This window comes from Diceros bicornis, chromosome 13 (assembly GCF_020826845.1).
Source record: "Diceros bicornis minor isolate mBicDic1 chromosome 13, mDicBic1.mat.cur, whole genome shotgun sequence".
Taxonomy (NCBI): Eukaryota; Metazoa; Chordata; class Mammalia; order Perissodactyla; family Rhinocerotidae; genus Diceros; species Diceros bicornis.
In genome coordinates this window covers 17,104,895-17,393,252 of record NC_080752.1, presented here as the reverse complement: position 1 = coordinate 17,393,252, position 288,358 = coordinate 17,104,895, and the positions used below count along the sequence as shown (strand labels likewise).

Here is a 288,358-nt window from a genome sequence, read left to right as displayed (position 1 = left end):
CAAGAGACAAGAAGAAAGCCGACACTGCTCGAGTGCAGGAGATGAGAGGGAAGGTGGTACTTGGGGAGCTCAAGGAGGCAGTCATGGACAGATCCCTAGGGCTGTCTGGGCCAAGGCTAGGAGAGGCCTGTCCACTCGACCCTGCCTATGGTGTGGCAAAATCGAATGAGAATCCAGCAGGTGTCAGGATGGTTGAGTTCCAATTCCACGGTCCAAACACAGTAATCACAATCCAGGTACCAGGGACACCTGAGTCACACACACAGCAGCACCAGTTCCCAGGCGACGTGGTCATTTATCTCAGGACTGTACCCGTGGTCAGAGGGTACCAGGGAGATGATCCAGGATGGACAGGGCTGCAAGAGCTGGGCAGGCTGTCAGGACCCTTGCCAGACAAGCCGGGACTCCAAGAAGGCCTTGAGCTCTGACAGGAAGTGGAGGGACAAAAATGCAGAGCCAAGGATGAGTGATGATGGGCTGGGGTGGGGGTAAGAACAGCCACTTCTCAAGCATTTGGCTCCCCAGGCCTCACCACAGCACATCAAAAATTGAGACCGCGGCCACGTGACGTATGCTGGCCCCCCACCCCCCTTTGGCCTCCCTATCCTAGTGGGCAGGGTTCAGGAAACAGGCAGGGCCAACCCAGAGAGAGGAGAGCCACAGCGACTCCTTCTGGAAGGAGCTAGTGAGGTGGCTGCTGGCAGGACTGTGCAGAAAGTGAGTGTATTGGGTGACCGGCTGCTGCATGCATGGTACAGCCATCCGTGGTACAACCATGCATGGTACAGCCATCCGTGGTACAACCATGCATGGTACAGCCATCTGTGCAAGCATGCTACAGGGGAATTAACACCCCTGAGTAAATCCTCCAGACCATGGGGAATAGAGCAGGGAATCATCAGTGTGGATTGGCTGTAACAGTTTGTATTTTGGCCACCACTTCATGTGAAATGGCTGTGCTCCTAAGTTTGTCCCCAGGCAACGTGTGTTCTATAAAGTGCTTTTTTTAAAACAACTTTTATTGTGGCTTGTTTCCTTTTTTTTTTGTTTTGTTTTTGCTGAGCAAGATTGGCCCTAGGCTAACATCCTTGCCCATCTTCCTCTACTTTGTATGTGTGGGACGCTGCCACAGCATGGCTTGATGAGCCATGTGTAGGTCCACACCGGGGACCGGAACCTGCAAACCCTGGGCCTCCAAAGCAGAGCACATGAACTTAACCACTACACCACCGGGCCGGCCCTGGGGGCTTTTTTTCTTATCACAAGAGCAACACATGTTTCTTTCAGGAAAATCAGAAAATACAGATACCAAAAAGAAAATAAAAAACACTCATCCATCCACCCAGAGAGAACCATTGTTAATATCTTGATGTCTATTTTTCTAGACTTTTCTTTGTGCATATATAATTTATGAAGAAAATGGAATCCCCATATCCTCCAGGTCTCCCCAGACGGTGGGCTCCACTAAGGAATGATGAATTGTCATGCCACTGACTTGATGGCTTCCACCTGCCTGTCACCAGGCCCCCAGCCCCCATTCCAAGGTTCCTCTGCCAAGTATCCCTGGGGGGGTCCCATATATGCTCTGAAGCCTGTCCAAGCCCTTGCCCATGCCTCTGTCACCTCACCCCCAAATTACCCTGTTGCTGTCCTGTGGCTCCTCTCAGGCCACTGCCCCATGTGGCCCCACCCAGTGCCCATTGCCTTCCAGCTCATCTGCCTGGACCACCCTGGCTCCCTTGGGGCAGTTCTGCTTTGTCACTCCTGACTCCCAACACTGCCACTTCCCTGGGCCACATGGACATTCCTGCCTCCTCGAAGGAGAAATGCCTTCCCCATCCCTGCTCTTCCTATGGGTCTCCCAGGGTTTCAATACACTGTCCTTTGCATCCCTGGGGTGAAGGAATCCTCCAGTGGCTGGATCAGGCATAAGTAAGAGACCCGTCCTATATCTGGGGCCATTACTCTGCTCCTAATCTTCTGAGAATGACCCTAAGGTCCCTTCCCCCATGACAGGGCATCACCCAGGGACTTCACAGCCTCCTCTGTAACCTTCCTTTCCTCCCACTCCCAGCCCCATCCCTGGCTGTTGCCTGAAGAGGAGGAAGGGATGCATTCACCTGCCATCAGACTCCCTCAACACTGTGTCACACGTTGAAAGGGATGTAAGATACATACAATCTTATAACCTTCTCTTTTTATTTGTCAATATATTGTGGACATCTTTCTTTATCAATAAAGGTGTTTCTACATCCTGTTTAATCATAGTATTCCATTACATATGCTTAGCTTAATTTATGTAAACAAATCCCTCTTACAGATATCTAGGTTGTGGCCAACATTTTCTATTATGTACAAATAAAATCGAGCAATCTTAAGTGTAAAACGTCCCTCGGCAGAAATTCCTTATCAACCCCAGAGCTCCAGAGGAAATTCTCCTAGTCATCTAGTGTATTCAACTGGGATGAAGCATTTACTTAACGGACACGCACCACAGCGTGCCCTGCACTGTACTAGGTCTTGAAGAGGTCAGAAAGATTAAAGTCAACGCAGTCTGTGTCCTGAAAGAGCTCACAGTCTGTCGAGGGAAGAAAGACCCTGGTGTGAGGCAGAGCGTGTGCTCGTTGCGATAAGGTGGCCACAGGGAGGGGGCTTGGGAAGCGTCCTGACCGGGCTGTGGTTCCACCTTGGCTTCGAGGAGGAAGCGGTGTTTCACCAGGGCCTGGAGGATGGCTGGGGTTTATTTGGGAAGGAGAAGACAGACAAGTGAGCTAGGAGAGTGGTCAGAGTCAAGGTGTGGAGCAGGGAGGTACAGGGCTTGGGGGCAACAGGGAGGAGCCTGGTTGTGCAGAACAGAGAGCAGTGAAAGAGATGGAGTCGTGGAAACAAGTCCAGAAAAATACGTTGGGATCAGGTCATGAAGCAATGCAGGGCCATTGATGATATCAAGGTCAGGAGGGGCAGAGTGGAAAATAAAAGAGGAAAACTCAGTTTTGAGGGTATAGTCCTTAAATTATTGTTCCTGAAAATAGATTTTTTCCACTATCTCATTATCCTTATGCCAAATATTAGCATCACATGAGCATAGAAAATTACACTGAATTCATTTTTACGAGCCTGAAGCTGATCATATTGATTTTGATCTACAATGAGTACAAGAAAATAAAATTCTATACTTTCAACCTACCCAATATTCCAGTGATTGTCTTTCCTCATAGATAGAAAAGTCAAGAATATTCCATGTCGATGTACATTGACCTTCCTTTTACTCTCGAACCTCAGGGCCTTTGCACCTGCTATTCCCAATGCCTACAACTGTTTTTCCTCTTCCATTTCACCTACCTAACACCCACACATCTTTCAGATTTCATTTCAAACATCACTTTCTCTAACCCTCCAAATCTGGCTGAGGTCTCTCTATCCTGTGTTCTCGGGGTAGTCAGTTCTTCTTGTTTGCACTCATCATAATTAAAATCAAATAATCTAATGGTGCACTCACACAAGGCCTATATCCTCCACTTCACTGGAAGTTCCATGAGGGTAGGAATTGTCTCCAAAGTGTCCTTGCACATAGGAGATAATCATTAGGTATCTCTCAAGTGAATGAATATCAGTCACAAAACAATTATGGTCCCAAAATTTTTTGATAATCCCAAGACGAAAAAAATGTGTTTTCTCAGAACAGTCGTCAGGTAATATTTTATAACAATCATCTCTTTTATTCGTACTTGCTTTTTCACAGCTCATCTACTTTTAGGATTTAAAGGAAATTTGCATAAAAGACAATAGATTTGAGAAGACATTAAACTCAAGTGGGTCCATACTTGATTGACAAAGCGATTTAACTCCGCGATCTCATTATCATCTCAAACACCGTGTGAGGAATTTTTGTGGGGTGGGGATTATCATCCCCAATTAGACGAGGAAACTAAGCCCCAGAGAAGAGAATGAACTTGTCCAAATCGCAAAACCAGGGCGTGGAACAAAAGTGGGCTTTTCTGAGGAATGAAGACTAGACGTTTACTGCTCTCTGCTGCCTCCTGTTGGTGTGAAGAGGAGACAGCAGCCTCTCTGGGTTTGCTGAAGAAACCAGCCCTTCCTGCAGTGGGCCGGGGGGCACCAGCAACCCTGCCAGCTCCCCTTCCAGTTCCCCTGGCCTTCCGCCTCCCCACCCTCCCACCCAGTCAGATTCTCCAGATGCCTAATTGGTCCAGTTTACGGACTAATAACCAGAATCCAAGAACTGGAGTGACGGCCTTCAGAGACAGCTGGCTGGACGGTCTGCGTGGTCTCCCCATTTCAGCCCGTGCCTCGTCATCTGCCCCCTGAGATGCAGCTGCAGCCCTGGGAGATGGCCTCTGAGACCTACCAGCTCCGTGTCTTCACCCCAGGGCTTCAATCGTCCGGCCTCAGGTTCCTTCTCTTCAACAGAATGAGGATATTGGTGACTTTACTAGGACATTGTGAAATTGAAACAAGGTTCGGAGGTAGGCACTCAGAAAACATCCACTTCCCTTGCTTCCCTGTCTGGTTTTGCTGGCAGTTTCAGCAAAGACTGGACTATCGATTGCTCTCAGCCCTGTGCTTTGGCCAGGACTATGGGGCCGATTTCCCGGCAGTGAAGTCACTGTGCGCTGAGCCAGCAGGATGAGTAACGGCCTCTCTCTCCAGTTGAACCTCATCTTACGCAGGTGCCCGGGGCCGAGGCAGCCCAGGCAGCTCTCCCCAACCCCGATCAGGCCATCACACCCGGCCCGTGCTCTGAGCAAACACTGCCAGGGCAGCCGATCACAGCTATAAATCCAGGGTGTTTATCAAGTCTTTGTGCATCTCTAAACTCAAATAACGCCACGTCCCCCGGGACTGAAGAAAACAAGCTGCAAGTGTTGTGTGCTCATCAAAACCACATTCTTCAGGGGAGTGAGGAGCCGCGACGCAGATGTCACTCAGGACAGCAGCCACAGCAACTGGGGGATGGTTGCAGTGGGTGACAAGCCTCATCCAATAACGGGATGAAGAAGAGAGCAGGGCTTGAAACAAAGAAATCAGCCTGGACAGGGCTGGAGCCCAGAAGATTCCTTCTCCCTGTGCCACTTGCAAACGTGTCTCTTTGGGGTGGACATGCAGAGTGATTCACCTTAGAGTTTCATTGAGAGGGAACCAAGGCTTCATTTACTCCAGGTCCAGTAGGTTAGTAAAAGCATGCTATCTGTTCAAAGCTAGGGGACAAACTGTTCTTGTGGTGAAGACAGAGAAAAACAAGGAAGGCATCCAACTAATACGTGGGGCCGACATGGCAAAAATAGGAGCAGGCCAGGGTTCAGAGAGCTCCCGCAGACACCTGCTGGCCCAAGGCAGCAAGCCAACCCAGACTCAGAGGTGGCCTCCTCCCCACAGGCAGAGGGCGCTGAGTGGTGCTGGCCCGGCCCAGGCTTGGCTCAGGGCCTGGGGGCGTGAAATTCCAGGGGGCTCTTGCTGGAAGGGATGGGGATGTCAGAGAGGAAGGGCACTTTGAGAGGACAGCTGGTGACAAGATCAACCCTTCACTTTAAAAAAAGAGCAAACTGAGGCCAAGAGTGGAGAAGAGCGCTGGCCAGTTTTGCCATTCATTTCACTGGTACCACTCACACTGAAAGCACAACGCAGTCCTCTTGAATTTCAGGGCAGAGCCATTTATTCCGAGCTATTTACTCATAAGAATAGAATTTCAGAGTTGTAAGGGCCTTGTCTAATCCTGGGATGGAGAACGTGTGGCCTGTGTGACACAGTCTGCCTCCCACACACATAGCTGGTGTTAGTCCCTAGCTACAGCGTTTCTCTACCCAAAAGGCTTTCCCAAACCCCTCCTGCCGAGAATAGCTCCTCGATTTTCTTTCAAAACAAAGGATGCACCTCCCCATTGTGGGAGGTCTAGGTAGGGCTGTCAATCACAGTGCTCCACCCCACTAGCCCAGGACTGAGGTCATATGACCCAGGTCTAGCCAATCAAAAGATTCTCTCTCCTGGCCACCTGGTTGGCTTGGATATGAACAAATTACCCAAACCTAGCCAATCAGAAACCACCCCAGGACCCATCTACCCAAGTTAACCGGAAAGATTGTCTCTTTCCCTGGAGGTTGCTAAGAAGGAAGTGTGAGCATCTGGGACTGCCAGCAGCCGTGTTGCCCACCCGATAAAAAGAGCCAGTGTGGGAAATGCAGCCAACCAAAGTCAGACAGAGCCAGGATGGAGAGAGAGGAGCCCCCAGACATCAGGCTGCCCTTGGTTCCAGCTCTGCCTGAAGGCAGCTGCTCCCGCAGGCACGCCTGTTAATGAGCCAGCCCATTCTCTTTTAGTTTATAGCTGTTCAGTTTGGATTTCTGTCGCTTGCTGTCCTGACCAGTATCGCTAATGACACACAGAGCTCTTTATTGCTGAACCCAGACATGGCCTCATACATCTTCTTAGCATGAGGTTTGGTGTAGTTGATATGCTTATGTGAGGAAGCCGGTTGGCCTTCCCAGATTCTACTCTCACGCTCTCATTTGGCAGATGAGGAAACAGAGGTCCAGAGAAGGAAAAGACTTTGCTCGAGGTCATGCCCAGCTCATAATAGAACCGGCTTCATGCCCCAGTGGTCCTTCAGTATTGTTTCATCAACCGTTTTCCAGCTAAAACACCTGCTGCCAGAAGTTATGAGAGCTCATGGAATGCTCTGCATCTGGTCAGGATGTAGACCCTCCTACCGCGGTTCCCAGCCCCTTGGCTGTGCCCTCTAGAGCCGTCAAGCTGTCCAGGATTTCAGTGTGAGACTTCCTGTGCTCTCTCAGAATACAGTTCTAAGGGGACTCTGGAGAAAGCTTCCAGTGTTGGCATGAAAGGAATAAGAAGAGGTCCATTTTACTTCTGCTTACCTCTGTCGACAAGAACAATTCTGTGGAAGCTCCTTCTAATACACGATCATTCACCTGGTTCCCTCACACCTCACGGTCTCAGAGCTGAGTCTATGATTCAAGAAGCGCTGTGACCAGAAGAAAATTTTCCCCTCCTTTAATTCAGGCATTTTACTTCTTTTAATGCAACCTGAGATATCATTAGCATTGGGGCCAACTATATTATTGACTGCAAAGAATCAAAAAGCAAGGGGAAAATAAGCAGTTGAAAGAAATTTTAGCCTGAAAATGAGAATATTCAGGGAAAGCACACTATTTTCATGTTTTTAAAGGATTGTCATGGGTCGGGAAAAATAGATTTCTGAAAGAATTCAAAGGGAAGTATAGAAGTGAATGAGTGTAACCTACAAGGAGTTGGTTCCAGAAACTGAGGCTCAGAGAGGGTAAGTGACTCCCCTGCATCCACACAGCACTTTGTTTACCAAATAAGAATGTCAACTAAGACCTCTGGAAGAGTCCAAGAGCCTGAGACAAATCCTGGTTCAAATCCAGTTTCCACCGCTTCTTTCCTTGGGAAGAGAGCCCTTTAACTTATCTGAACCTCCTCCTCTATAAATAGGGGTTCAAACTGCTGAGGTTCTCAGATCGAATGACACGATGCGTCTACAGGGGGCTCAGCTCATCTCGGCACTCACCAGATCTGACTTCTCTCTCTCCCCTTTCACCCCCCTCATCGCCTCTTCTTTCCCTATAATTTGAACAGCACAGGGTCCACTTCACCCGGTGTCCAGAGTGGGATCTTCTTGCTGTAACCAAAGGGCAATTCCATCGGGCTCAACCATTTCCTGGTCCCCCCAGGGAACCAAGTCACACCACGTCAGAGGGGGGTGGGCACCCGGAAGGAATCTGGCAGAACTGAGGGACGTGAAAGATGATGTTCCTGCCGCACCCTGCACCGTGGTGGCCCCTCCTGAGCACCTCGTCCATCGCCTCCCCAGCAAAAGCCACTGTCCGCTCCCTCCTCTCACCAAAGCCGGTGCTCCGTTTTCCTCTGCCGTGCCAAACTGAGTCCCCAGAATCCGCTTTACCGGGTCCAGCTTCCAAACCTTTGCCTGTGCTGTTCCCTCTGCCTGGAATTTTTTATCCTTTTTCTCGTCTATTCTTCAAAATTTAGATGATTACACATCACCTTCTGCAGAACACTTTCCCTGGGGTCTTCAGGTTTCTTAGTCTTAGTTTTGTTTGTTTAAAATGAATTGAGGGGCCGGCCCTGTGGCGTAGTGGATAAGTGCCCGCGCTGCGCTGCTGGCGGCTCGGGTTTAGATCCCGGGTGCACACGGATGCACTGCTTGTCAGGCCATGCTGTGGAGGCGTCCCATATAAAGTGGAGGAAGATGGGCACAGATGTTAGCCCAGGGCCAGTCTTCCTCAGCAAAAAGAAGAAGATTGGCATGGATGTTAGCTCAGGGCTACTCTTCCTCACTAAAAAATAAAATAAAATAAAATGAATTGAATTGCCAGGCACAAAAGACTCAATAAAACCTACTTTTGTCATCATTGCCAGTATGACTGTCACTGGCTGGAGGGAGTCTGCCTTTGGGCACAGCTAGAGAAAAGTCTGGAGGACTGAAAGGCCACTGAAGGAATGAGTGCAGCATAGTTCTCTCACTTTTTAAAAGCAGTCAGGATGCTAACAGGGAAAGAAGACAGACCAGCCCTGAAGCCCTCCCACAGTGGCTTCCATTCCCTTGGGGAACGTGCCTATATGTGGGGAGGCCAAGGCTGACCAAGCCCATGACCCTGATGTATAAACCCTAATACCCTTGGACTTATGGATAATGGAAAGGGAACTGCTAAGGAGCTAGAAAGCCTGTCCCCTCCCTCTGGCCCACCTCTAGAATGATGCTTGATGAGCAGAGGGTCAGAGCCACTGAGAACAGCAGTGTATGATTCGAACACTCCCTGTCGTCTGTCTTCCCCTCAGAGACATAATCCCTCAAAGCCCAGACAGGCCGTGCCCTGAGCAGTGGCCTACCATCGTGGTCTGCTTGGGCTGCCATCACAAAATGCCATAGACTGGGGGGCTTAAAGAGCAGAAATTTATTTCTCACAGTTCTGGAAGCTGGAAAGTCCAAGATTAAGGTGCCCACTGATTCACTTCCCTGATGAGTGTTCTCTTACTGGTGTGCAGATGGCCACCTGCTTGTATCCTCACGTGGTGGAGAGAAATGGAACATGCTGTAGTGTCTCTTGTGAGGGCACTAATCCCACCAGGGGCCCCACCCTCATGACCTCATCTAGACCTAATCCTCTCCCAAAGGCCCCACCTCCAAATACCATCACATTGGGGGTTAGAGCTTCAACATATGGATTTAAGGGGGACACAGTTCAGTCCAGAGCACCTACTATTCATTCAGAAGCCATCTGGTTCTACCTCATTTGGAGACTAGCCCCAGGGGCGGCCCCGTGACAGGTCCAGCAGTGCTCACAGCAGGGAGGAGCAGAGCCTGGGCAGTCGCACCCCTGCATCTGACTTGGGCTCCAGCACTCACCCATTCTGTGACCCTCAGCGAGCTGAGTGTCCTTTCTGACCCCCAGTTCAGTTTCCTTTCCTGTAAAACGGCGGTAGTCATACCTGCCTCCTAGGGCCGTCTGGAATGTCAGCTGAGACACTGTAGGAAAGGCACTCAACACGGTTCCCGGCAGAGAACAGGCGCGCAGTAAACAGAGCCGCGGCCTCACGGACATTTGTTTCAAAGAGCCAGGAGCTTGAGCACGCACTGCCTTGGTGACTCGTTTTTATTCAGATTCTCCAACTTGCCGACCCTCTTGCAGCCCGTACTTTCTGTTTTCACTGTATTGATGGTCTTCTGGTCTCAGATTAGTCTGCTTCCAAAGGCGGCTTCTGCATATTTGTGCCCACAGTGTTTTTATTTGCAGTCAGACCCTCAGAAGACAACCTTCCCTCTCTTATTTTCAAAGTCTTTGTGGGCACCTCTTTAGCAAAACCTTTGAGCTGCCCTACAATTCTCAGGAGAGGAAGTTCCTCCATTTCTGCCAGAGAAACTATTTCCTAATGGTTTAGCTATAACTGGCATGAGGTTATGAGCTCGGTTTGGAGGTTGTAAGATGAGCCCTCAGAGGGCACTTCTTGATGGGCGTGCTGCCCTCCATGTGGCGAGGCTGCCCTCACGGGCTGAGTGGCTCGGTTGCACTGGGGCGTGCGGTCCTGTGGTGGTGCTGGCCGTGGCGGTGGTAATAACAGTGGTAATCGCAGCAGCAGCATGAGACTAACATGTTTTGAATTCAATTATATATTTTTCATAAAAGAGCTAATGGGCTCTTGACCTGGTCGAACACTGCAGGTTATCCCATCCAGTCCGTCGTATCTGCAGATGCAGATGTAGTGTCTCCAGCCCAGCTGGCCAAATTAGGGAAATCACTCTGGCGAGCAAGGAGATGATGGATGTGGATGTCCAACATGTAGCCTTCCAGTTCCCTGATGAAAAACAGAGCCAAAAAGGGCATTCACAGCGAGGAAGCCACAAAGCTAATTAGTGCCAATCCAGGGAGCCTCTAGCCTTGGCCTGGCATACAGCCGCAGAAATACGTTGACCGCATTGCGAAAGTTGCTTACCATATTTCTTAAATTTGTGTTGCATTACCAGTCTTTATCACCTGTAGTATATCATGAAATAGTATTTTTTTATAAATCTGCTAATTATCTTTAAATGGCTCAGTTGTAGGACCATAGCTATGCATCACGCATAATCTATTTAATTTTGTTATAACTGGTATAATATTGTCTCCTTCAAAATTTTAAATGACATTGTTTTGCACAAAAATATCTAAGATTTCAGATCAGCCAAAAATATTTCAATCGTTTTACTTTTTGCAGGCTGAGAAACAAAACAAATTAAAGAAATGTGGTTTGGGTGTTAAAGGTGCTAATCTGTTAAATATAACCATTTAAAATAGACAATATTTTTGTCACTGTTCTGGTATTTCTTCACTTTCAATATGCCACAAATCTCAGAACGTGATGGGGCCCACATCTCTCCTTTGCTTCTGAGGATCTTGGTTTAGTGTTTACATGCAAGGGCTTTCACATCCCGGCTCTTGTCACACACATGACTGTGTGACTTATCACTGTCTTAGTTCAGGCTGCTATTACAGTGGCTTAAACGACAAACCTTTATCTCTCACTGTTCTGGAGGCTACAAGGTCCAGGGTCAAGGTACCAGTATGGTCAGGTTCTGGTGAAGGCCCTCTTGCTGTCTTGCAGACAGCCTCCTTCTTGCTGTGTCCTCATGCGGTGGAGAGAGAGATGGAGAGTTCTAGTCTCTTCCTCTTCTTATAAGGGCACTAATCCCATCATGGGGCCCCACCATCATGACCTCATCTAAACCTAATCACTTCCCAAAGGCCCCACCTCCAATACATCACATTGGGGGTTAGGGCTTCAACATCTGAATTTGGAAGGGGACACAATTTGGTCCATAACAACCATCTGACTGACACCCCTCAGCCTCAGTTCCCTCATTTACAGAGCAGAGATCATAACAGTCCCTATCTCCGTGGGGTGGTTGAGAGGATAATGGTGCTATGGGGTCAGAGGAGGGGGGAATAAGTGCTCCATAAATGTGAGTTTGTTGGTGGTCAAAATGGTGGCAAAGATGGGGTGGGGGATTGAAATATTCCATAGAATTATTCTTCAATTCTAGAGGGCCATAAAGACATTAGCTATCAGTATTATCAGATACCCATCTCCCTTTGCTCTGTAGTCAGAGATAAACATTAAATAATAGCACTTGCAGTAGTAAATGAAAATAACAGAAAGAGAAAAATTCATAAAAATTCAAATGTCTAATCCCAATTAAGTGCTTTTCCCCCAAGTGTTGTGTTCCTAAAGCCCTTCCTCCTGTGCCCTTCCCACTGCCAACTTGGCTTCCCAGAATGGCACATGATCGGGAATAATAGTTACCAAATGGATGGAGACAGAGAGCCACGGGTGGGCAGTGGGAACAGTGGGAAGCGAGCCCGCCTGCTTTAGAAGGCTGTTCCCAAGAAATGGGAAGCCAGATGTTCTGGTACACAGGTGGGGGTTCCAGTCTAGCACTGTGGTTCTATTTTTTAGATCAAAGTGAGTTATTTCTCAACCTCATCCCATCAACACTGTGGTCAGAGAAAAATCCCTCCCAGAGACCTGTGAATTATTCACAGAAGTCATTCCTTCAGACTGTTGCAACCTCATGTCTTACTGGGAAGGGGGGTGGTTAATCGGGCACTGCTGGAAAGCCACCATCATAACCCAAAAACCCCTAATTCTTAATCATTAAAATGCTGTTGAGCCTTTCCTTGGTTTTGATCCAGCTGGTCATATGGATCTGGCATGTTTCTGGTCAGTTTGATGTCAAAAGCTCTTGCAGGAAATCTTGTTTTTTATTTCACCAACAGCATTCTTCCAAACCAGATATATGAGACATGACTGGTGAGGCTTTTTCCAGTCATGAGATTTCTCTGGAGCTCATCCATTCATTTAGCAAAGCTTGGTGAAAACCTGCCATGTCCCAGGCCTTGGGTTGGCCCTGAAACTCAAAGATAATTAAGCACAACCATTGACATTTCTTCTGATGCCGCGGAAGCCTTATCTTGTTTATGGCCTGTGTCTTATTCTGTCTTCTAATGATGAACACCTGGCCAACATCATCTATATGATAATTCATTATTCATTTCTTCCTTTATTGCACAAAAGTCTGTCTCTAGATGATCGTCAAGGACGGATCTACTGGGATTCCGTCCAATACCCAGATGTGTGAGTACGTTCAGAAGGGTCACCAGACCTTTGGAACCAGACTTGCTTTATCTTGCGTCAACTACAGAAACCTTTCTTAGACCCTGCTCAAGTTGACTATTGCTTTCCTGAGGCTTGTCCCTTCTCCGGTGCCTCTTCTCTTAGCTTCTTCCAGGCCACCCGCTGCCGCTGACCCAGCGTCACTACCCCCGCAGTGGAAAGTCATTTCCTGTTTCAAGTATTGGAGGAGAGTTTAATAAGGTGATACAGAACAGCTGTTCTCTCAAGCCACAGAAGGTGGACGCAAAGGAAGAGCACTGGCCTGGAATGAGGGGACGGGAGCCTCGGTCACCCGGTCTCCAACTTGCTGAGTGGCGACGGGAAGTTCCTTCCGTCTGGACCCATCGCTGTGATCTCCTTCTGAACCTCACTCCCCCTCCACCCCCTCCTACCCCTTTCTCAGAGTCTCTCTTCCAAGTCTTATAAAGGCTCGTAGAAGCATTCACACTGGAATCTTACTTTATGACCATGTGAGCCATTTTTAGAAACCAGTGGTGCGGGAGGGACTTGAGCAAACACCAGTGTGCTCAGGTATTTCACACCTTCTTGCTCCAACAGCACTTCCGTCTCCTCAACACTTATTCTGACTCGGGCACTTTGCTGGGGGGCTGGGAAGACAAGGATAAAATAAGGTTCTGACACAAACACAAAAGGGAGCTCTAAGAGTTGGGAGGCAAACCTGACTCATCCTGAAGGAACAAGGAAAACATCCTAAGAGACAGCATTGCCTCAGCTGGCTCTGGAAGGAAGAGCATGGGTTAGCCAGAGGAAAGTGGGGAGAAAGATGTCCTAAGCATAGGAAACCATGAGCAATTGCACTGAGGTGTGAAGTAGCGGAGCGTAACTAGGAACCTACCAGAAGTGTAAAGTTACCAGAAGAAAAACTGAGGCTGGACAGGCAGATGAGGATGAGAAAGGGAGAAAGTTTCTGAAGTCCTGCAAGCCAAAATCGAGATCACTCCTCAGTTTACCACCTTTCAGTGGCTTCCTCTGCATCCAAATTAAGATCCAAATTCCAATGAATAATGCATACACTGGACGGACTGTCTCCAAAAGGGCCAAGTGCCTGCATTTGTCTTTTTATCAGGTTTTTAGAGGCTCTTTAGAGAAGTGCAACATTTTCCAACTGTGGGAGGAAAGGCTTTATTTTCTCTATTTTAAAGCATAGGGAAACGATACACAAATACATCATTATTATTAATATTGTTATTGTTATTACTATTATTTCAGGCATATGAAAAGTATCAAAACAGTATAACAAACATTGACATATCCCTCATTTTATTAAAAATTAAGACATTACAGTTGCTGTCACCCTCCTTAATCCCATTCCCTTTCCTGCACCTCAAAGGAAACCGCTGTCCTGATGTTTGTGTTATTCCCTTTCATGTTTTTACACTTCTACCACATGTGTATTTGTAAAACAATAATGTTGTTTTTGCCTGTTTTAAAGCTTTCACAAGTTGCACTGATTATTTTACAGCTTGCTTCTTTCACTCAACGTAGTTTTTGAGATTTACCCATATTGATACATGTAACTCAGCATCACCCATTTTAATGCTGTAGAGTATTCCATTGTGTGAATGTAGAAATACAGCACAATTTATTTTATCTGTTCTCCTGATGATGGACATTTAGGTTATTTCCAATGATTTGCTATTATGAATAAGGCTGCCATGATTATTTTTGTACATGTCTCTCTATGTACATGAATAAGAGTTTCTCTGGGAAACGTACCTAAGAGTAGATTCTCTGGTCATAGGGTGTACACATCTTCAACTTCACTAGCTATTGCCAAATTTCTGTCCAAAGTGATTTTACCAATTTAAACTCCTACCACCAGTTGTATGAGAATTCTTGGGACTCCATATTCTTGCTAATGCTTGACTTGTAGATTTTTGTCAATTTTATCTGATGGGCATGAAATGGTATCTCATTGTAGTTTTAATTTGCATTTCTTTGATTACTAATGAAGTTGAGCATCTTTTCATTTTTACTGGATATTTGGGAATTGTGTGTGTAATGTCCTTTGCCCCTTTTTCTTTTGGGTCAGTTGTCTCTTTTTTAGTAATTTATAGGAACCCTAAATATCTCATGGATAAAACCCTTTTTCATTGCACACATTAAAAAGAGTATCAGGAAATTTTGTCAAAGACTGGAAATCAGCAAAAGAGATGACTGGGTCCTCTTTCAGTTGAATTCTAACCATTGTCTAGCGGCCCAGGGGTTATCAGATTTTGAACTCCTTTGATCGTTTTTGATTGACTTAGCTATTTTGCAACTTTGTGGGGGATAAAACTTAACTTGCAGAGACTAATAGCAATGCAAATGTCTCCTGCCCATGGTGATGCCAATAATTTCTGCTCAGAGCAGTCAAAGTGGATTTTGTCTGAAAGAGAATATCAATCTCTCTAAGTCAAATCCTCATTTAATCTCTCATTAGTTCCCTCATTAATTAATAAGTTAAAATAAAATCTTTCAGACGTGCTCACATTACGTTCGTATGAGAGTCGGAATTTTACCATGTTTAAAATTATATTTTAGCAAGGGAGATATTTTCAAAGAATAAAAAAAAATTGGGGAAAGCTGACATTCCAGACAGAGCCTGTGGTTGGCCAGACAGTACATCTGAATCAGGACACAGAGGGCCTGAGGCCGCGTGCAGTGAGGGGCCGACTCTGAGGCCCAGAAAGCTGAGTCTGAATGGAGGTGGCCAGAGAAGGGCCCTGAGGGCGACAGGAGGCTGCGCGGCTAGTTTGCAGGCCAAGGCCACCATTTCCCACCTGCGTGTTTGGACAATGTATTTAACCTCTCTGTTCCTCCTCATCTGCAAAACTGGGATAGTAACGTTGACCTCAAGGGCTATCATGAGAATTAAATGAAACAATGTATGTGAACCACTTAACGTGCAATATAAGAATATGATGATGATAATAGCGACAATAACAATAGCACTGACCTCTATTGAATGCTTCTTCACTGGACTGGGCACAAAGCTACAAGTGAGGAAACTGAGGCCGAGAGACGCCAAAGCCCACGCTCGTCACCAGGGAGCTAAGTGGTAGCTCTTGTCACTCTCCTAGTGGGGCAAACAGTTTACCAGGTCCCAGAGACAGGTTCCAGAGTAGACTCTGCCCCCAACCAACCACGAACCCTGTGCCATCCACACCCCTTCTCCGAGCCACAGCCATTCATTCGCTCATTCCTTTGATGAACCCATGACCTTTGCTGAGTCCTATGCTAAATTTTTGGTGCTAGAGAAATGAGGCAGTTTGGAGGCTCCAGTTTCTGAACTTTTAAGATGGAGATGAAATATCTACTTGTTAAATACCTTATTAGTTTCCTAGGGCTGCCATAACAAAGTACCACAAACTGGGTGGCTTCAAACAACAGAAATCCATTGTCTCACAGTTTCTAGAGGTTAGAAGTCCAAAATCAAGGTGTCTGCAGCACCATGCTCCCTCTGAAGGCTGTAGGGGAATCCTTCCTTGCCTCTTCCTAGCTTCTGGTGGTAGCCATCATTGCCTGCGTTCCTTGGCTTGTAGCTGCAGCCCTCCAATCCTGCCTCTGTCATCACATGGCATTCTCTTCACGTGGTCTTCTTACAAGCACACTGTCACATTAAGGGCCCACCCTACTCCAGTATGACTTCATCTTAACTAATTACATCTGCAACAACCCTATTTCCAAACAAGGTCACATTCTGAGGCACTTGGGGTTAGGACTTCACCATATCTTCTTGAGGGGCACAATTCAACCCCAGATGAGAACCCTGAGTAGGGCAGGCCTTCAGGGCCCAAGGCCAACCTGGCACCATCTTCCAAAGTAGCACTGGGGCTTTGGCCTTCAGCTCCAGAGAAAACAGAAGCCCAAGATCCAAAAGAGGGCAGTCACGCTTCCCAGTGCCAAGTTTTCTTTGATGCAGCCTTATGAATTAAGTCCAGCAAGCAATGGGCTGTCTTTGATAAAACAGAGGGGAAAGAGGCCATCCTGCCCTTTCATCCTGGAAGGTGAGGTAAGCACGGTGTCAAGAGTGCTGTACTACATCAGTGCTCCCTTTTCAGAGAATACAGCCCAATTCTAGAAGCCGTAATAGGCAATTATTTGTCTCAAAAAAAAGTTCTCTAGGGTACAGGAAGGGAAGAGAGCCAGCATTTTTATTTAGAGGCTCCTCTGTGCCAAGCCATATGTGGAATGGTTACAAACATCATCGCTTTCAGTCCTCATGATGGTTCTTTGATTATTAACCCCATTTGACAGATAAGGAAGAAGGTTAGGAGAAGTTAACTGAGTTTTTCCCACAGCTAAAAAGGTGGGGGGGTACTAGAATTTAAACCCAGGTGTGTCTGACAATCAAGTTTATAATCTTTCCACTATGTTACGTTGTCTTTATTATTTTATATCAGATAATGAATGTGAAAACTAAAAGCATTATGTCTGGCAGACAGACATAATGCTGCCAGACATAATGCTTGCTCCCTCTGAAGGATGAATGAATGAATGACACTGGATGAACACGCAGCACCCTCTGGTTTTCCTGTCCTCATGTGAACTCTCCCTCCTCTGAACTCCCAGGACTTTGTCCTTTCCTCTCAAGCGGAACCGATTCCCCTCCCCACCCCCTACCCTTACCCCATGGGCTGTCCCTCAGAGAAGGGAAGAGGTCTAACTGATCTTTGTAAGCCCCCAGGCTCCCGCACTGGCCGAATACACAGCAGATGCTCAATAGCAGTCTGTAGAGGGAAAGAATAAGTAAGAACTATAAAGCACACCGCTCAGCATTCGTTAAAGCAGTAGGTATAACCTGACAGCATCGCCAGGAAGGTTAGAGAAAAGCCTGAGCTGGGACTCACACCTGGGCTCCAGGCTCAGCATTGTCACTAATCTGCTGTGCAAACTTGGGCTCCTCTTGGCCCTCTCGCCCCTGCCCATCAGACAAGGGGCTTGGACTAACGATCTTGAGAGTCTTCTGATATATCATCTAAGTCTTGGTGTCTCCAAAGCTCAGAAGGGGTTACAGGCTACACGGCATCCAGATGCCAGCAAGGCCTGGGCTGTCCAGGGATGGACAATCTTTTCCCGGGTTCCAGTTTTCCTGAGCCAGGAAAATCAGCATTTGGGCTCCTTGCCAACCTCCTCTTGCTGGTTCCCAGAGAGAGCTTCCCAAAGACAGCTGGAATGAAGGACCAAGCTTTCTCGGCAGGAGGGTCTTTCAACCTCACTGAAAGCCCTCCTAGGGCCAACGAGAATGCCAGAACCTTGATCAAGGGCCGTTCCTTGAGACAAACAGAACATCTACTCCATGTCCCTTCCAAGAAGGAACTATAATGATGATAGTTAACGCTCACCGTGCACAAACAATTTGTCCTGCATTGTGGAAGCCCTTTATGGGCATCACTGCATTTGATTCTAATGCAAGGCAGATCTGCACTATGATTTTTATTCCCATTTCACAAATCAGGAAACCGAAGCTCCAGAGAGGTTGAGGGACATTCCCAGGGTCATCTAGCTATCTCCATACCGCAAGGTCTAGTCTTTGTTTTTATTTTTACTTTTTTTAAAAATAGGAAATATATTCACATGGTACCAAATTCAAAAGGTACAAAGATGTATACAGCATGAATAAGTGTTTCTCTTTCTCCTGGTCTCCCAGCATCTTGTTCTCTGGGAGGCGATCACTGTTCTTAGGTGTTTGCATATCCTACAAGACATCTTCTCCGCCAGCAGAGGCCACTGCGTTAGGCTTACCCATCTGGAGCACACTCTAGACAGTGTTCTACTCCTTTCTTTTTCCACTTACCAATATTGCTATGCAATCCTTCCATATCAGTACAGAAATATCTGCCTTGTTCTTTGTAATAGCTGGATAATAGCCCATCCTCTGAAAGTGTCATGATTTATTTTGAAGGATGTATATGGACCCCACACTCTTAAGCATTGGGCTGCCAGGGGAAGCACTGAGAAGCTGGAATGCACATCCGCGTGCCCAGGGTCACTGAGCCTTTCAGATCAATTGACACTTTACGACTTAAGGGTCATAAGACTTAAGACTTTCAGTCTGATGAAGACTAAATGAAACAATGCATGAGAAGCGCTCTGCGTGGCACGCAGTAAAGGCCCGGTTATTATGCTAATGTCGGCAGGTGTCTGACTGTATGCACCAAGATGGTTGGACTCCTAGAGAGTAGCAGAAGTCAAGGAAAGAATCAGCCCTCTTTGCCAAGATCTGTGCAGTGACAGAAAGAGCAGACAGACCTGCGTTCAAAACCCAGCCCTGCCACTCACTGTGTGCAGCAGAGATGGTTAGAGATGTAGTGATGGAACATGTCCCCTCTCTGAGTTTGGGATGGGCAAGCAGTCATCCAGCTGGTGACTACAGGTCCCTGGCTCCTGTGTTCTCACCAATAAATTGTGGATGGAAATGGCTTGCTCTCCACTTCCTCTCTTTCCACTTCCTCTCTTTCCACTTTCCTATGGACTGGAACACATACGTGGTGGTGGCAAAACAGCTTCAAGCAAGTGGATGAGGCAACACTCTAATGACAAAATGAGAAGAAACTCAGATACCTGAGTGACCTCATGGGGCAGAGCTGCGGGCCCACCCGCCCCACCTGCATGTGTCTGCAGCACACTGGTACGTGAGGAGGCAGTCCACTGGGATCTTGTTTTAGTGATGGCGGTGTGAGGTCTCTGTTAGAGCATCTTTACTTTTACCCTGACTGATACACTGTGAGACCTTGAACAAATCACTTGACCTCCCTAAGCCTCAGTTTCTACATCTCCAAATCCCTCATAAGGACCAAAGAGAAGGCAAACAGAACACCCAGCATGGGATTTAGCACAAAATAAAAGCTCAATAAATGGCTCTCTGGGCCTCAGTTTCCCCATCTGTAAAATAAGTATATCTATCATTCTTTTGTGACCTCAATGACACAGAGGACCACACAGTTTGTACAATCAGTACCTAGCTTCCCACAACCTGAGACATAGTGTCCTTTGCACAGATAACGAGTAGAGGTTTAACCTTCCTCTGTCCAGGTGAGTTTGGGCACGTCCCCTGTTTGGGATCCAGTGTGGGAGCTCATCCGGATCAGACAGGACCTCCCTGTCCACAGGCCAAGGAAGCTGAGGGCACGGAGGAGGAAGCCCGTCTGAGGCCCCTGACCACACAATGCCTGTCACTTAGGCACGAATGAATCAAAGGCAGGTGTGTCCCATCGTCTTTTCTGCACACATGGATTTTAAAAAGAAATGCGTGCCAGAGAGAGAGGTAGGGAGCAACAGAAGAGAAGTGAGTTCTCAGGGTCATCCTCCATTCTTTACTCTCAAACCAAAGGGTTTAAAGGCCACTTTCTAAAGCTCCTGTTAACTAGAGAGCCCTGTGTTCACTAGGTTCCTGATACGTGCCAAGTATACCACTCACTGCGTAGTGTACATTCTCCCTACCGACGCTCACGACAGCCCCGGGCAGGATGCACGCTCTCACCACTTTACAAACATGAAGACCAGAGAAGCGAAGTCCTCGCCCAAGGTCACACAACTCATGAGTGGCTGAGCAGGATTTGAACCCAGATCTGCCTGATTCCAAATCCACATTCTTTGATTCCACGATTCTAGTATTTATTGAATACCTATCCTGTTCTTAGCTGGGGCTAAGTTCCATGGAAGCTAGTGGAATAAATCAGACACAGACTTCCTGTTTGCTGACTAATATCAAGATCTTTTTTCTTGTGGAAATTAAAGGGATGGGAAGGGTGTCAGACCTAGAGTCAGAAAGCATGGGTCACTCTGCCCTAACTCCCTCTGCCCTTGTACATTTCTATACTGCTCTGGGATTCATTTTCCTCGTCTATAAAATAGGAACCGTACCTGTTTCCTAGAGTCACTAGGAAGATGAAACAAATGAGATAACAGGTGTAAGGATGATGTGCATGAAGCACTGAAAAAAGTTAACATTGCTTTAGGATATTCTGGAAGCCTTGCTTGGGTTGTATAAATGCTTCACGTATGTCCATGCAGACAGTGAGTGAAGCACATTTGCTCCCCTGGGGACAAAGGGGGGGTCAACTGGTGTCTCTTGATGATGTTCACAGCATGTGAAGTCCCCAAGTTCACATGCATGACCGCTGGACCATCTGACCTTCCTCCAAGCCAAGGACAAACAGCAGATGTCAACAGCTTCGTGGCCCTCCACAAGCATGCTGTGGCAAGAACATGCTTTGGGTGTGGATGGCATTTTAGGGTTTACAGAGTAGTTTCACAGCCACAAATTCTTTGGACCACCGTGGAACCCAGCAGGGTAGGCACGACAACTTGCATATGAGATAACTGGGGTGCTGAGGTTTCAGGAGGGGCCACGACTTGCACAAGGGCTTGCGTTATTAATGGGCAGGGTCCACACTATACAACCCGTATCTCAGGTCTGTATCTGGGTCCAAAGTTCTTTCCATTTCCCTGTTCTACACCACCTGCAACAGAGGGAACATGCCCGTTTGAGGCCCAGGTTACAAAGCATAGCCCCGAAACCTATTCATTCATTCAACAAACACTTACTGAGGATCTGCTCCTGCCCAGGCCTGTGCTGGGCCCTGCAGAGACCAATAGGCCAGACGCAAAGCCTGCTCTCCAGGGATTCGGTCTGCTGAACCACAGGACCATGTAGTGAGGGTCTATCATGCCAGGCACTTCACCCAAACAATTTCCAGTTCTTACAACAGCACTGCAAAGTCTGTGTTTTTCCCCAAATTTTATGATGGGCACTGGAGGCTCAAGGACACTGAGTGATTGGTTCAAAGTTACTCAGCTAATAAGTGGCAGAAGTGAGATTAGATTCCAAGTCTGTCAGATGCCAAACTTAGGCTCTTTCTCCAAGAATACACAGGACTCCTCAAAACGTCTTCCATATAGAATGTTCAGGATAGAATTACAAGTGCCATACCACCCATTTGGTTTAATTACGTGATATCAAGTGACCAATTCAACTAATTATTTCTCCTTTTGATTTCTAGGTTGGTAACTTTGTACAATCACGGAATGTCAGAAGAAAAAGATAATCTAGTAAACCTCCTCATTGTACAGACGAGGGAGCCGAGGACCGGAACACACATCTTGCCCAAAATCACACAGTAACTTAATATCAAGCATACATGTGTCTGAATTTAAAGCCCCAGTTATTTCCACTTCACCAGGTTCTAGATGCCTAGCCATTCTTTTTTAATCTAGATAATGTCACCTGTTTGAGACAGGGAGCAGTTGTAGTTCATCTTAGTATCTCCAGTGAGTGGCAACCAGAACAATGCCCTCGAGGAGAGTGATGTGGTTGAATGACAGATGAAACAACAATAATTATCCCCATTATACAGATGAAGAAACTGAGGTTCAAAGAGAGAAGAATATCTGTCCAAGGTTGCATGGCTTACTAGTGGCCAAACCAAGATTCAAACCTGGTCTTTCTGGCTCTGGAGGCCCTACTCAGCTGCCGGCAGGAGACCGGTGTAAGGCATGAGCCCCACAGCAACCTGGAAAACAGGCACAGCATTCAGTCTCAAATTGGGACCCTTACTTGCTTCCTCTTAGTGTTGGAAAGAGCCCTGGGGGTGGGGTCCTGCAGGACGACCAGGTACATGGACTCAGCTAGAAGCCGTGACAAGTGTGCAGCACGGAGAAAGACCCATCCCAGCAAGGCCCCCGCACAGAGCAGCCTCAGGCTCAGATGGCCAAACCAGTCACACGTGTTTGGAAGTCGGTGAAGAGCCTTGCTGGGGGCCAGGAGAAAGATCCGTTCTGGGGGTTCTGCCAGGCCTGGAGATGAGGCTGCCAGAGGGAGATCAGGATAGGGGAGGACAGATGTGTCCACGGCCTTGCCAGAGGCCACGCAGGCCCCAGTGAATCAATCCTCTAACCAGAGCCATAACTCTACTCCAAGCTGAGAGCGTTCCGGTTCCCAGATTAGACCATGGAAAAGTGATTCCATGTGGACTGTTCAGCTCGGTTGCTTATTCGACCCCTACCCCGCCCCCACCTCCAGCCCAGAATCACAGGGCGGCCATTTCGTGTCAACACGAGGATGTTGCTCTTTATTTTCTTCTCTCTTGAACACATAAAAATAACTCTGCCAGACCCAGATATCCGTGTGAGCTCTCAAGAAGCTGGGCTTAAACATGTTTGCACGTCAGGACCAAAGCAATCCCACGTGTGGCTGCTGAGACACGGTGTCCTCTCCGTGGCAAGTGGCTGCCTTCTTCAGTCTCAGGGATGCTGACGGACGAGAGAAGCAAACACATGTGCAACACCTTCCCCTGCTCTTTAAACAGATCTTCTGATTTAATTTGTCATTTTAATTTTGCAGATGAAAAACTTCAGGTTCCGAGAAATGAGAATAGTGCAAAGTCATTCATTCACTCAACAAATGTTTATCATTTCCGCCAATGTGCTCAGTACAGATTTTTGTAAAGAAAAACCTTGGTTTCTGCTATGTAAAAGGATTCACTGATGGATTCCCCCGTGTGTTCCATGCAAAGTTTCCCAAAGTGCATAGGGTAAAGACTAATGCTCTGAGGGCTTAATAGGCATTTGGGAAAAATGAATTCTATGTACAAATTAGCCTGGAAATCACTGATTAAACAAGAGTTACTTAGGAAGTCACTGATTAAAGAAACTAAACAATGCAGGATTTTCTTAAATACAGGATTTTTTGAAGCTTTTAATTGGCTAAAGTGTATTTGACTCTCCCAGTAGAATATAGAGCATGCAGTATTTTCCCAAAGTTATGAGCTAGAGTTCTAAGAAAAACTGTTTTGGAAGAGCCTCCCCAATATATTAGGTTGAACCAGATGAAATTGCCAACATTTGACTGTTTTTTATCTACAAAACAACCTTTCCATAGGGTTCAATGTAATATATAGAGGTTTTGTTCATGTCTTTCGTACCTCCTTTATCAGATTTCGTAACGTGACGTGGCTAATCGACCCTGAACTCCTTAATGGGTACTTGATATGTAGCCTTTATGTGCTCGCCCTTAGGGCTGGAAACAGTCCTGGGGTGAGGTGACACAGATGGCCACTCTCTACCAGAATTCGTGCTTGCCCTTTCGCAGTGAGGAGTTGCCATGGGAAGCAGCTGCCTAACCAGAAACTATGTTGCCCAGTGCCCCTCCATCCAGGTGGGTGTGGGGGCTCGTGTCCACAGCGGAATGTGAGTATAAGTCATAAATATCACCACCAGGCAAAGGCAGGAAAGAATCAGGTGTGTCTTCTCCACCCTCTCCTTTGCCCATCATCGGGCTACATGGCAGATCCTCCAGATGGAAGAGGACTCAGCCCAGATTCACCACCAGGTTGAAAGCCACTCACCAACTAAGCACGCCCATATTGAACTATTAGGTGAGGGAGAAAGAAACTGATTACCTTGAGCCACTGAAGTTTGGGGTTTTTGTTGTTGTCACAGGACAAAGTGTTATCCTAAATAATACAGTAAAGTTGGGAGCAGGCAGCAAGAGTGGCCGTCCAGGACCCTAAAAGTGGTAACAGTGTAGAGCAAAAGAGACCAAGCTCAACAAGGCCCACACAACAAAGGATCGCTAGTCAGGGTGGCCAGATCCGGCTCACGTGTTTGGAAGCTCCCTTAGTCCGTGCGGGCTGCTGTAACAAAATGCCATAGACCAAGTGGCTCATAAACAACAAGCATTTATTTCTCTCAGTTCCAGAGGCTGGGAAGTCCAGGATCAAGGCACCGGCAGATTTGATGTATGGTGAGAGCCCACTTCTTGGTTCATAGATGGCTTTTCACTGACTCCTCATACGGTGGAAGGGACAAGGGATCGCTCTGGGGTCTCTTTATAAGGACACTAATGCCATTCATGAAGGCCCTGCCTTCATGACCTAATCACCTCCCAAAGGCCCTACCTCCAAATACCATCACGTTGGGGATTAGGTTTCAACATATGCACTTGACAGGGGAGGAGCGGGGCACCTAAAACATTCAGTCCATAGCAGAAGCCAATGCAATTTGTGAGAAGTATAACATGAATGAAGAGCTTTGTTGATTATGAGGGGTATTAATCAAAACACTCATCATTTGGTTGAGATGTCCCTGGCACCCCTCCCAGGTCCAGTCAGTCCTCACCTGCATCCTCTGGGCCATGACTCTGTGGCCTCCTCACCACCTCTGCCCTACAGACACCGCCTCCTTCAGATTTCCCCAGGGCCAGCCTCACACCAACCCCTCCAAAGCCACACCCAGGAGAATCTCAAAGGGATTTTCTTAACACTGAAAATCTAACTTGATCTCTCCCTGTGTAAACCCTTAAGTGGCTCTGTGTGTTCAAGAAAACTCCTTGGGCCTGGCACTCAGGGCCCTCCCTCCGCGGCCTGGCTCACTTCCCCAGCCTCCCACTTCACCATGGCACTGCACGAAACCTGCCACATCTCCGTCAGGCCCTGCACACTTTTGCCTTTGTGGGCCCCCCCCACCATAATAATATCAATATTAAAAATTACTATTGATATAACTTTAAATATTTCAACTTTTATTTTCTGTTTTAGGCAAAATTTAATAGATTTCCACGTCCCCTAAAAATTTCATTTTCTCTGTTGTGAGAAAGAAATTAAAACATTTTCTCTGACCCTAAATGTATGGGTTTTTTCCTTGTGTTTTTGAAAGAAATTAAAACATTTTCTTGGCCCCCCTAAAAGTGTTGTGGGCCCCAGGCCCTATGCCCGCTGTGGCTAGTGGCTATGTCCCCACGTCCTTCTGCCTGGGATTCCTCCTCCCTTTCCAATTCTGCCCCCTCTGGGCCATCTTCCTTGCCTCAACCTTGAGGAAGAACAATCCCTACCTTTCATTTGTATCCTCTCCCACCACCATGGGGGTACGACACGAAGGTCCTCAGCTCTGGTGGGCATCAGAATCACCTGGGGGCTTGGAACATGCACATCCACAGCCCCACCCCTTGGAAAGAGCAGCAAACGCTTGATCTCCCCCCAGCTTCCTAGGGAAAATTAAAACACTGCAGCTTCTCACCCAGAGAATTGGACAAGCGAGCCACTGTTTTCTGAGCTGAGTGTTTTGAGTGCAGTAGGAAGAGGGTGAATCTTGGAGAGAGACTACTCTGGGTTTGAGCCTTGACTTCACCACCTCCTACCTGCATGGCCGGCATGTGGACCTCGTCATTTTGATCCTCCATTTCTTCACCAATAAAATGGAACAGGACCACAATGACTTGCATGAGGAATGTGCTCCGTGTTAATCACCTTTCTTCTTTTCATATGAATAGAGCCAAGGGCACTAGACGTGGAAGTGGGAAGGCTGACTCCTCTTCCAGGCTGACCACTAGCTCGGTACTTGGCACACAGTAGGTGCTCCATGCATGCATGCCCGCCAGATGGATGAACACTAGAGCCCTGACTCCCGGTCAGGCGTCGTTCTGCTCCCATTGCCACGCCTGGGTTCAATTCCAGGTGTGAGAAGGTGATTGTGCCCAGAGTGTGCTCCATTGTGCTGTCTCCACCATGTGGTGTGGGAGCCAAGCTCTAGAGGGACAGAACAGACTCTGCGCCCCACCCCATCAGATCTCCCCAAAAGAAACATCTTTGCCCATCAGAGAAGCAGATGGGGTAGCAATGGGCATGCTAGCCCAGGGGCGTCCCAGCAAGTTGGCCTCTAAATTAGGCCGGCAAGATCTTACAGTCCTTTCTGCTGATCTTTGAAAATAAGACAGAAGGGAAAACATTTACCTCCCCAAAGCAAACATCTGCTTTGCAGTTTCTCAGGAGGAGCCCAAGGAGAAAGTTCTCCCTCTGTGTGGGCTTCCAGGAGAGGCAAAAAATGTGTGGGCATTTTCCCATAAAGGAAGGGCTGAGTTCCCAGAGATGTCCCCCCAGCCACCCTCCCTTGAGGACAGTCTTAAGACCCTCTTTACATGCCTGCTCTTCTTTCTGTGGCCCTGGGACAAATCCTGTCTCTAAGGTGGCTCATCTCATCGCTGATCTCATTTGATGAAATGAATACAATCTCATTCATTTCAGCCTCAGGGTTCTGAGGGTGTGTCCCTGTGGCCCCTATATTTTACCTATACTCTTCAGCTAAAATAAACTACAGGACAAGGACAAGGCCGAGAAGTGGTACTCACACATACAAAAACGTCAGAGGAAAGGTGGCTGTTATATATACAGGCATACGTCGCTTAACGACGGGGAGACGTTCTGAGAAATGCGTCGTTACGCGACTTCATCGTTGTGCGAACATCATAAAGTGTACTTACACAAACCTAGATGGTATAGCCTACTACACACCTAGACTATATGGTACTAATCTTATGGGACCACTGTCGTGCATCCGTCGTTGACCAAAATGTCGTTATGTGGCATGTGACTATATAGTGGAAAGCATCCTGATACACCAGGCATTGTCCAATCATAGAATTATGACATCTCAAAGTTCAAAGTACCATGTTTAGCTCTTGAACTCCCACAATGTAACTCAACAACTTCTCAAGGTTGTTGTAAGAATTAAATAATGAAGTGTCTCAGATTACTCGCTGGAGACCACATTAAAAGATAATTATCCACTAACAATTTACCACATATGATAGAAACTGTTTGACTACCCAATAAACATTTCCTTCTCACTTTGTTCAGGGTGACATCTACACACACACACAAAGGTTCGTGTTTTCTCAGCTTTCCTTGCAACTAGGAGTGGCCATGTGACAGCTCAATTCAATGATCTACACAGAGAAATGTACCAGACGGCTTCTGGGCAGAGACCTCCTCGCCTTATAGAGAGATGCTGTTCTGGTGTCTCTGGCTAGCCCTTGGCTTTCTGCCTTTGAAAATAGCCATTTGAGGACTAAAGCTGAGGTAGCCCTACTTAAGTCATGAGGCAACAAGCCTGAAGACAAAAGCCAGTGTTCTGAGGAAAGACAACCAGAGGGTGGAAAGAGGTTGATTTTGTTTCTTTGAGTTTTGCGGGCGGAGGGGTTTTTTGAACTGAACTGAACTGGCCTGGAACTGCCTAATTCTTAAGCCATTGTGAGGCAGGTGTTCTATCACTTGTACTCAAAGTATCTTAATTGCGGGGCCAGCCTGGTGGTGTAGTGGTTACATTCACGAGCTCTGCTTCAGTGGCCCGGGGTTTGCAGGTTCGGATCTCAGGCGTGGACCTACACACCACTTGTCAAGCCACCCTGTGGCAGGCATCCCACATATAAAGTAGAGGAAGATGGGCATGGATGTTAGCCCAGGGCCAATTTTCCTCAGCAAAAAGAGGAGGATTGGCAATATACATTAGCTCAGGGCTAATCTTCCTCAGCAAAAAAAAAAAAAAAAAGTATCTTAATTGAGACTTCACACATTATCAACCCAGAGAATAATAATGTATTGGGACATGACAGGGCCACATGGGGAGTAGATGACTCAAGGGTTAAAAGTAGAAAATCAACTTTTACACAAACTGGAAAATATATAAGTGAATGTTTAATATTATCAACATATCCCCACATGAATGCCTCTGCTTGTAAAATAGGAATGATAATAATATCTACCTCGTGGGATTGTTCTAAATATTAGATGAGTTAATACATGCAGAGTTAAGTTAAAAGCGTCAGACACATAGCAAGTACTATGTAATTATAGCTATCATGTTAATCAGTAAAAAATATAACTGTCGTTAATAAAGAAGATGAGTCTGGGCAGTGCATTGGATTTAGAATCAGAAAACCTTGCTTCTGGACAGATACTTCTCTTTGATCCTATATCAATGTTTGTGGCTGTTTTAGGACAATGAAATCTCAGTAGAACATAGTCCCTATGTCAAAGGATGTTGAAAGTTTGATGAATCAGATAAATTTTGAGATATTGCATGTTGCCAATTCAGTAATGAAATAAATGTATCACTGGAAGTCTAAAAAGGCTTTAAAATACACTTGTAAATAAAATGGAACGTTTGGTTGCGCAACTAAGGAAGAGTCTGGAAGTTTTTAAATAATTTCATATGAAATTTGTTTTCTTTTCTTGAAACAAGAGCTGGGCAATAACAAGTCTGAGCAGGAAAGCAGAGTCGAAAAGATAGACAGGGAACTGGAGTGCTTGGGTCAAGTTTTGGTCCTACCACTACCTGCCGAGGTGTCCTAGGTAAGGCCTTTCCCATCTCTGGGCCTCAGTGTCATCATCTGTAAAGTGAGGGAGAGCCTGGAGCTAGAGCAGGACACAACAGTCCTTGTCCCAGCTCCACTCCTCAGCTGTGAGACCTGAAACAAGGGACTGACTTTCTCTGAGCCCCATCTCTAAAAAGGGGATGAAAAAGACAGCCACCTCACAGGAAAGCTGTGACGGTCAAATGTCAGAACATATCAAAAAACTCCTGGCACTGGGTAGACCCTTAATAAATATTGGTTGGAGCATAAAATATTGTCTATCCCAGTTCCAACATTCTATAGTTCTGTATAAAGTATGGCCTGGAAGATGCAAAGAACAGAAGAGAGGATGTGTCCGTTGTCCCACAAGACCACGCCCCAGATAGGATGGCTTTGGCCCCGCCAGGCCAGGGCTCCCGTGTGACATTCAAAAGGCTCTTGGCCAACCCTTAGCACAAAGGATATGATTCAGGAGGCACAGGGGTCCATAAGGGCCCCCTGGGTTCTGGTGTGAGGAATGTTGGGCAGTAAATATGCGGGGAGAGCAGGCTCTGAGACACAGACATCCACAGAACGTCTTCAGTGCCTGAGAAGCCGTTCCCAGAACTCCCAGTTGTGAGGTCAGGTAGGGACACAAGGATTGAACATGAAAACATTCACCAATGTGCTCACCACATGTAAAAGTAGCTCTCAGTCAAAGATCACCCCCCTCACCCCACCCACCCCCACATACATACACTGTTTGACACTAAAGATTATGACCCATAAAAAGTGGACGTGATGGCAAAGGCCTCTCCTCCGTGGTCACATATGCCACATCAAATAATGCAAGGACTATACAACGCAAATGGCCTACACAGTAACCCTGCAATTTAGGAAAGATACCAGATGTCACAAAGTCAACAAAAGTGATGCTCAAGTGATGCTTTGGTTGCATGAATGACAAGCAAAGTCAGTGATAAACGATAATCTGACAGAGCAGTGAGCCATCGAAGACAAGAAAATCGAAAAAGATAATGGCACGATCAGTGCTTTGAAGGAGAGCATTTCTAATACAAAAGAAGCTCAGGGAAAAATTAGCGAGACTTCAATTGCATTTACACAAATTACCCTGCTTTTGATCATGCTGCAAAAGTCAAAGGTCTACAAAGCATTTTGTGCTAGCACACAATGTTACCAGAAAAACTGTTCCAAAGAAACCAACATTTGATTCATCCTGGTTCCTTGTAAGCCACTCGCATGTAATTGTGATGCAATCTAAATTTTGTTAAATATAAGACAAAATCAACATGATGATAATTTTTTGGTCTTTTTTCAAAATAATTTCCAACAAAATCTTTGCCCTTTTTTACTATTCACTATGAAACCACAGTCCTTATTTTAAGTGACTAATTTCGAACACGAGGACCTCTCTTAGATGGTCAGACAAACAATAACCAACCCTGCACTGAATCCAGCCCTTGCTGGGCCCTGGGCTCTGAAGATCCAGGGAGGAGGACATCAGACAGAGGAAACAGCTTGTAAGAAGGCCTCAGGGCAGGAAAGGCTCTGATGCACTGGAAGATAGGAGGAAATGAGCAGGAGGAAGAATGGGACAATCTGAGTGAGAGGGGTCAGCAGGGACCAGCTCGGGCAGGGCCTGTAGTCCATGTTAGGGAGTTGGAATAAAAACTCTGAGTGCCCTGGGAAGTGACAAAAGAGTTTCAAGCAGATGTTCTGCCCTGAGCGTTTGGTGGACAGAGGTGCCACTCCAGGGGACAGGGCAGCAGGAGCAGCAGATTTAGCAGGAGGTGGTGAGTTCACTGCGGGGGGGACAGGCAGAGGTGCCTGGAGACTTGCATGTGGACATGCCCAGAAGGCAGTAGATAGGTCCGAAGGTGGTCAGAGAGGTATGGCCTGAGGGCCAGGGTTTGGGACTTATTTGTTTGGAGGACACAGCTGAAACCAAGCTTACAGATGTGATCCCCCAAAGAAAACATGTAGAAGAGAAGAGAAACCCACAAACGGAAACGCCTGAAAGAGACTGCAGCTTACCTGGATGACGCAGGTTGGGATATCATTACCAGATCCTGAGCAGCAACAAGAGGAAACTGTGGATGGAAAGGAGGAGTCCAAGAGGATATTTTATGGCAATGGAATGTTAGTCCTATGCCCTCTCCATGTCAGGAGGTTAACGTTATTAATGAGCTTGACTAATGACATGATGCCGATCCAGTAATGAAATAAAAGAACTAACTTGATCTTCAAGGAAAATCTTGAATTGGTCAAAATAACCTTTCTCCTTGTAAACAAAAGAAAGTTCTCTGATTGTGCAACTGAGTCCAAGGCCAGCCAATGTTAAATAATTTCAGATGGAACTACCTCACCCCACTTTAGCCCGAAATTAAAATATCAAATGTGAGGTGGCAGAGTTGAGTAAGAAGAAAAATAAAATAGGCTTCAGGAGGCCCAGGAACTAATTATTTCTCTGTCACTGACAAGTGTGGAAACCTGAGATAAATCGTTTTCATTGTACCTCAGTTTTGTCATCTGTGAAATTAGAAAACTGGGCTTGATGACGCCTTAAGTCTCCTCCAGTGTGAAGATCCTGCAGTTCTAGAAGAAGACAGGCTAGTAGGCTACTAACCCTCACTGAACCTCTGTAACGTCCAGACCCATCCGTACTTTGTCTTATTTCATACACGCAGCATCCCCATGAGGCAAGTATTGTTGTTTCCAGTTAAGAGACGGGGAAAATCGAGGGTCAAGAAAGGTCAGAGTTATAGTAGATAAACCTGGGCTTTAATAGGCTGTAATACTTACCATCCAGTTTTCAATTTATTGCCTCTCAGCTCCATGCTTACCCTCATTGCCCAGCTTTGGGATGCTGGAGCTGGACCCTGTGAAGGTTTCTCCTTTGCCAGCTGGTAGAATGTTAGCTTTGTCAGTAGACAGCACTGCAAGAGGAAGGGTCTTTTCTTCCTGGTTCCACATGCTTTCTTTCTTGCTCCTGCAGTGAATAGCAACCAGCACGTCACTATTGGGAATGCCCAATCCCAATGGTGCTCACACCTCAGCAAATTTCACTGGCACCCCAAAAGGCATCTCCCCAGGGGTCTTAGTCACACCCCAGAAGACAGATCCCTAGAGAGTTTTGTGACCCCCCCCCAGGGGCTGGTTTGCCACTTGTGGCACCTAAGGAAACCTCTCCACCATTCAGTGGGCTACAGCCACACCTCCTCCAATGAGGTCTGAATCTCAGCCTTAGGGACGGGGGTTTTCTTCCAAATTTGTTCCTTCCTTGCATACTAAAAGAAAACTCCCTTGTTTTTCTCTACTCACAACACTTCTGACACCAAATGTTGGGGAGGGTTTCCCACACCAACCAATTCTTCAACTCTTTGGACACCAAGTGGGTATCCTACAATTCAATTATGACACTAACTACCTAGAGTTAGCACAGAGCCACAGGTTAAGGGCTCAGTCCCACAAGACTACCTTGTGACTTCAGATGCCTCTGACCAACCAGCTATAAGTTGGTGATTCCCACAACCCACTCCTCAGGTTCGATAATGTGCTATAATGGCTCATGGAACTCAGGCAAACACTTACTTGCATTTACTGGTTTATTATAAAGGATATAATAAAGGATACAGATGAACAGCCAGATGAAGAGGTACATAGGGTGAGATCAGGAAAGGTTCCAAGTGCAGGAGCTTCTGTCCCTGTGGAACTGGGGTGCACCACACTCTTAGCACGTGAATGTGTTCACCAACCTGGAAGTTCTCCAAACCCCATAGTTAAGGGATTTTTTATGGAGGTTCATCACATAGGCACGATCGATTATTAACTCAATCTCCAACCCCTCTCCCCTCCCTGGAAGACCAGAGGTGGGGCTGAAAGTTCCAAGTTTCTAATTATGCTTGATCTTTCTGGTGACCAGCCCCATGCAGGAGCCCATCAAGGGTCACATCATTAGAACAAAAGAGGCTCCAATCACTCAGAAAATTCCAAGGCATTTAGGAACTTGATGTAAGGCACTCCTATCTCTTCATCACCCAGGAAATTACAGGGCTTTAGGAGCTCTGTGTCAGGATTTGGGGTCAGAGAACAATATGCAGTTATGCATTGCTTAACAACAGGGACAAATTCTGAGAAATGTGTCATTAGGTGATTTTGTCACTGTGTGAACATCATAGAGTGTACTTACACAAACCCAGATGATATAGCCTACTACACACTTAGGCTATCTGGCACTAATCTTATGGGACCATCGTCATACATACGGTCCAGCACAGTCTGAAACATCGTTATGCAGCGCATGACTGTATATATTTCTTATTACTTCACAAGTACCCTGCCTCAACCCTATGGGTAGAGCCTGCTCCTTAAATCTTCTATTCCTGCATTCTTTAGTGTTATCTTTATCCCTTAGTAGTTAAAATTCCTTGTAACCAGTTTACAATTCTTTATATTAAACTCTCTCTATTCAAATTACTGTATGGTTTCTATCTTCTGACAGGACCCTGACTGATATGCTTACAAAAAGTTACTTAACCTCTCTGAGCTTCAATTCCTTCTTCTGTAAAATGGAAATAACAATAATACCTCTCTTACCGAAACATCATTAAAAAAAATTAGAGCTGCTATAAGACACACAGCAGTAGAAGGGCATTAGTTACAATGCTTCATGGTTGAAGGTTTTTTTTTTTCATTAATTTATCCAAGGTCACACAACTAGTAAATGGTGGACCTGGGGTTGAATCTGGATCTAAATGATTCTAAAGATTACTTTTTTTCCACAGCTAAATGTTAAAACATCCATCTCTTAAGAAACATGAGCCCTTAGAAGGCAGTCAGTGTAGTGGGATTAAGAGCCTGGCTTGGGAGCCAAAAGGTCTGAATCTGGTGCCAACATTTATGAATTGTGTGTCTTGGGGTGAGTGGCTTAAGCTCTCTCTGTGCCTCAGCATCCTTGTCTGTACAAAGTGGGTGAGGGTAGCACCGACCTCCCCGGGCTGCTTAACGAGGCAAAGGCTCATTCTGCAGAGCGCTCAGCTCGGTGCCTTGTCCAGAGGGAGGAGTTCCACAGTTATTATTATTAGTCTTCTTTCCCTTGCACTCATCGTGGTTCCTGGAATATAACAAGCACTCAGTAGATGTTGTTGGCGTTGGTGCTGTTGTTGCTGTATGTGTTCAACAAGTTGGTTGAATGAATAAATAAATGCAGGAGGGAGAGCCAACTGATAGAGGAATTTGCTTTAAAAATGTTGGGGGCCAGAAAACATGCCAAAGAACTCTTGAAAATGCCCTCCCCTTGTGTACAGCCAGTGGGCTAACGGGCAGCAGCCCAGGCACCTGGAACTTCTCTCCCAGGAGGCGAGAGGCCACAAAGGCGGTGGTTGCCAGGCAGCCCAAATCAGGAACACACAAACAGAGCCACCTGACCTTCAGAGGAAGAGATCGGATTCTGCTTAAGGATGTGTGAAGCGCACCTCCAGCGAAGGAGGGCCGAAGCGGGGCAAGGGATCAGGAAGTTTTTAAGGAGCAGCTACTCACACCTGGAGCCAACCTGGACTGATAACAATAGTAACCACTGTTCCCCGAGCCCTTGCCGGTGTCACCAGGCCCTGCCTGGTAAAGAGTCTGCCAGGCCCTGCCTGGTAAAGGGTCTACCAGGCCCTTTACACCGCACTCATTTTCCACACTCCTGAGAGATGGGTATTAAATCCATAGCTTCCACTCCAAACAGCTTTGGGCTATGACTGCCACCAGATCTGTGACCTTGGACAAGCACTTTACTTCTCTGAGGCGTTTTATAAAACAGAGATAATAACAGTGCCCACCTCACAGAGGTGGAGCAGAGCAGCCCCCCTCCACAGAGCCTCCTGAATCCCAGCAAACGCTGGCGCAGGAAGTGGAAGCTCGACCAGGACAGAACGGCCTCCCAACAGCAGCTCGGAGTTCAGATTTCTTGAGGAAAAAGGTTTAGGCCTAAACACACTCAAGAATTATCTCTGGATAGAATTGGCTCTTGACCAAACTGTGAAAGAAAAAAAAGCAGCTAATTTTTATAGAGCACTTACTTTGTGCCTGGCTAAGCATGTCACATGGAGTGACTTATTTACTCATCATAATAAGCCCAGCCTACTTTATTAACGATATTCATATAATACCACATATGCGTGTAGTTCTTTTCAGTTAAAAGCAAACTTCCACATCCATAATTTTCTTTTATCCTCACAACAAGTTCAGAAAGTGAAAATTATTATTACCCCCAATTTACTGATGTGGAAATGAGCCCAGAGAGGTGAGGTGACTTTCTTCTGGTTGCAAGGAGAGTTCGTGATGGAACCAGAGGACACAGGTCTCCATTCTTGGGGACCAGTGCTTTTTCAACTACAGGACTCTTCTCCCTGTTCGTGAGCCCCCACCCTCTTCCCGCAGCCTCCTGCACCCGCCCACCCCTGCTGCCCCTCTCGCGGGCAGCACCCTTCCTTTGCCTCTGCTCCCTGCCATAAACCCTCCCCACCTCCTCCTCACAGACTGGTCTCAGTGACAGGATCTTGGTTTAAGGGTAGACTCTGCCACCACTTCCGCTCTCTGGTTCTCAGTAGCCTCGTCTATAAAACAAGGAGAGGGACGATACTAAGTCATTTCTGAGGGCCCCTCTAACAGTAACTGGTCTGAGTAGAAAACTGCCCATCAACTCATTTACACTAAGATGTGGCTCATTGATAAGGGGATGTGCTGTGTCATCTCATCAAAGAGAAGGTGCTTTAAACAGGGTATTGCTGAAGGAGATTTTATTTAGCCAAAGGGATGACTCTGTAATTAGAGAATGAAAGGTACCTAGGACTACCTAGCTATAGTGTTTTGAAGGATTTGGGGGAGGGGGATTCCTGAAACTTTTCAAGTCTGTCCTGCCTCTATATTCCCGTGTGACTTTGGGGCTCTTTCTTACACCCAGCAACCACATAAGCATCCTTCAAGCACTGCAGAAGTCATGTCTCATCTGTGCTTAAGATCCTCTAAAACTCCCTACAGGTTACTGCACAAAACCCCTCGCCTGCTCCGACCCCCTTTTCCAACTCCACTCACCACTATTCACCTTCTTGTTTTCTCTCAAGCCAAAGTGAACCCCCATTCTTGTTCAAACATGAGCTGGCTTCTCCCAACTCTTCATCTCTGCTACATACCGTCCTCCTCCACAGTCCAATTCCCTTCCCTACCCTCTACTGTCAAACTCCAACCCACCTATAAAGACCCACTCACATCCCACCACTTTCGTGAACTTTCTTCCAATCCACACACCTAACTGGATGTTCCACCCCCTCCTCTAACCCCTCGGCGCGCTAACCTTGACTTTTGATCACTCTCTGATCACATCTAGCATATCTGGTCATCTTCACTAGTGGGTAAGACCCTTGAGGGCAGGGTCTGGCTTGTCCTTGAGTTTATAACAGAAAATGTACCTTGTAGATCCTCAGCAAGTGCCAGGCAAATTGGATGAAATAAGTCTAAATGCCAGTGAGCATTTGGAAGAGGCAATATGAAGAGTCGTGCACCCCTGGAAGTGGTTTAGAGCGACATCTTTCAGCCTCTTTAGGCCCTTTAGAGGCCACGGAAATGCACCACCAGATCTCCTTCAGGAGGCCTAGTCAGAGGGAGCACAAGTGACCATCCCTGCTGCTGCCCCTCTGCATCCACCACCACACGTGCGCTGAGGCCACGCTTCCCTGGGCAGCTTCCAGCCAATGACTGGATGCAGCAGGTGCTAGTGCCCACCCACCCCTACCAGACTCAGCCAATGACTGGGTGCAGCAGGTGCTAGTGCCCGCCCACCCCTACCAGACTCAGCCAATGACTGGATGCATCAGGTGCTAGTACCTGCCCACCTCTACCAGACACAAGGCTCTTCTAATGGATCACTTGGCTCAAGAACCACTACGTCAGCCTGACCAAAACTTTCTTAGAAGTGAGCTGCAGTCTGAGACCTTCTTGCCCACCCCTCCTTCCTTCCCTTTCTGCTTTCCTAGGTAACAGACCTGCTTCATGTCTGCAGGCTCGCCCAGCCTACTATTGCTCTCTCCCCTTATCCTTCACTAGTGTTTTCCCAATAAATCTCTTGAACATCTAACCTTGTCTTGGCATCTGCTTCTCAGAGGATCTGAACTAACATTTCCTCTTAGCTGGAGATGTGTTCGCAGATGATCAGCAAATAAGACTCATGTTCCTCACTTCCCACTGCAAAGGAGCAATGTGGGAGGACCAGCATTTGTCTACTGGATCCTCAGCTACCCTGCTGTACTCTCTCAGACCTCTCTTGGCTCTCTTGACCTCCACCACACTGACCCGGGCCTGCTGGCCCCCCAGGCCACTTCCTCCCCCTTATCTGACTCTCTAGCCATCTCCCTCCCAGCTTCCAAACCAATTCCACTTCCTGGCAGTGAACTCATCTTCCTCCCTCAGCTCTTGCAACAGGCTGGGCCATGGCCCCTCAGACCTATCCCAGGGCCTCTCCCACAAGTGAACTGCTTGAGGGACAGCACCCCTCAACCCTGCATCCCCCAATTTGGGCAGGACCAGACACCCATAACGCAACCTCCATTGAGCTTCCTTCCCTCAGGGCAGAGCCAGGGTGGCCCCAATGAGGCATAGCTGAGGGACCTTCACAGAAATCCCTACCCATAACAATGACAGGGACCAGGGTGGGAGAGTCTGCAGGTCTGAACAAATGCCAAATCCAGGAGTGGCAGAGGTGTATCCCAGCTGCAGTGGGGAATCAGGACTCAGAACCAGAGGCAGGGATCCAGAAAGAGCAGGCTGGGATCAAACAGGAGACAATGTGTTCCTCAAAGATTGTTTCAGGCACAGCAAGGACTGCTCTAGGGTCTAGTGAGTGTCTCAGGAACAAGGCCAGCCTGACTTATAGGACAGCTGGATTGGAAAACCAGTCACTGTGCCCCTCCACCAAGTGTTTTGCTGCCCAACGTCCATCAGGTGAAGCCTGAGATGACCTTCCTGTGCCACATCCACCCCATTCGCTCTGCTGGGCCACCACTTCGATTCTGTTTGCCCTCTGTTCCTTGCCACAGCGTCTCTCTGACTCTCCCCAGACGCTGCGGAGGGCTGGACACTGACACCCCAGTGGGTAAGTGCTGCTCTGCTCCTCCCACTGATTTAACAGCCCCAGCCCCATTCCACCAGATGGTTGACAGTGGAGGCGGCACCACGTCTATGCGCTGAACCATTGTCTCCCTGGCCACCTCAATCCTTCCCACTCACATGGCCACTCAAGCCTTTCCAGCCATGGCTTTCTCCCTTTTGCTGGTCTAAGCCCCTGAGACTCTTGTAGGACTCCAGGTCAAGTCTACGTAGCCAAAGGTAAATTACTTTCCCTCTCTGGACCTCAGGCCCCTTCCTACACTGAGGAAGTAGGTCCTCTCTACATCATCCCTCAGGGCCTTCCTAACTTGAGAATCCCATAGCCACTTGGTTCCATAATCCCATAACCAGTTGGTTCCCAGTATCTCCTGTGCAAACACTGCATCCATTTTCCCTTCCTTGTTCTCACAACGGGAAAGGGGCCACGAGGTCAGGCCACATCACCCATCTCCTGGCATCCATTGCTCCCCAATCTCTCTGTAAAGGGACTTCCTGTCCAGATACAAAGAGGACTTCCCCTTTCCCCCACGCTCTGTTCTATATCCCAGCAGCTGGGACAGTGACGTCCCTACCTGGATCCACAGAGGGGAGATGAAAGAAATCCTACACAGTGACCCTACTCAGACGCAGCACGCACTGATGGCAACACGTCTACCACACAGCTGCTCATTCACTCTCACACAGACGCACACTGACTCCCTCACACACACACTCACTGCCCCACACATCTAGTCACTTCCTGTCTTCTGACACGTACCAACTCTTACACAAGCCCTCCCAGTCCTCTCACTCCCAATCCTCTCCCATTCTCTCTCTCTCTCACACACACACACACACACACACACACACACACACACCAGGGACCACTCCTGGCACAGGGAAGAAACGCTGACCCTGACTTCTCCTGTCCCGGCACTGCCCCAGTGAGCAGGCTGTCTGCTCACAGCCCGGCTGCACAAAGCCCTCGTGTGCCCCCACCCACACCCAACCAGCCCCCAAGAGCTCTCCCTCTCATGCTGAGGCCCAGAGTGAGCTACAGCCAAAATAATGAAGACAACAAGGTTTTCTAAGCACCGAATAATGTTCCCAGGTGACGGAGGAAATGAAGAATGACTGTCAGCTCTTGGGCTCCGGCAGAGCTGGCTGAGAGAGGCTCTGGGGGAGAAGGCGGGTACGGGGCAGGAGGCTGGGCAGGCAGAAGCAGCACCCTCTTCCTCAGGCACAGGGGGGAGGCTGGGAACAGTGATCACTGAATCATTTCTGTAGCCCATCACAAAACGTGTTTATCCCCCGTACTAAGGGAGCATTTACTTAGCCTCTTTCCTCATCCTAAAATAGTAACTAATATTGATGAGTACTTGTTCTGAGCCAGGGACTGTGACAAGCACTGGAATAAGTGAATGAACATTCACTTAAACCTCACGACAGCCTTACAAGGTACATATTATTATGATCACTGTTTTTGCAGATGAAACTCTGAGGATTAAGAGAATTTAAAGTAACTTTCCCAAGGTCACCCAACACTCTCAGCCCCCATTTCCACACTGGTGCCGTGAGGGTAAAGGCATCTGTCTTGCAGAGTTGTAAAGATTCCCAAGGGTTTATCTAAAGCACTCAGCATATGACCTGGCCCATAGTAGGTCTTCAGTAAGTGTCTCGTCTCTGCCTTCCCGCAAAATTATGGTAGGCTCTTCAAAGACCAAAATGAGCCCACAGGTAACAGCCAAGCCCAGGATACCAGATTTGGAAAAGGCCGCGGGTGAAGCTTTTTCAAATGTAGTTTTTAGAAAAAATGAAAAATAATGTTCTCCTTCCTACCACAGGTTTAGCCATATGGAACTCCTTTGGCTAGGCGGTGCAGACTGAACCCATGAGAAGTTCAAGCCGAGCTGAGATGGCTTGGTGGATGACAGAGCCAAAGCGGGCATTCGAATGAACAAGAACACCTCCCGTCGTCCCACACTTGACCGTTTACTAAAGCTTGCCCACTGTCATCTCGTTTGATGCTCACAACCACTCTCAGAGGCAAGCAACGTGGTCAAGGATGTCTAGGATGATTCATCTGCAATCGACAGATGAAAGAACAAAGCCAGAGAGGGAGTGTGCCACGCCCATGGTGACGGCTGAGGCTCGAAGAGACCCAGGCCAGCTGACAGTGGCCCCAGGACCGTTTCCAGAGGGATGGAGGGGAAGGGAGGAGTCCGGGACTTCCAGTTAATGATAGCGGTGCTGGGGCCGGCCCGGTGGCGCAAGCAGTTAAGTGCGCGCGATCCACTGCGGCGGCCCGGGGTTCACCGGTTCGGATCCCGGGCGCGCACCAACGCACCGCTTGTTAAGCCATACTGTGGCAGCCTCCCATATAAAGTAGAGGAAGATGAGCACAGATGTTAGCCCAGGGCCAGTCTTCCTCAACAAAAAAGAGGAGGATTGTCATCGGATGTTAGCTCAGGGCTGGTCTTCCTCATAAAATAAAAATAAATAGCGGTGCTAATGCTCATTTGCCAGCAGGGCTGGGACAAGGGGGAAATGAGAGACACCTGGAATGCAAAATTCAAAGAGGCAAGCAAGTGCAAGGTGGGGCCTCCCTAAATTTTACACCTTAGGCACCTCACCCTAGTCCCTGCCCTGTTTACCAGGCTCTGTTCTAAACACTTATACATACTAACTCATTTAATCCTCACAACACACCGTATCACCACCATTTGTAGACACGGAAAACAGAGGCGCTCCTTTACAGACACGGAGAAGAGGCGGGAAGTAGCTGCTCAGAGTCTCATAGGAAGAGTCCTCACTCGTGCACTTGACTATACTGCCCGCTCTTCCTCACCGCCTCTGACCATGGCCGTGGTCTCTAGGGCTCACTGACTTGGCCCTTCCAGGAAAGATCAATGAGCGAGGCTAGGAGAGAGAGGGACTGCCATTCAACGTGCCCCTAAAATACCTACAGTTGATCCTCATCATTTGCAGTAGTTATGTTCCACAAGTCACTGTGAACACTGAATTAGTGTTCCCCTGGAACACTTGTTTCCAGGGGAAACACAGGCTGATGTTCCTGTGAGCTTCAGGTCACAGAATTTTTATCAACCAATCAATATATAACCTTGTTTTATATATATTTCTGTTTAAAGATGTCTTGTTTAATATATATTGTTGATTATTAAATTGAACTCACTGCCAACAGCACCATAACTCACGCCTGAATGAAGCTGATCTAACACATGTATTTTCTCTATAGAGACATCACAGCCTTCTTGTGCTTAGGACACTAGACAGCACTTCAGCATTACAGGTGGGGGCCATTTTAAACAGCAAAATCATGAAAAAAAGCACAAAAATGTGGCACCAAATAGATCATAAAAAGGACACTTGTTTACAGCATGAGCTGAGACAAGAGGGCAGAAGATCTCCTTGTCTAACCTCAACTGAGAACGCGTGCGTTGGGCGACTCAAATTTTCCACCACTCAGCACATGTCCACAAATAACCTTGAAAGCACCACGAGTATTGATTTGGGGGTTACAATAAATTTTAGCAAGTAGGCAATTTGCAAATATGGAATCTAAGAACAATGAGGATGGACTGTGTATATATGTATACACACACACACGGACAATTATTACCCTCACTTTATAGAGAAGGACACGGAGGCTCTGAGAGGTCCAGTGACCTGCTCACAGCCATGCAGCACTTAAGTGGCAAGATATGAACCCAGGTTCATATTTCCCAGATTGCCCTCCTTCAAAGAGGAGCGTGTTTGGATCTTTCCCATCATTGCGGTCTCTCCTTTCATGAACCCCAAAGAACTCGGTGTGTTACACAGGGTTTGGGAAAATCAGGAGACCCAGGTTTGAGAGCCAGCTCCAGCCCTCTGCTTTCCCTCCTGCAAAGTGGAGGTGACAGCTCCTGTGCACAGGAGGGTTGTCAAGGTGAGCTAATGAACCTGCCAGTGCTCAAAATGCAAGTTATTATTGTCGTTTCCCCCTGAAAACAGGCCTTTCCCATGTAGGCTAATACTCCCATTCCAGAGCTATCCCACCTGGAGCTGAGAGCCCTTCACTGGGAGGTCTGGGGTCGCAAGAGGAACAATGAGCACGCCCCACTTGGGGAGAGGATGCGAGCTCTCCCCAGTGGACATTGATCCCTCATGGCCCCGAGCCTTCCTCCCAAGCCAAAACACGGCCCAAGATTTATTTTTAGAAACACAATTTTCTTTCCCTTTTTTTTCCAGCGTCTAACAGTGCAAAGATGGCTCCTAAAGGAGCCCCCTCGGCAAGCTGAGCGAGTGGCATTTTGGAAAGGTCCCACATCTTGAAGTTAGACAGTACTGCATCCAAGTGCCACTGCCGCCAATGAGTGCACGCCCCTACTCACCTGTCTGACCCTCACATATCACAACATGCAATGAATAGCAGTGCTTGCCTCGTAGGATTGATGTAAGAATCAAAAGAGTTCAAGTCCTCAGCACTTTGCTACTCCAAGCGTGTCCCCGAACCAGAAGCAGAAGCATCAGCTTTTAGAAATGCAGCAACTCAGTGGGGCCGGCCCGGTGGCACAAGTGGTTAAGTGCGCGCGCTCCACTGCGGTGGCCCGGGGTTCGCCGGTTCAGATCCTGGGCGCGCACCGAGGTACCGCTTGGCAAGCCATGCTGTGGCGGCGTCCCATATAAAGTAGAGGAAGATGGGCAGATGTTAGCTCAGGGCCAGTCTTCCTCAGCAAAAAGAGGAGGATTGGCAGATGTTAGCTCAGGGCCAATCTTCCTCACAAAAAAAAAAAGAAAGAAAGAAATGCAGCAACTCAGGCTCACCCCAAACCTACCGAACCAGGATCTGCCTTTTAACAAGATCCCCAGGTGTGCATTAGCTTGCCCGAATCACTGCCCTAGCACCCTCCCAGCACACAGTAGGTGCTCAATAAATAGTAGCTATTGTTGTTATCAGTATATGGGTCCCCTCCTCAACAGTTCACAAATCACTAATACAAGCACACAGATACCTAATACAAGGCTGGGGCATTTTGGAAACATAAGCAGAGCATTCTGGGAATAGAGAGGAGAGTGATTGCCACAGTTTGGGGGACTCAGACAAGCATTAGATCTGGACTTCCTTTGGTTTTTTGCATTTAATAATGCCCCTCCTTTCTTGAATAAACGCTTCCCTTTATTCTATGCTGATTGTATTCCAGGCTCTGTCCTGGGCCCTGGGGAGAGAAAGCTACATGGGGACGTGGTCCTTCACTCAAGTCTTTCACAGTCTAATAAGAGACACATAAACCAATAATCATGAAATGTGTCATGGTACTGAGAGAGAAGCCGACAGGCCACAGAGCGGGCATCAAGGAAGGATGGGTGGGGAGTCCAGAGGAAAGAAGAGATTAACACAGTCCTTCCCAAGGCAGAGAAAATGCTTTGAATATTTTGCTATTTCCTATCACGCCCTCTCTCTCTTTCTCTTTCAGTGTTTTCACATAGTTGGGTCATATTACATATAAATCTGTACATGGCCTTCTCAGTTAATATCATTACCTAAGAGTGATCCAGTGTGTGACTGGGATGGTAAACAAATAGGACTTAGATATGCCTTTATTTTTGTCTCCTGTAGCCCTTAAAATTTCTTCAACGGGGGAAATTCCTCCCATCCTCTGGCAGGAAAACTATGGCAATTCTCATGAGTCTTCTGCTCACAGTTATATGCCTTGTTTTTAATGCCCTGCAGTCTTTTTAAATCACAGATTTACTCTCAACTCAATCATTGAAAGTCCACGGAATAATCAGAGTTCCAAACTCAATTCAAAGGATCGGTTTCTGCCCCTCTGCACAGCGAGGGGCAGGCCGTGAGCAGGAAAGCTGCTGGAGCGGGTGGGGGAGGCCAAGGAAAGACACGGTCCTTCCTGCCCTTCTCCGCTTTGTGCCTCCACATGCCCTCCCCCTTCTCGCTAGCTGCCTCCTGGCCCCACCAGGGGGGAAGAGAGGAAAAGAAGACACGATATGAGAGGCAGGGACGTTCTGACACCGCCGTAAGATAGCTTTATCACACTCACAGCTCAGCAGTGTTTAAAGCTCATTCTTTAAACACAGTTTCACGGCGTCTCAGACACCCCACACCTGCAGTTCCCTAGACAATAAGAATGCATCCTCCTCCAGCTTGTCACCTGCTGCTTCTGAAGCCCCTAGGAATCCCGAATTTCACTCTTGCCTCTTTCTGTTGAGTCTGTTCCCCCTCTAGGCAGCCACCCAGCAGCTCCCTCTCACCCCAGCCCACACTTAGTCCATGGGGAATACTTTTACATCCTTTACTCCAGCAAACCGCAGGGATGTAGCGTAAAGTCAGTAGATACCAGAAACCCAAGTAAATTGTAAGACAGGACGCCCTACAGGTCTTCATATTCATAATTTTAATAACTATGTGTATCTCCCAGTATTTATTCTCCTTTTCTTCCATAGTTAGAGTACCCAAATTTTTAGCTGGGCATATTGTTGTAATTAAATTTTTACCATTGAGATATAAACAAAGCGTTGTCTGAGAAAGTCTAAGATGTCTCCTTACAGTGAGCGAGTACACACATCTTCACTCCTTCTTCCATTCTGTTCCTTGAAATACGGATGTGATGGCTGGTGCTCCAGCATTTATCTTGAATAATGAAGACAGGGGCCTCCCTTTCAGCGTGACAGAGCAGAAAGCTGGAAAGGGGCTGTGACTATTGAGCCATCAAACCAATTTTGGACTACCTTCCCCCAGACTTCATTTATTGAGAGAAATCAGTTTCAATCTGGCTTAAATCACTATTTTAGGTATTTATTAAATCACTATTTTAGGTATTTCTTAAATCACTATTTTAGGTCTTTCCTAACTGAACCTAGTCCTAACAGTCCTAACAGCTAAACCACAGTTTACTTGATCACGATTCTAATGTTGTTTTTTTAGGTTTGTTTCCAATTCTCACTATTAGGAATAACACTGTAATGAACTTTTGCCCATATTCCTGGTTATTTTCTAAGGTAGAAAATAAAGCTCTTGATATGGATGTAGATATAGGCACATCTTCCTTTCCTATGTTGTACTCATTTATCTCAGAAGCAGCAGCAAGTAGGTCACACCCTTACATAGTTCACCTGCAGGTGACCTTTAGAACACAGTCCCCTGCATTTGTCAGTGCCTGTTACCATAATGCTGCATAACAGACACCCCAAAACAACAGCTTTCGCCAGCAAGCGTTTATTCTCCAATTACAAATCTGCAGACCAACTCTTGTTCAGCTGATCCAGGCTTGACTGGGCTGCGAAGCTCTGCTTCAGCCAGCAGGACAGCTGAGTTTGGAGAGACTGTGCCTGGGTCAGGTCTGCTCCACGTGTGTTTATTCTGGAGCCCAGGCTGAAAGGGCACCAGCTACCCAGGAGCGCACCCCTCATCAGGGGAGATAAATAATCCAGGGCACGAGTGATACAATTTGGGGAAGTCGCAACAGGAAATGCCACCTTGCAAAGATAGGAGGCAAGTGGCCAAGTCTCCTCTAGACATTTTCAAAGAATAGTGTGTGTGAAAGAGCTGATTAAGCAAGATTCAGATTCAAGGAGCGACATTCATTGAGCACTTACTCTGGCTAAGCCTATGCAGGATGTTTTGAGAAAAATATCAATTCTCGCAACAAAAAATCTATCCATACACGTTAAGGTTATAGAGGCTCAGTGCTAAAATAGAGCAGAGACAAGAAGGAATGCTTTGGAATTCTCCACCCTCCCCAGTCAGTGCTGAGGATCTGACAGTCGTCACACGACAGGAAGGTTCAAGTGTCCAAATCTGGGCAGGCAAAGGTCAAGGTAGATGGCTCTCACATCAGACTTCCTGGATTCAAGTCCTGGGTCTACCATTCCTAACTGTGCAACTTTGGCAAGGTATTCAACCTATCTGTGGCTCAGTTTCCCTATCTGTAAAGTGGGGCAATGAGAGTATATATTTCATAGGGTTATTGTGAAGTTTTAGTGAAACACCACCTAAATTTCTTAAAACAGCACCAGGGACAGAGAAAGTGCTTGTTAAATGTTAGAGTCATACCAGAGCACAACATTTACCTCCTATCAACACTCAGGCTGACCCAGAGTGTGTGGCTCCTTTGTTTAGTCTGTAACTTTTTTCCTCCTAACTAGCTGATTTTTTGGTGTTTTTTCCAATGTTTACTAATTTCAAAGAGGAAAGTATGGGATAGTTGTTTTAGTTTACATTTAGGCAGATAATTAATGAGGTTAACCTTTTTGTCATATAGTTATCAGTCAGAATATTTTTAGAAGCCTCTCAATAATGGCTAATCTTTGTCCTCTGAGAGTGGATTTGATTTTTGGAAATAGCCAAAAGCCATTCAAAAGGATGACCTGATTACTTCCACGTCTAATCAGGTTTGAACCATCATATAACGTAGGAATTTAAACAGTCCCTTCAAAGAACGTTTACTCTCTAGGGGGAAATAAAGGCTTAGTCTCTTAGACATATCTGTCTTCTGGTGCCTTCCTGGCTTCTCTCCAAGATGACATCTGGGTGTAAGGGGGGCAAGGTGGGGCTTAAATGATATCATGGAAGGTGAAGAGTCATTCCTCTGGCTGCTCTGGCTCTTCCCACCCAGGTTGGGTGGGGGTCCCTGATCCACTTGCTGAGATTCACAGCTGAGGCTTGTGTCTGTACTAGAGTAACTTGTATCCAGGCTTTCCTCAGCTGGTCAGAGCCCAGGGGCCTGCCTGGCTGGCTCTACCTCCCACCAGCTCTCCCTGGCTCCTCTGTTGGCTCTAGACTCCCTCCCATTTGCTTTGCCTCCAGTTTGGCCTGGCCCAGGTGACCCACTGTGCAGCCCTTGCTCCAGAGCACCTTGACCCTGCCCAACCATGGCGACTCCCATTGGCAATGTTCCCCAGCCCAGTTCTTACCATGTTCTGGGTCCCTCTGTGCCTCGCTGGAAATAAGGACGGCTCAAGAAGCTAAAATTTGAGGCCTCCCTCTGCCTGGCCACACCACACTGCCACATGGATGTGGTCACACCCCAGGTGACAATCTATTCAACAGAGTCTCGAGTGGTGAGAAGGACAGGAGCCCCCTCTACCTTTGATGATAGCCCTACTTATCCAGTGTGCCTCCCTACTTTTTGGGCCAAAGCTGGGAGAACACACAATCTAAATTGATCTCGCACCACCTCATTCCTACTTTCTCTTTCTATCTCTTTTCACTGTCTCAGGGAACCCCAAAAGTCAGATATCTCCCCCATACATCATGCCCTCCATCTTTCACTCCAGCATCTTGGAGATGCCATGATGGAGCACAGGGGTATTTTTTGTACGCCCTGGGGGAACTCCATAAGCTGGGTCAATCGGGCTGCATTGAAGAAAAGCCAAAGGAGAGGATTAAAGGAATTTAGGAATCCTCTTTCAAGATAACACCTGGCTTGCAAGGTTATTTTCTTCCTGAATAATTCTATTTTACATGTCAGAGAAGGAATATTAACTTGTTCTTTCTTTTTGCATTCTTTCTGTTCTTTCTTTTTGCATTCTTTCTATTATAAATCATGATCTTTCCCCAGAATGATGGGTGCCTCAAGCCAAATAGAGCAAAGGTCAAGAAAGGAAGAAAGCAAACTAGAAAAGCACATTAAAAGTTCTCGAAACATTACCTCCATTAAGCCATTATGATTTGCTATAATTACAATTATCCTTTCCTTTCTTCCTCTAATTTGGCTTAGAGCTTTTCAACTCTCTATTATGCATAGGAATTAGTGTGAATGTATGGGCCTTGTTGGAATTCTGATTCAAACAAACCAACTGTAAAAAGATAGTTCTTAGAAAATAGAAGAAATCTGGTATTAGATGATATCAATAAATTATTCTTAATTTTGGGGGGTATGATAACGACATTAAGGTTAGGTTAAAAATCTCCCCTATTTTTTAATGTAGACTTAAATATTTATGGCGTGATGACACCATGACTATGATTTCCTTTAAAATATTGTAGCAAAACAAAAAGTGGGGAGGTTAGTTGATAGATGGACCAGATATGGCAAAATGTTGATGGTTGTTGAAGCTGAGTGATGGCTACAAAGAGATTTTTTCACACACAATGTATTTCTCTGTGTGATAGATATTTTCGAAATAAAAAGGTTTTCAGGTGAATTGGTGCGGTGAATTATAAGACACAAATCACGTTGCTGTATTTAAAAGTCAGTTCAAGGGTGATATTGACCACATGCAATTTTCACTTTACAGGCTCAGATCAACCCAGCCCTATGGCAACGCCATCACATCATCCCATTGTCAGCACTGGGTTTTATCAGCTTCCCAACGTTGACTAATTTCAAAAAAGAAAATAGCGTTGAGTTGTTTTAATTTACTTTTGGGAGGTTTTAATAAGGTTAAATTCTCTTTAGATATTCATTACTCAGCTCTGTCAAAATGGCTAATCTTTGTCCTCCAAGAGTAGATTTGATTTTTAGAAATCACCAAAAGCCATTCATGGCTACCTGGAGAATAAGCAGGTGACCAACAGGGAGAATAGTTAGACCTTATTTTTAACCCCCAGATCTTAGAAAGATCTAGGTCTGGTTTACTCCTAGGCCTTACAAACAGCCTCTGAAGGCCCTGTTCAACAAGAAGACGCAAGGATCTCCCATTAATGATGTCAGTTCACTAAAATAAGTGAACAACCTCTCAAATTTGGCGGTTGTAATACTCCTTCAGATGATACTAACAAAGTTGACGATCATCAGCTATAATGTAATGGGCACCAACTATGTGCCAGGCTCTATATAGACACAATGCCTCTCAAAATTTTCCAGAAAAGTGCCCCTTAATGCACAGAATGAATATGAGAACCCAGCCATTGGAAAAATACAGCCCAAGGCTGACTGCAGCAAATGCAAAAAATCACTGAATTCTCCTGTTTTACCTTTTAAGTGAATGTGATTTTTACATTCTGTTCCACATCATAGTGCTAGCTAACATCTATTGAGCCCTTAAAAGAGATGCTGTTTTAAGCTTTTTACACATATTAATTCCTCAATCCTTATGGTGTTCCTACGAAGCTGGCACTATTATTCCTCCATTCTGCAGGTGAGAAAACTGACGCACAAAGAGGGTAAGTAACTTACCTGAGGCTGCACAGCCAGCAAGCGTCAGAGCCAGAATTTGGACCAGACAGCCTGGCTCCAGAGACCGTGTGCTTAACCCCTACAATATATTTCCTCCATAGTGGGTTCATGCTCGCTTTAAATTAAAAAATCAATTGTATCTTCTAATTTGCTGTGCATCCATAGTTAGAACATCACAGCCACCCTGCACCTTCTTGAGGCCCCGACATGCGTGACTATGTAATCAGAGTTATGACCCAGTCAGAGAAGCACAAGCATCAACTAGTGTCTCCAGCCCTCACAAGGACAGAGCAAAGTAAGTATTGTTATCCTGTTTCAGAGCTTTACAAAAATCAGGGAGGACTCCTTCTCCGGGACAGGCCTTACTTCGATTCTTTACAAAAATTAACGAAACGAAAAATGAATGAGGGGTCAAGCAAAGGTTTATTTCACTATCCCTCTGGTCTTCACCAACGACAAACCAACAATGTTGCTGCTTCTCAGATCTGACTCAAATGTCATGCACACATACATGTACACACATACACACACATACACATACACGGACACACACACGTGCACACGCACGTGGAAGCACACACACACTAAAGTTAAGTCAGTTGGACCTCAGAGCAAGCCCCAGCCACATTCCCTGGAGACCAGCACAACTTCTGCAGGTGACAATTAATAAGTGGACACTGGATACATGAATGAGCCATGAGACCTAATGAGTCAGTTCTGCCCTAGATTTTCTCTTGAGTCTCTAATCACAGCTTTCAGCACTGAGAGCCCATTTTAGACCTTCTGAAGTCGAATCAGGAAATTCACAGAGAGCATTTTCCCAGTGAGCATTGAAGAGGCAGCATGAAGCAGCGAGTGCACCCCTCTGAGTCAGTCAGACCTGACTGGACTCCCAGCTCCTCCAGCCTTCAATTCCGTCGCTGAGGGCAACTGTATAGTTTCCATCCCCAAGCATCCCTCTCCTCATCTATACAACCGTCAAAGGAACAGACACCACACAAGGGCGTTACAGGACTAAACGAGATAACACATGTGAAGGTCCCAGCATTGCGCTTGGTAAACCATAAGACCTCAATAAATATTAGCTAAATAGAATTAATTTGGAGTGCATAATAGTATGTATATTGTACACACACATACATTCATACACACTTGTATATATATTTTTATATACTGTTTGAACGTTTAAAATATGTATGTATTCCTTTCTCAATTAGAAATATTTTTTTTGAGGAAGATTGGCCCTGAGCTAACATCTGTTGCCAATCTTACTCTTTTTTTTTTTTTTTCTTTTTTCTCCCCAAAGCCCCCAGTACATAGTTGTATAGCACAGTTGTAGGTCCTTACAGTTTTTCTGTGTGGGATGCCGCCTCAGCTTGGCTTGATGAGCAGTGAGCAGGTCCACACCCAGGATCCGAACCGGCAAACCCTGGGCTGCCAAAGCGGAGCATGCAAACTTAACCACTGCAGCACCAGGCCAGCCCCCTCAATTAGAAATATTTTTAATGTTTATTGTTGTTATTTGTTTACTAGGAGGCTTTTGGAAGACCAGATTTTGTTCTCTGTGGCCTGGTTTCTTGAGCCTCTTTTGCCTCTGTCTTCTCACAAGCAGATCCATTGAAGGGCCAACTGTAGGATGAGTAGACCCACCTTGAAGGTATAACCACTGGCACATAAGGTAATAGACACGTAATAAAAGCTGACACTTATGCTACGCCTACTTAGCACAGCTCTAAGTGCCCAGCCAGGCTGAGTACTTTGCCTCGGGTTACAGAGTTGGGAAGTGATAAAGCTGTGATTTGAACCCTGGTAGTCTGGCTCCTGTCCCTGCACTTGACCGCTAGGCCATAGTGCTTCCAGCCATGCTCTGATGCTTCTCACCAAGTGTTAGCCTCAACTCCACAGTCTGACAGCCCCAGTAACCCAGCCTAGTCTCGGCTTTTAGACCGACACCTTTCCCGAGTCTGAGCCCATCAGCCGGAGCCAGGGCTCTTGCTCACCCTCCCAGGGGCCTGGAGGCAGTCCCCATGGCCCTGCTCCCTCCTGCTCCCCCCCAGCCTGGCCTGCTGCAAGTCCAGCCAGAGCTCCCCCTGGCAGCTCAGCCCACTGCCAGCTGCTGGTCTGCCCCAAGCCCACTGCAGCTGATTGGGTTGCCTCCCTCACACCAATAATTTCTGGAATCAAGACTGATACTATTATATCCCCCAGACCCTCAGCAGGCTGTAGGGACAGAGGGGTCACATTAACAATGCAGACGTTACTGGCTCAGAGCTCTCAACTGCCAGTGAAGGAATTTGCCCTTCCTGAACGTCTCCCCTGGGTTTTCCGAAACGTCTCACAACACTGGGCTCTGTGCTACCCTCAGTGACATCTGTGGCCTGCAAGCTTCTAGGGCAGGGCTCCTCCCTGCTGCCATTCCTGCCATGGAGAATGGGTTTCCTCTGCAGGGCTCCCGAGTTGCATGCCTTCACTCCGCACTGCAGCCTCGAGGCGTTCCGCTGGGGAGGGGCCTCCTCCCCCAAGCCTCCATCTCCCTTTACCTGCTGCGCCCCACAGCAGCCCTGCTTGGGACCCAAATCTCACAAGGGCTTTGTAAAAACCACATCTTTAGCCTCGGCCTTGGACCCCTCTATTCAGAAGACCAGGACCTAAACCTTGGATTGGACTAGAAAATAGAAATATCAGTACAGTTTGATCATCTTCTCCCTCCCACACCATTTTTTCGCCCTCCCATCATCTCCAACTCCAGAGATCTGTGCACATGACTTCCTCCTCAACAGCTCCCCTTTCCCACAAGCACACCCTGGGGGACAGTGGCCAGAGGCTCTTCTGGCCCCAGTGCTCTAAGGCTCCCTGGGCGCGATGAGATCCATCCATGACAATAGGTGTCTGATAAATAGCAGTCATTGTTAAGTGCTGGACACTGGGCTGGATAATTTACAGACAACCTGTCATTTAACCCCCATCTGCAAATTAGGTAACACTCTCCAACTACATACAAAATAACAGGCACAGAGATTGGGTGATGGGGGGGCAGGGAGGTGGCGTCAGGGGCAAGAAACTCAGGCCAGGGCGGGAGCGTGGGTTTCCAGCTATGTGAAGTTTCAGTCCTGATTGTCGTGGGGAATTGTCCTTTTACTCTAGGAAGTGTGGAGGGGGAGGGGGCACACTTCTTGAACTGGTTTCTTAAGAAATTCAAAAATAGCCCCTCTCCCTAGGGACTGAGGAAGCCTTTGGATTTCAAGACTCCAAGGGGTCCCAGAGGAGGCATGGGTCCGTTTACGGGATGCTGAGTGAGTTTTGATGTGCAAGGTTTATTTCAGTCAAGGAGAGGAAAAGGGAGAGAGAAGTGTGGAGTGTCATATAAAACCCAATAGGGTTGGATTTCTTTGCGGGGAAGAATATTTTGGACCCTTGCCACCCCCTACAGTACCAGGCAGGCATCCCCTATGGAAGCTTTTGCCCATGAGAGAACGTGAAAGCAGAAACCGCTGCTCTCCAACTCAGGCCTGCAGGCTGGAGCGAGCACCCTGGGGTCAGCAAAGTCAGGCTTACAGGAAGGCTCAGTTTGAATTAGCCCACTCATCAAACATCGATCACACATGTGCTGGGCATGTTGCTGGCATCGTTAATCGTATGGCCATAATCGTATAATTATACAGGGCATGGTTATCACTATTTTAAAAATGAGAAAACTAAGCTTTAGAAAAGTGAAGTACCGAGGTCCCATAGCTTGGAAATGTCAACGCTGGGGTCCAAACCAGTTTTCCATGGCTCTAAACCCAGTATCTCCCCATCATCCAGGGCCCTGCCCTCAGAGAGCTCACATTCTAGTGAGGACTCAGACCTATAAATGGACAAGTGTCCTACCACGTGATAAGGGAGCCAGGAAAGCAAAGCAGTTCAGAGAATAGACTTTGAACTTGGACAAACCTAGAGGCACCACCCAGCCCTGTGGCCTACCAGCTGAGTGGTTTGTTATTTAAGCTCTCCACATCTGAGTTTTCTCATCTGTAACATGGAGATATCAAGTCCTCCTTCATAGGGGAGGGTGATGATTAAACAAAATCTGAAAGTCACTTAGCCCTGTGCCTGGCATATAGGAGCAGCTCAGTAAACGGGAGATGCTGTGTCTCCATTGAAATAGGGCATGTGTAGAGGGATCATATAAGAGAGACACGCTGACCCCAAAGCCAGACCTGGCAGTCGTCAATCTTGTGCAGCTGGAGACCTAGCGGGATGGAGGCCCCTAGTCTGGGGGTTGGTGGAGGTGTACAAAGACCTGAGACAAAAGATAACCATTGCTCTGTCTATCGCCCACCTTCTGGCTGGGAAGAGGAGACTCCAGGAGCCTAAGCCTCACCAGGGCCTGAGTGGGAGGAATGGAGTGAGTCTTCCCATCCAGGAGACTCTCACGCCCAGGGACATGGGGTTGTGTCCTCCTTCACTCCTTTCCTAGCCATGTGGCCTTAGGAAGGAACTTAGCCTGAGACTCAGTTTCCTCATCTTTAAATTGTGAAGGGTAACACCTATCTCATGATTACAGAAAGAACACACAAACCACCCAGGGCAGGGCCTGGCACACAGAAGGGCTGCAGAGATGGCAGGTGTATTGAGTGCGCCCTTCACACCCTTGTGGCAAGCTCTGACCTCCAGCCCCAAAGCCCTCCCAGCCCCAGACGAGGGAGGAAGCCCTCCAGCAGCCTCCAGCCCTCTGTGTGCACAGGCACACACAAACACACACGCAGAAGGAAGGACCCAGTCTGAAACAATCTCCGCAGATTTCTAAGTTCTGCAAGCCACTGGGAAAACCACGGCTCTAAAAGGAATGTTTGCCTAAGACCAGACCAGCTCAGCTCTACCTTCTGCATTGCTACATAGAATCTTCACATTGTCCCCTCTTCCCCCATCCAATCCCCACCCCAGCCCCTAAAAGAAAACTCTTCCTCGTGGCCCTGGACACTGTCCAGACTGGATAACCATGAGAAACGTTTCCACATTGGCCAGTTAAAGCACTTCCTACGCAAGGTTCCGTCTAACCTGTGGGAGAGGCTGGGTTCCACAGCTCTCATGTGCTGGTGAGAGCCTGGGGGGGAAGGAGTCAGGAAGAGGGCTCAAGGTGTCAGACAAAAGGGGGTGACAGGGGGCAACTTAATCAGCAGACGGAGTAAAAGCCTTCCCACGCTTACCCAGCATCAAGAGATTGGTGACTTCCTCTCCCTTCCTGTGGTCATATGGCCCATGAGAGTGGGTCTCGCAAGTTTCCATCCCTCTTCTTGCCTTTGAGCCGGGTATTACGTTCCCCGTCTTACAGATAGAGGCGCTAAGTTCAGAGAAGGGAAACCACTTGCCTCTGACCATATAAACAGTGAGAAACACAGTCAGACTCAAATCACCTGATTCCTAATCCAGGGCTCTTGTACCAAGATTTTTCCCTTATAATGTTACAACAAAATAATAATGATAATAATAATAATATCACAGGGATGGCACAAATTAAGAACTCAATAAAAATTAGCTAAGGGCTGTTAACTATCGTATTTACTCCTAGCAACAACCCAAGGAGGAAAGAATTATTATCTCCATTTGTGGATGAGGAAACTGAGGCTCAGAGTGTCAGGGATCAGCAAATCGGCCCATGACTTGTTTTTATAAATAAAGTTTTATTGGAACACAGCCACACTCATTCGTCTATGTGTTATCTATGGCTGTTTTCATGCTACAACAGCAGAGGTGAGTGGTTGCAACAGGGAACATACGACCCAAAATATCTCAAATATTTACTATCTGGCTCTTTAAAGAAAAAAATGTGCCAACCTCTGGTCTAAGTGATTTGGAAAAGTCCTCAGAGTTGTAAGAGGCAGAACCAGGACTCCAGAGCCTTCAGTTTTAATTACATCACCTCCCCACACCCCATCATTTGGTAACTCTCTATTCATTACCATTATGGGCTGAATTGTGTCCCCCCAAAATTCATATGCTGAAGTCTAACCCCTGTACCTCAGAATGTGACCGCAGAGGAGGAACTTCAAGATGGCGGCATAGGCAGGCTCTGAACTCACCTCCTCCAGCAGACACAGCCAATTTACAACTACTCGTGAAAACATTACCTCTGAGAGAGAACTGAAAACTGGATAAGAGGAACCCCTGCAACAAAGGACAATCCTAATTAAGGTGGAAGAGGCAGAAACTCCTTTCTGGAGAGGAGAAACGCCACCTTCACCAGCCGCCAGCTTCACAGCCACCTGGGAGCAGCCCAAAGGTCCGCAGCCCTCCATGGAGGAGCGGGGCCTTGAGCCGGGGAGCGCTCCCGCTGTGGGCGTTTTGTGGACCCAGCACAATCGAGACAAGTGGCATAATATCTGACTTTGCCTGCTACTAAAACATTGGGGAGTACCCCCAGAAAAGCTGGTTCACAAAGAAATTAAAACCGGCTCTTAAAGGGCCCACACGCAAACTCACCCGCTTCAGATAGCAACCTAAAATCACCAGAAAGAAAGGTGCACAGTGCTTTGGTGAAAAGAGACTCACCTGATAGGATCTGAGTGCATCGCAGTGAGAGGTGAAACCTCTCCAGGGACTGGGACATTGGCGGCGGCCATTGTTGTGGCCTGGTGTGGGCTTGCTGACACTGACTCCTTGGAGTTCTCCCTGAGGCCTGCTAGCCCAGGGTCTGCCCCACCCACTCGAGCACTGATGTAATCCAGCTCAGCCAGGGCAGGCAGCCCACCCTAGAGACTGGCCCCACCCAACAACAAGCCCTCGGGCAACTTGTGGGCCTGCATAGATTCTTGACTGGATTCTCTGCAGCCTGGCAACTGAGCCCACTTCGGTGGGGCAGGCAGTGCACAAGGAGCGGGTGGAGAGTGTGGGGCAGTGGTGGGGTGTGCGGGGCTCCCGCCGTGGGGAGACTGAGTCCACTTCAGGAGGTCAGGGCGCGCACAGAGGGCAGGACTGTGTTGACTGTGTGTGTGGACCTGTGTGCAGCGGGGCTTGTCAGCTGCAGAGGACTTGTGCTTCTCAAAGACCCACATAGGGGGTTTGCCCCACCTTCCAAAGCCTGAAACAATTGGGTGCTCCCACGCCTGAGGCCAGTCCCACCCAGCTGCAGTCCTCAGAGAGCTGACAAGAGACCTAAAGGCTGGACGCTTATAGCATTTGTAAGCCCCTCGGCCTAACAACCTGCCACCCTGGGGGCCTACTCACTTAAAAGAAATACTGAAACACAAATATGGTATTAGAACTTGCAGCCAACTGTGCTGGGGCTCCCCACACCTGATAAAGAGACTGAAGGGCCCACAACAACTACAAGCAGCTGAGCATTACAATAGCTGGCCAGGAGCATAATTCAGCCTCCCTGGGTGCCTACAGGGAGAGCAAACAGGCCACAACAGAAGGACACACGAGTCCACATAGGGGTCACCCATGGAACATTGAGAACTGAGGGAAGCACACTGCAGGCCTCCTAAGTCATCACTTTCACCTATCCAAGAGCAGGAGACGTAGCTGACCTACCTAATACATAGACACAAATACAAGAAAAGAGGCAAAATGAGGAGGCAAAGGAATACATTCCAAATAAGGGAACAGGACAAAACCCCAGAAAAGGAACTAAGTGAAACAGAAATGAGCAACCTACCCAACAGAGAGTTCAAACAAAGAATGTTAAGGATGCTCACTGATCTGAGGAGAAGAATAGATGAACTCAGTGAGAATGTCAACAAAGAAATGGAGGATATAAAAAAGAACCAATCAGAAATGAAGAATACAATACTGGAAATGAAAAATTCACCAGAGGGACTCAAAAGCAGGGTAGAGGATACAGAAGAATGGATCTGTGAGCTGGACAAAAGACTAGAAGAAATTACCCAAGCTGAACAGGTAAAAGAAAAAAGAATTAAAAAGAGTGAGGACAGTCTAAGGGACCTCTGGGACAACATCAAATGCACTAACATCCATGTTATAGGTGTCGTGGAAGGAGATGAGCGAGACAAAGAGGCAGAGAATCTATTTCAAGAAATAATAGGTGAAAACTTCCCTAAACTAAGGAAGGAAACAGACATCCAGGTACAGGAAGCACAGAGAACACCAAACAAGATAAACCCAAAGAGGCCCACACCAAGACACATCATAACCAAAATGTCCAGAATTAAAGATAAAGAGAGAATCCTAAAAGCTGCAAGAGAAAGACAAGTTACATACAGAGGAAACCACATAAGGCTATCAGCTGACTTCTCAGCAGAAACCTTACAGGCTAGAAGAGAGTGGCATGATAGATTTAAAGTGCTAAAAGGAAAAAACTTACAGCCAAGAATACTCTACCCAGCAAGATTATCATTCAGAATGGAAGGAGAGATCAAAAGTTTCCCAGACAAGCAAAAATTAAAGGAGTTTGCCACCAAAAAACCAGTGCTACAAGAAATGTTAAAGGGACTGATTTAAGGGGAAAAAGGGAAGACCACAAATAGGAAATATTATCTATTTCCATGATAAGAGGGTAATGGATACAAATGCACAAAAAAGAGGTTAGATATGATATCAACAACATAAAATGAGGGAGGAGAGGAGTTAAAGAGTAAAGCTTTCAGACAGAGGTCAAACTCAAGAGACCATCAGTTCTGTATAGAAGGAGAAAGGAACAGAGAAGGACTACTAAAACGCTAAGAAAAAATAAAAAGTTAAAAAATGGCAGTAAGTACATACTTATCAATAGCTACTTTAAAAGTCAGTGGACTAAATGCTCCAATTAAAAGGCATAGGGTGGCTGATTGAATTAAAAAACAAGACCCATATATATGCTGCATACAGGAGACACACTTCAGACCTAAAGACACTCACAAACTGAAAGTGAAGGGATGGAAAAAGATACGCCATGACAATGGCAATGAAAAGAAAGCTGGGGTAGCAGTACTCATATCAGACAAAATAGACTTTAAAACAAAAACTGTAAAAAGAGACAAAGAAGGGCATTACATAATGATCAAGGGAAAAATCCAACAAGAGGATATAACACTTGTACATATCTACGCACTCAATGTAGGAGCACCTAAACATATAAAGCAATTATTAACAGACATAAAAAGAGAAATAGACAATAACACAATAATAGTAGGGGACTTTAACACTCCGCTTACACCAACAGATAGATCACCCAAACAGAAGATCAATAAGGGAACATTGGCCTTAAATGACATACTAGAACAGATGGACCTAGTAGATATATACAGAACATTCCATCCAAAAACCGAAGAATACACGTTCTTTTCAAATGCACATGCAACATTCTTCAGGATTGATCACATATTAGGCCACAAAACAAGTCTACATAAATTTAAGAACATTGAAATAATACTAAGCATCTTCTCTGACCACAACAGTATGAAACTAGAAATCAACTATAGGAAGAAAATCAGAAAAGCCACAAAATCGTGGAGATTAAACAAAATGCTACTGAACAATGATTGGGTCAACAAAGAAATCAAAGGAGAAATCAAAAAATACCTGGAGACAAATGAAAATGAAAATATGACATGCCAGAATTTATGGGATACAGCAAAAGCGGTTCTAAGAGGGAAGTTTATAGCAATACAGGCCTATCTCAACAAACAAGAAAAATCTCAAATAAACAATCTAACAATGCACCTAAAGGAACTGGGAAAAGAAGAACAAACAAAGCCCAAAATCAGTAGAAGAAGAGAAATAATAAAAATCAGAGCAGAAATAAATGAAATAGAGACTAAAAAAAATAGAAAAAATTAATAAAACCAAGAGCTGGTTCTTTGAAAAGATAAACAAAATTGACAAACCTTTAGCTAGACTCACCAAGAAAAAAAGAGAGAAGGCTCAAATAAGTAAAATCAGAAATGAAAGAGGAGACATTACAACAGACACCTCAGAAATACCAAAGATTATAAGAGAATACTATGAAAAGCTATATGCCAACCAATTCGACAATCTGGAAGAAATGGATAAATTCTTAGAATCAGACAACCTTCCAAAACTGGATCAAGAAGAAATAGAGTATTTGAATAGACCAATCACCAGCAAGAAGATCAAAACAGTAATCAAAAACCTCCCCAAAAATAAAAGTCCAGGACCAGACGGCTTCCCTGGTGAATTCTACCAAACATTCAAAGAAGACTTAATACCTATCCTTCTCAAACTCTTCCAAAAAATCGAGGAGGGGGGGAAGCTCCCTAACTCATTCTACGAAGCTGACATTCTCCTGATACCAAAACCAGACAAGGACAATACAAAAAAAGAAAATTATAGGCCAATATCACTGATGAACATCGATGCAAAAATCCTCAACAAAATACTAGCAAATCACATACAACAATACATTAAAAAGATTATACACCATGATCAAGTGGGATTTATTCCAGGTATGCAGGGATGGCTCAACATTTGCAAATCAATCAACGTGATACACCACATTAATAAAATGAAGAATAAAAATCACATGATCATCTCAATAGATGCAGAGAAAGCATTTGACAAGATACAGCATCCATTTATGATAAAAACTCTGAATAAAATGGGTATAGAAGGAAAGTACCTCAACATAATAAAGGCCATATATGACAAACCCACAGCTAATATCATCCTCAATGGTGAAAAACTGAAAGCTATCCCTCTGAGAACAGGAACCAGACAAGGGTGCCCACTCTCACCACTCCTATTTAACATAGTACTGGAAGTCCTAGCCAGAGCAATCAGGCAAGAAAAAGACATAAAAGGGATCCAAATTGGAAAGGAAGTAGTGAAACTTGCCCTATTTGCAGATGACTTGATTTTATATATAGAAAACCCTAAAGAATCCACCAAAAAACTTTTAGAAGTAATAAATGAATACGGTAAAGTTGCAGGATACAAAATCAACATACAAAAATCAGTTGCATTTCTATACACTAACAACGAAGTAGCAGAAACAGAAATTAAGAATACAATCCCATTTACAATTGCAACAAAAAGAATAAAATACCTAGGAATGAACTTAACCAAAGAGGTGAAAGATCTGTACACCGAAAACTATAAAACATTGCTGAAAGAAATTGAAGAAGACACAAAGAAATGGAAAGATATTGCCTGCTCTTGGATTGGAAGAATTAACATAGTTAAGATGTCCATACTTCCTAAAGCAATCTATAGATTCAATGCAATCCCTATCAAAGTTCCAACAACATTTTTCACAGAAATAGAACAAAGAATCCTAAAATTTATATAGAACAACAAAAGACCCCGAATAGCTAAAGGAATCCTGAGAAAAAAGAACAAAGCTGGAGGTATCACACTCCCTGATTTCAAAATATACTACAAAGCTATAGTAACCAAAACAGCATGGTACTGGCACAAAAACAGACACACAGATCAATGGAATAGAATCGAAAGCCCAGAAACAAACCCACACATCTATGGACAGCTAATCTTCGACAAAGGTGCCAAGAACATACAATGGAGAAAAGAAAGTCTCTTCAACAAACGGTGTTGGGAAAACTGGACAGCCACAGGCAAAAAAATTAAAGTAGACCCTTACCTTACACCATACACAAAAATTAACTCCAAATGGATTAAAGACTTGAATGTAAGACCTGAAACTATGAAACTTCTAGAAGAAAACATAGGCAGTACGCTCTTCGACATCGCTCTTAGCAACATATTTTCAAGAACCATGTCTGACCGGGCAAGAGAAACAATAGAAAAAATAAACAAATGGGACTACATCAAACTAAAAAGCTTCTGCACAGCAAAGGAAACCATCAACAAGACGAAAAGACAACCTAACAATTGGAAGAAGATATTTGCAAACCATACATCTGATAAGGGCTTAATCTCCAAAATATATAAAGAACTCATGCATTTCAACAACAAAAAAACTAACAACCCAATTAAAAAATGAGCAAAAGACCTGAACAGACATTTCTCCAAAGAAGATATACAGATGGCCAACGGGCACATGAAAAGATGTTCAACATCATTAACTATCAGGGAAATGCAAATCAAAACTACAATAAGATATCACCTCACGCCCGTCAGAATGGCTATAATTAACAAGACAGGAAACAAGTGTTGGAGAGGATGTGGAGAGAAGGGAACTTTCATACACTGCTGGTGGGAGTGCAAACTGGTGCAGCCACTATGGAAAACAGTATGGAGATTCCTCAAAAAATCAAGGATAGAACTACCATATGATCCAGCTATCCCACTGCTGGGTATTTATCCAAAGAACTTGAAAACACCAATTTGTAAAGGTACGTGCACCCCTGTGTTCATTGCAGCGTTATTCACAATAGTCAAGACTTGGAAGCAACCTAAGTGCCCATCAAGGGACGAATGGATAAAGAAGATGTGGTATATATACACCATGGAATACTACTCAGCCATAAGAAACGATGAAATCCAGCCATTTGTGACAACATGGATGGACATTGAGGGTATTATGCAAAGTGAAATAAGTCAGAGGGAGAAGGTCAAATACTGTATGATCTCCCTCATTAAGTAGTAGATAATAACAACAACAAATAAACACATAGAGACAGACATTGGATTGGTGGTTATCAGAGGGGAAGGGGGGAGGGAGGAGGTGAAAGGGATAATTCGGCACATGTGTGTGGTGATGGGCTGTAATTAGTATTTGGGTGGTGAACATGATGTCATCTATGCAGAAATAGAAGTATAATGATGTACACCTGAAATTTATACAATGTTATAAACCAATGTTACTGCAATAAACAAAAAATTTTTAAAAATGACACACACGCGTGCGCACACACAAAAGAAAAAGAAACCTATTCCCATGACCCAGTAAAAATAAAGAGACTGAGCATAAGGTTTGGAAAAAAAAAAAAAAAGAATGTGACTGCATTTGGAGCTAGGGTCTTTACAGAGATAATTAAGTTTAAATGAAGTCATTAGGGTGGGCCCTAAACTAATATGACTGGTGTCTTTCTAAGAAGAGGAAATTTGGACTTGGACACATGCAGATGGAAGACCGTGTGAAGACAGGGAAAAGATGGCCATCTACAAGCCAAGGAGAGAGGCCTCAGAAGGAGCCAACATCTTGGTCTTGGACTTCAGCCTCCAGAATTGTGAGAAAATACATTTCTCTTCTTTAAGCCACACCGTCTGTGGGACTTGGTTACAGCCGACCCAGCAAACTAATACCATTACCTACTCACGCCAGACATTGTTCTAGACACCAGGGAAAGAAAACAAGGCCTGGTATATTGGCACTCAATAAACATTAGTTATTAACACAATTTTCTAAGACCTTGCTTGTTTTGAGACATTCAATCCTCACAGAATGTCTATTAGCTGAGGACTCTTTTACCCCCATTTTACTGATAAGGCATGTGAAGCCCAGAGAGGTTATGTACTTACCCAAGATCACACAGCTAAGAAGAGAGGAATAAGACACAGCCAGCTTCCATAGGGTTAGGTGTACTAGACAGTAAATGAATGTCCAGCAGGGAAGTGTTAAAGGCCACTGGTGACAGCCACTGTCCCCTTGACTGGTTCGATGAAGCCTCGCTGTGCAGCAGACAAACCAGGGGATGGAACCCATGAGAGGTGCCCTGTGCTCGAGCCCCTGCCATCGATACTCAGCCACACCCTCCCCACACTGGTTCTGCTGACATGAGGCCGACCTGACTGGGAGTTACCGGCTCCCCTGGGAAGGCTCTGGGTGCGGCTAAGCACCGTTATCTCCCCATTGCCCATTTGTGACACTGCCTCCTGGCTTCTAAGAAAAAAATAATGGAATTTAAAAACCTGCTTCCTGACTCTGTCTTCTTCTGCAGCCCCGCCAGGCTCTCGGGCTGCTAGAAGGTCCAGTGACGTCATCTGTGACAATCACCCTGCTCAGTGCTCGGGGACTCCAAGTGGCACAACTTCCTACTCCCTTGTTCCTCGCTTTCCAAAGGGCACTTCTCAGCAAGCCCGAGGGAAGGAGCCTGGAGAAAACCCTGACACGCCCGAAGGACAGGGGTGAGGGCCGTGCAGCATTCAGTCCTTCAACACTACCTCCTGAGCGCCTCCTCCGCGGGGACAGAGCAGTGGACAAGGCAACGTGGCTCCTGCCCTCGAGGGCTCACAGTTTAACGGGAGAGACAAAGAAAGTGAACCAGCAATTGCAGCCCTGACGAGAGTGACCAAACGGGAAGCTTGAGTTTATAGAAGAGGGCTCATGCTGATGTGTGGGTGAGGGGGAGCAAGGAGGAAGGACTCTAAGGAAATGTCCCTTAAATGGGAAGGAGGAGTAGGAATGAGCCAAAGGAGCGGGGAAGCTGAGATGTACGCTGTGCTCCTCTCCCTACCCACAAACAGCAGTGTGACCCGGACACTTCCTCCCCAGTCTGGGCCTCTGCTTTCCCACCCATACATACAGGGGTAGCTTGGGACCTAGTAAGCTTCCTTACAGTTCTAAAAGCCCAGGGCATCTCTGGCATCCAATTCAGGCAAGAGAAAAATTGCACGCACCTCTCTTTCATGTCCTAGAAAAGTACACATTACTCTATCCAAAACTTAAACTGGGGATGTGTCTGTCCTTGGCGACACTCTGAGCTCCCTAACGTCAGGGATGGAGTCTGTCTGACACGTGAGCCTCCCATGCCCAGGACAGAGCCTAGCACACTCTGGGGACCAAAAGTCCTTCTGGTTTATGTCTTGTAGAGACTTTGAGGTCACCATGTAAAGTCAGAGGCATTCAAAAGGACCTTATGGGAATCCTAAGGAAATGAAATGATTTTTATTAAGACGCCCCATTCCCACGTTGTCACGTGTAGTTGTGAGCACAGTCTATGGGACATGGATTATCACCCCCCCATTCACAGATGAGGAGGAGGAGTTACCATTTATGGAGGCGCAATTACGCACTCAGTGCTACGCTAAGTCATGTATAGTTATCATCTCATTCTATATTTACTGTTCACCCCAGCTGCCAAGTCGAGATTATTAACCCCATGTGGGAGATAAAGAAACTGAGGCTTAGAGAAGGAAAATGACTGGCCCAAGCTGCTAAGTAATAAGTAATCCCAATCCCCAAGCCGGGGTTCATCCCAAAGCCCATGCCCTTTATTCATTCACTTAAAGAGTAGTGCTAGCACATAACGGGTGCTGCTGTGCCATCCCACCCCACGGCATCCCGAACCCTGAAAGATGCAGAAGCAGAAAAGCGAGAGTGAAAGAAGGGCGAAAGGGCAGATCCATCCCTCCCCCACTCCAGGTCCCTCAGGCCAAAGCCTGGCCTGAACATGGAGAAAATGAATTCCAAATTGGAAATGAGATTGAAGTTTGAAAGGACTAACTGGCCAGAAAATGCTCAGATCTGCCATAAAGGGACATTCTGCCCAAGACGTCTGTCGGCAATGATTAGAAGAAAATAAAACTGTTACATGCTTGTATCTCACCAAGACCTACCATAGGATGTACTAACTATAAAAGCATGGGGCCCCTTATAACAGGAGAGGCACGGGGTTCTAGACAGAGACAGAGCAGAGTCAGAACCCAGCCATGGGGGGTCAGAGACCTCCCCAAGGAGTCACACAGGATGAGCAGCCAGGGAGAGCCTTCCGGGCAGAGACCTGTGGAAACAGAGACACATCAACATGGCTGCAGCAACAAGAGAAGTGGATGTGAAAAGGCTGGAGAAGTGGGGTAAGGAAGAACCAGATCACAAAGGCCCTCAGAGGTCAAGGTGGGGATTCCAGACTTTATTCCAAGGGTAAAAGAGAGCCTTTGCTGGGTGTTATGCAGGAGAATAACAATCTGATTTGATTGATAAAACATAGCCTCGTTGTAGCATGGAGTAGAGATTGGACAAGTGGGGATGCCCATTCTAGAAGCTTATGAAGAAATCCAAGAGATGACGGTGGCTCGGACCAGTGACAATGGAGATGGGAGAGGGGAGGTGTGGAAAGGATTTCAAAGAGCTCAGCAGTCAGCTATGGTGAAAGGTTTGATCATCTATAATTCCTCCAGAGGAACCTCAGAACATCAGGACAACTCTGTGCCACTCTTGCTCCAAAGACGTGCTCAACTAGGGGGACTCTGGGTAGGCAGCCAGGTCTTGCCCCTGACCAGTGACGCTGGAGGCTGTGGAACACCGAGCTGGAAGGGAAGTGGCCCAATGGCCAGCAAAAAGCGGCCTCTGGCATAGGTGAGACCAAGTGAGACATGTATGAAAATGTAAAGACTGCTTAACCAAATCCCTCATTTTCTAGCTGAGGATATTAGGACTAACGTGTAGTGGCTAGAGCACAGTCTCTACTATCCAACAGACCCGGGTTTCACACTGACTTTGCCACTGGCTAGCTGGGGAAGCCACTTGACCACTGTGAGCCTAGATTTTTCCATCTGTAAAGTGGGTATAATAAGGCCTCTTTCTCACAAGTCTTGCAGGGGACTTGCAAAAGTTAAGTAAATTACTGGTAAATCACCAAGCACGGTCCACGTAGTTAGGCATTGGAGATGAAGAGAAGTGGACAGACCTGGAAGATACTCAAAAGTTAGAAAGAAGAGGAATTGGTGATTGACTGGACATGGGGAGTAAGAGAAAGGGCAGAAGGCATGATGATGCTCAGATTTCAGATGCCAGATCCCTCCACAGGTAGCCCAGCCTGCCGGCCCCACGTGTAGGAAGTTGAGTAATACTCCACCCCTCCCTCCCTCACCACCAAGAAACTCCCTAGAAGACTGGGCGCCCATAAAAATGAAATAAGAAAAATGCACATTCATCAAGCATTTGCTCCCTGCCAGCTGAGGACTTAACATGCATGATGTCATTGAAACCTCATCACGACCTGTGAGGAAGCAAGTAGTATTATTCCACTTTACAAGTGAGGAAACTGAGGCTCAGAGAGGCGAAGCAGCTCACCCCAGGCCTCTTAGTGAAGAAGTCACAGATCCCGTCTCAAACCCAGGCCTGGCTCGGCCCACCTGAGCAGCCGAGGTTGCAGGCGCCCCTGGTAGGGTGGGGGGGCCCTCACACACCGTGCTGGCGGGCGGTCTGAGCCAGTTCCGTCAGCTGACTGATTTAGTGGGGAGGCCCGTCAGAATCAGCCGGGTGCCTGAGTGAATGTGTGAGCCCACTGCCAGGTGTCCCAGCTGCCTGTCAACAGCACCTGGATTACGTGTGGCAGGAAGAGGAACAGGCCCCGGCCTTTCGACACCGAGTCCTGGCACCAACCTGCTCTGGCTCTCAGGACCTCCTGCTCTCAGAAGTTTGTGGTCCCCAACGGCCTTGCTCCTCAAAGGGTGGTCCGGACAGCAGCCCCGGCACCACCTGGGAGCTCATTAGAAATGCAGGACCTCAGGCCCCACTGGACCTTCCGAATCAAACTCGGCATTTAAACAAGATCTGCCGGCAATTGACATCCACGTTGACACAGTAGAAAGAGCCTTAGCCTGCAAATCCAGAGAACTAGGAGAGGGTCCTGACCAGCCACAGAGAGGCTCTGAGACCTGGGGCAAGACCCTTCTCCTCTCTGGGCCTCAGTTTCCTCATCTGTAAAATGAGGTGCTTAGACCAAATACATCTCTGGATGTCAGCCAATAGAGGGAACAGAGGTCAGACTCAAAGCTCCACAAATATTTTAACTAAGTCATTAACTCCACAGATTTTCACTGAGTACCAACCACACAGCAGGCATTCTAGGCCCTGTTGATAACAGTGGTAAACAAGTCCTTGATCTAGTGCGTTTATACTAATTAATTCTCTAGTTAATGTAATGGGGCTGAAACCCCACCTCTACTCCCTAAAAGCTGTATGACTTTGGAAACATGGTTGAACCTCAGCAATATCGGGGTTTCTCCCCTGTAAAACAGCAACAATAATAATAAGAGTAGCTAACGTTCATTGAACACTGAGTGTTGTCAGGCACCGTTGTAAATACAAGGATTCCCTGGGAGGCAGTAGAGCATGAGTTCCAGTCCTGGCTACAGCCTCCCCAAAACAAGGCTGTGTGCCTTTAGGGCAGTTACTTGACCCCTCTCTGCCTGAGCCCCTGTGGTGAATGCCCAGATGTCCCCGCTTCAAAGAGCTAAGAACCTAGTGCCCCAGTGGCTGGGAGTGCTGGCTGGAGAAGCCCACAGCCGCCGGCCGTCTTTGGGGATGGCCTCGGCTGAAATAAATGGCCTCGCCCAAGTACAGGCTCCACCCTGGGTCCAACGAACACGCCGGTACGAAGCCCCGGCTCTCACCCCAACGCGGACCAACCGAAGCACCATCCACGCTCCGCAGCCCCGTGGGGTCAGCCGAGGTCTTGGGGAGAGCGGTCACAGCTCGGCTTCTCCCGCGGGCCCCCGCCTCCTCCCCTCCGGCCGCAGGTGCTGGGCCCGGGGCCCCCTCACACAGCTGCGCGCCCCGCTCCCTCTCAGAGCCGGCTTCCCGGGCAGCCCAGCCTGCTGGCGGCCCCGGGGAGGGCTCTCGTGCACGCTAAATGAGCTAACACGGTGCGACGTGCGCTCAGCCAGGTTGCTGATATTATTATCAGCTATTATTGTTTCAGGTACCACCACTGCGGAGGGAACTGTCCCGGGCCCCAGTCTAAAGGGAGCGGCAGGTGCTGCGACCCTGACGCAGGTCAGGGAGTCGTGTGACCCAGGGAGGGAGAGAAGGGCGGCCCAGGCGCAGAGACAGGCTGAAGAAGAAGAGGCTGAACCGTGGGGTGTGGGGCAGGAGGCCAGCCCACGCAGGCCATGGTATGGGGCTTGGCCTTTCTCCTAAAGTCGTGGGAGGCGGCCGAAGGATCTTCAGCAGGAATGACACGCTCACCCCTCAAAGCTGCCCAGCCCAGGGTGGGACCTTGCCAATGTCAGCGCCAACCCTTGACAGCTCCCTGCCTCTTGACAGCTCCCAGGCGTCTGTCTCTCCTCTCAGAGCAGCACAGAACGCCCCCCTGGCGGCCGCTTTACTTAGGGAAGGCCTCAGTCTGAACACAGACCTCTGGCTCCCCAAACCTCTTCTTCCGGACAGTAACCTCGACTTCCCCCAGTGGTGCCTCTACCAGACCTGTTTTTGGGTTCCCTTCCCTGGATGTCCAGCTTGTCTTCGTCTGCCTGAAGTGGGGCAGACTGGACTGGCCGCCCTGCTTCTGGTGAGGACAGCCCAGCGCAAGGCAGAGCGACCACCCTGCACACAGCCCCTCCACCCCTGGCGGTGCACCTCTACACTCCCTTTCTGTGAACCCGGAATGAATGAATGGTGAGTGGTTCATGTGACAGGACTGGAGTGTGCACAGGATGGCAAGGAGTCCATGGAGAACACAGCTCAAGATGTGATTAACTGTGAGGGAGTCTCCCTCTGGGGGCTTCCAGAACGGCCTTGTGATGGAGAGAAGATGGCCTGCACCAAGCAAACAGTCCTGGATTGCAGCTGAATCATCTCCAGGTTCTCATCAGCTCATTCACGATGGAAAGAGCCATTCCACATGCATATCCATCCTACATCCACAATAAGTGTTTGTGAAGCAAAGTGGTCAGATTGGCTCAGAATGATATTTGGAACAGGAATGGCAGGGGGTGGAGAAAAGAGGGAATTGGAAGTCTTTTTCCTTCGGGCCTGACTCAGTAATTAAGATTCAAGTGGGCTACCTTTTAGAATGCTATAAATGTGTATATCCTTTGTCCCGGCAATTCCACTCCTCAAATTTTTCCTACAGTTAAACCAGACTTATGATGAGGTTATTCATTACAACAGTGTTTGTAACAATAAAAGGTTAGAAAGAATCCAAAGGACAATCAATGAGGAACAGTAAATAAACAAATACAACCCACAATGAAATATCATCTTACTATAAAAGAAAAAGACTAAGTTTACCATGTGCTGTTATGGGAAAATCTCAAGTCGTACTGCTGAGAGAAAAACTAAAGTGCAGAACAGTGGTAAACTGTGCTCTTTATATAAGAAAAAAAGAAAAGGTGGGAGATAGTGCTCTGTGGTTGTGTACTCTCTGCTTATGTGCATAAAACATCTCTAGGCAGAAAAACAAGAAACGAGCAATAGTGGTGGCTAGCTGGAAGTGCTGATGGGCAGGACAAAATAGCAGACGGGAGAAGGGGGTGGATAGGAAATTCTCACCTTACGTCGTTCTATACTTTTTATTATTATTATTTCTTTAAAAATTTATTTCTGGTGAATAAACAATAGTAATTATTTATGTGACCAGATCAATAGAGTGAAGACATTATGACACGGGGCAGAGCTTAACTTCCCTGTTTGCTCCTGGATGTTGCATTTTGGTGAGAAGGCAGCTGAGTGAAACCCAGCCTCCTGCTTTGTGAAACCTCGTTCTACAGTTTTTGATGTTTAAACTTATTAGCTGGGAGAAAAATAAAGGAGGAAGAGGAGAGAAGCATAAGCCACATCCAATGTTTTTATCCCATCCAGTCTCCAAATGGGGACTAATGCTAACCCCTTCTTCCATGTGTATAGCTCTGCCCGCATTCCAAGTAAATTCACTTCTTTTACAAGATCACCAATGTACAGATGTACAGAAAGACTAGGTCTCTTTTTACAGATAAAGAAACTAAAGCTTAGCAAGCATGTCTTGCCCAAGAACACAGGCAGTAAACCAGTTAAAATGTTTTCAGCTAAAAGTAACAAATTGATTTAAAATAGCATAAAAAATAAAGGGTATATTAACCCACAAAGCAGAAGTCCAGAAATAAGGGGAAGTTCTGTTTGGTTAATTCAGGGGCAGGAAGATGCCGTCAAAGCTGAGATGTGGCCACCCTTGTGCTTTACATCCTCAGCACATTGCTGATGTCTCTCCTTGTGGTCACAAGATGGCTGCAGCAGGGGTCTCTTGAGGACACATTACCCAAAAAAGAGGATTTTTTTTTCCTGTGAATCTCTCTTATAAGCAATGAAATCCTCTCCCAGAAGCCCCGCAGTGAGTTTCCTCTCAGGTCCTATCGCCCAGCTGATTGGTCCCTACGTACATACAAAACCATCACTGACAGAGTTTGAAGGCTTCAACCCACCATGATTCATCCTCCTGGGCCTGAGAATAGTCCCATCCCCCCTAAGCACCTGATACCCCAAATTGGAGTGTCATTGGCAAGAGCGGAGTAACTTGTTATATGCGCACCCAACGATGTCTGTCCAGGTAGTAAATGATGTCATCTCAGTACAAGGCTGGACGTTACCTGGTTAACCAAGATCATTAACAAAACTCATCATTCGGTAAACCTTTGCTGAGTACCTACTATGTGCAAGGCAATATATATATATAAGTTACCAGGGATTCCGAAATGAAAGGCATGGTGGTTTAAGGTCCTTCCCACTGTAGTAAGGAATATAGACAAGTAAAGAAAGAAGTCCATCCCAGCAGGGCCACAACCATGAGGAAAGGAGGCTCAGGGGACTGTGGGAGAGGCAAGAGGCAACTGGCCAGTCCAGAAGGTTCAGGGCAGATTTTCAAGAGAAGGGACACTTAAGCTGTGAACTAAAGGAACGGGAGTTAACCAGGTAGCGGTCAGGAGGGGTAGGCCAGGCACCGTGAACAGCCTGTGCAGAAGCCTGGAGCTGGGAAAGAGCAGAATACGTGTGAGAAGCTACATGGCTGGGCACGGGTGGAGCGGAAAGTGCTTATGGGGACAGGGTTGGGAAGGGGACAAGAAGCAGATTCTGATAAGCCTTGTAAATCAAACCTTTATCCAAGAAGGTAGGAAAGTTAGACAATCTCAAGTAGATAACTGACATCATCAGGTTTATATTTTAGAAAAGAGGAAATGGGAACAAGAAAGAAGAGGAAGAAGCAATGAATGGAGGAGGCTGGATTAATTACAGTGACTGAATGCCAGAACCCGTCCCAGGCACGGGGAGACCAGCGTGAGTTGGGCAGAAACGGCGCTATCCTCACGGTCCTGTTGGGAAAATGACATTGACAACGTGCTCAAAACCTGCAATCACTGGTAACTGCGGGAGTCAGGGGAGTCTCCAAGGAGGAAATGAGCTTTCGGCTGAGACCCAAAGGATGAGTATGAGTTAGCTAATGAGAAAAGGGATGGAGAGCTGTTCCAGGCATGGGAACAGCATGGGCCAAGTCCCTGAAGTGCAAAACTCTTGGTACAATCAAGGAGTTGAGGCCCCCAGAGTAGCTGGAGCTGAGACCAAGGACCACAATGGCAACAAGCAGAGATGGAAGGCAGCTCGGAGCCAAAAGCCCTGGCTGTGCTAAGGGGCTTACATTTTATCTAGAGAAAGGAATAGAAGAAACACAAAGAGGAAGCAGGAAAAGAGAGAAGTGGAAGGCAAATTTCCCGAGTTCAAACCGTTTGAGCTCATATTGGCAGTTGAAAACCCCAGGATGGGATTTCAGAGCATTAAATGGCCTCGGGCCATCCTACCCAGCCAAGGATGGTGTCACAGCCTCGCACCGCCCGCAGCCAGCTCATGGCCCTCCTCCTCATGGCAGGCTTCAGGCCTCAAGGGGCAGACCTTCAGAGGTGAGTGATTTGCCCCAAGGACCAGCAGCAAAGGGCTTGCCTCTCCCCCAGCTGCTTCCAGGAGACGCACTGCAGGTGGAGAGCATCAAAAAGAGATCAGCACGGGCTCTGAGACACCTGCGGGGGGAGCCCCCCCGGGCCCCCTTCCTGGGAACTCCTCCAGCTGATGCTGGGGAAGAAACCTGAGCTCTCTTTGGCAGGAGCTGGAGGGGCCCTGGAAACACATTTCCCCTTTGGGGGCTTTTGCAAAATCTTGGTGGACTTGGGACTTGCAGAATTTAGAATTTTCTAGCCAAAATGTGTCTTCAGCATCTTTGAATCTCACCCCCAACTTTAGAGATGAGAAAACCAAAGCCAAAGAGGGAGAGTGACTTATCCAAGGTCACAGAGCAGGTCACAGCAGAGCGAGTACTAATAATGAGTCTGAAGACTCTGTTCAGGCTTTTGCCAATAATAATAAAAGCAACTAACACGTACAGAGCACTTACTATGGAGTAAACTCTGTTCTAAGTGCTTTGACTGTTTTTACACATTTAATCTGTGCCACTACCCCATCAGACTGGTAATAGTATGATTCCCATTTTACAGATGAAGAAACTGAGGCACAGAGAGTTTAAGTAACTCTCCCAAGGTTGCCCAGCTGGCAGTTAGACTCAGGCAGCTGCACTTTTAAAGAGCACTCAGAACTGCAGATGGATAACCCAACCCCTCAGCTCCCCCGAAAACCAGAATCTATTCACTAATGTGGACTCCACTTTTTAAAATTTAGTTTGTTTTGGACCTGAATGGGCTCATGTATCTTCTTCCACCCACTGCCGGCTCTCAGTCTGGAACAGCAAGTGATCTGCACTGACAACACAGCAGGCAGCACACTAGCACTTTCCTCTCTGTGCTAAATAAATGCTCCCATCTCCAACGACCTCAGGCAGAAACAACAAGGTCACATGCCATTAGGTCAGCGGAGCCCCATGCCCCTTCCACCACTACCACCTTTCTGTCCTCGGCTCTCCGTCCTTGCTGGCCGACTTGTATGGATTACATCACTGGGCGTCCTTGCCCTCTGGCTAATGGAGATAATGGGAAATATGACCAGGAGATTAGAGGAAGGGAGAAAAGAGAGGGTGGGGTATTTATTCCCCGGCTCCCTCTCTTTGCGGTCACCACAGGCTGGCTGAATCCCTCCCCTGCAGGCCCCGCTGCTGTAGGGGGCCCTTCCATGCAGCCCCCCGCTCCTCGGGCTCAGTTACCACCCCGGCCCCTCACCGCTTCAGGGCTAGCGATGGTAGAGAAGCCTGTCTGTTACTTGCTCCAGGCTTCTGCACTACCCTTGTGATTTCCCTACACTCTGCCATTCTGCCATGAAGAGTTCCTTTATCAACTTCTCCATGGATCCTAATTGGAGTGTGCCCTCCGTTTCCTGACTGATGCACAGGCTGTCCTGACCTTCTGGATCATGCACTCTGCCATAATCCAGGTGAGCTGGGACAGACACAGTGCTGCTGGGCGCTCATGGGTGGTGTCCCTCCTAAAAAGCTAACCAGGATCTTCATGCCAGCCAGCTGACTTTGGGATCACCATTAGGGCTGATTCTAAAGTCTGAAGCCTAGTCTCCGGAGCCGTTAGCCTTGGTCACAGACAGTTTCTGCAAACATGGCCTGAGTGACCTCTCAGGCACCAGAGCTGGGTGCTGCACACATGTTCTCTAGTCCTGACAGCAACCCTGCAAGGTTTGTGGCCTTCCCCCCATTTTACAGGTGAGAAACTAGGGCCCACAGAGATGGAGATCAGAACTCTGGTTGGCGAGGCTCCTTCCCCTCCGGCCTGCTCCTCGCTAGCACACCTGCGCTGGTGGCTGACCACCCCCCTTCCTCCTGGCACTGCCTTCCTCCCCGTCTTTCTCACTGTTGCCTTTCATCTCCTCGTGTCTCTCACTAACCCACAGCTCGTGCCCTTCCTTCTTTTTGCTTTCATGTCCTTTAAGAACTCATTGATAACATCAATAAATGACCAACACTTGCAGTAGCCCTTTGCAGTTCAAAACTAGCTTCACATCGATTGCTTGGTTTATCCTGAGATTAATGGAAGCCTATAACGGCGTCGTCCTAACCCAAGACCTACCCTTCCCTATTGTAATTGTTGCACTGTCTTCCTTGTGAAGCGGAGTCTCCAGAAGTGTAGGCGCTGCTTCTCTCTTGCTCTCCACTCTAGCCCCGATGCTAAAACGCAGTGCCTGTTGTATGGTAGATTCAACCATAAACATGTGCTGAACAAGCCAGTCTGGCCTGCAGCTGGTTGACTGCGGAGCTTGAGAGAGTAGGAGGAGTCCCAGGCAGTGGAGGATGCTCTCCTGGAGAATGGCGCCACTGCCCACCTGGTCACTTCAGGAGAAGCGGACTTCGAGATGGGAAAGGAATCACAGTGGGTAAAGGACTCAACCGAGGATCACTGTGGCTCCTCCAAACTGGTGACAGGAAGAGCGATGCTTTCATGAGGGCTGGGAGAAGTCCTATGGGTGATTTGTACTGAATCTGATCATTCGGCAGCCTAGAACACCAAATCAGATAGGTCTACAGTATTTTGTTATCAGAAAATGATCGGTGACCATTTAGGCAAGTTAGGGGAATATTTGGGCTTAGATCAACCTGAAAAAAAAATTTCATAGAAGTTTCAACAAGGAAGCAAAAAATGAGCCCCATTGAAGCAAACGTTTCAGACGCAGGTCAGACTCGGTAAACAAAACCATACGAATGTTCAGACATATTGGTCAATTAGTTTAAAGGAGCATTCACCACACCTTCCAAATGCTTTTTTCTTTTGGGAGGACTTTAATTAAAAGGTCAGAGGAGCTCTGGCACAGAGGATGACAAATGTGACGAGATCACCTTAGAGAAGCCATTGGCACAGAAACAGAGAAATCTGGGCTGGCTAGGATGCTCAGCATTTATTAAAATTCCCAAAGTGTGAACTCACACCTGAGTCAGACTGTCAGTGGGCTTCCTGGGGCGGGGAGTGGGGCTCATAATGAATTCTGCAGCCAGAGGCCTTGCCACCAACTCCAATTCTAAGACTGGGGCTGAGGCGCAGAAGGTAGAAAACCAAAGCTTAGATATGGAGCCTTAGGAGAGCAAGGTCCTAATGCAGAATACAATTTGCCTTGGTGGGCCCATCCTAGCTTAGGTGGGCTCAGAAAGGGGGCTTGTTTGGCCCTCAGCCAACAGCTAGTCTAAGGGGAATGAAGTGGAGGCTGAAGAAACCATCCAGGCATTGCACGGTTGTGTCCTAAGCAAGAAGGAAGACTTGTTATGGGGAGCTGGGGGCACCTGAAAGACCTTCATAGGCCCTCCTTTGTCTGTCCGTCCCATAAATGTGGGTGCTCACCAGGATTCAGTATTGGCTCCCTTCTCCTCTTAGTTACTCCTCTTCAGCTCCAATCTCGCTCATGAGACCCGGACTCATGTTGCAATCTGCCTACTGGGCTGCTCTTTTTGGGTGTCTCAGAGGCCCTTCAAACTCAAGATCCTCAAACCAGACCCATTTTCCTACCTACCCTACAACACTGCTCATCCCCTGAGTCCCCTCTATGAGTGAGGACAGAACCATCTACTCAGATACCTAAGCCAAAAACTTGTGTATTAGCGTCAACTTCTCTCTTCCCATTAGTCACCAATTCCAGTTCTGTCTCTTGAATGGATCTCAAACCCATCATCCCTCACCACTCCCTACCGAGAATACCTCAGATGCATGTGGGTGCTTCTGTGCAGATCCTGTGGTAGGTCCAGCCAACTTACCGTAACTCTGAGAATTTGGATGGGTCTGTTTGCTTCACCTCCTGTTGAATTGCAAATGCCCTTCCCCAGCCTTGAATCCTAAAACCAGCTCTTACAGGACTCAAGATCTTAGCTCTTTGCCCTCAGGCTCCTTGTTTCTCCTTCAGCTGGGACTCCTGACTTGGTCTTGCCCAGGAACCCCAACCTCCTTCCACTTACTCGGTCCCGGATTCCTCAGATACCTGCTTGCCTCTTACTCATCATCCTCACTATCTCCCACCTCCCACTCTGAGTTGCTCTGCAGAGCCTCTCCTGAATAAGCCTCCAAGCCTTCTCTATATCCTCTGTATGTCCCTATCACCACATTCATCTCACTGTATTGAATTTCCCTGGTCACTTGTATAATTGGCTCCTAGAGAAGGGCTGCTTAAAATGAGGTCGGTTTCTGTTACATCTAGAAAGGGAGGCAGCAAGTCACTTTGGAGAAAATCACTTGAGTGCCTAAATCAATGGTTTAACACATTAACATCTATTTCTCCCTTCGGCCATAACCGAGTGCAGATTGGTGGAGGCGGGGGAGGGCTTGCTCTGTGCATTATTCAGGAACTCAGACTCGTTCCATGTAGGTCCTCAGAGTCCTCTCCTCTCCAGGTGGGCAAGAAAAGAGAAAGATCACACATAGGCCAGTTCTAGAAGCAGTGCAGTCACTTCCACTCACATTCTCCTGGCCAGACCCCAGTTACATGGTCACACCTAGCCTCAAGGGAGTCTGGAAACGTAGTTGAGCTCCATGTCCAACTAGAAGAAAAGAATATTAGTGAGCACTAGCATTTTCTGCCATGCCTGGCAATGTTTACCAGGCAAGATTTTGTCCATTTGATTAGTTACCAAGTCTTACGTTGGGAAGGAGAATCATCCACCCTTGAAGAAACCTGGTCAGTAGCAGCAAGAAAAATAAAAGGAGAGGCCCCTTCAGATTCCCTTTGCTGCAGCTGCTTCACCAGTTCCCCTCTCCAACCACCCCGGCAGCCACCAGACCATCCCATGGCAAGCCATCTCCAATGGAAGGTGGGCACCTCCTGCCTTAGAGGGTAGGGTTTGACTCCCGGTTTCTTGTGATGACCTAGGAACAGCAGGACCAGGCCTCTCCCTACAGAGTAGAGAGGATCCAGGGAGTCTAACAGGGTTAGCAGAGGAGAAGGAATGGGCTTCTTTTATTAAGAGCAGGAGGGAGTTGGAGAGAACACCACTGGGGAGATTGTATCTGCAGCCTAAACTGTCAAGTCAGACCGTTTAGTTTTATTAGTTGGTCTTTTCTGCTAAACTCTGAGCTACTCAGAGGCAGAATCTCTGTCTTCTTTATCCTGTAGCCCCAGGGCTGGGAGCAGAATCTGGCATGGAGTGGCCATGAATCCATCTCCCCCCTGGACCACACCACCCCAGAACCTGCTCTGGGAAAACTGGCTCAGTTAGCTAGGACTACCAGGCTTCAAGGACAGGCCAACGGAACGTCCACTCAATACGTGGCTCCATCTTCCAGATGAGTCACTGGAAGACACAACTCTAAAGGTGTCACTAAATTCAGTTCCTTTGGTTATTGCCTGCTAGCATGTATAGAAACCAGAGTTATTAGCCAGAATACAAGTTGGAACATGATGAGGGATTACACATTTCTGGATGAAGGGGAGAGATATTTAGTAAGCCCCAGATTGGTTATGTTTCATTGATTAAGTCATTTAATGTCATAAGGACTATATTAAGTAGATATTTAGATGCCCATTTTGCAAGTTAGAAAACAGAGGCTCAACAAACATAAGTAATTTTCATGGCTTTTCTCATTTCTCGGCTTTGGCCAGGGGTTGCTATGATAATCATCACACCCACTTTACAAAGGTATCCACTTGTACAGAATTGAACAGGCTCTAAGTTAAACCTTCTTGCCAACCAGGAGCTTGTTATGGCAGGAACAATCGGATGAGGGCCCAGCTGCTGCCACTTCTGGACCCTGGAAACCATCACTGGTGCCGCCATGGCCCCCACTGGACACGAGGCACAAAGCAGGCATTGCTGGCACCAGAATAAACTCTAACTTGCCCCTGAGTCACTCTCTCCAGATTCAGAGCATTTAAATTTCATTATCTGGAAATTTTACTAGGTGGAAAATTCCCGACTGGGCAGGAACTGGAGGAGAAAGAGGCTAACAGGGGAGATGATTCAAATCCTCCAATTAGTGCCAAGAGAGACATAGCCATCCTTACCCAAGCCGCAGATCAATAGCAGACATTTACACTCAATACCCTCTTTAATGCATGTGACAAACAACCTTTTCAAGTAGTCAACTGTACAAATACACAAAATCTGTAATGGGGGTGGGGAGTGAATAAAGGGGCTCTTCTTAAAGATGTGAGCAGAGTTTAAGGAAATCAACAAGGGCTAGTGCAGTGCCCTGGGGTTAGCAGCAGCTAGGCTGCCTAGAACTTAGCCAACTCGTGGTCTCCTGGCTGGGAGATACCCTGCCGGGTCACTATCCTCCTACCGCAATCTCCTGCCGGTGCCAACCATTGGCTGAGCCCAGCCAGAAGACAGAGGGCAACAGAACCCATAGAAGCAGTCTATTAGGGTCAACTTCCCAGGGCACAGAGCAGGGTAGAGAAGAGACTAGAGATGGAAGGACAACTGACAGATAACCAGCATACAGCCCCCTGCTAAACAGCACACCGTGGGGGGTTCCTCAAGATTGCTCCCTGTCATGCCTGACTTGGTAGTCTTTAAAATTCAATTTCACCCGATTACACATGTGTAGGGGGAACAAGGAGGTAGTACACTGAGATTTGTACAAGAGACATCCTCTCTGGCTCAGTGCTCTGACCGATAAATTTCAGGTAATCACTTTTATTTCCCAGGGTTGCTGTTTTGAAAATTCAATGAGCTCATGTGTGCATATGATCCTTGTAAAGTATAAAGCAATACACAGCTATGCTCCACTGTATCTAGTGGGGGGTTGCTGTTTTGAAAATTCAATGAGCTCATGTGTGCATATGATCCTTGTAAAGTATAAAGCAATACACAGCTATGCTCCACTGTATCTGGTGGGGGTAGAAGGGCCATCAGTATGAAGCCACATCTCCAGCAAAGGACCCATCTGGGCACATTTCGACCATGCCACTCAAGTTCCCTCACAGCACGTCATAGTACGTCCCTCCTCAACTAAAGGTCCAGGCAAGCTCCAGAACCCCCTCACAGCCACCTCCACTCCGATGTGTGAAGCCAGCAAGGAGTCCGGGCCAGGCCCCTGGAGCATCGGTGATGACCGCCTGTGCAGGCACTTGGGAAATCGGCCCCTTGTCAGCATGACTAATGAGCTGGAGATGCGTGAACATCATCCAAGGTTTTGTTTCAGGAACATCTTCTCTCCAGAGAGGCCGCATGGGAGCATTTAAATCTACAGCTTTATTTAGGGGCATATGAAGTAAGTTGGGGATGCCAAAGAGTAAGTTCCTCAGGGAATAGCCTTACAGAGGCCACTGGCCAGAGAGGGATGCAGGCATCAAGCCAGCCAAAGGCTGTCCCTCCGCATTCTCACAGGACTCTTGCCAAGCTCTTCGCAAGAATAGCTGCAGAATTTATGAGGCCAAAAGAGGCTCTAAAATGATTTTAATTTCATTTTTAAAAGAAATTGGAAGGCCCTGCCACCACCAACACAGGACTTTGTACTGAGTCCCGGTTCTTAGCGCTGAAATGCCCCAACCTGGGTGCACGTGCCATCGGCCATGACAGTGTGCCTCTGGTGGTGACGTCTTCCACATCACGGGAGCAATAATTCATGATGTTACAGTTAACCCTCCAAGTGTTGGCTCTACAACTGATGACCATGGGCATCAGAGACCAGGAGCTTTCCTGGCCTACCCAGTAAATGGACAGTATATCATGAAAGGACTTGCATCCAGCTTCCTGTTTACAATGCGAGGTTTCGGTTTCATAATCCTGGACCGATCCAATGCAACCAACATTCCAAAACTCAATGGATTTCTTTTTCTATTCATTGGATTCATCAGTGTCCTATTGAGTTTTTCATGGCTAGAATATTCATAAGAATGAAGCTGCTGGGCTATCCAATGGGTTTGAGTCCTTTTTGGGAAGAAATCAGTGGATACTGGATTTGCTCCTGCTAATGAAGTTTTAAAGGCTGTTCCAATCCTCTGATATCAAATGTGGAAAAGGATGAAAAGCAGCAGATAAAGAAGCATCTAGTGAAAACATAGGAGCATATTAAAGCTTGGACTGGAATGCCTTCTTGGCATCAAAGAGACAAGCTTATCACATATTTTTTCCTGCCGATCTATACTGACTTACCAACGATGTTAAGTGGCATTTTCTTCTTAGTTTTTCATTTCTTAAAGGAAATATACTCCATTTCTACAGTTATAATACTGAATGAAGTGATTATTTTTTACAACCCCATTAACATTTTTTGGAGCTGACATTCATGACTTTCAGAAATTAATGTAAAATCAGGAAGCGAGATCCCATAAGGTGAGAACTCTGGACTTCTGATCTGCTTTACCTAGACGCTCTGCCTTCAAGCAGAGTGTGTGGCAGTGCGTTATTTCGGATATGTTTCCTGATCAATAGGATGTATGAAAGGAGCAGAAATAAGTAACTTTTCTAATTAAAAAAAAAGAAACTGGGAGGATGTGGCTGGACAGCGATACCCTTTCGGAGGGGGTGACACAGCACGAGAGCCCACGGACATGGCACTGACGCAATTACCATGCGTGTGCCCACTTGACTTACAGGTAAAATTTCCATTTTACTTAGAAAGGAGGAGCAGACTTCTGCTCTTCTTTGCCACCTAGTGACTCCCTGCTGCCCACAAGATTATGCGCAAAGCTTCTTAATCTGACCTCTCAGAGCCTCCCCAGCCAGCAGTAGCCTACTTTTACAAGTTTATCTTCCAACACTACACCTCAAGGCCTCACAATTCTGACATCATGTGATGGCGAGATGCACAGTGTTTAGAGCTGACACAGCAGATTTCTAATCTGGTCTCTAGCCCTTCCCAAACAGTGTGACTGTGGGCAAGGTGTCCAGCCTCCCTGACTCAGGTTCCACATCCTAAAAATAATAGTGTTTGCCACAAATTAAATGTGGTTCTGCACATAAAGCCCTGAACACATTGCCTGACTCAAAGGAAAAACTCACTCAATAGCAGCTGATACCAAACCAACCTCCTGGCCCTGAAAATCCTGCCTGCCCAGCCCTCCACCGACGCAAGCCTGCCCCAAGTTCAACATCTCCAGCTGTTCTAACCCCACATGTGTCTCCCCTGGCCTTGACCTCCACTCCTCCCTCAGGACTCCAGGTAACCACACTCACCCCGCAACGGCCACCACCATGAGACAGAAATACTTTTGGGTTCAGCACCCGGAGACCCCAGTTCAAATCCCAGCCTCTCCAGTGATTTGCCACCTGACCTTCCCCGCACTGCTCAGCCCCTCTGGGCTTCCATTCCTCTTCTCTAAAATAGGGTGAATACTCCTTTCTGCTTGTGGAAAGTCAACAGGATGATATATGCGAAAGGACTTTGTAAACTCTGAAATGCCATGGAGTGTTAAAAAAAAAAAAAAACTATTAACTTTTAGGGCAATAGTAATACTAAACCATAAAAACTTATTTTTTTATGATCTGGTTCTGCATTTATGGTCTATAACGTTTCCGCTGGAAAATCCAGCGTACTGATTCAATTACCCAGGCCACTCCAATTCGCTGTCACTGATAAGCAGAATTTCCATGGACTCCCTATTCTTCCCCCAGGCTCCTCTCTGAAAAGTGAAGACATAATTTATGTTTAATTTATGTTGTTGTTCAGACAATGGAAGTTCTACTTCTTATTTGCAAGGGGCTTTACAGTTTACAAACCGTTTGTACATCTCAGGACCTGAGGACACCACAGTTGCCCTAAAGAGCCAGCCAGAGTCCCTGTATCAGCCTAGGTCCCTGCTCTCCCTCCAAACCCAGAGGGCCCGGAGCTCGTAATTACTTGAAAACCTGAGAGCAACCCAGCCTGAACCACAGGAGGCCAAACGCCCGTGGAAAATGGGCTTCTTTTGAATGCCCTGTCACATGTAAAAAACCAAGCCAGAGTTCTGTAATCTGAGAGGTAAAAGGATTGCTTCTTTTGTTTTATTTCTTGCAAAGTGCAAATCTAGCCATTCTTCTTTCTTCTCCGGCTTACAGCCTTGAAACACACCGAGAGTCCAGCTTACCAACTCTAGTCACCCATCAAGAGCTCTATGTGTTCTGGGCCACGGTGTTTCTTTCACTTTAATCTTCTTGGCTGACATTTCTTAGGAAACATCTAGTTCATAACGCTTGAACTGTCCAGTTTCTTTGAGTGGGGAAGAAATCCAGGAGAAGCAGATTTGTCTGTCAGCACAAAAAGATTATGAACTTGTTTAATGCTACACAGCATCATGGCTGGGATTAGAATCTATGGTCTTTAATGTTCTAGGCTGTTTAAATTTCCATTTAAACAGTAGAAATCCTGCTGAGGTAAGGAAGAGGACGTTTAAATAGTTAAGTCTGATCAGCAGTGCTGGGGGCTGAACTGTAAGTGAGAAAAATCGTTAGTCCCAGTTCTGCCCCTAGCTCCTTGTGTAACCTTGAGTAAGACACTTCCTCTCTCTGGGGTTCTTTTCTTTGTTGGTTAAATGAGAGAGTTGGATTAGACGAGGTATATGCCACACACGCTGGCCCACCAAAGCCCATGCAGACATTACTAATCAATCACAGTGCCCTTTCCCATTTAGTAGGACACAATACAGGGCTTCTGGTGATTGCTACCAGCAGGCCAGAGCTGGCGCGTGAAGTGAATAAAACCCATCTGCCATCCCTGAGCTGGATAATTTCCGAGGATTTTTACCAGTTTTGAAATTGGGTGACCTACAAGGGAGAAAAGCACCAAAGAGAAATGGAGAAAACTGGGGCCTGCTCACCGCCCCACTGTGGGCTTTCGGTGCCACTGAGACAGTGACACGGAATCCAGGTCCCTGTTTCCTCATCTCTAAAGTGAGAGTAACAATTTTATTATTCTTGGGGCCGGCCCAGTGGCTTATCAGTTAAGTGCGCACGCTCCACTACTGGCGGCCCAGGTTCGATACCGATCCCGGGCGCGCACCGAAGCACCGCTTCTCCAGCCATGCTGAGGCCGCGTCCCACATACAGCAACTAGAAGGATGTGCAACTATGACATGCAACTATCTACTGGGGCTTTGGGGGAAAAAAAGGAGGAGGATTGGCAATAGATGTTAGCGCAGAGCCGGTCTTCCTCAGCAAAAAGAGGAGGATTAGCATGGATGTTAGCTCAGGGCTGATCTTCCTCACAAAAAAAAAAAAAAAAAACAATTTTATTATTCTTATTTTCAGGATCTTCGTGAAGATGAAAATTGAAATGAAAAACCTGGGCCGGCCCGTGGCTTAGCGGTTAAGTGCGCACGCTCCGCTGCTGGCAGCCCAGGTTCGGATCCCAGGCACGCACCGACATACCGCTTCTCCGGCCATGCTGAGGCCGCGTCCCACATACAGCAACTAGAAGGATGTGCAACTATGACATACAACTATCTACTGGGGCTTTGGGGGAAAAAATAAATAAATAAATAAATAAAAACCTGTGTAAGAGCTTTCTAAACGGAAAGTCCTCTAATAATCATAGCACACAGGCACTTACTACGCACCATGCTGGTTTACCTTAGATTGACTTCTCATTTCATTCAATTCTCACAGCACCCTATCAAGTTGGATTTCTGGCACTTGCAACCAATGAAAATCAGATTAATACAGACTGTGAACTCCTCCAGAACAGGACTGCTTAATTCAGATCTTTGTCCCAGTGCTTAGTCTGGAGCCGGGGACATTCAATAAGTATTTATTGATTTTATATGATTCTCTGGAGGAAATTGTGTGGCTCCTGAAAGAGTAATTGAAGATGTATTTTGGAAGGTGAAGTGTAGCTGTTGGACTGACCTAACAGTGGTTTCGAATCCTAAGGACAGTCGAGGGTGTGATGCGTGGACTTTCACCTCGTGGTCCCAAGATGGCTGCTACAGCTCTAGACATCACATTCTCACAGTCTTTCCAAAGTAAGAAATCAAGGGGGCAGCCGAGAGAGAGCTCTTGTTGAGTACTTATCTCCTTTCATCAGGGAGAGAGAATCTTTCCCCAGCTGACTTTTCCTTCTGACTCATTGGGCCACATGATCATCCCTGAGTATAAAGGAGGCTGAGAATCTGAGTACCTGGGAAGAAGGCAAGGGAGGAGGGGGTTAGGAAGGGCCATGAGGTAGCCAAGCAATAATGTCTGCCATACGAGTATTTCAGGTATTCTTCATGCATTGGTTTCACATTGCTGCTGTAACAAATTGCTACAAACTTAGAGGTTAAAACAACATAAATTTATTATCTTGCAGACCTGAAGGTCAGAAGTCTGAAATGGGTTTCAGCAGGCTAAAATCAAGGTGTCAGCAGGGCTGAGTTCCTTTTGGAACTCTAGAGGGAAACCCGTTTCCAGCATCTGCAGGCTGTCTTCATCCCGTGACTTGTGCTCCTTCCTCCCTCTTCAAAGCCAGCAGCGTAGCATCTTTGAATCTCTCTCTGACTCTGCCTCCTGCTTCCATCCTCACATCTCCTTCTCTGATCTAACCTTCTGCTCCCTCCTCCAGTTTTTGAGGACGCTTGTGATTACACTGGGTCCACTAGGATAATCCAGGATAATCTCCTTATCTCAAGATCATTAACTTAATCACATCTGCCAAGGCCCCTTTGCAATGTAAGGCAACCTGGTCACAGGTTCTGGGGATTAGGGTGTGGACACCTTCAGGGACCCATTGTTCAGCCTGCCACACCTCACGTGATTCCCTGCAAACCTCTTCTTCCTGCACACAGACTAACTGCTCCTGGAGGAAGGCTGAACACAAAATGAAATGGCAGACTCTCCAGAAACTTCGTACACCTGCCTGCTTAAACGTCATGGTTAACATTCGAAAGAGCCACAGAAAGGCTAGTTCAGGTCACGTCCATCTCGGCAAGCTCTCCACCAAGTTCTTGAGAGGAAATACACAAAATAAATCCGAAAGCAGAAAGAAATGCCATTCCTGGGCTGATAGAAATTCTCCTTTCTAGACTATCCAACAGCACCCCCCAGTGCCAAGAAGCGGGAAGAGGGAAGAAGGGCTAGCAGTTTGCCCAAGAATGAGAGTACTTAGCCCCATGGCTCTCAGCTGTGCTGGGCCTCCAGACTGCGAGGCGCACACGCCCAGGCCCCAACCTCAGAGACACAGGGATGTGAGGCTGGGCCCGGGCAGGAGACGCTTGTTAATGTCCCGAGTGATGGTATGTTCTGCCAGAACCACTGAGTTCAGGAGAGCCATAAATACGGTCTGAAAGCCTGCTAGGCCCTGGGGATTCAAAAGTAAATACGATAAAGCTCCTCCTGTCAAAGAGCTTCCAGTCGGGATAGACTATCAGCTGGAAGAGACCTTGGCCACAACTAACAACTGTGTTACACAGGGCAAAGTACTTAACCTCTCTGTGCCAGATGCCTCATCGGTAAAATGAGGATAATAACAGTCCTTGCCTTAGAGGGTTGTTAAGCGAGTTAAATGATATAATTCACCTAAAGCATTTAGTATGCTGTCTGGTACAAAATAAGCACACAGCAAGTATTGGGGGTTCCTAGCAAGTTCCAGGGATAGAACATGCATGGCCCACACGCCACCACTTCCCTGTCACTCAGGGCAGACACCTTGGATTGATCTGAACACTCTTTCCTACTGAATCTGGACAAAGCTTCTGAATTCCTCTCAATCTAGTCCTCCCGGAGGGGTGGGCAGAAATCCACTTTGCCTGCAAACTCCCTCTGCATTTTTCATTTAAGGAAACTGAGGCCCAGGAAGCCAGGCTCATTGGATGAAGCCTATGCAGAGCTGGGAGGAGGGTCCTAATCTCCCAGGCCGGGTGCTCTGTGTCCGCGCCTTCTCAGCACTCACCAGCCTGCTCGGCTCGGCCTCAGCCACCACCTGTGCTCACAGGCTCCTTCCGGTCAGGGTTCCTGGCTATTCTTGTCCTTTTCACCTGCTGCCTCCTGGGTGCTCTGTGGAGGCAGCATGAGCCCAGAGTCCCTGTGTGGGCCAGAGGCCCAAGGTGACATTGTGAAAGCTCACACTCAGCAATTAAAACCACTCCCACTAACGGAGCCCTGCCCCTGCCTTTTGCTCATTGCTTGGTTGTAGCTGATGTATCTCACCCAGACAGCTCCACGTCCACTGCCAGGCAGGAGTTTTTATCCCCGATGTGTAGAGGAAGACACTGAGACTTAAAGAAAGTTAGTGTCTCACCTAAGGTAAGACTATTAAGAGGCAAGAGAGGATTCAAACCCGAGTCTGACACCAACAAGCTTAACCATCACAGCATACCTTTCATCTTTGCATATCCATGTCTTCATGAAGCAGATCCACTAAACTTTGCCGTGCTCCTCAAGTTCCTGGGCTTCCCTCTGTCCTAAGGGTCTCCTGAGATCCTTCAGCCACTCCTCCCTGGCACACACATGTGCATACATACACCCTTCTCTAGCTGTATCCTACTCATCCTTCAGTTTTATGTTTATAAGTCTCTCCTCCTCCAGGCAGCCTGCTAGACTCTCAAGTGTCCCTGCTATCTGCACCAGTACTAATCTGTATTTCCCATGTCTCAGCACTCATCAAACTATACAGAATATGTTCTCTGATTACAGTAAAATTAATCAAGAAGTCCCTATAATATATGAAAACTAAGAAACACTAACAAATACTGCATGATCTCACTTATATGTGGAATCTAAAACAGTCAAACTCATAGTAACAGTGGGATGGTGGTTACCATGGGCTGGGGGAGGGGAGAAGGAGGAAATGCTGATCATAGGGTACAAACTTTCAGTTATAAGATGGCTAAGTTCTGGAGACCTAGTGTACAGCATGCTGACTATAGTTAATAATACTGAATTCTATACTTGAAACTTGCCAAGAGAGTAGATGTTAAATGTTCTCACCACACACAAAAAAAATGGTAACTACATGAGGTGATGGATATGTTAATTAGCTTGATTGTGGTAATCATTTCACAATGTATACGTGTACTAAAACATCATGTTGTACACCTTAAATAGATACAATTTTTTTTGTCAGTTCTACCTCAATAAAGCTGGAGGAGAGGAAAAAACACTAAATCATACTAGTAGTAACAGCTACCGTTTATTGAGGTTCGTGCCAGGCACTCACTGTACTAAACACTCTCTATACACACATGTACACTTATAGAATCTCATTTAATGATTACTCCGAGCCTCTTAGGTGATCATTGTCACTTTCCTCATTTTGTGGGAGGTAGGGGTGGGGGCTGGGCTGGGGGGTGGCTGAACGAGCCTCAGAAAGGTTAAGTGATCTGACCAAAGCCACACGGATATATACGGGTAAAAGCAGCATTTGGACCCAGGTCCATCTCCGGAGGCCCAGCTGTGGACCACCATGCTATACTGCCCTGAGGCAGTGTGACTTACACTCACACCTTTGCACAAGAGCCAGCAGCCCTGTGAGAACTAGTTCAACCCTGGACAGTGGCTTCTCTTCCCTCCTCTTCTTACTGTGACTTCAACTACTGAACTTACCAGATTGTGCGTGGTTAATTGAACTCAGTCATTAGACTTCGCCAATAAACAGCAAAGTATTCCCACAATTGATCCAAAAGAGATCACATGTTGGAAATGGTGGAAGAAAAGGAGCTTGGGGGCTTGTTCCTGATTCCAAAACTCAAGAAGGAACGGTTGAGGCAAATAAAGGAAGACCCAGTCCATCAGACTGTATATGGAAATGTATACATTCACCTCCCATCAGAATCTGAGCTTTATGAGAAAAGAGATGGTTTTGTTCCTTGCTGTCTCTCCAGAACCTGGATCAGTGCCTGGCACAGAGTAGATGCTCAGGAAAAACCACTATTGAATGCGGAAATGGACTCGTATTAACCCAGATAGAGCCAGAACGTGGGTGGTAGTAGACATCATGGGTAACACAACATCACCATTAAAAGTTCTCCAAATATGGCACAAAAATTTGTTTAATGTAAATTTAAATGGTCAAAATTACATCCACTTATTAGGAATACATTTATCCTTTTTTCTTATATCTTCCCTAACAAAAATAATAAAAATTATATAATATAAAATACACTGATAATTAATGCACAGTACTCTTCCTCTTACATCATCCCTAACAATAATATGATATAAGATATGCTAATAATTGATGCACAATATACCACATACAGTGATGAAAAACAGTGAACACATTGCTACCATCTTTGTGAAAGGGCCAGTGAGAGTCCGTTGAATGAAAGGGGACAGAGGAGTGGGTGTGTGGTAGGAAGCAGAAGCCAGGAGGGCGCTCAAAGGAAGGGACTGAGAGAAGGCTCGAGAAACGGGACAAGAAGAGACTGAAGCCAGAGGAGGAATGTCCAGGAGGTGGCAGGTTAGAGGAGGTCTAAGTTGTTTCCACGTCTTGGCTATTGTGAATAGTGCTGCAATTAACATAGGGGTGCAGATATCTTTTTGGATTTGTGTTTTCACATTCTTCAAAGAAATAAATTTTTGGTAGTGAGCACACTGTGGTCTATACAGAAGTCAAATTATAATATTGTACACCTGAAACTTATACAATGTTATAGACCACTGTTATCTTCATTTTTAAAAAAAGGAAAAAAAGAAGAGGTTTGGGAAGGGCATCTGGGAGGAGGGCAGTGGGGCATTCTCAGCAGCTCAGCTGGATGCACAAACTTTGCTCTCTTGTCCACAGGCCCCAGCCACTCTGCTCTGCTGGTTCTGCCTCCCAGGGGCTAATTTGTGGTCTTCTTGATTTTTTCTGAAATGCTCTGCCTTATTTTTAATCATGGTTATTCTGCAAAGCAATTAATCCACTCCATCTCCTCATCATGAAGAGCTAATTCTAACCAGATTAACGAACTCGTAAAATAAGAACGCACAGGAACTAGGAGGAGGCTGTTCCAGACAAAGAGATGGCTATCTTCCGAGGATGATTAAGTGCAGCCTGTCCTACACGTGACTAAACTCCCTCTTGAAGCCCCATTCAGTTCTGACAGTAAGTGACAAGGAACATGCTACTGGGGCCATAAAGTGACACTTCAGCCACGGTCACAGCTGTGCCCATGTCCACAAGAGGGCAGTGGTGCCTGCGGTCAGAACCAAAGTTCTCACGCTGGGATCAGCAGGAGGGACAGCAATGTAAGATCCAGAGGAGAGAGCTGAGGATACACACACACACTCCATATACACATACAAACACGCATACACACACACACGTACACAGGCATACACACACACACACAAGTGACAGTTGGGGCACGGAGGCCCAGACACAAATTGCAGAGCCAGACCTCCTTCCCCACATCAGTGGTTCCTGTGTGGAGTTCCTGGTCATGTAAGGAGGGTTCCCACCCAGACCCAGTGATCAGAATCTCCCAGTGGGGCTCTGGCATCAGTGGTTTCTAAAGCACCCTAGGGTGAAGAAGTCCTGCTTGCTGCCCCTCAACACAAGGGATGCAAAAGAAAAAAAATGTGAGTCTTCTGTACTTTAACAAGTGTCATGACACTAAATGGAAAAAAGGCAAGAAAATATGCAATATTATGAGAAAATATATATGAAACAGCACATAAGTCAAGGTACCAGCAGAAAACAGATGTCTCACTCAAACTGGGTAACTCGGAGAGCGTGAATAAAGGAATTACAAAAGTGTAATCAGAGTGTGGTGAAACCACAAGCCACAGTGGATCTGTATCTACGGGAACGTTTATGCCCAGACCAAAGCCGGAGGGGGAGTGGTTAACAAACCCTAGAGGCAAAGCAGGTCGGCGAGAAGGGCTGCCTGCCAGGGAGCTGCAGCCCTCAGGAAAGGGAGGCAGCCAAGGGAACAAAGACCCCAAACTCACTCTCCTCCACCCTCTGAGCTCCCGCCAATGCTTCTCTTTTGGCCAACTGAAAGGCAAAGAAGCCATTGAGAGAGTCCCTAGAAGTTAGTGTCTGGGGTCGAGGAGCGGTGTGGCAGGGGGTGGAGAGTGGATCTGGAGGTACGAGCAGTCACACACCATTCCAGCATTTGTCCATCCATCAGAAGCTGAACAAGCAGGACTATACGGACGCTGTTAGATGTAAAACTTGACTCTAAACCTCTGTGGATGAGGACTAGACATTCTTCGTTACTTTGAATACAATCTAGGCAAAGTCACTTCCGGGAAAACAATAATAGGGTTTTAGTTGGAAAAAAGAGAAATTCCTAAACACTCTAACTTTTTTTTTTTTTAGATATGGCAATTAGCAACTTTTCTTAGAATTGGACAACAAGAAAAAGTTTTCATTAAATTACAATGCAGTAGGGTTGGTAGCTCCCTGGTTGGAACTAAAGGATCTCCTTTCTAAGGCTTAGAAAAAAGAAATAACTTTCTTATATTTATTATACAATATCTACCTTTTCAAAGAAGTGTCATAGATTATATCATTTCTAAGGTAATACCCTTATTTACATTCTTGCAGATGAGAAAGCTCAAAAACAGAGAAGTCAAACCGTTCTCAAAAGGTCAGCAACAGAGCAGGGGACAAGGAACAAGGCCAGGACCTCTGATGCCCACCCCAGAATGCCTAGGCCCCCTGCAACTCGGTGTTTATCTGACCCGGAGTTGGGGTCAGGGGGTTACAGTTAAGAACTCAGCAAAACTGAGTCCCAGCTCTAACACAATCTCACTGGGTAACCTTGGGCCAGCCACTTCCCTTCTTTGGGCCTCAGTTTCCCCAATGATAACAGGAGAGAGCTGGACTAGACTTGTAGTTTTCAAACATCCTTAGCAGGGGAACTTTTTCAGACAAAATCTTACATAACAACCAGCGATATGGCAAATTCAGTTCTTGTTGAAACAGGCCTCCTCTTACGATGTGACGGAAACCCCTGGGGACATTCAAGTGGTCTTTTCAAATTCCTTCCAGGTCTGTGTTCTGTGAAATATTGGTTCCATGAGACAGTGTATAAGCATTTGAGGGAACCCCTTTCCCCCAAATCCAAGGCCACACACTCAATCAGCAAAGGTCACCAGATTTCTTAACTGCTGGAAGTTTCAGCGCCTTTAATACACTAACACGTTTCGTCACTCTCCAAGCTGGAGATTTAATACATAGTTGGGGAAACAGTGATCTAGACAAGTGTTTCCCAATCTTTTTTACCACAATCCACAGTCAGAAATACAACTTATATCATGACCCAACACACACCCGTGTGCACGCACACGCACAGAAACACAAGTTTCACAAAACACTATTTATCTTTATTGGACTCATACTGTCTAGTCTATTTTATTTCCTTTTGCAAATGTTTAAATTATGCATAAGAGTGCACATGAATCTGTCTGTGAGTGTCGCTGGGTCATGATGCAAAATTTATTCCTCACTATAGGCTACAGTCAAAAACGTTTGAAAACTGCTCTCTTCGCAACTCTCAGCTCTACAGCTCCAGCCGCGCAGGCTGCAGGCTGCTTCTAGGTCTCAGGGACACAAATTGACTGATTCTTTTTAGGGCTTAAAACATGGGGGCCTCTGTGCCTCTCCTCACAGCTGAGCTGGGCCAGAGAATGTGGACAGGATGGAGCGAAGAAAGCTGGCACTGCCCTTGTCTGGGAGGTCCAGGTCAGGAACAAAGACAGAGTTTGTCTCAAGGGCTGCCAATCCCACCTCATTCACAGGCACTAACTAAATTCATTCAGCCTCCGCCGCCCGCAGGCGTCCGCTCTCGCCCCTGGGCCTGCCAGCCACTGCTACAAGGGGTTAGTGTCAGATCTGGGCAGCTCTCCCTGCCTGATGTGACGGGCATTCAGGTCGCCTGTGAGAATCGGAAATGGAGTCGCTCTTGTCAGTTGAAAAACAACATCCTTCCCCCATAACCCCATGTGCTCCCTGCTTCCACCCCCACCCTCAAGGGGACCCAGGAAAGAAACATATTTTAGATGGGCGTCCCTCGTGGGAAAGGGCGCTGGCTGGCTGGCCGCTGTGTGTACGTCCCTGAGGTCATCACTCTCCGCTCTCTTTCCCTTCCCAGTCTCCTTACTTCTTACTCTGAAAGGGCTGCGTTTCCAGAGTCGGTCACCCTAAGCACCTGGGTCAGGAGAAGAGGAAGGAAAGGGAAGATATCCTACCTTGTGCCAGGCAGTGCCCTGGGTACCTTAACATCATAATCTCGTGGTGTTCCCCTTTTTCTACAAATGAGGACAATGAGGCTTAGAGAGGTCATCACTCAAGTCTGTCTGGTTCCTAGGTCCAAGACCTACTGAGCTGTAGGAAGAGGGAGGTAGCAGATCAAACCCAATGAGTCCAGGGCAGCCTCAGGCTTAGGCACAGTGGCCAGCAGCTCACAGAATGAAGACCCAGGGAATCTATGTGTAGGCAGCTGATTACAGGCACAATGTGAGGCATGAGCCACGCTAGTGATGGGGACAATGGTGTAAGAGCACCCATTTTGCCACCACACAGACTCAGTTTTCATTTTTTTAATTAATACACTTTTTTTTTTAGAGCAGTTTTAGGTTCACAGCAAAATTGAGCAGAAAGTACAAAGTTCCCACATAACCCTGCCCCCCAACACACCCACACCCAACACACCCGCAGCCTACTCCACCCGTTTATCAACATCCTGCACCAGAGTGGTACATTTGTTACAATGATGAACCTAAATTGACACATTGTTATCACCCAAAGTCCATAGTTTATATTAGGGTTCACTTTTTGTGTTGTACAGTCTATGGGTTTTGACAAATGTATAATGTCATGTATCCATCATTGTAGTATAATACAGAATAGTTTTGCTGCCCTAAAAATCCTCTGTGCTCTACCAACTCAATCCTCCCATCCTTTCCCTGAACCTCTGGCAGCCAAGCCTTTTCACTGTCTCCATAATTCTATTAATGAAATTGAATTCATTTACTCTCCAAAAGCAAATATCCAGGCACAGATGTTTTCATTGGACAATTCTACCAAATGTTTAAAGAAGAATTAACACAGTTCTACACAATCTCTTCCAGGAAATAGAAGAGGAGGAAATACCTCTCAGCTCGTTTTATGAAGCTAATATTACCCTGATACAAAAACGAACAAAGACATTACAAAAAAAAGAAAACCACAGACCAATATTCCTTATGAATACAGATGCAAAAATCCTTAACAAAATATTAGCAAATAGAATTCAGTAACATATAAAGAAGAATTATATACCATAACCAAGTGAGATTTATTCCAGGTATACAAGGCTAGTTCAATATTCAAAAATCTACCATGTTAAACAGCAAAAGAAGAAAAATCTCATGATCATGTCAATCAATGAAAAACATATTTTGACAAAATTCAACACTCATTTATGATAAAAACTCTCAGAAAACTAGGAATAAGGGAAACTTGTCAATTTGATAAAGAGCATCTACAAAAAAACCTACAGCTAACATGATACCTCATGGTGAAAGAATGAATGCTTTCTCCCCAAGACCAGAATCAAGGCAAGGATGTCCACTCTTATTCAGCATCATGCTGGAAGCTCTAGCCAGTGCAATAAGGAAAGAAAAGGAAATAAAAGGCATATAGATAGAAAAGGAAGAAGTAAAACTGTGCCTATTCACAGATGACATAATTGTCTATGTAGAAAATCCTAAGGAATCTACAAAAAAAATTTTTTTTAACTCCTAGAACTAATAAATGAGTTCAGAAAGGTCATAAGATATAAGATAAACATACAAAAATCAATTGTATTTGTACAAACTAACGAATTAAAAATAAAATGCCATTTATAATTACTCAAAAAATGAATAGGTGTAAATCTAATAAAAGGTGTATAAAATTTGTATGCTGAAAATTACAAAACGATGATAAAAGAAATCAAAGAAGATAAATGAGAGACAGGCAGTGTTCATGGATTCAAAGACTCAACATAGCAAAGATGTCAGTTCTTCACAAATCGATCTGTAGGTTTAATGTGATTCTTATCTAAATTCCTGCAAGACTTTTTGTAGATATAGAGAAACTTATTCTAAAACTTATATGGAAAGGCAAAGTAACTAGAATAGCTAAGACAATTTTGAAAAAGAAGAAGAACATGGGAGGAATCAGACTACCTGCACTCGAGACTTACTCTATAGCCACAGTAACCAAGACTGTGTGGTATTGGCAGAGGGATAGACACAGGGATCAATGGAACAGAATAGAGAACCCAGAAACAGACCCCCACAAGTACACCCAAATGCAAAAGCCATCCAATGGAAGAAAAATTGCCTTTTCAACAAATGGTGCTGGAGTAAGTGAACATCCAAAGGAGAGGAAAAAAATGAACCTGGACCCAAGTCTCACACCTTATACAAAAAATTGACTCAAAATGGATTTCAGACTTGAATGTAAAATGTAAAGCTATAAAATGAGAAAAAAATAGGAGAAAATCTTCCAGATCCATAAAAGGAAAATGGATAACATGTATTTTATCCATATTAAAAACTCTTGCTCTGTGAAAGACCCTGTGAAGAGGATGAAAAGACCAACTACAGACTGGGAGAAAATGTTTGCAAACCACATGTCTGACAAAGGGCTAGAATATATACACATCACCCAAAATTCAACAGTTAAAATAAAAAACAAACAATCCAATTAGAAATTGGCAAAAAGATTTGTAGAGACATTTCACTGAAGAGGATATACAGATGGTAAATAAGCATATGAAAAGATGTTTAACATTGTTAACCATTAGAGAAATGCAAATGAAAACTACAGAGAGATAACGCTACAAATCTATCCAAATGGCTAAAATGAAAAAGAGTGACAATACCAAATGTTAGTAAGGATTCGGAGAGACTGGCTCACTCACACATTGTTGGTCAGAGTGTGAAAAAGCACATCCACTCTGGAAAACAGTTTGGCAGTTTCTTTAAAAATTAAACATACAACTACCATACAAACCAGCAATAGCATTCCTGTGCATTTATTCCAGAAAAATGAAAACGTATGTTCATGTCCAAACTTGTACACAAATGTTTATAGCAGCTTTATTTGTAATAGTGAAAAACTAGAAACAACCCAGATGTCCTTCCAAATTTTTTACAAAAACCAACAAAGCCACTGTAATGACCCTTCTTGTGACATGCCCTCTTGGACACACATGAGAGCTGGGAAGACACTGCTGGGTGCCTACCCATCATCCATTCTCACCTTCTAAGGTTATTTTAACGAATGAGACAGACACGATCCCTGCAATTATAGAGCTCACAGTTTGGGGGAGAGATGGACAAGTCGACAAGTGTATACAGTTCATTGCTTCAGCAGCTACACATTGTTGTTCTAAAGCCCTGTTAGTTCACAGCTACTCACATTCGGTAGATGACTTCACCTCTTTGCACAGAGGAGCCTAAGATTGTTATATATTTTTATGTAAAACTCATCATGGAACTTTCCAAAGGACTAGGCGATAGCCCCAGGAACTCTAATTAAATCTGTCTGACTTAATTAGAAATCCAAACACTGCTGAGGCTCTCTGATCAATGGAGCAAGGAACAGTTTGCCTGATTTAATTATTTTGTAAAAAGGCTACCTCTTCACTCTCTTCTTGGGCCCAAGTATTAGTGAGTCCATAGAGCAAGTAAAGTTATTAAGGGCCCACACACTGGAGTCAGATAATTGCTGCCTCCCCACTTCTTCACAGTAAGTAAACTTTACTGAACCTCCTTAAGCCTCAGTTTCCTCTCTTGTAAAAAGAGACTTCATACAGTACCCGCCCAGTAAGGCAATTGTACATATTAAATGAAATGACGCATATGAGTGCACTCAGCACAATGCCTAGCACACAGCAATTTCTCTATTCCATTATGTGATAATAGTGAAACATTTGGATTATTTCCTTAGGATGATGCTTAGGAGTAGAAGTACGAATCAAAGAGTTTAAACATTTTTAAATCTCATGAAACATACTGTAAAATTATTTTCTAAGATTAGCTAGATCAACATTCCCACCAGCTGTGTGGAGAGCACCCACCACTCCTTATCCGCGCCAGCTGTTGCTCTGATCCTAAAGTCTGTAATTTGATAGACAAAATTTGTATACTCCTTTCCTTTGTGTTTCTTTGATTATCAGCAAGGTTGAATGATATTTTTTTTAATTTTTTTTTTTTTGGTGAGGAACACCAGCCCTGAGCTAACATCCGATGTCAATCCTCCTCTTCTTGCTGAGGAAGATTGGCCCTGGGCTAACATCCATGCCCATCTTCCTCTACTTTATATGGGACACCGCCACAGCATGGCTCAACAAGTGGTGCGTCATTGTGCACCCGGGATCCGAACCTGCAAACCCCGGGCTGCCAAAGCAGAGCGCCCACACTTAACTGCTGCACCACCAGGCCGGCCCCTTGAATGATTTTCTTAAATGTCTGTTAGCTATTTATATTTCCTCCTTAGTAGATTGTTGATTAATACCATCTACCTCTATAATTATCAGGGTCTTTTTATTGATTTGTAGGCATTCTTTATATATTAAGGATATTGGTTCTTTGTTGGCAGTGTGAAATTTAATAAATATGTGTGGAAGGGGTGAGAGCAGCTCTACTGCTTTGTCACTGGAATGGTGAGTGATGTTTATGAGTTGATATATGTGACCCTCAAGTCTTTTAATTCTGCATGGACGGCAGGGCTACCATTCCTTTTTTTTTTTTTTTTTCCTTGTTAACTATCTATATGTCATTTTCCATCTTCCACAGACCTGAAGATACAACTTCTGTTTATTTTTCTAGGGTAGCTATAGCGGATCCCATTGGTACCCCTTTTCCTACCCAGGGGATGTGAGTATTGCTGACAAAATTCTGCTGCCCTCTTCAGGACAGAATTGCCCTGGACCAAAGAAGAGCACCCTCACCAGAGAGGCTACACCAGTCCCTGTTCCACCCTCCCAAACCCCCCACCCCCCGTCCACAGCCTCAGCCAATAATTGATTGACACTTGGGTACAAAAGGCCCTCCCTTACTCTGAGATGAGACCAACCCTGTGGCACAATTTGTGCTCTAGCACTTCTCCCCGGGAACAGACTGAAGCCAGACTCCAGAGGAGCCCACGCTCTTGCTTGTCTTTTCTCCCCTGCCCTGTGCCACTGCTCTCTCTCCCTTCTCCTGAGTACATCTCTTAACAAGAATCGTGTCTCAGGCTCTGCTTCTAGGAAACCCAACCTAAGGCGGTGGCCTTTCCAGGAGCAATCATTTCTCTCTGTGCCTTTGTCCCCCAACCATTGTGAGTCACACTTCTTCATGGCCGCCCTGAGCGTATAACTACTTGCTTTTCCTTGCTGGTCGAGTAAACCATGTGGTGAATTGTTTTCAGTAGCTTGTCCAAGGTCACCCAGTATGTTGGTTAATATTTGCTGAGATCCCTGAGGCAAAGTAACCTGAATGCAAACTTTCAGCCAATGGCAGCTAGACCTATGGCTTGGCACTGGCCCTGGTGAACTGAAATCTCACATCCCATGCCCAGCCCCAGGGTTGCCTCCTTCCGAGCAGAAAATGATTCACACGGGCGCAGCAGCTGCAGGATAAAAGGTACAGAAAGTGCCTCACCCAGACGCCCAAGAGGCTGGGACGTGCTTAGGGTTTGCACAACCGTACAGTTAGAGCTGCAGAATACCATAGTGATTATGTAATCATACAGATGGGGAAACTGAGGCCCGGGAAGCTAAAATTACTTATTCAAGGCCTGGCAGCACAGCGTTACTGCCACTGCAGGCCATTCTGGCACAGGGGAAATAGGGCCTGACCGTAACTTCTTTGCCTTTGGCTCCCTCTTTATCTCCTAATCTGGCAGCCCCCTTTCTGCTCCTTCCTTATTACCCAAACCCAGCCCATGGTGGTTTGCCTGAAGAAGACTCTCCTCCGCCTCCTCACCAACCCTGCACTCCTGCCTCGCCTGCCTCAGTCAGTCTTCTGGTTCCTGCGCCTGGCTCCCCAAGTGCTGCCGGAGAAATGGCACGGGCAGACTGTTCACGGCCTCGCCCTCAGCTGACCCAGACTGTGACTGCTTTGCTGAGCGGTGGTTGGCTCTCCCTCCCTTGCCATCATTGCCCCCACAACAAGCACACTCTGAACAGCTTCTTTGAAAAAACCCAGGTGACTGTGTACGCACCCCTGAGCTTTCTCTCCCACTGTAAGAGAATTTACATCTGCACCCAGATACCCCATCTTCCCTCAGCAATTTTCCTTGTTACCCATCAGCTCCTTTTCTCCAGGGCCCCAGCCCCATGGAGTATACCCCCTTCTCTCCAGTATTCAACCCTGCTGTCTTGCTTCCACCTTAAATAAGCCTACAGACTTGCTCAAGTTCCTTCCATCCTAAAAGCAAACTGACGATCTAAATGCACCCTTGCTTAAAACCCTTCACCGAGAGTCAGTGGCCCGGAGGCCTGGTCCGGCCAGAGCGGTCCTGACCTAGTCCCTGTCTCCTCCTTGCCCCTTCAGCGCCCACACCCCACCTCAGACTTGCTCTTCACCCACATTGACTTGCTTGTCGTTCCCTGTGCACACTAGGCTATTTCTTGACTTACTGTCTTTGCCCATTCAGATCCCTCCTTCTGGAGCATGTTCCCCTTCCTGCCTTCTCTCTTCCGTCAAGACTTGGTCCAGCTGCTGTTTCCTCCAGAAAACCTTGTTTGACAGCCTAAGCCCCTCCACTGCCAAGCAAAGTGGAGTTCCTCCCTGCCCGAGCATCCTGCTGTGTAGACCACCATCAGTCTACTTACTGCATTATATGAGAACTTTTTATTCCTGTGGCTGTCTCTTCCACTATGCTGGAAGGTCCAGGCAGGCCAGCACTGTGTGGCCAACCCCTGTTTGAATAGGGTTCCGGCACCTGGCACGTGGGAAGTTCTCAGTCCCCGGTTATTCCCCTCACCCTTCCTGTTCGTGTGGTTTCCAGGACCCCTCTGCCCTGCTTCTGTCACCCCTGACGTTGTGACAATGCTGTGGCAATACCAGTAAAACCATTACCAACCCAGCTGCAAAGCGCTGCCACCATCACAGAGACTGCCCTCAGCCCCTGGAAAGTGATTTCTAAAGAACTCGAGCCCTTTGCATTTTCTAACAGCGTGAAGGGGATTCACGCAGTATGAATATGTCTTTAAAATTTTCCCTTTTTCTCTTTTCCACTGCCCTGAAATGTCACGGCTGCTTCTGTACTGGTGTCTTCAACACTCCCCCGCATTTTTGCTCTCACTTCCTTGTCCTTCTGACATTACAGTGGCCTAAAAGCACAAGACTAGCCTCTGCAAGGGGCAGAGAAAGAGAGGAAGGTGGTATTCTTTTCCTGGGGACGGGGGCAAGGGACAAACTGAGCACACTCATTCTGTTTTATGAGTGTATCCTAATTTACCTGCCTATTTGCCTCCTACTTAGGGTGTTTCTGAGGTTTTGCTATTATAAAATATGTTTCAAAAGAACATCTTTGGCCAGAGATGTTTGCCCACTTACTAGCTTTTTGAGTTTTGACCTTGAACAATTTCCTTATCCTCTCTGTGCCTCAGTTTCCTCAGCTGTAAAATGGGGATAATAATTCCCACCTCATAGGGTTACTGTGAGGATCAAATGAGACCAAAATCGCAAAGCGCTTAGAGCAGGTTTTGTTCTCCGGTGGTTGTGATTGTTGGTCTATTATTATCAAGCCCTTCTCGCCCATCCTGACATTTCGTCTGACCACTAGGCTGTTATGTTGACTTGAATATCCCACAGCATCTCAGACGTGATATTCAAGACTCGTATTATCACCAAATGCCACCTCCCTCTCACGTTATCACCCACTAACTGCCTCCTTCTAGGTCCTTCCTCTCAATAAATGCCACTGCCAAACTCCTGTTCTCCCGAGTAATAAGACTAGGATGACCGACCATCCCAAGTTCCTGGATACTGAGGGAGTTCCCATGACGTAGGACTTTCAGTTTTAAAACTAAAGTTCCGGGCAAACAGGGACGAGTTGGTTACCCTAATTCTTGACCCTCTCCCCCACTTCCCACATCCATTGGTCACTAGCTTCTGTAAGCACAACCCCCTGAGTCCATCCCTCTGTTCCACTGCCACCAACGTGCCTCATTCTAGAGCTTCTTGTCTTCTGCCTGCGGTTTCCTCGCATCCACTTTTGCCTCCCTCCCGTCATTTCCCCTGGGACCACTAGAGTGACCTTCCTAAGAGACATAAGTCTCCTACTAAGATTCTTCAGGGGCTCCATGGCTCCCCATGCCCTGTTAGTCCCAACAACTCTTTGCCACCACTGGGGTTCTGATATATCAAAACTCCACTGATAGACCACCATGTACAAGCATTTTAATATTTTTTATAATTATATATTATTTATAAGCACCCATTTTGCATAAAATGTTAGTCACAAATGTTGTATTAGCCTAATACTCGTAACTACAATGTGAATTTAGAAAACATTTTGATCAGAACTCCTCTTAAGATGGGTAAACTGTCTTTGTAGGCAAACTCCAATGATAAGTGCTTGGGTTGGGGTTGGTTTGTCTCCCTCATGTGAGACAGGGGAGGAGTTTACGTGCAGGCCAGAGGAAGGCGAGGGAAAGAGACTAGAGAAATGGAGGAAAAAAACGGGGAGGAGGCAGAAGGCTACGTGTCTGGGACGTGACCTCGACCAGAATATCTTCCCCCATCCGTCTTCAGTAGCATTACTAAGTTCATGAAAGAATTGGTGTGTGTGGATTGTTTGTGGAATTTGGTGGAAGGGCTGGGCTTTGCCTCTGCATTGGCTTGGGGCAGCACAAAGCAGTGAGTGGAGGAAGAGGTCAGAGCCAGAGAGAAACCATGTGGAGGCCTTGTGATGTCATAGGCCGTGGAATTTGGGTTCAGGTCAAAGTTACCCAGACTTCCCAGGGATGGGGAGCCCCAGCTGGTACCTAGGTTGCAACCCCCTTCTGAAACACATTTTCACCTCTGCAGGTCCTGGTTTGCGTTCAGGTGTTGCAATCCAACCACAGCACGGAGTGCAGAGGAGGACAACGAACTATTGGAAGGGTCTATTGGAAGGACACGGTCAGGCCTCAACAACAGGACTCTCTCCGATTCTGGCAAACGACTGTGATGGCTGCAGCTTCCCACCTCTGTGCTCTGCTCAGGCCTCCCATTCACCTCACCCTTGTTAAAATGTGTCTGTCTTGTGTATTCATCTTTAGATTTCATCACCAAGGATCTCTGTCACTTCTCCTCCCCTCTCTCCCTTCTCTCACCCATATTTTGAAAGACTTTATTGACCAAACTGCATTTACTCACACTTCATACATTTTCCCATATTTTGGCAAGCAAAAGCTTACACAATTGTCAATCAAGACTTCTGATTTGCTTGAGATAAAATCAGTGCTGAACTGATATAATTCTAGATCAAAGCAAAGAAGCTTTGTAGTTTAATAATAGCTCATGTTTACAGAAAACTTACCGTGTGCCAGGCAGTAACCCACTGAGGTGGGCATTATTATTAACCCCAGATTACAGACAAGAAAACGGAAGGGATTAGCTTGCCCAGCATCACTAGCAAATATGTAATGAAGCTGAGATTTAAACTCAGGTGATCTGAAAATAGAACCCAAGTTCTTATATCCTTAGCCAAGACGATAAAACATGCACTTAAGATATAGTTTCCATCATGTTTTGTGAAATATAGCAAAAATATGGGGCCCCTCTATCACTATCTTAGTACACTTCTAAAAGTCCTCAAATTCCAGGTGAGGAAACACTAATAAATAAATCCCTCTCGAGATAGTAATTACTTTCTGTTTCATGTTTTCAAGAAGCTAGTTTTACCACTTAAATCTAGATAGTTTAAAAAATTCTATCCTTTTTTTAAACTTGGCTCAATATGCTTTCTTTCTTTCTTTTTAATTGGATACAATATTTAGACTCTCTGCCCAAAAATACAACGAAGCGGGGCTGGCCCGGTGGCGCAGCGGTTAATCGTGCGCACTCTGCTGTGGTGGCCAGGGGTTCACAGGTTCGGATCCCGGGTGCACACCGATGCACCGCTTGTCAAGCCACGCTGCGGCGGCGTCCCACATAAAGTAGAGGAAGATGGGCACGTATGTTAGCCCAGGGCCAGTCTTCCTCAGCAAAAAGAGGGGGATTGGCATCGGATGTGAACTCAGGGCTAATCTTCCTCACACACACACACAAAAATACAACGAAGAGGCTTCATACACTAATCATTTGCGTAACTCTAAATACCTTTGATCCTTACTGTACAGATGCCAATTTTCTCTAACTTTGAGAAGTGTGTGTATACTCTTTCTGGTACTATTTTGAATTCTGTCCTTTTCGGGAAATATAGTTTCAGATGTTCTCGATTGACATGATGCGTGGATTCATCTTTTGAAGTCCGCTATCATGTGGGAGCCTGCTTCCCCACCTTGTAATTTGGGGTTATAAGTCTATGTGACCAATATGAACTATAAATATTTTTTGTTTTAACAATTGACCTTCCTTTCTTTTTAAGTTATTTACTTAGGATATTTTCCCAAAAGTAGGACTGCCAGGCCCGAGTAGAAAGGCATAATGAGGAAAGTATGGATCTTGGAGTAGGGCCTGTGTGGAAATCCTTTCCCCACCACTTATTCTCACGTAGCTTTAGACATGTTCCTTACTCTCATCCTAAGCCTCATGAATCGAATGATAATAACACCATCCCCACAGGGTAGTCACAAGGATTAACAATAAAATAAGACATCACAGAATAGACTCAACCCAGGTGGAGGCAGCTGCTGTACATAGTACTGCTAATTCAAGGCTCTTTTTGCAAGTTACCATCTTACTTTCCAGCTTCCATGATAAATAGCTTAATTATTAATTAAGACAATAATTTAGAATGTTCGTAGTTTAATGTGTTTTCCCTTTTAAGGTATTTTCTTTTTAATCAGGCCCTCCAGAGACAGCATGCCTCTGTTCATGGTGGAATTTACCAGCTAATAAAATATGAGAGGGAAGGCTAACAATATATTTGGGGCTTCCCTTCACAGCAGTGCCCTACTAATACCTACTGTTTATCTGTCACTTTCTCCACACCAGGCACAAGAAGCTTTATTATGTTTTCTGATGTAATCTCCACAGCCCTGTGAGTTATGAATCACATCAGCCATTTTAAAGATGAGCAAACTGAGTCACAGTGAGGTTATATAAATTGCACTGGGCTACACAGATAGAAGAGGCTGAGTTCAGTTTCCAAACCAGATCTGTGTGACTCCAGAGCCCACATTCCCTCTTTCATGCCAGCTGCTTTCCAGGGAACTGGAATAAGCATCTAAAAAGAGATCACTGACAGGCAGACACCCCGGGAATATCCCAGGTCGTACTCAGATCTCTCAAGAAGCTGCTGTTTTGATTGTCATCCTTGCTGGACCCCTGCATTGGAAACCATGATATAATTTGCTACTCTCACCCCCAAGGCAAAAATGTTGGCCAGGGCTCCCTTGTCCTTGCTATAAGCCCACCTCTGCTACTTATTGACGTTGGGCAAGTTTCTTAACCTCCTAAGCCTCAACTTTCTAATCTATAAAGTGGGAATAATAATAGAATCTAACTCAAAGAGCTAAAATTAAGAAAACTAAATGAGCTAATTACATACGGATTTCTAGTACAGTACCCAGGACCTAGTAGATGTTTAATAAATTTTACCTATGATCATAAAAATAACATACTATTATTAAATGAGAAGCTAACCTATTTCCAATGTAAGTGTCCTTGCCCTGATCTCTTCCCTCCCTTGCATGGTCCGCTAGCCTATCCTCCATGGTACAAAAGCTGTTTCAAGACTATTTCTGCCTGAGGATAGAAATTTGGGAAGAAAACAAAATTAAACCAATCAGGCTACAAAAATTCCTCTTTCCCAAATGGCTGTGAGCCAGGCCTGCTGGCAGTCAGAATGTAGAAACCAAGGGGAGGTGAAGGGACAATTCCCTTCACAAGACACCTCTGCCAGGATCAGTCTCTGGCGTGGGGTCAGAGCTCGCCTCCTCCATGACACGGCGAGCTGGACTGGACAAGCACCTTTGTTGCCCCAAAGGCCTCTGTCAGGCCCAAACCCCCAAGGTCACCCAGCCTGGCTTTCCCACCAGGAGAATGAGGGCAGAGCCAGGCCACCAGCTGGGTCCCCTCTCACAGGGCTGGCCCACCTGGCCAGGATGCAAAACACGCATTCCCAAGCAGAGCAGAGGAGTGCTTCCCCCAGGTGCCCAGAGGCACCGCAACAAGGGAAGTCATCAGAGTCGTCAGACCAGATCCAAGGTCAAGGTGGGGAAAGAGAGCCCAGGTAGAGGGAAAGCAAGTGAAAAGGTCCTGAAGAGTAAGGGGGTAGAAGGTACCCCCTGTCAGCTGGACAGCAGCGAGCTAGGGGCAGAGTGGTACCCGATGAGGCCAGTGGAGCGGGGCACTCATCACTCAGGACCTTCTGGCTGTGTCGAGGATTTTCATTTTGTCATAAAGTAAATGGAACCTTGTAAGCAGAGGACAGACATCACCAGATTTGCATTTTTAAACGATTCACTCAACAAATATTTGTATGTACCTACAACAGATTAAGCAGGATACTAAGAAGAGTAGTAGGAAAATAATAATAACACCTACTGAGCACTTAGGATAACAGGGCAAGAAGACTAGTTACCAAACGATGACAGCATCACGTGGAAAGATGATGTCTCATTAGAAAAGCTTTGTAAATGGAGCATATGGGATTCAAAGGCAGAAGAGGGTGTTTCTAACTGAGGGATCTGGAAAGCTTCATGAAAAAGGTGGAATTTGAATGTGGAGACATTTATACACACAGGTATAATGTAGCCTAATGTTGTAGTGTAGACATTGCAGAGTGTAGACACTAGCCTCTGATGACCTGGGCCCCAAGCCTCTCTCTACCATTTACATAAGAGCTGTGAGACTTTGAGAAAATTGCTTAATCTCTCTGTTCATTAGGATTATTTTTATTTGAGACAGACCTTAAAGGAGAAATAGGGTTTGGACGTACAGAGGTGGGGGAATGGGGAGTAAAAATGGGGGCAGGATGGAAAAAACATCCATAAAGACACAGAGGACTTGAACGCAGAAGAGCACTTGAACCCTCCTCATTTGGCTGGAGACAAAGTGTGTTGGAAGACCAGCGGAGTAAAGGAGGGTATTAAGCTTTGAGGTTTCACCAGGTGCCAGAACTCTGCAACGTTAATGCGTTTAATCTCCACAACATCCCACAAGGAAGGTGGGATTTCCTTCATTTCACACACAAGGCACCTGGTGCTCTGAGACATCGGGCAGCTTGACCAAGCTTGTAGGCGGGAAAGAGGAGCTGAAGCCAAATCATCTTATTCCGAAGCTCACGCCAGCTCACTATGACCACACTTCTGCTTCCCCGACACCCGCCACCAGGGGGGCAGCACCTGCTCCTGAGCGAACACTCTGTGGTCCCCAGGGACAGAGGGCTGCTCTCATGGAGGACACTCAGAGCCTGACGCACACCTGGGCAGGTAGGTCTGAAAAAGGTATTCCAAAAAAGCTTTGAGCGAAAAGATCACGTCAGACCAAGTACGATGCCTTCCAAAGGGGGCTCTTTGAGGAGTTCTGCGTTCATTTGGGTGTGTAAGATCTCTGGTAGTTTTTAAAGCATCAGTCACCTTACTTTATATTCACACCTCTATGTTACCTTGGAGTAGTAACAAATTAAGCCGGAATCAGCTATTCACATCGAATGATTTTATAAAGCTTGCTTCACTCCCACAGCTCGGCTGCTTTAAATGTAGCTACTTGCCTACGGAAGCAGATATGGTGGAAACTGCCTTTAAAAAGATGCATAAATCAGCTCCAAGATCCTGGGCCCTTTCCTTCCAGAATTCCTTTTTCATCGATTCTCCTAGTTCTCAGTCAAATAAGAAGGAAGTATGGGCAAGAAAAAAAATGTTACTTCTGTCCAAAAAGAACCACTAATGACTGAAGTGTGCCTTTCACATTGGAGAGTAAACTCTGCCAGGAAAAAAAAAACAAACAGATCAACCAGCATGTCTTTGAGAATGGAAATTGACAGTTGAGAGAGAATCGACATTTGGCAAGTTTAAAAATAGATACTCCAATAGAAAGAGCATCTGCCCGCTAAAAATATGAATCAACATAGGGCCCGCTGCACTCTGAGAGCACTCACCAGGTTATTAGGCTATTCAATAATGCCCTATTTTTAGGGCTGTGAAGCCAGGAGGAACAGGCTGGCTTCAGTGGCTCAAAGAAACGCATAACTCGAGGACACGCAGAGTAAGTCCCCAAGGTACCTAGAAACAAGGACTTGTCATACGGAACAAAGTTTTCTGTGGCAAAGCGATGATGCTGTAGCTTCTATAAGTGGTTGAGATTAATGGAAAGTGGGGGAGGTGATGACTACATCCATTCTCATTTTGCTGGTAGATGTACGGATTGTTAGCACTGGAGGGACCCTAGAGACTGCCTAGTACTGGACATTCCATGTTGATTTGCTGCCCAGGATCTGAACCCTCTGATTCCCACAAGGGGAACTCTCCATTTTAGGAGGGTTGATGGTCAACAGAGCCTGCCTCCCTCTCTCGGAAGCTCTGTTTTCCCAGTTCGCCCGGCAGCTAGGGCTCCATAAGATGGCATTAGGGATGTCAGATGCATCTGCTCAGGTTTTTGAGTCAGAAATCAATGACACAAAGAAGGAGGGAGAGTGGGGAATTCTTTGCAAGGGTAGCAGCAAAGTCAGCAACATCCCGATCCCAAGGGCAGCATGGCCAATGGTGCCAACAGGGGTGTCCAGTGACCACTCACTGGACCACACACAAGCTGTGACGCTCAGTGCTCAATGACACAGTGACTGCGGTGGCCTTGCAGGAGTCTGGCCTCTCACTGAGATTCTGGCCTTGGCTTTGCCTGTGCCATCCTCCTTGTTCTTGCCTATTCTCTAGGTCTGTTTCTTCAGGCTTCCTGGTAATCCTGTGAGCTGGCCAATATCCTTTCAATAAGTTCATTTTCTGTATAAATTGCCCAGAGGCAATATTGGTTCTTTGCAACAAGAACGCTGACTGCTATAATAATCCGACCCTGTTATTTTACAGATGAAATTAAGAATGAGAGGGAAAAACACACAGCTAGTTAGCATCAAATCCAGGTCTAGAAAGCAGGTCTCCTGACACAGTTCAGTGTGCTTGCCCCCACGTGGCGCCACCTTACAGAGGCATAGAGGGTGCCTGTGGACAGGTGCTCTGTCCCTGACGTGCCCTTTCCATTCTCTCCAGCCCAGGGTTCAGTCACCACTGTCGCGGCTCAGCCACCAAATTGCCAGTATCTTTCTCAAGTCATTCCAAATGTCGTTACCTACCTTCCCTTGGTCACTTTCCCCCCGGGCCCTTCCAGGTTACAAAATCTCTTTAGGCTTCCTTTCTTCCAAAAAAATATTTTTTGGGTACCTACTATGTGCCTGTCACCATACAAACCCTAGGGATCCTAGAATGAGGAAAACAGAAATGGACTCAGATATCACGAGTATTACAGTACAGAGGGGAAGACAGACATTAAGCAAATCATCATGCAAGCATGTAATTACAAACCGACAACAGCTAAACGAGAAAAGTACAGGCTGGCAGCATGTACTGTATGCACAGTCATACATGTCATGCATGTTCAGTATGACAGCACGTAGTAAAGGGGCCTTATCTAGTCTAGAGTTCAAGAAAGACTCCCTCCTGAGGAGGTGATACTTGAGCTGAGATCCAAAAGTCAATGAAGTGCATGCGGTGAAAAGAGGGGAGGGAGGATTCTAGGGAGAAGGATGAGCACTGCGCAGGTCCTGAAGCAAAAGCACAGAAGGAAGAACCACTGAAGGAATGCCAATGTGTCTGGCAAGGGGAAGAAGGAAAGAGCTGGGCTGAAGCGTGGGAGGACAGAGCTGGGTCATTCAGGGCTGGTAAGCCTTGTTAAGGATTTTGCTCAGGGCAGCAGCAGCCACTGAGTGATTGTCAGCAGAGGAGTGACACGGTCATGCTGCATTTTGAAAAGACAGCTGTGGCTGCCCTTTGGAGCATGAATTAGAGAAGAGGCAAGAGTGAGCATGTGCAAACTAATTAGCAGGCCATTGCCATAGTTCAAGAGAGAAGTGATGGTAGACTAGAGTCAGGAGAACTTGTTGGAGAAGGAGAGAGATGATCACACTGGAGAAATACTCCAGTAAAATCAACAGGACTTGGTGTTTGGGGAGACTGAAGAGAAGATGTGAAGAATGATGCTACATTTCTGGATAGATAATGGAGTTATTCACCAGAATAGGCACTGTAGAAGGGCCAGATTTGAGAAGGAGCGCCATGAGTTTGGTTTTAAATAAATTGAGTTTGAGATACATTTTTAGATATTCCAGTGGAAATTTCGAAATATATGGGTCTGAGTCTGTGGAGAGAGGATTGGGCTAAAGATATATATTTGAGTGTTATTATTGTATAGATGACCATTGAAGCCCTGAGAGCAGATGAGTTCACTGGGGAGAGAGTATAGACGGACAAGAGAAAGAGGCTTAGGAAAAGGCCTTTAGGAATATACAACATTTAAAGATCGTGCAGAGGAGGGTAATCCAGCACACAACACTAAGAAGGAGAAGCCAAAGAAGGAGAAGGAAAACTGGGAGGATGTTTCACAAACGCCAAGTCAGCAAGCGGAGCTGGGATCCACAGCATCAAATGTGGCTGAGAGGTCGAGTAAGCTGAGGATGGAAATGCTGCCAACTGGCTCAAGCAACGTGGAGGCCATCGTTATTCTCAGTGAGGACCATTTCCACTGCATGATGGGAGTGGAAGCCAGCATGAAGTGAGCTGGGAGATGAGAAGTGACTAGGAGGTGAGAAAACAATGACAGGAGGAAGAAGACACTTCGAGAAGTTTTCCTGTGCAGGGAAAGGGGAGACGTGGGGTGGAGGGTAGAAGTGGCTCCAGGGAGAAGTCTTTAGGATGTACCAGGCTTAAGCATCCTTAACTGCTGAAGAGAAATGTACACAGGAAGAAAGAGGTTGAATATTTTCTATAAAATTGATCTGAAAATTGTTTACGGGCAAAGTTAACATCACCTCCCTCCCAGGAAATATTGACATATTTATATGGATGTTTGATGACTTAACCCAAGTTTAATGCTACGGGACTTTTTGATGTCATTACGCTGCCCCAGGCAAAGTTACCTGCTCTATTTTCTGTCACCAGCACTTGATTTGTATCTGTTGCATTGCTCCCACTGTTGCAGTGTGGCTTATCGTCTGTCTCTCCCACCCATTGTGTATTCCTAATTTTGTACATTGTGGTATGTCCCATATTTTACTCATCCTTATACCCCTGGTCCAAAGATAGAGCTTAACAGGGCTGTAGTAGTGCTCAAGTCCGGGTGTCTAGAATTGAGTGACATAGTGGCCCTGCCTGACACTTTGCACTCAATAAATATTTACTGAATAAATGAATGAGTAAATGACAAAAAAAAACAAGATAGAAATAGGGCCTCTGAATGAGAATACTGAAGTTCAGAAAGTACTTTTTACCTTCCATCAAATCTCACCCACCTGTTTCAACTCTAACTTCATCTGTATAGCCAGCCTGGTGGCAAGATAATCCGTCTCTAAGCAATCTGACTTCTGATCAGCACACAGTGGCAGTAATATGGGCCTGTCAGGCTCTGCCAGGAGCAACCCCGGAGGAGGATGCCACAAGGCTTGTCCTCGGAGTGGAAGATCTGGTGAGCTCAGTCAGCTCTTCTTTGGCTGAGACAATTTTTCAGAGAACCCAGGCCTCTTAAAGTAAACTTTGCCTGAATTCCTTGCAAAATGCAGCAACATTTTGGCAGGAATGGGCCAGAAATTATCCCAAACATGGGGCAATTGTTTCAGATCTGGGCTGCCTGCTGCCTTGGAGACCAGTCTAGAGTGTGCAATCGCTTCCTTCTTTCATTCCTTGCATAGTCCGAGTCTGGGCTATTTCATTGCTTTTTATGAGAAAAAACCAACCACGAAGTTTCTCATCCACTTTCACCTTCTCTCCTGAATGGTCGTATCCAGAAGGAATCTGCTGCGTCAAATTCTTCTTTCCCCTGGAACACCAAGAGCATTGATATTAACCGGCAAACTTCCCTCTTTTTGCCGCCCCCAGGTTCACTCGCCTCCCTCCTGCGCCTGCACTGTGTCCCCAGGAGCTAACGCTATGGGCCATACCCCTAGGGCTCCCTTGCCCTCTGGGTTCCACCTGGTTTTGGCTAATGGGAGACACTGGAGGGAGACTGAGAGCTAGAGGAGTGTGAGGTCAATATATTTTCCCCATCCCTCTGTTGCACACAGTGGTTCTGGTATCAGTGCACCCCTCCATGACCTCAGCCCCACAGGGGAGCCCGTCCTTCACGACTCCAGCTCCCACAAGGCCTAGGGAGGGACAGAGACTTCCTGCTGTGGCTAGTCCCAGGGTGTCTCAACAGTCCTTGTGCTTTCCTTAACATGCCCTTACCTCTGTAAATTGTCCCTTTGTCCAATTCACTTCGGAATTCCATCTGAGTGTGTGTCTGCTTCCTGCCAGGACCCTGACGGACACATCTGCCTCCTTCCCCTTTCAGTAGGGGAACTAGGGATGAACAATTGAAAATTTAAATGACAATATGATTCAGAGACTCCTATATTTTCCGTCTGCCTAACTTGTGAACATGGATTCCCAAAACCTGTCTCAAAAACACTTTCTTGTGGGTTAGGATGCCACTCGTGTTTTTTACCAACGTGGGTGAACTTCTGACTAAAAGACATTTTCGAAGGTCAGGCCATTTAGACTTTTTTCCTGCAACACTGAGCAATGCTGATTAACGCGGAGAGGTCTGCTGATTTTCAATGAATTGGTTTCTACAAATAGGCATTAGGTAGAATTCTGAAGTAAGTACAGATCTGTTTTGCCTTCCCTCTCCCTCCTTTCCTGCTGCTCTGGGGCTCTGGGCTCTTCTTCCACAGGAAAGCAAGGAGAAAAACTAGCACACTAAGCTCTTAGTGACCTGTGACAGCTCTTCAAAATCCCAAAATTATGCCAAAACAGCATATCTGGTTTATCATACAGCAACCTCTCGCTCCTCTGTTCTCTCAGGGTCACACATACACACACCTGGAGAAATAGTGGTGAAATGGTCAAGAGAAAGCTGGATGTGTGTGTTGAGCAATAGTGGGGCGAGTGGGCATTTGGTGGTGGTGGCGGTGGTTCAGAGTAGAGACATCACTCCATCTTTCTCAAAGGTCTTCTTTTTCAAGGTTGCTGGAGTTAGGGAGGCTGTTTACCACTCATGTTTTTGTATATCCCATATTCCACCTAACCCATATTCCTTTCCTCTGATTCTGCTGACAATTACCCTTTTTTTGTCTCTTATTCATAGCTACAGCCAGACTGCTTCAGACAATGTATCTATTTGGCTCCAGAAAACTTTTATTTTCCATTAAAGGAAATGCTATTGTGGTGGTTTGTAACCCATGAATTATCTTTTTTTTTTTTAATTCCACTTCTGACTAATATGGCACCTTATTGCAGCTGACAAGCAGGCATGTTAGGTGTGCTCTTATTATTTCTGAGACAAGAGAGTTGTGGTAAAGACAAACTCTGTTAAGGCTGATGGATTGCTTAATACTGTACCTGTGTTGAGTACTGAGTGGGCTTAGTCACAGAAAACAACCCCTCACACCTCCCCCAAATAATGAACATGGCACCTAAGCAAAGGAGCAGATAGAGGGGGATGAGAAGATGTATGGCCACGCCCAGCTTCCCCGTGAATGGCTTCCCAAGGCCTTGGCCTGGCCTTTGAGATTTTCTACAGGCTGCCTCCCACCTGGGTCTCTAACCTTCCTCACCATATTCTCCATCTGAACACTGTGCCCTTAAATCAGCAGGCCTCCTTCTGTGTCTTATTGCCAAACCCAATAGAAGAGATGACTCAGGAATTCATCATAGCCTTTATTTCTTCCCTCTTTCATTCATAAAATATGTAGCATGCACCTATGTTCCAGATGTTGGAGTAGGGGCTAATCCAGCCCAGAGTTAGCTGGGACCCGATGGGCAAGGCTGCCTAATTCCGCAACCAGTTAGCATTGCCTACGCTATGCTTCCAGATTAGCCCCCATCGGGAATAAAGCTGATGTTTTCACTCCTGTCTCTACTCTTTTATTATATTTCTTGAAATTGTTCAGAACCTAAAGGAGGAGAAGAGGTGCTGCTCATTGCGTGTGTGGAGAGGGGATGTCCCTCGGAGCTGAGCACCAGGCACTGCAGAAACCACTGGAGATAAGTAAGTGGTTGCTTATGGTGCCCACATGAGTAAGACAGCAGGGTCCAGTTCCAGGAGAATTTACATTCTAATGGAGGAGGACAGCTGATGAACGAAGATCCAAGGTAAATTCAGATAATGGCAGGGGCCAGAAGAAAAGGAACTGTGTGAGAGGGGAAGGAACTGCTTTAGACTGGGGGAGAGGATGGGGACAGGGGCAGGGGTAAAGGGAAGCTTCTCTGAGGAGGTGACATTGAGGAGAGGCTGAGTGATGATAAGACATGCAGATGAGATATGTGAGGAGCTTTTCAGGAAGGAAACAGCAAATGAAACATCTCGGAGGTGTGAAAGACACCAAGAGCACAGTGCGTGCAAGGGAAGATGTGCGTGGCTTCAGCTTAATAAGAGGAAGAGTGAGATGAGTTCAGAGAGAGAGGCTGGGAGCAAATGACATAAAGCAAGGAATTGGATTTTCTTCTAATTGCGATGGGAAGCCTTCTAATGGTTTTAAGTAAGAGATCTCATGTGATCTGACTTATTTTTTATTTTGAAATAATTACAGATTCACAGGACGTTGCACAAAAACGCACAGATGCGTCTCATGAACACTTCTCTCCTCCTCACCCCACGTTAGCATCTCATGTAACTATAGTACAATCACAGCACCATGACATTGACAGGGCTACAATCCACAGAGCTTATCCAGATTCCACCAGTTACACATGTACGTGTGTGTATGTGTGTGTCTATAGCTCTAGGCAATTTTATAACGTGTAGTTTTGCGTAACCACCACCACAATGAAGATGCAGAACTGTTCCCTCGTGTTACCCTTTGTAGCCTTTCCTACGCCCTCCCCCCAAGCCCTCACCCCTGGCAACCACTAATCTGTTTTCCATTTCTATAATTACAGCATTTCAAGAATATCATATAAATGGAATCATACAGTATTTAACCTTTTAAAATTGGCTTTTTTACTCAGCATAATTCCCTTGAGGTCTGTCTAACTTGTTGCTTGCGTCAACAGTCCATTCCTTTTTATTATGGAGTAGTATTCCATGGTAAGGGTGTACCACAGTTCGTTTATCACCCATTGAAGGACACCTGCATTGTTTCCAGTTTTTAGCATTATGAATAATATGAACATTCATGTGCAGGCTTTTACATGAACATTAGTTTTCATTTCTCTGGAATAAATGCCCAGGAGTGCATTGCACTATATCGTAGTTTTAAGAGAAACTGCTGTTTTCTAGGGTTGCTATGCCATTTTACATTCCCACCAGCAATGTATGATCAGTGATCCAGTTTTTCTGTATCCTCACCAACATGTGGTGTTATCATTATTTTTTGTTTTAGCCATTCTGAGAGGTATATAGCAATTTCTTATTGGTGGTTTTAATTTGCATTTACCTAATGGCTAATGATGTTGAACATCTTTTTATGTGCTTATTTATCATCTGTATTTCAGTGAAATGTCTCTATGTGTCTTTTGCCCATTTTCTAATTGGATTGTCCATTTTTACTGTTGAATTTTGAGTGACCTTTGTATATTCTAGATAGACGCCTTTTGCTGGATATGTGATATACAAATATTTTCTCCCAATTTGTAGCTTATCTTTTCACCTTCTTAACAAAGTCTTCACAGAGCCAAAGTATTTAATTTTGATGAAGTCCAATTTATCATTTTTCCTTTTTTGAATTGTGCTTTTGGTGTCAACTCTAAGAAGTCTTCACTTTGTCCTAGGTCCTGAAGATTTTCTATGCTTTATCTAAGAGTTTTGTGGTTTTTGTCTACATTTAAATCTTGGACCTCTTTTGAGTTAATTCTAAGAGGATTAGGTTAAGGTTCTTTTTTTATTTTTATTTTTTTATTTTATTATTATTATTATTATTTTGCCTGTGGGGGTCCAATTGCCCTAGCACTGTTCGTTGAAAAGACTATCCTTCCTCCATTGAATTGCTTTTGCAACTTTGTCAAAAATCAGTTGGGCAAATGTGTGTGGATCTATTTCTAGATTCTCCACTCTGTGCCACTGATTTGTGTGTCTGTCTGTCTGCCAGCACCACACTGTCTTGATTCCTGTAGCTTTATAGTAAACTTAGCATCAAGTCGAGTGATTCCTCCCACTTTACTCTTTCTTTTCAGACTTGTTTTGGCTCTTCTAGGTCCTTTGCCTTGACATGTAAACCTTAAAATAAGCTTCTCTGATCTATACAAACTCTTGCTGGGATTTTTACAGGAATTTCATTAAACCATAGATCAATTTGAGGAGCACTGACATCTTTACTATGTTAGTAGAGTTTCAATAAATAAACACTAAATGAACAATAAATGAAATGGTATATCTCTCATTTGTTTGGATCTTCTTCCTTGGATTCTTTCATCTGCATTTGATAATTTTGGGTGTATAACCTGCACATGTTTTGTTAGATTTATATCTAAGTATTTCGTTTTCTGTGGCGCTGTTGTAAATGGTATTGTGTTTTTTTTTCCCCCCAAAGCCCCAGTAGATAGTTGTATACCATAGATGCACATCCCTCTAGTTGCTGTACATGGGACACGACCTCAGCATGGCCGGAGAAGCGATATGTCGGTGCGCACCCAGGATCCAAACCCGGGGCCGCCAGCAGTGGAGCGCACGCACTTAACCACCAAGCCACGGGGCCAGCCTGGTATTGTGTTTTTAATTTCAGTTTCCACACAGTCCTCGTTAGTATACAGAATTTTTGCGTGTGTGTGTGAGGAAGATCAGCCCTGAGCTAACATCCATGCCAATCCTCCTCTTTTTGCTGAGGAAGACTGGCCCTGAGCTAACATCTGTGCCCATCGTCCTCCACTTTATGTGGGACACCGCCACAGCATGGCCTGACAAGCGGTGTGTAGGTGCGCGCCCAGGTCCAAACTCGGGCCGCCAGTAGCGGAGCACGCGCTCTTAACTGCTAAGCCACAGGTCCGGCCCAAGTATATAGAATTTTTTATTTGTTCATCTTGTAATCTGCTACCTTGCTGAACTTATTCGTTGTAGGATTTGTATTGCTTTGTTTTGTTTTGGGGTTTTTTTTTTGTAGATTCCTGGGAGCTATGTACATAGACAATCATGTTGTCTGCAAATCAAGACAGTTTTATTTCTTCCCTTCCAATCTATATGTCTTTTATTTCTTTTTCTTGCCTTATTGTGCTGGCCATAATTTCCAGTACTATGTTGAATAAGAATGGTGAGAGTAAGCATTCTTGCCATTTTCCTAGTCTTAGGGGAAGAGAATTTAGCTTTTCACCATTAAGTATAATGTTATCTGTAGATTTTTTTGTAGGTGCTTCTTATCAAGTTGAAAAGTTTCCCTCTATTTCTATTTTTCTGAGAGTTTGCATGAATAGGTATTGAATTTTGTCAAATGCTTTTTCTGCATCAATTGATATGATCATGTGAATTTTCTTCTTTAGCCTGTTAATATGTTTGATTATATTGATTGATTTTCTAATATTAAACCAGCCTTGCATCCCTGGAGTAAACCCTACTTGATTGTAGTATATAATTTTTTTGCACATTGCTGAATTCAATATGCTAATATTTTGTTGAATATTTTTACATCTAAGTTCATGAGAGATCTCGGTTGATTTACATTTTTAAAAGATCTCTCTGGTCCCTTTGAGGAGAACGGATAGAAGAGCTAGAATGGCAGCTGGGACACTAGTTAGATATGGTTCTTTTCTCTCAACCTGGAGCTCCTTCCTCAGCCTTAATCTGCATTTGCTTCTCAAATTGCCTTTGCCTCCTTTGGGTCCAGGTAACACCACAGGTCGATTGAATAGAACCCTGGTGACCCTAACTCACCAGCTCCACTGAGTTTGCTCCAACTCCAGCAAAAAGGAATAAACTTTCCACTAGCCATACAAGTCCTTGTATTGAATGTGCCACATACCTTATTTATGCCCTACCCTTCCTTCAAGATCCTACTCATGCCCTAGAACCTCCTTAAAGCTTTCCCAACCATTCCAGTTATTGGCAGGTGTTCCTTCCTCTCACCTCCTAAGCTCTTATTGTCCATGCTATTCATTTCATTTCACTCATTCACTTATGCATTCAACAAACATTAATTGAGTGCCTACTATTTTCTAGGCACTGTGTAGATACTGGGACACAGCTGTGAACAAAAGAGATGCAGTTGCCTTCACTAATGGAACTTACAGTCCAGTGAAGGACCTAGCACTAAACAGAGCTTCAGACAAGTATATACGTGTATATATTATATTTGTGTGTATATAAATATGTGTGTATACACTATATATAAACATATTTTATATAGACGGGGGGTTACAAATCAAGATAAGTGCTGTGAAGAGAAAGTATGGAACATTCAAAATAGACTACTTTCTTTTAGTTTTTCTGTGCATATTCCAGTTTAATCATAAATTCCTTGAGAATAAAGACCATATATGATGTTGCTTGGTTAAACTCAGAATCTAACCCATAGTCGGTACACAGTGGGTGTTCATTAATGATGATAGTGGCATTGAAGGAGAACAATATTGTTTGAGGATGATTCTTAAGTACCAGGAGCTAAATAAATTACACTTCTCTTTGCATTCCTGCAAAAAGTAAGCAACCTATCGAATGCATTCTTATTGTGTTGGCTTAAAACACAGGGAACCACCTCTTTGTGTGCTTTATCTCTGGCAGGCTCTGAAAATTGTTTTGAAATACCTACCTGCTTACCTCAAATGTATGTGCATATCCATTGTCTCTCCAAATTATTGTTTTCTAGGACTGTGCGCAACGGTGTGCTGGTAAGTGTTTAACAACCGACTCTCTCAAAAAAAAAACCCAAAACCAAATTTGTAGAATTTGCTGATTTCTGTGGTGTAAATACTCCCACCATGGCCAATTTAAAGCTGCCAACACGCTGTCACTAAACACAGAGATGAGAAGAAACGCACAGTAGCACATATTTTAAATACCACACAGATACAGGAGACATAAATAACCTCAGCAGCATAGTTAGTGGTAAAATGTGGTAAAATAATAGGAAAAGATGAGGGGTTTTTTTGAGTATCCATTACCTTTTTCAACATAGTTTATTTAACTATAAGTTCATATAATTCAACTTTAATAATGACTGTGTTTATCAGCTGGCCTATAACTTTCCTAAAAGTTTAACAATTGGCTCTCATAAGATGGTAAGAGCCAGCTCCAGCACCCCACTGACTTTGTGGTTTAATAGACCCATTTATGACCCCAGATGGGATCCAACTGTGCTAAATTGAGTCTTTAGTTAGACAAAGGGGAGAAAGCAAAATTGAATCTTGCTAACTGACCCTCACCTATCTCCCCCAGCTCTGCAGAATCAGCGAGGGTCACACTGAAAGCTTCAGTGTGACAATGCTTCAAGTTAGCTGACCAAAGATCCATTTCCGACAACCCCTTCCTTGTCTTTGTTAGTGCCATCACTCGATTCTGACTCCCAGAGACCCTCTGTGTACAGCAGAGCTGCCATCCGCTCATCTTCCTGTGCTGTATCAGACAGTGCCCCATTGCTATTCATAGGGTTTTCATGGCCAATTTTTTTGGCAGTGGGTGGCCAGGTCCTTCTTCCTAGTCTGTCTTAGTCTGGAAATTCCACTGAACCCTCTCCACCATGGGTGACTCTGGTGGTATTTGAAATACATGGTGGCATAACATTCAGCATCACAGCAAGATGTGGCCAGCACAGTGTAACAACTGACAGATGGGTGGTGTGGTTCCCCAACCAGGGAACGAACCCAGGCCATGGCAGTAAGAGTACCGTGTCTTAACCACTAGACTACCAAGGCTGGCTCTCCTTTGTCTGCCTTCACTGAAAAAGCTAAGAACTCACTATCTCAAGTTCTGGAGAGCCTGAGTGGCCAATGAGACATGAAAGAGCTGGGGGGTAGACAGTGGTCTGGAAAAACTTTTTGCTTTCCTGATAAAAGAACTAGATGGGTCTCTTACCCTTCCTTCCTGTCTCAGATATGAACATGATATGTGGAGCTGCAGCAGCCATTTTGGAACCACGAAGCAATATGCATGAGGAAAAGACCAAGAGAATTGAAGAGCTGCTGGCCATGGGTTTACTGGGCTCCCGGACTAAAACCAAACCAGCAGATTCCAACAGACTTAGTGTCAAGTGAGAGAAAAAGCTCTTATATTTAAGCTCTGATGTTGAATTTTCTGTTATTTACAGCCAAAATTATTCCTAGCCCATCCACATAGGAATTTCATCTGTTCTGTCTTCTATTACCCTAAGAGCTGGAAACGGAATAAGAGGAAAGGCAACTGATATGCCAAGGATGGTACTGGGTGCTCTTCACACTTCATCCTCTTTAAGTTTCACAACAACACTGTGAGAGATGACATTTATAAAAATGTATAATTTATCATGGCTAGTCACACTTTCTGTTTTAAAGGAAGATTTGACAGAGCTGCAGCTATGTGGACCTTGAAAAATTAATTTCAGTGTAAATTTGCAAAGGTTTGAACACTTATCCTTCTTGAGTAAATTAAAAGTATGTCACACAGACATTTCCTTTGGATAAATTAGACATGAACTGCCTACTGACAGACGTGGCAGAGCATCCATACCTACCTTCTGCCAAGTGACAGAGGACATGTGGTTTGATTAACAAACACAGGGGAACACTTTTCTTTTTATCAAAGTTGGTTTGGGTTTCAAGAAGATTAAGAAAAGGTTTATCTTCCTTGTGGCTGGGTGGTGGCATCTGCCACAGAGGAGGAGGAAGTGGTGCTTTCTGTGGTGTGGGCTGGTCCTCTCTTAGGCAGGCCTGAGGCCTCTGTTTCCCAGAGATCTGGAACTCTCCCAGCGAGAGCCAGGAGGGAAATGGCAAACAGCACTGCGCCTCCACGGGTCAGTCAACCAGGCAACCAGGAGTGAGAAGACCCTGGGCCTTCGTTACCTATGGAAGGTGGAGGCTTCCCTGGCATGAGTCAGGAGGACGGAGAAGTTGTAGAACATGCCGAGGGAGAAGAGCAAGGGCAGGGTGACAGAAGCCACATCAGAAATTATAGAAACAGTGAAAGGTGTATGTTATCTCGAGTAGCAGAATTCTTGCTGTTCAGTCATTCTTCAGTCATTCGGAGGAGGCGGCGTTTATTGAGCGTCTACTATGTGCCAGGTCCTGGGGATGTAGCAGTGACTCATTAAGCAGACGTAGGTCCTGCTGTCATGGGATTTACAGTCCAGTAGAGACAACGGACAGTTAAAATAAGTTATAATAAAGGGGAGTCAGTGTTACAATATGTGAATGCTATTATTTATATTCATCTTCTTCCCTATTTATGGTGTTATTATGTGGTGACATGGAATGAAGAAAGAGCACTGGACAAGAGCATCCAGTGAGTCCTATTTAGTTCAGTTACAGAAATTTTTCAATTGTGTGTCTTTGGGTAAATCTCTTTACCCTTTCCATGTTTCTTTTCATTTTAAAATGAGGTCAAACTACATGGTTATGATTGTTATTTATACCAAAAATAGTAGCGGTAACTTCTAAGAATAGCTCCTACCTCGCTTGTGATTGCCCCTTTTTTTTTTTAATTTTTATTTATTTATTTTTCCCCCAAAGCCCCAGTAGATAGTTGTATGTCATAGCTGCACATCCTTCTAGTTGCTGTATGTGGGACGCAGCCTCAGCATGGCTGGAGAAGCAGTGCGTCTGTGCGCGCCCGGGCCGCCAGTAGCGGAGCGCGCGCACTTAACCGCTAAACCTCCGGGCCGGCCCCATGATTGCCCCATTTTAACAAGTACCATATATTTGTTTATCAGTGTGTCCCAAAGTTTGTTCCAGGGAACAGACTATTTCCTGAGCCTTTCCTCTCTCTACATGGCTCTAACTGGGGCTCCCTGGGCCGTCCTTGCTGATGTTGAAAGACCCACATCTGAGGTTAATCAGTTTGTTGCTGGCAACACCAACATTCTATAGCAAGCCTAGATCTTTTGAACTGGTTCTTCTAGATAAGCACATTTTCAAAGTAGTAATTCTTAACTCAAAGTCTTAAGTACCTTGGAGAACCAAGCACGAGCTTACAGGAATCCATCAATATCTTTAAAATTCATGCAAAAAAATGCATGCAAAATTTTATGAGTGTGTGTGTGTGTTTTCGGGAAAAAAGAGTTCACAGGGTTCACTAGATCTTCAAAGGTGAGTCCAAACAATTAGGAGCCCTGGCCTGAAGATTGTGATCTTCACATGATCATGATATGATCTCTCAGTCCTCTGAATGCCCACAGTGCTTTTATCTTTCATCACTCTTTCTACAGGGTGTGCATCTTTCCTACAAGATGATTCCTTCCTTAACAGTGGACATTGTATCTTATTGAAACAACAAGTTACAGAGGAAAAGAGAGAGAGAGAGACTTTGGAGTCAGATCTGGGTTCAAACTCCAGTTCGGCCACTTACTGGCCATGTGACCTGAGACAGGTTACTTAACTTTAGGACTGACTAGTGTTTTGTCTGAGTACCTTTCTGGTCCTCTTCTGAAAACATATCTTCCTTGTCCATCAGAGAGGGCATGAGACTCAGCTTAAACCAGCCATAGTACCCATTTTCCTAGCCATGCCGAGGGACAGCAGAATGCCAGATGACCCCGGCTGGTCAATAGAATCTCTCTTCAGGATCTTGCTCTGTGGTGCTGGGGGGCGGGGGTGGGGGGGGAACTTTCCTCTCTGGCCTCAGAGTGATTGGGGCGTGAACCTAAGCTGTGCACACCCATATCTCCATTCTTGTGAGGACAACCCTCTGTGAAAGGAATGAATTTGTTGTTCTTAGTGCCATTGAGTCGATTCCAACTCCTAGCGCCCCCGTGTACAGCAGAGTGGAACCCTGCCGGTCTTTTTGCGCCATCCTCTCACCTTCAGGAGCTACATCAAACGATGCTCCACTGCTATTCACAGGGTTTTCATGGCCAATTTTTTGGCAGCCGGTGGCCAGGTCCTTCTTCCTAATCTGTCTAGTCTGGAAGATCCACTGAAACCTGTCCACCACAGGTGACCCTGCTGGTATTTGAAATACCAGTGGAAGAGCTTTCAACATCACACAGCCACCACAGTATGGCAATCAACAGATGGGTGGTGTGGTTCCCTGACCAGGAAATGAACCCCGGCCATGGTGGTGAGAGCACCGTATCTTAACCACTAGACCACCAGAGCTGGCTAAAAGGAGTGAAGAGACTTGGCAAACAGAGGGAAGCAGAGGTGGGAGAAAGAGAACCTTGCCTGTTTCAATGTTCCAAGCTTCTCAGTTACATGAACACACGAACATCCCTTTTCATTAAGCAAGTTTGAATTTACTCTGTTACACGCAACCTGAGTCTTGAGCATATCTGTAAGCAGGAATAATAATACCAGCTCCTAAGGTGTGAAGATAAAAAACCTGCAGTGAAGACTAGCCGTAAGCTTTCACCGTGCTGTGACTGCCCCCTTCCAACAGGTACGTTTTATCTGTTCTTCAATGTGTTCCCCAGAACGCTAATTACGCAGGCTGTTACTAGGTTTTCTTTGAGTTGAAAAATGATGAAATACAGTCATGCATCACTTAACAACAGGGATACGTTCTGAGAAAAGCAATTTTGTCATTGTGCAAACATAAGAGTGCACTTACACAAACCTAGAAGGTACAGCCTACTACACACTAGGCTACATGGTACTAATCTTATGGGACCGCGGTCATATGTGCGGTCTGTTGTTGACCAAAACATTGTCATGCAGTTCATGACTATAATTTGAGATATGCTTGGTTAAACAAAATTCTTTGGCTGTTTAGATAGCGACTCCAGTCAGCAGAGCGCAGGGAAGGAGCTCCACCCTGCAAGGGCAATGGGCAGCTCCAATCTTCTAATTTGCCTCATGAATTTCCAACTGGGCAAAGCAGCATGACCACAGAGCATCTCTGAGCACATTTTGGGAGCTGCTTTCTATGCTGCGAATTCCGTAGCTGTGCTGTGGGAAGCACTGCTTCAGCGAAAGCTCGACTGTCATCATCCTGGTCCTTTTCTACGTGAGCAAAAGTCCCGCAGGTTTTCACCCCAGTTCCGACAATTACTAGCTGTGGGACTTGGAAAAGTCACTTTAATTCCCTGAGTCTCAGCTTCTTCATCTGTAAGGTGATGATGTCAGACTCCATGACCCTTAGGAACCCGTCCAACTGTACAATTCTCTGCCTGTGGGACTATGAAAGGTTCTGGAAAGATCAAACATAGAGTGTATGGACACTCTGGGCCTATGACGGCCAGGAAAGGCCCAGGCTGTTGAGTGGGGAAAGTGAGGGAAATGGTGTACCGCAATGAAGGGTCACAGCAGGCCCTAGAACCTGTCCTACTTTTTGGAGATTTTATTCCAGCATTTTAGCACAAGCAATCTCTGGATTATCTCAACTTTCTTAAACTGAAGTTTCTAATGCCACTAGATTCTATGAGTTTGTACATTTTAGATGGAACAGAACTAAAGCCTCATAAAACAAAAGGTTAATGTGGCTGAATGCTCGCCCTGTGGATCCCAGAGGCCAAGGAACCCAACAGAAAGAGGTGGAAAGCAAAGATCGTACAATGCAGACTCTGACTCTTGAAGAACTTTGGTTCTTCACTTTCTTATTCAGTTCAAATTTAACCAAGATAGCTGTGAACCGAACCCTCTTCTCTCCTGCTATCCTCAGGAAACCAACAGGAAACCTTAGGGATGCTTAGTAAGCATAAATGCAATGACGAAGGAGAAAATTCTTTGAAAACTGCAAAGCACTTCACAAATATATTATTTTTATTATTGTTCATAACATTTAAAGTGTAATTTTGGCTTTACCACAGACATGACTTCAGGCAAGTTATTCATCAGCTCCTCCCTTCATATAAAAGGAATGTAGTAATGGAGGGGAAAGATCAACTGGAAAATGATGGTGGACGCCTTTGAAAATGGTGAGTCACTGCAATTAATTAGTTAGTTAATAATTAATTAATTAATAGGAACCATACAATTGTGAAGCTATAAAGAGCCCTACATCCGAGCAGAACCCACAGCGTCCTGCTACTTTTCACTAGTGCCATGTTTATTTAGTCCATTAGCTCCGCTAGCCTATAATTAGCACAATACCCTGGAAAATTAATCCAACCTGGTGAGTCAACATCGAGGAAATGAAACAGACTTCTAAATCATGTTGGAATTAAGCTGAAGCATGTGAGCCAAGTTCTCATGATTTCACAGGGAACTAAAAGCCTCAAATCTTGATTTTTCAACTCAAGATAGGGGAGTCCATCTTTCTATTTTTGACAACTGAGTTTCAACATTGCTATCAAGGGAAACAGATTCCTTATTAGAATTTTCAATCAGAGAATTGCAAGCTGTGGCTTTGGAAAAGCTAAGCCTGCTAATATAACTAAGATAAACTGCCCAAATCTCTATCTCTCGGCAGAAATTCTGAGGTCAGACTGAGCAGGAGGGTTCTCCGGGTCTGGGCTGGCAGAGGAAGCCTTTTATTGGAAACTGTGAGATTGCTGAAATCCAAGCCCATGGAAAGAGGTATCCAACATGCAGGAAGGGGAATCACATGTTACTATAGTCAAGAGGCCACAAGCAGATTGAAAGCAATATGGAAAGCTTGAGTATGGAACCAGCTACCCAAGAGCAGGGCAATGAAAATGAGGAGCAGTGGGGTAAAAATGGGAGTCTGTGTTTAGGACACTTCTCCCAGAATGAGAGTTTCGCTTTATTCAGATGGCATATAATGTCACGTGTAGGAGAGTACGTTGAGTTAAAGGCCAGGAACTAGGTCATCAGACAAATAAAGCAGTCCTTTCTCTTTTTGTAAAATGTTTTCACTTTCCAAATTAAATAACCCTAGTGTCTTTTCCTTATAAATGCTTATCAGCTTTAACTCTTTTATTTCCAATTCGTTGCATGTAATATGATTGGAGAAGTACGCAAGCAAACTTTCCTAGCTAAATGTCAACTCACGTAAGGCCAAAGTCATCATCTTTCCTTCCGGTCAAACCCTAACTTCAGATCATCCAGCCTTAAAATCTAGGAGTCTTTCCTTTTCCTTGATCATTAAATCCAATTGCCAAATTCTAAAGGGTCTACCTTCATTATGCATACTTCTTTTCATTCTCAACCCACAGCTGCTCATTTGATCTCTTATGTTCAATACACTAATGCCAGTTTAATCTTCTTAAAGCATATCTTCAATCATGTCATTCCCTGACTCAAAACATTTAATGGCTGCCCACTGCCCAACGAATTAAGGAAAACTCCTCAGTTTGGCAGTCAAAACCGCGGCCTTACCTCTCATGTCTCCTTTCCATTCGACAATCCAATAGCATGCGTTTCTTTACGCTGTGGGTGGCTTGCATGGCTCATCCACTACAAATGAAAGGCCTTCCAAAGTGAGGGCAGTGGCACCAATCTGCATGCCCAGGGGACAGATCTGCCCAGTAGTCATGAGGGCTCAGGAAAACCCACTGCTGCTGTTGGAAAAATAACCAAAAGCTAATGCTGGGCTGCCCTCAGGTCAGTTGTATCATCTTCTTGAGTGAAAGAAGATACTGCATTAACTTTTAAATGACTTCCCATTTGGCAATATACTCTCTTTACTAAGGGAAGGGAGGAACTTTGGACTTAAAAAATATCTTTTCCGTTTCCTTTTTCTAGCTTTCTCAATTTTTCCTACTGACTTTTTTGCAATAAATAATCAAAATCTAGATTCCTCTAAAAATAATCGCTCTCTTTCTGCAATATTATCACTGTGTTTTGAAATAAAATATTAGCAAACTGAACTCAGTAACATATATAAAGTATTATATATCATGATCAAGTGAGATTTATCCCAGAATGCAGGATTTAATATATAATAATCAATTTGATTATTAGATAATCTAATAATTAGATAATCTAAAATATTGGTTTAATATCTAATAATCAATTAAAGCAATACATGATATCAATAGGATAAAAAACAAAAACCACATGATCATCTCAACAGATGAAGAAAAACCATCTGACAAAATCTAACACCCTTTCATGATAAAAACACTCAACAAACTAGGAATAGAAGGAAACTATCTCAACATAATAAAAGCTATATACGAAAAACCCACAGTGAACATCATACTTAATGGTGAAAGACTGGATATTTTCCTCCTAAGATCAGGAACAAGACAAGGATGGCTGCTATCACCACTTCTATTCAACATCATACTGGAGGTTCTATCCACGGCAATTCAATAAGAAAAATAAACAAAAGGCATCCAGATTGAAATGAAAGAAGTAAAACTATCTCTATTCACAGATAACATGATCGTATATATGGAAAATCCTAAGAAATCCACTAAAAAACTACTAGAATTAATAAACAATTTCAGCAAGGTTGTAGGTTACAAGATCAATATATAAAATTTAATTGTATTTCTATACATTGCAATCAAACAACCCAAATACGAAATCAAGAAAACAACCGCATTTACAGTGGCATCAAAAAGAGTAAAATATTTAGGAATAAATTTAGCAAAAGAAGTATATGACTTGTACTCTGAAAAGTACAAAACGCTGCTGAAAGAAATTAAAGAAGATCTAAATAAATGGAAAGACATCCCATGTTCATGGATGGAAAGACTTAATATTGTTAAGGTGGTAATACTCTCTAAATTTGTTTACAGATTCAATGTAATTCCTATCAGAGTCCCAGCTGACTTCCTTGTAGAAAATGGCAAGTTGATTCTAAAATTCATATATAATTGCAAGGGACCCAGAATGGCCAAAACAATCTTGAAAAAGAAAAACTAAGTTGAAAGACTCAACTTGATTTTAAAACTTACTACAAAGGAAGAGTAATCAAGACACTATGGTATAGGCATAAAGACAGACATATAGTTCAACGAAATAGAATTGAGATTCCAGAAATAAACTCATGTGTCTATGTTTAATTGATGTTTGACAAGGGTGCAAGACCATTCGATGGGGAAAGAATAGTCTTTTCAACTAATAGTATTGGGACAACTGAACAGCCAAAGGCAAAACAATGAAATCGGACCTTTGCCTCACATCATACACAAAAATTATAACTCAAAATGGATCAAAGACCTAAATGTAAGAGCCAAATCTATAAAATTCTTTGCAGAAAACAAGGGTGAAAAACTTCACCACATTGGATTTGGCACTGATTTCTTGGATACGACACAAAAGGCACAAGAATAAAGGAAAACAAAAAGATAAATTGGGCTTCATCAAAATTAAAACTTTTGTGCTTCAAAGGATACTACCAAAAAAGTGAAAAGACAACCCATAGAATGAGAGAAGATATTTGCAAATCATACGTCTGGTCAAGGACTTGGATCTAGAATATAAAAGAACTCCTAAAACTTAATAATTACAAGACAAATAACCCAATTCAAAAAGGGGCAAAGAACTTGAACAGGCATTTCTCCAAAGAAGACATACAAATGACCAATAAGCACATGAACAGATGCTCAACATCATTAGTCATCAGTGAAATGCAAATCAAAACTACAAGATACCACTTCACACCCACTAGGATGGCTATAATAAAAAAGTCAGCTTATAATAAGTATTAGAGGAAGATGTGGAGAAATCCTAACTCTCAAACACTACTGGTGGGAACGTAAAATGGTTAGGCCACTTGGGAAACAATTTGGCAGTTCCTCAAAGAGTTAACATTTGCCCCAGCAATTTCACTCTTAGGCACGTACCTAAGAGAAATGAAAACATATGTCCACATAAAAACTTTTTCATAAATGGTTATAGTAGCATTATTCATAACACCCAAATGGTAGAAACAACTCAAATGTCCATCATGAATGGATAAAGAAAATGTGGCATATCCATACAATGAAATATTATTCAGCCATAAAAAGGAATGAAATACTGATACATGCTACACAAAGTGGATAAAGCTTGAAAACAGTATACTAAGTAAAAGAAGCCAGACAAAAGAGACCACATACTATAAAATTCCCTTTACACGATGTTTCCAGAATAGGCGATCCTACAGAGACAGAAAGTAGATTAGTGGTTGCTCAGCACTGGGGGGAATGAGGAGATAGAAGAGGAATAGCTAAAGGTTATGAGGTTTCTTTCTTAGGGGATGAAAATATTCTGAAATTGACTATGGTGATAGTTGCATATATCTGTGAATATACTAAAAACTATTGAATTGTACACTTTAAATGGGTGAACTGTATGGGATGTGAATTATATCTCAATAAAGCTGTTGCCAAAAAAAAAAATCAATGCCCAAGTAGAGTATTCAAGGTATGGCCATTGATGCCAATTTTCTGATGGCTGTTTTTATTATTTTTTTAACATATATAATGGGCATGAATTTGCATACATCAAAATCTGGTACACTAAATATCATTTTATTTTTTCTGAAATAAGTTAAAGCTCACCTCAATCCCCATTTGCCAAAGTATTAAGATGTTGAATTTCAGTCATATATAGGGTTCCTTCTCCTGCTGCAGGGGGGATTTATACAAGTTGCAGGGGTCTTCTGTAGTCTAGAGTATCAGGAAGGGCCCTCTGGTCCCTGGCCTACACTAGTTAATAGTAGAAGGCTCACTGTCAAGACCTGCACAGGCTAAGCTCCCTCGAGGGATGGTGATTCTGCTGCTTCCCTGACCTGCTAGAGATTGGGGAATTTTTTTTTTTTTTTTAAGATTTTATTTATTTTCCCCCCAAAGCCCCAGTAGATAGTTGTATGTCATAGCTGCACATCCTTCTAGTTGCTGTATGTGGGACGCGGCCCAGCATGGCCGGAGAAGCGGTGCGTTGGTGCGCGCCCGGGATCCGAACCCAGGCCGCCAGCGGCGGAGTGCGTGCACTTAACTGCTAAACCATGGGGCCGGCCCGAGATTGGGGAATTTTGTAGAAGCTGAAAGTCCTGGGGCCCAGGTAGTCATTTCTCTTTGAGCTCTTTCTGCTTCCTGGGGCACTGTGAGGCAGCGGCCAAGGCTCTCCCTCTTCATGGAATCTCCCAAGTACTGACCTCTTCCTAGTCTTGGAAAATCTCCCTCTCTCTCAAGGCCTGCTCTTTCACCCCTGCCTGGAAGCGCTTTTCTCCACCTTCTTCTCTTCTGTGGGACTTCTGCTTCCAGTAATGATAGATCTTCTTGTTTAAGACCATCCTTCCAACTGAGAACAACCAGACAAGTTGGGCAGAATAGAAAAAATATCTGCTTGAAGGCCTTGGAAAGTTTCCAAGTGAGGATTTGAAAGCTTCAAATTCTCTTCAAAGAGAACTTGAAGGGCCAAATCCCAAAGAAAGGAAGTATTACAGAGAGTGAGCTCATCACTCAGCATTGCTTTTTCTTTTCATGTGTTTGCTGATTCTTTTTTTTTTTTAATTTTTTTGTTTATTGCAGTAACATTGGTTTATAACATTGTAAAAATTTCAGGTGTACATCATTATACTTCTATTTCTGCATAGATTACATCATGTTCACCACCAAAATAGTAATTACAGCCCATCACCACACACATGTACCGAATTATCCCTTTCACCCTCCTCCCTCCCCCCTTCCCCTCTGGTAACCACCAATCCAATCTCTGTCCCTATGTGTTTGTTTATTGTTGTTATTATCTACTACTTAATGAAGGAAATCATACGGTATTTGACCTTCTCCCTCTGACTTATTTCACTTTGCATCATACCCTCAATGTCCATCCATGTTGTCACAAATGGCTGGATTTCATCATTTCTTATGGCTGAGTAGTTGTTTGCTGATTCTTAATCAGCAACCAAGAGGCCGAGAAGCTGACCAGAGCTTTGGGCAGTCTTACAGGGCTGAGAGGACAAAAATTGGAGATCAAGGGCCACTAAAGAGGAAGAGCCCTGGTAGGCACCTTGGGCTTTCATTTGGTACGGTAATCTGTGACATTGGTGGCCCCCCAATAGGCCACCCCTTCCAGTATGTATGCCTTTGCGTGGTCCTCTTGACATTGGCTGTGGCTTGGCCATGTGATTTGTTTTTCTCAATAGTATATCAACAAAAGTGACATAAAGAGACATTTGATAAGCACTTGCTCACTGAGGTTTACTTTTGGAATTCTCCCTTTTAGAACCCAACCTCCATGCTTAAGGAAGTCCAGGTTATCCCAGTGGAGAGACAGGCCATACGGAGAAGCCCTGGGGGATGGGACGGTAAGTGAAGAGAGAGGCCGTGTGGAAGACCACCAAAATGCCTCACCCAAGCTCTCAGGTGAATGCAGCTTTATGAGTGATCCCAGCCAACACCAAATGGAGCAGAAGAACTGTCCAGTCAACCTAGAGAATTATGAGAAATAATAAATCATTGTCATTTTAAGCCACAAGTATTGGGATGCTTTGAGATACAGCAATAAATAACTAAAACAGTTGGGAACCCTAAAGAATGCTAGGAGTAGGGATGAACCAAAAATGGACCAACTCTCACAAAGGTTGAGGTCTGGTTACAAAAAAACTTGATTCTTTATTAGATTACTTTGCTTATCATCTCTATTCCCAATTGCCTTGCAGAAGCTAAAATAAATCCTCTCCTAAGGAAGATAATATCATCTAGAACCTCAGGTCATCTATATAGTTTTTAAACAATATACAAAATACAATGTCCAGAAATTTTTTAAAAATCATGCTTACAAAAATATAAGAATTGACTGGTAATTAAGAGAAAAATCAGACAATGGAAACAGACTCATAGGAGATCCAGATATGGAAGTTATCAGACACAGATTATAAAATAACTGATTAATATGGTCAAGAAATTAAGTGAAAAGATAAAGAGTTTCAGCACAGATGTGGAAGCCATGAATTAGAGTGAAATTATAGAGCTTAAATATACAATAACTGAAATTAAGAACTCAAGAGATAGATTTAACAGCAGATACGATGTAGCAGAGAGACTCCATGAACTAGAAGAGAGGACAGAAAAAAATATCCAGACTGAAGCACAGGGACAAAGAATAAAAAATACAGAAACAAGCATAGGAGTCAGATGTGATTCAGTGAAAAAAACCTCCCATTCATGTAATTGAAGTCCCAAAAGGAGAGGAGAGACAGAATGAAATGAAATAGAAGTAATACATAAAGAAATAATGGGGACTGGCCCAGTGGCATAGTGGTTGAGTTCCCAGGCTCTGCTTCAGTGGCCCAGGGTTCGCAGGTTCAGATCCTGGGTAAGGACCTATGCACCACTTATCAAGCCATGCTGTGGCAGGCGTCCCACATATAAAGTAGAGGAAGATGGGCACAAATGTTATCCCTAGGTCAATCTTCCTCAGCAAAAAGAGGAGGATTGGCAAAGATGTTAGCTCAGGGCTAACATTCTTCACAAAACAACAAAAAAGAAATAATGGCCAAGAATTTTCCAAGCTAATGAAAATTGTCGAGCCACACATTCAAGAATCTCTACAAACCTCATTGAAGATAAACACAAAGAAGACCACCCCTGGTATGTCATAGTAAAACTCCTGGAAACCAAGAACAAAAAGACAAAGATTGTAGGTTGGATAAGAAAACAAAACTCAACTCTTCATTTCAAAGTGGCTAGCTAGGAAGGCTAACTGGACTTGTCTCCTTACTGGATTCTCCACCTTTATTCTTCCTCCCTTCTAGACTATTCTCCACACCTCAGTTAGGTTGATCTTTCTAAAATTTAAATAACATCACCTCTCTCTTCTACACAAATGTCTCAGTGGCTTCCCATCCTCTCAGAATAAAGTTCAAACCTCGTATCACAGTTTAAGTGGCCCTCTCAGATCTGGTGTCCACCTCTCTAGATTCCTTTCTCACTACTCCTCTCTAGACGTCTACACTCCAGCCATACTCCACTGGTTTTGAATTCCTCTAAGTTGCTTTCCTCTCACCCACTCCAGGGGCCCTGCAAACGCTGTTCCTATTCTTTGGAACTCTCTCCCCTCATCTCATACGCCTTTTCCTGGCTTTCCTACTTTCTGTCAGATTATAGTTAAACATCATTTTCCTCTTGGAAACTTTCCAGAATTCCAAACTTTCCAATTTCTCTCACAGAGGGCAAGAAATTTGTCCCTTACATCCTGAAATTCCCCTATTAAAGCACCTATCACACTTTATGATTACTGCTTGTCAATTTCCCTTTAAAGACAGTAAGTTCTAAAAGGGCAGAAACTGTGCGTGTCTTGCTCACAGTTGTCTCCCTAGTCAGCCTGGCTCAAAATAGACACTCATTAAATATTTCTTAAACTACTTATTAATATTAGGAAACCCTCATATCTTGTCTTCAAGACAGTCCATCACACCTCTCTTCTAGACCTATTTTTTTGTTCTAGAAGCTTCCAGAGAAGGATAAATGTGAATTGAACATTATTTAAATTTTTTTTGGTCCTTTTAACATTTTCAAGATTTTACTGCAATAAAAATACAAAGCAAAAAAATAAATAAAAATGTAAGTGAAGTATGAATATTCATACCATAGGTCCCTCTCCTGCTATCCCAATTCAACAGTTTGAAGTGCTCACTTGCTTTCTTACGTGCAAAAAAGTGTGATTATACTACTTGCATCCTCAACTGACACTCTGGCTTTTCAGTCACTCCAGGATCCGGTTCAAAAATGGCCTTCCTTGTTTTTTGTAGCCTTTTGTGGCTCCTTTCCAGTTTTTATCACAGACTTTGTTTTTCTCTGCTTCCTTCTCTGCTTCCTCTTCTCAGCTCAGCACCGCTTCCTCTGTCATGTTCTATAAACCTGCCACTGTTGATGAGTCTTTTTATGTGACATCTGAATGGGTCAATTCTGTCTCATTATCTCTTGGGTTCTATTTCGAATTTTAGCGGCAAACAATTTTTTCTTTACCTGTTACTTTCTCTCCCCTTGTAACTCATTTCTTAATTTGGTCACTGAATTAACTCTTCTAACACACATGGCAAAATTGAATGCCATCATCAAATTTTGTCTGCTTAGTTTTCTGTTGCATCACCATGCCAAGAACAGTACCTGGCACCTGATAAGTACTCAGTATAAATTTGTTGAATATGTTAAATACCTTGGCATGTACTCTGTGACAGCCTGCTTGCGTTGATTCAGAGATTACTTTTGTTCTTCATATGCCACAGATAAATATTTAAAACATCATTGAGTACCTAGAAGTTGATAACACAATTTTATTTCAATATATACATTGTAACCTGATCCAATTATAGCAGATTCTTCTTTGCTGTTGTTCAGAAATTTAAGAAGAAGGATTTGTTTTATTTTCATTCACAAATTAAGAGACTTGACTTCCTTTAAATATCAGGCCTAGTCTTTGGTCTATAATCTAGCCTTTAATCGGGACAACAGTCACTTCATTTAAATGTAAACAACAGTGATAAATTCACTGTGTAAATCAACTTCTTGCTGGTGTTTACAAATACAGGTAGCAAGTACCAGGCAAGAAGGGTTCATGGTCGAGGGACAAAAACTGCTAACAGAGAGGGCAGGGAAAATTTCTAAGTACTGTCACTAATTTAAGATTTGGGATAGTGGAGATTTTAGTGAGTGCTGGGTTGGCAACAGGAGGGGTTTGATGGGATGAGAAGGAAAGTTAGCTGATGGAAGTCAGGGTTCTGGAAGAAACCAGGGTAAGGGCATTAGGAGGCGAACTAAGTTAGCAAGTACGTAGTGAGATAAGGAAAAGGCATTAGGATCTTGGGAGAGGGTGGGGAAAGAACCTAGGAGAAGCATAATGAAAGGAAACTGAAGGGGGGATATAGCAAGGGCCAGGGCTGAGGTGGTGGGGTCAAGGGGACTAAAGATACGGCCCCTGAGCACTCATGCTCAAGGTGGAAAGAGAAAGCAAAGACAGCAGGCCTTAAAGGGGAAGAGGAATGCTCGGCGACAGAAACGAACAGGGGTGGGGTCCCCTCCTCAAACGGCAGAAGCAAAGAGGGAGTCCTGAGCCAAAGGCTGGAGTAGAATGTGGGTGGGTGGGTGAGCCTCAGGCGGGGGGGCAGGGTCCGGGGTGTTCCAATGAGTCCGCGGCTGAAGAAAGGTGATGCAGTGTGGGTTTTTTGGAGGTTTTCATACAGAGCACTAGGATTTAGAGATCAGGTTGTAAAACTATGTTTCAGACTCTGACGATTTCAGCGTAAGAGTTGGGTAGAGTTCAGTCAGGTCTTGTGGGGGCAGGTGGTCCGTCAACGTGGGAAGGAAAATTCAGTGAGGGCTGGGACTTAATTTCAACCGGTTTAGGGTGATTTCAGTGAGACACAGAGGGACTTAGGTCGAGTGTACATGGGGGTGAATTTCAGCTCAGGTGGGTCGGTATGCCTGGTGTGGGTACGAATTGAGGTCGACGACGCGGTGTATTTCGGGCAGCGTGGCGGGTGAATTTCCTTTAGGGCCGCAGCGCGTTTCAGGCCGGCTGGGGGTGGACACAGCCGCCGCCGGTGAATTCCATTTGGGATGCGCGCCTTTGGGCAGCGCCGGGGCGAGCGAGTCCCGGAGGGGAGGCCGGCGGGGACCCCGAGGAGGTTCGGGGTGCGAGGCGGGGGGCGCCGCCACCAGAGCTGGGTGGGATGAACGGCTCGGGACTCCGGGGGCGTTCCGATCTGCACTGCGCCCCCGCCCTCCCGCTCCCGGGGGGACTTGTTGCTGGAGTAATGGGCGGGCGGCGGCGGCGGACCCTCCCTCGCTCCGCCCGGGCCTCACGGCGACCCTCTCACCTAGAGACGCTCCGCCGCGCGGCGCCTCCCGTCGTCCTTTATTAAAACAGAAATCACACACCCCCCCCCGCCCGCGCCCGAGCACGGCGAGCCTGGGGGCGGCCCGCGCGGCTTCCGGGAGCGGAGGCGCGGCCCCGCGGCCGGGGGAGGAGGCGGCGGCGGCGGAGGCGGAGGCCAACATGGCGGCGCGCAGGGCTGGGCCGGGCGGCCGCCGCGCCTGAGCGCCCACCGCCCTCGCTCGGCTCGCGGCGCCCACGCCCGCGCTCAACCTGGCCCGGCGGCTGCGGGGCGCGCAGACCAGGAGCGCAGGGGCCCGCCGGGCGTGGACCCGCCAGGCCCGGGACCCGCAGCCTCGCCGCCCGCCGGCCGGCGCGGCCCGGAGGCTGGAGCCATGGAGTCGGAGGAGGAGCAGCACATGACCACGCTGCTGTGCATGGGCTTCTCGGACCCCGCCACCATCCGCAAGGCCCTGCGCCTGGCCAAGAACGACATCAACGAGGCCGTGGCGCTGCTCACCAACGAGCGGCCCGGCCTCGACTACGGCGGCTACGAGCCCATGGACAGCGGCGGCGGCCCCGGGCCTGGCGGGGGCTCGCGGAGCGACGGCGGCGGTGACGGCGGCGGCGGCCCCTCCCGCGGCGGGGGCACTGGAGGCGGCGGCGGCTTCGACCCCCCGCCCGCCTACCACGAGGTGGTGGACGCCGAGGTGAGGAGGGGCCGGTGGCTGAGTCCCGTGGGGAGGGGCACACCCCAGTGGGCTGGAGTGCGGAGGGAGTACTGGGCGGGGGTTTTGATGGGGCGGCGGAGGCACAGAGAGAGAAGGAGCGCCAGGCTCGTCGGGGACGAAGGTCACCGGACAGGGGTCAAGTGCGGAGAGAGACCCATAGCGGAGGGGCTGAATGGAAGTTAGGGATGCAGGGCTGCGCGACAGGGTGAGGAGAGGTCTCCTAGGCTTCGGGCTAAGCACGCCGGCAGAGCGGGCCCTGGTCTGCGGTGGGCGCAGAGCCTCCAAGGCTGGCACCCGAGATGGGGAAAACAGACACATTAGCCGAGAGTGTGTGATGGGGCGGACGCGTGGATCAGGGGGTCAGAAGTGGAGTCCTGGTAGACTAGGCTAGGGTCGGAGATCTCGTGGCACCAGCTTTCAGTGAAGCAGTGGGGCGGGCACCAGGTTCAGAGTCAGAGAAAAAGTGGGATGGGCCAGTCAGAGTAGTGGCCCTCGCTAGGGTCAGAGGAGGACTGCTGGGGTTAGGAGTGGGGTTTGGGTTTTAGCCAAGGGCTAGAAAGAGGAGATTGGGCAGGGTCTGAAATGAAGAGGGACTGGGCAGGGGCCAGGAATGACAGGAATTGATGTAAGGTGGGGGAGGGGGCTTGGCTGCAATAAGGGCTGGGTTGGGGACCGGCATTAGTAAGGTCAGTATTACAGCGGTGGGGATTGGACTGAGAGACCTGAGAGGTGAGAGACCAGGCCAGAAATCGGAGCTGAGGAGGGACTGGGCAGTGATGGGGACTGAAATTGGAGGATGAAACTGGACCAAGTGTGGGTAACGGGGGTACTGGTCATCCATAAGGTCAGAAATGAGGAAAAACTGGACTGGGGAAAGGGATTGTAGTCCCTACAATATACTGAAGGTGCTATGCAGAGGGACAGGGGACAAGGTGGGAGTTAAGTGGGTTGGAGAAGTCTGTGAGGGAGAAAGGGCCGTGTAGGCCCATGGTTTTGATCAGATATCTCAAGTCTGTGGGAGAAAATTAGGCCTGTTTAGTTTGGGGTGTGAGCAAAGAACACCGGGAAGAAAACAGACTTTAACTTCAGATTTTAAAAAAGAATTAACCAGAGGCACCAGTGCTTGTGAATAATTACTTTGCAGAAAAATGGCAGCTCATGGCAGGAACTTTGGTCAGATTCATTGGATTAGTGCATTTCAAGGGTCCAGTAGAACAGGTAGGCCTGATCACAGAAGAGCACGGATCTCAGATTAGTGGGTTTGTGTTTTTAAACAGAGATATGAATTTGGATAAGTCTTACTAAAGCTAAGCCTTCTGAAAAAATTTTTCCTAAATGTTACACTGTTCTTGTTATATGCTTTTCTAGCAGTTTGGGCTGAAATACCTTGGGAAAGAAGGCTGCACTTCCAAAAAAAAACAGGTTTCTTCACAAGATTTCTTTGGTTTCTGGACTTCTGCACACTTGATCGATTGCCTTCTATTCCCCAGTAACTCAGCTGTATCTTTGACTAGTGTCTGGAAGTAAAGATTTTTATTATCCCTAGTTTGGGGAAAAATTCCCATATAATTAACTGTACTTAAGTCACTTTAAGAAATGAGCTCTTTGCAAGTCCCCATCACTCCTTTTCTTGTTCCTTCCAGTTTTGACCTAGTTTTGAAATCAAGAAGAAAGCCATTGCTTTTTCTGAAGGCGTTTGTATAACTCTACAAAGCTCAGTGTATCTTCATTTTGTGAGAAATTTCATTCTTTTTTTCTTTTGTCACACCTTTTAATTTCCTATGATTGGAAAATCAAATTAGTGCTTGGTGGTAGGTTAACATTAGCTGTGCTGCCTATGCATTTAAGTACAAAGAATTGAGACTGGCTTCTTTTCCCATGAATGACAGGCTGAGGAGTTTGCTTTCAGGTAAAATCAGAGAATCTATATCTTTTTGAAGAATTGTGTCAAGTTTTCATTTCCTCTTGACCTGTGGATTTGGCCTGAGGAGGCTGCGCCATTTACTTTGGTGGGTTCATGAGGGCCTGGTGACTGAGGCTGCTTTACCCAGAAACATCGGGCAGAAATGCAGGAGCCTGGTGAGACCATTTAACCCAGTTTTCATCTCTGTAGTTTCACAGATCTTGCACGCCACCTTTGCAACTCGTTGGTCATCCTTGCTGTAGACAGTGGGAAACTGAGGCTTTTGATCTTGGGAAGTAGGGAAAGGTGCTAATTGTTGTTGAGCATCTACAGTGTGTCAGGCTCTGTATTAGGTGCTTTATACATTGTATTTAATCCTCAGTGAGATAATATCACCATTTTAGAGATACGATTAGTTACTGGCAGTCTGAGTTTAAACCCGGGTCTCTCTGATTGCAAAGACAGTGTGCTTTTCACTCTGCTCAACTCCTGGTTTTAGGATTAAATTCATTTTAGGATAAGAAGGAAAAATAAAGAGGGAAAGAAACAAATTTTGAGGTTATTGTACAAGTCTAGGAGTGATGTGGCAAGCACTGAATCAAGGCATTAGGAATAGAATAATGGGTAGATGAGAGAGGAATCATAGATTTTTAAAGCAGAAGACTTTAGAAATTAATAATTAGCTCAGCTTTCTTGTTTTACACATGCAGGCTTGCAGGCCCCAAAAGGCTGGTGGCATGTTCCCACAGAACCAGTTAATGGAAGAGACGGGACTAGAACTCAGGCCTAGTCACTGCAAGTCCAGTGCACTTTCTCCCTCCCAGCTGCCTTCCTTTCACATGACAAAGGAACAGGATGCAGTGATGGGTTGAAGGGGATGAAGAAAAAGGAAGTGCAACAAACTGGGTGAAGTTTGTCAGCTCTTGTATAATCTACCCATTTTATTTCTAAAAAATGAGGGCCTTATTTTAAATTATATAAAGTTTTATTTGATGCATAGGAAATTTCAGTTTTAGTGTCCTCTTAAAAACGTTTGGGAATACACAGATTAAAATATGATTGTTAAAAAAGAAAAATGATTACGTTTATTTTATATTTGTAGTTTGGGGACAGGGCTCATCCTCTCCTCCAGTAAACATTTGATGCCTTCCATGTCTGGGGGCTGGGAGCAGAAAGGTGAACAGAACATGGAGCTTACATTCTAGTGGATCTTAGTGCACACCTCTCGTTTTACAAGCAGTGACTTCCCAAGGTCATGTAGCTAGTTAGGTAAATCAGTTTAGTAATTTGAGCCCATGCTATAATTAGGACTTGGTTTAAAAATTAAAATTTGGAAAGTAAAAGCAGTTAACTTCTGGTTCAGTAGAAGCAAGGAGAATGCAGATAGAAAAGACCCAGGTATCTAGCAAAACACATAAAACTGCATAGAAAGCCACCTATTTAATATCCTCCAATTAAGTAAAGGTATTGTTTTGCAGAAAGTTGTGTTTGGTTGTTACTGGTATTGTCAGACGTGGATGTATATGTAATTCTTGGTCTCTGGGTCTAGAAGGGACTTTGAGAAGCTGTCCAGTTTTGATTTTGAATAGCAGTACTTTAAAACCTTTCCATGGCAGATGAGAGTCTGCTCTGTTATTAAAGAGACTGAGATCTCACAGCTGTTCTAAATAACTCACCCAGATGTGTAACACCCCCACTGTCAGGAACCTTCCCCGTTTCGTATATGGCTAATGTTAAACCCCACTGGCCACTACTAAGGGCATGCTCCCTGGTTCTGCCCTTCACAGAGCCGGGAGAGTTGGTCCCTTAAGAATTGTGATCCGGTCCAGGGGTCAGTAGAAATCAGAACCAGGTACTGTTGTAGGCGTCTTATAAAATTTAACAATTGTGAAATATACCTTATTCATTATTGTCTCCTTATTTTGTCTTTAGAAAATACTAAAATGGAATTTTTTTTGCAAGATACCAATTAACAGCTAGAAATACGTTTCTTGGCTGTCTAGTTGTATGGTAGTTAATATTCCTAGAAGTGACATTTAATAATATAGCCTAATGAATATTGTGAACTCCTTGTTTTGTTCCTGTTTTAATGTGGACATTCCTTCTGGAGATATTTTGTTAGAAGTATTTGCAAGATTTAATTGCTTTTTTTTTTTTTTGAGTGCCCCGAAGTTGGTCCTGCTATAATATATCTGTCACATTAATTTGTTGTTCCTTAACTTACCTCATTCCTGCCTCTTTTTTTCCCCCATTTGGTAGTAAGTGGTAGTTATAAATGAATTAAAATTATAATACCATCAATATTTATATTAAGGTTTGTATTAAAATTAATCTTCTTTTTTCCCTAAAATACAACTATCCTAGTACATTTGAGCATGGAGTAAACATGAAATAAGTAAGTTTTAGTTAATTATTAGTGATTTGAGTACATGACCTACAATTTGTGACTTACTATGACTTGGTAAATTAAAAAAGAAGAATCCATTTAAAGGATTTAGAGTAAAAAATAAAATAATTTCAAAAATCAGTTGAAAGTAGATGAAATAAAAATAGAGAATCTGCAAGATTAATTAGCATAGCCCAATTTTTGAAATAAAAATTTCTCTATAATTTAGTATATGTATCTCCTTTGGGAATTAGGCTTATGAGTTCATCTAACAATTGGATTCTCACCTTGTGATTACCTGGCCATATGCTGTTAGAATGAATGTAATCTGGCACGAAGGAAGTACGTTTTGTATGTCGGTGAGTGTGGTTCTAGTGAAATCGTAGTAGGTAGTGACTCCTTCATACAGCATAATAATGCTGTTAGCTTAAAATTTGAAACCAATTACAGTATTAGAAAAGTAAATGTTTTAATGTTTAACAATTTGAGGAACGGGTTTCACCTTGAATACAACCTAAATAGCAGACGTCAATGTACTACGTGTTTTTGTGCTTACTGCCCAAATATCATATATTGATTTTATTTGAATCTGAGTGTGAAGATAAAAATTTTTCTCTTTTAATAAGGACTATTGTATTTAGAAAGATTTAATTAAATAATACTTTTCATATCTTGATTTCATTTTTCCAGGAAATTTTTCATATTTGGAATACCAGAGAGAGATACGAAGTAAACACATAAATATATGAGATTGAACCCCCAGACATTTATTGGACTAAAGCACGTGCATTTCCCTCATTTGTGTTTTAACTTGTTTTTTTAAAAATATAGTTCAAATAAGTTTAAATATTAGGTTTCCTAGCAAATTAGAAGGGTTTTGTAGTAGTTCAAACATGGGATGATGAGCTGTTCAAGGCAAGTACATTTGACGACAGTGACAAGTGACAGGGAGCAGCTCATGGCAAAGAAGGGAAGCTTGATGGCGGACTTCAACCAGAGCAGGCTGGCCAGTTTGCATGGGGCCGCGTGCAGCAGCTTTCCGTGCTTCATGGCCCTGAGACCATGACTGTTTAATGATGCCACACTCAAGAAGAGGTTCCAGGATGCTCTAAGAAAGGTCGGGAATGTGTAATACATTTTAGCAAAGATTTAGTTAAATAAAAAAAAAAATGAAAGAAGGAGAAAGTTGGGCAAATAAAGAAGTAAGCTTCTGGCACCCGGAAAATTCAGATTCGAGGGACCTTTCAGTTTGAGGATTCCCAGGCCCTACTAAGAAAGTTGTACTTCATTTTCAAAAGTAAATGTTTTTCTCACCTTCCTTCTAGGGAGTTTTAGTTTCTTTTTTAAGTTAGTATTTCTTATTCTCATTATTATCAAAAGAATTTTTATTGTTCAGTATTGAAACATTTCAATCATTACTTATAAAATTTTTTTAAGCTCATATTAGTAGTAGGTGACATTATTTTTATTGTTGATCATCTGTGTGGTGAGTTTTTGGCAAAGTATCTTATAACCGTTTTGTTTTTATGATGTTGATGAGTTCATTTCACTATGCAACAGTGAGAAACCTGGCTTCCACCCTTGGTGGCTTACATTTTTTATTTCTCTGGGTGTGTGTGTGTGTCATGTGTAAGGGAAGTAGAATCTGCTTGTTTTAGAGGTTAACCTTAAGCTAGTTAATGGAACATATAACTGTAGATTTGGTTTATTTTTATTTGTTCTGGAGAAAAGAGCTAACACAACTAAGTCGAAATTAAATTCTGATAATCTTTCCAGAAATTGAAATGTTTCAGCCATGATGCAAAGAAACTTTTTCTAGGGCTGAGGTGAAGATTTGATTTTCCCCTTAGAGATAAAAACATCTTGGGTGCCCACCAAAGTCTTCTCATTTCTAAGGATAAGCTTTGTTGTCCCAGCACACACTCTGCTTTCCTGTAGTATCTTAGCCAGTTATTGCCTTGTGAAATTTTATTGACACCATTTGATATGCTTTCACTTAAGTTTAAGGTGTTTATGTTGGAAATATTTTCTTAAAAAAACTTAGTAAACAACATGATACGTTCTTTATCAGTAGTTTTCCAAAATGGTTTCTGAAATTAAAATTTTTTTCAGAAAGACTTGTTGGTCAGATATTATATTGCCAAGACTTCAATTTCTGCTTTGTGTTACTGTTAGAATCTAGCTTTTCATAAACAGGTCATTTTTTTAAGCTTTTTTCCCCCTCTTTTCATTTCCCACTCCTTCATTATCAGTTTTGGTTGAAAATTGAATGGCTTTCTGAAACCTACAGTTGGAAATCTACAGTGAAGCATTTTGGTAGCAATTTAAAATATATTTCAGATCCTAGAAAATATGAAGGTATTCCATACTGAAAATGGCAACACCATCTATGCATTGTTTAATTTGGTCTAGACTTATTACTCTCTTTTCTTAGTGACTAGCTTCTTTGGAATCTAACCCTAAATCTCTCTCCTGCCCTTCTGTCTATCCCCACTATTACTGCTCTGGTTTTGTTCATGTTCCTTTCTTACTGTTTCTCTGTGCCACTCATTGGCACCAGAATGATGCATTTCTAAAATGCAAATTTTAGGGCCGGCCCCGTGGCTTAGCAGTTAAGTGCTCGGGGTCCGCTACTGGCGGCCTGGGTTCGGATCCCGGGCACGCACCGACACACCGCTTCTCCGGCCATGCTGAGGCCGCGTCCCACATACAGCAACTAGAAGGATGTGCAGCTATGACATACAGCTATCTACTGGGGCTTTGGGGGAAAAAAAGGAGGAGGATTGGCAATAGATGTTAGCTCAGAGCCGGTCTTCCTCAGCAAAAAGAGGAGGATTAGCACGGATGTTAGCTCAGGGCTGATCTTCCTCACACACACACACACACACACACACAAAATAAAGAAAAAATAAAATAAAATAAAATGCAAATTTCAGTCACGGGATAACATTGCTCAAAAATGTTTGGTGGTTTCTCATTTCCTATGGGTAAAAATCTAAACTTTTCTTTCAAGGTCTCCAAACTGACCTATCCGGTCTCGTCTCCTGCCTTCCAGTTCCACATTCTCCCTTGCAGTTTAGGAACCATCTGTTGCCCTACTCTCACCCCTAAACCCCAATATCCATCTGCCTGGCTGACACCGATTCATTCTTCAAGGTTAGCTCAATGCCTTTTCTCTTTAAGGGACACTTGTTTCACACCGCCACCTTCTCCCACTGCATTTTGTGCCTTAACCAGGTAAAGCAGTGATCGTATTCTCGTTACAAAAAAGATGTGTTTACTCATATGCGTCTGAATTTCTGTTAGGCTTGAGGAGCAGCACTGTTCCTTTTTGTCTCTGTGTCTCTAGTGCCCCTGGCTCGCAATATTCGATTGGATAGAGAGAGGACTAAATGAATGGGTGGAAAGAAAATCTTAAATGAAATAAAAAGTCAAATGATATTTGACAGAGTATTGACCCAGGGGTTTGGGAGACAGTGCATTTTTGTTCATGGTTCTGTTATTTGCTGACTCTATCTTTGGGCAAGTCAGTTTGCCTCTCTCAGCCTCAGTTTTCTCATCTATAAAATGGAGATCTTGGACTAGATCTGTGGCTAATTTTTTTCATTCTTTGACCTCTTTGAGAAATTAAAAGCTATGAGGTCTCTCAGAAAACAGCACATGTAAATATACACACTTAACTTTTTAAATAAGCTGATGCTAAAATAATACTGTTATTTTGGGGTGATGAGACTACAGGTGATTCTGTCTTTCTGAATTAAAAACATTTTTAATAAGCTTTAAAAAAGTATATAAACTTTGTTAAAATGAAGACAAACCAAACTGTGGTATCCATTAAAATGAAAATAGCTAAAAAAAAAAAGACTAAAGTGTTTCATGATTCTTGGGAAAATTTTGCCTAGACTCCAAAATTATTTTACAACTTTGCTACTAAGGAAAATTAGATATAAAAAAGATTTGTTTTATCTAACTGAAATACAGAAAAGAGTATACTGCCTCCTAGCATATCATAGAATCATTTTTTAAAATTTAGAATTCATATTTTATTATGTACTTAATAGATCGTTTCTAATTTTAGTTATAAGAAAGCTGTGGCTCAGAAGAGGCGGTTTAGCAGGACCTTGCGAACCTGAGTCCCAGCTGGAGCTGGAAGGGCGCTTCTGCTGAGTTGCTTTTCCTGCCTGCCTTCTCCACGTGCTCCCCAGCCGCTGCCTAGTGTCTTGTGGCATTTTGTGTTGTTAGTTGTTTTTAGGATATTGTTGTATGTGACTCCGCTGTGCCTTGTTTGGCCTTTGGATTACCTGCCAGCTTTTAAACTCTCTAAGGTCTTTGACTGTATTTTGAAAACAGCTGTCTTTAGAGCATAGTTTTGTTTTGCTTTGCCAAAGGGATAGAATAGAGGTGCACACCTGGCCAACACAGCTTTCCCTTGTCACTTGTGTTTCCTGTGACCTGTAGCCGTCTTACGATTGTTGGGCTGTGGGTAGGCTCCAGACACAGTCTCATCTGTTGTTCACAAGAAGCATTCCACTCACTTAACTCTGTCATTTATATACTGTCGTGTACTCTCTCCTGTCTATTTGCTCATTTTTAAGAGGGCGGGACTGCTATTTCTGGTATTTTTATTAAATGCAAAATAATTCAAGAGTTCAGCAAAAAACTCTAGATTTGTATTAAATAATGATACAAATCAAATTCCAATGATAAAAACAAGGTATTAAAACGTCAGAGCAGCAAAACAGTTAATAGGCCATTTAACAGAATAGACACTCCTGCAGTAGGTTTTTATGGAGCACTGATTATCTGCTAGGCTCTGAGCTGGGTGGTGGGAATCAGCGGTGAACCAACCACACACAGCCCCTCTCTATTACAGTTTCAAGGCTGGTGGCTTTTCCTGTGCTCCAAGTCTAATAAATTATAATGTTCTAATTCAGAAACTAGAAGCCTTGAAAAGTTGTGAGTTAAATATGAAAGAGCTTAGATCTATCAAAACCATGTGAATAATGCCTCAAGAATTTTTTGTGATGTAATTTATCTATAGTGGTATCCATTGCCAGGAAACAAAATGATCATTTTTTCAAGTGATATTTCTTTCAAGTGATATTTCTTTAGTGCCGTGGAATGTACAGAATTTGTATTTATTTACTTGTTGGATGTTTAACATTAGTAGGTTGTTATTCCTCTCAACTAGTATCTCTTCTAAGAACGGTGCTAATTATTTCAATTAAGTGTCACTACTTTTTATCCTGAATCATGAATGTATATTTTTCCCAGAAACGAGAAATTGCTCTAGGAACTGGTCTTACTTTAGGCTAAAAATCTCTTATGATTATTGATAATACAAAAAAAGCTATTTTAAAGCTAGAGAAATGTTGCTGATTTTAGAAAGACTTACGGTGGTAGAAATAGCAGTAACTTGAAATGAAAACCTGTCTAGGATTAGTAACATTAGGAATCCTTAGTTTATTATTAGTATTTTGTTTTTTTGTGGTCAGATTTATATTGGAGTGGCCTGTCTTTGCTAAAATAGTACTTTAAGCATGTTAGTAATTTTCGTTTGGTGAGATTTACTTCTCGTGATGTCTGCTTCATTTGAAATGTTTTGGTGAGTTAAAGTAGCAACAGACCATCCTATATTTCACTAGTTTATATATCATATTTATTTTTGAGAAAATGTCAGTTATCTGTTGAGCAAATTATGTTGAAATTATGCCAGGCAAAAATATATATAGAATATATAAAATTTGTACCATAAAAACAGTTGGTTCATGATACGTATACAGATACACTGACATCCGTAGAGAGTAACAAGCGAGTCCTGTCTGCTTTTCATTACTTTGAGGTTTTTACGGTTGGAGTATAAAACATATCTGTGGTAAAAGAATTCCAAGCATTTGTGAAGGAAGATCAAAGATCACAATCAATGCAGAGTTTACCTTGGATTCACCCAGTTCATAATGATTATAATGTGAGAGAGCAATATCAAGAATACTTAACAACATACCTTTTACAAAACAGAAAAATTATCTGTAGAAGTGATATTTCCTGCCTTCCCCTCTCCCTATTCCAGTAAACAAAACTAAAAGGTGTAAATTTAAGGATTAAAATTGAAGATTTGTTTCAGAGCTAGAAGGGACTGTGCGGATCTTGTCGTGTTAAATCTTGTCAGTTTCGGGAAGAGGACCTTGACTCGTGAATCATTAGCAAAGTCAGGAAGGGAACCTGGCCTTCTGCCTCTAAAGATGTGTTCTGTATCCTTTACCATGCTGTCTTTCCGACCCAAAGAAGTCTTCTGCTGTAGGTCGGCTTTAATATATCCTTCCTCATGAACTTGCTGTGTTCCAATCACCCCTACTTTCTTTGTTAGCTGTTAGTTTGGGTTAGGGGGGCAAAGTTGACATTTGATTCATGTTTTTCCCTCTCAAAGGTATTTATCTTGTGTATCTTTTTTAACCTCAGCAGTTACTCAGAAGTTTATAAATGGTGGTGGGGGTTGAGGAGGGGAAGGTTGAGCAAGTGCTGTCACTGGTGAAGGTGCTGTATCCATCCGTCTACTTAGCAACCGCGTACACCTGACAAGGATTAGCAACCCTCTGCCTGAGTCTCCACAGTTGCACGTGGGTACTTAGTACTTAAAAAGAAGCTGAATAGTCAGTGTACAAATCTCTTGAAACAGTATACCACCTAATTTGCCTGTTTCGGGTGTGTAACTTGTAATTTCTTAAAATTACTTTTTTGTTCTCTATGTATCAAATACAGTGATTATCGTAAATATCAACTGGGAAGTATTATACACTGGTAGGTTTAAAATTAAACATTTTGAATGATACCTTGGAAAGGTGTTAATATGTTAAAAACATAACACTTGCCTTGGGTTATCTATTTTAATGAATACAAAAATAAAACATAGTATATATTGATTAACTCTTAGAGGATACCTTAAAAAAATCAGCCTTAAAATATGCCAGTTCCTTTTATGACTCTTTGCCTATGCCTATGCTTTTTCTCCTAGCTGTCATGTCCTCCTTACTGCTCTTTCCCCTTCTGCCGTATTGGATCGTGAGAGTTAGTCCATAGCACTTTATCTGTGACATCAGCTCAGTCCTTGCGCTTGATCCTTTCTCTGCATTAACACAGGCTTGTGGTTGGCAGAGATAGGGAATGCACATCCTCCTTATTTCAGTCGAGCAAGTCCCGCGAGACTGCAGGAACTAATGTACCACAGGTACTGTGAATCAGGTTTGCCGATGGTTTTCCCATAGATACCTTCCGTTACATTTCCTCCCATCCATTCTTCCCCTCCTCCTAGTTCGAAGTCCCTTCTTGAGTTTGAATGGAAACTCTTCCATACCTCGGTCATAGCGTTTACCCCATTGTATTGTAATTATTTATTTGTCATCCAGACTGAGTTGTGTGCTTTTTGAGGACAAAATCTGATCTTCTGTATTTCTCGTAAAGTCCAGGGTAACACTTGACATAGGATGTGCTAAATTAAATGAAAGAATCTGATCTGGAAAACATTTAGTTTGTGTCACCATTTTGGAACACATTTTCCTCCATTCACATGTGTCAAGTAGTCGCTTAAAGCCAATCTTGCCTGAAATAACCTACACCTTAGCTTGAAGGTAACATAAATATTTTGATAGTCTTATAGCAGATTTCTGTCACGGTGTTTACCTTGTTTTACAATTTGTGAGAAGGAAGTTTTTTTGAGTTGTTGCCAGTCTTTATAATGGGCACCATTTTGGACATAACATATTAAATTTGAACTTAGTATTCAATACCACTCCCTTTGCTTTATAAAGTTTTCTGTAGCTCACATAGAAAAATATTGCCTACGGGAAAGAACATAATGGATGCTAAAAGAAACCTTTTTTTAGCCTTCGGTAGGACCGCTTGCCGGTCTGTTTTTATATAGCCTTGTTACATGGCTCAGTTGAGCTCTTCTTCAGTAAGGAGAAGATTATCTGCAGAGACTGTCATTTGTGGAGAAGAAAGAGAAAACATGCTACAGTATAATTAAAACAGGAAACTGACTTTTAGTGTTGTTTTTTATTTCAGACTGTCCTATTGGTTTATTTCTTTTATCACTATAATAACGATTAATGGTGTTACTATTAATCCAAGTGAGTTTATTTTGAAGTAAAGCTATTTAGATGCTATTTGTTTTCCCCCTCCATTCTCACCCCAGTATAACAAAAAAAGGGTGTGTGGAGGCGAAGCAGGAGGAGGAAAGAAACAGTAGTGTCGGAACCATTTGTTCAACACTGAACAAATATTTATGAATGCTTTTGACTCTGGTCTGGCTTCTGATTGCTAACACGCAGTCCCTGCCTTTAAGGAGTTCATAGCCCATTGCATGGTTCTGAAGGATCGGCAGGGATGGCCAGCAGTGGATGAGAGTCATTTGTGTTGATTTTTTAGGATAGCTTGTGCCCAACGGGGCCTCCAACTATTCCAGGAGATTCTGGCAGAGTGGGGAGTATTGGGTAAAAGTACTTAATAAAGTGTTAGAAAAGGTGTGTGTACTCTGGTCAACTACAAATCGAGTGTGGATGTAATTTGATTTGTATACTAGACGTTATTTTTCCCAAGTTTTTGTCTTGAACGTTTCCAACCTACGGAAAAGTGGAAAGAATAGTACAATGAACACTTGCATACCCTTCACCTTGATTCAGCATTTGCAAACATTCTGTCATATTTGCTTTGTCTCTCCTCTGTCTCTCAAGACATACACACACACACTTTTTTCCTGAACTTTTTGAAAATAAGTGGCAAACATCATGACATTTGACTCCTAAATACTTCAATATGAATCTCCTAAGGATGAAGACATTCTCCAACAGAGAATACCATTATCTCACCAAAGGAATTTAACAGTGATACATTAATATTCTCTATTATTTAGTCCATATTTAGATTTCCCCACTTATAGCAAGAATATCCTTTATAGACATTTTAAAAAATAATTCAGGATTGAATCAAAAATTATGCATTGCATTATCATGTAGATTCTAGAATAGTAGAATCTTTAATGTAGATTCTAGAATAGTCATTCCATCTTTTTAGTCTTTTGATACAATAAGAGAAGTGGGTTGTTTTCAAAAATGTATTTTTAAAAGATTTTATAATTGAATCATTTTAAATACAGAAGGAAGCTTTTATCATCTATTAAGATAATAAGGAAAACTGAACAAAAAAATTAACTTCTTTCATGACATAATTTGTTCCCCTTTAGTAAGAGTCTGCACTTTCAGTAATCTTTATTCTGATCTTTTATAGAATTTTAACATTTTTTAGAGCCATTTGGATCTATAGGTAAACGTTTTCATTTTATAGATAAAACTGAAGCATGGAGATATCAAGTCTTATCTGACAGTGGTTCTCAACCAGGGGTGGTTTTGCCCCCAGGAGACATTTTGTAGTGTCTGGAGACCTTTTTGGTTATCACATCTGTAGAGGTACTGCTGGCACCTAGAGGATAGAGGCCGGGGATGCTGCTAAACATCCTACAGTGCACAGAATAGCCCCCCCCCAACAAAGAATCAGCTAACCTGCAATGTCAGTAGTGCCGAGGTTAAGAAGCCCTGGTCTAAAATCACACAGCTAATGGTGGGACTTAAACCCGTGTTTCTTGACTCTCGGTTCTGTATTCTTTCCACACACAGAAAACACAATGCCTTTCTTTCTTTCCCTTTCTTCTCCCCGCCTTCATCCTCTGTTTCTTCACTTGAAACCTTTTTGTTAAGCCTAATGAGTTATTTTACGGCTTTACAGATTAAGATGAATTAGAACATATTGCTAGAAAGAACATGGAATATCCTTCTAAAAGAGAAATATAAAAGGGCTTTCAGTGGAGTTCTTATAAATAAAAATTTGTGTAGAATAACCTCTTAGGAACAGTTCAGACAACCACAGTAGCACTTTCCTTTTAGTTATATGATGTTTGAGTTTACAGAGCATTTTCACATATACTATCTCATTTATTAGTCACAAAAACCCTTTGTAGTTTAAGCGAACAAAGGGCAGTCTCCTTTTCACAAGTGAGGAAATGAAGGTTCACAGAAAATAATATACCCCATCTGACTGTGGTCAGGTAGGTATTAGTTAAAATTACATGGAGAGAGATTTCTGTTGAACTTCTATCTGTGCACAAAAGCAACAGTCTCAAAATGTTAAAGATTCTGGTCACTAGACATATTTAGGCAGGGGCTCTGGGATATTTCTGAGGATGTAGAAGGGATTTGAGTATCAGATAAAAATTTAGACACTGGAGTCGAATGGAGAATTAGATACATCTCTTCTCATTGAGTAGCACAATCTGATTGGGGCGCCAAACCTGTAAATAGATAAAGTTTAAAACAACTCAGTACCTGGTGTTCTGGAGATAGAAGAAAGTGCTTTAAATGTGCCACACTCTCTCTTTGGTGGCAGACCCTGACACACACAATTCTCTGCGCCTAGAATCTCTTCCCTTTCTTTTTTATTTCATAAGTATTTATTAGGTGCTTAACACTCATTCATTCACTAACTATTTATTGAGCACCTACTCTGTATCAGGGACTGTTAGAGGCAATGCAACAAACAAAACAAAAAGTCTGCCCTGGTGGAGCTTATATTCTAGGTTAGGGGAGACAGACAACGAACAAGATAAATAAGTAAAACGTAGAATGTCAGATAAGTGCTATAGAAAAAAATAAAGCAGAGAATGGGGGAGAGAGCATGCTGGACTAGGGAGTGCATATGACAGGGCTGCATTTTAAAATAGGCAGTTCAGGAAAGGCTTCACTGAGAAGATCATATGTGAGCAAAGACCTGAAGGAGGAGGTGAGGGAGCAAACTGCATGGTTATCTGAGGGAAAAGTGTGCTCCAAGTCAGGGGTCGGCAAACTGCTTCTATAAAGGGCCAGATGGTCAATATTTCAGGCTTTGCGGGCCGGATAGTCTCTGTCGCAGCTACTCAACTCTGCTATTGTAGCAGCCATGGACTGCTTACACGAGGAAGCGGGTCTGTGTTCCAGTAGAACTTTATTTACAAAAAGAGGCAGTGGGCTGTACTTTGCCAACTCCTGCGCTAAGTGAAAGGAACACCTAGTGCAAAGGCCCTGAGCGGGAGCATAGCTGGCATGTTTGAGGAGCAGCAGGAAGGCCAGTGTGGCTGGAACTCAGTGAGGGGAAGAGCGCGAGATGAGGTCAGAGGGGAAAGAGAGGGCAGCTCCTCACTAGGGCCTTGCAGGCAGCTGTAACAATGGCTTTTGTCAGAATGAGAAAGGCAAGAATTGAGATTTCTGAACAGGGAGGTGACAGGATCTGTTGGGAAAGATCCGAAGTTTGTTTTTGGATGTGTTCATTTAAAATGCCTATTAAATATCCTAGTGAACGTATCCGAGAGGGAGTTGGATGGATGCCTGGAGTCTAGGGAGGAGATCTATGCTGGAGCTAAAACATGAGAGCCTTCAGCTTAGAGGTGGTGTTTAAAACATTTAGACTGTGCATTCTCAAAAGGGCCAAGAACACTCCAAAGGGGGCAAAAATGGTTCTTGCGGGGGTAGAAAAAATCTTAAAAATTACCATGGTTTGCTGCAAAGCTCAACCCTACCCTACTGAAAAGGGTTCCTAGGCCAGATTCAAACGTGTGTGCGTACACGCTTCCCCACACCGAGAGGCAGTTCTCAGAGGCCATCAGGGTGTTTGAGAATTCACCTCAATTCTGAAACTCTTACCTGGAGGTAGAATCAGATTCCACAGGTAAAGGGCTCAGTCCCGCAAGAGGCCCTCCATTTCAGACAGCAGCTGCAAGCGCAGCTTGTTACTGGTGCTTCTGGCCGACTGGCCACAAATCAGAGGTTCCCACCACCTCCTCCTCGGGTTCAGTTAATTTTCTAGAATGGCTCACAGACCTCCAGAAGACCCATTTACTCCCTAGATAACTGATTTAGTACAAAGGATATTAAAGGATGTGAATCAGCAGCCAGATGAAGATATACGTAGGGTGAGGTCCTGAACAAAGGAGCTTCTGTCCTCATGGAGCCTGGGGCCCAGCATGGTGGCACATGGAAGTGTTCTGGTTTCCCAACGGGAAGCTTTCTGAAAAAAGAGTTGACTAAGCTGTCCTTTTGGGTTTTTATGGAGGCTTCATTATATAGTCATGATTGACTGAGTCATTGGCAATTGATTCAACCTCCAGCCCCCCCCCCCCCCCCCCCCCCCCGAAATCGAAGGGATGGGAATGAAAGTTCCAATTCTCTGATCACTTGGCTGGTTCTCCTGGCAAGCATGGGGTGCAAAAGTCATCTTCATTAACATAACAAAAGATGTGTTTGTCACTCTCAACACTTAGGAAATTCCAAGGGTTTTGGGAGTTGTGAGCCAGGAATTGTGAATGAAGACCAAATATATATGAGAAATATATTTTTGTGTTTTTTTTGTTTTTTTGTGAGGAAGATCAGCCCTGAGCTAACATCCATCCTAATCCTCCTCTTTTTTCTGAGGAAGACCTGCTCTGCGCTAACATCTATTGCCAATCCTCCTCCTTTTTTTTTTCCCCAAAGCCCCAGTAGATAGTTGGTATGTCATAGTTGCACATCTTTCTAGTTGCTGTATGTGGAGTGCGGCCTCAGCATGGCGGGAGAAGCGGTGCATCGGTGCACGCCCGGAATCTGAACCCGGGCTGCCAGTAGCAGAGTGTGAGCACTTAACTGCTAAGCCACGGGGCCAGCCCTGAGAAATATATTTTGGTCATCTGAATGACCATATATATTTTTCTTATAAATCACAATGTTGTACCAACACAATCTTATTCTGTAGTATTTAATTAATGGAGATGGGATGATTGAGGAAAAAAAAATGTTTAAAAGGCTCCTTGAAGGAGTGATGGTAAAACAAGGTTGAGAAACACTGCATTAGATTCAACTCCGTGAGATCACCAAGGGAGTGCCTCTACAGTCACGTGCCGTGTAATGACGTTTCGGTCGGCAATGGACAGCAAATAGGATGGTGGTCCCATAAGACTGTAATAGAGCTGAAAAATTCCTGTCTCCTAGTGATGTCATAGCTGTCATGACATTGTAGTATGACACATTATTCACGTGTTTGTGGTGATGCTGGTGTAAACAAACCTACTGTGCTGCCAGTCATATAAAAATATAGCACATACAATTATATACAGTACATAATACTTGATAGTGATAATAAATGACTGTTACTGGTTCATGTATTTACTATACTATACCTTTTATTGTTATTTTAAAGCGTACTCTTTCTAATTATTAAAAAAAGTGTACTGTAAAACAGTATGCCATGTTATACTGGTGGCAGTCTCATATATCTTGTGTTTACCGTATCTCTTGATTACATCATTTTCTTTTGTGCTTGATTTAATCTCATGTTGTTTTGGTCATCATGGCCCCTAAGCCTGCAAAATCTACTGCTAATGTTGTCAGTAAGAGGCCACGTCGAGTGATTGACCTGGAAACAAAACTAAAAGTGATTAAGGACCATGACGGTAGAAAATCTGTAATGGTTATTGCTCACCAGTCAGGCGTGTCCCATTCCACCATAGCCGTGTTCTTGAAGAACAAGAACAAAGTGACAGAAGTTGTTAAAGAATCTACTTCATTGAAGGCAACGAGACTGACAAAAATTTGAGAAGGGCCTATATGAGACGTGGGGAAACTTCTAATGACCTGGATTGAAGACCAGACACAGAAGCATAGCCCTGTCAGCACCATGACAGTCACAGCCAAAGCAAAAAGTTTGTTTGCAATGTTGAAAGAAAAGGCTGGACTTGACTATGATGTTAAATTTACTGCTACCTCTGGGTGGTTTAAACGATTCAAGAATCGTTATTCACTGCATAATATGAAAGTGAGTGGTTGAGTCTGTGAGTGCTGATGTGAAGGCAACTGAAGAATTTTTGGAAACTCTAGATAACCTGATTGTGGAGGAAAATTACTTGGCGAGCAAATATTCAGTATGGATGAAACTTCGCTATTCTGGAAATGGATGCCTGAAAGAAACTTCATCCATAAAGAGGCCAAGTCAATGCCAGGTTTCAAGGCTTTTACGGGTCAGGATAACAGTCTTGCTCCAGGGCAGTGTTGCAGGCTACGAATTGAAACCTTTTGTGATCTGGCACAGTGAGAAACCCAGGGCCTTCAATTATATCAGTAAGTACGCACTGCCAGTGTACTACAGGAGCAATAAGAAGTCGTGGATGACCCAGCTCCTCTCCCAAGATGCCCTCCTGAATTGCTGTGCCAGCAAAATGGAGAAGTACTGTTGGGAGAATAACATACCTTTCAAGATTTTACTTATTATTGATAATACTCCTAGACATCCTCCTTTTATTGGTGATCTTCATCCCAATATCAAAGCGGTGTTTCTCCCTCCAGACACCACCTCTTTGATCCAACCAGTGGATCAAGCATTTATGGCAGCTTTTAAGGCCTACTACCTGAGGAGGACCTTTGCCCAGGCTATTGCTGCAACTGAGGAAGTCATTGAGAAGACACTGATACAATTCTGGAAGGATTACAGCATCTATGACTGTATCAAGAACCTGATTGTGCTTGGGGTGGTGTCACCAAGGAGCATATGAATGGCATCTGGAAGAAGACACTCATGAATTAGTCCATGACTTCAAAGGATTTGCCAAGGATGAGGAGGTTGTAAAAATCAACAAGATTTTGGTTGAGATGGCAAACAACTTTAACCTGGGTGTGGGTGAGGGTGACATTGAGGAGCTCCTAGAGGTAGTTCCTGAGGAATTGACTAATGGGGAGTTGTTGGAATAGGACACGTAGAGGAAGAAGAGGGTAGAGAAAAGGAAACTGCAGGAGAAGAAAAAGAAGAATCTTCAAGAAAATTCACAGTGAAGTGTTTAGCAAAAGCTTGTGCAGACCTCACCAAGCTCCTTAAGAAGTTTGGAAACATGGACCCCAACACTGAAACGTTTTCATTAATAGAAAAGAATGTTCATGGTGCATTATCTGCTTACAGGCAAATCTATCGTGAAAAAAAGAAACAAACCAAACAAACCACTATGGACATTTTTCTGAAAAGAGTAACGCCTCCTCAAGAAGAGCCTCAGGCAGGTCCTTCAGGAGGTATTCCAGAAGAGGGCGTTGTTATCATAGGAGATGACAGCTCCATGTGTGTTATTGCCCCTGAAGACCTTCCAGTGGGACAACATGTGGAGGTGGAAGATGGATATTGATGATCCTGACCCTGTGTAGGCCTAGGCCAATGTGTGTGTTTGTGTCTTAGTTTTTAACAGAAAAGTTTATAATGTAAAAAAAAAAAATTTTAAGTTTTTAAATAGAAAAAAGCTTGTGGAATAAGGATATAAAGAAGGAAAATATTTTTGTACAGCTGCACAATGTGTTTTAAGCTAAGTGTTATTACAAAAGAGTCAAAAAGTTTAAAAAAATTAAAAAGTTTATAAAGTAAAAAAGTAACAGCTAAGGTTGATTTAGTATTGAAGAAAAAAGTGTTTTTTCCTAAGTTTAGTGTAACCTAAGTGTACAGTGCTTATAAAGTCTACAGTAGTGTACAGTAATGTCCTAGGCCTTCGCATTCACTCACTGCTGACTCACAGACTCACCCAGAGAAACTTCCAGTCCTGCAGGCTCCATTCATGGTAAGTGCCCTATAGAGGTGAACCATTTTTATCTTTTGTACGTATTTTTACTGTACCTTTTCTATGTTTAGATATACAGATAGTTATCATTGTGTTACAGTTGCCTACAGTATTCAGTACAGTAAGATGCTGTACGAGTTTGTAGCCTAGGAGCAGTGGGGTAGGCTATAGCATCAAGGTTTGTGTAAGTACACTCGGACGTTCGCACAACGATGAAATCGCCTAACAACACATTTCTCGGAACATGTCTCCATCATCAAGCAATGTGTGACTGTATGTAACGTAAAGAAGAGGTCTGAGGACTGGGCTCCAGGTGTTGAGAGACTAGAATGACAAGGAGGAACCAGCAACCGAGATTGAGGAGTGGTTAGTGAAGAGTGAAGGGAGAGGAGCCAGCTGGCGCTCTGTGCTGGAAGCCAAGCGAAGGAGGTGTTCCAAGGAGGGAGTGATCTGCTGTGTTAAATATTGCTGAGGGGTTAAGTAAGATGAGGACTGAGAATTAACCGTGATGAGGTTGTGGTGAGGAAGTTAGATGCCTACTTTGGTCTCAGCTTAAATGTTATTTCATTTATAGGCTACCTTTGACCATGATTAGGCTGAGTTCCCTTCTTTTTCTTTTTATTTAAATTATGGTAAAAAACACATAAAATTTACCATCTTAACCATTTTTGAGTGTACAGTTCAGTAGGGTTGAGTGTATTCACATTGTTGTGTAACAGATCTCCAGAACTTTTTCATCTTGCCAAACTGAAACTCTATACCCATCAAAGCACTCCCCTTTTTCCCCTTCTCCCAGCCCCTGGCGACCACCATTCTACCTTCTGTTTCTATGAATTTGACTACTTTAGATACCTCATGTAAGTGGAAGCATACAGTATTTGTTGTTTTGTGACTGGCTTATTTCACCTAGCATAATGTCCTCAAGGCTCATCCATGTTGTGGCATATGACAGGATTTCCTTCCTTTTTAAGGCTGAATAAAATTCCATGGGTTCCCCTTCTCATATACTTTCATAGCACTCTGTTATTATAACATGCTCCTTACAAGAAAGTGTAGTCTCTTATTTAATTGTCTTCTCTGATAGTGTATCTCCAAGCTTCAAGGACAGAATGTGTTTGTCTTATTTGTTGATGTGTTCACAGCTGCTGGAAAATACTGGATGATAATTTTGTATAAGAATAGAAGAAATTGCTTAGAGGAATCTTCAGAATTTTGTTGAAGAGATGAAACTTGAACTGGTTTTGAAGAATGTCTTAGTCTGTTTGGGCTGCTATAAGAAAATACCATAGACTGGGTGGCTTATAAACAACAGCAATTCATTTCTCACAGTTCTGGAGGCTGGGAAGTCCAGGATCAAGGTGCAGGCAGATTCAGTGTCTGGTGAGGACCCACTTGCTGGTTCATAGACAGCCGTCTTCTCACTGTGACCTCACACGGTGGAAGGGGCAGGGGAGTTCTCTGATCTCTTTTATAAGAGTGGAGCGCTCCTGACTTAATCACCTCCCAAAGGCCCGTCTCCAAATACCATCACATTGGAGATGAGGTTTCGACATACGAACTTTGGGTAGACACATTCAGTCTATAGCAAAGAACAAGTAGTAATTTATTAGGTTGAGAAAGGGTGTTCTAAGCAGAGGAACCGGCATAGAGCTGTGCATGATTTCATGACAAGGCCTTGCGTACTCAGGGGACTGAGAAGTTCAGTGTGGTTAGAGCAGAATGGGTTGGGGAAGTGGCAGATGAGGTTGCGTTTGTAGGTTGTGGTCAGATGGTAAAGAGCCATGCCTGCCAGTGCAGGAAACTTGGTGGGATCAGATTCCTTTCTTTGGTTTGTTTTAGTTTTTATTTTTTAAAGGAAGATCACTTTGGTGGTATTTTGGAGGGGGCGCAGGGGTAGGGATGGAATGGTGGCAGGGACAAGATAGAGTGTTGCAGCAGTCTTAAGCAGCATACAGCAAGGACCTCAACTAAGGCAGTGGTTGGCTAGGAGAGACTATTCCAGAGAAATTTCTGAAGTAGAACCATTGTGGTATGGTGACCAACTGGTTGGAAAGATGACACAAAGTTTCAGTGATTAGGAATTTTAGAGAAGAAACAAATTCGAAGCAGAAGGACACTGAGTTCTTTGTGGGTATGGTTAATCTGATGTGCCTTGTGGGCGCCGAGGTTGAAGAGTGATAGGGAGATAGAAGCACTCATCTGAAGCTTGAAGGGCGTCTGGGCTACTGTTTATGACATGCCTGTTTACTGGACTGGGCCCTCTACATGGATTCTCTCTCCTCTGCGTATCAATCCTGCAGGCCAGGCACTAGTCTCTATTTTTTGTTGGGAAAACTGAGGCACATAGAGAGTTGTGAAGAAGCTTGTTCAAAGGTCACACAGGTAGCAAGTGGTGGTGACAGATTTAGATCAACATTTAGATCTGTCATGTAGGACTATATAGTAAAGGAAATTTCAACAAAATTAAGAATAAAAAGTGCTTATGCTAGATAACCCCTTATCTAGAACTTAAGGAATATCAATGGATTAAGAAATACTAGTGCTTTGGAAGAAATAGAAATTTTAATTGGTAATTAATCCTCGCTTACCCTCTCAAATCTTGGTCTAGGGTACACTATATAAGTTTGTTGGGTTGGTTTTTTTACAACCCTTTTACCCCCATTCTGGAGTGGTGCTTTCTGGGGCTATGCCATTCTACCAATTTTAGGAGGAATTGGAATACCTCCAAGTATTCTTAATCTAGAACCTGAGATTTGGGGAAATCTTGACTTGAATTCTCATCCCATTCCTTACACGTGAATGACTGCTGGTGTTGGGTAAGAGACCATAAGAAATATGACTTTGAGTAACTGGTCTTATTTGAGTTTTAGTTTTCCATCTAAAATATGAAGATGATAATTCTTGCCTCATGGGATCTGGCACAATTCCTGACACCTAGTAGCTAAGTACCCAGCAGATACATCAGTTCTCCTTTGTCCACTCACTCATCTTGCTCTCATCTGAGTGTATCTCGATCCCCCTTTACCATCTCTCTCCTTCTTCCTGCTGTCTGTGAAAACTGAAGGTTCAAACTTTAGCTACCTACTTTTTTGTTCCTGTAATTGATGATTTGTAAGTCCCAAACCTTAAATCTAATGAAAAGATAAATCCTATTTGTAAGATATCACCTTTGAATTATAAGACAACTTCTCATGAAAACCTTGTTTCTATATATTCTAAATACATGAGTAACCACCAAGGGTAATGAAAGAAAGGGACCACAAGAAATGTCAGCTTTTGTAGAAAAGTTAGGAAATTCTCTACTGCTTATAACATGAAATGAAAATGAATTCCAAGAATACAATTTGCAACAGACTTGAGACACGATGTAGTAGTAACTTGGGGACTGCCTGCACTTTCCCATCATCTCTCTTTTTCCAGGAAGCAATATTTTAGGAATCATTGTCTCTAGTCTGAAATATCAGAAGGAATTTCAGATCTGTATATAACCGTTTCTGAATTGCTTTAAAAATATTTAATAAATAAAAATGACAGTCTCAAGATTTCATGAAAGTTATAAATTAGTGACTTGGAATCACTAATTTATAATGTTCGTGTTTTTGTGTTTTTCCTTAAGCATTTGACATGTATAGTGCTAATCGTTGTTTATTTTAGATAATAGACAAATCCATTTGATGCACTGCTTGGCAGGCCATGCTGTGGCAGCGTCCCATATAAAGTGGAGGAAGATGGGCATGGATGTTAGCCCAGGGCCAGTCTTCCTCAGCTAAAAAAGAGGAGGATTGGCAGATGTTGGCCCAGGGCTGATATCCTCACAAAAAAAATAAAAATAAAAAAATCATGAAGAAATCAATTTGGCATCTTCATTTTTCTATACATTAACCAGAAACTTGGAACCTTTTTTGAATACATTGTTGGTGAATAAAATAGTTCAGTAATTGGATTTAGTATTAAAATAAACCTTAAGCAACATTGGCCATCTCCTGTCCATTAAGTTGAATAATATTTTTTATCTGTGTTTGTTGAGTCAGTGGGCAGAGAGGAGCCATGCTTATCTCTAAACTAACAGGCGGTGCCTACTTGAGGAGGTTTTGTGTCTTTAAACAAAGAAGACTTAAATTTTATTAATATATCCTTGTTGAGCTCAAGAGCAAAGGGTTTGTTGTCTTTTTTAAAACTTGAAGGTAGTTTTCTAAATAAATATTAAACTCTATTATTAACTTAGAAGCTTATGCGATGATACGTTAAAGCTCATTTGCAAGGGTTAAGTAAATTATATTGTTTTGTATACTCATCCCCCAGTTAACATATTGCCTGTATTTATGTTGGTTCGTCTGCATTTTTCAAACAGGTAAGTTTCTGGATATGGGTAGTGACATACATGAACATGTCTAATTGTAAATATAAAAGGTATCATGCAGAAAAATATTTTTGTCAAAATAATCTACGTATTAAATCTAAAGATCTTCGTTAAACTCTGGGGGGGTAAATTTACCTATACAGTGTCAGCATTTATCAATTCCGTGAAAAACTTCATTTACAATTAAAAGTACTAAGTTGCCCTTTTAAGTAAGTAAATAGTAAGACTCATTCTGAACGGTTTGCCCGTAGATAAAGTTATAATCACAAAGTTTTGAATTCTTAGCGTGTTTATGACACTATCAAGTATTATGGCAGTTACAGAGGCCTTGTTTACATTTTTGTTTGTGTTTATGGGCATAAGTAACATTAGTTATTTAGGAAATAACCTAAATCATTATCCAACAACGTTAATTATTTTGATTTGAATCCTAAAATGGCCAATTCAGAAATCATAATTTAACACATGAGCTCGTCTATTATTTTTCTTGGATAACTGAATACAAAAGATACAGTGTTATTAGAAATATTTCAGGTTAAAAGTGCCATTCGAGAATCATTTGTGAGTTCATTTCTCTTCTGCTTTAGTGACAGAAGTGTACATTTCTAACAAATGCTGACTTGACATAAATATTGTAAAACTTCTTAAAAATTAAACATTTTTAAATTTTAAATGAAATTGATGGAATATCATAATAAAAAAGTAAAGACACTGCCTCAAGTGGTCAAAAAGGCGGAAAACGTTGAGGTTTTTTACTTAATATACTTGAAAAATAAAGTAATATTGGTTTTGAAGTAATAAGCTCTGTCACCCTCTGCCTGGTGAACCATTTCCCTTAAGCTTCTTCAGCTGTGTACTCTCGTTCCCACTGCACACACATGCACAGCGACAGCCAGTGCTGGCTTGGATCACCCCTTCCATACGTTCAGGTGTTCTGCTCTTTAAAAAGGTGAAAAATTTATACGATCTGAAGAGAAACCAGAGTATTGTCCTGCTCTTTAAAGACAGGAATTATACCTTTATCTCTGTCCCCAGTGCTGAGCAGCTTGTATGGAACATAGCGAGCTTTTGATAAATGTATTTCTAATCAATTTAGAATCATTGGTCATTAATGGTTACTTGGATATCCTTGAGATTTGGTGTCTAATGAAAATAGGATATTACACTCAAGGGTTCTTGTTAAAAGCCCAATACCTGGTGTCTGTTGGGAGCTATTTTGCATAGGCCAGTTCTGAGGTGCTTTGCATGTGTTCTCTTGCTCAATATGTAATTTGCCAGGGACAGGCTCTACTCAAAATGATGACTCAAAATATTAAACCAACCTAAGTATGGGTTCATGTCACTTTTTCCTCCTCTCATGATTCCCTGTCTTCTTGTGTTGGCAGCACCCTCCTCAAAATGTAAGGTTGTTCTGTATCATGCAGTAACCCTAGTGTACGCCATGTCTCTTCCCTCCTTTTTTAATACCAAGAGTGTTAACCTTTTAGGAGGCAGCATGAGATTTTTCACCTGTTAGACCTTAAATATATTATTTTTTAAATTGCTGTTTTAAAACTATCTAATGGGCATATGTATCACTTTTATTATAGATCATGGGGTACAACTCTGTGTTTTGAAATTCTTGGATAGGATATTTATATACTTATATTGAGTGACTATAATCACTGAACTCATTTTTGTTAATCAACTTTTTAGAATAAGAGCTTTATTGAGATATAATTCACATGCCATAAAGTTCACTCTTTTAAAGTATGCATTCACAGAGTTGTGCAACCATCACCACTCTTTAATTTTAGAATATTTTCATCATCCCCAAAAGAAACATTGTATCCATTAACAGTCACTCTCCTTTTCTCCCTCTTCTGATCATCTGGCAACCACTAATCTACTTCCTATTTTTGTGGATTTGCCTATTCTAGACATTTCATGTAAATGGAATCATGTAATATGTGGCCTTTTATGTCTGGCTTCTTTCACTTAGCATAATGTTTTTGAAGTTCATTTGTGTTGTACCATGTATCAGTACTTTGTTCATTTTTAGGGCTAAAGAAATTTCATTGTATGATTTTACCAGATTTTATTTATTCATTCATCAGTTTTGATGGACATTTGGGTTTTCACTGCTTTTTGACTAATTATCAACAGTGCTGCTATGAACATTCATGTACAAGTTTTTGTGTGGACATATGTTTCATTTCTCTTGGGTGTATCTCATAGGTATATCTACGAATAGTATTGCTGTGTCCTGTGGTAACTATGATTAACTTTGAGAAACTGCCAAACTATCTTGCAAAAAAGCTGCACCATTTTATAATCCAACCAGCGGTGTGTGAAGGTTCCAGTTTCTCCACATCCTCACCAATACTTGCTATTGTCTGTCTTTTTTCATTTTAGCCATTCTAGTGTGTGTGAATTGGTATCTTGTGGTTTTGATTTGCATTTCCCTGATGACCGGTGATGCTGAGCATCTTTTCATGTGCTAATTATTGGCCACTTGTATATCTTCTTGGGAGAAATGTCCATTCAAATCCTTTGCCTATTTTTTTATTGGGTTATTTGTATTTTTGTTCTTGAGCTGTAAGAGTTCTCTTATATTTTAGATAAAAGTCCATTATCAGATACAAAATTTGCAAATATTTTCTCCCATTCTGTGATTGTCTTTTCACTTCTTATTGATGTCCTTTGATGCGCACAAGTTTTTAATTTTGGGCCGGCCCCGTGGCTTAGCAGTTAAGTGCATGCGTTCCCCTACTGGCAGCCCGGGGTTTGGATCCCGGGCACACACCGACGCACTGCTTCTCCGGCCACGCTGAGGCCGCATCCCACATACAGCAACTAGAAGGATGTGCAACTATGACATACAACTATCTACTGGGGCTGTGGGGAAAAAAAAAAGGAAGAGGATTGGCAATAGATGTTAGCTCAGAGCCGGTCTTCCTCAGCAAAAAAAGGAGGATTAGCATGGATGTTAGCTCAGGGCTGATCTTCCTCACAAAAAAAAAAAAAGTTTTTAATTTTGAACTTCAAAATTCAAAATTTATCTGCTTTTTCTTTTGTTGTGTTTTTGGTATCCTATTTAAGACATAATTGCCTAATCCAAGACCATGTAGATATACTCCTGTGTTATATTTTGAGTTAATTTTTTATATGGTGTGAGTTAAGGGTCCAGTTTCATTCTTTTGTTTGTGTATAGTCAGTTGTCTCAGCAAAAGCAGTTGTCTCTGCTTTTGTCAGAAATTAACTAAATTGTATTGTTACCTATGTTGAAAATCAATTGACCACAAATATAAGGACTTATTTATGGAATCGCAATTCAATTCTGTTGCTCTGTATGTTTTTCTTTATGCCAGTACTACTTTGTTTTGATTTCTATAGCTTTGTAGTAAGTTTTGAAAGTGGGAAGTATGAATTCTCAAACTTTGTTCTTTCAAGATTATTTTGGCTGTTCAGGGTTCCTTGCGTTTCTGTAAGTTTTAGAGCCAGCTGGAATTTTGACACTGATTGCACTGCATCTGTAGACCAGTTTGGAGAGTATTGCCCTCCTAACAATATTAAGTTCCAACTCATGAACGTGAGAAATCTTTCCATTTATTTAGGTCTTCTTTAATTTCTTTCCATAATGTTTTGTTGTTTTCGGTGTACAAATCTTGTACTTCTTAAGTATTTTATTCTTTTTGGTGGTGTTGTAAATGGAATTTTCTTAATTTTATTTTAGGATTGTTCATTGTTAGTGTATAGAAATACAATTGAATTTTATATGTTGATATCGTATTCTGCACCCTTGCTGAAATCATTTATTAATTCTAGTAGGTTTTTTTTGGTGGATTCCTTAGAATTTTCTATATACAAGATTATATCATCAGTGAACAGAAATAGTTTTACTTCATCCTTTTCAATCTGAATGAATGCCCTTTATTTCATATTTTGCCTAATTGCCCTGTTGAGACACTGCAGTACCATGTTGAGTGGAAGCTGTGAGAACACACATCCTTGTCTTGTTCCTGGTTTTAGAGGAAAACATTCAGTCTTTTCACAGTTAAGTATGGTGTTAATTGTAGGTTTTTTTGTAGATGCCTTTCATCAGGTTGAGGAAATTCCCTTTTATTTGTTTGTTGATTTTTTTTTTTTTTATCATGAAAGGGTGTTGGATTTTGTGAATGTTTTTTCTGCATCTATTGAGATGATTGTGTGTTTTTTGTCCTTTATTCTGTTACCGTAGTATATTATATTTATTGATTTTTGTATGCTACACCAGCTTTGCATGCCTGGGATAAATCATACCTGGTCAGGTTGTAGGATCCTTTTTATATATTGCTGGATTCGGTTTGCTAGTTTATTGTTAAGGATTTTTGTGTCTATATTCATAGGGATATTGGTTTGTAGTTTTTTTTTTTTTGTCTTATGTTGTCTTTGTCCACTTTTTAAAGTTGTAGTAAAGTATACTTAACATAAAATTTACCATTTTAACCATTTTTAAGGATACAGTTTTGTGGCATTAAGTATATTTATGTTGTTCTTCAACCATCACCACCGTCCATCTCCAGAACTTTTTCATCGTCCCACATTCAAACTATGTACTCATTAAATAATAACTCCTCATTCTCCCTTGACCCCAGGCCTTGGCAACCACCATTCTACTTTCTGTCTCTATGAATATGACTACTCTAGGTACCTCATATAAGTGGAATCATACAATATTTGTCCTTTTGTGACTGACTTATTTCACTTAGCATAATGTGTTCAAGGTTCGTGTCTATTGTAGCATGTATCAGAATTTCCTTCCTTTTTTTTTTTGTGGTGAGGAAGATTGGCCCTGAGCTAACACTTATTGCCAACCTTCCTCTTTTTGCTTGAGAAAGATTGTCCCTGAGCTAACATCTGTACCAGTCTTCCTCTATTTTGTATGTGGGACGCCACCACAGCATGGCTTGATGAGCGGTATGTAGGTCCGCGCCCAGGATCAAACCTGTGAACTCTGGGCTGCTGAAGCAGTGCACCTGACCTTAACCACTATGCCACTGGGCTGTCCCAAAAATTTCCTTCCTTTTAAAGGCTGAATAATATTCTATTGTGTATACATACCACATTTTGGTTATCCGTTCAGTCATCAGTAGACCCTTGGGTTGCTTCTACCTTTTGGCTATTAGAAATAATACTACTGTAAAATGGGTGTACAAATATCTGTTCAAGTCCCTGCTTTCAGTTCTTTTGGATATATCCAGAAGTAGAACTGCTGGATCATGTGGTAATTCTGTGTTTAATTTTTTGAGGAACTACCATTGTGTTTTTCACTGTGGCTGCACCATTTGACATTCCCACCAGCAATGCACAAAGGGTTCAGTTTCTCTACATGTTCGCCAGCACTTGTTACTTTCTGTGTTTTTGGTAGTAGCCATCCTAATGGATGTTAAGTGTCTTTGTGTGGTTTTAATATCAGGGTAACACTGGCCTCATAAAATAAGTTGGTAGTGTTCCCTTCCCTCCTTTTTTTTTGGGAAGAGTGTGAAGGGTTGATGTTAATTCTTCTTTAAATGTTTGGTAGAATTCACCAGTAATGGTATTTAGTCCTGGTCTTTTCTTTGTGGGAATCTTTTGATTAGAAAGCATTCTCTTGGTATAGGTCTATTCAGATTTTCTGTTTCTTCTTGAGTCAGTTTTGGTGGGTGATGTCTTTGTAGGAATTTGTCCATTTCATCTAGATTATCTAATTTGTTGGCATAAAATTGTCGATAATATTCTTTATAATCATTTTTATTTCTGTAAGTTCGATATTGACATCCCCTTTTTCATTCCAGATGTTAGTAATTTGAGCCTTCTCTCTTTTTTTTTTGGTCAGTCTAGCTGAAGATTTGTCCATTTTGTTGATCTTTTCAAAGAACCAACTTTTGTTTTTGTTTATTGTTTCTGTTGTTTTTCTCTTTCATTTATTTTCACTGTAATCTTCATTATTTCCTTCTAGTCTGCTTGCTTTAGGTTTAGTTTGCTCTTCTTTGTCTAGTTTCCTAAGGTGCATAGTTATGTTATTGATTTGAGATTTTTCTTTTTTTAAAAAAAATTTCCCTCTAATCACTGCATCTCATAAGGTACGTTGCATTTTAATTTTCATTCACCTCAAAGTATTTTCTAATTTCCCTTGTGATTCTTTTTTGATCCATTGGTTATTCAGGAGTATGTTTAATTTTCACATATTTTTGGATTTCACAAATTTCATTCTGCTGTTGATTTCTAATTTTATTCCATTGTGATCGGAGAATGTACTTTGTATGATTTTAATCCTTTCGCATTTATTGAGGCTTTATGACCTAATATATGTTCTATCCTGGAGAATGTTCCATGTTGTCTTGACATGAGTACAGCCATGTTTGGCCGCTCCATTGACCTATAGCCACCAGCACAAACAGAAATACCAAGCTGCTTTCTGTGTGGTGGGAACTGGCCCTTTCCCCACAGAGAGAGTTGCAAGTTGTAACATTTCAAGGCTCTTGGAGCGTGGTAGCATGGGATGGACTGGCCATCTGTGCCGGGCTAGGACGATAACCAAAGAAAACAATGCACGTACACAACTACTGGGCTGGGACGTTAGCCAGGGGGCTCAGTGCACGTACGCCACTGATAACCATTTGTGCATGGAAACACTAAATGCTTGCTCTGCAAACTCTGTAATTGCTTACTCTGAAAATTATTGATGGTATAAAAACTACTGGAAACTGAGACCTGATGAGAGTTCCACCTGTGGAAGGGACACCTTGCCCAGGACGTGTGATCCTTGCCCAGCCGCGTCGATTGACAGGGCTCTCCCGGCAGTGGGGCGTGGATGTTGTGAATAACTGATTTGATGTGAAGTAATTGATTTGATATGAAGTAATTGATTTGATGTGTTCTCTTTTCGGTCAACCTGGTGTTTCTCTTTCTGGTTGATTTGTGTCATTTCTCTTCAGCCGATGTGGGTGTTTTCCCTTTCCAGTCGGGCTGATGTTTTTTTCCCTCTTAATATTTGACCTATTTGGATCTGTTTGCAGATTGTCACCTTTACTATCCTCTATATAATAAAATATACCTTCAGTCCATTTGTTTGGAGTGGAAAGTGTCTTTTACGTCTCCGATCGAATCCCCGAACCTCTCATAACACATGTATATTTAAGAAGAATGTATATTCTGCAGTTCATGGGTAGAGTGTTCTATAAATGTCTTTTAGGTATTGTTTAACTTGTCTATTTCCTTGTTGACCTTTTGCCAAGTTCTGTTATTGAAAGGGAGTTATTAAAGCCGCCCACTGTTCTTGTTTAATTATGTCTTTCTCTTCAATTCTGTCAGTTTTTGCTTCTTGTACTTTGGGTGTCTCTTGTTAAATACATTTATGTTTATAATTGTTATGTCTTGCTGATGGATTAATAACCCTTTATCAATAAAAAAAATTCTTCTTGGGGCCGGCCCGGTGGCGCAAGCGGTTAAGTGCGCGCACTCTGCTGCGGCGGCCCGGGGTTCGCCGGTTCCGATCCCGGGTGCACACTGACACACTGCTTGGCAAGCCATGCTGTGGCGGCATCCCATATAAAGTGGAGGACGGTGGGCACGGATGTTAGCCCAGGGCCAGTCTTCCTCAGCAAAAAAAGAGGAGGATTGCCAGATGTTGGCACAGGGCTGATCTCACACACACAAAAAAAGAAATTCTTCTTTGTCTCTATTAACAAGTTTTCACGTAACATCGGTTTTTTTCTCATGTTAGTGTGGCCACTCCAGCTCTCTTTTCGTTACCATTTTCATTGTGTATCTTTTTCCATCCTTTTATTTTATCTTCCTGCTGTATTCACATTTTTTATCATTATAAAATTATCCCTCTTTGTCTCTAGTAATACATTTCTTGTCATAACATCTGTTCTGTCTGATACTAATATAGCTACTCCAGCTCCTTTATGTGTGCATGATGTATCTTTTTCCATCCTTTTATGTTAACCTTTTTGTGTCTTTGAATCTAAAGTTTATCTGTTCTAGACAGCATATAGTTCGATCATTTTTTTAAATCATTCTTCAAATCTCTGCCTTCTGAGTGGAGTGTTTATTAGTCCATTTATATTTAATATATTACTGATAATTATTATTTAATATAATTAGTTAATAAGACAAGATCTACATCTACCGTTTTACTGTTGTTTTCTATATATGTCTTATGCCTTTTTGTTCCCCTAATCCTCTGTTACTCTTGTCTTTTGTATTAAGTAGATATTTTTGAGTGTACCACTTTAATTCTCTTGTTTTTTCTTTCACTGTATAAATTATTTTCTTAGTGTAATCTGTGGATTACAATTAACATCTTGATTTATAGTAATGTATTTTGGATTAATATCAACTTAATTTCAATAGTGAACAAAACATTGCTTCAACATAATTTTGTTCCCTTCCCCCTCCTTTGTACTATTATTATCATACAAATTACATCTATATGCATTATAAGCCCATTAACACAGTTTCATAATTATTAATTTGTGTATCTGTCTTTTAAATCAGATAGGAGAAGAAATACTGCATTAATACACTCTTTATATGAGAGAGAATGGCGAGGAGCCTGGAGGCTGCGAGAGTGAGGTTAATTCCGCATTTGTGATTCTTTAAGAAAATAAAATCTGTATGGAAAAAGCTTATATTGGAAAAATATTTATTAAAATGTCAATGTGATTAATTTTTAAGTGGTGGAATTAATGGTGGGTTTTATTTTTTGCTATTCATTTTCTACAAAACATGTATTACTTATTTGGAAATTTAAGATTAAAACATAAAAGTATTTAGAAACCAAATTATTTGTTACCAAGTGAAATGGGCTTCTTAAGTAGAGCATACTAAGTATAGTTTAACCTTTTTTTACCACTATAGGTGATTCCATACCTCTCTAATTCATTAGACTCTTCATGTGTAAAATACTGAATTCTCTTAGTTTCTGTCTGGCTCTAAAATTCTATGCTTTTATATATTTATCCAACTCAATTGTTTTTATTTTAATTTTGAAATAATTCCAGATTTACAGAAAAATTTTGCTATTTTTGCAACTTTTCTGTGAATCTGGAATTATTTATAACCTTTATATAAATCTGGAATTTTTATATAACCTTTATTCACGTTCTTCAAATGTTAACATTTTATCAAATTCTCTTTATTGTTCTCTCTTTCTGTATGTATGTGTATTCAATATACATACATAATAACGTGCATGTGTATATAAAACTGTGTGTGTGTTTTGTTGTTTAGATATCATTTATACGGGATTGAGAATTGCTTTCTTCTCTGTGGTTTTATCATTTCTACTTTATATTTACGATCTTTTCCTTCACTGAGGGTAAAAGTGATTTTTTTAATGGAATGATATTATTTTGTAATGATTAAATTATAGGGTGAATTGTGAAAATATTTAGGTTTTCAGAGAAACTAGAGTAGGTATTGGGCAGTTTGTGGGGAGGGGTTCAGTTTGCTTTATTACAAATTAGCATAGTGAGAACTGATGGGAAGTCTGGCAGTTACCCCATTGATTGTTGAAACTTTGTGTGAATTATTTTTCCATTTCACAATATGTATTAAATACCTACTTTGTGTTAGGCACCAGGTTCTGGAGATATAGAGGTGGTCAAAACCAGACAGAGTCTCTGTCCTGATGTAGCCTGGTCTATTGGGGGCAACATACAATAAATCACAAATAAATGTAAAACGGTATCTGTGAGTAGTGCTGGGAAGGAGAAGTTCAGGATAGTAAGAGTAAAAAATAATGAAAGGAATTGGACATAGTTTAGAAGTTCTGGAAAGGCTTCTGTAAAAGAGTTAAGGATGTGTAGGAGTTAAGTAGGTTAAAGAGGGCAGAAAGGTGAGTTGAGGAACAGTAACGTCTCTGTTGAGATGGACAAAAGTAGATGGATTTGAAAGAAATTTAGGAGGTCTAATCTGGTCTTGGGGTGCAGGTGGTTTTTTTAAGAACGAGTGCCTGCTTTCTGACTGTGCTGCTGAGTGAGTGTGGTGCCATTCACTGGGTGGGAGAACACTAAGAAGAGAGAAGGGAGCCTCACACTGAGGTTTGAGAAGTTCCAATGTTTGATGGCTAGGAAGGGGAGGATGACCAGAAGGGGAGACAGGAGAGGAACAACCAGACCGACGGGAGGAGAACAGGGAAGTGTGCTGTTCTGGGAAGTAAGGGAAGCGAATCTAGCATACCAGGAAGAGGGAGTAGGCAAAAGGTCAAATATACCTGAAAAGTAAAATGAGGACTGAAACGTTCGTTGGGTTTAATGATAACGTTCAGTGGGGACCCTAACAATAGCCACTTTGGGAGACCAGGGACTCTGGAATCTGTGTTGGTTTGGTTTCAGGAGTGAGTCAGTGATGAGGAGGTGGAGACAACAAATACAGACAGTTCTCTGGAGAAATTTATCCCCTCCCTGAAAAAAGAGGGGCGAGGAGATAGGATGGCAGTGGGTGAAAGTAGGACTGGTATTTTGTAATGAGAGAGTGAGAGTTTGTTTTCGAAGAATGAGATGAGCTCACCTTCTGAGGGAGTAGGGATGCTGCAATGATAAAAGTTGAGGATACTTGAGATAGTCTTGGTGAAAGATGTGATTATGAGAAAGAAGTGTGTAATCCACGCTGTTATTACTAGCTCCCATTGATTAAGCATCTGCTCTATGCTACATTAAAAATTTTTTAAGTAGCCACTAATTTGTTTTTTACCATAATCATTTTTTGTCAGAAGAATGATGAAAATGGAAACTGCTCAGGGGAAGGAATTGAATTCCCTACAACAAATTTATATGAACTGGAAAGCCGGGTTTTGACTGATCATTGGTCAATCCCTTACAAGCGAGAAGAATCACTAGGCAAATGCCTGTTGGCATCTACCTACCTAGCGAGACTTGGTAAGTATTCAGACCTCGGGACACATGAGGGGTTTTTGACAGGAGGCCGGACTTCACTCTTGGCTCCTGTCCTTGCCAGTCTGTGTGATTTTAGGTTATTTCCTCTCCTACTCCTCTGTGGAATAAAAGCTTTGAATGAGGTCAACTCTTCTAGCTCCAATAGACTGCAAGATTCTGTAAAACATGATTGAAAAGCTTTATATAAATTGAAATTAACTTTTTCCACTGAAGCTTGGAGTACTTTAAATTAAGGCTCAATTTAGTGGGTTTTTTTTTTTAAAGAAGAAAGTAATATTTATTTAACAAACATTTTATGCTTATTAAGTGCTTAGCACTGTCTTAGTGCTTTACAAATGTTAAACTAATAGAGTAATAAAATATCAATAGGTTGGAAGAATGGGTGTCAATAGGAAGCTTTGGTATTATAAATAGAAAATAATTTATTTTCATATTGAATTCAGTTATAAAATAAGATGAATTTGGCCACTCTCTAGTGACATTTTTTTCTCATTAAAATTGTGCTAAGTTTACTACCATGATTCAATATGAGGCACATCAAGAGGAAATATTTTGACTACGATTAGATTTGATGGTAATAGACTTTTATGGTGCATTTATTACTGGCTTCTCAGCAGCAGCATTTATTGAGTGCCTGTTAGGATGTAGGTACTGTGCTAGGCAGTGGGTCTGAAAAGAAGAAAATGTAGTCAGCAGTATTCCTAATGATAAGCAAAATCCGTTACTGAGTTTTTTTAAAAAAATGTATTCCAAAGGATAATTTTACAGAGGATTCATTCATTCACTTAGCAAGTATTTATCACTTACTCTGTGCTAGGTGCAATTCTGTGTATTGTATTACACAGAATTCATCAGTTTATTTTAGGGAAGAAGAGTATTTATTAAGAATATTTGTGTTTTTATAGAGTTGTTTAGAAAAACAATAATGGCTATTAAGTAGTTACTGTTGATGTTTTATTAGCTATTTAATCAGATCATTTGAAGTTACTCTGGCATGGAAACATAAGTTCAACCATTTCAGTTCTAATTAGTATTTATTTATTATACTATTAACAAATGTATATTAATAATTAATAAATGTTAATAAATGAATTATGCAATAAGTAAATTAATACTGTGATTGTTTCTTAGACTGTTCCTTCGTCAGAATGTATATATTCTGCTTTTAATAATCCCTTAAGAGTCAACGTTTCTATAATAAATAGTTCTAGATATATGAATTTGAAATATATATGTGATTTGTACAGACTACCTAAAATCTAAATAATGCATATTGTTTAATTTATTTTACTAAGGTCTTTCCGAGTCTGATGAAAATTGTAAAAGATTTATGGATAGGTGTATGCCTGAAGCATTTAAAAAGGTAAGAAAGAAGATGTGCTGGTCTGATTTTTGTGGTGGGGGGAAGGTAAACAGTCTTTTTGTTTGTTTTAGTTTTTTATGTGGAGGCCAGTTTATGAATCTTGTTCAACTGAGGAATCCTCTAAGATGAAAAAAGTAGCTCTGAATTTGGGGCTCATAAATCATTTACTTCTTTTATATTTAATTGTTTGCACATGTCTTTGGTTGAATATCACTTTTACTTTCTATTTAATTGCTCAAGAATAGATTAAGACTTAATTATACTAGGGAGTTACACATCTTACTAAAACTAAGGATTGTGGTGCTTAATTAATATTTATTTATCGAAATATATGCCATTTTGTACTTACTCTACTGAGACAGAAGCAGACGTTTTAAACTACAGAAAGTTTGACTGGTTTGAGTATTCTTACTGGCAACGGCATGCGGATGGCAGCATCTCTATCAGAGCCAGGGTGACATACTTGCTCCCGTTCTGGTCACATCTCTTGTAAAGCAGTTTTTCTTAGCAGTGAGAGTGGGAGATCACAGGAATATGTTTCTGAAAGTCTAACTCAGCATGATTTCCTTTTCAGGACATGAGTCCTGAACCCCTGCAAGAGCAGGGACCGTGTTGTAGACACTGTTGTTTTCCCCAGCGTATGGCCATGCCTAGCTCAGAGAAAAAACTCAGGAAAGCTTTGTTGAGTGAGTAGATGAGTCTCCTGCTGTCTTGTACTTCTGGTTTTTGACATTCGTTTTTGTCCCATATGCAAGTAAGTCACTAGAACTACAGATGGGTGAAGTTTGTACTTATCTTAAAATCCAGTAAAATAAACTGTTCATTTGCAAACTGTTATTCCCATCGGCATCTTGATAGACAGAATACCCCTTGATTTAAGGCTTAAAAAATAAAATTAATTTTAGGAAAATAGCTTCATCTTTGAAAAAGAGGAGAAATCTTTTTAAATTGTCATTTGGGCAGGGACTGTATGGAATCAAAATTTATCTTCATTTTGGATAAATTCATCTACCAGTCTGTAGTTTAAAATTATTTTAAACTCTTAAGAGTTATAGTAGCTTTTTTAAAAGCAGAATTTTTATAATGTAACATACTGTGACACATATCATAATGTATACATAAATTTATAGAGAAAGAAAGTGCAAGTTGATATTCAGTCATGGAAAAAGATTTATTAGTATAAGAAAAGGACCTTGAGGTTGACCATCTCCAGATCCCAGGAGCCCTGTGTCAAGTCTGTCCACCAGCATGTTGCATACGTGGAGTGTAGTACTCTATACAGAGATGCTCTAGGGAACTGTTTTATGCTATGCCCTCAGCTGTTTGTAATAGTATAATAAACGATCAAGTCGTTGTTGGGTTTTTTCCTGTAAAATTATGCGCACAAAGGTCCCCTGCATTATGTTGTTCAGTGTCATTTAACAAATGTATATGATAAATTCTCTTCGAGTTTAGAGCTATTAAAAAGGTTCTCCTCCCCATCAATAAGACATACTTTTTTTATTAAATAGAAGAGCTATGAATTCTGTGTGCCTTTGGACGTGGCTGCAGAAAGCTCAGTAGGCTAATAGGATTGGTGGCATTTCCCTGGGCTGTGTTTTCTGGTGGATGACTCTCCCTCTCCCCTCTCCCCTAGGATGTTCTTACAAGCTGCCTCAGATTTTTTTAGAGATAAGGGTATACATAATAAGCAATCATATAAATAAGATACACAGAAGGATCTTGGTTGTTGTTTCTGCTTTCTTCACCTTCCACCTTCAGGCTAGCCTGGACTCTATCCTAGTGTATTCAGGCAGGGAGGACAGTCGAGGTCTGGTGGTAGTGCACAGTTACGTTGAAACCTTGTGCACACCTTCCCCACAAGGTGCTGCGTGTCTTTCCCTACCTCTCTGGAAGGTGGATAGAACCCATTTTCAAAGTAAAATCTGAACACAGGAGGTGGCAACAGAGGGAGTGGTGCTTAATTCACATACATTTTGTTTTATAGTCACATGAAGCTTTTTAAAATGTTAATCTATTTCATTTTGCTTTATTATTTAGTTTTTAAGTGTAGGAAGAATATATTGGCAAGCAAAAAAATTCTTGCAAAAAATAGTAACTCATTGGTTTGTGTAAAATCAGTCTTATGATTATTGCTCATTTGAGCACATAGTCCAGCTAATTGGTATTTAGGAAATATGGATCTGAGGTTTTCCTCTGTAGCTGATGAAGTTTGGGCTCTTTTGGGCTGCTCTTGTTCAGGGCTTCTCAGTGTGGCCAAGGTGAAATTTTTATTGCACAATATTTTCCCTCTGAAGGGATATCTTACAAAAACATGAAACCACAATACCAATTTGCCATTATTTTATTAAGTGAAATCTTTTGATTTCTCATTCTCTATTCTGGCAGTTTTCCCTGAATTAGACTTCCCCAAGGACTAGAAGACTGAGGATTGGGGAAATCCAGTGACAATGATTTTAGATTCACCTGTGTGCCTTTTCCCTCCTTTTTAATGAATCTAATATGCTATCTGAGTATAAGATGCACCATTGTTTTGTGTTTCATATTTAAGAAACATAGCTGAAAGTAAACAATGTTACAGTGCCTCATCACTTAGAGCTATTTTAGATTTGCTTAAACATTTTTAAAAATTGAATATTTTCTACATACCAGAAAGGAAAGTATAGGCAAATTAAATTGGTAAGGTAGTTCTAAAATTTTTTTCAGACTCAGAGTTCTGCCGCCATCTGGTCAGCAGGTGGGAAGATGCAATCCTGTTTCTCGGATATAAAAAGCGTGAAAAGAATGTGTGTGTTCTCATCTGTGAAATACAGCATTCATTTCTTAGATTCCAGGAATATTAATAGTGACAGCCAAGATATAATACCTTACTATTTATAAAATACTTTCACATTTGTTTTATCTTTGGTACTTGTAACATCTGTGTGAAGTGGGCTTTAGCGATGAGAGAACTGAGCCTCTGAGCACTCAGGTAGATTTGTCCACGGCCACACAGCTCCAAAACAGTAGTACCAGGAACTGATCTCAGGTCTTGCTCATTCTACACCACCTGACCTCCTCTAGTTGTAATGAAAGGTAGAGGAACAAACAAAAATTTTCTTTTAAACAAACTGCATTAGTGTAAGGGAATTAAAGTTCAAAAACAAAACTCAGTGTTGACTGTGAAATAAACGAATGAGTTGATGGACTACAGCCATGGGTCTTTTAAAGCAAGTCATCTGCATAAAAATAAGTATTATGGTAACAATCTCTTGATTATTCAAGATTGAACTGGTAAACCATAGAGTTTTTTTTTCTTTTGAAGGTGGACTCTAAACTGCCCTTTATGTTTTTGTAGCTCCTGACATCAAGTGCTGTTCACAAGTGGGGTACTGAAATCCATGAAGGAATCTACAACATGTTGATGCTGTTAATAGAGCTGGTTGCAGAGAGAATAAAACAAGATCCAATTCCCATTGGTCTCCTGGGTGTGCTTACAATGGTATAGCATCTCTAAAATGAAGTCCTTTTTGTTTTGATTTTGTTTAAAATACCTGCTATTCTCTGACTTATCATTAATAATGGGTGATAATGATATCATCATAAAAGATACTAACTTAGCTCTCAGGGTCCTTTTTATTTTAAAAGCGAGCAAGCATTCTGTTTTCAGTTTTAAAGAAATACCTTTCTAATTCTAATAGCTTTTTCAGTTCTAAGAAAGATTAAATAGCTTTCCCTTATGTCTCCCTGATTATTCACATCATAAATACTTTCATACAGGGTATTCATGTAGTTTGGTTTCTGGCCTTTTTTCCCAACTAGTAACAGTAGCCGCATGAAGAAGGGGTGCTCATGTTTCCCCCCCTAGCTTCTGTCCTCACTGCCTGTCTGCCTAGCTCTATATGTGGCAGCCCTGGGAGCACTGGTGTCACCTTGCCTCGAATCAGACCTCTCGTCCTGTGGCCTCCTCTTCCCTCACAGCAGACGTGGAACAGGACGGGAGAGCACCACTTTTAGCGTTGGCTCCCTTGCACTGGCTAAGGAATATGCTTTGTTGGGATACTGAGGGTTCCATTAATGAAGGAGTCTGAGGCTGTATTTTTAATCTTCTTTTCTAATTCTGTGTTGCTATAGAAATAGATCATAGTAATGTTTCTCTGTTCTCTTTGAATACAGGCTTTCAATCCTGATAATGAATACCATTTTAAAAACAGAATGAAAGTGTCTCAGAGGAATTGGGCAGAAGTGTTTGGAGAGGGAAATATGTTTGCTGTTTCACCTGTGTCTGCTTTCCAAAAGGTAAACATAGTTTTGTTTCGTCTTTTTATAGAAAAATGTATTGAAAAATATTTTCTGTGCTATAAAAATGACAATTTACATGGAAGGATTAAAGCAGTCTATGAAAAATGACAGATATTCCATATGGGTCGTAAAATTGCTTAACATTTTTTTCAGATATTACATATTTTTCCATTACTGTTATCTAACAACGTGAAGAATTTTATGCATTTGAAATGGTGTTTAGTGAAATGAGAAATGACTGCCAGACATCAGCGCCCTATTTATTGAATGATCAGAACCTCGGTTTAATGGGTGTCCCAGTTTCTTAGAGATGTTTGAGAGACGAGAGCATTTGAAATCATTTGAAATGACTAATTATACCTATAAAAAAACAGTCTAGTAGTTGGTCTCATGTATAATTTTCTCTTAAACTCCATAAGCATTAAAGCTTTTGTTTTTTCAAGCACAGAACTAATATCTTTATTTTTATGTTGAAAGGCCTGCAATGTGCTAATAACATTATACTCAGAAGTGTTTAAACAATCCTTTGATCAAACACTTCGTTTTTGAGACACAGTTGAAAGAAGTCAATTTATTAGATTGAAAACTTGTCCATTGCTTAGTAGAAGCAGAAGTTTAGTTCAGTGATCATTTATTGAACGTTTGTAATGTGTCTGGCATTTTTCTAGGTTTTGGAGATATAAATATAAATAAATAGTCCTCGTCCTTAATATAAAGAGTAGTAAGGTGTGGTTCCTAACTTTATAGCATAGTGGAGGAAATACGAAACCAAAAAATTATAGTAAACAGCAGGCACAATTGTAATAATGTGTATTGTGCCTAGAATACAAAGGAGGGCCTAGTTAATGCTGTCTGGGAGGATCAGGCAATACTCCAGAGAGGAGGTAAGAGCTGAGTAGAAAGGGCAGTGAGTATATACTGTGTAATTTAATCCCCACAACAGCTCTATGAGTGGTACTATTTTTACCCTCATTTCATAGGTGAGAAACAGAAACACACACAAGTTACATACTTGCCCAAGTCCACATACCTAGTTATAGGAAGAACCCATGTAATCCAGTTTCAGAGCCTCTATTCTTTAACTGTATACAGTCCTGCCTCCCAAAATCAGTTTTGTTGTGAGACCTCAGTGACAAATGTATTTAAAAACACTGAATGTGGTGGTTCAGTAAAGGAAGTCCTCAGCACATGTTTATTCTCTTCTCTCAGTTTGCATAGGCAACAGCTGAGACCAGAAAGGGGCCGTCTTTTAATTTCCTCTTATTACCGTTAAGGAACTCTCTCTCCTACAGAGGCTCTAGATACCCTCTCCTCTTGCCTTCTCAAGCATTTCACTCCTTAGGTTTTTCTGTTCTTTCTTTGGTATCCTCAGTCTTCCACTGTCTGTTGGATAATTACCATTATATACAACATACTCTAGTATTTCCCATCTTTAAAAATTCTGCCTTTGATACCACATCCCTCTCTGGCTCAGCCTGGTTCTCTGCCCACCTTCGCAAACAAACCAGATGAAATACTCCACATATTCACCTCCCAGTTATTCTTTTAGTAGTTACTCTAAAATTTTAACTTGTTAACTAAAAACCTAAATTTCGTCAGTATTTATCCTCCTCTCAGCAGTATGTAAAGACCTTAGGATGTCTGGTGTGCTCACTCCCCACCTGACTCAGCTGTTGTCCCTTTGTCCTTGTTGTGTTCGTCCTGTCCTGTCTGGTTTTACCCCTGAAACAGATACCATCATCATTATTTTATACAGTGTTTTGACTCAGCCATACTCATATACTGTCTCTGTGTGCCATTCCCTCTGTATCTCAGACCTTCCGTTGAGATCATCTTTCTTCCAGAAGTGCATCCTGTAAAGTGTGCTTTAGTAAGGGTCCATTGGTGATTAAGTCTTTGTTTTTGATGGCCCAAACTTAACTTTATTTCCCGTTCCTTGAAGAATATTTTCACTGGGTTTTAAATTCTAGATTGACATATATTTTCTGTCAGAATATCCAAGATACCATTTCTCTGTCCTCTCTCTTTGATCATTGCTGTTGAGAAGTTGGTTGTTGGTCTGACAGAATTTTGTAAGAATTCTGTTTTTTCTCTATGGCTGTTTTTTGAGATCTCTTCCTTCTTTTTGTTGTTTGGCAGTTTGACTCTCATGTGATTAATTGAGGTATTCTTTTTATTTACTTTGCCTCAGATGCATTGGGTTTCCAAATCTAATATCTCGTATCAGTTCTGGAAAATTCTCAACTATTATCTTTTTAAATATTGCCTCTTTCTTATTAGTCTCTCTTCTTCTGGAACTTTGGTTGGATACATGTTAGATCTTCTCATTTTGTCCTCCATGTCAGCTAACCTCTTTCATATTTTCCATCTTTTTTCTGCTTGTGCTGCATTTGTGATAATTTTTTTCAGATCTGTAGTCTAGTTCACTAATTTTTTTTCTATTTGTCCAAATATGCTGTTTAACCTGTTCATTGCTATATTTTTCATTTATATAAATTGTTTGGTTCTTTTCTGACTCTGCTTAGTCATTTTTTATTTTCTCATGTTCTTGACTCATATTTTCAATCTCCTTGTTTAATGCTTAATTTATATTCTGCGTCTGCTAATATCTGCAGGTCTCATTCTGCCAGCTTTAACTCAATTGTTTTGTGTCTGTATAGAAACATATTTATATTTGTATTTATATTTGTATTTATTATTGTATTTATATTTATATTTGTTTTTCTGTGAACTCATTTTTCTTGGCATTTAATCTAGGAGGACTTTTTGAGGCCTGAATTGAAAGTTCTTTCCTCCAAAAAGGATTTATTTTTACTGCTTCCAGGTGCCTGAGAGCACTACGGTCTGAGACCACTTTAGAATAAATTCCCACCTTAAGGTTTTTCAGACCATAAAGTCAGTGTGAGTTTGAGCAGCAAAGCCATGTCGGGGCAGTTTTGTGGTTATAAATTCTTGAAGAATTTTTTTCTCCCCTCTGTCCAGTACCAAGGTCAAGGGAGACAGGCTTACCGGTTGTTTTCCCTTTCTGCAGGTAAATTTATTTCAGTTCATTTATTTGTGTTTGTTGGGGGAAGATCAACACTGAGCTAATAACATCCATGCTAATCCTCCTCTTTTTGCTGAGGAAGACTGGCTCTGAGCTAACATCTATTGCCAATCCTCCTCCTTTTTTTCCCCCAAAGCCCCAGTAGATAGTTGTATGTCATAGTTGCACATCCTTCTAGTTGCTGTATGTGGGACGCGGCCTCAGCATGGCCGGAGAAGTGGTGCGTCGGTGCGCTCCCGGGATCTGAACCGCGGGCTGCCAGTAGCAGAGGGCACGTGCTTAACCGGTAAGCCATGGGGCCAGCCCTTCAGTTCATCTTACACTGAGGACATAGCCTTTGGGTTCTAGCGTTATGTGATAGTCTCCTCGAGTCTCCCAGCCCCTGCCTTGGCTCTGTGTCCTGTTTCTGAGGCATAGTAAAGCTATGAAAATGGAAGCTAAAGGTCACCAGAGTTCCACAGATGCCTGCAAAGTGAAAGCTGGCCTCAGAGTTTGCTTACCTCACAGGATTTCAGGTTTCTCTTTGTTTTAAACTTCTGAGCACTTTGTGCCAACTCAGTTATATGTTTTAAAAGATTTTTTTCTAATGTTTTTATCCAGCAGTGTTAGTTATTTTCCGTTGGAGAGACGTTTAGGGTGACTAGACTGGAGTCCTCGTTAACTCTTCCAGGCATTCCCTTCTCTTTTTTTCCACCACTCCACTGACAGCACTCTCAGTGAGGCACCAACACCCTCCATGTTTCCAGATCCAGAGGAAATGTCTCTTGACCCGTCCACAGCATTGGTCACAGTCAGTTTCTCCCTCCTTAAAACCGTTTCTTCCTACAGTCTCTTGCTTTTCTGCCCTTCCCCCGCCCCCGTCCAGGTTTCCCTTCTTGACTCCTTCACCTCTACCCAGCTTTGATCCAGGCCCTCCTCTCTTTGTTCACTGTACTTTCTCTAAGGAACATCTTCCATTCTCATGGATTTAAATGATGTCTTTATGCTGGTGGCCCTCCAGTTTATATCTCTGTGACCCGAAGCTCCTCTCTGAGCACACCAGACTTGAAGAGCCAACTACCTCCTCTTGGCTGCCACACAGACATCTCAACTTAGTGTGCTTGAAATGGAACCTCACTTTGTCTCCTCAGCCTTTGTTCTTCTCTCTTTGAGTAAATAGTATCATCATCTACCTAGATGCTCAAGCCAAAAGCATAGTAGCACAGTCACAATTTATCCCTTTTTCTTATTCCTCATATCCAAACCATGAACACGTTCTTTGATTTAATCTCAAATATATCTTCAGTTGACGTCTGTCTATTCTGCTACCATCCTACTCCAACACTGTCATGTCTTATCTGGTTACTGCACTAGTCTTCTAACTGGTGTCTCCACTTTTCACTCTCTCATTCATCCGTTCCATTCTCCACATGACTGCAAAAGTGATTGTCTTAAAACGTAAAATGTATCTCTCTCTTGCTTAGAACACTTCTGTTGCTTTCCTTCTAATCACCGTCTCTGAGCTTCTGCATGGTCTGGTCTTTACCTCTCTCTGCATCTTCATCTTTACCACTCTCCCCTGCTGACCGCATCCCAGCTGGGAGAGTTTTCTCTCAGTTCTTCAAATGAGGCAGGCTCTTTTCTGCCTTCCTCAAACAGGACCTTTGCCATTTCAGCCTCTCTGCCTAGACTATTCTTTGAATGGCTAAATCTGTCTCCTCTGTAGGTTCCAGCTTAAAGGCCACCTCTTCAGAGAGGTTTTCCACGACCACCACTTTGAGCAGAGTAGGCTCCTTCTAGTTCTCATTGGAGGACTTTTTGTTTTTCCTTTTGTGGGACTTAACGCCATCTGAATGATTTGAGGTAGGTGTTGGTTTACTTGTTGTTGTAGACCCTGCTAGGATATGAGCTCCGTGAAAGCAGGTGCCACGTCTCTTCTCAGTCACTGTTCTGTATCCAGCCGCTAGAACAGTGAGTGCTTAGGAGAGGAAGAAAAGGAGGAGAAAAGAGCGAGCTGTTCAAGGGTGCTCATTAATGGCACAGCTGGGACTGAAACTTTAATCTCTTTATTCCTGATTTGCTACTCTTCAGGTTAATAATTCTTAATTTCTAAAATATAACTTCCTTAGGGACTTTAACTCAAGTTATCCTGTCCCTTGGAGAGCTTAAACAGCTGATCTCAGCTACCCAAAAATGCATGAATGCTCCATATTGTAGCAATTCCATCAAAATACAGGCTTATAGATTCTTAAAATTGTATAAGTAATGTCAGAGATTCAAATGAAGAAACATTTGGGAAAATCATTTTGAAATATTTTTCAAGTTTTAATATTTTTTTCTCCAAATTTTTATTTAGAATAAATGAAATACAAGGGTTAATGAGGATGTTTTTGTAATGCCATCTCAATTTCTATTTTCTTTTCTCCTAGGAGCCTCACGGATGGGTTGTGGATTTGGTAAATAAGGTATACAACTTTTATTAATATAGTCATGTTTGCCATTTTCTAATGAGATTTCCTAGAGTTTAGTATTTTAGGTAAATGACAGCTACAGAGAATAATAAGAATTTTTTCCTAAGGAGATAGGTTTTATAGTTCCTTCCTCTTTTTTATGCGTGCTGTTTGTACAGATAGTCATTAGCTTTAGGACTTAGCACATCTCCTGCAGTGTATCACAGGAGTGTTAGAATTGTCATTGTGATGACCCTCTCAAGACCAGTATTACAGAGCACAGTGATAGAGTAGAATGTTAGCCGTAGTTCTCTGCTTAAATTATTAATGTATAGCATTTTAAAATTTATTCGTGCCTTTTTTCTTCTCAGTTTGGAGAATTAGGTGGATTTGCAGCAATCCAAGCTAAGCTTCATTCAGAAGATATAGAACTTGGGGTAAGTTAAACCACTGTCTGTGCCCGATGTGGAAGTTGACTTTATTTGGGTTAGTATGTAACCCAAGAGACACAGTCTGGACACATTAAATTAAATGTTCAAGTATAAGTTAATCTTAACAGGAGCAACTTCCATGGTTCTGATAACCAAAGAAACATTTACTTCTAATCATAACCAAATTTCATTGTCGAGTGTTTGGGTTTTTTTACCTCATTACTTTCCCATTGCCTGTGGTATTTTTCTCTTAATTTGTGATGGTTACATGAAATTATCTTGCTATTTAAGGACAGTTGCTATGTGTGGCAAGTATGTGTGTACATAATAATTTTATGACTCAGTTAAATCAGAATTTATTTCATAGTACCAGCCACAAATAAAATATTTTATTTTAGGGTTGTTTAGTAAGCCTTTTGGTGTTAGAGATTCATAGGTAGCAGAGGTCTATAACAAGAGCTTAGAATCCTCCCTTGGGTGTAATGCCATTATCTTTTCATGCCAACTTCATTTCCTCAAAAAAATTTAACCTTGTGGAAAGGGAAATAACTTAAACTTTAATTTTTCACAGACTGCTGACCTGTGTGTAACTGAGAGCACTTTATTCTGTTCTCTAGTTAATTAATCATTCAATTAAAAACTACTTATTATGTACTTGCCATGTATAGGGCATTGTGCTCGCTACTGTGATTTGATGAGAGCAGAAGGTGATGTGGTAAAATAATATACCTAAGTGATGCACATTGTGCTTAGAGTAGCAGTTATTTCTGTGGGACCATGACTGATCAACTAACTCACTCCCTTGGTCCATCTTTGAATGTGGGAAATAATAGCAGCCAAGGGAGACACTGATGGTATGGTTGGTAATAAACTGACCTTTTCTTGCCTCTGTTAAACAGTGATAAACCCACTGTTTATCCTTAAAGATCAGATGTCTGCCGGATCATAAATACTTTTACTGACACTGATCAGGGAGCCTCTTCTACTTTCCCTGCAAGTTAACTAGGTTGTTAGGCTGTCATTTTGATCCCTGTTGAATGGAACGAGTATGTTAGAAATGACTGTATTGACTGGGAAGGTAATAGGTAGTAATTTAAAAGACAAAACAAAAACCTATTCAGATACAGGGTTTTATCTAGCTTACTTGTTTCTCAAGAACTGGCTGTATAGGTCATTGGCCAATATCAGAAAGTAACTTCATTTTTAAAAATATTAAAAACTTACTAATTTTCTGCAGAGTTAATTTATTTAAAAAAAAAAATCCAGAACAGCCCAAAGTTTCAACCCTACTTGGATGAGAGTTGGCTAAGGGTGGATATAGAGGAATCTGGGCTTACCCTCAGTATTATCAAATGTCTTGAGGGTGAAGATTCCTCCAAGATTTTCTCCTTTGGTCAGACCATTTTTCAGAACAACTGTGTTGTTTGTTGTAGTTGATGTAGAATCATATTGTGTGGGTTGTGTTGAGGAGATGGTAAAATTTAGGCATAGGAGAAAGAAATTCCAAAGATTGAGACTCTAATTTAGCAAACAGGTATGATTAAAATTTCACAATAAATTCCTGATTTCTGATCAGTTAAGAAGGTCACTGGGTCCCAGAATAAATTTAGGCCATATTATAAGGCTGAATACAAGTAAATATACTCATTTTACATTTGCATTTGAATTTGAAAAATACTGGGAAAGAACAACACTTACAACCCACCAGTTAAAAATACCTGTACAAAGTAAGAAATGAAAGTTCCCTGTCCTCCAGCCCACCCCCACACCTACACATATACCTACCTCCTAGTTAATGGTTGCCCATTTAATGCAAAGTCTTTCTGATGTTTTCCTAAATTTATATAAAATATATCTGTGTGTGTTCTTTCTGTCTTTAAAACTAAATTGTAATCAAGCCGTATCTAGTAGCATATTTTCATTTACATTTATATCATGGACATCTTTCCAGGTTAGTACTATCAGTGTTTTTAATGCCTCTAACATATTCCTGCAAGTGTTGTACCATGATGTAGTCACTTATGGGCGTTGAATTGTTTCTAAGTTTTTGCTATTACAGAGAATATTCCATGTATATTTGTCTTTATGTGCATATGCTATCATTTCTGAAGGACAGATTCCTAGAAAATGGGATTTCTGGGTTAAAAACTATATACATTTTTAAATTATAATTGAGAATACTAAATCTCTTTCCAAAACACATGTACCAATCTGTGCTCCCACAAACTCATTTCCTGTTACTCTCATTAGTACTGAATATTTTCAATCTTTAATTTTCCAATATGATAGACAAAAAATAGTATTTTATTAGTTAATTTGTAGTACTCTGATTTCCTGTGAATTTGAGCATTTCATCATATGATTATTGGCTGTTTGCATTTCTTCTGAAAATTGACTAGTTATTTAGGTCTCTTTGGGATTGTTTGTCGTATTAATTTTTAGCAATTCTTTTTATATTAAGCATTTTTTTTTTTTTTTTGTGAGGAAGATCAGCCCTGAGCTAATATCCATGCTAATCCTCCTCTTTTTGCTGAGGAAGACCGGCTCTGAGCTAACATCTATTGCCAATCCTCCTCCTTTTTTTGCCCCAAAGCCCCAGTAGATAGTTGTATGTCACAGTTGCACATCCTTCTAGTTGCTGTACATGGGAAGCGGCCTCAGCATGGCCGGAGAAGCAGTGCGTTGGCGCGCCCGGGATCTCAACCCGGGCCGCCAGTAGTGGAGCACATGCACTTAACCGCTAAGCCATGGGGCCGGCTCTTATATTAAGCATATTGATGCCACGTCTGTTTTGTGTGTTTGTAAATTTTTTCTCCCAGTCTTTTGCTTTTCTTTTCATTTTTATTGATGGTGTCTTTTGCTATACAAAAGCTTCAATTTTTTTTTTTTTTTTTTTGTGAGAAAGATTAGCCCTGAGCTAACATCCAATGCGAATCCTCCTCTTTTTGCTGAGAAAGATTGGCCCTGGGCTAACATCCGTGCCCATCTTCCTCTACTTTATATTGGACGTTGCCACAGCATAGCTTCACAAGCGGTGCGTCAGTCTGTGCCCAGGATCCGAACCTGTGAACCCCGGGCCACCAAAGCGGAGTGCGCAAACTTAACTGCTATGCCACCAGGCCAGCCCCAGAAGCTTCAAAATTTTATGTAGCCAATTCTTTTCTTAATGGCTTAAAAGTTTTCTAACTGGCTTGGGGAATATTTCCCCATCTCAAGGTTATAAAAATGCTCATTTCGTTTTATACTTTTACAGTTTTATTTTTTAAACTAAGTTCTTGAATTCATTTAAAATTTATTTTTATATATTGTGTAAGATAGAGATCCAATTTTATTTTCTTCCAAATAGGTAACTAATTGTTGTAAGAACCCCTAAAGAATAATGCGTTTTTTCCTCTCTATTTTGATTTGTTGGCTTTATTATATGTCAAAGCCTCATGTGTACATGGATTTGTTCCTCGACTTCTGTTGCAGTCATTCATTCTTTCACCATTTCCATACTATTGTATGTTTGGAATTGTATTACATTTATAGGTCAATGTGTGGAGAATTGACATTTTTACAATACTGGTCCTTTCCATTCAAGAACGTGATGTCTCCTCATTTATTTGGGCCTTCTATGTATTTTAATCAAGTTTTGTAATTTTCTTCATGGAAGTCTTAAATGTTTTTTGTTTAAGGCACGTTTCAGTCCATCTCCAACTCTTCTCTCCTTTTTCAAATAAAGATTTTTAGTATTCTACAATATGAGCTTTAGAATCGTTTAATCTAGTCCCCCAAAGATGTTTTATTGGCATATTATGATTTAAATTACAATAAATTTCTATAGTAATTTTAAACAGATTGACATCTTTATTTCAGTTCTTCCCATCCAGGAGTATAGTTGGTCTAGTCTTCATTCATGACTTGATCAGATCACTATTTAAAATTTTCTCTGGTGTGGGCCGGCCCTGTGGCTTAGCGGTTAAGTGCGTGCGCTCCGCTACTGGCGGCCCAGTTTCGGATCCCAGGCGCGCACCAACGCACTGCTTCTCCGGCCATGCTGAGGCTGCGTCCCACATACAGCAACTAGAAGGATATGCAACTATGACAAACAACTATCTACTGGGGCTTTGGGGGAAAAAAGGAGGAGTATTGGCAATAGACGTTAGCTCAGAGCTGGTCTTCCTCAGCAAAAAGAGGAGGATTAGCATGGATGTTAGCTCAGGGCTGATCTTCCTCACAAAAAAAATAAAAAATAAAAAAAATAAAAAAATAAAATTTTCTCTGGTATATTGAAAGGGATTTATTTAATGTTGAGAGGAAAAAATCCTCTCATGTGGTTTTCTGACCTTCACTGTGTCTTTTCAGGCAGTCTCAGCATTGGTGCAGCCCTTAGGGGTATGTGCGGAATACCTCAATGCCTCAGTGGTACAGGTAAGACCAAGCCAGTTTACTTTTACTTCAGAAGGTGATCTAAGACATACAGCTTGTTCAGAATTGTGCCTAATCCAGGGTAACTTCTTTTTTTTTCACATTAGCTATCCTTTTAGTAAAAATATTATCAGAAAGATAAAAAATGATTAATAATTTAAGGTATAGGAGACCTCTGACATTTAACAAGGTTCTTTACCTTTTCAATTTATCATTTTATCAAGTATAATTTACATATGATAGAATATATTTTTCTTTATTTCTGTATCTGTGAGATAGGTGGCATATATTCTTACCCCCTTCACAGGATTGTTTAAGGATTCAGTGCCATTATGTATTACATTAGAGCAATCCACTAGGCTAACTTACCAGCTAAATCACTCACTACTAAATGACAGCCTAACGGCACATCTTGTCTGATTTCCTGCCTCTGCAGATGGTGAGTCAACAAGTCACAGAGTAGTCAAAGGTGTGAGTGTTTGGTTTTCTAATGCTTAAGGCCTATTTACTTTCTTGTTTCCTTTCCATTTCGATTAACAGGTTTTACTGAATAAAATATCATCTTGAAATAACGTCCATTTATTATTTTCTTTACAAATAAGTCTGTAAAACCTATAACTTTCACAGATTTTTTTAAATCACTATAAATGGTTGTGTCTTTTGGGAGCAGTGTTTTTGTATGCACTGTTCTTTCTACTATCTAATATACTTAGGCCATTTTAACAAGGCAGATGTGATTTTTTTAGTAGGTTCTGGAAATTTCTGCTATTTCTGTGTGTTAATTACTTTATTTAGATGTCAAAGTAATACTGCAAGATTTTTAAATGAAATAGGATGGCTATTTATGCATTTCTTTATTCTGTATATTAAGCTCTTTAGGAACATCTAGTGTTCTTTCAGCTTATTAAGCGTATAAATATAATCATTAGTTTTGTAGCTGAAACACTAAGACTTAAAGAGGCAAAATGATTTGACTTTTTAATAATTTAATAAATATTAATAGTTTAATAATTGGCTTTTTAATAATCATGATTGAATTTTTAAATGCGTGCTCTATGCCCATGCATTGCTCCATGGAAAGAGATTTAGCATAAATATTTCAGCTGCTAATTAATATTTAGTTCTGTAGAAATTCCAGGTTTTATGTATAAGCACAGTGTACTTGAAAAGAGTAAGAAGTATATGAATTTCCAACCAAGGCATGTTTAGCTTCATCTTTATTTTAATTATATCAAACTATCCAACTGAATTTATTCAGCAATAAACTCATACCGTGAATTTATTCGTCCCGTATTTATACCATGTTACTTGACATGTATTAGCAGTTGTCTCCACACTTGCTGCTTGTGGACTTGGAAGACTTAGGTGTAATCTCTGTGCCTTGGCTTCCTCATCTGTAAAGTGGTGGGAATAATCATGCCTATTGCAGAGTCACAGTGAGAGTTCAGCAGGGCTGGCACATGCTGACAGGAACAATGTGACCTGCCTCTTACCCTAACAGCCCTCCGTCCTCATGGTACGGTTGGCATAAATGTAAATGAAGAAATTGTATTTCAGTAATCACCTCGTGTCATTTTAATTCATTGCTGATGTCTTCTTGGCTTTGACAGCCAAATATTGTCTGTCTTCTCTCGTCACCAGATAAGTTTTACAAATTACTTTATTTAGGTGGAGGTGATCATTTAGCTCTAGTTAACATTTCACTACTTCTCACATACTCTTTGGAGTTAGTTATCTGATTGTGCTAGCATTCAGGAGTGGTGTATTGTGTGAGTCTCACCTATAGGCCTTGTTCAGGTCAGCGAGCAACAGTAGTGCATCTGACAGCGTTTTTTTCATGATCTGTGCTTGTGTTCGTTTTTTTAAATTAAATAGAAAATGTTTACTTTATTACAAAAATAATACATACTCATACTTAATGGTCTAAAAGTTGGTCTACATGTCTTTGTTGCTCTTCAAAATGACCCTGGTAAGATGGTAATGACAGGGATTGGCCCCGTACGATAGTAAAGACGCTGAGGCACAGAGTCGGGCAAGGGTTTCCTTGGATGGCATTGGCTTGTTAGAGGCGGCTCTGATACTGGAGTTCAGATCTTTGCGTTGAGTCCTCTGTTTTGTGTGAAGTGTGAATGGAGAAGTAGCTCCTCTCTAGTTTTGGTGCAGATTCAGGAGCCCTTTTTAACTGGAGCACGTTTCTGCAGCCCATGCTAGACCCAGTCATCCTCACCACCCTCCAGGATGTGCGGAGCGTGGAGGAGAAGGACCTCAAAGACAAGGTCAGTGCTGTCTGCAGCCGGGGCCCCCACTGCCTCTTGGTCCGTGGAGGCAGAGCCAGGACTTGGCGCAGGGGCCGCACACCGTTGCTCTTTGGCCTCTGGTCACATACAACTCAAGTCAAATTATTTTACATTTCCTAACCGAAAAATGCTTTTTCTGAAGCACCAGTGGTTGGTGTTACCTCAGTGAATAGGCTGAATATGGGGTTCTCAGTAGGTGATACCTTCAGAATTTTACTGACATGTTGATTTTGGTGATATTAAATGTGACGTGATTTATTTTGTCTGCCTTGAATTTATCACAGGACCCTTCCCTTTCCTTTGGTCACCCATGTGCTAATTTTTGTTTAGAAGCAAAATGTAGTTAATTGACAATGTGGAGTTGCAGATACCATGAGACCATTGTTATTGAAAATGTCCTGTATTCCTGCGTGTATTGTAAGAACTGCGATCAAATGTTTTCATGATTCCGTTTTTGTTTGTGTGTGTGTGTTTTTAATAAAAGAGATTGGTTAGCATCCCTGAGCTCTTGTCTGCCATTAAGTTACTCTGCATGCGCTTCCAACCGGACCTGGTGACCGTCGTGGACGACCTTCGGCTGGACATCCTGCTGCGCATGCTGAAGTCACCACATTTTAGCGCTAAAATGAATTCCCTCAAAGAAGTAAGTTCTGCATTTGTTTCTAGAAGACTTAAAGCATAGACACTTTAAGTTCTGCCAAAACTTGTGGTTATTAATATTTAAATGTTGGGAAATAAAAAATAATTTCTTATAATCATACAAAAAAGAGATAATGATTATATATAGAATGGTGTATGTTTTTAATTGTCTGTTAATAAAGTGATCTTTTTATATGTATTACATTCAGAATTCATTCTCTGAAATATTTGAAATATTTAGTGTTTTTGTGAAATTTCCCAGAACATAATTCCTTGAATATGCAGTTTGAGATTTACTTTTTACCCTCAGGCTACAACTCCTTTTATTATATTTCAGGTGTGCGTTTACTTAAACCAGATCATCTAATTAGGGTTGGGACAAAAACAAAATGACTGCAACTGTGATGGTCTAAGCAAAATAATGGAAATAATTTTCTATGGCTTCCTAAACTTTATATGAGATCCACATTAAATAGCATAGTTGGTTTTGGGGAGTGAAAAGTGGAGCCAATACAGTTCAATCATAATTCCAGTTATTTTTCCTTCAGTTTTGTATTAATGAGGATTCTTGGCTGCAAGTGAAATAAACTCATCTTGAACCATCTTAGGCCAAAAGAGGAATTTAATAGAAGAAGGCTGGGCTATTTCACATGAATGAAGGATTGACTAGCCAAACCATGTGTGGGCAGGAACCATGTGGGCAACAGGAACAACTAGGATTTGAGACCTGACCGCTGCCAGGACTCTGTCCACATCTTGTCTCTGCTTTTCTGAGCACGTTGGCTTTGTTCTCCCTCTGCCTGCAGAATGACGTGTTTGATGTGGTAGACGGCATGGCCATGGATAGCTCCGGTCACCCAGGAGGGACTGACACTTTCTCTCTGGTCCCAAGTGTAGAGTTCGGAGCATGTGCCCTGATTGAAGTTCGGGTCAGATGCTCATCCCTGAGGCGGTCAGCAGTGGCCCAGGGAGTGTGAGCTATAAGAATGGCTCCTTGGTTCTTTTTAAAGAGACACCACAAATAAGTAGTCTATTAACTTCTGATAACTGCCCTTTGATACATTTTGGCTGATTATAAGACTATCCTGTAACACTGTAAAAGTCACAGAATAAATTAATAAATATTTATGAAGATTTTTATTATGCATATTTGCATTGGATTCAGTCACAATAATCCTGTCTTTTTAGGTAACCAAACTAATAGAAGATAGCACTTTATCCAAATCTGTGAAGAATGCTATAGATACAGACAGATTGTTAGATTGGCTTGTTGAAAACTCAGTTCTGTCAATTGCATTGGAAGGTAGGTTGCTTTCAAAAAAAATATAAATACTACCTAACTTAATTATAAATAATATATTTTTGGATAAAAAAGGTCTGAAATTGTTGCTTTGACTGTATTAGCCTTTAAAATAATCTTATAGCAAGTTGATACTGCTTTAAATTAATAGAATCATATTTAGAAAGTCAGTGTTTGCTGTATGTGTCTTCCTCTCTGGTATTTCTTCTCTTAGGCAACATAGACCAAGCACAATACTGTGATCGTATAAAGGGAATTATTGAACTCTTGGGCAGTAAATTGTCTTTGGATGAGCTCACTAAAATTTGGAAGATACAGGTAAGTTGATCAGAATTATTTTTGCCTTTTTCTGACGTTTTTGTCAGAAGGAGAGGGAGAAGCGTGGTGAAGGAGCAGGGAAATGGAACTTCTAATCTTGTTTTCAGCGGAGCAGCTCTACTCAGATCTGTTTTACAGTTTAGGGTTCCTGTTAAGATTGTGTATGTAAAAAGGAATCCACTACTCAAAACGTATAAAACTACTGATCTAGTCTAGTCTTCTCATTTCTCAGATTAAAAATGAAAAGCCTTACTGAAGGCTACCTAGCATGTAGTGGCAGAGCTAGGACTAGGTGTGTCTTTTATCAGTCCAGCGTTCTTTTTACTATATTGCTTATCAGTTTTTCAATAATTTTTTCCCATTTAATTCTATTAAAAGAGGATGATAGTAGTACTCACTGAATTTACAGATCTCATCTTCCCAGGACTCACAGCAGCTGTGACAGAATCAACCACACCCTTCATTTTCTTTTTCCTTCAGTTTGATAGTAGTCTATTCTTCTGACTTCCCTCCCGCTTTTGTGAGATTCCTTCTTTTTTTTTCTTTAATTTTATTTATTTATTTATTTTCCCCCCAAAGCCCCAGTAGATAGTTGTATGTCATAGCTGCACATCCTTCTAGTTGCTGCACGTGGGACATGGCCTCAGCATGGCCGGAGAAGTGGTGTGTCGGCGCACGCCCGGAATCCGAACCCAGGCCGCCAGCAGCGGAGCGCGTGCACCTAACCACTAAGCCACGGGGCCGGCCCTGTGGGATTCCTTCTTAAGTCTCTTCTACTAACTTATTCTCTTCTACTTTGAAAATATTAGTTTTTTTCAAGCCTTAGTCTTTAGTCCTTTTCTCACTATATAATCCTTCATTAGTTAGTTTCATCCACTCCTCTGGCTTCGACTACGTTTGGAAGCTGCTGGCCCTCAGAATTCTCTAGTTCAGACCTCTCCTTGGAGCTCCAGTGCAGTATGTCTAAATGTGTAACAGTCACACCCTGTCATGTGCTATCTTGTGGGCGTCTCAAATTCAGTATGTCCAGACTTAGTCATTTTCCAGCCTATTTCAGTAATGGTATTATCCTTCATCTAGTTGCTAAGCCAGAAAGAAGCCTAGAGCTCACCTTGACGACACCAGCTTAGTTACTGTATCAGTCAGAAACTATGCTAGAGATTTCAGAGGGACTTGAATACAGGGATTGTTTGCAGAGGTGTTGCTAGGGTGGAAAAGCAAAAAAGAGAAGTGCAAATGCTGGGGGAGCAAAAGGGCAGAAGGGGTGGTAAGTCCCAGGAGAGGAAGCTGCTTCTGGGGTGCTTTCACGGGAAGTGCTAGAACTGTCGAAGAGGTGGCACTGCCACCAGGGCTTCTGGAATCCCTTGTGGCCACAAATGCCAGCACCTACATCCACTCTCTGGGCGTAAACTGGAAACACGTCTTGCTTCCTCCTGCCTTCTTGTCTCCCAGCAATGCTCTCATTGGCAGAACATAACGGGAGCATAGCTGGCAGAGGAAATGTAATTTTCAGGCTCCCAGCCTAGCATTACAGAGCAGACTATAGAAAGTTGGGTACAGGACTGAAAGAAAACAGTCCTGGGTCCTATAAATTTTACTCCCCATGACTTGACCTTATTTGAATATTCATATATAATTTTGTTTTGTGAATTTGAAGTTTTGAATCTGCATAAGGTTAAAGATTAGAGACCGTGATGTATATATTGTGTAATCCCTACCACTTTCAGTGAATGGCTGTATATAGTAGATACTGAGCAAATTCTTGTAGAATTGAATCCAGAAAGCTCCCCCTCCCTTTCAAATCTCAACGTAGTGAAGCATGAGGCATGACAGAGCCAAGCTTGAAGTTATAAAGTGAGTTTCAACCATGAGGTCGACCATAGGGTCTACGTCTCTGAAGCAGAGACTTACTGCCCGTGGGATACATAAATATTAATTGAAGTCATAAAATATCTGAGCAAAATAAAAAATAAGGCAGATAATATTCTCAACTGAGGCCCTCGAAATCATTTATAAAATGCCAAAAGTGACTATGTTTGTCTTATAATCAGTTTGAATTTCTTTTTAGCCAGTTGAAAATATTTTGTTCTCCTCTTGAAATGAATATGTCAGATTAACTTGATTCTCATCTTTTTTTACATTGTATTTTTAAAGATTTAATGCTGCTAGGAATTTAAACAAGGCCAGCTGATAACCATTGATAATGGTTGCTTCCTGTAGTCTTACCAGGATTATCATGCAAGCGAACGCTGATGAGACGAGAATCAGTTTGTGTTGAGAATCAATTTATCTGTGTTGTTCTTTTTCTTTTTTTTTTTGTGAGGAAGACCAGCCCTGAGCTAACAGCCATGCCAATCCTCCTCTTTTTGCTGAGGAACACAGGCCCTGGGCTAACATCCGTGCCCATCTTCCTCCACTTTATGTGGGACACCGCCACAGCATGGCTTGACAACCAGTGCATTGGTGCTCGCCCAGCATCCGAACCCGGGCCGCCAGTAGCGGAGCACGTGCACGCACGCACTTAACTGCTACGCCACGGAGCCGGCCCCAGTTTATCTGTGTTACTGTTTTGCTTTTGCTTCTGTAAATTGCCAGGGAGAAGACTTAGGTTTTTCCAAGTTCCAAGACTGAACTTTTTTCCAATGTCTCCTTTTCTAGTCAGGACAATCATCTACTGTCATCGAGAACATCCATACTATTATTGCTGCAGCGGCTGTCAAATTCAATTCAGATCAGCTGAATCATTTGTTTGTTCTCATTCAGAAGGTATGTGTTCAAACATGCTTACTTTTAAGTTTTTCTAAAATAAGCTCATTTTGAGATCTCCCCCCTCTAAATTAGCCATGTTTAAATTTACTCTTCTTACTTCCTTGAACTTTTTTAGCTCAAGTTTAAAGTTTCTGCATTTGATAAAATGGATGGTGAAGCAAGTTCCGTGTCTTGTCTTTTCCATTCTGCAGAGCTGGGAGACGGAGAGCGACAGAGTCAGACAGAAGCTGCTGAGCCTGATTGGCCGCATAGGCCGGGAAGCTCGCTTTGAGGCCACTTCCGGGAAGGCAGGAGAATCACGTCAATTTTTCTAGCTACAGGTACTTAAAGCAGTTTACTTGCGGATCGGCTGGCTCATCGTGTGCTATTGTTGCAGGTGTTGGATGTGCTCTGGGAACTGGCTCATCTTCCAACCCTGCCCAGTAGTCTTATTCAGCAAGCCTTGGAGGAGCACCTGACGATCCTTAGTGACGCGTATGCAGTGAAAGAAGCAATCAAGAGGAGCTACATCATTAAGTGCATAGAAGATATTAAAAGGGTAGGTTTTATCTTCCGTCTAGTTTTGTTGTCAGAGCAATAGCATTGTCTGAGTAATTAGTGCCAAATAATTTTCCTCCCCTTTATGTAAATTAAACTAAATATCCTCTCTGGAAATTCTTACCTTAGAGTCCACGATTGGGAGATTTAGACACTGCTTTTACCAAATCACTCACATTTTTCTTAAAATTAATTTTCAGCCTGGAGAATGGTCAGGTTTGGAAAAAAACAAGAAGGATGGATTCAAGGTAAGAATTTGCAGATGGAACCAACTAAAAGGTGTACTAATTTAATAATTCGTTTTAATAAATTGCTTCATAATTTTAAGGTAACAGTATGTCTTACTGTTTCTAGAGTAATGTTCAGATACAAACTGCTATTTAAGTATTTGTTTATAATCTATGCTTTATTGTTTAAAGCTTGGAGAGTTACTGACTCTCAAAGGGAAAAAAATCCAGGGTCACATTGAAAGAGTAGTTTTATTATTTCCATAAAATTGTAAGACCTACTTACTTTTTCTTTTTTAAGTTAAATCCATATATGCACAACTTGAATAAGTACAGTGGATTCCAAATAAATATCTTGCTAATTTTTCTCCCATAAGGGAGAAATGGAGGAACATTCATAGAGTAAGAAGAGACAAGGGAAGAAAGAGGTTCTTTGAGTGCTGGCATATAGTCATTTTCCAAGTTCTTGATTCAGATGTGTTCTTTAAAGAATTCCTTAGCTATTGAGTGACTGCCTGCTGCTGGGGCACGGTTTTAGAAGGTAGGCTTGGGTAGTGAGTGTAGGAGGGACCGGCGCTGTGGAAGCCCTGCGCTTCGGGGCTCTGGTTCCAGCTTGCTGTGGACTGTCCTGTGAATGAGTGTAAGCAGTGGGGATTGTAGCGTCCTGGTGCTCCAGGCCTTGAATGACAGGTCTGCCTCTCTGCCTGCGAGAGAGCTGATCAAAGTGGCGCTCACCATGAGGTCGTGCTTCCATTGTTGCAGCCCTGAGCAGAGTGGAGTCCTCCTCCCACGTCAGCCCTCGGGCTGCCCAGCCCAACGTAAAGCCAGCCGGCAGAGGGTTTTTATTTTACTGTTAACATAAAAAAGAAAGGTTTTTCTAAATAGTTGGCGGCTTAGTAATTTCATTGGTAAAACATATTTCTTGGCTTTCATTAATAAGTATTTCTTTAAAGGATCTTGAATACTGCTAATTTTCATTGGTATATTCAGAGACTCTTAGCTCTTGTTAAGAGGTGATTCAGTAGGCTTTTATTTTCTTGTTATATTTGGTCATAAAGTTTAGTTGGGGACATTTAAGAACTCTGTGTTTTATATTTCTGACGTTGAAATTTGATCAAGTGAATTTTGTACATATAATCTAGCTTTAGAGATTTTAAGAGTCATTCACCAAGTGGAGCTGGTAATGCTCAGGTTATGAGAAATTATCTTTAACTCAACAGCACTGCTCTCTTTCTGCTCAGATACAATTGAATTTTTCCAGTTTTCTCTCTCAGCTCAGCAATTCAGATAATGTACCAGCCTCTGTCTTTATGATTGAAACTCATCCCGAGTTATTTAAGAAGTCTAGATCCTTCAGTAGTAATCATAAGAGGAAAAGGGTATCTATAGACAAATAGTCTTTTCTTCTCAGTGGTAGATACATTTCTTTACAGATGTGAAGGTCAAAGCTGAAGGGACTTTTCCCTCCCTCCAGGGAAATGGCTTTTGAAACCAGAAGGTCCTCCCTGCCCTCTGTCCCTCCCTTGTCACAGCCCAGCAGTACGGAGCTCTTCTAGCCGGTAGCATCGCTGCATCCTTATCGCTTCTCTTTGCAGTCACTTCATTCATGTCTGTTGTTTTATAACAAAACTCAGAAAGTAACAGGGAGATTTTTGGAGTCACTTTGTGAGTCTTAAAAGGAATAGTCTTCCTTTTTTATTTCCCACTGCTCCCAGTAAAGAAATTCTGATGTACCATTATTGCATTCCAAATAGTAATATCTTGCGTGTATACAGCACTTTTCAGTTTCCTAAGTGCTCACAGAGACTCTCCTAAAGTACACATGGCTGAAGGGGGGCAGTGGGAAGATCAAAGCCCCCTGGACATGACTCCAGGCAGGGGGGTGAATTATATACTTACTGCCACTAAAGGTGTTTTTCTATGCTATGCCTTTCCTGCCAGGCAGCAAGGTGGGCTGACTGGGGATTATGTCTCCCTGCCAGGCTGCACAGAAACTAAGCAAAGGGTAAGACAAGATCACCCCTCTTGCCCCCTCCCGACCTCAGCTGCCTCTGTTCCCCCAACTGATTCCCTCTCCCTCTGCTTTTGACACTCCTAAAATTCCCAAGTTCCACTGTTGTGTTCAGAAATTCTGACCTTGATTTCTTAACTTTATTTCTGTAGATTCTGCCAGGACACCCGTGGCTCCCTTGGTCCTCTTTCCTTTGCTTCCTTTATGCCTTCCACTGTCCACCCTCAACCCTTTCCCTCTTATTTCACTTTTGTCCTTCAATTAAAAAGTTTAAATGAACTCATCCAAAAAAAATTACTAAACCAAAAAAATCATTTTTACTCAATTAGTAGTGTTTGCATATTTCTTAAGATGTTGTTTTAAGACCTGCTAGCACAGTGCCTGGCAGCCCTTCAATGAATGTGGGTTCCCTTCCTCTTCCTCCCCTTCGCCCCAGGAGGGTGAACTACACTGAAATTGTTACCCCTAGTTGAGTGGCCTCTACTTGCCAAAACATGTAACTGAAGGTAAAAGTCGCAAGATGCCCTGGTGCAGTCTCACATGGCATGTTAGCACAGGAGGACAAACTTTTTTAAAAGTGTCCTCCCCTGCAAAACTTGTTCCTTTGATTCTAGGTAAGTGGCTAGGTCTGGAGAAACCAGACAGATGAGGAGATGGGGGTGTTCAACTTTGAGAAGGGAGAACTCAAGAAAGAATAGAAAGCTGTCTTCAGATACTTAAGAGGATTATTGTAGAGAAGTTTGATTCAGCTTACTTCTTATGTCTCCTAAGAAGTTATGGGAAGGCATGTTTCAACATGATAGGTCAATGAACTTTCTGTGAGAACAGTCTGAAGTAGAATGCACTGCCTCCTGAGTTCCTCATTGCTGGAAGTACTGGGAGACTAGTCATTTAACAAAAATGAACAAGGCAAAGTTAGGCATAGGTTTGCAGGCTAACTGGTTGACCTCTAAGGCTTCATCTGATGTTGAGAGTCTAATTTGGACATACCATTAACTCCTACTTATGAAACCTCAGCTCCATTATCAGACGTTATCAAATATGTTCCTTTTAATTGTTCAGCATAGCCTTTTTTCCCCTTTTAAGTGGAGAAGAATAATTTAAATTTTTTTGTAACTTAGCAGCATAATGTCATAGATATGATGGAATAAATAACATCTTTCCTGTTTGCTAACCTTTAGAAAGGCTATATCAGAAATACTTTTTTTTTTTTTGCTTGGGGAAGATTAGCCCTGAGCTGACGTCTTTGCCAGTCTTCCTCTATGTTGTATATGGGTCGCCACCTCAGCACGGCTGACGAGTGGTGTAGGTTCATGCCCGGGATCCAAACCCACAAACCTGGGCCACCGAAGCGGAATGTGCTGAACTTAACCACTATGCCACGGGGCTGGCCCTTAGAAATACTTTGTAAATTCAAGTTTTATACAATTTTTCTTTTAATTTTTTTGGATAGTGAGCTACCTTCAAAGGATGATTTTCGATGTTAAAAATATTCTAACCATAATTGACTTAATTGGTCATAATGATACTTGTTAATATATATCATTATTTGCTGAAGGGTTCATATTTATATCCTAATGTTTGTAATCCTTTTGGAAGCTATCAGTTTGGACTTAAGCCTTAGAGTTTTATTGTTTGTCATTTTGCAACTTTTATATCTTACCGGAAATATCCTAGCTAGTCTTGCAAGTAGTTGGCCTTTAATATATACCTTATTTCTCTGATTCTAAGATGCCAGTGATTGCAACCTGCCATCACAGATTTAATAAGCTTGCAAAGAAGAACAAAAGAAACTTACTTTTGCCTTCCATTTGTTTAGATTCACAATCAGAATTTGAGTCCAAGCCCCCTTTTGACCAGTGTGTACAGCTTCACTGTGTCACATTGCTTTTCATTATCGATAGTGGTGCTTTTGACCTCTTTGAAACTTTAAGCGACTGTATAATTCTGAAGCATGTTGAAGAATATGGAGTTTTGTATCCTTGTCCATTTTCATAAAACTCAAGCTGCTTTCTTCCTTAATTGAGTTGTGTATACTACAAGTTAAACAGCTTCTCTGGAATTCAGGTACAACTTTGAACAGAGAGACATTGCGTGCTGAGTGACACGGCCCTGCACAGGGTATGAGTCTGTCACACCAAATTCTCCTGGCTTTGAAAAATGCTTTAGTTTGAGACCACTGACAGTTTTCTTTTCTTTTGATTGAATTGACAGACATGACAGGTTAGTCAGTGCTACATCATAGTGTAATCTTTTTGATAGCATTTAAGTAACAAATCGGTGATCTAAATTTAAGTTAAAAAGCCATCCTTGTTTGCTGCTGCTTCTACCAAGTAACAGCTAAAATGACAGGTAGATGAACAGATACCTTTTGTAATCAGCTAAGTGTGCACATCTCAGGTAACGCCAGCTATGTGAAAACTTACTTCTATGCCTAGTGGCTGGTAAGTTTCTGCTAACGTAATTGTAAGGAGTGTCAATTTCAGAAATGTGAAAATTTGTAAAACCTGTATCTTAGAATCCCGGAAATATGGTATTTGCTGACTGATTGGTTAATCCCTAAGAAAGCCAGTGTTGTTCTGGCAATAGCTGTCTCGCATTTACACATTTAGTAGTATGTTTTTCTGCAAAAGACATCAAAAGTGTTTTTCCGCCCCATTGAGGTCTGCATCTTACAGAAAGACTTGAAGAAGCAAGAACGCTTTAAAAAAAAAAATCAGTATTCAGCCTTTAAAATAAATGCTAAAGGCTTAAACTTTTACTTGGTTTTCTAGAGATTTAATTGATAAATTGATTAATAGTGTTTAATCTGACAGTCTTACAAATTTTATAATGAAATCTCATAGTTTAAAAGATGCTATTTATTAAAAAGCAATTCTTTTTATAAAGACTATTGCATGAATATCAGACTTTTCAGATATGTACTGTAAAGATCTGGATTGTCATGTATCAGTTTCAGAAATAATATATTTGAAAGTGTCTTGAAAAATATAAAGTATAAGTATAAAGTGGCTATAATAATTAATAACAATAGATTTATCTCTTTTAAAATTGTTTTAACTAGGAAATACAAGCAGATCATGAGTATTGTCTTTAATATTTAGACCACTATCAGTGTCTTGATCATATCACTGGTATCTTAATCATATAATTATAGAACACCATATTTTTATACCATTTTACTTCTCAGCTAATTCAGTATTATCCAAGTTAAGCTTTTGCCATCAGTTTATTTTATTATGTCAACGTGTCCTAGCAGCCTGTGCTACTTGATCTATCCTCTGAAGTTGCTAATTCCTTGTCGTCTGTTTTTTGCTGACGTACCCTGTACATTCACTGTCCCTTCACATCCACTCCTGTTTGCAGTCCTGGGCCTTAGGAAATTGCATGCAGAATAAGAAGTTGAAGACTGAGTTATGAATGCATGGAGATAAGCTATAAATGAGCAATGTGAAAAGAAAAATAATACAGTGTATAACAATAAAACCTAATTGACTTGGAAATTTTTTATAGCTAATAAATTTAATCTGCCATTTATTTCTAAATTTAATTAATGTAACTTCTTTTTAACTCTAGTCATCTCAGCTTAATAATCCCCAGTTTGTATGGGTGGTACCAGCTTTGCGGCAGCTGCATGAGATCACTCGCTCATTCATAAAACAAACCTATCAAAAGCAAGACAAGGTAAGAGTATAGATGTATTTGATTATTATACATTTACTTGCATAACCTTTTATAATAACGAAACGAAGAAAATTGCTGAGTTTTGTAGTCACTGTTTTACATTTTTATGGTGATTGATACAATTCATTCATATTATTTAATAATCATTTAAACATCATTCTACTTTTATTTCTATGGGCCTTTTCTTTTAATGTATCTCTCACTCATTTTCTTTTTATTTCCTTAATTTATTGAGGTAATTAAGCCAATTTTTAAAAGAAATTTGTTTGAAAAGATTCAGAGACTAATTTTATATTGCAGAAAGATTAGATTGCTTAAGGAGCTAGAGTGTCCTCAGTATAATAGACTTGGAAAGAAAGATCTGGAAAAGTACACAAGAAGTGAAATAGTTCTTTTGAAAGACTTCTTAGGAAAAGTCTCTTTTAGGAGCAAAAATTTAGCAGAGAAGTTTATTAATTTTCCAGCGAGTGTACATACCATGTTGATTTTATGTACTTTTCTGTAGGAAACGTAAGTGAAGAAATGCTGGTTTGCTCTGCCTCACCTAGGACACGTGCTGAAATAAAAGCGCGTATTAAACTGACAACTGCAAATTCTCACATCGTTTTTCCTTTTGTTGTTTTTGCCAAGAGCATTATTCAAGACTTGAAGAAAAATTTTGAAATAGTGAAATTGGTAACGGGAAGTTTGATAGCTTGTCATCGACTTGCAGCAGCCGTGGCTGGACCCGGAGGCCTAACTGGGTCGACACTGGTGGATGGCCGGTACACTTACCGGGAGGTACCACACCGTGCTTTCACTTCATGAGGGACAGTCATTTGGCCTTTTTGCACTTGAACTATAAAAATAATGTTTGTTGGGTGTAACTCTAAAGAGGTAGCATGAGGTGTGTTTGTAGTGATAAAACAGTTTTATATCTTGACATAATCTTTCTAAAATAAAAGTTTAGAAAATTGATATTTGTGGGTAAATCTTTCAGTAAATCACCTAAGAACTGCATATAGTTAATGAAAATAAACATCTTTTCTTTGTCTTTGATCTGAAATAATAATTGTCAGTTCTGTGGGTAATTGCTTTTGTTTTTCAAATCAGTTGATTTGTAATATTGGTGTTTTTTTGTTTTTTTTTTTTGTGAGGAGGACTGGCCCTGAGCTAACATCTGATGCCAATCCTCCCCCCTTTTGTTTTTCTTGAGGAAGAGTGGCCCTGAGCTAACTTCCATGCCCATCTTCCTCTACTTTATATGGGATGCCTCCACAGCATGGCTTAACAAGCGGTACGTCGGTGCGCACCTGGGATCCGAACCTGCGAACCCTGGGCCACTGCAGTGGAGTGCACGCACTTAACCGCTTGCACCACCAGGCCGGCCAGTGTTACATTGTTTTAAAAAATTAGAAGAAAATCTTAACTCACCAGTTGTGAGTTTGTGGTGTTTTACTTTGAAGTTACTGAAATTTATATTTTATTGGCATCTAAGGTCAACTGAATTTGTAATAGCCTTGAAGTAGCTTCTACTACATTGTACTGTCAACTTGTAAACAGATTTCTCACATTTACTTTACCTAAAATTATATGAAAAAGCATTAGGTAAAACTATTTTTTTCATTTTAAAGTTTTTGGGTTTTTTTTTAAATTTTGCTTTTAGGTATGAATGCCTAGAGTTAACTAACTAGCATTACTTTTTTTTTTTTGCAGTATTTAGAGGCCCATCTAAAATTTCTGGCATTTTTCTTGCAAGAAGCTACTCTATATCTGGGTTGGAATCGTGCCAAGGAAATCTGGGAGTGTCTTGTGACCGGCCAGGATGTTTGTGAATTAGATAGAGAGGTAAGAAGATGGATTTGTGGATAAAGTAAGGCAAGGGTGGGACTTAAATATTTCACGTTTTTGTGTGTCTCACATCTTCAATTCTAAGCACTCTTCACTTTACTAAGCACACATTTATACTAATAGTCCAGGAACTCTAAGTGCTGCAAAATATTTTTTATAATATATATCTATGATATAAATAAATGTGTGAGTTCTTTGGTAATTTTGATACCATTCTGGGCAAATCCAAATTCAGCCATGTGAGTACAGCTAAAGAATCCTCAGTATATCTTTTAGTTTTCTTCCCTCCCATGAAACTAACTTTAAGTTACCAGCAGAAAACTTGGAGTTCCTGTAATGTTGTTGTACCCCAGAAACACTAAAGAAGAGTAAATGCCTAGACAGATTTTTAAAACTATAATTAAACAGCTGAAAATAGGTTAAACCTGGAGCAGAACACCTCTGCTTTGACGTTTCCTTACAGTGAGTCGATGTTTCCTCCCCTCATTTTACAGAAGCATGACTACCTGGAAGGATTGTGGAAAGGACTAAGCATGTGACAGTGCCTGGCACATCTAAGGCTTGTTAATAAATGTTAGTGGAAAAACCCAAGTGTGAAAGTCAGTGAAAAGTATGAGTATGTATTTTCATTGTCTAGGGGAAAGATTGCTGGTAACTCACTGCTTTATTTCATTCCACAGTTCCAAGCGTTTCAGTTTTGAGTAGTAGTGTGGCCATAGAAATTTTTGAAGAATTAAAAAAATTTATCTTTCCTTTCCCAATTTGGAATATGTATTTCCTGAAATGGGTTCTAGTTACAGGGTAATGTTTGTGTTGATCCACAGATGTGTTTTGAATGGTTTACAAAAGGACAACATGATCTCGAGAGTGATGTTCAGCAGCAGCTTTTCAAGGAGAAAATTCTTAAATTGGAGTCATATGAAATCACTATGAATGGTAGGAAAAAAATTTTAAATCATTTTTTTTTTCGGTTCTTTAAAAGTAAGAAATTTTATTCTTTCCTTTCGCTCTAAACCCACTTTCAGAAGTAACTAAACAATTTGGAATATATGTTTATATACACAGATAAATTCTTTTTTATATAAATGGTATCTTATAATTAATTTTTTTCTTTTTGGTGAGGAAGATTATCCCTGAGCTAATATCTGTTGCCAATCTTCTCTCTTTTTGCTTGAAGAAGACTGTTGCTGAGCTAACATCTGTGCCAATCTTCCTCTATTTTGTATGTGGGTCCCGCCACAGCATGGCTTGACGAGCAGTGTGTAGGTCCACGCCTGGGATCCAAACCCACGAACCCCGGGCTGCCAAAGCAGAGCACACAAACTTAGCCACTATGCCACTGGGCCAGCCCCCTCTTATAATTAATTTTTAAATTATATGGCCTGATAGCTCAAGTGGCCAAACTATCTTTTCATGAAATTACTTAGTACAGAAAGGCTTTCTTAAGGTAAAAATTTGTCCAAGTATAGAAATCCTCCTTTCAGATGTTTCTTTTAATTGAAAAAATTTTTTTGAGATATAATGCACATACCATAAAATTCACTTTTTTTTTTTTTTTGCTGAGGAAGATTGGCCCTGAGCTAACATCTTTTGCCAACCTTCCTCTATTTTGTATGTGAGCTGCCGCCACAGCGTGACTGTGAACCAGTGGTGTAGGTCTGCGCCTGGGAACCGAACCCAGGCTGCCGAAGTAGAGCCAAACTTAGCTGCTAGGCCGTGGGGGCTGGCCTAAAATTCACTTTTTTAAAGTGTACAATCACTGGCTTTTAGCATATTCACAAAGTGCAACTTTCACCACATTTTAATCCCAGAGTGTTTTTATCATCCCAAAAAGAAAGTCTGTACCTTAGCAGTCACTCTCCCTTTCCCCATTTCCCCAGCCTCTAATCTATTTTCTGTCTTTATGGATTAGTCTATCAGTGGAATCATACAACATGTGGCCTTTTGTATGTGGCTTCTTTCATTATGCTAAGGCTTAATGTTTTCAACGTGCTACATGCCACGTTGTAGCATGTATCAGTACTTAATTCTGTTTTATGGCTGAATAATATTCCATTGTATAGATATATCACGTTTTGTTTATCTGTTCATCAGTTGATAGACATTTGAGTTATTGCCACTTTTTGGCTATCAATAATGCTGCCATAAACATTCTTGTACAAGTTTTTGTGTAGACACAGGTTTTCATTTCCCTTGGGTATATACCTACGAGTGGAATTGCTATGTCATATAATTAACATTTGAGGAACTGCTAACTGTTTCGCAAAGTGGCAACACCATTTTATAATTCCACCAGCAGTATGTGAGGTTTCCAATTTCTTGACATTCTCACCAATACTTGTTATTGTCTGTCTTGTTATTTCAGTCGTCCTAGAGTATGCGAAGTGGTACCTCATTGTGGTTTTGACTTGCATTTTCCTAATGACTAATGATATTGAGCATTTATTCATGTGTTTATTGGCCATTTGTGTATATTCTTTGCAGAAATGTCTATTCAGATCTTTTGCCCATTTTTTAAATTGAGGTGTAATTGACATTTAACATTATATTAGTTTCAGATGTACAACATAATTCAATATTTGTATATATTGCAAAATGATCACCACAGTAAGTCTAGTTAATATCCATCATCATATGTAGTTACAACTTTTTGTTGTTGTTATGAGAACTTTTAAGGTTTACTCTCAGCAACTTTAAATATCCAATACAGTAATTATTAACTATAGTCACCATGCTGTATGTTACATTCTCATGACTTATTTATTTTATAACTGGAAGTTTGTACCTTTTGACCCCCTTCATCCATTCCACCCACCCACCCCCCACCTCTGGCAGCCACCAGTGTGGTCTGTATCAATGAGTTCAGTTTTAGGGGGTTTTCTTATTTTTGTTTTTTAGATTCCACATATAAGTGAGATTTTAGAGCATTTGTCTGTCTGACTTATTTCACTTAAGGTAGTGCCCTCAAGGCCCATTCATGTTGTCGCAAGTGGCAAGATTTCCTTCTTTTTATGGCTGAATAGTATTTCATTGTGTATCTATACCACATTTTCTTTATCCATTCCTTCATCAGTGGACGCTTAGGTCGCTTCTGTGTCTTGGGTGTTGTAAATAATTCTGCAAAGAATTTGGAAGTACATATATCTTTTCAAGTTAGTGTTTTTGTTTCCTTTGGATAAATACCCAGAAGTGGAATTGATGGATCATATGGTAGTTACGTTTTTAATTTTTATAGAACCTCCATACCGTTTTGTTTACCCATTTTTTAGTTGGGTTATTTGTCTTTTTATTGTTGAGTTGTAAGAGTTCTTTATATATTCTGCCTACTGGCTCTTTGTCAGATGTATGATTTGCAAATATTTTGTCCCATTCTATGGGTTGTCTTTTCACTTTCTTGATAGTCATTTGAAGCACAAATTTTTTAATTTTGACCAAGTCAAATTTATCCATTTTTTCTTTTGTTGCTTATACTTTGGGTACCATATCTAAGAAACCATTGCCCTATCTAAGGTCTTGAAGATTTATACCTAGGTTTTGTCATAAGAGTTTTGTAGTTTTAGCTCTTGATAGACTTTGAGTCTTGTCATTGGTTATCTGTGTTACTTAGAGTGCATGAATTTATCGGACATTATATAATTTCAGGTTTTAACTTATTTAAGACTTTTTTTGAAAATGTGAATCTCTGTGATCATCGATTGAAAAGACAAGGAGCTCAGTTGGTAAGTACGTTATTCTCAAATCTAGATAATTTGGATAATCTAGTAAAACTTACGTTCAGCAAAAAACGTGTGTTATAATTGAGAGAAAACATTAAGTTTTTTAAAAGAATGGACATCTCCTTGGCTGCCGTCTTGTGCATTGATGACAGAGCTTCTCTTAGAGTGTGAAGGAGGCTCCTCCAGCACAGTCACACATCGCCAGCTGCCTGGGAGAACACAGTTGGCTTCTCAAATCACTTTTTGCTTCTTGCTGATCTGGGGCAGCGAGCAGCCTTCTGTGGCTAGGCGAATGCAGAGTAGAAATAGTTCTATCTAAGCTTCCAATGCCTCAGATCCAGCAATTCATATGTTCCTAAAAAATTAAAAAAATCTTCAATCCTGGGATCGTAGTGGCAGGGATTTAGGGAGAAAAATTTAGGAGAAGACAATGAAGCAGGAAAATGAAGATCTGTAGAATGCAGCTTATGTTTATATTTACATGCGCTTGCTTTCTTAAAAACGAAAGGCAAAAAATAACTCCTTTTCCAAGACTGTTGCATTCAAGACCTGGCTTCCTGGGTGGTGAGAACTTTTACAAGAACTTGTAAGCTGTGGACCCTGGTGTTTCTAACAGAGCTTTGGGAAGACCAATTTGAGTCCGAGGGGTTAGTAACTACTTCTGGCTCGACTCCGTTTCCTTGTGAAGAAAAGCTCCTGAAGATGGCACCCATCTCACTCCTGTACTGTCTCTGCTTCTGTAGTTTGTGTGGCTGCATGTCCGGCTTGGGTGTAGGGATGTCTGGAGAAAAATCTTCCTATCTATCCTGGTTCCCGTGGAAGTTACCCAGTGTTTCTGTGGTTGGTTGTTTTTTGTTTTAAAGTTCCATGTCAGTACAATAGTGTTCTCATATGTAGCTTGGTTTTTGCAGCCTTAATTCATATTGAACTGAAGAAGCGTAGACTTACAGTGTACCAGAAAATAACTGTCTGTAATTTTGTGACCCTGATATGCTATATAATTTAATTTTTTTTCTTTTGAACAGTATGTAGAAAAGCTGGAATTGATAGGAATGGATTTCATTTGGAAAATAGCCATGGAATCACCTGATGAGGAAATCGCTAATGAAGCTATTCAGTTAATCATAAACTATAGTTACGTTAATCTTAACCCTAGGTTAAAGAAGGTGAGTATCTAAGGAAAGAAGGTACTCATACACAAAAAGCAGAAAATGATATATATTTTTTGATAAGTTGTGAACCTTGGCATGGCCGAGATTGGCTTCTATATTTTGATATTTTTAATGATCACAACTAAATACCAGATTAATTTTCATATCTGTATACCTCTTTTAGGATTCTGTATCGTTGCATAAGAAATTCATTGCTGATTGCTACACAAGATTAGAAGTGAGTAGCAAATTTTATTTAACTTGTTTTTTAAATAAATGCTTTGGCTTTTTCTTTTTATAATTTTATATTGTGAGATCACGTATAATACTGATGTTTGTGGCTGGATCCTAGGGAAGAATTTGTGAACAGTACCGTATTGTCACATAGGGAGAGACGTTTGCCTTGATGCCCCCCATACAGAAGTGTACTGTATAGGAAATCGTCCTTTCTGCTTCCATCACCTCTCTTCCCCACCCCACCCACCCCATTTTAGGGTATGGGAACTGTCTCAGAAAACAGGTCTATACCACATTTCTAGTAGATTGTTTTTCTCCTTTCTCTTTTTCTGTCCAGGAATTTTATATAAGCACTTGCTTCTTTTCCCATCCCTCCCCATGTTTTACCCAGTTTATATCGTAAATGCTATTAAAGGCCACAGCTGGACACTCACTAGTAGGTGGTGTTGGTTGTCTTTGTCCATTAGAAGCTGGCTATGTGATATTATCTCACATATATTTCCAGCACCTTATTTCCAACATGATGGTTAAAGCACTAAACATTCATTTTCATTCTTAGTTTGTGCTGGTTTAGGTTTTATATCTAATAAAGAGTATTCCAAAAGCATAAAATGCTGCTGCCCACAAATGTCACTGAGTTAAACCTTTTGGTGCTGGATGTGTGCTAGAATCTGTACAAGATTTCTCAAGTTGTGACTTCCATCCAAATGTGTCACCGTAAAAGACATTTAAAGTGTTCAAGTGCCCCTAAATGAGGTGCCATGTGAATATGAATATATGCAGAATAGTAGTTCTCAACTAGGAGGTATTTTGCCTCCTGGGGGTCATTTGGCAGTGTCTGGAGACCTTGTTGGTTGTCACAACCAGAGGGGTAATACTGGCACCTGATGGTAGGTAGGCAGAGAGGAGAGGTCAGGGATGCTGTTAAACATCCTGCAGTGCCCAGAACAGCCCTCTACAACAAAACACTTTCCAGCCAAAATGTCAGTAGAGCCGAGGTTGAGAAACCCTGATATAAAATGATGATTTCGTATTTCATAGGCAGCCAGTTCGGCGCTTGGGGGCCCCACTCTGACACATGCTGTGACCAGAGCAACGAAGATGCTTACAGCCACTGCCATGCCCACCGTAGCAACGTCAGTTCAGTCTCCATATAGGTAAGGGATTGTGGAAGTTACAAAAAACACACCACTCATACATATGTATCAGTTTAACAAATAATCATCTTTTTTCCCCCTGTGGAGAGCTCTCAATTCTTGATTTCACCATTTTATATCATAACTTTTGCAAATAGTCATATCCTGAGAAATTACATGTTCCCCGTCATACATCCCCAAATCTGCACCTGTTTTGAAGATCTGTAGGTCATTGTCGCAACCACCCAAGTGTTGCTCTGCCCCTACCCTTCTACCTAATGGACAAGTTTTGTTATTGTTTTTATTTGAAGCATTTTACTTTCACTCTGTGTAACATGAGTAACCTATTCTTTACAGTGGAGTAAAGATATATTCATTGCGTGAAGAGTCATTTTTTTCAAGTTTGAAATATTTACATAGACATCTTTTAACTTTTCTTCTTGAATAGTCAAATCCAGGGCATTAACAGCATAAGCAAAATGATGTGGAAGATGGTTAATTAAAATTGTGCATTATAATGTAATCACATATTTTTTCAAAATAATTTTTAATGAGAACTGTGTCCCCAAATATCGGTGTCAAATCTTTGAACTGACATTTCTTAATCACATGGCTGTGTTTAGTGTTTTCAGATATCATCAGTGAAATGTGAGTTCACTATTTGCTGGAAAATAGATGAGTGTTTAGAACATTAGCTTGAAGTAACTAAAACACTTTTGTGGGGTTTTATGAGCCTTTCATTCCTGATAAGCAGCCCCAAATCAATGATGCCAGGAACCTGTGGCGGGCACTTGGAGAAGGGCTCACTGTGCCGCCCTCTCATGGTCACTGCTTCTGCAGTCTTTCTCTGCTCCTGGAATCACTTTATGTGTATATGTACTTATTTTTATGTACAGTTGGGGCTATTCTGTTTCTTTTTAAAGCCTTCCTTTAGAAAAGGAATCGAGGCAATATTATTGTTCACATTCTTCTTCATCTTCTTTTTTAAGTGAGTTGATTACTGCATAGTGATACTTATTAATAGGAAAGAAGCCAGTAAAACTCAACCAGCTCAGACCTCTTTTTAATTTTATTTTTTTATTTTTATTTATTTATTTTTTTGGTGAGGAAGATCAGCCCTGAGCTAACATCTGCCTCCAATCCTCTTCTTTTTGCTGAGGAAGATTGGCCCTGGGCTAACATCCATGCCCATCTTCCTCTACTTTATATATGGGACGCCTGCCACAGCATGGCTTGATGAGTGCTGTGTAGGTCTGTGCCCAGGATCTGAACCTGCGAACCCCAGGCCGCCAAAGCGGAGCTCACAAACTTAACCACTACGCCACTGGACCAGCCCCGATCAGACCTTTTTTAAGTGACAAAAAGTGATTATAAATTCAGCTCATGATAAGAATACTAATACAACTTGTACATTCCCAGTAGACTTTCATTAAGATTATGTATTAAGAACTCCTAATTACATGTTTGTAATATGCAGTCCCTCTCTGTGACCCAGGTCCTTAGTGACTCATTGTCTGACAAACCAGAACAGAAGTGCATTTATGAAGTATGGAGTTGGGATTTCCAAACTGCTGCTTCTTTAAATAAGTGTGCTTTTAGTTTTTTTCTTTTTAGTAAGTGCTTTTTATTCTGAATCATTTCATATTTGACTGACTACAGAACAAAACCACGTGATGGTTTTTAAATATTATTATAAACTGTATCAGAGTTAATGAGAACGTATAATTTCAAAGTTGCATTTGAACCAGGACATCGTAGTTTATCCCGTCACTAGTTTTGAAAGAACTTGCAGTGCCCATGTTTGTTCCAGCTCATGGGGGCAGAGTTCTTTGTTTTCAGTGCTGTCTGTGATTTAATTCATTACTGAGGCGTAATTAAAACAGTTCACTCAGCAGTTCACTTATTATAGCACTTAGATATTTCCTAAAGATTTTTCCTCTGAATTTCAAATTCTAGTTCCTGGGCCGGCCCGTGGCTTAGCGGTTAAGTGCGCGTGCTCCGCTGCTGGCGGCCAGGGTTCGGATCCCGGGTGCACACCGACACACTGCTTCTCCGGCCATGCTGAGGCCGTGTCCCACATACAGCAACTAGAAGGATGTGCAACTATGACATACAACTATCTACTGGGGCTTTGGGGAAAAAATTAATTAATTAATTAAAAAAAAAAATTCTAGTTCCTGTCCACAGACTGAAAGAATTTAGAACTCTTAAATGTATTTAACAAAACTGTTAAAATGTGTTTAACCAACACTTTTAGAGTGAAATTTCCAATACCACTAGTCAGTATTGCCAGACTAATTGTCAGGAAATGGTGGTGCCTGTTTTCAGTTGTAGGAATATACCTATTTGGAATACCTGACTTTCTGGAATAGCAGGTGTTTACATTAAAGGCGCTTGGATTTTCATCTCAGTGTTGACACAGGTAGTGTTATATGAGGCCTATATAAGATGCTGAGTGTTGGAATCTAGTTATTTCAAATACTAAGTAAGAGTCCATCAGTCTTTGGCCAAAAGAGACCTCAGGTCTCATTTTCAGAGGCTGTTAGCTCCACCCTCCCTTGCTGTGTGTTTCCTCTCCCAGAGATGCCGTGTTCCTGATGCGTGGTGATTTCTTATGCACTTTGAAAACTCTTGGGATAACAAATTCTTACATCGTATGCTTTAACTACACAGAATGTTCACTTAAACCAGATGAATGATTGTTTGTCCTTCCCTTGCTCCTCATTCTTAGGCTCATTACAACAGACAGCACCTCTTACCTGTGCTGTATTTACTGGTGTACATTTGTCTTCTAATTTTCCGGCAGTTCAGAACTTTGTCAGATTCCACGTGTTTACAGAATTATGTGGCATATTTTAGTTGTAAGATTATGAGAGTCAGACTCACTGATTGTTCATTCTTGGTGGATTGATGGACAAATAGGCCTGGAGACCCAGGTCCTCTATTTGCGGAACAAGTGTTTAAAAAAAGAAAAAGAAGAAAGGAAAGGACAGGAAAGGTGGGCAGACTTCCCCTGTCTTATTCCATCTGTGCGCTGCAGCCGTGAGCTGGTGGAACCACCTCCCCCTTGGGTGAAAGGGGAGCTTAGTCTTTGCAAATTTCAGTCTTTGATCAGTGAGTGCCAACTGTGATTGTGGTTTTGGTGAAACAGACTGGAATTGAGCTCAGGTCAGCAATTCATTTCAAATATGTTCAAAAAAAATTTTTGTAATCCATAGATCCACTAAGCTTGTAATAATTGAGAGATTGCTGCTTCTGGCAGAACGCTATGTGATCACTATAGAGGTAAGCCTCTCTCCTTTTTAGAGCAACTTTATCAACCTGTTACTAGACTCAATGTGTTAAGTGTGTATTTTTGACATGCCTAACAGTGGCGCTTGTTTGACTTGTTTGACTTATATCTTTTTCAAGGATTTTTACTCTGTTCCACGAACTATTCTACCTCATGGTGCCTCATTTCATGGACATCTTTTAACTCTTAACATTACATATGAGTCTACCAAAGATACCTTCACTGTAGAGGTAGGTTTACAGTAAGATCTGCAGCTGTTTTCATATTGTCGTGTTCTTTTCATAAGAACACTGTTGATTGAGCTGCATGAATGACTATTCTAAAAGCTGGTTTTGGTAAACAAATTTAGAAAAATACCTGAAATGAAAGGAAACTGATAGAGTATAAGCAAACACATAAGTAAATATGGGGCGATGAGAGTTATAAAGAATAAAGCAGGATAAGTTGGTAGAGTGATGTATACCTGAAATACCATTTTAGACAAAGATGGACAGGGAAGGTCTCTGAGGTGGTGACGTTTGAACAAAGACTGAATGAAGTGACAGAGTAAGCCATTTCTGGGGGAAGAACCTTCCAGGCGAAGGGAGCAGCAGATACAAAGGTGACAAGCAAGGTGGCCAGTGTGACTGGAGCACAGTGAAGAAGGGAAGCTTAGAAGGGCACTGCAGTGGAAGGACTGGAGATTTTACTCCATGCCTGATGGGGAGGGAATATTGGCGTGTGGAAGAGAACGTTTGCTCACAGCAGAAAGAAAGCCTCATGGGGCAGGGATCCTTGTCTTTGGGTTCTCTGCTGCATTCCCAGCTTCTAGAACAGTGCCCGATACATAGTAGAAACTCACTAACAGTTGTTTAAATGAATAAATTAAACGAATTACAATGTTTAATTTTATTTTACAGGCTCACAGTAATGAAACCATAGGGAGTGTCCGGTGGAAGATAGCCAAGCAGTTGTGCTCTCCTGTGGATAATATACAGATATTTACAAATGATAGTCTGGTAGGTTTAAGTAAACAGTTTGTGGCACTTGAGCCTGATATTAATACTTTGCTCTTCCTTTCTCTCTCAATAATTAAGAAACTGCTTTTTGCAGCTGACAGTGAATAAAGATCAGAAGCTGCTCCACCAGCTGGGCTTTTCTGATGAACAAGTCCTTACCGTGAAGACTTCTGGCAGCGGGACCCCCTCAGGGAGCTCAGCGGATTCCTCCACCAGCTCCAGCAGCAGCAGCAGTGGGGTTTTCAGCTCGTCATACGCCATGGAGCAGGTATTGAGTGACAAATTTCTATTTAAGAAGCAAGAATTTAATGTTTGTCTTTTTGCTTCAGCCCATGTAGATTTGGATGCTCATGTCTTTATCTCTCAGACAAATCCTGACTCTTGAAAACTGTATCACTGAGAAACGCTGGGCTTCAGTGGGGAGAAGATAACATAACTTATCAATCTTCTGAACCACAGAATCTTCCGCGTCCCCCGGTCATTCTGCCTGGCCGCTGCTTGCTGCTCCCCTGTACATCTCTCTTCACTGACTCATTGACTTCCCTCTACTGGGTCATTCCCATTAGCATTCACAGGTGCTGTTATTTCTACCATCTTTAAAAAAAAAAACCTTACTTCACCCCAATTCCACCTTCGGTTCCTGCCCCATTCTCTCCCTCCCAAATCAGCAAAGCTCCTTGAAAGCAAAGTTGTCTAAACTCTCTTTTGCCATCCTCTTGACTCCTCTTGAAAAGAGTCAGGCCCTTGTCTAGGTAATCTGTCCCCTCACCCTCAGTCCTCATCTTGACATTTCAGTGGAGTGATACATGTGATCACTCCCCCTTGAGATACTTTCCTCACTTGGTATTCAGGGCTCGCCTGGCTTTCCCTCACCTCTCTGGCTGGTCTTGTTCTGTCTCCTCTGCTGGTTGCTCTTCATCTCCCTGATCCCTATACACAGGGGTTCCCTGGTGGCGCAGTCCTGTGACCTCTCCTCTGTACACTCATTCCCTCAGGAGTCTCATTCACTTGCAGAGCTTTTTATGTAGTATATGCATTGATAACGCCCCAATTTTGATCTTTAGCTTGAAGTCTAGATATATGGATCCAAATACTTACTCAACATCTCCTCTTAAATGTGGAGTAGGCACCCCAATCATAGTGTATCCAAAACTGAGCTCCTGATACCTCCTTTCTCACCACCTCACCCCTACCCCAAACCTCTTCATCCCACGGTCTTGCCCTGTCCCAGATAATGGCATCTCCATTCTTCTAGTGGCTCGTGCCAGCATCCTTGGGTCCTTTCTTTCTCTCATAGCCATATCCATCAGCAAATCTTTGACTCTATCTCTAAAATACGTCTAGAATCTAGCTACTTTTCTCTCTTCCACAGCTGCCACACAGGTCCAGGCAACCTTCCTCCCTCACCTGGGTGTTTCTTTCGTGCCCTAACTGGTCTCATGACTTCTGCCCTTACAGCAGTTCAGTCTGTTCTCTCTGTAGCACCCAGCAGCCCCTGAGCTTTCTAAACAGATGTCGAGTTGTGCCACCCCTCAGCTCAGGCGCTCCAGTGGCTCCCACCTCGCTCAGGGTCAGAGCCAGCCGGCAGGCCAGAGCCTCCCTGTCCGGATCGTCTGCTGTGGCCTCCCTCCCTCACACCACTGCAGCTGCATTGGCCTCCGCCTTGGTCCTCAGACACAGTAGGGCCTTGCGCTTGCTCTTCCCTGTGCCTAGAATGTTCTTCCCCAACATCCAGGTGGACCTCTATCACTTGCTTCAGCTTTTACTTGCATGTTGCCTCCAGTGAGCCTGCTTGGGCAGTTCTGTCTAATTCCCAACCCCATGCCTTCCTGCCTCTGCACCTCATTTCCCTGCCCTTCTCTGCTGTTCTTTAACACACTGTATACTTTGTTTATCTTGTTAAATGTCTGTCTCCTGAGTAAAACATAAACTCCATGGGAGCAGATTTTTGTCTGTTTTGCCCACTGTATCACCAGCACTTAAAACAGTGCTCATTCAGTGTTTGTTGAATGATTCATGAATCAATCGATCAGTCGGTTTATTTTCCACTCTCTCTCTGTCGGGAACTGAGCTTGGCGCCAGGGGTGTAAGACTGTTCTGTTCTTTAGGCTTTCCCAGTCTAGATAGTAAGATAATGCCAGACCTCATGTAAAGTAAAGATGTTTAAATGGCGTGTCGGGATCTTCATTCATAGTTATTAATATATATCCCTTTAATTTAATTCCATGTGTAAGTTCCTTGTGTGCCTATGTCTTCTTATCTTAGAGCATAACCTTGCTATAGATATCAAAGAACTCTTCAGGGTTAGTGTTAGTATTGTGGGGGTTTTTTTAAGTAACTATATTTATATATAGCAAGAATTTAAGAAAGAAATCTCACTCAGAGTGATATTATGACAGTTAATTAACAACAGAAATAATGTACACAGCATCTTCAAGTTTAGCATTTTTACACTATTTCATACTTATCCTGAATTTATTAAAAATATTCATGTATATAATTACATTCTATAGTGATGTCTAGTTTTTATTCCTCATAACCAGAAAATGGCACTTTAGTCATGTCTGAATCTCTTCTCTGTTATATGTGCATGTATATGCATATATGTACTACTTTAATTTTCCTTTTAAATCACTCATTGCCTTGTTTGCTGCTGACAAGCTATGATCAGCTTTCAGTGGCGCCTGCTCTATTCTGTTCATTACACCTGCCCTTTTTGCCGCTCTCCTCCTGCCTGCCTTGGGGTGCCTTAGCCCCTCCCCCAGCAGGTGGGTGGGAGAGCCAGGTAACAAGCGCACTGGCAGGTAGTGTCCCCTCCCTCTGGTACCATGTGTTGTCCTTCAGTGCAGGTGAGCACTGGGATCCCCGAAGCCCTGTAGTGGCCAGTCTTTCGGAGCCAGTATTTTTATCATTGGTTCATTTGATTAGAAAAGGAGACACTTCTTTTGTAAACTTGTCTGTGTTTTGCTGTTTTCCCTCAGGAGAAGTCCCTCCCTGGTGTTGTGATGGCACTTGTGTGTAATGTATTTGACATGCTTTACCAGCTGGCCAATCTGGAGGAGCCAAGGTAAGTGCACATATTTATGAAGCTTGAAAGTTATCAAGGTTAGGGAACCAAGTAATTTTTCACTTGAAATGTGTTTTAGTTTACCTCCTGTACTAAATGACTCTGTTATGGAAACTGTGGCTTACGTGAAAAAAGAATTTAACTTGAAACATTTCAGGATAACTCTGCGAGTACGAAAGCTGCTACTCTTGATCCCCACTGACCCAGCCATTCAGGAAGCCCTCGATCAGCTGGATTCTTTAGGAAGGAAGGTATGAGTATCCGGGCAGTTACTGAACTGGCCTGAAAACTTTGTATCATGAGGCAGTGAAAATGCACCATGAAATCACCATCAGGCCATTTGATAGCATCTTTCCTGTGATGATTTTTCTTCTTTAGAAGAATACTTTTCCCATGATTGGAAATCAGAACTTCATGTTGGCTTTTAAAGAATCTAGATAGAGTCAAAAATGGCATCAAATTTTAAAACTAGAAGAGCCTTTAACATCACCTACTTCTGCCTCCTTCATGTGGTGTGTTAGGAAACTGAGTCCACAGAGACGAAGTGTCTTGTCCAGGTCAGACTCTAGCTCTGACTCAGTGGAGATGTTTTCCCTCTGTCACGATGCCTGAGTGTGATTGTTGCATATGGTTGAGTTGCTTACATAAGTGGATTATATTTTAGTTTTTTCACAGTTGATATTTAAAGTTCATTTTAATTTTTAGAATGTTATTTCTTAAGAGTTTTATATATATTAAAATTGTTTTATCTATAATATTTATGTTCTCAGAATAAATTAATTTAGAACAAAGTTGTTAGAATTAAGTTATAAATTTTATGTTTCAGTAGTTGAAGTTTAGATCAGCTCATAGTCTTGTCCTATATGTCTTATATATTAATTTGAGGGAGAAGAGAACTAATGTAATTATAGAAATAACGCTAGTACTAGTTAAAAAAAATTCTCAAAACTACCACTTCCACAATCTTATTATTTCATTATCGGTATTTAGAAGTACAGATTTTAAAAACACAGAAACAAGTCAAGGTGACCTTGGTAGTGTTGCTTAGGATACATTCCCAAAGGCATTTGTGTAGGATTGGTATGCTTTTGAGCACTTACAATTTGTGCAGTGGAGTTTGATGTTTTGTTAATAATTACAGAGTGATGTGATTTTATGAGGTTAATTTTTAGAAAATTTCATTGGTGTGGCTTATATTGTAGAGGAAAAGAATATTAGAATATATACAGATATCCGTTTCTCTTTAATTTGTGCTTTTAAGAGATATATTTTTTTCGTTGTTCTAAACTTAGAAAACATTGCTGTCTGAAACAAGTTCTCAGTCTTCAAAATCTCCATCCCTGTCTTCAAAGCAACAGCATCAGCCAAGTGCCAGTTCCATTTTAGAAAGTCTGTTTCGATCCTTTGCTCCGGGCATGTCCACCTTCAGAGTGCTCTACAACTTAGAAGTGAGAAACCTGACTTGTTTTCATTTTGTTTTGGTTTCCAGAATCATGCTTTCAGATGTCAGAAATAAGTAAACAGGTTTCTGTTATTATCTGGTTGATCTGTTAAAAATTAGTTTAAAAAAAGTAAAAAGTAGAATATAAATTGAAACTTTTTTTTGCCTTTGTAAATACTCAATTTTTTTTCAGTTTATACTTACATACATTGTTATACTTGCAAAACAAGATCTAAATAAATAATTAGGAAGCCTTATGTATTAGAATATGTCATTACCTTCCTCTGGAGGGTTTGCAAGTCTGCATAATATCCATTAATAATCCTGAGCCACCTTGTTTTTAAATGCATCTTAATTTTTTTAAAAGCTATTGTAATTTGTTGACATTAATGAAGCTTTATGAGGAATTTGTCAGGAGACATGTTAACGTTATTATTTTAAGATAGAACAAAGGAAGAATTTGAGCATTATTATTTTAAGTTTAAAAAAAGGAAGAATTTGAGCAAAGAATATTTTTATTACCCTCTTCCCCAAAAGTAGCTTTAAACTAGTAGATTAGTTCAGTAAACATTTACTAATTGTTTAGTGTCTACAAGTCATTGGCGTATTTAAAGGGTCAGAGTTGAAAAGACAAGATAGTTGCTCCAAGATCTTGTGAGTGAGACACAGAGGAGGCTGGCTAGACTGAGTCTTGCAAGCAGAGCATAACAAGCAACATGGGAGAGGGACCAGCTGGAAACAGTCCCTCTCTCGGAGGGGGTGGGTCACACCCTCATGCTACTTTAGGTCTGGAGAAAATAAAGCCCTGAATGATTTTGCTTTGACCTAGGACATTATATCCAGGCAATTATTTATTAAAGAATCCAGATCAATGCCTAAGCAACCTTCATTATCAGATTATCATTTATCTTGAGTAGATTTTGAGCCACAACAAAGGTCATAATTGCTAAGAGGGTACCTACTTGGGCATTTTTTCTAAGTTTTATTTCATCTGACAAACTGATTTGGAGTATACAATAATATTCATTCATTTTTATGCTCTACTTGTTGCTTGTATGTTCAAGCTGTGATATTTCATATTTGCCTTAAAATAATCATTCTCGTCAAAAGATGTGTTGGATTCGAAAGGAGAAAATATTTAGCAAATATTTTTAAAATAAAACATGTCCTTATTTATTGTGGACATTTAAAACTACATGCAACATTCCAAAATAGAAAGTGGCTTAGAAAATTTTGGCCAATTTAAGCTTATAAATTTTGAATGTTGCAGCTGCTGCCAGATTTGTCATTTGCTTTTGAATGATTATCTCAAAAAATTTAAGGTATAAATGTTAACACCCACATTTGAGAGCACTTAGAAAAACAGAATGATCCAACAATGGGTCTAGCTTGTCATCAGCTACCGGGATTGCATCGCCTGAGAGCCAAAAGACTCAGTGGTAGAGTAAGTGCATGTGGCTCCCGGCACTCAGAGAGGATTGGAATTGCAGAGGGTCCCCGTTCTCCCATGTAATACTTCTAATCGGAGGCTGACGAGCATGTGTCCCAAAGAGCAATTTAGGAAGAAAGCATTTTTAAAAACAATCCCACATTAAAAATCTAAGCTCATAAAACCCATAGGTTCATAGAAGCAGACTTTGTATAATAGAAAAGAATCTTGAATTACACCTAGTTTAAAACCTTGGGGAAACTGAGGCAATGAGTCTTTTAAAAAAATTTTTAAATCATAACAATTAAATAAGCAATTGTTTTTTGAGCACCTGTTTCATGCCAGTGCTTGTACTGAGCACCTTAAGCTGTATTATCTTATTTAATCTAAACAATCCTCTGGTAAAGGTACTTATTATCCTGATTTAGCTGATGAGAAAACTGAAGCAAAAGGGAAGATGACCTGCCTGAGCTCTCTCAGCCAGCAGGTAGTAAACTAGAACATGAACCAGATTTGTGGTCTCATAGTCTAGGGTGAGTATTTGTGAGTAATTAATTCTCTGCTGTACCAAAATACACGGGTAAGCTTTCCCTTAGGAAGATATTGCAGTGTTATAAAAGGGGCGTGGATATTAGACACACATCTGGATTTGAATTCTAACCATGTGACCTTGGACGGAAGGTCACGAAACCCCTCAGGTCTCAGTCTTTACCTATAAAGAAAAATACATATGTCATGCATACTGAGAGTAAGAGATAATGCATGTCAAGCACCTCGTCTTATGCGTAGAACATTGTAGCTGCTCAGTAAGTAGGAGTTGGAATCATTACGGAGCTGCTCATCTAGCATTTTTAATAAATGGGCTGTTTTATAAAACTTTAGTTAATATACTTTTTCAAGAACATCTCTAGCGTATCACATAACGTACCTGCTGTTACCTAAGCCTGAGAACCTGAGACATTCATGTTTGCTGGTTTCATGAAAAGAACACACCAGCCTTCTTCAGAACAGAAAGATTTTTCTTGCTAAGTAAATAGAACTTGGAAAATGTGATAAAATTTTAATTGTGCAACATCAGCCTCCTTAATACTTCTCAGGGGAAAAAACAACATGCAGCATTTAAAGAGATTCTGGCTCAAGTTGTCTGATTATTTTACTTAGTTAAGGAGTAATTTCTGCTGGAACTATTGTGATGATTAATTGTGCTTATCTGTTTCCAAGGTTCTGAGCTCCAAACTCATGCCGACAGCCGATGATGACATGGCAAGAAACTGTGCCAAATCCTTCTGTGAGAACTTCCTCAAAGCAGGAGGCTTGAGGTTAGAGTTTCAGTATAATGTTAGATGAATTGCAGAAAATGAATATAGTTATTTCAGTTAATTTTTCCTGCCAAGCCTTGCTTATTCCTACAAGGTAATATGTGAAGCATTATGAGAGTTGTAATAAGAAGAAATGATGTTTCAGTCTTTGGAATATTTTAATTCATTTTATGGCTTTTGATTATTTGGAAAACTTAGAGCAGCACATCTCTTTCCCTCTGGTAGTGGGGAATTCCCGAGGAGAGGAGAGGGTAGGAGGCTGTGTCTGCTTCTTTTGATTCCCACATCAGTTTGTGATGAGGAGAATTTGATTCCCAAGAATCCAGGTTGTGCAAGGCATTAGTTTTGAGGATGCAAAGATAGATAAGGTATTATCCCCACCCTTGAGAGGCTCATGGTTTAACAAAGAATAACAAATAGTTACTATAAGTATCAAAACAGAGGCTCATAAAAAGTGCTTTGGGGGGGCGGGGTTAGGGAAGAAAGTAGTGGTTAACCTGGGTAAATTTGCTTGGGGTAATAAGATTAGGAAATGCTCCACAGAAAGTGACATTTGAGCTGGGAATTGAGAAATGAGTAGTTACTCCCTAGGTAAATGAGAGGGGCAGGGCACTCTCAGCTTGAAGGAGGTGGGGAATGAGGGAAAGCATGAAGGTGCATGGCCTGTCTTGGGAACTACAGGTGCCTGGTGAGGCTAGAGCAAAGGATAAAAGAGAGAAATATGTAAAGAAGGGTCCCACTGAGGAATTTCAACATTATCTTATAGACCGTGGGAAAACAGGAGGTTTGTAAGCCAGGAATTACCTAGGAAATTACTCTGGCTACAGTAAAGATAAATAGAACGGAGAGAGACTGGAGGCAGGGAGAACTGTAAAGAGCTGTGGCAGTGGTCCAGAGAAGAGATGACAAGTTCTAAATGTAGGACAGTGGTAGAATGACATTTACAAGGTAAAATAGGCCAGTCTTTCTGACTAGATAGAGGGTAAGAACATTTATAAAATGGCCCTGTGGTTTCTGGCTTGGGAGAGTGGGTACATGCTGAATCTTTAGTCTATATGGGAAATAAACATGGAAGGAGATGGAGGAAACAGAGGAAGTCAAGAGAAAGGAATTTGATCGCATATGAGTTCCCTGTGAGTCATGTGAAGGGGACGGTTGGGATATGATGCTCTTGAGAGAAGTGGAGAATGGCATTGGAGACTTGGGTGAGGCATCAGCGTTTAAGTAAAGCCATTCGAGCATAAGCAGCTGGCGAAGCTGGGTGGCAAGCATATGGATGAGAAGTAGAAACCTCTGCTTTATAATGAGTGAGAACAAGGGGGTGAGAGTAATTTGAAGGGAAGAATAACTGAGGGGAAAGTCGACTCTTCTGTTTTGATTTTAACTTGTAGAAGACTTGGTTCTCTTTGTAGGCTGACTAAAAGGGGCTGATGAGGAAGAAAAGAATAGAGAGAAAAGAAAGAGGGTGATGCATCCATGGGGCTAAGTTCTCCTGCAGTTGAAAGGAGATTTGCTCTAGGAAGAAGGAGGCATACCATTTCCCCTGGGGAAGGAAGGAGTGAAAACCAGCATGAAGTCTGAGCAGAGGATAGTTGAAGGAATTCCTATCCCCTTGAGGGGACGAGAAGGTGGATGAGAACTTGAAGTGATAAAGGGGACAGGAAACAGAGAAGTGGAGCTAAAAGAATTCCCAAGCAGGTGGAGGGCCTAGTGCACATATGCTTTTACTCTTTGTTCAACATTGTAGAGCTTTCTTTGTAAAAACTCATTTCAGATTACTCGGCCAGTCACAGAGCTGTGGTAATAAAAGCACGTTACTTCTGGCTTATTTTTGTATTTCAGTTAATTTACATGCCAGGCTTTGTTCTAAGCACTGGGAACAGAGCAATGACAGATTCAACAAAAATCCATGTCCTCGTGAAGCTTACAGTCTAGACGGGCAGACAGTCAATAAACGAAGAAGTAAAGTAAAAGTGTGTCAGGTGGTGATCAGAACTGCAGAGAAAAATAAGACAAGGAAGGGGGTGTGGGGAATTGTGATTGTCAGTAGGGTGATTAGAGAAAGCTTCAGTGATGGGGTGACATTTTACAAAGACCTGAAGGAAGTGAGGGAGCAAGACCTGGAGATACCTGGGGGACAGCCCTTCACAGGAGCAGCCAGTGCATGCCCTTTGTGGAGCGGACCTGGTGCCTGCGGAGACCAGCAGGAGGCCAGTGTGGTTGGGGCAGAGTGACGGAGGCAGCGTATGTTACAGACATACCAGAGGTCGGGTCATGTAGGATCTTATAGGCTGCTGTGAAGACTCTGCCTTTTTTCTCTGTAGGAACTAGAAAGTCGTGGGAGGATTTTGTGCAGAGGAGGAGTGCCATGATCTGACTTAGATTTTAAAAGAATCACTGGTTGGTCTTTTGAGAATAGATTTTGGAGGTGGAGCATCAGGAATGGAAGCAGGAAGAACAGTTAAGAAGCTTTTGCAGTAATACAGGTTGTAGTGGATGTGAAAAACAAGCTATTGAATACAACAATTCTGGACATGTGTGGTAGTTCTACCAGTACCAAGATAGCAGCTGATCAGTGAACTCAAACCAGTTAGTGAGAAGGGGAACTATCTAAACACTGTGTTCGGTATCTTTTTGGCTAAGCAAGGAGTCTAATTCTGAATGGACCGGGAGGGTTATAGACATCATAGGAAGTCATTGTGGTAGAAATATGTGTGGTCCATTTCTATGTAAGGATCTTGTAGAAATTTTAAGTAGTTGATAACATTTATAAGCAATTAAATTACGGAAAATTTCCTTTGAAAGAAAAAGAAGTCTTTAATATCCTGCCTTTTTTCTTTTTTTTGAAGTTTGGTTGTAAATGTCATGCAGAGGGATTCCATCCCATCAGAAGTAGACTATGAGACAAGGCAGGGAGTTTATTCCATCTGTCTACAACTTGCAAGGTAAGTAAATATATTGCATTAGTCTCAAAAGGCAATACATGACTTTATTTTTCTTCCCAATCCTGTCATTTTAAGTAGTATGAAATGACCTTGAGTAAGTCTAGCTTTTTATTTCCTTTTAAGATTTTTACTTGTTGGACAAACAATGCCCACGTTATTAGATGAAGACCTCACCAAAGATGGCATAGAAGCACTTTCTTCTCGCCCATTCCGAAATGTCAGCCGGCAGACGAGCAGGCAGATGTCCTTGTGTGGGACCCCAGAAAAGGCATCCTACCGACAGTTGTCCGTGTCTGATAGGTCTTCCATTAGGGTTGAGGAGATCATCCCTGCTGCACGGGTGGCAATACAAGTAAGTGATGTGTGGATTCAGGAAATATGAAATACCTCCTATTTAGAAGGCACTGGTTGCGAGGAGGGGCTGTGCAGATATAAAAATGGTTGACTTGAGGATTGCCTTCAAGGAACTTAGAGTGAGTAAGACAGAGACCACAAGTGCAGAAATGACTATAATTCAAGGTGGAAATATCAAGTGTTCTAAGAGAACCACAAAGGCAAAATGTTCCATGGACCTTCAGAGGAAGTGGAGTAATTACCTTCCCCTGTGGCTATCATGGATGATGCTATGTAGGAGGTGGCGTTTGAGCTGGCCTTAGAGAGTAGATGGGGATTAAATACATAGATATAAGTTGGAGAGAGGAGAGTTGTTCAAGAAAGGGAGGGCGTGAGCAAAGTTAGAGAGACAAAACCAGGACCTGTATGGGAGGTCACCTGGTAGTTCACGTAGGCCAAAATGCAGTGTGGGGAAGAGGGGAAACCGTAAAAACAAAATTGGTGCTGGGTGATTTAAAGCCAGAGCATGGAGATCAGAGTCTCTGTTTTACAGGTAGCAGAGAGAGGTGGAAAGTCTGAACAGTATGGAAGCGTGGAAAAGGCCATCCTTCTGGATGATCTTGGAAGGAAAAGAGTCTCACAAAACTGAGACCAGTAGGAAGGTTGTATAAGTCAGTGGAATGTGTTCGAGTACTACCTTGTCTCATAACACTCTTCTACGCTGCTTTTAGACGATGGAAGTAAGTGACTTCACTTCTACCGTGGCTTGTTTCATGCGATTGTCGTGGGCTGCAGCTGCCGGACGTCTCGACCTCGTTGGGAGTAGCCAGCCAATTAAAGAAAGTAATTCTCTGTTTCCTGCTGGAATTCGAAACAGGCTCAGCAGTTCAGGTACTGATTAAAAAGGGAAAATAATTAGAGCATTGGGCAAGAAGTGGCTGTAAGAATCGTCTCTGTGTAGATTGTTCATAGTCACAAGAAGGAGTGACAATTTCCTCTTGCTTTTGAGCATGAGTGAAACTTCATCAAGCTCTACACTTAAGATCTGCACATATTACTGTATGTATGTTATCCTTCATTTAAGGGGAAAAAGTAGGGGCTGGCCTGGTGGTGTAGTGGTTAAGTTCACCCACTGCGCTTCGGCGGCCCTGGGTTCACAGGTTCAGATCCCCAGCGCGGACCTGCGCATCGCTTGTTAAGCCGTGCTGTGGCAGGCGTCCCACGTAGAAAGTAGAGGAAGATGGGCACAGGTATTAGCCCAGGACCAATCCTCCTCAGCAAAAAGAGAGGATTGGCAGCTGATGTTAGCTCAGGGCTGGTCTTCCTCACCAAAAGAAGAAGCGTTTCTGTACACAGAGTAAGTGGGAAAGCAGATCACGCAGAGTCTTGAGCTTGCTGCGTGTGAGAGTGTCATGAGGCCAACAATTGTGACCGTAACGCAAATTCATCTAGAATTCTTACCTGGAAAACAGCCATTTTCTATTAGAGCTTTATAAATAGCTTTGTTTCTCAGCTTCATTTGGTTTTCCTGCTCAATCTGTGTGTGTATAAATACCTCAGTAATAAAAAAGTTTTTAAAATATATGACATACATACAGTAAAGTGCAGAAATGTTAAATGTACAGGACTTTTAGGATTTTTACATATGTATAACCCAGCTAGATCAGGATACAGAACATTTCTAATATCCCAGGAAGACTCCCTCATGCCTCCAAAATTACACTGTTCTTACTTCTGTCGCCTGAAATTTGTTTTGCCTCAAACACATTTTGAGCCGCTTCAAATGTGTTTTAAGTACAGAGCAGTGGGAGCCAGATAAAGTGGTTAAATCTCTCCTGTTTCTTAGACCAAAGTGTGTTCTTGAACTTGTTAATTTCACTTGAGGATTCTGGAACACATTTAAAGGAGATTAGAATATCACACAGGTCCTGTAGGGTCGGCAGTCACCTTCCGCTTGCCTGTTTCCAGGGAGCAACTGCAGCTCTGGAAGTGAAGGAGACCCGGTGGCCCTGCACGCAGGCATCTGCGTGCGACAGCAGTCCGTGTCCACCAAAGACTCGCTGATTGCCGGGGAGGCCTTGTCTCTTCTTGTTACCTGCCTGCAGCTCCGGAGCCAGCAGCTGGGTATGCGGGAGGCTTGTTTGCGGTTGATTCATCTCTTTTAGGGAAAGGCCGGGTTTCTGTTGGGAATTGTTTACAGTCTTCATAGATAGGGTCATATTAATAGAAATGAGAAAGGGGGGATGTTGGCATGTGGAATAGGTAGGAATAGTGCTAGGCTTGGTACATTCTAGATGAGTGTTTATTGAGCACCTTCTGTATGTAAGGTTCCACAGTAGGTGTTACAAGGGCAGCACGTCTGCCCTCCAGGAGCTTACTGTCTAGTTGAGGAATTAAAAAAACCCAGATTCACTACTTCATAAACTATAGAATTAGAATTATATATCAATTCCTAAACTGATAATGACTCTAGTATTAAAAATTATGAAACTTAAGATTTGCCCTTTTATCTTTATTGTTGGCTTTGGCAAACTGGGGCTCTTACTAACCATCCTTTCCATGTTAGAGCACCCAGGGCTCGGTCCCCCATCACTCGCTCCTCTCCATCTACACTCACTCTGGTGGTGATCTCATCCACTTTCACAGCTTTAAATTCTCTTTATATGCTGATAACCCCTGAATTTGATCTGCGGCCTGGACCACTGCCCTGATGTCTCCAGTTGGATTTCAGATAGACATCCCAAACTTCCCGTGTCCAGACCTGAACTACTTGTCTGGCCCCTATTACTCAAGAGTGTTCCCAGCTCAGTTAATGGCGGCTTCATTCTTCCAGTTGCTCTGGCCACACGCCCCAGAGACATCCGTGACTCCTGTCCTTCACACCCCCTTCTCATCTGTCAGCACGTCTCCTTCAGACTCCATCTGGGTTCCCCCACGTAGTTCCGCCCTCACTCTCACTGCCCTCTCACCTGCCATCATCTCATCTCTCACCTGGGCTAGAGCAGTCGTGCCCTAACTCATCTCCCTGCTTCTGCCCCTGCAATTTGTTCTGCACACAGTACCCAGAGTGGACCTTCTGAAATGTAAGTCAGATCGTGTCACTCCTCTGTTCAAAACCTTGTGGTGGCTTCTCAGTTCACGCTGAGTAAAAGCCGGATCTTTCCTAAGGCCTCCCAGGCTGCACACAATCCACCCCCTTGATACCTATGCGCCCTCCCCTTCTCCTGCTCTCCGTCACTCACTGTGCTTCAGCCCCCTGGCTTCCTGTCTCTTCCCCAACGCTCCAGGCACATGCCTGCCTCAGGGCCCTTGCACTGGCTGTTCCCACTTCCTGGTATGCTCTTCCCCCATCTATCCACATGGCTCTCTTCCTCATTTCCTCCTAGTCTTTGCTTAATGTCATCCTCTTAGTGAGATGTTTTCTGACCACCTTCTTAAAGAAATCACAACCCTCCCCTCACAAGCCCAGCACCATCTAAACTCCTTACGTTGTTTTTTTCTATATCACTATCACTTTATAACATACAATATAATTTACTTATTTATCATGTTTATTGTCATTATTTTGTCCCCAACTGGATTGTAAGCTCCATAAGGACAGAGATTTTTGTCCATTTTGTTCCCTACTGAACCTTCAGCACCCAAACACTGCCCGATGTGTAGTAGGCTGTCAATAAATATTTATTCAGAAATGAAGCCTTAACAGCTCCACTTTTAAAGGTTGTACCCACACATGGGAGCCCTACTCTGCACTGTTATTACTGACTCAGACTGCCTGATAATGTAGAATTGGTGATCATTATGTATTTAGTGTAACATCCAAACTACTCATATAAGATTATCAAGATAAACATATAGAACAAGTTAGAGATTTATGGAACAGTAAAATAATGTCCAAAATTGTTTCCTTTGAGCAAGAATACTTTTGAAGGCTTATATATGAGAAGTGTAAGTCCTTATGAAATGCTTTTGAACATGTACCATAGTCTTTGTTCAATTTTCCTACAGTTGTTTAATTTAGAGATTTTCAAATCAAGATGAAAAACTTATAACTTCCCTTCAAGCTTTTTTATTGTTTGTAAGTTTATTATAGGGTTCCTTTTAGAGTATTGATAGTTTGTCAAGGCAAGGCATATTTGTTCTGTAACTGGTACGTGCAAGGCATTGTGCTAAAACGTGGGGAGGTACAAAGATGACCAAGACCTGGCCGTGCTCTGGAGCACATTGGGATCTCATGGGGTGAGCTCAGACGTGTGGGCAGTTGTGGAAGGGCCTGAATGCCACTCCATGTGGAAGAGGTGAATTTCTGCTATAGTTAAGCTTAAGAAATTATTCATAATTTTTGAAGTTTTGAAAATGCATTTCTTAACTTAGCTCTTCCTGTGCCCCCAATTCTCCTTATTCTTCTCGTCAGCATCTTTCTATAACTTGCCCTGTGTTGCTGATTTTATCATCGATATTCTGCTTGGATCACCAAGTGCTGAGGTAAGGATTTTTTTTTACATTGCTTATAAAAAACCCTTTTGGTCTTATTCTGTCGTGGGCTCTCTGGATCCCTGTGACCTTGTGGGGAGGACAGAGGGAATGACATTCAGTCCTCTCAGGGAGCCATAGAAAGGGGCCACAGACCCCTCTGAAAGCAAAGTGACCATTTGAACTATCTGTCCTCCTTTCTATTCTATATTTGTTCTCCATATTCTACCAAAAGTTAAAGGACTAGTGCTGTGATTAACTTGTGTTTGTTTATTACAAACAAAATGTTACAGCCAGTGTTCAGCATCCATAGCTGGCAAAGGCAGCTGGCATGAAGCGTCAACAGGTTAGTCAAAACCAAGAAAGACCAACTTCAAGCCATAAACTTGCATTAGATTTTATAATTCTGATTTTTTTACATGACCTTAAAAATTAACTTGTAAACACTTGAAGAAGAGCTTTTCTTATTTTCATTTACATTAATTTATAGACCTATTGATTAGGGTAGAGTAGTTTGGGAAATCGGTTCCCAGACCACACTTTTTTTAATTAGCCCTGGTTTATTCAGTGAAAACTTGACCATCAATGACTGAAATGCTCATACCCTTACAGTGTCCTTCAGAGCTGGACTTGCGGAGAATCACTTTGTCACCCGTCTCTTAAGTTAGCTAATGTATATCCTTTGCCACTGTAATCATTTCAGATTCGCCATGTCGCCTGTGATCAGCTGTATACTCTTAGTCAGACAGATACTTCTGCTCACCCAGATGTGCAGAAGCCAAATCAGTTTCTCCTGGGCGTGATTCTCACGGCTCAGCTGCCTCTCTGGTCTCCGACAAGTATTATGAGAGGAGTCAATCAGAGGTACGTAATGAAGATGAAAAGCTCATGTTACAGAAAGAGCATAATGATTTGTGTACTGCTCCCCTGAAGTCCAGTGATTATTGAGATGACAAAAGGTTTTCTCCTCTTCTATTCTCACATTTGTGTGCCCTGAAAGAGGACATTCCAGTTTTTCTCCCCATTTGGGACAGAAGAGTTAAAAGAAATAATACCAGGCTTTCTTCCCCTCCATCACCCCCAAGTCCCACCTCCACCCTACCTGGTCCCCCTATCCCATAAAGAAAGAGGATTTCACCTGGTTTGTGAGAGACTGATATTATTCAAGCCAGGTCACTGCGAAAGGTCACACTGCTCATGTCTTCTTGTACGTCCCTTTTTCAGCTCAGCGTACTTCATAACTCCATGTCTAGAGGTAGCCAGGGTATCCTAGCATTCTTTCTTGGCTTTATACGTGCCTGGGATGTAAGAAGGCTTAGGCCCCAGGCTCACAGAATGACAGGTCACAGGTGAAGTGTACAGTTGAGTGGCATTAAGTATATTCACACTGTTGTACAACCATCTCTACCATTTATCTCCAGAACTTTTTCAGTATCCTAAACTGAAGCTCTATACCCATTAATAAGTCATTAAATAAAAAACTGATAAATTTGATTCCATAAAAATTAAAAATTTATATGTGGGAAAAAGTACAATAAAGTCAAAAATCAGTTTACAAACTGGCTAAATTGATCGACAACGTATGTGACAGACAACAAGCTAATTTTGATTATATATATAGAAAGCTATTATAAATTATTAAACAAAAGGCCAACAGTCAAATTAAAAAATGGGCAAAGGACATGAAGAGACAACTCAAAGACAAATGTAGATTTTTTTTTTTTTTTTAGATTTACTAGAATTTTTTTTTTTTTTTACTGTGCCAAAATATATATAACATAAAATTTGCCATTTTAACCATTTTTAGTTGTATAACTCGGTGGCATTAAGTACATACACGTTATTGTGCAACCATCACCACTATCCATTTCCAGAACTTTTTCGTCATCCTAAACTGAAACTCTGAACCTATTAAGCAATAACTCCCTATTTATTCCCCTCCTCCCTCCAGCCCCTGGCAACCACAATTCAACCATCTGTCTCAATGAATTTGACTGTTTAGGTACCTTGTATAAGTGGAATCATACAATATTTGTCCTTTTATGTCTGGCTTGTTTCACTTAGCATAATGTCTTCAAGGTTCATCTGTGTTGTAGCATGTGTCAGAATTTTATTCCTATTGAAGACTGAATAATATTTCCTTGTATGTATATACCACATTTTGTTTATCCATTCACCTGTAGATAGACATTTGGGTTGTTTCATCTTTGACTATTAAAAATAATGCTGCTATGAACATGGGTGTACAAATATCAGTTTGAGTTTCTACTTTCAATTCTTTTGAGTGTGTGCCCAAAGGTGGGATTGCTGGATCATATGGTAATTCCATGTTTGATGTTTTGAGGAACTACCATACTGGTTTCCAAAGTGGTTGCACTGTTTTGCATTCCCACCAGCCATGCATATGGGTTCCGTATTTTCCACATCCTCACCAACACTTGTTGTTTTTTGGGTTTTTTTGTTTGTTTGTTTTTGATAATAGCCATTCTAACGGGTGTGGAGTGGTAACTCATTGTGGTTTAGATTTGCATTTCCCTACTGATTAGTGATGTTGAGTAGCTCATCCTGTGCTGATAGGCCATTTGTGCATCTTATTTTCAGGAATGTCTATTCAAGTACTTTTCCCATTTTTAAATTAAGTTGTCTGCCTTTTTGTTCGTGTTGGGTTGTAGGAGTTCTTTATATATTCTGGATATTAATCCCTTGTCAGATATATGATTTGGAAATATTTTCTCCCATTTTCTGGGTTTCTTTTACTTTCTTGATGGTGTCCTTTGATACACAAAAGTTTTTAATTTTAATTTTATTTTTTCTTTTGCTGCCTATGCTTTTGGTGTCATATCCAAGAATTCATTGCCAAATACAATGTCATGAAGTTTTTCCCCTGTGTTTTCTTCTAAGAGTTTTATAGTTTTAGCTCTTAGATTTAGGTCTTGGATCCATTTTCAGTTAAGCTTTGTATATGATGTAGGATAAGGGTCCAACTTTGTTTTTTTCCATGTGGATATCCAGTTGCTCCACTATTTTTTGAAAAGACTGTGCTTTCCCCATTGAATGGTTTTGGCAACCCTATCAAAAATCATTTGACCATATATGTGAGAGTTTATTTCTGGGCTCTTTATTTCTATTCCATTGGTCTATATGTCTGCCTTTATGCCATTACCACACTCTTTTGATTACTGTAGCATTGTAGTAAATTTGAAATCAGGAAATGTGAGTCCTTCAACTTTGTTCTTCTTTCTCAAGGTGGTTTTTTCTACTTGAGGTCCCTTGAGATTCCATATGAATTTCAGAATGGATTTTTCTATTTCTACAAAAAACATCATTGGGATTTTAATAGAGATCGCATTGAATCTGTAGATCACTTTAGGTAGTATTGGCATCTTAAGATTTAATCTTCCAATCTGTAAAAACACGATATCTTTCCATTTATTTGTCTTCTTTAATTTCTTTCAGCATTGTTTGTACTTTTCACTGTACGAGTCTCTTGCTTCCTTTGTTAACTTGATTTCTAAGTATTCTTTTTGATGCTGCTGTAAATGGAATTTCCTTACTTTCCTTTTCATGTTGTTCATTGTTAGTGTATAGAAATGAAACTGATTTTTGTGTGTTGATTTTGTGTCTTGCTTTGTGTTCAGCTTCAACTTTGCTGAATTTGTTTGTTAGTTCTAACAGTGTTTTTGTGGACTCTTTAGGGTTTTCCGTATATAAGATTATGTCATCTGTGAACAGAGATCATTTTACTTTTGTCTTTCCAATTTGGATGCCTTTTTTTTATTTCTTTCTCTTGCCTCGTTGCTCTTGCTAGAACTTCCAATATTATGTTGAAAAGAAGTAGTGAAAACGCTACTTGTTCCTGATCTTAGGGGGAAAGCATTCAGTTTTTCACCTTTAGGTGTCATGTTAGCTCTCAGTTTTTCATATATGGCCTTTATTACGTTGAGCTAGTTTCCTTATATTCCTAGTTTGTTGAGTATTTTTATCAGGAAAGGGCATTCAGTTTTGTCAAGTGTTTTTTCTATATCAGTTGAGGTGATCATGTGGGGTTTTTTTCGTTCATTCTGTTAAAAAAAGATGGATATTCATGTGTAGAGCCATCTTTACATTCCAGGTGTCAATCCTACTCTTTCATGGTGTATAATCCTTGAAATATACTGCTGAATTAGGTTTGCTAGTATTTAATTGAGGATTTCTCCATAAATGTGGATTTTTGCATCCACATTCATGAGGGTTATTTGTCTGTAGATTCCTTTTAGTCTCCTGTCTGGCTTTGGTGTCAGGGTAATGCTGGCCTCATAGAATGAGTTAGGAAGTGTTCCCTCCTTGTCTTTTTTTTTTCAGGAGTTTCAGAAGGATTGGTATTGATGATTCTTGAAATGTTTGGTAGAATTCACCAGTGAAGCTATCTCATCCAGGGCTTTTCTTTTTTTTTTTGCTTGAGGGAGATTCGCCCTGAGTTAATATCTGTGCCCCTCTTCATCTATTTTGTGTGTGTGTCACTGCCACATCATGGCCACCGACCAGTGGTGTAAGTCCACACCCAGGAACCAAACCCGGGCAGCTGAAGCAGAGTGAGCCAAATTTAATCGCTAGGCCACAGGGCTGGCCCCCAGGGCTTTTCTTTTTTGGGAGATTTTTGATTACTGATTTAACCTCCTTGCTTAGTGATAGGTTTATTCAAATTTTCTGTTTCTTCCTGATTCAGTCTCAGTAAGTTTATGTTTCTAGGAATTTGTCCATTTCATCTAGGTTATCCAATTTGTTGGTGAACAATTGTTCATAGTGCTCTCTTAATCCTTCTTCTTTCTGTAAAATCTGTAGTAATGTCTTCACTTTCCTTTCTGATTTTAGTAATTTGAGTCTTATCTTTTTTTTTTTCTTAGTCATTGTATTGATCTTCTCAAAGAACCAACTTTTGGTTTTGTTGATTTTGTGTATTGTTTTCCTAGTCTCTATTTTATTTATCTCTACTCTAATCTTTATTATTTCCTTCCTTCTGCCAGCTTTGGATTTAGTTTGTTCCTTTTTTTCTAGTTCCTTAAGGTGTAAAGATAGGTTGCTGATTTGAGATTGTTCTTTTTTACTGGAAGCATTTGCGAGTATAAATTTACCTCTTGGCACTTGCTTTCAAAAACTGCATCTCATAACTTTTGATATATTGTGTTTTCATTTTCATTTTTCACAAGATATTTTTATAATTTCTCTTGTGATTTCTTCTTGAATCCATCCTTGACTTTTTTTTAATGCCTGTATTTTCTAGTTATAAGATACACAATCTGTAGAGTTTCTTTGAATTGAGCTGTATTTTAGTCTGCTTTTTTAAGTCTCATTACAGGGTTAAGTGTGTGAATCAACAATTGTTATGTTCTCATGCTTTTTCTAATATGCGGAGATTTCTGGCCCACATGTCTAAGTCTCAACTTAATATTGTTTTGAAGCATTTAACCTTCTATTTTAACATTCTAAATTTGTAAATAAGGAAGAAGTCGGGATTTTGGCTTTTGAGATAAGATCATTGTGAGTGGCTTATAAACAGTAAAAATTTAGCCAAAATTTAAAATTATGTTACAGTTAACCATCAAGATTTAACCTGAATTAGACATTAGCTGTGTATTTCTGGTAATGGAAAGTAATTCTTTAATGGTGTAAAACCAAATTTCAGAGAATAGTTTGTCCCTAATAAAGGCATCTGGATCAGAAACTATATAGAAACTTCTTTTTTTGCCCTTGTACATTTTTTGCTTTAGAATTTTGACTTTTCTTAGTTAAAATTTTCCTAAAATCAGATGATCCTTTTATTAACTTCTAAGACCAACGATTGTTTAGTTGAAATGTTTAAACCATTTTTTAGGAAGTAAGCTGTTGTGCTTTTACTTTTTGTAAGAGTCAGATTTTTTAATGTAACTAAATATTAAGAGTTTGATATTAAATTTCTCCAAACTTTGGGAAAGAAACAGAAAGCATTAGATGAGTTTTTTAACATACGCTCTCAAAGAATCTCTTGAATGTAGAACTGTTTAATTTCATATAAAATTAAATATTTAATTATATGTTTTTATAATTTTGAAAATTGTGTTTTACAACTTTTTTTAATGCCCAAGTTTGGTACATATTTTCCCTTAATAATAATAGTAATGATGATAATAGCAGTTAACATGGCTTGACTGTGTGCCATACAGCAAACCAAACTCATATATGTTTATCATTTTACCCTCACTACGGCCAAATGAGTTTGGCAATTTTATTATTCCCATTTTTTTTAATACTCATAATTCTTGGTTCGTTGTATATTTTCATCATTAGTCCATGCTTGAGCCTTTCGTATATGTTTGTGTGTATGTGTGCATGTTTATTTCTAATACTCTAACAAGCATTTTAGAAATTAGAAGCATGAGAGAACTGAAATAAATTGTACCTGACACCCAGCTATGAGTAGTGGAGCCAGGATTAACGCCAAGGTCTGTCCAGTGCTAACACCTGTGCTTTTTACTACTGTAATTAAAGAAGAAGCTTCGTTGATCAACCTAGATAAGAAAACTTCCTTGTTTCTCTCTCCTCACTCTGCTTTATTCTTCTCAGTGCTGTCCCCCGTTGACACATGTGTGTTTTGATTTGTTGTCTGTCCCCTCTGTTCCCTGTTCCCCTAACACAGTTCCGAGCATACGGCAGGTGCTTAGTGAACATCGGGTGAGATTGAAGTGGGTGAATGTAGTCAGTGCAGTGTGTACACAGTCAGTGTCTATACATCACTACAAGATGGGATCAATTTAGTAAGCCTCCCTCTCTTTACCCTATTATTCCTATACTCTGTCTGTATTAGTAAAATTATTAATGCACTTCTTGCTGAAATACTGAAATTCAATTAGTGTAAAAGTAGTTATTTTATGCTTAGGAAAATTCTCTTGTTCAATTGTTTTATGAACTTATTCTTACAAGGTAAATACTTTTTAGTTTTAAATCTGCCTCTTTTTAATAACTGAAATCTATCTGTTTTTTTAGACTGTTATCTCAGTGTATGGAGTATTTTGATCTGAGGTGCCAATTATTAGATGATCTGACAAGTAAGTAACTTATCTGACTTGGGTTTCTTGGGGGCAGAACGGAGTAGAAGAGAAAGCCAGATGGGCGTTTCTGAACATGACTTAAAGTATCTCAGGTGTAAAAGAGATTATAATTATGTTTGAAGTTGAATTTTGTTTTCTTCAAAAAAGCGTGAAACCCATGTACCAGTGATCTCTTCTCTTATTAGATACCAAACCATTAGTGTGTTGAGAAGATTTGTTGATTTTAAAAATTATCAATTTTTTTTTTTTGTAAGGAAGATCAGCCCTGAGCTAACATCCATGCAAATCCTCCTCTTTTGCTGAGGAAGACTGGCTCTGAGCTAACATCTATTGCCAATCCTCCTCCTTTTTTTTCCCCAAAGCCCCAGTAGATAGTTGTATGTCATAGTTGCACATCCTTCTAGTTGCTATCTGTGGGACGCGGCCTCGGCATGGCCGGAGAAGCGGCATGTCGGTGTGCGCCTGGGATCCGAACCCGGGCCGCCAGTAGCGGAGTGCACGCACTTAACCGCTAAGCCACGGGGCCGGCCCAAATATCTTAATTTCACCGATACAGAACTAATCGGAAAAGTCTTTCTCTAGCATAGTCAATTCTGACAATTTTAAAGATTGATCATTGAAAGCAAGAGAAAATCCTCCTGAGGTATGTTGATAGTGATAGAAGTGAAGTGATACAAGACAGTTATTGTTTAGTGTTAGGGGATTGAAATATCATTGTCAGAAATTCCGTTAGAGATATAGATTTTAATAATCTGTACTTACAGATAATGCAAATGTGTGTTGGAATGCTCTTTGTAAATTTAATTGTTCAAATCAAGAGTTTGTTTATTCCCCACTCTTTACGCAAAAGATTTGCTTCAGCTTAGAGGAAATAAAATAAAAAGCAGAATCAACAAAAGTATTAATCAGAAAAGAATATCAAGGCCAAGAGGTTAAAAAAACCAACTTTCATATATATAGGTAGTAAAGCCCCACACTGTCAGAATTTGGTTGTGAGGTTTCTGGAGGACAGAGGGAAAAAGTGAACAGCGTATGGTTAGTTGTTCTCAGTACCCTAGAAGAAGAAACAGAAATGGTTTCTCAAAAGAAACAAACTTTTTTCCCGGCACTAAAACCTAAAAGACATTTCATACAAAGGTCTTCGTGTAAGGGACGCTTGAAGACACAGTGACTAATACAGTAGCCTCAGCGACATCTCTGAAGGAGATGCCTTCGTCGGCTTCCCAGTGTCTCTCCAAAGCTAAGGACACAGTGCTCTGAGCAGTGCAGTGAAGTCGGTCTTGTTGGGGCCTGAGATGATATGGTCTGAGTGTAAGTCTTGTCTCAGAGATAAGGCCTATTGTGTCTAGAGAAGTGAATGGACTACATGTCCATCTAACAGCCTAGCCTCATACGATGTTTTTCAGCCAGGCTTCTAGTGGAAGTTGGACAGCAGCCAGCAAGATTCTGCTCTGGCTTGGCCTTGGAGATGGTGTTCTGCTGTGCTTCTTGAGGACTGGATTCATCAGTTGGCTGTACATAGCAACTTTAGAATGAATGAACAAGTTATTAATGTAGGCCTCCCTGTGTTGTTGAGTGATAAATGAGGGATCCAGGATCCCTTATTAGGAAAGTCAGGGTGAGAATATGTCTTAAAACAAACAATATTCGCCATTTTTGGCGTAGTTTCTATATGCCACTGCCTACACTCGGCACTTTGTATCCAGCACCCTGCAGTGTAGGTGTTAGCCCCATTTTATAGATGAGGAAACAGGGACACACAGGGAGTAAGAGGTAGAGACAGGATTCATGTCCAGTGCTGGTCCTGCTGTAAATGACCCTGAAGTACCCTTTTCACCTCACCATGCGGGACCCGCTTGCTTGTGGCTCTGGGGCAGTGCGGGTAGAGCATGATCACTCCTCTCCTCCCCAGTCCCAACTTCCAGTATGGAATCTTGTTCAAAATCCGTGCTTGGAGGGGAGAGTGATATACTTACTACAAAGAACAGTCATTCTCTGGATTCTGCTGCTGTGCTGTTGACCTCTTTCTCCTGTGCAGATCTCCACCCTCCCTTGGTAACACTGTGGGAGCGTTGGCCTCCCTCATGGCCCTCCATCCCTTCCTTCTCTAGAAGGATTTGTTCCCTGGGACATCTGCTGACACCCCCCAGACCAGGAGCTTCTTCAGAACAACGATTATCTCCTTCATCTTATACCCCCAGCGTACAGCACAGTGGCCTGCGCAGAGGAGGCGCTCAGCAGATGTCTGGTTTATGACTGAGCGAGGGAGCGAGGGAAGCAGTGGACGTGCATGATCCTTCCTGGTGCTTGTGGGCAACAGCTGTAGCATGCTGTTTATCAAAGACAATTATTTTGAGATCTATGAAGTGAAAGATTGGGACTTGACTTTGCTTACTCTAATTCAGGATTTTGACTTCATGAAAGGAAATCCTTCTTTCTTTGAAGTGGACTTTTTTTTTTTCCTTCTTAGCTTCAGAAATGGAGCAGTTAAGAATCAGCCCAGCTACCATGCTTGAAGATGAGATTACTTGGCTGGATAACTTTGAACCTAATCGCACAGCTGAATGTGAGACCAGCGAAGCAGACAACATCTTATTGGCAGGACACTTACGGCTTATTAAGACCCTTCTTTCCCTCTGTGGAGCAGAAAAGGAAATGCTTGGTAACTATTGCTTCATCTTACACGGGGCAGAATCCCTCAGTTCTCAGTTACTGCCATAGTATTATGTGTAATTGGGCAAATAAGATAGGTGCTAAGTGTTCCATAGAAAATTGACCCTCCGGGCAATAGCAGGTTGTCTGGAATCTTAGTGGCTAACAAATGTAAGGTGTATTTTACCTGTACCGTTAAACCACGTAGAGAACTTTAGTGTTCAAACAGTTGGATCGCATAACTTCTTAAAACCAAGTAAAAATTATAATTCAAAGTAGATTTTTCTTTTTGCTGTATATACTTTATAAAATTAAGTCTATTGTATATGTTACTTCTTTTAAGGGTAATTCTCATCTAGGGAGTCAGCCCCCAACCACCGCTCCCAGATGGTGGGGTACCTATGAGTCTCCTGGGGTACACATTATTACTTGTAAAACATATTCACTATTATAAATTATATTGAGAAAACAAATCAAAGCATTAATTATCACTTTTATCACACAAACTAAGCTCTATAAAATTTTTCTTGGCTACTGGGGATACATAGAAAAGAGTGATTCTTAACCAGGTGAGGAGGGCACATCATTTTTACCTAAAGAAGGCAAGATTTTAAAAGTTTCAAAAACTATTATGTGGACTCCCCTATGCCCAGAGTAAGAATTAATTATTCACTCAAACTGTCCTGCCTTCTGGTGTTCTCAGCATTTATGTTTCCAAAGGGAAAGCTTGGCTCCTTTCACTCCATTGTAAGCTCATAAAGGAAAGCACCTGTGTTTGTCTATCTTTGTGTTCTGTCCCCTGACTCTCCCACCCATCCCTGACCCCTGCCCACAGAGATTTGCCAGGTAGTATTAAGCACTCAAAAAATACACATCAAATTAAAGTGAATGCCCTGCCAGTGGGTGGCCTAGGGTGCCTTTGCTGTTCTGATATGAAAGTGCAAGACAGGGTCTTTGATTTAAAATGTGTGTTCATCCTCAACATGCATATTATGCTCTATTCCAGGTTCATCACTCATTAAACCATTGTTAGATGACTTCCTTTTCCGAGCTTCTAGAATTATTTTAAATAGTCATTCTCCAGCTGGCAGTGCCGCCATCAGTCAACAGGACTTTCATCCAAAGTATGGAAAATGCACGTTGTGTTCAGTTTTGGTAAAAATTCTAATTCAAAACTTCAGTCCGAAAAGATTTTCTTAACCCAGAGTCTGTCTTCCATCTTGTGAGTGTGTGTAGCTTATAAGATATTATCCACTGTATAAGGTAATGCATGTAAAGGGGTTAGCAGAAAGCCTGCCTGGCACATAGTAAGTGCTGAGCAAGTATGCTAGCACCATGATTATCATCAGAAGGGAAGAATGAATAATGATGCAGTTAACTTGGCCAGTAACAAATTCCAGGAGAAACTGAAGTGGTAAGAATTACGTCCAAAGTAAAAGCAAATAGCTCCAAGTCTTGAGGGTTTCTTCGAGGAGAAAAGGACAGGTACTTCAGTGCAGGAACCTTGTGATTTGCTGAGTATTGACTGTGTCCTGGTAATTAAAACTGCTGGTGATTTATTACAGTGGTAATTTTAGAATCAAATTTTGGACTATATCTTATGGGTAGAAATTTGAAAAATGCCTTTGTAATGTTGACACTACTTGGGTGATGTTTATACTCGTGGAGATAGGAGAAAGAGGCAGCTACAAGCTGCCATCTTATTTGCTCTGAATCTAACGTACTTTGCCCTTTTGTCATGTAAGCGAGAGTTAATTGAATAATCCTGAAGAAACTGAGGATTTGGTATTTAACCAGTGAAAAAAAAATTCCCATGCAATTTCAGTGTTTATTGAAATGGGCAAGGCATAATAAGCAATATTTTATAGAATCTTAAGAGGTTTCTTATCATGTATGAATATTTCTCTGTCTCGAGATTCCTTATTAGCAAAATCTGTTTTAGGCAATAAACCTTCGTTAGAACTCCTAGGTTGTTCCTCAGACTGTGACTCCCATCTTCACCCCTGCCCCAGCCTTGTTCTGGAACATTTGGTGCTAGCTCCGTGGGAAGCTTTTATTAAAGCAGTAGAAATACATGAGTATTTGAATTTTTGGTGGACAGAAAAAATAAATCTTGAGCAATTCTATTGAAATTTTTATTTATGAATCCTTCCCTTTATATTTATTTAAAGTACTCCCTCCATCAGCAAGGAGTTCGTTTTTTAAATCATGCACAGTGCCTTGAAACGTTCTGTTTTATCCCTCCTCAGTGTACTGAATGGTGTTCATGCATCCCAATGACTCCCAGCCTGTTCCCACCTAAACCCAAAAGCTGGAAAGGGATTTAAAATACGCAGAAATGCTTTTCGCAAGTAATGCACACCAGCAAAAGAGCTTCTCAATGTTTAGCCTGTGTGATGGTACCTCCTATTTATTCTTCACCTGTCCTTTGCAACCCAGAAGTCCAGATAAGAAGCAAAGGGCAGTGCTGCTCCATGGCCGTTTTCCTCAGTGCCTGGTGCCATGCCCACTAAGAGCCCCACAACCCCCTCTTGAACGCGTCTCCACTCCGCTCCTGAGTGTTTCTCTCAGAGGTTGGATGTCCTCTTTTCTGTGTATCCTTGCTAACCTATGATCTCCTCAATAAGGCAAGATTGGCATCGGGGACAGTGAGAAATTACTGTCCGTCCCCAAAATGATTTCTGCTGAAGGTGAGCAGTCCAAGAAACATTTGGTTTCCTGCAGAATGCTTACCAGTTACCTTTTATTGTCACTTGAAACAAATTAATTTGGCAAACTATATTTCTGTCTCTTTTTTTTAGCAAAATGGAAAGTTGATTAGTGTCCTTAAAGAATTTTTTATCTGCAGGCACATATAAAATGTTTATGGGCATCTATTCTGGTTTGTGTAGCTTTCTGCCATGTTGATATTTGAATTTCAGGGTTCTATCTGCAAAAACGTTTCTTCCTACCTACTTTAATTGAAAGAGTTATTCCCCTTGCGTTTTTGGTAAAGTTTTCAGACTCTACCCTTCATTCTTGCTGATCATCCTTTAGATAAGACTACTCTGGAGTCATAACTAAAAGACTTTGCTACTTTATCATCAGGCCAAGAAAGTATTTAGCTCTAAACCGTGTTCATCCCTCCTGTGTTCATGGCCTCTTCCTTTGTTAAGGAAGCGCTTCCCACTAGATATTAGAGTTCTGCTATCAGACCTTAACCCTGTCTGAGGAATTGCAGGCCTCACACTTTCATTTCAAATGTCGATTTAGTTTAATGGGCAATTGAAGTAGGTTATTCACTGCTGAAACTGGCTGTGTCTTTTGTTTTCAGGTGTAGTTCAGTGAATAGCCGGTTAGCAGCCTATGAAGTCCTTGTAATGTTGGCTGATAGCTCACCTTCAAATCTTCAAATTATTACAAAAGAACTACTTTCTATGCATCATCAACCTGACCCTGCTCTTACCAAGGAGTTTGATGTAAGTTTTCTAGACCTTGATGCACTTAATTTTTTTTAGAATTATCTCTTAAGCATGTAATTTTAAAACTATGTTTGCATTCTCCTAATCCCAAAGAGAGACAGTATTATTCTTCTGCTTATGGTGTTCACGTACTCAAATCAACTATTTTCTGTAGTGTATTACACAAATACACAATAGGGTATTACTAAATAATACCCTTTTAATTAATTAAAGTGAAGAGACGTTTTCAAGTCCATTGATAATTTTAATGAAAAGTAGCATTTCAACCTATTTTTTGAGTAACTATATGCCTGGCACAGTGCCAGGCACTAGAGCTACAAAGTCAGGCAAACGCTGGCTCTGTCACAGTACTTTCTATGTTCAGTTAAATTCAGCAAAGTTTTATTGAGTTTACTACACTCTAAAAGGTGTATTAGGCTTTTGGAGCTCAAAAATGAAGATAAGATCCCAGCCCTCAAGAAGTAGATAGTGGAAGAGACAGACCCATAAGCAGATATTTTCAATATAACCTAATAAATTATGAGAGAGAGGTATATCCTGAATGCTCTGCTAACAGAGAGGCACTTCACCACCAGATGGTGGTGTCTCAGAAGACTTCTTAGAAAAGATGAAATTTAAAATAGAGCCTTAAAGACTCCTGAGCCAGTTGAAACAGAGTAGGAAGGTCATTCCAGCCATGAATATGGGTGAAGCTCTGGAGCCATGAAACAGCTTAGTACATGTTGGGATCTGCAAGAGCGAAGCAAGTTGCAGGTGCACTAGAGTCCCGGGCCAGGAGTGGGAGGACGCTTCTAAAGCTGCCTTCGCATTCTCCCAGCCATCATGGAGGGTCAGTCTTACCCCTTTGGATGGCTGAGTACTGCAGAGCGTTCAAGTTAGGCAGGAAAGGCAGTGGGGACAGGTGTTCTAGGTAGATGAAATAGCACTTGCAAAGTGAGATATGAGTGCATAAATTGGGACTGTTTGGGTATCAAAACGTTTAGTTTATAATGCTTATTTTATGCTGTGCTTTATTTAGTTTTACATGCATTTATTTAATAATCAGATTTAAATGAAAATTTTATTTTTTTATTGTCAGGAATTATATCAGCATAATGAAGAAAATATTTGTCTTGTATAAATACTTATATTTTTTACACTATTGTGAACCAGTTTTTCTTAGATTGTAACATTCCTTTTTTAATCTGTGTAATTTATAAATAAATTACAGAATAATTAGATTTTAGAAATCACCCTCCTCTGAATGTATGTCGAATGTTCATGAAAAGTATGTACTATTCAGCAATTCCTTGAGGTCCCAAAGCCCTACAGGTTTCTGTCAGTTGTTTAGTATCACGTGGATGCAGATACTGGATGTACGCAGATACCGTGATTCTGGTCATGGCATTAGAACCGCGATTCTGCTGTAATAGCATTTCAGAGTGTGTCATTATTTATCCTTCTCCACTTGGAGAAGTGCCATGTTGAACTTTATCCAAGATGCCTTTTCTGGATTATTTCTACCCAGAAAAGTACTGTACAGTGATCTACGTTATTACATAACATCTTTAAGTGAAATGCTAAGGTATTTACCTATTTTTTTAGTTGTATTCTCATTAGAAGTTTTTCATTAGAAGGATAGTACCTTCTCAAAAAGGAAGGGAATGAATATGAGCCGTCCTTGACCCTCAAGACTGGTCAGGATTCTTCGTAGTAAACACTTTGTAGTACCCTTTTCCTTTTTTTACCTCAATTTGTAAGTATATATTAGTATATTTATTTGGTTAATGCCTGTCTACCCTACTAGGGGTCAGGAACCAGGTACATTTCTCTTCTCTCTTGTATTCTTGGCACAGGGCCTGGCACATAGTAGGCTCTTAATAAATATTTGTTGAATGATAATCAAGTGACTGAATGCATGACTATATAATGGATAAACAAATACACACTTACTATTTGCTAGGTACTTTATGAACTAAAAAGAAACATTGAGATAGTAGTATTTTTAATTTGTATTAGCATCTGCAAAGGTCCTTCATGAACATAGGTTTTGCTCGCGTGACACATAACACACTGGATGGATAAGTCGGTGAGTACGTCTCTTTTTCCTCTCAGACATCTCGTACAGCTGTGGTGGAAATGTGCTGGTGGCAGAGATACCAGTTGTCTCTCAACTGTTCTACTTCTCTCTTTCCTAGTACCTTCCCCCGGTGGATAGCAGGTCCAGTTCAGGCTTCGTGGGGCTGAGGAATGGTGGCGCTACTTGTTACATGAACGCAGTCTTCCAGCAGCTGTACATGCAGCCTGGTCTCCCTGAGGTGGGTTCCTTCCTCTTTCCTGTGTGGGCTGATAAAGAATGTCTGCATTGCCTGGAAGTTGTTCCAGATTCATATATTGCATTTTTGGGTTCACTAAAACTAGATGTAACTAGGGATTCTTTAGTAGCTTCTGAAATCTGTATAGACAACATGCTGTTCCCAGTTACACATTTATAAATCTGCTGAGGTAATATGCTGTCTGTTTGACAGATAGATTTGCCCTAATGTGATTTTCGAGCTTCTAAGTTATTCTCAAATTCTGTTCCATAAAATTACTAACATTTTAGTATTTTACAAATATTTAGACTCGCTCATCAGCACTTTATAATCCTATCCTAGTAGCTTGTGATAGAGCAGTCAGTAGTTTTGAAAATATTCCATGTGCTGTCATATCACACATTTCTTGTAGAGATCCTGGGATTGCTAGGTCTAGTTTTTCATAATCAAGCAGAGGTTCAAAGAGATGATTTGTTATGATTACACCAGTTAGGAAGTATTGAAGCTAAACGTATGCAGACTTGTAGCCACATGCAAGCATGCATAGCATTCTCAAAGAGCAGTGTTGGTACTCATGTGTATGTGAGTCAGGGTTTTCTGTAAAGCAGTTAAATGTTTTTGGCTTATACATTGCATTTCTTTTTAGTCGTTACTGTCAGTGGATGATGACACGGACAGTCCAGACGACAGTGTGTTCTACCAAGTGCAGTCCCTCTTTGGGCATCTGATGGAGAGCAAGCTGCAGTATTATGTCCCTGAGAACTTTTGGAAGGTACTTCACTCAATAACTCTTTAGATTTAAAGATGACAGATATTTGGGGTTGGGCTGCATTCTTGATCTAGTGGTAGCTGTCTCCTGGCTGTATGAACTCTAGACCAAGCCCATTGCCAAGAACCCGCAAAAGAATTGGCTGTACCATTCTTCTCTCAACTGGTGCTTGATTTCAGGTGGTGAGAATGTTGAGAATAGTCATTTATAATTTCTGGGGATTTGCTAATCTTCATTATTTTGAGTGTTTCTCATGATTTTATTTTAGCTTTTTGAAATATTTGTTCAAATCGTTCCTCTGAACCTATGCCAATTTCACTAATGCTTCTAAATAAAGAACATTGGTTTATAACGTTGCTTTACTGTGTTTCACAGGAGGAGTACCTTGTATTTCCCCCGTAGGTCGGTTAGTTTCTGAGAGAGAAACTCTGTTCCATGGCCTTAGACCCCACCCTGCATGGTTTCATAGACTTGTTGTGGTTACAAAGGGACCAGAGAAAAGCAGAGGTGGCTGGGCACAAGCTAATCTCACTTCAGTAAAAACTTCTACTTCCAGATAGTGAACTTGGTTTTTAGAAGCATTTAAGTGCTCTTTTACATTACTTTTCTACTATATTCAGAAATTGCTACCTTTCCCCTAACAACATATTTAATTCTTGTTACATAGATTTTCAAGATGTGGAACAAAGAACTTTATGTGAGAGAACAGCAGGATGCCTATGAATTCTTCACTAGTCTCATTGATCAGATGGATGAATATCTCAAGGTAGAAAAAGTTTCATTTTCCCTCTAATTCTCTCAGACTCTGTAGTATGGGAACAGTGGTTTAGGATTTGGGATTACTATGAAAGTGACAAATCAGAAATTGATCATCTTTAATACCACAACTCTAATTCATTTCTTCTGGGTTTGAACATCAAAACATACACAGATCACTAGAATTATAGATTTATTTTCTTCTTAATTCATCTAGCTCTTGATAAAGTGTGTAACTCCTAATCTGTACGCTAGAATAGGAGCAGTTTGTATCCGCGTGGTCCTCCTCTGTGTGCCTCCAAGGAGTGCTGCCCCCACCTGTGAGCTGAGGGCCCCATGCAGACAGAGCAGTGTTGCTCCGTCAAAGGGGACAAAAGGACCAGATTAAGAAGTTGTTGGTGATGATGGGTTTTTTTGTTTGTTTGTTTTTTGTGAGGAAGATTAGCCCTGAGCTAACTTCTGTTGCCAATCCTCCTTTTTTTTGCTGAGGAAGATTGGCCCTGGGCTAACATCTATGCCCATCTTCCTCTATTTTATATGGGACACCTGCCACCGCATGGCTCAATAAGCGGTGCGTAGATCTATGCCCGGGATCCAAACCCGCAAACCCTGGGCCGCCAAAGCAGAGCACTGGAACTTAACCACTACGCCACTGGGCTGGCCCTTGTGATGATGTTTAAACTCAAAGCTTTCTCCCTGTACTCAGGAAAGCATGTGACACACTTCCTAAATGGTAGTGCCTTCTAAGATCCAGGCAGCCTCCCATCACTGCCAACGTTTGCCTCTCCTCTCCTTAGTAGGTGCAGTTTGTCCACATATTTTTTTAAAATAGCTTAGAAATTTATAGCGTTCTGTCCATAAGAAAAAAGAAAAGATTATGGAGAGTTGCTTCTCACTTGGTAACTGGGGCACAGGAGAAGGATTCAGAATCGTCATGGAGATTGCTGCCCTTGTCATCAGCTGTGACCAGCCCTCTCTCTTCTTCCTTTTCGGGTTATTTGCATTATTCTGACAGTGGTTCTAAAGGTTATAATCCTTCCATTGGTTCCCAGATTAAACTGCCAAGATGACTCATTTTATTTTGGTGGTTAAATTGAAATCTATGCTTTAGCTTTGGTCTGAATAAAATTGTGTATAAAAAACCTGTAAGTTCTAGGGACATCAACTAAAATTTTAACCTTTTATTCTAACAGAAAATGGGGAGAGACCAAATTTTTAAGAATACTTTTCAGGGCATCTATTCTGATCAGAAGATCTGTAAAGACTGTCCTCACAGGTTAGTGAAGATATCACTTACATAAAAAAATGATCATCATCATTTTCAAATGATTCTTCTAGTATGTTGTAAGTTTTGCATTTATTGAGAGACTTGCAGATATCTCTCTCAGTGGATTTATAAATGTTGATTAACTTTCTTTGGTTTCCACTTCTAAAATTTCTTTGTTGAAATTCATAATTTTAAGCAATTCTGAATTGTCAAAAATTGGCATTTTCATTTGGTAATGTACTTCAGAAGGATGAGGGAAGGTATGTGTTAATTACGCTGATTATGAAAGTAGTCCTGTGTGATTTTTTAATTCCTTTGTTGATTACAGTGTTTCTGTTATTTCCTGATCAGATATGAGCGAGAAGAAGCTTTCATGGCTCTCAATCTAGGAGTCACTTCCTGTCAGAGCTTAGAAATTTCCTTGGACCAATTTGTAAGAGGAGAAGTTCTAGAGGGAAGTAATGCATATTACTGTGAAAAGTGTAAAGAAAAGGTATTACATTTGCCCTTTTTAAAGAACGAGATTACTTTGTTATTCATGTACTTTGTGTTTTATGTGGAATCAGTGTTCACCTGCTGTTGTTCCTCCCATGAGATATGTCATCACTTGTCACACAGATGGGAAAGGCCTGTGGAAATCTGTGACCTTTGTGGTAATTACTTTGCTGTTTTATCTTCTCCGTGGAGGTAATTGGGTTTTGCTTTTCTTTAGAGAATCACAGTGAAGAGGACGTGTATCAAGTCTTTACCTAGTGTCTTGGTCATTCACCTCATGAGATTTGGATTTGACTGGGAGAGTGGACGCTCCATTAAATATGATGAACAAATAAGGGTAACTTTTTTTTTTTCCTGAAATTTCTTACTACCATTACCTGCTCCCGTTTTTACTGTTTCCTTTTTATATTTTCAAATTTCATCTGAAATGTGAGAGGCTGTGGTCTCAGCATTCTGAGTACACGACCCCTTATCTTAAGCAGCTGCTGCCAGTGGAACAGGCATATCCATGAACATTAACCTTCATTTCTAGAAGGCACCCTGCTGATGGCTGTGAAGTAAAATGCTTTCCTTAAGTGCTCCAACCATGGCAACTCATACTTGCCCAGACCTGTGGGCCGTTCTGAGGTGTTGTCCTTGAATGGGAGAGGTAGTCCTAGCTTAAACTAGGAAAACACATCTTTCTTATTTGTATCTGTCTTCATTGGATATTGCTGTATATGTTACTAACCAAGATTAATGTGCTCTTTTTGCTTTTAGTTTCCCTGGATGCTAAACATGGAGCCTTACACAGTTTCAGGAATGGCTCGCCAAGATTCCTCTTCTGAAGTTGGTGAAAACGGGCGAAGTACAGATCAGGGAGGTGGAGGATCCCCACGAAAAAAAGTCGCCCTCACAGAAAACTATGAACTTGTCGGTGTCATTGTACACAGTGGGCAGGCCCATGCAGGCCACTACTATTCCTTCATTAAGGATAGACGGTAAGGGGTGCTCCAGGCGCCACCCCCAACTCTGCCCTTCCAGGAGTCTCCCCTCTGCTCCCCCTGCCTCCTGTGCCCTCCTCGGCTCCCCCTGCCCTGCTTTATCATCCACACTTATCGTTATGGTACAAAGAAGCTTTTGCATTGTTCTTTGATCTTATTTTATATTGGATTTTTAAAACTAATGTTAACTGTTTTTACCCCTTTAATTTGAAAAGTTGTTTTAGAAATTGAAACAGCTGTTGCTAGATTTTTCTTATTTTGAAATGGTAATCACCTGCTATATTTGTAGACAATACATAGAGATAAATGCTGGGGATGGAAATGTTTGGTGTTTAACCTTATAATGTTTGATTTATCTCTGTGTTTTAGGGGATGTGGGAAAGGAAAGTGGTATAAATTTAATGACACAGTTATAGAAGAATTTGACCTAAATGATGAGACCCTAGAGTACGAATGCTTTGGAGGAGAATATAGACCAAAAGTTTATGATCAAAGTAAGTATTTACAAATAGATATTTTCCATTAGTCTTTTTTGTGTGTATGTGAGGAAGATCGGCCCTGAGCTGACATCCATTGCAAATCTTCCTCTTTTTGCTGAGAAAGATTAGCCCTGAGCTAACATCTGTGACCATCTTCCTCTATTTTGTATGTGGGACGTCTCCACAGCATGGCTTGATGAGCAGTGTGTAGGTCCGCGCCCGGGATCCAAACCTGTGAACCCCGGGCCACCAGAGCGCGTGAACTTAACCACTGTGCCACCATGCCAGCCCCCCTTATTTTTTTAATTTATAGTTTTCTATCAAATTGGAAGCAGCAGCTTTACATAAAGATAAATTTTATTCTTTTTATGTACTGCTGCTCTAGTTTATAGATCCATGAACTCTTTGATAGCCAGAATGAAAATATTTAAGCTGCTTACAAAAACTTCTTAAAATAATTCCTTACAACAGCCTGGGGGGGCAGGTGAAGGAGTAAGTTAAGAGGAAGAAATGACTATCAAAGAGAAACGAATGAAAACAGAATTTCAACCTTAAAAATAGTTTCAGAGGAAGTAGTTGTCCACTAAAACTTTCAAATTTCCTTTCACTTATATAAAGGTATCGTTCATTAGAGAAGGCATTTCTAGCACCTGTGTTTTTAAAACCCTATGCAGTGAGGCAAAGGACTCCTTCCACAGCCCCCACCCCCAGAAGAAAAGGGTGTAAGGAAAAGTACATCACAAAATCCACTCTGAATTTGCGATTTACAAAAAGAAAAACCATTTTGCCAAGTTTAGCATTTCTGAAACCTGATTTTGAAGTATTGTAGGAGCATTTTTAAATTTCTACCTGTATTAGATCCTCTATATTCGACTTTGATACCACACCATGGTAGTCACACATCTAATGATAGTAACCTTTAATGGTTGAATATAGTATCCTTGCCAAAATTTACCTAGATTTGGCTATTTTATGCAGAAATGGTTAAGTGAGGCCAATTATAATCCCATCCTGTGCTACAGAACTTATTTTTAAATGTGGCTTGCCTTCTGATTAAATTTAGACTTGCTTGGGAATATTCACCTTCTTTCCCTTACTCCATGACCACACAGCTCCCTTCCTCCCTGCCCCTCTGTGCCACCTTCCGAGTGACTCTCGACAGTACTCTAAAAAGACACACATTGTACTCACACTTTGCATTTAACAAACTTAGTAAGTAGTTCCTTGCTGGCTTTATGGGTTCTTTGTTTTAGATTGTCAGGACAAGAAAAACTTTATTGACAAAGACTCCTTTCATAATGTCTTGTTATAAAGCAAACCCATATACTGATGTACGCCGAAGATACTGGAACGCCTATATGCTCTTCTACCAAAGGGTGTCTGATCAAAGCTCTCCGGTGCTACCAAAGAAGAGCCGTGTCAGCGCTGTGCGGCAGGAAGCCGAGGACCTCTCCCTGTGAGCTCCCCTTCTGTACAATGTGCTGTGGTTGCAGTAGGTGATAGTGTCTTCTTCAGAGTGTACTGTTTGAGGTTTGAAGGTAATCAGCTAAGGTGGAGAGAAATTCTGAAGAGAAGATAAGTAAATCCGTCTACCCCTTTTCTTCCCTCTTATTGCTACCTGGTCATTATTTCCTTGGCAGGACCATATGTTGTATTTAGAAACATGCATATAAGTTTCATTCTAGAATTGGGATTTTAAAAAATCTCAGCATTTACTGAATATACTTTGTGTCCAAAGTATAGTTCTATGCCAGCACTGTCAAGACAGTTTTTTTTAAGGTTCTGTTGTCTGTGAATTTGCCTTTTAATATATCAGATCAGGAAAGTATACAATTTATTTTAAAATCTAGTGCCCTGTTTTTGTAAGTTTCTCAGGTTGTCGTAACACTAAAGCAATAGCCACTTAATACTAGACAGACAGTGTTCTGATTCTGTCTCAGGTCAGCGCCGTCTTCACCAGAAATTTCACCTCAGTCGTCTCCTCGGCCCCATAGGCCTAACAATGACCGGCTCTCTATTCTAACCAAGCTGGTTAAAAAGGGGGAGAAGAAAGGACTATTTGTAGAGAAGATGCCTGTTCGAATATACCAGGTAAGAACCATATAAACTATTCTAAGAAAGAAAATCCAGATAAGTGTCCAAATCCGTCTCGTAGGTCCAGAGATACTCCCGCTGGTCTTCTCATGGACTTACTTCTCCCTGTAGTGCCACATCTTGTGACCCCCCCTTGTCTCGTGACTCTTTCATGCCAGGTCGCAGAGGTGGCTGCAGACTCAGGACTGGCCAGCACTCTCGCTGACCTGCTGTGTGACTGTGGGGTGCCACGGACAGACAGGGGGAGAGAGTGGGCCGTAAAGAAACATGTTGCTGAAATTAACTTATTGTATCTAGAGAGAGACATAAGGTTCATAACCTTTGGGTAAAACTAATATGACAATGATGACCGTCATTTATTGAATACCTGCTCTGTGCTACGTGCTTTAAACAAATCCCTAATTCTTAAAACACTCTGATGGAGTAGCAGGTTTTACTGCCATTTTTCAGATGGGAAAACAGGCTCAAAAAAAGGAGAAACGACCTGCCAGTGTTGCAGAGCCAGTATTTAAATTCAGAACTGTCCCACTACCCAAAACTGTCCCACTACCCAGTCCAGACTTTATACACTAACTCATTAAGAGCTGAGTATCCAGAACCAGAGAATTTAAGAAAAATATGGAGTGTCATTAAGAGAAAGAGAATCAGGCCATCTGCCACAAGGAAGGCATGGAGTTAGTTGTAGTTGTGAAAGCTCTGTTTGTCCCTTCCTTCCCAAAGTAACAGGTTAGAATTCACTTGTCCCTCACATGATGGTTTTCCTAAATTTCCCAAAAGGATTTGGTTTAATGAATAATAATTCACCTTTTTACAACTTCTATTTGAAAGGAAAATTTTCCTCTCTCCTTTTTAAAAAATTCTAAGCTTGAGAGAAGGGTTTTTGTGAACCGTTTTTACCTCAAATAAAACCCTCATTACCCAACGTATCACCAAAAATGTCTTCCGCATATTGAATATTTTACCTTGTTTCTTAAAAATAATTTCTGATTTTCTTTTGTAGATGGTGAGAGATGAAAACCTCAAGTTCATGAAGAATAGAGACGTGTACAGTAGTGACTACTTCAGCTTTGTTTTGTCTTTAGCATCGTTGAATGCTGTAAGTACTAGCTGGACTGTTCCTAAAGGAAGAAGAGAGGGTCCTAGTTAGATATCTTCCCGCTAAAGCGTTCAGTGACTCCTCCCCACTCTCAGTTGTCAGCGTTCAGATTAGAAGTAAAACAGTTCCCACAAATGTATCACTTATTGGATGACATTAAAACACAGGCAGTGTTCAGAATGTATAATGCAGATTGTGAGTAGGTGTGGGTTTCCACATACTGGCTTTTTTAAGTGCTGTTGTTTAAATTTTGTAAAGAATCTAAGAGAACCTTGAAGTTGAGTAGCCATGAGGTGGTGTCAGCAGATGTTGGGCTTTATAGAGATTAATTCTTCCTAATTTGTAGTCAGACATTACCAGGCTCAGGGTTAACTTTTCTTTTTCTTGTATTTCTTTCCAAGTATTTCTTTTTCTTGAGTACTATGATTATAATTTGCCAATAAGGGAAAAACTTGCATAGTCTGCTGATAGATTACTTAACATCCTGTGGTCTAAATGCTCTATTTTGAGAGGGCTTCATAAAAGAAATTAAGAAGATATCTTTTCTTAACCTTTTTAAAAATTTAAATGGAACATTTTCTGTAATTAACTGGCTAGATTTTTCTTATCGTCATTTACCTATATTATATGTGTAATGACAGTTTATAACAATGTAATAATCTATAAAACTTCTATGAAAAATATCCTCTTTTTTCTCCCTCGTTCTTAGACTAAATTAAAGCATCCATACTATCCTTGCATGGCAAAGGTGAGCTTGCAGCTTGCCATCCAGTTCCTTTTTCAAACTTACCTACGGACAAAGAAAAAACTCAGGTAAGGAGTTGTATGTTTTGATAGTCTGCTAAGACAAAAGCAGATGATGAATTCAATTAAAGTTCAATTTATAAGTTTAACTTTTCAAAACATCATTTTAAGTAGATGAAGGCAACTACCTGATATACTCAGATGATTAAGACCTGGTTCCTGTCTTGAAAGAATTTCTAATCTGGTAGGAAAGATAGATAAAACAAAAAAGGAAATAACTGTGATGCAAGGCATAAGTGCTGTAGGTCTTTGGAAACTGGGCAAAATCATATCCAGATATGGGAATTGGGTAGGCGTTAAAGACACTGATGTTCTCAGAGGACTTCAAAAACCAAAACTAGAGAAACAGGCATCATTCTAGGTGGAAGGGAAGAACCTAAGTAATGGACAAGACTTGCCTAAGGAACCACGATGGCTAACTAGTGTTTCACTCCTACATTTAAGGACCTCACTTGAGGTAAGACCAAGTTTTGGGTGTGGATGAGCTCATGGAGTGAGACAGAAAGGAGAAGGGAGTTCAGGCTTTTTCAGTGGGAGATCGTGGAGAGGTTTGAACAGGGGCGATGTGTCAGTGATGCCGTAGAAACTCCAGACTTTGCATGTTATTCCTCACTGGTTTTTATCTTCAGTACCTGGTAAGGTGCCTGACACATCATAGGTTCTGGGTAAATAGTTGTTCTGTGAATAAATGAATGCAGGATGAAGAGTAACTGCATGTTGGTTTGTAGGCTGTATGTGGAGGGAAGAGAGACACGGTGTGGAGACCAGTTACGGTCAGAAGACCACTGAAGTTCTCAGTCTTTTCTCTCTCGCTAGCACGGGGAGCTTCTCCAAGTGTGGAGAGGTTTTTGGAAAGATTTTGCACTCAAGAAACTCTTGAAAAGAAAAGAAATATAGTGGCAACTTCATTTTTGTGTGTAATAATCAAAGATACATTAAGTGGTATCACTCTTTATTATATGATTGAAAAAGAAGAAATAATGTGTTCCCTTCTTTTAATGTCTGGCATAGAACTGACTAAGGAAATTTATTTGGTTACTTTTATTTGTCAGATTTGCTCAAGCCATCTGCACATTGAACACTATTTCCATTTTGTTTATATTTACCATTTTTGGGTGTGAGGGACTGGAGGGGGTGGTGTGAGGTCTTGGGTAGTATAATTGTTACACCTTTTTTCTGCCCAAATATTTTTATTTCATAAAATAAGATATTAACGGTTATAGCAATAAAGTATAAAAATGCTGATGTAGCAACCTCTTCTGAAAGTGGGCATTTTGTGAATGTGAATTAATTAAACAAAACGAAATGCTACAGGTCAGGCGTTTTTTCCAATTGAAGTTGTTTGAGGAAGATGCAGAAGATAAAAGTTAAAGTCTAAGACTTAAGCTTCTTCACACTTTTTGAGGGGCGGGGAGGGTGGTGAGTCACACCACAAGTTCTGAAGCATGCACAGCACTGGCTTCTGGGGTGCGAGGAGCCGTGTTAGTCAGCAGCCATGGAGTATTTAACTAATCCTCCACCCCCCCCCAAAAATATATGGAGTGACACTCCATAGGGTTATTTGCTGGGGCTTTCTAACAAACTGTCTTTGCTTTTTTAAAGGGTTGACACTGAAGAATGGATTGCCACTATAGAAGCATTACTTTCAAAAAGTTTTGATGCTTGTCAGTGGCTAGTTGAATATTTTATTAGTTCTGAAGGACGAGAATTGATCAAGTAAGTGTCAAGATCTTTCAATTCAAAGAAATTTGTGTCTCTTCCAGTGATTTAGAGCTGAAGTTTCTTGTAACTGTTTTTATTTCAACTTGGAGTTATTTTTCTTACTGGAATCAATTTTAAACTGTCTTCACTGATGAATCAATGAGGAAATTCTTCAAGTCACTCCAAAATCAGTCTTCCCAAAATCCTCTCCATTGGACTAGACTCAGACGAGTGTTCAGTGAATGCAAGGAGAGCATATGTGCAGATAGCCTCATGCTCACGGGCGAGCACGTCCTGAACCTCTGCGGTGGCTCAGGGGATTCTGAAACACAAGTCCCGTCCGTCAGGGACTCACAGTCTGGTGGCAAGCTAAAGAGGTCAACAATCCTAGGTTACTACACAATCCACAGTGTTGTCTAACAGTGTTTGGATTTTGGCTAAAATACTATTTTTCAAAAATCTACTAAGAGTATATTACCTACGATAGTATATTCACCTATGTACCTATAATAAAAAAACAATTTGCTTTTTCAGGTAAAAATTCGAGATGCTCCAATCACAACAAATGTTCACGCCTTACTCCCAGTCATCCTCATCAAGTCAGCTTCTCTTATCCTCAGGGCATTCGACACTCATTTGGGGAACCAGGGAGCACCTTGATCTCTCAGTGTCAATCTCCTTTGTCCTCAGTGGGCTCCTCCTTCACTCTGCCTCACCTGTACCTTCTTGTCCCTCAGATGTGCCCTGCTGCCTCACCCCACTTCTAGCCAATGACCTTGCCTCCTCAGACTTCCCTGAGAAAGTCAGAGTCACAGGTTGCACACACCTACCAGAGTCTGTTCCCATCCTCTCTTTTTCTCCTGTTATTATGGAGGAAGTATCCTCTCTCCTCTCACAATGAAATCTCTCAACATGAGCAAACCTTCTCAAGGAAGTTGCCTTTTAATTATCAGCTCTCATTCCTGTATCTTCACCTTCCAGAATTTTCTTCTGAGTCACTTCCTTCAGCATACATTTATGCTCTGGTATCTCCCAACTTAAACAGACAACGTGGAATTCACAAATGCAAGTCTTTTCCCACAGGGAGATCACAGTCTGGTGGCAAGTTAGAGATATTTGGAACCCGTAATCCCGTACCGTTTTTCTCACGAGGTCTCACTTCAGACATCCATTTATTTGCCTGCCTGCTACCTCCTCTTCTCCTTAGTTCAGTCTGCCTCGTACAGCAACAGAGTGTGCTTTTTAAAACGAATTAGATCGTGTTGCTTCTCTGCTTAAAAATTCTTCATTGGATTCCCATCAGGCTCATGGTGAAATTCAGAACCCTTACCATAACCCACAAGGCGTTACTTGAATACAGTCTTGTCCGTCCTTCTAGACTTACCTTCTTTTACTTTCCTCCTTGCTTATCGTTCACTGGCTTGTCGATTCCTTGAACACGCTGAGCTTTTTTCCTGCCTAAAGACACTTGCACCTGTTATCCCCCTATCTGGAACATTCTCCCCTTCACTCTTTGCATAATAAGCGCCTTCTCATCCTTCATGTGTCAGAGAGGCAGTTCACTCCCCATCACCCAATCTGAAGTAGGTCTGCCCCGTTAGTCTGCTGTTGTTGGCCTGTCTCCGCCACTCAATTTCAGCTTCTTGAGGACAGAATCTGTAACTGTTGGGTTCCCTGCTGGACGCAAAGAGCCTGGCAGATAGTAAGCACTCAAATATTTGTGCACGCATGGATGTATGGGTACGTGCTTATAGCTCATAAAGAGAGAACAGTAAACACTTCTTTGAAATGTTTCATGCCTTTCCCTTTAGAGTTTGCATTAGACGTAACCTTTCTCCCATTTTTCTAGCTTAATTCCAAAATATCTACCCAATAGAAGGACTCTTGAGTATTGTGTTAGGCAGTGGAATGTCATAGAATCATCATTCATTTGGAAGGAACATGGCAAATATTTAGTTCATTCCCTTATAGCCAAGCAGGCTTGCTTTTAAATATCTCCAGAGAAACTCAGTAACTTCCTTTGGTAATATGTTTTGGTTTCTTAGAATTCCTGATGGTCAAAAATCCCAATGAGTTACCTAACCTTAATTTTTTTGGTAGAGTTTATTATATTTTATCTCTTTCTTTTTAAAGCCCAATTACTCATGACTATCAATTGCTATGATTTCATATTTTTGAAGAATTAATATTCTCCTTTCTGTGATTACTTATTTCTTTAGAACTTTCAAGATAACTTAGGTGATCATTATTACAACTAAAAAATAAATATGTGTTGTACTAATATTTTAGTAACTGTAAATGTGAAGAGGGTGTTATCTCAGATCAGCCCCTCAGTGTAGTCCCTTGTTTAGGCAATTTTTAAATGTAGTTATAATTGTGAAAAATTAAATTAGTAGTACATATTGCTTGCAAATAATTTAAAGCAAATAAAACTTGATCTAAAGAAATTAAAACTACTAACATGAAGGGTACTTTACATCTTTTAAAAATTTTTTATTGTAGAAAATTTTAGACGTACACCAAAATAGACAGAATAATGAACCCTTTCCTGTGCCCATTCCCCAGCTCAAGTTGTGAACACTTTCCCAATCTTATTTACCCAAATTTCAGACATCATATAATTTCACTATAAGTGTTGCAGCATGTATTGCTAACAGGTAAAGTTTTTTTAAGAAAAAAATATAAGTGTTTTACCATTATCACACTAAGCAAAAGTAATAACAGTCCCTTCATATCATCCTATACCTAGTCCATGTTCAGATTTCCCCAGATGTCTCAAAAATGTTATTCACCATTGAGTTTGTACAGCTCAGGATCCAAACGGGCTCCACACGGAGCATTTGGTTTATGTGTCTCTTACGACTCTTCTAATTTGTACTTGTTCCTTTTCCCCACCACCTCCTTTTTTGTCGTGCCGTTGATTTGGGGGGGAAAGACTGGTCGTTTGCACTATAGGACTCCCCGTATTCTGGCTTTGTTTGCGTTCTCATGGTGCTTCCTAATGTCTATGATAGGAAATGTGGGCACCTCCTACAGATATTCTTTCTAAAAGAATTGTACCTGAATCTCATCAAGCCTCTAGAGCTAAATACTACAGGATTACTTGTTATCTTTTAAACTTTCTTCAAGTTGCCACTTAGAATCTTAGTGGATTTTGAACAGAGCCTTATCTGTCTAGTTCAGATTAGGTCGCTAACACATCACGTTAACAGTTACCCAGAATGAGCAGAAGTGCAGTGACCTCAGAAAGCTCCACTTTCATCTTCCTTTTGGGAGAAAGAGGATAGGGTTATCAGCATCCTCCTGAGAGGGGAGGAGGGAAATGCAGATGCTCCACCCAAGCAGAGACCTGAAAGAGGTGCCTCAGGACAGTTATGACTTGGGTCATCAAGATTATGTTGTACAACAGTAGCCCTCCCTTATCTGCGGGGGATACGTTCAAGACCCCCAGTGGGTGCCTGAAACCACGGGTATTACCCAACCCTATATATATTGTGTTTTTCCTATACATCCATACCCATGATAAAGTTGAATTTATGAATAAGACACAGTAGGAGATTAACAACAATAACTAACAATAAAATAGAACAATTATAACAACATATGTAATAAAAGTTACCGTAGAGCTTAGCAACCTCAGCGCGTGATTTTTTTTCTTACTAAGTCGAGAACTTTCACCTTTTCACTTAAAGGAAGCACTTTATGGCTTCTCTTTGGTATATCCCAATTTGCAGCATCACTACTCTCGTACTTTGGGGCCATTATTAAGTAAAATAAAGGTTATTTGAACACAAGCACTATGAAACTGTGACAGTGGATCTGATAATCAAGACAGTGCTAAGTGACTAACGGGTAGGTAGCGTATACAGCATGGATATTCTGGACAAAGGGACGGCTTAAAGTTTCGTCAGGCTGCTTAAAATGGCACGCAATTTAAAACTTATGAATTGTTTATTTCTGGAGTTTTCCATTTAATATTTTCAGACCTTGGTTGACCACAGGTAACTGAAACTGTGGAAAGCAAAGCTGCAAATAAGGAGGGACTACTGTATTTAAATCTTTCACATGGAATAATGAGAATTTTCTGTTAAGAAATATTAGAAATCATAGGTGGGTTTTCACTTTGCTAATTATAACCTGGGTTGTCATGTCAAAGCGAGTGCATGAAGCAGAGAAAGAAAAGCTGACTGGAGAAGCACGCAGTTACCTAGTTGCTCTCCGGTAATTACCGCCGCCACCCAGTGCCAGAGAGCGGAGGTTTCCACCTGACCATGCCGTCCACCACATCTGAGGCAGCCTCATCACCCTCGCTGGGTGCGTAAAGGATTGAATTAGATCCTGCGTTGCAGTGTGTAGTGTGGTGTCTGACGTAACACCAGAAGTGCCAACTGTAATGGAAGTGCCTGACCAACCTGAACTGCTATGATCATCGTCATCGTCACCACAGAAGGAGAAAGGAAGGGAGCAGGACCCTTTTAGTCTCAACAGATTCTAGGGGGGCTAAGTGATAGGGGACGGGAGCAGAGGGGGGAGGAAGGAAAGTAAAAGGACGGAAATATAGGTGCCCGGGGGGTTAGGAGGTGCTGTCTTAACTCAGAACTTGAACTAGTGTCTTATTCTGACAAACTGAAGGGGCGCCAGGGAGAACTACTCCTGAGTGAACAGAATTTATAAAATTTGAGGTTCTTTGGTTTCATATCACTTTAAGTCCAAATTTACATTTATATAGGTATTCATCTTAGGGGAAGAGAGGGAGAAGAAACAGAAAGAAATCTACTTTTCACTGGTCAAGGGTCTTGTTTTCCTGTGTGACCTTCTTCCCTCACGGTAGCCTGTGGGCATGCCAAAGCTTGCAGGAGACTCAGACTAACACCTTGGAGTAATCTTGTTTCTTGGATATTAGGTGGCCCCTGTGTTGGGAAGGTTGGGTTTTAGAAATCTGTATTGCTTTTTTACACCATATGGCTCTTTATTTTAGGATTTTCTTGTTGGAGTGCAATGTGAGAGAAGTACGAGTTGCTGTGGCCACCATTCTGGAGAAAACCCTAGACAGTGCCTTGTTTTATCAGGATAAGGTCGGTCCCATTTTTTAAATCTTATTTGTATGTTCTGTTTTTACCAAATATTGTAAATTGCACATAGAAGGAAGAGAGCCTAGGATTGGAGTCTGGTAATTTTGCCACATCAAATGTACCTTCTGTGAACTGACTTTGTGAGAAATGCCAGGGTAGAAGGTGTTCTGTCCTCCCCTCTTCATCCCAGAAATCAGGGCAGGCTAGGGGTTTAGGTCTGCATTGGTCTGCTTCAGGATTTTCTCTCTAGAACACTCCCTCTTCAGAGTCTTCTCTCAAGAGTTTGTATTAGATCTCCCTGAACTGAGACTAGCCCGAGTCCAGAGACTTAGTCTAGACCAACAGACATTTGGAGCCACCCCTGGCTTCGTCTCTTCCTCATAAAGCTGTTTTCATGATCTAAACCTTCAGTGTAGCCCAACCAAATAGTGCCATCCATCCAGGGGCATTGGCCAAAAGAGTTCCTTCCTTGGTCTCCATTATTCCCTAATCTTTGTTCCTATTCTTCTCCATTTCTTCTTCTTCCTAACCGTATCTTCTACAACATATTTTCTGGTTCACAATTCCACACTTGCTGAAACAAACCATGGTATTTATTACCATCCTCAGTCCCCCCAGATTTTAAGTCTTAGGGAAATAAATGATATACGTTGTAAGTCTGATTATTCAACCTGTTACTAAGTCTTAGCAAAGACAGCAGTTACTTTCCAAGTTTGCTGTTTCAAACAGCTGCCACTACATGGAAAACTTTGAAAAATGTTATTTTCAAAACTCATTGGCTCCTTATAAACATTGGCTGGAGACAGTGTATCTCAATGAACTAAATGCAAATTCTAGAAATTGCTGCTTCAAATTCAGATGTTGGCTTTGCTGTTCAAGTCCTTGAGCGAGTCCTGTAAAGAAGATGTTCATCCAGAAGTAGTGCCTGGCACCCGAGCACTTAGTTCCTTCAATGTCGCCTGACCCAGGTGCGCCGTTAGACCAGACAACCAGGAGCTTTGCTCAGTCCAGAGTGAAGGAGGAGGTCAAATACGCCCTTTAGGAAGGACCTGGAAGAAGACAGTCTCTCAATTCCAGGAATCATAAGGAAGTTGAGGTTTACTCTAAGGCAGTGGTTTTCAGTCAGTTTAAACAGCAGAACCACTTTTCAGACAAAACCTTACCTGGGTGCAGAATATATAAAATAGGTCACTGCTTGCTGCTTAGGACAGTTACGCCTGTGGAAGTTTTCTAAGACATTTAACATAAGGACCTCCTCACTCTCCTCCTTCGTCCCAGGTATCAAGCCAAACAAAGGATAAAGGCAGAATTAGTGCAGTCTCCCTACAGATGGGGTCAGGCCATACCATCTCACCCCACCAACCTCTAAAGGCAGGACCACAGAGGGTAGGAAGGGAAGGGCGTGGTGGAGGACATAAGCTTGGAAGCCATTTGCCTCAGTAAATTCTGTTTGACATCCAGCTGATATATTTTATGTCTATTTCCCCCCCTTATAGAAATGGTGCCTCTTGCCACCCACTTTATATTATGAAGTAGTTTGAAAATGAAGTGCTATATAAATGGTAGATTTTACTGTGTTTATAATGGGCGTGACAAGATGGATGGGAACATTTCAAAAGTCTATGAGTACCATCTTCAGAGGAAGTAAACTAACAGGAGTAGTAAGCCTGGTCTTAATTCTCAGATCACAGATGAATTTCTAGGGACTTGTCCAGAAACAGTTGGGGTGGGAGGGAAAGAAGAAGCAATGTGATAACCAAAATGGTTTCTAAACAGATAAAATGTTTTTCAAAGCTTTCCATGAGGCGTCAGCGGGCTTTCAAGTAAGTTCTCAGTTGAGTCGACATTACCGTTGTCATTCTGTCAGGCTGTTGCTCTCCATTCGCTCCATTGGCTTGATTTCTAGCCCCTTTGCCTGTGTCTGTGTTTTTTATTCTTTGCATCTGTGGTTATGTGAAGAAGTAGCATAGTGGAGGGAGGGATTCAGAAATATGTTTCCCCTAAACCCCCTGCCTTTTTTAAGAGACAGAAAGAAATTGGCTCTGAAGAAAATGTGCCCATTAGGCGGTAGAACGATGCCCTTGAGTCTGAAAGCTAGGAATCAAAGCTAGGCTTTCCTTTTCATTGTTTCTGCAGTACCAGTCTTCCCCTGGAAGGTAAAAGTGATAATTCTGGTTTTGCTCTCCAAAGCATACATCCATCTGAATCTGAGACCGGATTGTATCAGTCAGACTTGCCTTTTGTTCTTATGATGATTTACTTCACATTAACCCTGTTACAGACGTCTGTCTTATATTCTTTTTCCTTATGTAATTTCATCTTTCCTCTAACCAGTTAAAAAGCCTTCATCAGTTACTGGAGGTACTACTTGCTCTGTTGGATAAAGATGTCCCAGAAAATTGTAAAAACTGTGCTCAGTACTTTTTCCTCTTCAACACTTTTGTACAAAAGGTAAATGATTTTTTTTGTAATATCTTTTCCTAATATAGCAGATTTATAATTTAAAGGAATTTTATATATGGAAAAAATTTAGACTGTATATATATATGATATGGTTTTATGAGTGTTTTTTCTTAAAAGATCTTAATTCATGGATTAAATTACTTGTGGGAATTCTGATACAGGTAGGTATAGTTACTCATTGATGGCAGTAGCAGTCTGCATTAAAGCTAGTGGGTCATTGCATGTTTGGTAGCCTTCGTGAAGCAGTGTGAGGCTGTTGGAACTCAAGAGTTTCTCAAATTAGATTTTTAACAAGTGCTTTCTATATGTAAATTATAGGATTTAAAAACAGTGACAAAACTTCTTATTTAACTCTCTTTTTAAAACAAATTTTTGTCTGGTTAGGAATATAATTTGTCATTTTCGATATCTTGTGACAGCAAGGGATCCGGGCTGGTGATCTTCTCCTGAGGCATTCAGCTCTGCGCCACATGATCAGCTTTCTCCTGGGGGCCAGTCGGCAGAACAGTCAGGTAATGCCTCTTTTCATGGCCCGCTGAAATGGCCGTGGCTTTCATAGCCACTTTGTTTCTCTTTGTAGGTGATAAATATTTTTAATTTGCTAAGAGTCCACAGTACTAGTACTGTGTAGACTTTAAAAATTCTTTGGAGTTCAATTATTTTTACAGCTTTCTTGTAGAATTTAGTCTAATAATAACCTGGAAATGACTAAGTAGAATATCAGTCAGAACGTGAAGTGCCAAGTGCCGTAGGAGGAAAGACGGGTTCCACCTGGGGGTTCTGAAGCCTTCCAGGGCGAGTGGCTTGGCTCCTCTGCCTGCTCTCGGGACTGTGAGCAAGTCTGCTTTGGTGGCGGTTGCTTGGTGGGATGCTGATAACAACGCCAGAACTCAGATATGCAGTGATCCATTCCACACTGAAAGATGTTACTGCAGATATAATACTTAGATTCAGAAAATGGAAGTTGCTTTGTAGTTAATAGGGTTTGATATATTGGATATGTCTGAAAATCACTCTCCTATTTAAAGTTCCTATATTGGTATGCTTCTCCCATCCATTATATTTCTTTTGTTTATAGATTTAAAATACACAAAATGTGAATATACAGTAATGATAATTACTATTTATAGAATGCCTGTTAGGTGCCATACAAACTGCTCACTTTGTATGCTATACCACTGATGCTCACAATTCAGTAAAATAAGTAGTTTCATCCCCATTCTCAGGCAAGAATTAAAGCACAGAGAAGTGAAATGACTCGTTCAAGGTCACAAAGCTAAAGCGTTGTGGAGCCAGGATGCAGACCCAGCTCTGGTTTCTTCCGTGTGTGAGGCACCGCGCTTGAGTGTCTGTCCTTCCTTTAGTGAGGGAGACAGACTCGCTGCTTAGGCCTCCTCCCAGCTTCCCGTCAGCCCACTGTGCTGCTCTGACTTCTTAGTGTTAAAAAAACAAACACGGAGGCCATAGCATGCTCTGTGTGTATTACGTTATGGTGATTTATATATATATATAATGGAGATTCATAATATATGTTATAATCATATTATTAAATTATGGAGATTGACAATATCGCACATGGAACATTCTCTAGGATAGACCATGTGTTGGGAAACAAAGCAAGCCTCAATAAATTTAGGAAGATTGAAATCATAACAAGCATCTTTTCAGACCATAAGGCTATGAAACTGGAAATGAACCATGAAAAAAAAACTGGGAAAGTGACAAAAATATGGAGATTAAACAACATGCTACTGAACAACCAATGGATCATTGATGAAATTAGAGGAGAAATCAAAAACTATCTGGAAACAAATGAAAATGATAATATGCCATATCAAACCATATGGTATGCAGCAAAAGCGGTCCTGAGAGGGAAACTCATAGCAATACAAGCCCACCTTAACAAACAAGAAAAAGCCCAAATAGGCAACCTTAAATTACACCTAACAGAACTAGAAAAAGAAGAACAAACAAAGCCCAAAGCCAGCAGAAGGAGAGAAATAATAAAAATCAGAGCAGAAATAAATGAAATTGAGACCAAAAAAACAGTAGAAAGGATTAATGAAACAAAGACTTGGTTCTTCGAGAAGATAAACAAAATCGACAAACCCTTAGCCAGGCTTACTAAGAAAAAAAAAGAAAAGGCTCAAGTAAATAAAATTAGAAATGAAAGAGGAGAAATTACAATGGATACCACGGAAATACAGAGGATTATAAGAGAATACTATGAGAAATTATATGCCAACAAGTTGGACAATCTAGAAGAAATGGATAAATTCTTAGATTCATACAACCTCCCAAAACTGAACCAAGAAGAAATGGAGAATCTGAATAGACCAATAACAAGTAAAGAGATTGAAATAGTAATCAAAAACCTTCCAAAAAATAAAAGTCCAGGACCAGATGGCTTCTCTGGTGAATTTTACCAAACGTTCAAAGAAGATTTAATACCCATCCTTCTCAAACTATTCCAAAAAATAGAGGAAGATGGAACACTTCCTAAATCATTCTACGAGGCCAACATCACCCTGATACCAAAGCCAGACAAAGACAATACAAAGAAAGAAAATTACAGGCCAATATCACTGATGGACACTGATGCAAAAATCCTCAACAAAATATTGGCAAACCGAATACAACAATACATTAAAAAGATCATACACCACGATCAAGTGGGATTTATACCAGGGACGCAGGGATGGTTCAACATCCGCAAATCAATCAATGTGATACATCACATCAACAAAACAAAGAATAAAAACCAGATGATCATCTCAATAGACGCAGAGAAGGCATTTGACAAGATACAACATCCATTTATGATAAAAAGTCTCAACAAAATGGGAATAGAAGGAAAGTACCTCAACATAATAAAGGCTATTTATGACAAACCCACAGCCAACATCATACTCAACGGGGAAAGACTGAAAGCCATTCCTCTGAGAACAGGAATGAGGCAGGGCTCTCACCACTCCTGGTCAACACAGTACTGGAGGTTTTGGCCAGAGCAATTAGGCAAGAAAAAGGAATAAAAGGAATCCAAATAGGTAACGAAGAAGTGAAACTCTCACTATTTGCAGATGACGTGATTGTATATATAGAAAACCCTAAAGAATCTGTTGGAAAACTATTAGAAACAATCAACAACTACAGCAAAGTTGCAGGGTACAAAATCAATCTGCAAAAATCAGTTGCATTTCTGTATGCTAATAATGAACTAACAGAAAGAGAGCTCAAAAAGATAATACCATTTACAATTGCATCAAAAAGAATAAAATACCTAGGAATAAATCTTACCAAGGAGGTGAAGGACCTATACAATGAGAACTACAAGACATTATTGAAAGAAATCCATGATGACATAAAGAAATGGAAAGATATCCCATGCACGTGGATTGGAAGAATAAACATAGTTAAAATGTCTATATTACCTAAAGCAATCTAGAGATTCAATGCAATCCCAATCAGAATCCCAATGACATTCTTCACAGAAATAGAAAAAAGAATACTAAAATTTATATGGGGCAACAAAAGACCCTGAATAGCTAAAGAAATCCTAAGAAAAAAGAACAAAGCAGGAAGCATCAGAATCCCTGACTTCAAAACATACTACAAAGCAATAGTAATCAAAACAGCATGGTACTGGTACAAAAACAGACACACAGATCAATGGAATAGAATTGAAAGCCCAGAAATAAAACCACACATATACGGACAGCTAATTTTCGACAAAGGTGCTAAGAACATACAATGGAGAAAGGAAAGTCTCTTCAATAAATGGTGTTGGGAAAACTGGACAGCCACATGCAAAAGAATGAAAGGGGACCGTCTGCTATCGCCATTCACAAAAATTAACTCAAAATGGATCAAGGACCTGAAGGTGAGACCTGAAACTATAAAAAACTCATAGAAGAAAATATAGGCAACACACTATTTGACATTGGTTTTAAAGGAATCTTTTCAGATGACATGCCTACCCAGACTAGGGAAACTAAAGAAAAAATAAACAAGTGGGACTTTATCAGATTAAAGAGCTTTTATAAGACAAATGAAACCAGAATCAAGATGAACAGACAACCAACCAGCTGGGAGAGAATATTTGCAAAACATACATCTGACAAGGGGTTGATCTCCATAATATATAAAGAACTCACACAACTGAACAACAAAAAAACAAACAACCCAATCAAAAAATGGGCAAAGGAAATGAACAGACACTTCTCCAAAGAAGATATACAGATGGCCAAGAGGCACGTGAAAAGATGTTCAACATCACTAATCATCAGGGAAATGCAAATCAAAACAGCACTAAGATACCACCTCACGCCCGTTAGAATGGCTATAATCACCAAGACAAAAAACAACAAATGTTGGAGAGGATGTGGAGAAACAGGAACCCTCATACACAGCTGGTGGGAATGCAAACTGGTGCAGCCTCTATGGAAAACGGTATGGAGATTCCTCAAAGAATTAAAAATAGAGATGCCCTATGACCCAGCCATCCCACTACTGGGAATCTATCCAGTGAACCTGAAATCAACAATCCAAAGAGGCTTATGCACCCCTATGTTCATTGCAGCATTATTCACCATAGCCAAGAAGTGGAAGCAACCTAAGTGTCCCTTGACTGACGATTGGATTAAGAAAATGTGGTGTATATATATATACAATGGAATACTACTCAGCCATAAAAAAAGACAAAATCGTCCCATTTGCAACAACATGGATGGGCCTGGAGCGTATTATGTTAAGTGAAATAAGCCGGAAAGAGAAAGACAAACACTGTATGATCTCACTCATATGTGGAATATAAACCAACACATGGACAGAGAAAACGGTACTGTGGTTACCAGGGGCAGTGGGGGTGGGGGGTGGGCACAAGGGGTGAAGGGAGTCATATATATGGTGATGAACAAACAAAAATGCACAACCCAAAATTTCACAATGTTAAAAACCATTAAAACATCAATAAAAAATAAAAATAAAAAAAAACACAATGAGCTACCACTACACATACACCACCACGGTTAAAATCAAACCTCTGACGGCACCAAGCGTTGGTGGAGATGCGGAGCAACTGGAACTTTTATACACAGCTGGGAGTGCAAACTGTTTAATCCACTTGGAAACTCTTTGGTAGTATCTCCTAAAGGTGGACGTACACATACTCTATGACCCAACAATTCCGTGCTTAGGTATATACCCAACACAGATATGTTCATATGTTCACCAAAAGATGTACAAGATATCCAGAGCAGCATTTTTTGCCATATCATCAAATTGTAGACAACCCATTCCGCATCAGTAGTGGAATGGATAAATAAAATGGGTTATATGCTTTATAGTGGAATACTATACCGAAATAAAAATTAACTACAGCCACAAAAAAAAAAAAAAAAAAAACACGGAGGCCATAGCATGCTCTGTGTGTATTACATTATGGTGATTTATATATATATATAATGGAGATTCATAATATATGTTATAATAATCATATTATTAAATTATGGAGATTGACAATATCCATTTTTCACATCAAGCTCCTCTGTATCAGACTCCCTTAACAATGTTGGTTGATTTAAATTCACTGTCGTTTAAATAATATTTAATTTAATTAATATTGTGATATATATTTAATATTGTTTTGCACTTATGGAGCACATAACATTGAAAACATTTTCACTTTTAAAGCTTCATTTGGTCCTCACAACCACGAAGTGGACAGAACAGGCAAACAGGCAGGTTATCTCTGCCGTCCTACGAAGAGGTCAGGCACTGTTATAGTAGGGAACTCACCACGTCCACACAGCGCAGGGATGGTGGAGGAGGGCCAGGCCTCTAGGTCTCCAGCCTCCTGGGTTTTCCCCGTTATGCTGAGGCACAGGAAGATCACCTGGCACATGGTAGGCACTCAGTGCCTAAACTGAATATATGAACAGATTTGTTTTAGAATATGAGTTCATGTGTCTAAGGGGAAAAACACTTGTAAGCTAGTTTAAAACCTGTGACATTTTGTACTTTGACCTCTTTTACTATTAAACATTGAGAAAGAATTGTTGCCTAAAATGTCCTGAACCAGCACTTCCTTTCCCTTCCTTTTTGTGTTGTTTCTAACCGAACTCTAGCGTCCACTTTATTTTCTCTGACGACAGATCCGTCGATGGAGTTCAGCACAAGCGCGAGAATTCGGGAATCTGCACAACACGGTGGCGTTACTTGTTCTGCATTCAGACGTCTCTTCCCAAAGGAACGTTGGTAAGGTCTAACATACCTTTAATACCCTAGAAAGATGAAGATACACTGAATTTGTCAGGAACGCATGGAGAGTAATAATGTTGGCAATTAAATGGATATTACTTGTTTCTCATTTGGCTATCTCACATTTGAGGAGCACTTAACATTTTTTGTTTTAATTCATGTTAAACTTCACCTTATTTTACTAGTTTGTCACAAGAGAAAGTCAATCATTTATGGGGGGGAGCATATATAAGAATTAAAAAAAAACACTCTAAGATTAAAGGCTAATTCAGAGTTCATTCCTTACTGTAATTGGCACAACCGATCTGGTGGAAAAAAGAGCCAAGGTGTGGATTGGAGTCTCCTAGCTGTGTGAACTTGACCAAGCCACCTGACCTTTCTGATCCTCAATACAAAATGGAAATATTAAAAAACATAACTCCCCAAGTGTAATGAGGATTAATGAGACAAAATGTAAATTGTGTCATTGAAATGTATTTGAATGTAAGATGTAGTTGGTAGCATTTCCTATTCTGTCCTCCAGAACCAGTGGCTCAGTCCTCATTTAATATGGCTAAGGCACCAGCTGTCTAGATGATTATCCAGTATTCTAACCTATGTGTGTACTGTGTTTGTATACTGTTCCTAGTTCTTGTCATGACAGCACCAACAACAGTAACAATAATAATTCAACAAAGCCACTGAACAGTATTAGTGTTTTCTGTGGGCTGTGCCTTTCCATGGAGCTTTCCGTTCACTGTGTTTAGTCCCCACAGCAAACCTTTGAGGGATGTTATCCCTTCTGTAGATGAGGAAACCAGGACATAGAAAAGTTTGGTGACTTTCTCAAGCCTCACGCTAGTAAGGGGCAGAGCAGCCAGTATGTGAATGCAAGCCTCTGACCCAGAGGTTGTGCCGGGGTCTCCATGTCATGCAACTAGGGAGATCTGAAGGTGGGAAAGTACATAACAACCACAGCATCACTCTAATCTGGAAACGCTTACTGACTCTGAAGGGACCTTGGGGGAGTGCTCAGACGTTATGAAGTAGAGTGTACTTCCTAAACTCCGACTCATACATCTAGAAAGACAAAGCTACCTGATCCGTGAGTTCAGACAGGTTGTGAAAGAAAATGAGAATGTGAGTCCTCGTTTTTCTAGCAAATAGGGTAACCCCTTCCATGTGGGTTGATTTTGCTTAGCATAGGTGGTGTTGGCCGTTATTTGAGGACAGTTGTTTGAGCAACAAGTGTCTTGTCCAGTGTCTTCTCAGAGGCACTTTGGACATTTTTTTCATATACTATTTATATTTTTACTTCTTTGGAAGATCGTCTTGGGTGGGGATCACTAGGAGCCTAGAGATCTTAATAGTCGACCTACAACTTAGGCATACATGGAAAGAAGTAGGAAACGTCCTTTCCTGTCTCCGTGTCTGGCTTCCTCACTAGCCTGTGAGAGAACAGGTTGTAAGTCCTCAGCCACTGTGTGTGGGAATCTTGAGAGAATCGCTTTACCTTGTAGACATCTATGTCGTGAACTAATCTCAAGTGAGACAGGTTGTGTTTCTTTGGTCTCCCAAAGCTCCTGGTGTATTTAAACCACGGCCCCCGATCAGCGTTGCTCCCTCAAGCCCTCTGCTACCCCTCCACGAGGAAGTGGAAGCCTTGCTGTTCTTGTCTGAAGGGAAACCTTACCTGTTGGAGGTATGTACTTGTTGTTCTGAAGCCATTTTCCTTTTATTTAAGCATTTTCTCCTATTTGGTGGAAACACCTCTTGTTACTAGTTTTATTTTGCATGTTACTCTGATGAAGAAGAGTATTGTTAAGATAAGAAATGACTTTCAAATTAATTTTTCTTCCTATGTATATGTCAGAAAGAAATAATCAGTTAAGAGAATATTATTAGTACTCTCTGCAACCAAGAATTTGATCTCCAGGTCCAGCCCAGCTGATTACCCCTCCAGGTCCCAGGAGGAGGTCAATGGCACCTCACCAACACAGTTACTCAGTTTATTATCACAGGGTTTGGTTCCCCATCTCTTCTCTGTGTGCCTGGTCCTGGAATACTACAGCTCTGGAGCACACATGTTCCTTGACCCACAGGAGTATGGAGGGGCTGCCGCCCTCCTTTGTGGCGCACGCCCTGTGGCCCACGTGCAGTCAAAGCCCCATCCCCTTCCACCCAGAGTTAACCCCTCTGGAGAAGTTAGTCTTCCGATCCTTCTTCCATAACTTGATTCACATGTAGCTGAATCTATGAATAGTATAACAGACTTTTTTAATTACATCAGCAATGCTGTACTGTATAGCTCCTTTTTTTTTTTTTTAGCTTAACATTTTGTAATTTTTGGATCTTTTGGTGATTATTTTATTTTTTGGGCTGGGGGCATTTACCGTTCAAAATCTGATGAAAGTGACTCCTGAAAAAAAAGTGCACATTTGCACCGACTGTGCTCAATTTCAGACAGACTTAGGCACCCTGAAATCTTTCCTTAGACCTCCAGCAGTTAAGAAACCCTGTTTTGAGGCAATGTTGATGATCTTAAATCTGAGTCAATTTCAAAGTATTGACAATTAACTGGGACATAAGAAAAGTTTACTCCTCTTACACTCTGCCACTAGGTAATGTTTGCTCTGCGAGAGCTGCCAGGCTCACTGCTGGCGCTCATCGAGATGGTGGTGTACTGCTGTTTCTGTAACGAGCATTTCTCCTTCACCATGCTGCACTTCATTAAGGTAGGACCTCGGGTAAACTGGCGATGGCCTGAGAGCCTGCAGTTGAGACTCGAGGAAAGCAATCCTTTGCTCCCAGGCAGTATGCTGCTTTTAACCTTAATTGTTTTTCCTAATCATAAAAATGGTATACACTCTTTTAAAAAAAAATGAAGAATAAAATAAGAACTCAGAATCCCACCATTCACTGAAAATCACCATGAACATTCTCTTAGGTTTCCCTCTTATTTTCTATGCATGTATTTTAACATAATTGGGATTTTATTGTCTTGATTTTGTGGGTTTTTTTCACCTGACATTATGAATGTTTTTCCGTATCATTAACGTTATCAGTGAGTACACTTCATCCTCTCGTGTGCATAATTTACTTCACCGTTCCCCTCCTAGTGACACAGGTTTGCATGGGGTTCAGTCAACTATTAAGTATAATACTTTACAGTTAATAATCATGTCGTGGTGACCATTATTGTGTAAAATCATTTTCCAATTTCAGATTATTTCCCCTGGCAACATTTTAAAAATCAAAAGTAAGTTTTTCCCCCCTTCTGAAATAGTGATTTAGTTCATCATGGGGCTCGGATCAGTACAGTCGTTACTGCTGCTTCTTACGATGCACTGACTGGACGCCAAGCACTGTTCCAAGCACGTGACACGTTTAACTCACTTAATTCTCAAGTAGTCCTGTGAGGTAGATGCTATTATTATCACCATTTTACAGTTGAAGAAACTGAGGTACAGAGTAAATAACTTGCCCCCAGGGTCACACTGCTAGTAAGTGGCAGAGGGAGAATTTGAACACTGGCAGTCGTGCTCCAGGGCTGTGCTCTTAACCGTATTGTTGACTGCCTGTCTAGGGATTACTAGAAAAACCTTTAAGCTTACACATATAATTTTTATTAGTTTTTAATGTTTAATCTTTAACTACATGAATAATACATGACTGCATTCTTTTTGTGAAAAGTTAAAACATACAAATAAGGCCGAAGTCCACTTGGACCAACACTAACCAGGCTTGTCCCCTCTACCCTACCCCAGGGGCCAATATTGTCACGTGGGTATGTGTCCTTCCAGGCTCTTGCTGTGAATATACACCCTGTATATTTGAGTCTGCCCCTAGAATTTCCACCACACTTCTCACCTGCATCAAGATCTGTCCTAGTGACACATGTATGTCAACAAGTGGCAGGTGATTAGTGGGTTATTCTTCAGGCTCTTATTAAACAGTGTTTTGCCCTCAGCCTTTTCTATGCAGACCTATATCCGAGGTGGTCGAGTTCCTCTCTTTACTGGTCACTGGTTATATGACCTCAGGCAGTTTCCTCCTCTTTACGATGGGAGGGAATATAACTTGACTTCACAGATTGTCACGAGTCAGTGGGGTGTGACACGTGAAGTCTTACTTAGTACCAGGCCTGGCATCTTGGAGGTGCAGTGCTGTAATGCAGTGTCCTTCCCACTGTGTGTGTATGTGTGAGGTCGTCACAGTGCACAAAGGATGGGACGTTTCTGAAGCTTGCTTCCTTCACTCATTGTGTCTTGGCAGGTTCTTCTGTTTCATAAGCTGACTTTTCTTATATACTTCTCATAGCATACTTGTCTTAGATCACTCTTATTTGCATTCTCATAAGCAACACTAGCACATTCTGGAAAACAAAATAGGATATGTATAAATGAAATGTAACTATAAATTTGGGCCTGTTTGGTGACTTAAAATTCTCTCCTCTCCTTTCTGCCTGCCTCTCTTTCCTTCCTAATTTTGTAGTAAAGTATCACAGAGTGCTGCAGCTGGGAGGACTGTAGAGGTTGTTTGTTTCAGTCCCAAGATTTAGCATTTGGGGAAACTGGGGTTCAGAGAAGGGACTTAACTTACCCCAGTCAGCCAGCTTGTAGTAGATAGTTCTACTAGGGCTGGAATCCAGCACTGATGATTGCCACTCCAGCGTGCTTTCCACTGAAGACTTACTGGAATTTTTATGCTTTTAAAAAATATTTCAGAACCAACTAGAAACAGCTCCACCCCATGAGTTGAAGAATACGTTCCAACTGCTTCATGAGATATTGGTAAGTTGTAATGTTCTGACTCACTTGTGTTTAGTATTTATTAGTCAGCGTGTGTTTGTAAATGAAGCGCTGTGTGTCCTTGTGTTGTTTCTCCATTCGTTGAGTCTGCACTTTGTGAGTCCTTTTCAGATCAGTCATCTTTAGTGCCTTGCTGATTTAGAGTGAGCGGCAAGAACTCTACCCCAGAGGAGCTCACAGCTCAGTGAGGGGGCTGAACAGGTGCACAGCAGTGGCAGTGCAGAGAGCGGGGGCGTGAGCGTGGCCTGACCGTGGGTAGGGAGCTGTGCTGAGCACAAATACCGTCCTGTGTAAACCTCACAACAGCCGTCAGGTAAATTGCTGGCTCTACAGTTCATTCAAATCTAAGACGCCGTTGATTGTCTGTCTCCTACTAAAGCCCTGAAACTGAAGTGTAATCGCCTGTAGGATGCATCCCAATTTCAGAAATATGAAAAGCAGGAGGGAAATTTAGTTATAATTGGTGAAATACAGTCTTTCTAAAACCTGAAACTTAGAGAGATGGAATGATTTGCCCAAGGCCACCCTTTAATAAGTGACAGAGCCATGATCCGAGCCAAGCAGCTGGCTCTGGAGCCCCTGTCTTCCATCACACCCGTGGTGTGCTCGGTAAATTGTAAGGAAGTGATGTGGCTAGGAGGAGTGGGAACGGAGGAGGGCTTGGGGAAAGAAGCCCAAACCCGAGCGTGAAAGGCTTCAGGTACCTGAAAGGCATGCGGCCTTTTTCCTGCAGGCCAGCAGTTGCACCCTGGTGATCAAGTTCCACCTGTAAGCCTGTTGTATTTGCCCCAATTGGTTTTGTTTTGTTTTGTTTTTTAATTTCTTGATTCCAGTCTAATTTGAGAAATCAGGTAATGTGGCCGTTTTTGTCCCATCTGCTGAGCGCCGCAGTCGCCTAGAGCGATATCAGCATGCCCCCTCTGATGAGGCCAGTGGTCTCCAGTCCCCACTGTCATCACTACTCCTTACTGAGACCTCGCCCACGTAGCTCATTTCTTGGCATCGTAGACATTTAAATTTGCAACCTGTGCTGTCGGTGATGGGACACCGTGGAAGGGTTTTAAGCAGGAGAGTGATGTGACCTGATTTATGTCTCAGAAAGATTCCCCTGGCAGTTGTTTTGAAGGATGGACTAAAGAAGGAGGTGAGGTTGGAATTGGAAGACCATGTAGGAGTCTGTGGCAGTAATCTGAGTGTGGAATAACAAGGCATATACTGAGGAGAGACGGGCTAGATGGGGGCTAGTGACAGATCAAGAGGTGTTTCGGAAAGAGAATCAATAGAATTTGGTGGCTGGTTATGAGCTGATGAGAGACTAGCTGAGGGGCTCCTTAAAGAGAGGGAGGGACTGGGTTCCCTTTAGGTCCCTAAGACTTGATACAAGCCTCAGCGCAAGGTAGGCATTTAAGAAACACTTGAACAAGGAGACATCATGGACACCATTTATAAAAACCCCTCTTTCTGGTCCTTTGCCTCCTTTAGGTCCTAGTGCTTTTACAAACTTTGGGAGAGTTTGCTCCCCAGGAGTAGGGCCATGTGCTGTTCATCTGCACAACAGTAAACCATGTAGTTCACTGCGCTGTGCACAGTTCAGTGCCGGGCACGGAAATACCGTGCGAGTCAGACATGGACCCGGCCCTCTGTGGCGTAAACCTCCACAGCGACTTGTAGAGCCTGTGTTATAGCCAAACTCGGACACGTTTGTGGTAAACAGGTTAGACCGTAAGCCTCTTATCCTTGGGGTCATGAACTCCACGTCCTTGTGACCCGCAGAGAACTGTAGATGGAGTTGGTGAGAACACAGGAGATGAATGGATCTTCAAATGTTGCTTAATAGTTTTTCATCTTTAGTTTGAAATTTAAGATGTTGTTGAGATTTATGGCAATGACATGATATTTGTTTGTATTGGGTTTTGTTAAGTTAGAAACTGAATTAATCTCCTGAATTATTAAAAAAAGGCACAATGACGGTAATACAAGTTCCTTCTTTCATTGACCAGCCTTTGTTCCTTCCTCTCACAGGTCATTGAAGATCCCATACAAGTAGAGCGAGTCAAGTTTGTGTTTGAGACAGAAAATGGATTACTAGGCAAGTATGGCTGCCCTCATTAGGAAACGTCTGTAGGAAGGTGCGGATAGCCTATTGTTCTAGCCAGTCTCCTCCCTGCCAGGTCTGCCCCGCTGCCTGGCGGAGGTCAGTGAGGGATCCAGTACAAGTCTGCTTAGGGCCGTTGGGCTCCGTCATTCTGGTCAGAGGATCTTATCTCCCTGAACACTCTGCTACTCTTAGTAAGACGCAGCGTGGGGTCCTTTTACGGGGACAGGTACGGTTCAGAGGTGCTGTGACTTTTTTCGACAAGCTAACGGCCACGTTCTGATGCGGGAAATCTTTCATTCTACTCTGTAGCCATTGGGGAGGAAAAACCCAAAACCGCAGACTCAGGATGTTGTCAAGCTCATGAAATGTGATTGCTTTTTCACCTGTGGTATGAATGCACCCACATTTCTGCTGTCTACTCATAAAAGTTTTTTGGCAGAGTTTTGTTTTTCAGAAGGCGAAAGTGGATTTAGCCTTCTGGGTTAATGGGCTATTTTAGAAAAATGGGCTATTTTAATGGGCTATTTTTTAGAAAAAGTTTGGTTAAAAATAGTCTAATCAAGGGCCTACCCCGGTGGCCTAGTGGTTAGGTTCGCGTTCTCTGCTTCAGCGGCCTGGGGTTCATGGGTTCAGATGCTGGGCGCAGATCTACACACCGCTTTTGTGGCGGCGTCCCACATACAAAATAGAGGAAGATTGGGGGACCAGCATGGCGGCGCAGCGTTTAGTGGTTAAGTGCGCGTGCTCCGCTTCGGCGGCCCAGGGTTCGCAGGTTCGGATCCCGGATACGCACTGACGTGCCACTTGTCAAGCCATGCTGTGGCAGCGTCCCATGTAAAGTAGAGGAAGATGGGCTCGGATGTTAGCCCAGGGCCAATCTGCCTCAGCAAAAAGAGGAGGATTGGCATTGGATGTTAGCTCAGGGCTGATCTTCCTCACAGAAAAAAAAAAAATAGAGGAAGATTGGCATGGATGTTAGCTCAGCAACAATCTTCCTCAAGCAAAAAGAGGATTGGCAACAGATGTTAGCTCAGGGCCAATCTTCCTCACCCAAAAAAAAAAAGTAGTCTTATCGAACTCACACCATCCACCTGTATTTCCAGTTAATCTGAGTTATTTTAGATTTTGCTATGTATTAAGAGAAGATTTAGGACCTCATTTTATTGCAGAAAAGAGATTTAAGCTAAGTGGTTCTGTGACTACAACATTCTCTGCCGCCATTTTGGAACAGTGTGCTGTGTACAGAGTGGCGCCCTGCTCTTACAGACCGTACACTCCTCAAGAGCAGGAACCAAGTCTGTTTATCTTTAAATCCCCAAACACAGAGCAGCGTCTATTTGTTGAACTGAACTAAAACCATAAATTTCCATTTATCAAATTAAACTGTCATCACTACTCTTCTGTCAGTAGCGTAGTGGATGGAAAGGTTTGGAGGGCTCTAGTGAATAATCAGCCAGTGTAAATTTTAGTTCCTTTCAGTTCAGAAATCAAACTTGCAAACAACCACGTATGTTTCTTGAATATTATTTTAAAGTAGTGTTTCTACCTATTAGAATTTGGGGAATCCTGTTGAGTCAGCACCACCATGCTTTTAGTTAAGTTCCCTGTCTGCTTGTCAATACAGTTGGTTGTAAGTTTTTGGAACAGGAGAGCTGTTACTACTCAGACCCACTCTCAGTTTAGTGCTCTACTGTTCAGTGTCCTCTTCTCTTCCTGCAGCTCTCATGCACCACAGTAATCACGTGGACAGCAGTCGCTGCTACCAGTGTGTCAAGTTTCTTGTAACTCTTGCTCAAAAGTAAGTATTGACTCAATGCAGGGAGGAAATGGTTTTAGTTACAAGTCAAATAAAACCAGAAAAAAATCTGCCTTATTTTAGTACCTAGAGACTCTGACTCTATCAGGGCATGCTTGCTTAGACAGTACAGAAGCCTGTTCAGATGATTGCAAAGAGATGTGGAGGGAGTAATAGATCTCACAGAATCTAAGAAAAGAAAAGCCAAACCACCAGGCCTTATGCAGGAAGGGCAGGAATCAAGGCAGATTTAGAGACCTTCACTAGTTAGAAACCTTAATTTAGAAACCTCAAGGTTTAAGAGTACATGGACCTTCACTCGACATCTCTTTCATTAATGTCACTTCACTGCCAGCTCTTTCAGCTTCTAGGTCCCCACTTTCAAAATAGTCTCTCAAAGTCTCTCAAAGAGACAAAATCATGTCGCAGCTTCTTACACTGAGGAACCCAGGCACTGCTAAATGCTTTGCCTGTATTCATTCTCACTGAATCCTTGCAACAACTTTGTGAGGTTAGGTCCTGTCGGTAGCCCACGTCACAGGTGATTTAGGTGGCGTGCCTGTAGTCAGAGCTGCAACTTGAGCGCAGGCTGATTGACTGTAAGGCAAAAGTTCTTTTCTCCTTTTATTTAGTTGTGCTAAAATATACATAACATAAAATTTACCGTTTTAACCATTTTTAGGTGTACAATTCAGTGGCATTAAATACATTCACATTGTTGTGCAACCATCACCACCATCCATCTCCAGAACTTTTTTCATCTTGCAAAACTGAAACTCTGTCTCCATTAAACAATACCTCCCCATCCCTCCTCCCTCTTGCCCCTGACTACCACCATTCTACTTTCTGTCTCTATGAATTGGACTATTCTAGGGATCTCGTATAAGTGGAATCCTACAGTATTTGTCTTTTTGTGACTGGCTCATTTCACTTAGCATAATGTCCTCAAGGTTTATCCATGTTGTAGCATGTGTCAAAGTTTCCTTCCTTTTGTAAGGCTGAATAATATTCCGCTGTATTTATATTCCACATTTTGTTCATCCATCATCTGTCAGTAGACACTTGGAAAGCACAGGTTCTCAGTGTTAGAAGGAACCTTAGTGGTTTGCTACTTCAGCTCCCCTGTTTAGCACATGGGCAAAAGATCAGAGGGACTGCGTGATGACCCAAGGTTGTGAGCAGACAGCACTGCCGTCACTGAGTCTTGCCCCAAACCTTCTTTATAGCTTAATTTATTTAGCTCCAGATTTTTGCTGATTCTTAGGCGTGGGTATTGCCATCCTTGGACTTGTACCAAAATAAGAATGAGAAATCTGTTAGGCTTAATCTGCTGCATTTGAGTGTCCTACACAGATATAAATGAGAGAGCCCCACTGAAATGGTGCCTGCACATGCGTTTTCCAGATGACGTGGCCTTGTGGACACAGTTGACTATCATCCTGCCACCCTTGTGGGTCCACTAGTTAGGCTTGCTCTTAGCAGTATGTCTTCGTAAGTGCTTGCCTAAGAGCGGCATTTCCATGGAGCGTTGGGGCCATGTAGTCTGATGCTGGCAGACACAGTCCAGATACCAGTGACTTTATATGTACTTCCGTGTCCTTCACACGTCGGTTTTATACACACGTTAATGGCAATATCACCATCAGTACTATCTTCAGATACGAAGGACAGCTTTCTAGATGGGCAAGTAAAACTGGAGGGGCAGGGGGTGAAGGGGCCTCCAGGACCACACTTTCAAATTGTGTTTCCTATAATATCATTCTTTCTTATTCACATCACAAAAATTAAAGACAAGTTTGATTCTATCAAGAAGTCATTTATTAAATGTACAATTTATTATGCATTTTTTTGCTTTCTTTTATTTTTCATTTTGCAACTTTGAATTTTACTAGAACTGAGTAGATGAGTTAGGTGAGAGACTTGTCACAACATATTTACCTTTTACTGCCTTTTGAAGTTTAAACAGGTGAACATATCCAAACCAAAAAAAAACGTAAAAATTTAATAAAAGGACAACTGAACTTTAATGAACGTAGCATTAGTGTTTCAAAACAAAAAGCTACTGTAGATTAAACAGGTATATTTGCAAAGAAAGCCTTCGGCTAATAAAACTCTCCTCCAATCACCAGGTGTCCTGCTGCTAAAGAATACTTCAAGGAGAACTCCCACCACTGGAGCTGGGCTGTGCAGTGGCTGCAGAAGAAAGTAATCGCATCTTGAACTTTTCTAGCTATAACTTAGGAGTCAGTAACAGCACATCTTGTCAGGAAACATCTCTTAAACTTAATTTTGAGACTGACCTCAGAGTATTTTCAGACTTCAAACCTTTTTTATTACAGTTGATACCTATGTTTATGCATTAAATTTGTGTCTTAATACATGTGTCTTAACTTTATAGGTGAAAAAGTAGGTATTATATAAGAATAGTATTTACTATTACTGAGATCCTGAGGGTGGAAGTAAAATCCTCCAAGAGAGAACCTTAGGCACCACTTCAGATGCTTTTTATACTCTGATATCTAATGTTAGAGATTGTGGACTCACGTGTGCCTGTCTGTCATCTCTGATGGCACTTTTGACCTCTCATCTCAGATGTCAGAGCATTACTGGACACCGCAGAGTAATGTCTCTAACGAAACATCAACTGGAAAAACCTTTCAGCGGACGATCTCAGCTCAGGTGAGGGCTGTCTTTTGGTTTTGTGTGGCTTGAAATCCCTTAGGTGGGTTTTTTAGTGTGTTTCTCAGAAACTGCAGCCTCAGAGAAGAAAGAGATAGGTTGAAAATGAGAAAGAGTAGAAGAAACGATTGAATTTCTATGACAAGATAGCAGATTGGTGTACAGTTATGCAGATGATTTGCCTAGAAGAAAAGCAGTGCAGGTTGCTCAGTCGGGTCCCAGCATCCCGCAGAGGCTGACGGGTGCTCCGGCGGCTGCCACGGAGGCACCACCCTCAAGGTTCCCGGCGCCTCCAAAGGTCCAGTGAAGGGTGGTCTTCCTTGGTGGTTGCTGCTGCCACTGCACACCCCCTAACGTTTTCTTCTTGTGTTGCATCTCCCTCAGGACACGCTAGCATATGCCACAGCCTTGCTGAATGAGAAAGAGCAGTCAGGAAGCAGTAACGGGTCGGAGAGCAGCCCCGCAAATGAGAACGGAGAGAGGCACCTACAGCAGGTACCCCTGTACCCGTGTCCGCGTGTGAAGGGCAGGCCTGCTCTGAGGTTTTCCAAAAAGAATTTCCACAATCCAGAAAAAAAGAGATAACAGCTCTAGCCTCTGAATATCTCAGTTGCAGACACACTAACAATGCACTTACGAAGTAGAACAGTGTGAGTTAACAGTAGGATGAGTGCAAGGCGTTGAGGTGTCCACAGCTGGCTGTCGTAATCCACTTGGAGATGAAGCCAGGCCACAGGTGTCCCCATGCCAGCCTGTTGGCTTCATTTTCCCAGGTTACGAAACACCCCACCTTTGCTTTCCCCAGCCTTCCTGGAAACCTGGGCCCTGAAAGGAAGGCTTCGTGCTATTGAAACATACCTACTTGTCAGGGAGTTAAAGAATATTTTAAGCTTATTTAAAAAAAAAAAAAAATAAGGAACATTTTCTGTACTGATCACAATAATAGAAAAAGGAATTAGATATTTATTGAACATCTAATATGTGCAAAATAACAAAGCAGGTGTAAATGTGGTGTGTGCATTGTATCTTCCCTGTGGCCTGTGACCTTCCATGGGGCAGGCCCTGCAGCTCCATGGTACTCGGCACAGAGGCCTCATTAAATGCTCTCAGATCCTCATAACAACCTCGTGAGGCCACTATTACCCTGATTCTACAGGAGGGAAACTGAGGCTCAGCATAGTGGTGTGACTTAACCCAAAATCCCTCTCAGCAGTCTGCCTCGTCACCTGCTGTATTTGCAGAGAAAATAAAAGCTGTGGGACCAGGGCTCCAGCGGCTGCTGCAGCGTCTGCATCTCTCCTGCCCCCTCCCGGGCCTGCAGCTCCCCACACCACCCCATCTCGTCAGAAACCCGACATTCTGTCCTTCTCTCTCTCCCTCCCCTCCCCTCCCCCTCGCGTTGGCATCTTGACCCTCTCCCTCCCTGCAGACCCTTCCAGCAGTGTGTCACACCCTCAGTTCCCTCCCCTCCTTTAAAAACAACCTCTCTGCTTTGCTCTTTGCCCCGCCCTCGCCCTCTCTCCTCTTCACAGCCAGTCTTCTCCAAGGAATTGACGGCACTTGACTGTCTCCGCATTCTTCTCTCTCTCTCTTCAGCCTCCTCCAGCCTGGTTCCCTCCCTCCTCTCCAGCAGTTGGGTAACAAGGACCCACATTTTCCATGCTCTCAGTCGACCACTCAGCAGCTCCTGACACTACTGGCCACTCCCCCCCCTTGAAACACCCTCCCCGGGGGCTTCTGTGATGCCTCTCTCAACCCCTCTGGCTGTTCTTTCTCAGGCCCCTTTCCAGTTCAGCCTCTTCTGGGCCACCAGTAAGTGTTCCTCAACTCTCTGCTGTGTCCTCTTGCCCCTCGCTCACACCATGGCCTTGACGCTTCTAAGTACCAGACATGAGCCTCCAGCCCCTTCTTCCTGATGTCTCCACTTGATATGTCTCAAACTCAGCGCGCCCAGCTCCTCCTCACCAGCCCCCGAAGCTGGTCCTCCCTTGGTGTTCTTCACCTCGTGAATAGCACCCCCATGTACCAGGGTGTCAAGCCAGACACCTGGTGTCATCCTGTGTCATCAGTCTTCTCAGATTGACATTTTGAACATCTCTCATCTGTCTGCTCCGTCGTCATAAGCACCTTAGTCTCCTGGATCTCTGTAAGAGTCTCCTGCCTCCCCTCTTGCTTCTCTTTAGTTCATCTGCCTGAACCTTTCACTGGCTTTCCATTGCTCTTAGGATAAAGGCCAGAATCCTCAACACAGTCCTGCTTGATTTGGCCCCTGCGTGCCTCTCGCCTCTCATTTTCTGAGTTCTAGAAACTGCAGCCTTCTTTTAGTTTATCAGATATACTGTGTTCTTCCACCACAGGCTCCTCCCGCTCACCCCGTCTGACTCCCTGACAGCTAACACGTCACTCCTCAGACTCCCCGCTTCCCCGCCCCCCCCCCGCCTCCGCCGGCCCACCAGAGCAGGCCCAGGCACATGGCAGGCGCTCAGAACCATTCACTAGTGTACAGCCCAAAGGCCACACAGCAGGTGACAGGCAGAGCTCAGAGCCAGGATGACCCCGCACCGTCTGTGGCCACCTGGCACCTAGCACCTGCCTCCACCTCCACCATGTTGCCGTGCTCGCCCAGAGTGCTCCTGAGAGCTGCCTGCGCTGTTGCGTGGTGGCATGGTGACTTCAGGCAAGTCACTGGCTTGTTTCAATGATTAAATGAGAACGTAGAAATGAAAGTTTTGCAGCAGGAATTGTCAAATATAAGGTGTTATAGTTATGTTTTATTACCCTTTGATAGACATTAAATTTGTCATAAAGTTATCAAATGAGGACGTGTTTAAACTGCAGAACACAAATAAGTCAGTGGGTACAGAACACCTTCTTTTTCTAACTTGACTATGTCTGAATTTAACTTCCTTGTCTTTCTCAAAGGGTTCAGAATCACCCATGATGATTGGCGAGTTAAGAAGTGACCTTGACGATGTGGATCCCTAGAGGAACATGCCCAGCACATGATGAGGGGTCAGATCACAGCTCCGGGAGGCTCAGCACCTTTGTGAAATCAGAATCTCCTCCTTGAACCCTGTAGACAAGCCGGGAGGGTGGACTGGAGAGCCTGCCGTGACTCTGGAGGAGCGGTGTTTCTAAGGAAAGTGCCCCTCGGCCGCTGGAGAAGGTTGGGGAGCTGTTTGCCAGGGAGAGACTCCGGCCTGTGGATTAGCTGTCCTGGGACACAGTCCAGCTGGGGAGTAACATTCTTGTGGAGATTTTAGGAAGTGAAGCCGGTGGCAGACTGTTTGTTACATGAACATGCAGAAGTGAGTGAGGGCAAAGCTGTTGCTTTCTCTGTGATGCTACAGAGGAAATTCCTTTCGTTTTTATATTTAAAAAAAAAAAAAGCAAGCTGCCTATAGATGTGTGGGGGCAAATTTTTAATCTTGCAATAGCATTGGATAGGACTATCCCATTTAAAGTGATGTAAAGACGTGTGATAAAATTCCTTTACGTGGTACAATAGTAGTTGAGGAAGTCAGCTCACACAGACCTTTGTATTTAATATGTCTCCCTGTTTCTGTAGAACTTCAGATGGGTCTGGATGAGAGCCCTGGGCGTAAACTTGGACCTTGATGATATGTTACCAGGATCAAAAATTGGGAAATTATTAAGCTCTTTAAGGTATTTTTCTGATATAATTGAGACTGAAAAGAGCAATAAAAAAAAACTCTGTGCCCTCCAGAAGTACAGGGGCCTCCTTTGACATCAGTCACTGAGGAGGTTATGAGTTGTTTCCCAAGACAAATTTTAAAAACAGCAAAATAAAAAGCACTTTATAATTTGAGTTTGACTCCATAAAATCATCTTTTTAACGTGTGGAGACATATTGAATACACTGTAGTCTTAAATCATGTGATCTGCAATCATTTGCTTTTGCTTAAAACGTAGTTACTGAAGCCCTTGGGACTGGTTGTCTGTGAAGGTGGGTATGTGAGTTGGAGACGCTGCTTTGTGAGTTCCTAGTAACTTTAATGCAGGGAAGGAATTCGAGACTTTGTTTCTCCTCAACATGACTAATTAACACTGAAAAGACAAGACTGAGATTTATTTTCCCATAAATAACTAGAAAGCAATTGAACAACCATCCCCGTAGCTGTATGTCCCAAGTAGAACACCGTTCACTGACTTCAGGTGCGAGTCCAGCTCCTCTTTCTGTGGCAGGGGGAGGGGATATGCCAACGTATTTCATATATTTTGTACATTTTGTATTTTGAGTTGCTACCCACAGTTTCAGCCTTGTTTTGTCTTTAGTTAGGTGTTCTGCCTTATTTTCAATTCACCATGCACAGAACCAGGGGAGCCTTGGGAAGTGCCGGGTTGCCACTGTCGGCTGGAATTGCCAGGTCACAGCGGTGCGGCCGGCCCCATTGGCATTTTTGGTGGCTCTAAGGTTGTGCAGCATGTGACAGGACACCAGCCTCTTGTTGCTGTGCATTTCAGTCGCCCCGTCATTTCACTGTTGAACTGTTGAAGTTTCCGCACGGCAGGCTTCAGTTTGTAATGGTCTAACTTACCGCAGGCGAGCGAGGGCTTTGTCCAATACGCCAAGGAGGTGCGGGGGCCAGCATTTCAGAGCAGCACTGCGGCCTCAGAGAAATGGTCAGAGGCAGCTGGCAAATTTTATATGGTTCTGATGTTCTTGCAATTTTGAATGTGATGTTTTAAAATGCATTTTGAGTCCATGAATACTCCGTGTCATACTGTTTTCCCCACCCCACGCTCACCCTTCTCTCCACCCCCACCCTCACAGAACGGTTGTGTGGACTTGACATTGAAACGCTGGCGATGATACGTGTTGGGATATCATCGCTAGTGAGTGCACTCTCAGGAGCCTAATTCAGGAGTGAAGTCGCCACTTCTAGTCCCCTTATTTCCTATGGAAACAACGCCTTCCACGCCCCCAGCACCTGCGGTCCTCACCGTAAGCCTCATTCGATTGCCCGTCGCTCTTGTGTGTCACATGCTCTGGTTAATTGTGCCGACGTTCTCGCTGCAATGAACATCACTTTCCCTTTGCCAGTAAGCACTTGATTTCCAACGGCCGCAGTCTACGCACCTGCTGATGACTTTTTTTAAAGTAGTACAACAAAGTGACAATTATGACAGGCCTACCTTGGAAGAGTTGTCATTTTTACTGCCAATTTTTTGGATGAAGATGTTTTTATAAATCTTTCAAAGTGGTCTGCAAGTCACGTAGGCATTGCACGACTAACTCAGTGCTGTGTGTTCTCGAGAAGCTCTGTCGCGAGGCCCTCCCGAGGACGGCCAAGTGCCCGGAGAGGCGTTCTGGGAAAGAAGCACACGAGCCTCCCGACAGGCATCCTCACCTTGTCACTGCAGCTAGACAAACGGTAGGACCAGAGCAGCATGCCGCCCCGCCCGCCCGCCCGCCCTGCCAGCAGTGAGGGGTGTGCAGTTGCCTTGTGAGCTGGGAACGAGCAGACTGGAATTGTCCTCTGCTACCTCTTGTGTACAAAATCTTGTTTATAAAATTTCAAAAGGAAATAGATAAACTAGGGAACTATCTTAATTCTAAATGTGGTTCATGAGTGGCAGAGTTCTTAGCTTCTAAGAGTATAAAATAAATTTTTCAAAAATGTGGAGTTGGCGTCTCACCGACATTTTTCTGCATATAGCAAAAAGCAGCCGTGGGGGTGGGGGCGCCCTGGGCCGCGGCCTGATGCGAGATGGCGCTGTGGCTCCAGTCTGTGCTGCACACCGGCGGTGTGAACAAGCTCCACTCTCGGCGGCCTTGTGCTGTTCTTCCCTCTGGATGAGCTGACCGTTTTAGGATTCATTTGCAAAGCTTGGAAGACAATGCCAAATTCAGCTTGATGGCCTACAGATGTCTCCCCCGAGCTTTCAGGTCTCCCAGGTGGTCCCCAGCATAAATCGTGTCCCTGGTCAAGCTGGGCTTCTTGCTGGACCCCACGGGTCTCAGTCTCACCCCTGATGTCCTGCGTTTGTACACATGGGTCCCCTTTCCTGGGAGGTTTGCTGGTCTAGATCTTCCTCTTCCCGTGGCCCATGCCCATTGCCCCTGTGCAAGGTGACCACCTGTCAGTGTCTGCAGGAACCAAGTTGTCCCCTTCTCCAAGTCACAGCACTGCCAGGTGTGGGGATCTAACAGACTGACACTTGACTGCGCCATCTTGGGGGGGTGGGCCGTCTAGCATCGCTCGGCAGGTGAGGTGTGGTAGGCACAGGTACGTACACAGTCTTTTCTGGCATTTGGACATTAGCATCTGGCAGCTCTTGAACGCTTTCCATGACACTCAATTGTCAGAAAATAGAGTTGGGGAGGATTCTTGCCTTTGCAGTCAGATTCCCTTATCATTTATGAAATGGGCTGTTTAAAGAGAGGTCTTGCTAAAGACAGCTCTGCTCGCCAATCTCAGGGTGGGGCTGGGGGGGGCCGGCAGTGAATGCGATCGTTGTACTTTGCAAACGGGAAAGTTCTGAGCCTGTTCTTAATTTCAGATGATGAGAAATGATTATGGACATAGCACTGACCAATTACAGAAGCCTCGGGTACTCGTACAACCTTATTCCCTAAATGTTGACTCTGGGCCAGTACTGGGGAGAGGAGGACGAAAAGGACACAGGGCCCCTGACCTCAGGGGTGGACGTGGACGGCAGCATCTAGAACGCAGTAGGCACAGGGTACCAAGGAGGGGCCTCTGCCTGCCCGGGCACCTGGGAAGCCGTGGGGAGACACTGACCTGTCCTAGGACAGGCATTAGTCCTTCACAAGTGCTTTGTCTGCTCGACATTTGAGCGCTGGGATAAGCAAAGCATCATGCTGGACAAAGTCAGGCAAGAGTCACAACAGTTGTTTGTATTTTAAAAAGTCACCATGTAATAAAAACGCTACAAAACCCAGAATAAATATCTTCAAGTTACAAAAGCAAAACAGATCTAGAAAAGCTCCTTGCTAGAAAAAGGCAACAGAGAGAGCTGTTTACAAACACAGACAAAAAGATAAATGCATGCTTGTTTGCTTGCTTGGTCGGGGGGAGCTCAAGGAGGGAGAGTTGTCCCCCGCTCTTCGGACAGCCTCTGCACCTGGGTCACAGTGACTCAGCCAGTGCCGTTCGCGCCGTGCTCTGCCCTCACTCACGTGCTATCTCAGGTCTGTGCCCTTTCTGAGCCTCAGTGTTACCTATATAGACAGGCTGCCCGACCCGGTGCAGTAAAGAGAGGCTTGGCTTCAGAGCCAACTCTGGGTTCATATCCTGGCACCACCTCACTTTCCCGTGTGAGTTTGGCAGGCACTCCCCATCTCTGGTTCCCAGTTTCTTCCTCCCTAAAGTGAGGATGACAATATGTACCGTGCAGGGTGGGCAAGAGGATGGGGTGCGAAATGCTGAATGGACCGACTGTGGGGCCCTCCACTGCAGACTGAAATCAGCCTTGGGGTGATGTCTCCCTGCCGGGTGGATAGCAAAGCCTGGACCAGAGCAGGGTGAGGGCAGGTGGGAGAAACAAAGGCGCAGCCCCTGATCACTTGGGACCTGTCTCTAGCCTCTGGCTGGATCTCATGCCGCTGCTGGGGCCTCAGGGGTGGGGACAGAGCTAGGAATTTTATCAACAAAAGCTGTCTTCCCGGAGGTGAGTCCCAACACAGGACTGGGAGGCCCGTGGAGACTGATGGAGGTCTCTCTAGAGAAAGAGCAAGGACTTGTACCGAGGTCTCTTGGCAGCTGACCAGGGGCTCATTCTACCCATGGGTAGAAGAGGCCCTGCCCTTGTCCCGGGGCTGCTCTGAAACCCCGTGAGAATGCGGGTGGAGAAGCACTCTGGACATTCTGAATGCTGGCCGGATCTGGGGGAGAATCCCTGTCAGTGTCCATCCGCCCTGTGCCCCGGAGGCATGGAAAACTGTCTCCACTAATCATGGAGACCACAGGGGCCTCCCCAAAGCGGGCATTAGGGTGAGGGGCTGTCTCCACCCTTCACACTCACTTCCCCTGCCTGATATTTGGCCCCTGCCAACCCTCCAGGGCCCCCTCGCCCACCCCTGGGAGGACTGCCGCCTCCTGGTGGAGGCTGAGGACTGCCTGCCTGACGCGTGGTGGGAGCTCAGTAAAAGGCCATTCTGCCCACGGGCTGGCGTCGCCGGAGCAGCTGGCAGGAAGCTGGGCACGGCCTGACCCACGATAACAGCTGAGTGCCAGGCCCAGCCCTGCAGTGAGGGGGGCTGCCCAGCACCCGCAGCCCTGCTACACTCAGCCTCCCCCCAGCTCAGGTCTGGGGAGGGCGTGGTCCAGGCTGAGGGAACAGGCTCTCCCAGGCAGGGCGGCCTCCACCCCGAGTGCCAGCGCCAGAGCTCCAGGAAGGCAGAGGTGTCCTCTGTCCCCTGGGGCCCGGGCTGAGGAGGGGAAAGGAGGAGCCATTTCAAAGCTCAGCCCAGGCCTGGGACCACAGCCCCGGGGCCCGGACCCCGTCCCCAGGCTGCGTCCGGGGAGCTGTCATTGGAACTCCTGGGAGGCCTGCTCCCCGGAGGGCCCGCTCCTGCAGCAGATGGCAGTGGCCGCCACGGCCTCCTCCCTGGTCCTGCCTCCGGCACTGGCGTCCTGGCTCCTCACCACGCACGTGTCATCCACCGCGTAGGCCCCCAGGGTGCGGAGGGCCCCAGGGAGGGCCCCACAGCCGGTCAGGGTCCAGCCCTCCTCACAGGCCACGGCGACCTGCCAGGGCCCAGGGACAAGAAGAAAGCACACGTATGGCACGGGGCACCACGACCCAAGCCTCGAGGGCCCAGCGATGTCCACCTCGCCTGTACCGGACTCCTCTTCCCCCAACCCCTCCGCCCCCACAGCCTCCCGCTCCGGGCAGTGCAACGCAGTCTGTCCAGGAGCTCTGCAAACACCTGGGCATCACCGTCCCCTCCCCCACCCACGTCCAGTCCGTCAGACCTGTGGGCTCGTCCTCCAGCTTCCAGGAGCCCCCCACTGCCCCCTGGGCTGGGCCCCCACCGCCTGGGCCGGGACAGTCACCGCAGCTGCCCTTTGGTCTCCCTGCTTCTGCCCGTGCCCCCTGCAGCCTCCTCTCAGCTCAGTGTCGAGAATGAGCCTGATCAAAGCCAAGTCAGATCACGGCCCCCCGGGCTCAGAACCCTGCGTGGCTCCCACTCACTCGAGCAAAACCCAAAGTCCCCACCGTGGTCCTCAGGCCCCACCTGATCTGGCCCTGTCCCCTCTCTGGGTCCCCCGCCCATTTGGTTCCCACCTCACTGGCCTCCTGTCTGCTCCCGGTGCCTGCAGGCACGCCCCCACCTCAGGGTCTTTGCCCTGGCTGTTCCCCCTGCCTGGAACACTTCCCTGGGATGTCCTCCACCTTCTCAGGGAGGCTCCTCCTGAGCACCTGCCACTCCCTCCCCTGCTCTGTTTTTTTCTGCTGCATCTTCTAAGTTCTCTGTAACATTGTGTGTCTGTGTACTGTCCTTCTCCCCACGCCAGTGGGCGCTCCAGGAGAGAAGGGCCTGTTGGGTTTGTGTCCCCGATGCCTGCGACGGGGCCGGAAGGCGGCAGCCCTCCACACGCGCTGCGGAAGTGCACCCGAGACATCCTCACCCTCCAGAAACGCACCACCCGAGACCACAACCGCCAGTCTCAGGCCTCTCAAACCCTCTCCTGAGTTCACTGACGAGCGCCCCCAGGGCCTCCTGTTAGGGGCTCCCTGTGGCTTTTCAAAGGAGACTCACGGGGCAGCAGCTGACGGGTCTGCCCTCGAGCCCAGGCCTGTGTGCGCCGTGCCCTCTCCCGTGCCCTCTCCCGCCTTGTCGGCCACGCCAGCTGCTCCTCTGCCGTCGGCACTCAGCCCAGGCATCCCCTCCTCTGGCTCAGGACTGTCATCTCTGTGTCCCCAGAGTCCAGTGGGGCCCTGGCCCCGAGCAGCCTCCCAGCACATGTGTTAATGGGTTAATCAACAAACGCGTGTGTGCTTTGCTTTATGTGATATCTGCATATTCTCCGCATGGGGGAGCAGGGCGCCCAGAGAGCGCCTCACTAACCTGGACAAGAGCACGCACAGGCCCAGACACACGCGTGCTGTCCACGCAGCTGTGAAAGCTGCCGACGGCATCCGCCCCCCAGACCACCCCCAGACGCGTGAGGCTGTGGTGGTGACACAAACGCTGATGTGGAAAAGCTGCACAGGACAGACACAGGCCACCCCGTCCCGCCCCCACGCCCCTCTTCACCTGCTCTGCAGGGCCTGGGGTTCCGTGCTCCCTGACTTGGCACTCCAGCCCCGGGGCGCGGCAGCAGGACGCGTGGACACTTGCCTCCTTGCGGCCCACACACTGGTCGGGCTGACCTCGGGGCCTTGGCACAGGCCGCCTGGAGATGCCTAGGTTCTCCGCCTCCCAGTGGGAGCTGCAGCCTGGGGTAGGGGAGGGCCAGCTCAGATGCTGGAATGCTGGGACACCACCCTCTGCCTCTCCTCCCACCCACATCAGACTCCATCCCTTTAGGGTCTGAGCCAGTGCTGGGAATCCCAAAACAAGTCAAGGGAGGAGAGAGATGCTGGCCCGAGTGACAGGACTCCTGGGTTCTCAACTCTGCTGCTGACCTGCTGTGTGACCTTGGGAAAGCCACTCAACCTCTCTGAGCCTTAGTTTCTCAAGGAAAACATCGTCTCCTCTCCACCCAAAGATGCGCAGCACTGAAAGGGGCTCCAAGGGCTGAGATACTAGACAAGGAGATGGACTCCCCCAGACCCCTCCCCACCCAGCCACCCAGGCAGAAGTTCAGGGGTGAGCTTGAAGTCTCTCTGGGGCACTC

At 42.7% G+C, this 288,358-nt stretch overlaps 2 protein-coding genes across 2 annotated transcripts in view; one reads left to right on the top strand and one right to left on the bottom strand.

The window, feature by feature from the left end:
- Window positions 1-133,413: 133,413 nt before the first annotated feature.
- USP24 (ubiquitin specific peptidase 24) lies at window positions 133,414-283,174 on the top strand. Its single transcript, XM_058552517.1, has 68 exons — window positions 133,414-134,130; window positions 169,164-169,329; window positions 170,643-170,710; window positions 174,048-174,191; window positions 174,866-174,988; window positions 180,446-180,481; window positions 180,838-180,903; window positions 185,245-185,310; window positions 187,509-187,583; window positions 188,089-188,247; window positions 189,432-189,546; window positions 189,758-189,861; window positions 192,520-192,627; window positions 192,822-192,917; window positions 193,007-193,168; window positions 193,368-193,415; window positions 198,982-199,089; window positions 199,720-199,869; window positions 200,785-200,916; window positions 201,744-201,855; window positions 204,562-204,638; window positions 205,661-205,801; window positions 205,971-206,024; window positions 207,065-207,180; window positions 210,378-210,444; window positions 210,571-210,681; window positions 211,351-211,449; window positions 211,544-211,717; window positions 214,431-214,516; window positions 214,674-214,767; window positions 215,809-215,964; window positions 218,608-218,705; window positions 221,555-221,650; window positions 221,774-222,002; window positions 222,715-222,874; window positions 223,952-224,107; window positions 226,398-226,468; window positions 227,160-227,320; window positions 233,456-233,517; window positions 235,991-236,182; window positions 237,179-237,296; window positions 239,486-239,630; window positions 241,811-241,930; window positions 242,574-242,699; window positions 243,364-243,462; window positions 244,646-244,728; window positions 245,071-245,212; window positions 245,432-245,551; window positions 245,974-246,194; window positions 246,567-246,691; window positions 247,991-248,132; window positions 248,617-248,767; window positions 249,771-249,866; window positions 250,576-250,679; window positions 252,273-252,386; window positions 257,350-257,446; window positions 259,778-259,894; window positions 260,326-260,418; window positions 266,059-266,161; window positions 267,724-267,845; window positions 268,765-268,878; window positions 270,871-270,936; window positions 272,977-273,043; window positions 274,772-274,850; window positions 276,977-277,052; window positions 277,440-277,526; window positions 277,911-278,021; window positions 280,449-283,174. The coding sequence occupies exons 1-68, from the start codon at window positions 133,816-133,818 to the stop codon at window positions 280,509-280,511; spliced, it is 7,854 nt and encodes a 2,617-aa protein (XP_058408500.1). The 5' UTR covers window positions 133,414-133,815; the 3' UTR covers window positions 280,512-283,174.
- Window positions 283,175-285,541: 2,367 nt separating this feature from the next.
- Window positions 285,542-288,358, bottom strand: part of PCSK9 (proprotein convertase subtilisin/kexin type 9) — a 21,945-nt gene continuing 19,128 nt past the window's right edge. Inside the window, 2 exon segments of the mRNA XM_058552516.1 lie at window positions 285,542-286,261; window positions 287,776-287,957. Of these exon segments, the coding sequence (XP_058408499.1) occupies window positions 286,043-286,261; window positions 287,776-287,957 (401 nt within the window). The 3' untranslated portion in view covers window positions 285,542-286,042.

Excerpts from the sequence above, each read along its gene's own strand:
- USP24 (XM_058552517.1), top strand. The coding sequence starts at position 133,816 with ATGGAGTCGGAGGAGGAGCAGCACATGACCACGCTGCTGTGCATGGGC. Across the intron at positions 188,248-189,431 it reads AAATGAATTCCCTCAAAGAA|GTAACCAAACTAATAGAAGA; the intron begins GTAAGTTCTGCA and ends CTGTCTTTTTAG. Across the intron at positions 222,875-223,951 it reads AAACAGGCTCAGCAGTTCAG|GGAGCAACTGCAGCTCTGGA; the intron begins GTACTGATTAAA and ends GCCTGTTTCCAG.